This window comes from Mus caroli, unplaced genomic scaffold, assembly GCF_978045245.1.
Source record: "Mus caroli unplaced genomic scaffold, Mus_caroli_1 scaffold_6, whole genome shotgun sequence".
Classification (NCBI taxonomy): domain Eukaryota; kingdom Metazoa; phylum Chordata; class Mammalia; order Rodentia; family Muridae; genus Mus; species Mus caroli.
Genome location: NW_028227261.1, coordinates 28414449 through 28697788, shown reverse-complemented (window position 1 = coordinate 28697788; position 283340 = coordinate 28414449). Strand labels below are relative to the sequence as shown.

General features: G+C 47.9%; 8 protein-coding genes and 1 long non-coding RNA gene across 23 annotated transcripts; 5 read left to right on the top strand and 4 right to left on the bottom strand.

Annotated features, from left to right (window-relative positions):
* Positions 1-25540: 25540 nt before the first annotated feature.
* On the top strand, positions 25541-43884 carry Ak2 (adenylate kinase 2). 2 transcript variants are annotated; one of them, XM_021159413.3, is made up of 7 exons: positions 25541-25771; positions 31237-31362; positions 34245-34355; positions 34468-34562; positions 39605-39677; positions 40323-40518; positions 42923-43884. In XM_021159413.3, exons 1-7 carry the CDS (start codon positions 25679-25681, stop codon positions 42925-42927), a joined length of 699 nt encoding a protein of 232 aa, XP_021015072.1. In that variant the 5' UTR covers positions 25541-25678; the 3' UTR covers positions 42928-43884. The 2 variants fall into 2 exon arrangements, with proteins under 2 accessions (XP_021015072.1, XP_021015071.1); XM_021159412.3 differs by lacking the exon at positions 42923-43884 and having other exon boundaries at positions 40323-40675.
* Positions 34527-41517, bottom strand: LOC147004209 (uncharacterized). The gene is made up of 3 exons (XR_015047307.1): positions 41421-41517; positions 41247-41318; positions 34527-34667 (listed from the first exon to the last, which is right to left on the bottom strand). It is a non-coding gene; the product is annotated as an uncharacterized LOC147004209 (long non-coding RNA).
* A 43030-nt stretch (positions 43885-86914) lies between the features above and the next one.
* Rnf19b (ring finger protein 19B) lies at positions 86915-114316 on the top strand. 3 transcript variants are annotated; one of them, XM_021159390.3, is made up of 10 exons: positions 86915-87704; positions 100366-100571; positions 101951-102095; positions 104083-104245; positions 104662-104776; positions 107349-107489; positions 108794-109001; positions 111169-111300; positions 112130-112621; positions 113981-114316. In XM_021159390.3, the coding sequence occupies exons 1-9, from the start codon at positions 87079-87081 to the stop codon at positions 112590-112592; spliced, it is 2199 nt and encodes a 732-aa protein (XP_021015049.1). In that variant the 5' UTR covers positions 86915-87078; the 3' UTR covers positions 112593-112621; positions 113981-114316. The 3 variants fall into 3 exon arrangements, with proteins under 3 accessions (XP_021015049.1, XP_021015048.1, XP_021015050.1); XM_021159389.3 differs by lacking the exon at positions 113981-114316 and having other exon boundaries at positions 112130-112927; XM_021159391.3 differs by lacking the exon at positions 113981-114316 and having other exon boundaries at positions 86917-87704; positions 101954-102095; positions 112130-112927.
* An 18419-nt stretch (positions 114317-132735) lies between these two features.
* On the top strand, positions 132736-138909 carry Tmem54 (transmembrane protein 54). Its single transcript, XM_021159414.2, has 6 exons — positions 132736-132912; positions 135564-135757; positions 137702-137761; positions 137857-138045; positions 138141-138275; positions 138618-138909. The coding sequence occupies exons 1-6, from the start codon at positions 132897-132899 to the stop codon at positions 138681-138683; spliced, it is 660 nt and encodes a 219-aa protein (XP_021015073.1). The 5' UTR covers positions 132736-132896; the 3' UTR covers positions 138684-138909.
* Positions 138876-148787, bottom strand: Hpca (hippocalcin). Of its 2 annotated transcripts, none has more exons than XM_021159417.3 (4): positions 148697-148787; positions 145822-146220; positions 139941-140046; positions 138876-139803 (listed from the first exon to the last, which is right to left on the bottom strand). In XM_021159417.3, the coding sequence occupies exons 2-4, from the start codon at positions 146197-146199 to the stop codon at positions 139706-139708; spliced, it is 582 nt and encodes a 193-aa protein (XP_021015076.1). In that variant the 5' UTR covers positions 146200-146220; positions 148697-148787; the 3' UTR covers positions 138876-139705. The 2 variants fall into 2 exon arrangements, with proteins under 2 accessions (XP_021015076.1, XP_085695057.1); XM_085838931.1 differs by lacking the exon at positions 148697-148787 and adding an exon at positions 147870-147950.
* A 15310-nt stretch (positions 148788-164097) lies between these two features.
* Fndc5 (fibronectin type III domain containing 5) lies at positions 164098-170877 on the top strand. Its single transcript, XM_021159416.3, has 6 exons — positions 164098-164594; positions 166132-166247; positions 166849-167047; positions 167347-167436; positions 169604-169737; positions 170082-170877. Exons 1-6 carry the CDS (start codon positions 164417-164419, stop codon positions 170085-170087), a joined length of 723 nt encoding a protein of 240 aa, XP_021015075.2. The 5' UTR covers positions 164098-164416; the 3' UTR covers positions 170088-170877.
* Positions 170878-175110: 4233 nt separating this feature from the next.
* Positions 175111-217257, bottom strand: S100pbp (S100P binding protein). 9 transcript variants are annotated; one of them, XM_021159403.3, is made up of 9 exons: positions 217115-217257; positions 210704-210820; positions 209366-209689; positions 209124-209257; positions 208902-209000; positions 207330-207412; positions 205804-205895; positions 182918-183002; positions 175111-178247 (listed from the first exon to the last, which is right to left on the bottom strand). In XM_021159403.3, the coding sequence occupies exons 3-9, from the start codon at positions 209685-209687 to the stop codon at positions 178106-178108; spliced, it is 957 nt and encodes a 318-aa protein (XP_021015062.1). In that variant the 5' UTR covers positions 209688-209689; positions 210704-210820; positions 217115-217257; the 3' UTR covers positions 175111-178105. The 9 variants fall into 9 exon arrangements, with proteins under 9 accessions (XP_021015062.1, XP_021015064.1, XP_021015060.1 ...); XM_021159405.2 differs by having other exon boundaries at positions 209489-209689; XM_021159401.3 differs by having other exon boundaries at positions 209124-209689.
* Yars1 (tyrosyl-tRNA synthetase 1) lies at positions 217214-247023 on the top strand. Its single transcript, XM_021159392.2, has 13 exons — positions 217214-217652; positions 224341-224487; positions 224623-224798; positions 228339-228468; positions 233534-233614; positions 235357-235449; positions 237219-237354; positions 237869-237954; positions 241222-241357; positions 241956-242053; positions 242938-243131; positions 244393-244534; positions 246217-247023. The coding sequence occupies exons 1-13, from the start codon at positions 217488-217490 to the stop codon at positions 246325-246327; spliced, it is 1695 nt and encodes a 564-aa protein (XP_021015051.1). The 5' UTR covers positions 217214-217487; the 3' UTR covers positions 246328-247023.
* Positions 247024-247372: 349 nt separating this feature from the next.
* Nhsl3 (NHS like 3) lies at positions 247373-277418 on the bottom strand. 3 transcript variants are annotated; one of them, XM_021161239.3, is made up of 7 exons: positions 277073-277418; positions 253460-253630; positions 253324-253379; positions 252968-253088; positions 252033-252146; positions 249435-251945; positions 247373-249088 (listed from the first exon to the last, which is right to left on the bottom strand). In XM_021161239.3, exons 1-7 carry the CDS (start codon positions 277296-277298, stop codon positions 249066-249068), a joined length of 3222 nt encoding a protein of 1073 aa, XP_021016898.1. In that variant the 5' UTR covers positions 277299-277418; the 3' UTR covers positions 247373-249065. The 3 variants fall into 3 exon arrangements, with proteins under 3 accessions (XP_021016898.1, XP_029331957.1, XP_029331958.1); XM_029476097.2 differs by lacking the exon at positions 277073-277418 and adding an exon at positions 266712-266912; XM_029476098.2 differs by lacking the exon at positions 277073-277418 and adding an exon at positions 255363-255506.
* Positions 277419-283340: the final 5922 nt, after the last annotated feature.

Genomic DNA, 283340 nt, shown 5'->3' with positions numbered 1-283340 from the left:
GCCAACGAGATGCACCCTGGGAAGGAGGCATAGATTAAGGGGGAAAGCGTGTTTTGGGCCCGTGGCTTGAGAGGGTAGACACAACCATGATGGGGAAGGGCTGGCAGAGTTAGCCGCAGTGTGTGGCTGGCGATCCTCGAGTTTCCAAGGACCAGAAGGCAGAGAAAGGAGAAAGCACCCTTTGTCTGGTTTTCTGTTCTCCTCATCCTCAGAGCCCCAGCCCCTGAGAGGATGCCCCTCACATTCAGGGTGGGCCTTCTCCCTCTGTTAAACCTGACCTCAATGGAAACACCCTCGGAGATGGGCCCAGAGCTGTGTCTCCGAGGTGATTCTAAGGCCAATGGATCACAAAGATGAACCAGCCCAGGATGTCAAGCCAAAGCAGAGAATGTCAACACCAGACCAGGAGCAAACAGCAGGAGACCTGGACTGCAGTTAGAGCTCACGATCAGAAGACACATATGCACTGGCAGAAAAGACATAAACCCTGAAGTCAGTACTGCAAACTCTTCCGGGGCTCTGGGTGAGGTGGCTGTTCTGAAGCCTCTAACAGCCAGAAATGGAAGAAGAGCAGCCTGAGGACATTTTGAGCTCAGAGAGGTTCACAAGTTAGGGATAGAAACCAATAATAGAGAAAGCCACTGTTTATTGAGCACTTACTATGTGGACTCCAGGCTCTGTGCCACGTGCTTCATAATCGTTGGCCTTCCTGAAGTGTTTGCTCTTGTGCAACAACTGATATACATGTAAATCTGACTGTGACGCCGCAGAGAGCTCTTAGACCCTTGGACTCTTCAACCCCTCCACAGCCTTAAAAGCTGCCCACACTACCAGGCACTCCAGGTTACAAGGCAGGAAAGAAGCCCAGAGAGGTTAACTCACCCAATGTCACGTGACTAGAAAGTGACAGTGCTACACAGCATACATTTTCTGCCCCCTTCATAACAATCCCTTAAGACGGGAATTACTGTTCTCATCCTGTAGCAATGGAGGCTGGAGCCCAGAGTAGGCAAGTAATATGCCCAAGGTCACACAGCAGGTACGTGGCAGAGCCTAGCCTCAAACCAGGGTGTGCACAAATGAAGTACTTCAAGAGATGGACTGTAGCTAGGAGACCAGAGCCCCAGCCCAAGAAGCCTGAATTGTAGTAATCAGTGAGCCATCTGTGTGCGCTCATACATGGGGGGAGGGAGACACGAAGACGGGGAGGCAGACACAGAGGGTCTGTCTCTGCCAGCCCCAAGAAGACCAAGTTCCAAGATGGTGGCAATTGAATCAGGGTCCTGTGGAAGCGCAGCCAGTGCTAACTACTGAGTCATCCAAGTATGTAGACTGAACGGAAGACATCCTCAGCCTTCTCGTAGCCTCAGCAAGATGCTCAGGTACCAGCTCATACGCTTTGGATCTCAATGTGTTTATTTACTCTGTTAGGCTACACCCAAACGCGGAAAGCTAATACAGTGTGATGACTAAGGACTTCACATGCTTTCCCTCACGCCAGGCCTTCTTCTAACAAATGTGAGGAGAAAACAGACGCCACAGACAGAAAGCCTAGGACTTGCTTCCTGCAGCTGCTGTCAGAGCCACCGCCTGCAGCCAAGGCTCTTTCTTGCCTTCTCCAGCGGTTCTCACTCTTAGGCAGGCATCACAAACAACTGGGTGACTCTGGGACCCCACAAGAGTGCTGGGCCCACCCCATGCCAGAGATTCCAGCTCAGTATTCATGGGGGCCTGAGTGGATACTTCTAGGCAGCCCCTGGTTTGGTTGATGCTTTGAAAGGCCCAGGTTCAAAGAGACTTGAAGCAGTCCTGACAGACAGGCAGACAGGACAGGGCTGGGCACCTTTTAGCGAAGGCACCAGGCTCTGGCCTCCAGCCCCCTCTCTGGCAGCAAGTGCAGACACTGGCCTGGACTCTGGAGGGCCACACTGGCCCTTAGACAGTAAGAGCACATGCTCTCTCTCTCTCTCTCTCTCTCTCTCTCTCTCTCTCTCTCTCTCTCTCTCTCTCCACCACTCCCTGCCCCCCAAATTAATGCATCTCCTGGGGCAACCCTCACTGGCTGCATAACCTTGGTTAAGTGACTCACCTTCTGAGAACTTCACTTTGGCCTTCTGTAAAATAGGCCGATTAAGAGTGCATACTTCCTAGGATTGGTTGAAGGAGCCTCTCGGAGTACAAAATCCTCCGGTGCCTGGCACATGCATTAGCAAATGTCGTCCACGGCATAGCCATTACTATCAGTGCCCTGAGCCAGGGTAATCAGAGTCAAAAAAGAAAACTCCAGAGCCATGTCAGAGGGACACAGCGGGGGGTCATGGGAGAAGCAGTCCCATAGCAAGGCTGTTTCGGTGACTCTCTCCCAGGAGAAGGTGTAAACCAGTTTCTAACCCCGCCTCCTCCATTATAGCAAACCAACAACAAACCAAAATACCATTCTACCAAAGTCCAATTTGGAGAACCAATGAGTTTATAGGGCTTCCTTACAGAACATGGGTTGGGGGTTACCTACGTATTAGTGGCCCACAAACCAGCTGTACCTCCAGAAAGTAGCACTCCACCGTAGCCAAATAGAGTCTACTCCACCCCACCCTACCCCCACACCCTCCGGAAGCCTTCCACACACTATAAAGTTTAGCACCTCTTGAGACCGTGAGGCCACGCACCACTCGGGGAGAATTACACCAGCAGTCATGACCGCCTTGATGGAGACAGTGGCAGATTATAGCCCTGTGTAAGGAGGTGCTGAGATCTGAGCTAAGGAATACCAGACAGTGAGACAGAGGCTCAGCAAGTGAGTCAGTGCGGCACAAGGGGGCGCTAAGGAGCAAAGAAACAAACTCCATGGGCTTTCACCAGAGCGGAGCGTCGTTTGTGCACTAAACCAGAGTATTTTGCAAACTAGGCCCTCCTGAACTGCTGTCTACTCACCGGAAGAAAGAGTTGACCCAGACAGACGTGTTTAACCTCGAGGTTCTCTACTCCCCTCCCCCGTTGCTGACTGGCCTACCCGCGACCCCTCATCCATAAGGTCTCCAGTTAACTGATTGGTCGGTCAGCACCTTAGACCTGGGAGTTAGGTGACCGACTCAGGACTGGGCAGTGATCCTCCCTTAAGGGCACATCTGTCCTAAGCTTGCAACTGTACTATTGCCCCTGAGAGACTTCAGGTCCTTTGGACCAGTGCGAGTCACAGCAGCAGCATGAGCGTCCTCAGTCACATGGGCCTCGCTCTGCCATTTATCTGGGCCTTATTTTCCTCATGATAGACTGGAGCTAATAAAACTGTCTACCTTGTGGGGTTGGTGTGAGGAAAGAGGTGAACACTTGATATGACTGGAATCCTGGTGCTCCCCTCCCCGTGTACCTGCTGAGATGGTGGTGAAGCCTTTGGGAGGTGACCCCCTCCTGAATGAATAAGCACCTTTATGAAAAAGGCCCTCACCTTTTTTGCCACACAGGGACACAGCCAGATGATGTCGTCATTTTTCCTTTAAAAAAACAAAAAAGACTATCTATTATATGTAAGTACACTGTAGCTGTCTTCAGACACACCAGAAGAGGACGTACGAATGGTTGTGAGCCACCATGTGGTTGCTGGGATTTGAACTCAAGACCTTTGGAAGAGCAGTCAGTGCTCTTAACTGCGGAGCCATCTCACCAGACCATCATTTTTCCTAGAAAAGAAGAGAAAAGAAAAGAAAAGAAAAGAAAAGAAAAGAAAAGAAAAGAAAAGAAAAGAAAAGAAAAATGAGCTGGGCGTGGTGGCGCACGCCTTTAATCCCAGCACTCGGGAGGCAGAGGCAGGCGGATTTCTGAGTTCGAGGCCAGCCTGGTCTACAAAGTGAGTGCCAGGACAGCCAGGGCTACACAGAGAAACCCTGTCTCGAAAAAACCAAAAAAAAAAAAAAAAAAAAAAAAAAAAAGAAAAGAAAAATGTAGCCGGGCAGTGGTGGCGCACGCCTTTAATCCCAGCACTCTGGAAGTAGAGGCAGGCGGATTTCTGAGTTTGAGGCCAGCCTGGTCTACAGAGTGAGTCCAAGGACAGAAAAACTCTGTATTGAAAAACAAAAAACAAAAACAGTGTGTATGGTGTTGGGGATCAAACCCAGAACCTAGGAAATATTCTACTTGTAGGCTATTTCTTGAGATTTTTCTATTTTACAACATGATAGATTGGTTGGCCAATGAGCAGTACAGTAAGGGCACACTATAGGGGTGCTAGTTAGTGTGAAGGGTTTTTAAAGTGTAGTAAATCTCCCATTTCAATGTCTATATAAAGATTTTAAACTCTTTTCTCCATTTTGATATCAGATACATTGAATATATTTTTCTGATCTTTTCCTCCCCAGACATAAATTTTCCATTTTTTGACCATTGGGTTTCCAAGTACAGTGCCAACCTGGGAAATTAAACAAAATTCTAATAAAATTAAGGAAAGACCCATCGGGGATTCAAGGAGACAGTGATGGGAACTGAACAACGCTCTCTACTGGGATCCTGGGCAAGGTTTCTTCCTATTCTTCCTATTTCCTGTGTTTTGAGAATTCTAATACTTATGCAAATTTCATCCAGTCGGTTCCCTTCCATCGGCAAATAAGGAATTATAGGCTTCCTTTTTCAACGTATCCTTTGTTACAAAGAAAACGCTTTTAGCCAGGTGTGGCAGCACAGGCCTAGAACTGCAGCACTTGGGAGGTAGACGCAGAAGGATCCGAAGTTTTAGGTTGGGGCTGGAGACATGGCTCAATAGTTAGGAGTACTGGCTGCACTTCCGGAGGACCCTGGTTCAATTCCCAGCATCTATCTGGTGGCTCACAACTGTAACTTCAATCCAAAGAAATCCAACACCCTCTGTAGCCCCTGAGGATAGCGAGCATGCGCAGGAGGCACAAATGTACATGCAGACAAAACACCCATCCGTGTAAAAAAGTAAAATTTAAAAACAGAAGAACACCTCAGAGTCTGAGGACAGTTTGGGTTGTTTGAGAGTCTGTCAGGGAGGAGGAGGAGGGGGAGGAGGAGGAGGAGGTGAGGGAAGAAAAGGAAACACTGTTAACTCCTAATCATAACAGATAACCTGTTGGTTACTTTTAAATGAGAAACAACTCAGACGTGAGGGTGTTAACGGCAGCTGGAGAGCCAACCTTTTAGACTGTGCAGTCTCAAACTACCTCCTTTCCAGCCCCTCAGACGCAGGTGGGACTTGGGGAAGCCTTCCTTTCTCAAGTCCCCTCTTGTGGTGGTTTGAATAGGAATGGCCCCGGTGTGTTTGAATGCTTGGCAATAGGGAGTGGCGCTATTAGGAGGTGTGGCCTTGTTGGAGGAAGTGTGTTTCTGTGGAAGCTGGCTTTGAAGTTATGTGTGCATAAGATAAGTCCAGTGTGAGACACACAGTCTCCTGCTGCCTTCAGATCAAGATGTAGAACTCTCCGCCCTTCCGGTGCCGTGTCTGCCACACTTTCCACCATGATGATAACGTTCTAAACCTCTGAAATTGCAAGCCAGCCCCAGTTAAATGTTTTCTGTTATGAGAGTTGCCTTGGCGGGGCAGTGATGGTGCACGCCCTTAATCCCAGCACTTGCGAGGCAGAGGCAGGCGGATTTCTGAGTTCGAGGCCAGCCTGATCTACAGAGTGAGTTCCAGGACAGCCAGGGCTACACAGAGAAACCCTGTCTCAAAAAACCAAAAAAAAAAAAAAAAAAAAAAAGAGTTGCCTTGGTTGTGGTGTCTCTTCACAGCCTTGAAACCCCTAAGACACCTCTATTGCTGAACTTGATATCCTGAATCAAAAATCACCTCCTTTTTCCCCGTTTCTTTAGATCTTCAGAGATCAATCTTAGGCTAAGGCTAAAAAGCACATGGTTTTTCACAGTGAGGTTCGCTCTGGGGGACCTTCAAAGTCACAGATGGCCATTTCTCCTGCATGTGTACATTCACAAGCAGTATTTACGGGGGTTGTTGATTGTATTTTTTTTCTGTTTTTTTTAAAGGCAGGGTCTTGTTACAGAACCCTGGCTAGCCACAAGTTTACAGTATTCTTCCTGCCTCTGCCTCCAAAGGGCCAAGTCCAGTCGTGTTTCACCATGCCCAGCAGGAAGCATTGTTGGTAAGACTAAGAACAGCTTACGGGGTTGGGAGGCCTGACTGCATCTCCAGCTTCTACTGCTTCAACAACGAACATCATCACCGAGAGCCACCAAGAGCAATTGTCTAAAACTGAGGTCATGACTTGGGATCTCTAGGTCTGGTGGTTTGGATGAAAATGGCTCCATTGGCCCACAGGGAGTAGCACTCTTAGAAGGGCGTGGTCTTATTGGAGTAGGTGTGGCTTTCTTGGAGGACGTAAGTCACTGCGGGGCGGGTCTCAAATGCTCATCCAGGCCCAGGGTCTCTCTCCCTCTGCTGCCTGCTGATTGGATGCAGAACTCTTCAGTTACCTCCCCAGCACTGTGTCTACCTGCATGCAACCATGCTTGCCACCAGGACAGTAATGGACTGAACCTCTGAATTGTAAGCAAGTCCCAATTAAATGCTTTCGTTTATAAGAGTTACTGTGATCTTGGTGTTCCTTCACAGCAATAGACACCCTAACTAAGACACTAGGGGCTGGCGGCTTCAAAGAAATTACTCCTGACTTGAAATATGCACCCCTCCCACACCCCCACCCACACCCCAACCCCCATGCTTTGGGCACTGAGAATAAGGGATCCCATGTGACACTACCTTCCGGGAAGCCATCATTATAATAATGGCCAAAAGTACCATCTCTGAAGCAAGAGCAGTCTCTATCAGGCTTTAAATCCACTGCTACCTAGACCTTGAGCAACGCCCCCCACCCCCAAATTGTGAGCAATGGATTTCAGGTGCTTATTTACATCATCTGGTCTGAGGTAGGCATTATAGCAAGTCAAACTGATTAAGATGCTATGTGTGTTGTGGTGTTTTTCCACCCAAGCCCCAAGCTCCCAGAACGTGACTCCGAGACTCAAAATACATTTTCAAATACTTTGACCAAATAGCCCTGACTGGTTCCCTGACTAGCTCATATCTGCATGACCCATTTGTTCCAATCTAAGTTTTGTTACGTGGTTGGTTACCTCTGCTCAGCTCTCAATGTATCTATCTTCCTCCATGTCCTCTGGAGAGTGCCCTGCCTTCTCTCTATCCCATAATTCAGTCTCCCTACAGGATGTCCCACCTTCTCTCCTACCCCTTCCTATAGGCCATAGGCTTTTTATTGACAAGTGAAGCATACACACAATGACACACAAGATGCTGTCTCTACAGCTATGTAAAATGATCCCAATGGGCTTTATACCTAGAGTCACCATCATTGTCATCTGTCTGTGATGGCTCGATGGGCTTTGTTCCCTGTGGTCTGTCCTTGTGGACTTGAGCACTAGACAGGGAGTCCTTAGAAAACCACTCCCCTTCTCCAAGTCTACATTCCCTTCTTCCTGACAGTAGCCATCTCAGAGACTCTCAAAGCTCCGGGGTCCACTGCTAGACTCTCTACACATCTGGGATCTGGAGTAAGACCCAAACTTGTCTCTGAGATCTGAAGTGAGACCCAAGCTTGTCTCTGATGGAGGAGTGTCCCCATTGTGATGCTGTCAAGCAAATCACAGGAGCCTGATGAGACCAGTGTTCCAGGCCTATAGCTGCTGCTTCTATCCTCTCAGCTTGAGAAGTAGATGCATACCACACCCTAGAATCTTTCAGTGATCTGGCAAGTGGCTTCCTGAGTCTCAGTTTCCTCCACTATCAGACAGGTCTTCGTAGGGATGTTGAGAAGACTGTTCTAGCACATAAGGACCAGCCAGCCCCAAGGTGCTCTAAGACCAAAGAAAAAGAGGCAGACAGTAAGGAATACACAGAGTACAATTTGGTAAGGGCTTACAGAAGCTTAGCCCTGGTAATCTACAAGACCAAGTTGGATTCTCACAATTTGAGTCCCAGAAAAGGCATATTTACGGGTCAGGATGAAAGTGACTTCAGCCTAACTGGAATGTCATTGGTTTATCTCGAGCTAACATCAAAGATTCAGATCCATCCCTGGAGCTAGGGTTCAGTTGTAAGGTTCCACATACCACTTTAATGATTTTGCCTACGTACAGTTTTCTGGGAAATTATGCAGGAAAAACCAGCTAAGGATATCCTGGTGTCGTCATGATAATTGTGACTCAAGATGGCTACAGTCATGTCAAGCTGAATCCATGCAAAGGGTAAGTAAAAAGATGGGTGTGAAACACTCTGCCTATTGCTCAGTACAAAAAAAAACATGTTCTAATCATATCAGATGTTGTTAACTCTGAGCCCTGGATGAATTCCTGCTGCAGCTGAGGATCCATGGTCAGGGACTTGGGCGCCCAGCAGCTGTTTACTTTAGTTACTGTGGGTCTGTTCAGAAGGCATGGTCCGTGACTATGTTGGAGACACTAGTGTTGGAGTTACTGAGCCCAGAGCTTTTTTTTAAAAAGATTTATTTATTTATTATATGTAAGTACACTGTAGCTGTCTTCAGGCACACCAGAAGAGGGAGTCAGATCTCATTACAGATGGTTGTGAGCCACCATGTGGTTGCTGGGATTTGAACTCTGGACCTTCGGAGGAGCAGTCGAGTGCTCTTACCCACTGAGCCATCTCTCCAGCCCGAGCTTTTTTTTTTTTCCTGTTCTATCCCTAGGCTTCAGCATGGAAGCTTCTAGCCTCCTTACTGATTCAATCCAGCTTCTCTCAGTTTCTGACTGAATTGCTCTGTTTGGCCTCATACTAACTTTGATGTTCTAATCTTCCTGCTCGGTCCTCCTTCTTCTCTGGTTTGTTCTGTCTTCACTTGTGTGTAGCTTGTTCTCCCTGCCATCTGTCTCTATAAAACTATCTGGGTAAAACTGCCCTACACACACACACACGCACACACGCACACACGCACACACGCACACACGCACACCATACCACCCACCACCACCACTTTATTTTTTGCTCACCAAATGCTCTTAAGTAACCTCTCTTTCCTGGGCTGTTCTCAGGTGAGTTGGGTGTATCCTCTCTCTGGCTCATTTTCTCAGATCTTTCTCTGACTCATCAATTTGATGTCACTTTCTTTTTTTTTTTTTTTAAAGATTTATTTATTTATTATACGTAAGTACAATGTAGCTGTCTTCAGACACTCCAGAAGAGGGCGTCTCGTTACAGATGGTTGTGAGCCACCATGTGGTTGCTGGGATTTGAACTCTGGACCTTCGGAGGAGCAGTCGGGTGCTCTTACCCACTGAGCCATCTCACCAGCCCCCTGATGTCACTTTCAAACCTGGTGGCTTCCTTCTACAAACTAACCTTACCTTCATTGTTAGCGATTAAGGTATGTCCTAAGAGCTTGTCTGTATTCCAGCCAGATCCTACTGTGATGGTGTGTCTGCATTCCAGCTGGGTCACACAGACCTAGAAGGTCTTTGGATGTGGTCTCTTGCCAGAGCAGCCACGTTGCTGGATTAAAATTCCTGTACCCCCCAGCAGCCTGTCACTCCACCTCGGAGGCTAATCACAGAAGTCTAAGTACCAGGAAGTACTGAGAGGCTGTGGGAAAACTCTCTGGTTCCGGAGTTCTTTAAATACATTTCCTCACATACGTGATCTGTTGAAACTATGAAGTGGTCATTTACTGTATCGACTGGGGCCTGGAATGGAGCTGGAGGATCCACATCTATGTTCACTTCTATCCATATCTCAATATACAGCTTCCTCCAGAATATATGATAAGGACAGGAGGGGAGGGACAGAGGGAAGGATGGGGCCACAGAGTAGGCGTGACAGAAGCAGCTGGTCCACTGGATTAAGCGAAGGCGAACCAGGCTGTGAGCAAAGGAGGGATGTTTAGTGCCAGCCCTGATCAGCTTGGTCTTTGAGTGATCCTACTCCTAGCCCTTACACACAGACACACATAGACACACACACACAGACACACACACAGACACACAAACACACACACACAGACACACACACACAGACACATAAACATACACACAAACACACACACATACAGACACACAAACACACACACACAAACACACACAGACACACACACACAGACAGACACATAAACACACGCACACTCACACACACACAGACACACACACACAGACACAGACACACACGCGCACACACACACACACACACACACACACACACACACACGTTAAAGCACTCAACAGCATAGAGGTGGGGTATCACTCAGTTGGTATGCTCCTTACCTAGCATGCACAAAGCCTAGGTTTGATCCCCAACAGGAGACAGAGAGAGGCAGGAAGATCAGAAGTTCTTTTTCATGTCTCTTCAGTCTGAGCTGAGGCCAGGCTCAAACACAAAACCAGCAATAGAAAAAAGAGGATCACTACAGAGACATCTTGCCAACTGCGAAGGGAGAGGGGCAAGCAGGGGCCACCCACAGAAATCATTTATTATTTATTTCTGCTCTTACCCAAGAGAGGGCAGGGGTCATTGTCAGAGCAGGCCACACCCACTTCCCCTTCGGCCTGCTGGACTTTGAATCCAATTGGAGCTTGACCTTTGGAAATGTAAAAAACACGTTAATCCCTTCAGCAAGAAATTCCACATGCAGCTAGACAGCACTGGGGAAAGCTTGAGGGAACCAAATGCCCATCGATCAACAAGGGGGAGATGGCAGATTATTGCTTATAGATAGATTGATAGATAGATAGATAGATAGATAGATAGATAGATAGATAGATAGATAGAGGTTTTGGGGGTTTTGGTTTTTGTTTGGTTTGGCTTGGTTTTCCGAGACAGGGTTTCTCTGTGTAGCCCTGGCTGTCCTGGAACTCACCTTGTAGACCAGGCTGGCCTCGAACTCAGAAATCCTCCTGCCTCTGCCTCCCAAGTGCTGGGATTAAAGGCATGTGCCACCACTACCTGGCTTAGATATAGTTTTTATTTATCAAGACAAGATTTCTCTGTGTAGCCCCAGCTGTCCTGGAACTCAATTCTGTAGATCAGGTTGACCTCAGACTCAGAGATCTGCCTGCCTCTGCCTCTGCCTCTGCCTCTGCCTCTGCCTCTGCCTCTGCCTCTGCCTCTGCCTCTGCCTCTGCCTCTGCCTCTGCCTCTGCCTCTGCCTCTGCCTCTGCCTCTGCCTCTGCCTCTGCCTCTGCCTCTGCCTCTGCCTCTGCCTCCCAAGTGCTGGGATTAAGGGTGTCCACCACCATCTGGCTGTAGCAAAAATATTTTCAAGAAAATAACTGAGCCAGGCAATAGTGGCACATACCTTTGACCCCAGTGCTAGGGAGGCAGAGGACAGATGGATCTCTATAAGTTTGAGGCCAGCCTGGTCTACAGAGTGAGTCTTAGGAGAGACAGCCACACCCTGTTCTAAAAACCCTCTCTCAGAAAAAAGGGAAGGAAGGAGTTTTGACTGCGAATAGGATAACTGAGCCAGTAAAGGCACCCGCCTCCAAGTCTGATGGCCTGAGTTTGATCCCAGAACCTACAGGCCGAAGGACAGAACCAACATGCACATTGTCCTTCACATGCACGCTAGGTACATGCATGTACATACACAAACTCACACACACAGATAAATAAACCTAAATAAAAATTTTAAAGTAATAATAACAAAAGGTTCTGGAGTGGTGGTTCAGGGGTCAAGAGCATTTGTTGTTCTTCCAGAGGGTGTGGTTCAGGTCCCAGCACCCATACAGGGTAGCTCAGGATCGCCTGTAAACCCTGAGGGATTCCACACTCTCTGCTAGCTTCTGAGGGCACTTCGCTCATGTGGCATACACGCATACACATAAATAGACATAAACCTTTTATATATCTTTTAAGAGAGAAAAGAACCTGCTTGTTCAAGAAGCCATGGTGCACTTCTGTAATCCCAGCACCCAGAAGGCTGGAGGAGTGTTGTGAGTTTGAGACTTGCTTAGTGAGTTAGCCTAGGCTGACCTGGGCTATACAATGAGACCCTGTGTCAAAAACTATGCCAATAAGATAAGTAGCCATCAAACAATTGAATACATGAAATGAATGAGCGGAGACTTCATTAATCGCAAGGTCTAAGCTCCCCTGTTCACCAGCTTCAAGTGAATTCCTGGTCTTAGGAACCACAACACTCCCTCCTCCCAGTGCTTAGAGTTCTTCCCACCCACTGTCCCCAGTTCTCCCTCAACGTCTTCCCGTTGACAACCCCCCCACCCCCCTCCACCCCCCCACCCCCCCACCCCCGCCCCGTGCTCTCCACAGGGGTTTCCTCCCAGGCTGTGTTTCCAGAGCAGAATCTCCCCTGCTGAGTGTGTGTGTGTTGTGACAGGAGCCTTTGCTTGGCTCAAGTATAGTCAAAGTTCTGTAACTTCTGCTAGGTCCATCTGAGAACTTCGCTGGAAAAGCCAGTTTCAGCAAAGAACCGTAAATCAGTAAGAGCTTCCTCATCCCGGAGTTCTGACTGTCCTTGATCAGTTCCTCTTCCTCCGAGACCCCAATGTCTGATCCTCCTGGACTATTTTTCAACAAGAATCCTGTTCAGTCATGTAGAAGGAATACCCCTCACCCCAGAGGTTTCCTCTTGGTAATTTTCCACCCACCAGCCCCATTGTGCTTCTGTGCACCTTAGAGATTAGATTAGAGATTAGAGCCTAATCTTTTTTTTTAAAGATTTATTTATTTTATTTATTATATGTAAGTACACTGTAGCTGTCTTCAGAAACCAGAAGAGGGAATCAGGTCTTGTTACAGATGGTTGTGAGTCACCATGTGGTTACTGGGATTTGAACTCAGGACTTCAGAAGAGCAGTCAGTGCTCTTAACTGCTGAGCCATCTCTCCAGCCCCAAGCCTAATCTCTTATTCACCCTACCCCACCCCACCCCCAACCCTGTGACACTCCACCACGTCGGTCCCTTTCCCTCTTAAAGTGGTTCTGAACAAAGTTGGCTTTGCCAAGTGTCATTGAATTATCCTTTGTGTAACAGTTGCTGCTAATAGTATAAGGCTGTTTAGTTTTATTTTGGTTACGTGTGTGTGTGTGTGTGTGTGTGTGTGTGTGTGTGTGTGTGAAGGCTGGCAGCTTTTTATAGAACGACAAGTTTGGCCACAATGACCTCAGAATGGTAGTAAATGGCCTAATTGTTCAGGTGGCCCGAGCTTAGTCAGTTCTTGAGAAAACCACATCTCCCATTGCTGTGGTCTGCGTGACAAAAGGACAGGAAATCTGTTACACAAATCGGAAAGACCCACCAGGCCTGGCGGCACAAAATGAAGCCTCTGCCTGCCAGGTGAAAGCAAGTTGCTCTGTGGTGGCAACCGGAGCCCAAAGTCTGCAAAGCTTTTGGAACTGCATGTCCGCACTCAAGTGACCAAGGCAAGGGGATCCTGACCACTGGGCAAGGGCATCCTGTCCTGGTTGTTCTATCCCCAGCGAGAAAGAATTGGTTAGGGCAGATTGTGTTTTGCTATAGTAACAGATGGACCGAGTGTGGTGATACACACCAGCGATGCCAGCATTTGGAAGATGCAAACAGGAAAATCAGGAGTTCAAGGTCATCCTTAGCCACGTAACAAGTTCCAGGCCAGACTAAGCATCGGACCTGTGTCAAACAACAGCAACAGCAACTGGGAATTTTTCAGTAGCCTAAAACAACAAAATAGAATCCCTGCTTTGATCATAGTGAGTTTATGGTCATGTGCTTAGATGCAGAGCGTCTGCTCACCGTGGTTTCTCTTAGGTTCGTGGAGTTTCTGTGTCTACTGAGGGAGGGAAAAGGAAACACAGGAATCCTTCCCAGTAGTTTCCGATCTGAAGCCTTACATATGGCCGCTCTCCCTGCTCACATTCCATTGGCCAAGGTGAGTCACGTGCCCTCCCCAGAGTCCAACAGAAACGAAGTACGTGATTGTCCTTCCGGGAAGACAACAAATGTTTGTGGAAAAAAAGTGGAACTGGCTACCACAAAACAATAAATGGTCACAGATCTCACTAGCGATGTGACTTAAACAAGCCACTTATCCACACTGAGCCTCAGTTTCCCCGTGCATAACAGGATAAAGCACATCTGTGAAGGTTGGTTCTCCTTGTCAACCATCTAAGAGAATCTCAGTGAGAGACTGTATGGATCAGGTAGGCCTGTGGGGAATTATCATGTTTACATTCATTGATGTGGGAGGAGCCAGACCCAAGTGGGTGGCGCCATTACCTAGGGTTGGGTCCTGAACTATATATATAAGAGTAACCATGTCCTCTCTGCTCCACACTGTGCAGTGATGCGTACTTTCCTGCTGACATGGGCTGTAACCCCGAGGTGGGAGCTAGAAAGAACCTGTTCGCTCCTAACTTGCATTTGCATTTTATAGAAGCAACAAGGCAGGGAAACAGGACATCAGAGCTGATGATGCAGATGACTCAATGACATCATATGCAGTGGACTGAGCTTGGTACAAACACTCGATAAAGAATGACTTGGTAAAATTAAACTATGCTGAGCTTTGACTGCTGTACAAAAGCCCTAACAACTCCTTAAACTGACCCTGATCCATTGTTGTTCTTTGGTTGCTTGGTTGGTTACTTGGTTAGTTAGGTGGTTTGTTTGTTTGTCGTTGTTTTTAAGATTATACATATATTTTTTAATATTATATATATATATTTTGTTTGTTTGTTTGTTTTTGTTTTTCAAGACAGGGTTTCTCTGTATGGCTCACTGTCCTGGAATTCACTCTGTAGACCAGGCTGACCTCGAACTCAGAAATCTGCCTGCCTCCCCTTCCCAAGTGCTGGGATTAAAGGCATGTGCCACCACTGCCCGGTTTAAGATTATATTAAATGTAGGTTTATTGGGACACTGCTCTCAGTCAAGTTCACTGGCCCTAAGGCCTGATGTCAGGGGAGTGGCCATGGAAGGGGGGGGTGGGAGGTAGAGGGGGAGGGGAAAAGAGAAGAGAAGAGGAAGAGGGGGAGAAGGAGGAAGAGGGGGAGGAGAAAAGAGAGGAGGGGGAAGAGACAGGGAGTGGGAAGAGGGGGGAGGGAAAGAGAGAGAGAGAAGGGAGAGAGAGAGAGAGGGAGGGAGGGAGAGAGGGAGAGAGAAAGAGAGAGAGAGAGAGAGAGAGAGAGAGAGAGAGAGAGAGAGTTTGTTGGTTTTTTGGTACAGTGGTTCTCTGTGTAGCCCTGGCTGTACTGGAACTTGCTCTGTAGCACAGGCTGGCCTTGAACTCAGAGATCCACCATCTTCTGCCTCCCAAGTATCCCACCATGCAATACCAGTCCATTGTTAAAGGCAACAGGCTTCTCATTCTGGGGGATTTTTCTCAGCCCTCACCCCAACCACTGGGAAGGCACACTATAGCCCCCCCCCCCCCCCAGTACTCATTGCTACTCCCAAGGAGTCCCCCTCAGTGGAAAAAATACCATCTCAGCCCTCCTGACAGCAGCGTGGCCGCAAGCCCTGCAGAAAGGTGACCTGCCTTACAGGGTTTCAGGCAAGGTAGTGTTATGTCAGCATGACACAAGCCGATTCACTAGGGATCCTTGGGAGAGGGCCTAACCCTTGTGTGTGAAGCCACCCCTGGGCTGATGGTCCTGGAGAAAGCAGGCTGAGCAAGCCATGGGGAGCAAGCCAGTAAGCAGCATCCATCCACAGCCTCTGTCTGCATCAGCTCCTGCCTCCAGGTTCCTGTTCTGTTGGGTTTCTGCCCTGACTTCCTTTCATGATGAGTTGTGACGTGGAAGTGTAAGCCGAATAAACCCTTTCCTCCCCAACTTGCTTTTTGGTCATGGTATTTTACTGCAGCAAAAGTTACCCTGACTAACACAGTCTCCCAAGGTGCTCCTAGCCACAGGCTCCTGAACACAGACATAAACACTGCTTGAGTGTTAAGGCTAATATTCCATCACAAGAAATCCAGATGAAGGGGATACCAGATTGTTTATCTCAACAGCTCAGTGGCATCAGGCCAGCTTCTTTCTCTTTGAGTCTCTTGACTCTGCCAGTGGTCCCAAGGCAGCTGTTGAACTTCAACATTTCGGGAGCATGCACATGTATATACACACACACACACACACACACACACACACACAGCACCCAAAGACAGGCATTTTCTCCTCAGGCACTTCTCTTTTTTACTGGAAAGCAAAGCCTTCACCCAGTATCCTGCAGGAAAATTCTAGAAGGATCCTGCTGTCCTTTTTAGTTCTCTTTTCTAACCACCTCAGGTTGTAACTCTAACCAGACTGAATTCTTAGCTTTGCACCTGTCAGGGTGCTTGGTGACCATACCAAACAGTTGAGAAATCTTCTCAACAATGTGGGGTTCTCATGAATTACAAAGCCCAAGCAGGAACCGAAAGCCAAAATGTAGCCAAAGTGCTAGCAGAGGCCACTGGCTACTGGCTGCTGCTGAACTTTAACCTCCACGTAGGCGCCACCCCTAGATGGCTCTCTTTCAAGGGTCAAAGTCGTGGGCAGAGATCTCCTGGTGGCCACCAGGGCATGTGCTCACTCTCCTGTTGCAACATTCTGCCTTTTGTTTTTGAGTTTGCTTGGAGCCCTGACTGACCTCACAGTCACTGCCATCCTCCAGCCTCAACCCTGCCCAGGGAAGTGCTAGGATTACAAAGTGTTCTCTACCACTCCTAACTACTGCTCATCCACTTCAGCAGAGGGGGAAAAAAATCACTCTGTTTTCTACCAAGTTGCTCACAAGAGAGGATTCTCACAAGAGGAAAAACCTCTCCTGGGGAACATGTTTCCTCTTAACGTTCCACAGTCGCCTTTGGCTTGGATGAGGATGATGGTGGTGGTGGTGATGATGATGATGATGGTGTGTGTGTGTTTGTGTGTGTGCTCGAGAGAGCGCTCGCGCATGCACATGAGCACCCACGTGCATATGTGGAGGTCAAAGACAACTATGTGGAATTGGTTCTCTCTTTCCACCTTGAAGTGGATTCTGGGAACCAAACACAGTTGTCAGGTATGTGTACAGTTACTGTCGGACCATGTCGCTGGCCACATGCCACGGTGCTCGTATGAATCTGGTTCTCTCCTTTATAGAGGTCCCTGGAGTCAATCTCAGACTGTCAGGTCCTTGCAGAAGCACTTTGTCGCCAGCCTCTCTCAAGGCTTTCAAACTTCACTATTTGCTTTGGAATAAACTTCTTACTCTGTGCGAATCTTCCCTAGCTTCCTGGCCCTATAGATGAAATGTCACCTCAGATCTGAGTTAGCAGCCTCTCACTGTAGTCTCTTCCCAGCCTGCACTTCCCCCAGCCTAGACTCATTACTAGGCTTTTGGTGGTTTTGTTTTGAATTAGAATCTCATGATGTCCAGGCTGGCTTTCAACTCCTTATGTAACTAAGGCTGACGTTAGCTCACACTAAGTCAACTCAAGCTCCTGCTCAGCCTGACTCTACTTTTGATGTCCTAGGGTTATGGGCATGTGCTAGCATGCCTGGCTTTTTAAATCTTATAGTCATTAATATAAAACTTCTTGTTTAAAATTAAAATTGCACACGTTTCCATATGGCCCTGGTGCTTACGTAATTTGACTTTTAACTTTTGAGACAGGCTGTCACTAGGTAGTCTGGTTAGCCTAGAAGTGAACTCACAGAGATTCACCTGCCTCTGCCTCCCAAAAGCTATGCACATGTCATGCCTGACTTTTTTTTAAATTTTTTTTTTTTTTTTTTGGTTTTTTTTCGAGACAGGGTTTCTCTGTATAGCTCTGGCTGTCCTGGAACTCACCTTGTAGACCAGGCTGGCCTCGAACTCAGAAATCCGCCTGCCTCTGCCTCCCGAGTGCTGGGATTAAAGGCGTGCACCACCAAGCCCGGCTTTTTTTTTAATGTATATTTTGTGCATATAGTGCCTGTGTAGGCCAGAGGAGGTAGTATCAGAATCCAAGGAAATAGAGTTAGAGATGATTGTAAGCCCTCATGTGGATGCTGGGATTTCAACCTTGATCCCCTGGAAGGACAGCCAGTGCTCTTAACCACTGATCCATCTCTCTAGCTCCTTATTGGATTTTTCAAAACAGGTTTTATCTGTGTACCCTTGGCTTTCCTGGAACTTACTTTGTAGACCAGGCTGGGCTTAAACTCACAGAGATCCATCTGCCTCTACCTCCCAAGTGCTGGGACTGAAGGTGTGAGCCACTACTGCCTGGCTTATCTTTATGTGTGTGTGTGTGTGTGTGTGTGATGCTATTGTGGGTTCCAGGTATCTAACTCAGAGCAAGCACTTTTACTTTCTAAGCCACCTCATCAGAGCACACATAAAAACTTTAGAATAATGGTTGCCAATAGTGGATGGATTGTTTGTTGTTACCTTAACCATTATAGTATGTTAACTTAAAAATGTAGGAAAAAAAAAAGACTGGGCATGGTGGTGCATGCCTTTAATCCCAGCACTCGTGAGGCAGAGGCAGGTGGATTTCTGAGTTCAAGGCCAGCCTGGTCTACAGAGTGAGTTCCAGGACAGCCAGGGCTATACAGAAAAACCCTGTCTCGAAAAACCAAAAAAAAAAAAAAAAAAAAAAAAAAAAAAAGTCAGGGCTGAGGATGTAGCTTAGACCATAGAATGCTTCTTAGCTTTCAGGACGCTTCAGTCTCAAATCTGTTCAGCGGCCTAACGCACTCTAAGTAGCTTAGGATAACCTTGAACTCCTGATACTCCTGCCAGCCCTCCGCCCAGTGCTGAGACTCCAGCCGCTGCGCCAGTTTATATGGTGCTGAGGTTTGAATCCAGGGACTCCTGTGTGTTAGGCAAGCATTCTACCAACTGAGCTGCCGTGTTGACAGCCCGTTACCGAATGCATTTTAAATAGTTTTAAATGATCTAATGGTGACTGAAAAGAGAACTCAGTACTTAATGAGCTTTTGCAGAGGTCCTAGGTTCACTATCCAGCACCCACACAGTCCAAAACCATCTGTGACTCCAGTTTCCCGGGGATCTCACATCGTCTTCTGACCTCAGTGGGCACCAGGCAAGGCACTTATACACATACAAGAAGTAAATCTAAAGATATTTTAAAACTAATTTGAAAATATTTTTTAAAAGAATCAAGCAGTTAATGGAGGTGATTATTTTCCATGCTGGAAATTAAATCAAGGGCCTTACATACACTATATTCTACCATTGAGCTAAACACCAGCAATATTAATATTAATATTATTAATGGCACTGCCCAAGTCGCTGGTACCTAATATTTAGACTTACCAGTTAGACCAACTGGAAAAAATTTTTTATGACATTTTGGTTAAGCAAGCTTTATTTAGACTGGCCAGATGACTGCTTCATCCTAAATCAGGATATAAGAGAACAGCCCCTCGTTGGCTTTTAAGGTCCCTTTTATGGGGAAGAGTTAATGTCCATGGAAGATGGCTGTTGAGATCTACCTATGGGACAGATAAGCACAAGGACACATAGTCTGAAAGGGGAGTCTTTGCAGGTGTTCAGGAGTTTAGGGGGGCAAAGGAGTGGGAATACATCGTGGGCTTGCAACTTCAGCGTAAATTCCAAAACATGGTTTGCAGGATACCTTAGGTTTAGGAAACAGAGTCCTGCTCTTGTAAGGAATGGAGACTTAGTAACAGTGTATAACAATGTGGCTCCTTAACAACAGCAACCTGTTTAGTTTCACGTTACTCTCATCTGGTCTAAAGTCAAATCCCATTAATTCTACCACCATAGTCTAGGCCCCCAGACCTTTCTCCTGGACCTTCATGATTTCCTGCTGAGGACGTCTGTTATGTGCGTGGGTCTGATGATACCTTCTTCCTCTTATTTGGGAAGCTACCACACACATGCTTTTGGGGGACCACTTTTTCTATTCCCTGGAGTCTTGAGGAGACCACAAATCAGAATCTTCTCTATTTTCACCATGAGATGAAAAGGAGCATCAAGCCAAGATGAATTTGCAATCACAGAAAATGTGGAATGAGACATAAGAAATTGTTGGATTCAGACAGGGTATTCTCATCCAAGTTCATAAGCAAGTGATGGACAGCCATAGGAGGAAGAAGAGGGTTTCAGGATACGGTTTTTATACCTGAAAAGCTGTTTAAGATACATCTTTACCAGTAGACAAATGGAATGACAAGGCTGGATATCAAAATTGTACTTCTCCATTCAGACCCAGATAATGCTAGAAACATTATAGTCCTAACCAGGCTCTAAGTTCCAGCCAGCTACTCAGGAGGCTGAGGCAGGAGAATTATTTGAGCCTACAAGTTCAAGGCTAGCCTGGGAAATATAACAAGACTTTATCTCTAAGAATTGGGGCTTGGTAGATGGGTGGGTACACACATAAAATCTCACGTTCCGCTGATTCTCTGTAAATTCCCTCATCAGATTCTGTGTCATTCTTCCTCCTCTGGGAGGAACAGGGAGACGAAAGGAAGATGCAAGAGTGTCACTCTAAAGGAGGTCGCTCTCTGTGGAAAAAGCTGGGGCAGAGAGAAAATGTTCCCTTCAGTGCCGTTCACTCGCTCCTCCTATTCAGGTTAGTCTGACTCCTGTCATTCTGAGTCCTGTCGTTGTACGATTGCATCTTCCCAGTGAATTCCTTTTTTGCTTAATGTGGCCAGAATCTATTTCTACTATTCACATTATTCATAGTGTATTCTGCATATACATACACAGATATTGAATGCCTTTACAAATGTTACTATAACAATTGCCACAATTTGAGTGGCTTGTAGAATAATACAAAGTTATTATGTTACAATCACTCTGCTGTGTGTATCTGTGCGTATGTGTGAGCCTGTCTGTGTGTATGTATGTGTGTGTGTTGATTTTTTTCCTTTTGTTTTGTTTCTTTCTCCTCCCACTCCCCCCAACACCCACTCCTCCCGGAGCTGAGGACCGAACCCAGGGTCTTGCGCTTGCTAGGCAAGCGCTCTACCACTGAGCTAAATCCCAACCCTTGTTTTATTTCTCTTGTTTCTACCTCCCCAGTTCTGGGATCAGAGATATGCCTACTATACTGGTTTATGTGTGGCTGGGGACACCACCCAACTCTTTGTGTTACAGTTTTGAAGGTCAGAAGTCCTTACGAAGCAAGCATGGAGCCTGACCCAGGGGATTGGGGGTTAGGGTTCCGACTGCTTTGAGAGGTAGTTCCACTTTGCTTATTGGCATTGTGATTAAAAATGCCGTCCAGAAGCAAGTTAAAGAGAAAAGGGTTTATTTCATCTTACACCTTGCAGCCTAACCCTGAGGAAAAGGCAGGGTAGGAACTGAAGGCAGGAACCTAAATCAGAGACTGCAGTGGGTGGGAGCCGCTTACTGGCTTGCTCCTCTTGGCTTGCTCAGCTACCTTGCTTACACATCCCAGCTCTACCTGCTCAAAGGTAGCACCACCCACAGCGGGTTGGGTCCTTCCACACCAATTAGCAATTTAGAAAATGCCCCCCCAGACACGCCCACAGGCCAATGGGATGGAAGCAACTCCTCAGTTGAGGTTTTCTCTGAGGTATCCAACAGAGAAGACTGCTCAGACACGGGTTTCTGACGTGGGTTTGAGCAAATAGGAAATCTTTATTAGCTGGCCAGCTACTACCCTGAGTTCCTGGAATCCCAGTGTACAAAGCCTTTCTCGGGGCGAGCTTTTAAGCATAAAGACCATGTCCTGGGTTGACATCCTTCAGTTAACAAGAACAGTTAGCCAGAAGCAGAAGCACAGAAGCTAAAAAGCAAGGTTAGTCCATTTAGAGACTTTCCCAGAACTACGGACTTTGATGGATTAGGGCTTCATTTTCATTTCGACTGGTGATGTTTTCTCCCTGCTGAGTTTTACAAGCTGAATGGCACTTCTGTCGTGGAGTCTATTGTGCTAAGGTCTGGTGGCCTGCTATGAGATGACTCTAGTTTGTGTCCCGTTGACAAAAACTAATCAGTCCAGAGGCTAATGTTTCTGCCTACTCTCTCCTTTCTAGACTGGCCTGTAAGTGATCTTTCACAAGTGATCATTCTTCCCCAGAAACCCCAGTTCTCCAAAGCTCACTGAACAAAACTCTCTCCTGCTCCGGGGGCTTCCCTCCCAATCCTCTTTCAGCATGAAGTGTCTCCTGCTCCAAAGTCAAGTCTTCTCCAGTCAAGGTGATTCTGTTCCACAAAGGCCTCCATTATCACCCCAGCTGGAATCGGCTGGACTGTGAGCGCCACGTCTGTTACCTGGCACCAAACAGACAGACCTTAGCTCGACTGTATGCCCAGCCACAGGCTAGGCATGTGACCTCGGGCAAAGTACAGTACCCAGCCTCTCTGGTTTTTTCAACCTTAAAAAAATGCTAGTAATAATGTAGCTACTGCTGGCACAGGCGGCCTTGAGAACTGAGTGAGAGAAGACATGCAAATTGTTTAGCCTACTGGTTGGCCCGCAGCACCCAGTAATGGCAGTTATCACTCAAAATTATTTGTTGGATAACTACACGAATATGAGGCTTCTCTTGAGATTTTTCTCATGGTCTTTACTAGCTTCAAAGCCTAGAATATTTTATAATAGAGCTGGGGATGTCATTCAATCGATAGAATGTTTGTGTAACATCCCTGAAACCCTAGGTTCGGTCCCCAGCGGTGCATGAAAACAGACTTGGCAGTTTAAGACATGAGGATCAGGAGTTCAAGGTCAGCCTCAGCTTATAGCCAGTTAAAGGCCAGCCTGGGATACTTGAGACCCTACCCCCCCCAAAAAAAAAGTCAAAAATAAATGAATAGGGGTTGGAGAGATGGCTCAGCGGTTAAGAGCCCTGACTGCTCTTTCAGAGGTCCTGAGTTCAAATCCCAGCAACCACATGGTGACTCACAACCATCTGTAATGGGATCAGTTGTCTTCTTCTGGCTTGCCGGCAGCGGTGCAATAGAGCAGTCATGTACATAAAATAGATAAATAAATCTTTAAAAAAATAAACAAGTCTTACATTTTGTAATACTTATATGTAACCTTAGTTACTTTCCATTCCGGGGTTAAGGGAGCCCATGACTGGTTAGAATGAGAACAGGGGTTCGTCGTCACCAGTGAGAGGGGATGATAACATGGGATTTGCCCACCCAGAAGGTTCTCCCAAAATGTGCTCGCTCCTATGAGCCCTGTGCTTTCTGGGGTATTAGCTCATGACCCCCCCCCCCCCCACACACACACACACTGTTTTGTTTGTGTTGCATGCTTGTTTTGCCTTCTTTGAGATAGGGTCTCATATAGGCCAGGCTGGCTTTGAATTTGCTACATGGCCCAAAATGATCTTGAATTTCCTCCTCTGCTTCCCAAATGCTAGAATCATAGGCCTGCATTACTGTACTTGGTTTCTGGTCTCTCTTGTCCCTAACCATGAGTGTGTGTGCACATGTGAGTGCAGGTGTGTATGTGTGTATGCACATTGGTAGAAAGACCAGAGGTTGACTTCTGGTGTCTTCTGCTTATTTCTCTCTACCCTTTGTTTCTAGATTATTTATTTTACCTTATATGTGTGAGTGTTTTGTCTGCATATACACGTGTATGTGCACTGCACATGTGCCTGGTGCCTTTGAGGGTAGGAAAGAACTGCATCAGATCTCCAGAACTGGAGTTGCAAATGGTTGTGACTTCCCGTGTGGATGTCAAGAGCCAAACCAACACCCGGTGCTCTTAACCCCTGAATCGTCTCTCCTGCCCCTCCACCTTCTCTTTGGAGACAAGACAAGGTTTCTGTAGCCGTGGGCTTTCCCACCTGTACCCCAGTTCCTGAATAACTACTCAGAGGCTTCTTTGTTTATGAATAATTGCCTAGGCCATAGCTTTAGCTTGTCCCCTGACTAGCCTGTCACTTACCCAACCCATTTAAACGCTTCTGAGTTCAGCCACATGGCTACTTTCTTCTCAGTCTCATGAGCCCAGAGTCTGGGCCAAGCATCTTCCACCTCTGACTATCACCCAGAGTTCCCATCTCTTTCCCGGAACTCCCATCTTCTACTTCCTGCCTTTTGCTAATGGGCCATCTGCTTTTGATTGGCAGGTGATGCTTCCACACAGTACACAGAGATTCTCTCTACAGGCCTTCCATTGCATCTGAAGCTCACTCATTAGGCTAGGCTTTCTGCTCAGTGAGCTCCAAGAGTCTGCCAATCTCTGCCTCCTCAGGGCTGGGATTGTAGACAGTTGCTGACATTACCTGAGTGCCGGGCACCTGAACGCAGGCCCTCACTCTTGAGTGCTAGACACTAGTGACTGAGCTTTGTCCCGCCCCTTAGTTCATGATCCTGTGACCACGTAACTATTAGTGATCAGCTCTTACTTCCGCTTCCGGTCTTAAAAAGGACTCAATAAACCCCTGCTTCCTTCAAGGCCACTAAGAGAACCCAACCAGATCAAGCTGGCTCCCATGAAAATCCAGGTTGAGCAAGAAGAAAGAATGTTAGTTTCTCTTTTTTTCGTTTGAATTTATTTCGTATTTCCTGTGTGTGAACATATATGTACGCGCAGATATGTGTACCACAGCACACATGTGGAGCTCGGTGGACAACCTGTGGGAGTTGGTTCTCTTCTTTCATGGGGGGGGGGGGTCTTGTTAATCAAACGCAAGTCCTCAGAGTTTGGTGGCAAGTGTCTATACTAGCTGAGCCATCTAGCCAGCTGGTTAACATCATTTACCACTAGGGTGTAGAAAATGGTTGCACTGTGCCTGTGGGGCAGGAATGGTTGCCTAATCACACTTGCACTCACAGTTGAGAAGGGCCCCTTTGGGACAGGATAAAACTTTGACATACCTAAAAGCTGGCGACATCATTGCCTTGTTCAAGACAGGCTCATCTCTCTGGATAAAAACTGTCTTTCTGCTGACTTAAAAGTCAGGAGGTTGTCTGTGTTCATATATCCGTATGTGTTTTTTTTTGTTTACAGTCCTGGGGATTGAGCCCAAAACTCCTGTCTCTGTACTATAGCCAGCCCCAGCTCTCATTTTGGGACAAGGTCTCATTAAACTGCCCAGGCTGGCCTTGAATTCACCGTCGTAGCCTTGACAAGCTTTAAATGTGATCTTCCCAAAGAGCCAAAGTTACGGTGCTGTTCAATGGGGGTGTTCTGGAGGGAGAGGGTGTCAGACTACAAACTTGTTGGAATTTACTTAACCAATCTTATTATTGGACATTTGGGCAATTTGTCTTCCAGTTTTAATAAGGCAATCAACATCTTTGTCAGGAACTCATTACATATTCCTTGGTTATGCCTTTGAATTCCTGGAAGTGGAATTACTGGTCCAAAGGTTACGTTATTGCCAATTTGTTTCCTGGGAGTGATTTTACCCACTTACACTCCCACAGGCAATTTTACGGGGCTCAAACAGAGATTCTGGAGTTATTAACTGTCAAAAGCCAAACTAGAACTTCCACCCTCTCCAGGCTTCCTTCTCGTTTTTTCCCGCCCACTCCATACACCAGCCGAGAGCCGCACGCGCCCTGTTCCCCCAGCTCTTCCCAGGCTGGCCCGCCTCTTCCTCGTTCCCAATTCTGCCCAATCGAAAACAGAACTTTCTTAGTCTCGTCGTACGATTGGTAAATGAAAGTGCCCGTCAAGTTCGGGGGCGGGTAGAGAGGGTTGACGGATGCGGCGAGCGACCAGTGTGAGCCCGGAGTAGGGTGTGCGCTGGCCTGGAAGCGCTAGACCTGTGAGGTGTGCGGGTGGCTGTTGGAGTGAGGCTTTGGTAGACATGGCTCCCAACGTGTTGGCTTCCGAACCGGAGGTTCCGAAGGGCATCCGGGCCGTGTTGCTGGGGCCGCCCGGGGCTGGCAAGGGGACGCAGGTGAGTGTCGGCTCCGTGCCGGGCGGTGGAGCCCGAGAAGCTACAAGGTCAGGGCGGTCGGAGAGCCGGAAGCTCCTTTCCCGCCCCGGAGCTGGGTGGTGAGCCCTGGCCTGCAGGGACCCTCGCGGGGTCTCCAGTTGTGGCGCGGTGTTTAGGGGGAGGGTCCAAGTTGCAGTAAGGGGGAGGCTGGGTGGAGGTTCTTGGGGGAACCCAGGATCGTGTTAGGGCATCCAGGGACTGTTACTTGGAAATTGTGAAAGGCAGGGCGATCCCCCAGGCTGAAGCTCCGGATCACAGGCCCGAGTGGGAGAAAGCTTTGTGACCAAGTCTCTCTCGGAGTTGAGAGCGTATTGCCCTGAGTCAGGGATAACTTCTAGGCATAAGGGGGTGAAACTTTTTATTTTTTTAATGGTTAATGATTAGGGGTACTAAGAAGTCTCCACGTGGGACAGAGTGGGAACTGGCGTATGCCTATCGAGGCGTTCTGCCAAGAGTGAGGCATGAGCCGTGGGAGCCACCAGTGTTGTTGTTGGGGGGCGGGGGGGGGGGAGAAAACCTTTCCAGCTGGCTAGAAAACTGGAGGTGAATGTATAGATGCGGTTCATTAGCCACCGGCATCATGGGGGGTTGTGAGTGGGGCAGGGAGTGCTCAAAGTTGGTGAAATCGGTTTCACAGAGGCCTCAAGGATTGCCTTCTGCCCCACTGCAGAGCCTCCCTTGGCTTGGCATCTGGGCCATAGATCAGGGCTGGAATTTATGCTGGCACGTAGGGCTTGGAAGCTCATATGGTGGGCTGTTGGTGTCACTTTCTTGCCCAGCCTTTGGCCACAACCACCCACCCCTCAACTCTACCTCCCCATCAGACCCCAAGCCTTGGGACCTTGATGATCACTATGCTCTAAAGAGGGAATTCTTTCAAGGTTGGGTTCCCAAGCAAATGAGGGCTGTCCTCTCTCTTCATAGCACTGCTGAGTTTATTGTTATGTTTTTAAAGATACCTCCCCTCTGTCTCCCTCCGTCTCTCCCTCCCTCCCTCTCTCTCTCTCTCTGACACACATAGGGTGGGAGTGTGTGTGTGTGTGTGTGCGTGTGCAGGGACGTAGAGAAAGAGTGTGCGGGGACATGCGTGCCGTGATGCATACGTGGAGGTCAGAGTGCAACTTGCTGGAATCATTTTCTTTTTTCTACCATGTGGAGCCCAGGGATCGAACTCGGACCGTCAGACTTGACGGCAAGCTACTTAACCTGTGAACCCATGTCACCTGTGTACCCACGTCACCTGTCCTGTTTGCCAAGTTCTCAGTATTTTGGCAAGCAGAGCAGCATCTCAGGGGCTGTACAGTCTACGTATATGTGTGTATATCTGTGCATGTAGAAAGCTATGTATGTAACGTCTCAGTGTTTCTACCTAGAAATGTAAAGCTTATAAAGACATTGGAAGACGATGGTTTTATAGCGGGAGCACCCACACATTCCTAGCTGGTGGCAGGGCGCGTGACAGCTGTGAACGCTGACCACTCAGTGGCATCTCTCTCTGCCCCCAGCTCAGGTGTAGTGCAGAATGAAGCTGATTCATTCAGATCTGGGAGGACCACGTGCCGTGAGCTCGTGAAAGACGGTGCGAGAATCATGGAAGTTTGTCCAAGATGGCTTTGTGCAATGATTAGAGGTTTGGCTTGAAGGGTGAATATGGCTGCTCATGTCTTGTCTGTAGTCCCAGTGACTGAGGCAGGAGACTAAAGTCAAGTTTGATGATAGCCCAGCTAAAGTTTAAAGGTGGGCCTGGCTACAGAGTGAGACCCTGTATCTGAGAACACAAAACTAAGAGCTGGGACTTCAGAAAATACAGGGCACTCACTTAACCTCCGTCCGCCTCCCTTTCCTTATCAGGAGCCATAAAAAACACCGGTGGTTGTAGCTTCGGAGTGTGGAACAAAAGTTCACACAAAGCCCACAGAGTGGTAATCTAGCAGAGCGCTCTGCCTGGACACACCCCACACACAAGCTCTCCATCGGAAGTTTTCAATACACAGAAGAGACCAGGCACAAGCTGAGCTTCTATGGGAGCCTCACAGGTTCAAGTCCTAGCTGGGCTAAGATTGAAATCAGCCTGAGCTGCAAAATAGCAGGGCTGAGAATCTTTTCGCTGGCAGTTCATTTACCCAGCTGTGTGAGGTCGAGTCATCAGTACCACGGGAAGCACAAGAGTGGCGTTTAATAGGCCCTGGTGACCCTCAGCTGATGGCGGCCATCGCTTTCCCATCCACACTCCCTACAGATTATACTAAAGGAGCTCCAGGCTCCATAGCTGTTTTCTATTAGTCAGTCTCACACATAATTTTCAGTCTTTCTGGTTTGTTTTGTCCTAGTCTTTAAAAACGAGTGTTCAGCCTATGTTAGCCTGTGTGCAAGGGTGTGTGATGCGTGAGTGCACACGTGGAGGCCAAAGGATAACTTTCCCTCATTTCTCCCCTTCCACCTCGTGGCTCCCTCGTGTTGAACTCAAGACCCCAGGCTTGGTATGGGTGCCGAGCCTTCTCGCCTGCCTGCCCTGTTCCATTTCTTTATGGCATAGTTTTGTGGAAGAAACTTGTCTTGAGAATATTGTTCCTTTTCTGGGAATTTTCCGTTATATTCCTTTGGTGTGTTTAACATCTTCCATTTCCTGCAGATATTGTCTGCTGCATCCAGTTTATCAGATTCTGTTTCTCGGCCTGGCTTCCCCGGGGCTGCCGTGCCGTGTCCTGGCCTTCGGTTGGACACTTCCAATCCCATTTGTCTGTGAGGGTTTAGGAGCTGTTAGTCTGTCGCCTAAGCCTAGCAGTTAATTATGGACGGCAAAAACAATACTGTTCTGGTTGTATTACTCCTTTCCCCTCCTTAGCTGAAATACCTTTTTTCTTCTCTCTTCCCTTGTCCCCTCCCTCTGGCTTTTTTGAGACCAGGTTTCAGCAGGTAGCCCACACTGGCCTGAAACTCAAGGTGTTCCTTCCTCAGCTTCCTAAGCGCGGATTCTGAGCGTGCATCCCCGCTGGTCGATAGAAACTTTCCACCCCCTAGATGCTCACTCGTCCAGCGCCGTTTATGACGTCCATTTAAATGCTTGCTCTGTTCCCCCTCTTTGTCAGCTTTCCACGTAATGGGTTGACTATGGAATGTTTTCAGTTGGGAAATTTAAACAAGAAATTGCAACTCGTTTTTCTTGTGAGGATCAGAAGCTCCGAGAGCAGTGGCCCTCCATTCCTGTGTGGCAGGAGCCACTTGTAGCTGAGTGGTATTTCTGCATTGGCTGATCCCTTCATAGAATCCCCTTCTCTACATACAGTGCCCAGTCCACATTAGCAGCTCTTTGCTCCTCACCTGCCCAGTGGGTTTATGTTTCTTTCCCACCACTTCCTCTTGTACCAGTAAAATTCCATATTACATGATTCATGTCAACATGGCTAATTTCCTTAAAATTTTCCGGGCTAGGAGATGGCTCAGTGGACACCTTTTTTTTTTTTAAGACAGATCTCTCACTAGCCTGATCCCATAGATGAGACTAACTGGCCAGTTGAGTCCCCGGGATCTGTCTGTCTGACTCCCCAGTGGTGGGATTGTAAGCACGCATCACCACAACCAGGTTGTTGTACGTGGGTTCTGGAGTTAGAGCTCAGGCTATTGTATTTAAAAAACAAGTGACTTTCCAGTTGTGCTATCTCCCCAGCCCCATAATATGACAGGGCAATTGAGTGTCTTTGGCTGGATTCCAGCCTGTTCATACTCTTCACGGGCGGAGTGGGGCGGGGCGGGCAGGGCGGGGTGTGTGCTCCCACATGACCAGCAGTAAACTAAGGCAGAGTCTTGCACCTGGCTGTGGGGTGTGTTCTTGCAGCTTTAGAGTCACCCAGAAGTGACTTAGCAGCCTACCATCGGGGGTAACCACGGAACACTTGAGTTATCAGAGCAGTTTTTCTCTCCGGTGTTTAACCCTGGCTTCTGTGATTTATCCACTCAAGTTAATTTTAATAAACACAGAGTAGATTGGCAGGAAGCTCCAGTCCCTGGGTGTGTGTCCACAGTGCAGCCGACTTTCCATCGTCAGCCATTGCTGACCTGCATCTTCACAGGTGCTGTCTCTAAATCCGTCTCACAGGTTCCATTTCCCTGTGAGGTGATTTCCTCACCTCAGTGGAATCAGTCTATGAATCACAAACCAGAATTTCCTGCATGGAGTCCCATCAGTCGTTTGTCTCATGTACCTGAGGAAACACCCAGTGAACTAGTTTAAACGAGGATCCCAGCTTCTACCTCTATAAACCACTGAACAGAAAGCTGAGCGCCTGTGAGGGCACAGCAGATCTGGAGTATCCAAGACCTTTTTTCCATTTAAACCGCACCAGACTCTGAGTGCCCTCCTGTGTTCCTTTGATGTTGTAGTGGAGAGATCTAAATGTGTGGTGATGGGGGGCCGTGTGCACATGCGCGTGTGTATGTGTGTGTGACCACCAAGCTATGTGTATTCCAGCACAACCTGTGAGCTTCTGAATCTATGTCTCCTGTTTCTTCGCTTCCTTGACTTCAGGGTTCATGAAAGAGGCATGAACAAATACTTCCTTTCCAGCTGAGTAAGCCGGCCAATGCTCGCTGCGCTTTGCTTGTGCGGGTCCGACGGAGAATCATATGGGATAGGTTACACACGATTATTTACCTCTCAGAGATTTAAAACCCAGAAAGAAGTAACTCCTCAAGTCACATAGCTGGGGGGGGGGGGGGGTCACAAGGCCAGCCTGAGCTACGTAGTAAAACCTGGTCACAAAACAAACAGGAACCCCTCCTAAAACTGATGTGAGATGGTTGCTATAGAAACAATCAGCCTGCACAGCCACTTTCTGAGTGGATCGTGTCCCATATTAAACAGATGTAGAAACAGCTCTGGGTCTGGGAGAAGGTGCGTGATGTCACCAGGGTACTGCCACAGTTCTGCCTTGACTCCCCCAGCTGCCAGGCCTACTGGCCACAGCATACCACAGTAACAGATTCCCTCTGTGGCAGATACCGAAGTAACAGATATCCACCCCCCACCCCCACCCCCGATACTCAGCCACGCCTTGGTCCGTCTGCTTTATAAAATGAGCTTTTCTAAGAATCATGGCAGCTACGGGAAGTATTTCATGACTGCTGAGTTTGTTCTCGGTTTTCACAGGAATGTGAGCTTGTGTTTCAGTAGTGCCGTTAGCGGGGATAGCTAGTGTTTATGACGGCGTCCTGTGTGCTAAGTGTATCCAGGTACTTTACATGCATTATCACGTAATCATATAATTCTCACAATAACCCTGCTGTTGCTTTACATTGGAAAGGTAACATGCTTTTATTAGAAAGTAGACATTTGACTAAGTTCACACAGCCTGGAAATGCCAGGGCCAGGGTCATATCCACAGCCTACAGCGTTAACTCTTTCTTGGTTTTTGTCTTTGGCTCCACAGGCACCCAAACTGGCTGAAAACTTTTGTGTCTGTCATTTGGCCACCGGGGACATGCTGAGAGCCATGGTAGCTTCTGGCTCGGAGCTAGGAAAAAAGCTGAAGGCGACAATGGATGCAGGGAAACTGGTAGGTTTGCTCGTACTGGGAGCATTGCTTTTCCTGGTTCCAGAATGGCGCCCCCAGCTGCTGCGGCTGCTTGGCTTTGACACCTTTAAACATTTACGTCCTCGTTCATCATAGACACACTTGACGACTTTACCAGCCAGTGCAGACACAGAGCATTTCCTCTGTCATAGAAAGTCTTCTGGGATAGTCCTGGGTACCAGTGCTTCGCACAGACTGGCGTGTAATAGGAACCTGGAGCACAGCGCAGTAGTGTCTGGTTTATTCCGAGCTTATGATTTCCTCACAACTTACTTGAATGGCTTTATTATTTTGTGTGCACGGGCAAGCTCTTTTCACAACCATCTTCCCAGCCCTGTATTCATTTCAAGGGCTAGAGAGGTGGCTGAGAGGTAAGAGCACTGACTGTGCTGTCAGAGGACCTGGGTTTGGTTCCCAGCATCCACACGGCAGCTCACAGGCATCTATAACTTCAGTCCCAGGAGATCTGACATTCTCTTCTGACCTCAGCACACACCAGGCATGCACACAGTGCACAGACATGTGTGCGTATACATAAAATAGTAAATCCTAAAAATTTAAATGTGGGTGTGTGCATGCATGCTGGCAAACTTTTAATCCCATTACTGAGAAACAAGCAGACAGTTCTCTGAATTTGAGTGTGAGGTCAGCCAGGGCTATACAGTGAGACCTTCTCTCAAAACAAACAATATATGTGTACATATACACACATATGTAATGACATCATTCCCCCCCACCCCCTTTCCGCCAGCTCCTCCCGTGTGTTCGCTATAGTCTTGAGGATGCTTTGTACCAATGCCTTTCATAATTTGCCCACACTGGACATAACAAACTGAAAGTGCTGCTCCTGGGACAGAGCTCAGGCTCATGTGCAAAGGAAGACTCGGGCGGCCGCAGAAATGATTCTAAAGCTCTCCTGGGGCTCACTGCTCTCTCCGTATTCCTAACAGGGGAGTTTCTTGGCGGGTGTGGAAAAGTAATCCTATGTAAGAAGCCAGTAACCGGCCTGAATTGACAAACACAGTGAGCTGACAAATGTTTGCTTGAGGCCAGGTCTTGCTTCTAACATTTATTCCAGAATAACATGACATCTGGTAATCCTTTCAGACGTCATGTTGTTCTTGAGCCCAGTAGGCAGGTGCTGTAGCACCGGGCCACGCTGTAGTTCCTCCGACCCTTTGCTTTGTTCCTGTGTTTGATTTTCTAAATTACACGCCGTCGTGTGTGCATTTGCCTGGCCCAGCATTCAGGCGGCGGTGAGGGCTACTTTTGGGGACCAGTCCTCTCCTTCACCATGTCCTCTGCGTTCAAGTTCAGGTTTTCAGGCTTTGGTAGCAGGCACTACTACCCATGAGCCATTGCTTTTGAAGCAAGATTTGGCATGTGACTTTGGTTGGCCTGGCACTTGCCATGTGTCCCATGCTGGCCTCTAGCTCAGACTCCTGGGCTGAGATTGCAGGCATAGCCACCACGCCTTGTTCCTCTGGTCCCTCGTTTCTGTGGACCTGTCGCTTGGCTGGAATCTGAACTTTGTTTTATCCCCCCACATTACCTCTGTTAGGTCTGGAGGTACCAGAGCAAAACTGAGTGATGCCACACCATGTCTGTCCAAACACTGCTTCCTAGCTTCCCTTTTACGTCAGTGAGGGCCATGAATCAAGCCAGGAGGGGAGATAACTTGGACTTTAGGTTTTGGCAGAAAGTCGTGTGTGAGAGGAAATTGGGATGTTGCCTATCTCGGCCCACAGTTGCAGACTACACTTGGTCCCCAAGCTCACAGCTCCTCCTGCAGATGAAAGCTTTAGTTGCCAAGGTTGGCAGCCTTCACTGTGTGTAACACAGGCGGCAACTCTTCTCTTTTTAAAGGCTCCGGGAGAAAGGTCCTTTAACGCTCCAAGAGGGTTTTGATGGGATTTTTGTAGAGGCTTGGACTACATTGTGGTGGCTTTTCATTTCCTTGTTTCTGATCCAGGATTGCCAATTCAGTACAATTCTTTCCCAGTCTTAGACAGTCCCAGTAAATATCAAGTGCCCCTGTCAGTCATGATACCGTTAGTCTAATGATCTTGAAAATCAGGGGAGGTTGGTACTTTCCCACATTCTGGTCCAATACCAATCCCTTCCGTTTTTCCCGTGATGTCTCTGCCGGGTACTCTCGTCATCTTGAGGGCAGCTTGTTGCTGACAACAGACTATGGATCCCTCTTCCCTTACCAGGTTTATTGAAAGACATTAGAGATCCAAGGGGAGAGCCATGTCTGGCCACTACAGAACTATGCAGGTGAATAATGCAGCAGCAGCCTGCACTGGCCAGCTTTGCATTGCTGTGATCAATACCTAAGAGAAACCAGCTGAAGAAGAGAGTGCTGTTTTAGCTCAGTTGCAGTCCGAGGTGGCTTGGTGCCAGTACTTTTGGGCCTATATGGAACCATTGCAGAAGACAAGGGAGAGCAAAGCGGTGTACCCTGTGCAGGCAGAGAATGAGCAAGAGTGCGTACTGCTCAAGCAAGATGGCTCAGCAGTAAAAGTGTGTTCTGCTCAAGCCTGATGACCTGAGCTCGGTGCTGAGCCTGTGCCAAGGTGGAAGATGAGGACTGGCTCCACACACGGGCCACTCTACCTGCATAGCAATCGATAAAGTTTAAAAAGACAGTACTGGAGATCAAGCCTTCCACACAGAGGCTTCAAGGGCATACATTTAAGACCCAAATTGGCATGGAGGCCCCTGACATTTCCTCTGCTTTTGCTTCTGTTGAGTCAAGCTGACTTGCTGTTCAGTAGCAAGTTGTATCACAATACACTTTTGCCTTTGTGTTTGAGGTATATCGCCCACTTGACGGGTTTGACCCAAGGCTCTTCTTCTAGGTGAGTGACGAGATGGTTGTGGAGCTAATTGAGAAGAATTTGGAGACTCCTTCATGCAAAAATGGCTTTCTTCTAGATGGCTTCCCTCGAACTGTGAGGCAGGCTGAAATGGTAGGTAGTGTTTGTGTCGCTGTTGCATGAAGGCGAGTGCCGGCCCTTTGTAGTCCTCACCCTGAGGAGATGGGTCTGATCAAGCTTAGGTGGGGCACATGCTCTTTTACAGCTTGATGACCTCATGGAGAAGAGGAAAGAGAAGCTCGATTCAGTCATTGAGTTCAGCATCCAGGACTCGCTGCTGATCCGGAGGATCACTGGGAGGTGAGTGTCCCTCAAGATCCTTCTGTGCTTCCCCAGCTTCGTGGGGCAGAAGCTCGCTCGGTGCCATTTGCAGATGTTTGCATCTTGAGCATCAATATATATGCGCTATTGTGGTGGCGTGGATGGGGACGTGGAGAGAAGAGCACGGGCTTCAGAGTCACACAACATCTCTATCTAGGCATGTTTCTTCTATTGATCATAATACCCTTCATTCATTCCTTGTGAATTTCATACTTTTTTTATGGTTTTAGAGCTTTATTGTAGGAAGGCAGGGGGAAAGAGAGAAGATGGAAAGAGGGAGAGAGGCCAGCCATGGCCATGTGGAGAGAAGGGGGAAGAGGGAGAGAGAAGGAGGGCTAGGGATGAGAGTATGGAAGGTGAAGGCTTAAAGAAAAGCAGTTTCATGCATTTTGATCATATATATCCCCCCTTCCTCCCAGATCCATCCCTCTAGCCTTATAAACAAACCCTCTTCCCCTTTTAATAATGACCCACCAATTTGTGCTGCTAATATATTTATGGGTATGGGGTCATCCACTGGAGTGTGGGTCATACCCTTAAAGAAACTGGCTTTCATAGCTCCCCAGCTACAAGTAGGAGCTCATGTGCCCCTCCTGGCCCGTGCTAGAATGTTGACTAGCTGATCTTGTCCAGGTCTTGTAATGTGAGTTCATGAGCTCTTAGAGAATAGTACAGTGAGGCCTAGTTCTGATCTCAGAGTCATGTATGAAATATGGGTGGTTCTGGCCGTGTGTTGTAGTAGAAAGAAGAGAGCCTGGGGAGATGGAGAAGGCTGCTGAGGAGAGGTAGGCCATCCACTCAACCTTCTAAATGAGGATAATTTCAGTGACAATTTTCCAGAAGGAAAAGAAGCGGGAATGAGTGTAGGTTATGGGAGGGACTCAGGGTGCAGACTTATGGGTCACACGGTAGGAGGTGTGTGTTGGAAGCTGGAGGGGCAGAATGAATGACGTTGGGACGAAAGCATGGGTGAGAGGGAGATCTGCAGCACTGAGAGGAGTGGGCTTCACAGAGCTTAGGAGTCCTCACACGATCTGGAGCCATGAGGTAGTGGGGCAAAGGCAGCATTCTGAACATATTACCTTGGTGCTCACTATAAATTGGGGTTTGGGGGGGGACAGATAAGGACCCCACGTGGGAGTCTGCTCATAGTCACATGACATGATGGAGACTTCTGACTGGATGGGGGAGGGGCAAGGAGTGAGTGAGAATCCCAGAGGAGGCAGGAGGGAGAGTGCCTCCTCAGAAGACCCTGTGCCTCACGGGTATGCCAGACTCGTGAGGAGCTATCCAAGCGCACGCAGCAGCTGTGTTACCGGTAGGACTCGGACTCTGCCTTGCTGATGGGTGGAAGAAGATAAGGCAAGAACCGAGGGCAACCAAGGATTTCCCTGTGACCTCAGCTCTGGTGACCTTCAGTTATTACTCTGGGTTTTTGAGACTCGGGTCAGAGGTTTGAGTTCCTGTTTTTCACGTGTTTGCTGTTGACCCTCTGATATCCTAAGTATCTTAGCAGTTGACTCTCTGGGGTCACTGCCCTGAGTCCGGTAGCAACTCACTTGTGGATGAAAGGACAAAGGTTTAAAACAGTGGTTCTGAACCCGCGGGTCTCAACCGCTTTGGGAGTCAAATGACCCCTTCACAGGAGTCACCTAAGACCATCAGAAAACACAGATATTTACATTACTATAACTCCTAAAATTAGCAAAATTACAGCTATGAAGTAGCAATGAAAATATTTTTATGGTTGAGGGTCACCACAACACGAGGAGCTGTATATATATATATATTTTTTTTTTTTTAAGATTTATTTATTATTTTAAGTAAGTACACTGTAGCTGTCAGATGCACCAAAAGAGGGCATCAGATATCATATCAGGTGGTTGTAAACCACCATGTGGTTGCTGGGATTTGAACTCAGGACCTTTGGAAGAGCAGTCAGTGCTCTTACCCGCTGAGCCATCTCGCCGGCCCACAAGGAGCTGTATTAAAGGGCCACAGCATTAGGAAAGTTGAAAGCCACTGCTCTAGACTTGTCACGCTACAGCTAAGTGGAGAAGCCTAGCCTGATCACTGCCCACCAGACCCAGTGGCTCATGGGGCTGATTCAGTTGTGCTGTGTGTGGCCCTGCCTGTAGAGAGCTGGGAAATCAGGCTTTCTTCCATCTACCTTTGGTTTTCTTCCTGGGTATATGCCTTGTGTTCTTACAAGGTGTTTCTAAATGGCTAAAGAGTAGCATAGTGTGTATAATCAGGGCTGGGGGAGTCTGGCTGGGTTTTGAGTGGCAGCCTAGGCATACGGAGGAAAGAGGGTTGTGTTTGTTACAGCCCAGGCCCTGCCCCCACCCCCGAACCCCACCCCCTTCTCCAGAAGATAAATGCCAATGGTCCACTCTTTTGCCCCTAGTCCTTTCCAGAGATGCTTCGGCTGAGCCCAGAAGCCAGCGCTCTCCCTCTTCCCCGCATCCTACTGGATGCTGTTTCTGAGTGTGGATACACCAGAGAGAGCTTTTCAGGGCTCACATAGTGAAGGACCTAACTCTACCATAAGTAGTGGCTGTCACAAGCCTGCATCACCGTGTCGCCTCACTACAGCTAGTCTTCTGTTCTGTCCCCCAGCCCCACCATTACCCCTTCCTCCTTATCGAATGTAAATTGGTCATCTTATCTTCCCCAAAGTATGCTGTGATTGAAATGCAGTATCAATTTATGGCTAGGACTTGAACAGTATAAATAGAACTTCCCATATAATAGTCAAAATATGTTCTCCCCAGCCTCTGAGCCACTGGAAAGTCCTAGGCGAAACAGGCACACCAAAAGGGGTTAGGAAGCTCTGCGCAGACCTTCATGAGGAGACAAGTTCTCAGTTAAATAGAGGGGAATTAAGAAAGTACAACTTGTCAGGTCTTGGTGGTGCACAGGCTTTTGGATGGACCTGAATTTGAGGCCAGCCTGGTCTACATAGCATGTTCCAGGACAGCCAGGGCTACATATCTTACATTCCTTATTTCAAACAAACAAGCAAGCAAGCAAAAACGCCCACCCAGCAATAACAAAGAAAATACAGAGCTCAGGACTGGCTGAGTTGAGAGGATGGCCCTGCCTCCTCTTCCTGGGTGTCCAGTTTCTTCTTTGTGTGGCCATCCCCAATCAGGAGATTGCTGCTTAGTGGGATTCAATACAGATGGAGCCACCAGGCACATTCTCAGTGCCTGCTCATGACTCTGTACATGATACCAGGTGACCTCAGTGCCTGCTCATGACTCTGTACATGACACCAGGTGACCACAGGTGAGAACACCCGATCCTGGCACTGGAGTCACAGGTAGTTGTGAGCTGCCAGCGTGGGTACTGGAAACCAAACTGGGGTTCTCTACAAGAGCAGCAGGCTTAACTGCTGAGCCATCCTTCGCCCTGTTTCTATTATATTTATTTATGTGTGGTGTTGGGGGGAGGTATGTACGTGCATGCTACACCACATGCAGAGACCAAGAGTCAGTTCTCTGTTCCATGTGGGTCTCAGGGACTGAGCTCAGATCTTTGGGCTTGGTGTGGAATGCCAGTGAGCCTGCCCCCATCTGCTGCTGTTGTCAGTTTACTTTGTTTGTTTTGTTTGTATTTTTAAGACAAGATCTCAACTATGTAGCCTAGTCTAGGCTATGGAAATTCCCCTACCTCAGCTTTCCCAAATTCTGGGAACTACCATACACAACTTCTTTGTTTGTTTGTTTGTTTGTTTTGATAATGCATTTTAATTAGATATTTTCTTTATTTACATTTCAAATGTTAACCCCTTTCCTAGTTTCCCCTCTGAAAATCCCCTATCCCCTCCCCTCTCCCCCTGTTCCCTAACCCTCCCACTCCCATTCCTGGCCCTGGCATTCCCCTATACTGGGGCATAGAGCCTTCACAGGACCAAGGGCCTCTCCTCCCATTGATGACCGATTAGGCCATCCTTTGGTACACATACAGCTAGAGCCACGCGTCCCTCCATGTGTTTTCTTTGATGGGTGGTTTAGTTCTAAGGAGCTCTGGGGCACTGGTTAGTTCATATTGATGTTCCTCCTCTGAGGCTGCAGACCCCTCTTCTTCTTTCTTTAAGATGGTATCTATGTTGCCCAAGCTGGTCTCAAAATCCTGAGCCAGAGTGTTTCCTCCACTTTAGCGTCCCTGGTCACTGAAACCATGGGCATATACTGCTGTGTCCATCCATCTTCATGATTGCTTTAATACGCCCTTTCTCTAGTGCCTTGAGCACTGCCTGGTCTTTCTTAGGCTGTCATTTATCTGTGGGGTCACAGGAGTGTGCACCATCTGCTATCTATAAAGTGTTTTTATGTGTCTGCATTATAACCAAATTAGATAAGAAAACAGTACAACCAAGAGTGTGCTTGTGACCTACGGTATCTGTGGGCGGTGCCTGAGCAGACACAGCTCGTGATCTCAGAGCTCTGAGGACGAAAGCCCAAGTCTGCCACAGGCTGTGCACCGGCCCTGACTTTAGTGAAAAGAAGGCGGAGATGAGAGGGTGGGGCTAATTACCCTGAGCTCTCCATCTAACACTTTGTACCAATCTTGTGGGGGCTTTCGTGGTTCTTGAGGCTGTTGATGTCTGCTAAGTGCTGCTGTGGCAGAGACTGACCCATCACTTTGTAAACAACTGGGTTCAGCGTAAACTCTGGTTGCAATTACAGACTTGTTTAGCAAATAGGTATGACTAGAATGGATGGCTGCGTGTGCTGACATCAGAGTCCTTCCAAGACCTGGATGAGGTAGATCCTCCAGCAGCTTTCCTCATGCTTGGACAAAGCAAAAGCACTCTGCCTTTGGCATTTTCCTATACAAGAGGTAGCTATAGCAGGTCCTACGCTAGAAGGCCAGTCATTTTCCTAGGACTGGGTTCTCTGCTGATTTAAACTCTTCCATTCAACTTCTCTTTCCTCTGCTTGTTATTCCCAAGTCCCCTGGAGTACCGAGGTATTTCTAGGCAACCTGACTCATGATCACTTGCTGTCTTACAGGCTGATTCACCCCAAGAGTGGCCGGTCCTACCATGAGGAGTTCAACCCTCCAAAGGAGCCCATGAAAGATGATGTATGTAAACTCAGGGAGGGCTTGGGCTCGGTTGGTTTTACTTAACCAGAAAATATCACTGTCTTGTAAATGAGATAGCTGGTGACAGATCTGGACAGTTTTCTCTCTGGCTTTATGCTTGTCCTCTGTCACAACAGTCCCTTCCTGGCACCATGACCGTCTAAGCAGTTGGCTAGTCAGGAGAGTGTTTCCAGGAGCCGGCACTGAAGAGAACTTTGCTGACTATTGTGCTCCTGCATGCCTTGCCCTTAGGGTATTTGGTGACTGCTACCTGGGTCTCATCCATGGTCCCTGTTCATTTGCTCTGTGGAGTTTCATGGTCTGCTCTAGAATATGCAGACAACTCGCCATGTGAGAGACAAACTCAAGCTGTCCAGGGTCTGCAAATACAGGGCGCATCTCAAAAGTTGACGAATCTACCAGAGCCTCTCTCATCTCACTTGCAACTAAGGGGAGTTGCTTACGGCTCGGGGCTTCCGCTTCTGACTGGCAGTGCTCGTCTTAGAAGCTGAGCGAGCACAGTTCTTCATTAGAGAAGCTCTGGAGTGACTCTCCTGCCTTGAGTGGCATTGGGACCAGAAAGCATCCCAGGCAGAGTGGCCACATCTCGTGACAGTCCCTCCTTCTGTTCTGTATTATTCTCAGATCACCGGGGAGCCCCTGATCCGCAGGTCAGATGACAACGAGAAAGCCTTGAAGACCCGCTTGGAGGCCTACCACACTCAGACCACGCCGCTCGTGGAGTACTACAGGAAACGCGGCATTCACTGTGCCATCGATGCGTCCCAGACCCCTGATATCGTGTTTGCGAGCATCCTGGCAGCCTTCTCCAAAGCCACATGTAAAGACCTGGTCATGTTTATCTAATGTTGGGTCTAAAGGCTCTCTCCTTCCTCTCTGAAAGGAATGGGTGGTCATGGTTAGGTAGGTGGAGGGAACTTCCTTTCTCAGAAAGCAAGGTTATCTTCTAATGTACTGATTAAAAAGCACTTACTTGATGTGTCTCGTATGTGCAGCACTCATCTATGTGTGTATGTGTGTGTGTGTGGTGTGAGTGTGTGCTCATCTGTGTGTATGTGTGTGTGTGGTATGAGTGTGTGCTCACTCTTACATTCTGAATCTTGTTTTACCTGCTGTTTTCTTTTTATTGTTTTAAAATAATTAGCACACAGGGTATTAGATATCATATATATATATATATATATATATATATATATATATCATTATGACTTTTTTTTTTCTTGAACTGCTTTCTGTGTACCCCCATCTGTCCTGGAACTTGCTATATCAGACTGGTCTCAAACTCCTAAGATCTGCCTGTCTCTGCCGCCTGAGTGCAGGGATGAAAGGCGTGTGCCTCTATGTCCAGCTTCATTATAACATTTTTTAAACAAGATGTGCTTTAGTAGATTGTCTTCCCTCTGCAGCCTGTGTTGTTAGCTACACACACACACACACACACACACACAATCTCTATTAGCCACACTCTTAATTCTATTTTTTGGCCAAAATAAGCTGCTTAATATTTATCTGCCAGGCACCCCAGTTCCAAAGCCTCACAGTACTTACCACAAGCAGCTGACTCCCAAGTCTTGGGTCACATGTGTGAGTCAGGCAGTGTCATAGTTCCTGATATACATTCTTGACAGGAAACAAAAAGCCACAAGTCAGTGGGTGCATAGGATCATTAATGTTTTCCCCTTAAATGGAATTTAAAAGACATTACGAATTCCAGACACTGACTGCTAGGACAGGACATCCACATGGAAGAATGATGAGGTTGGACTGTTTCTGTGATCCACATCACGGTGCTGTACAGTTCAGACAACATGGGACTTCCCTTTACACAGTGAGCTGTTGTCAAAGAATTGTGCCAGGTAGAAGGTCCTTTGGGGTGCAGGTTGTCTCTGAACGTCGGGCTAGGTAACAGAGAAGGGCCACGACTGTTTCCTCAGATGGACCCACTTAGGGAGGTTTGTTTTGTTTGCCTGTTTCCAGGGGTGAGCCAAACAGTGACTGGGGATAATCTCTTTGGATTCATTCCCATCAGAAATGTATTTAAACACAAGGTATAAAACCCAAATCAGATGTATCCCTTTCAAATTTAACCCTTTACCCCATATTTTATGATGGCTTAGCGATACCCCAAAACAAGACCACCTATGACCATTACAAGTTTCTGTTTGTAACCTTAGCTCCCATAATTATGAGTGTCCTATGGTCTGTGCTCTGTGCCTTTTGGTCTCTGGTTGCTTTGTAACAGATAAATTAGTGGGCTGCTGTGACGAGACCTCAAAGCCTTCAGCCTCTGGAAAAGCCATTAGGAAGTCAGTGATGTGGCCAGTAAATAATGCCGCCTGCCGCAGCATAACCTCCTACTGACTCTAAAGTGCTTGGTCCCCATCTGGCTCTCCTACTGTCTGAATCTGTCAGAGGGCTTGTCTCCACATGGAAGCTCCTGGGTACGTGGCCCTCTGCTTCCCTTTTGGCCTCCATGTGTCTGCTGCCACTGCCCTGCCTTGTTTCCCTGGCTTTAAGCTAATTCTGTCTGCTCTTAACCGAAACCCGGTCTGGCCTTGTATGCTTCTGGAAAGCACATGACTGCTGGGAATGGACAGGGAGAGGAATGAAAGCAAAACTGTCATCTGGGCCTGCAGGAATGCGTGCTCTTTCTCTGGAGGGGTGGCTCTGGGCAGGACTTGCTCTGGAGGGGTGGCTCTGGGCAGGACTTGCTCTGGAGGGGTGGCTCTGGGCAGGACTTGCTCTGGAGCAGAGGGGTGGCTCTGGGCGGGACTTTCTCTCTGGAGGGGTGGCTCTGCATCCCACAGTTGACTTTTCCTGACTTAGAGCAGCTGTAAATGCTTGACCTCTAAGTCCAGGCCCCTGAGCAGTTGCTGATTGAATGTGACTGATCTCTGCACAGGCATTTGCCACCTGTCCATATACATATGTATGTGTATATATAACATATATATGTTACACACGTGTGTGTGCACATATACCAAATGGCATGTGACATTTGGGCTTCGGGTAAGAGCTGGAAAACCTGCTCACTGGTGGTGGTCAGGATTGTGTTTTTGTTTTAACTGCAGAGTTGTAGCCTCAGCAGGCCTGAGAGCTTTCAGAAACCTGGCAGAGAATGTCCAGGATTTGATGCGTCTGGTTGCATGCCAGCCTTCCCTGATGTATGTTTGTTTGTTTTTAAAAAACCCATTTTGTTCTTTGTTGTTTCCTCTCTATTTCAGCCTAGTAACAGAAGGCCAGGCGAGACCGCACCCCTGCTCATCTCCCCGCCGTGGGATCCCTGCTCTTAGGTGCTGGGCAGAGGGAAGAGGGTGGTCATGGGAAGGAAGGATGGATGGATGGATGGATGGATGGTGAGGGAGGTGGGGAGGGGCTCCTCGAGAGAAGATTTGGAACAGTGGCAGTGTTATAATTAGTAAGTTTTTTTTTTTACACGTAGATGAGAATTTTTAAAGTATAAGCAAGGGAAAAGATTAATTTTTTTAAAACTGTGATTGGAGTGCATTGGTGCAGATAAGGGACATGGTATTATTTTTAAGCAGTCAGCCTCTCCTTTTCTCTGGACCACAAAGCTAATGCTCTCTAAGAGACCTCAGCTTCTACATAAGAACCTCATGGATCCCCAGGCCCAGAGCACAGCAGTCAGGCTGGGCCTGTGCATCCCGTGCAGAGGAGGGGGCTGCCCTGCTCCATAAAGTGAGACGACTCACCTGCACGGATGGAAGAGACGGGGGTGTGAGGTGATGGGTGCTGCTCGGCAGACAAAGTTTCTCCTGGAATTGTGGGGAGCAAAGGGAAGCGGATCCCACACTTAGGACTTCAGAGTTGCTTACTCTAGTGACAAAGCCTTCAGCCACCCAGCACTCCCTAGTCTTAAAACCTTGCCTTCATTCATCCACGGGACCATTTTAGATAACTGAACAAGGCCTGGGAGTGTAGCTCAGTGGCGTGTGTGTGCCTGGCTCTGTAAAGCCCTGACTTCAGTCCTCTACAGGGAAGGGTTGGGGGGAAGCTAAAATGTCTTAAGCTAAGTCATCCAAGGATTGTCCTTCTCCCCCTCCCCTCCTGGGCCTGGGATTGCCCGACAACACTGTGATGTATTTCTCAATGAGGTGCCTTTCACAACTGACCAAATGCTGCCATGTTTGGCCCCTGAGTCAATAAAGTATGTTGAAAATTTGTATCCCTGTTGTGGAGTTTTTTGAGGAATTCTGGATTGACTACAAGACCAAAAAAAAAAAAAAAAAGATGTTGAACTCTGGCCCCGACTTTAAAGCTGGTTCTCATGTCTTGGGAAGTACACGTGTGCATGCCTAAGCACCCTTGCAGCTGTCGGCCTCTGTGGTGGATGACAAACCCCAGTGGTTAGTCAGTCACATACTTCGTTCCCGTCTCATCTGAAAAAAAACCTTGGTGCTGCTGTCTTATGGCCTTAAACAAAGTCTGTAAGAAACCAGCCCCTGGCTCAGTGCCTACCACAGCAGGCATCAGATAAACGTCGGGTCAGAACATACACAGACAGCTATCTGCTTCCTGCTGGGCTGGATAATTAGGAACGGACAGCAGTCTGCAGCCTGGCAAGCAAGCCTGTGTGTGCTTCTAGTGAGTAAGTCACATCGCTGGCCACCTTCCCAGCGGCCGATGTTTAGCACCCTTGGTTGCCTTTGTGCGTCCTGTTTGAAATCCGTTTACTTCCCAGCAAGAGTGGACCTCAGCCATTGGTGTAGACGGAAGCTTTTGCTCTTGGACAAGAGCCCTGCTAGTGAGGTTTCTCAGAAATGGCTGCTCTTCCCGAAACCAGAGTGAACACCACTGCTCTTCAGGCATCTTGTGACTCTGGCATATGAAGTTCTGTGCTCACTGAGCCAGCCCCTCCCCCCCTTGTTCCTCGTGCCCCACCTCTGGAGTTGCCTTGAGATGTCAGCAAGTCTGCTTTCTTCAGATCGTTGCATTCTCGGCTGTATGAATGTCCGAAATTTTTTTGGCTTTTCTTGGTTGTCATGTACATCTAAGAATAAAATATCTGTCAGACCAATCTGGGAAATGGCACAGCGTGGCTAAGAAGGACAAACCGAGCAAAGACTGTATGTGCTGCCTTTGGTCTTAGTGACTTCATTGTATCAGGGGTGCTAAAGACAGACAGACTGAGATGGAAATACCGCACGGGCCTCATCACCTGCTCAATTCCTGTCACCCTCACTGAGACGTTCTGCAGTGGACACCCCTGCTGCCTGCTTTACTGCTGAATAGTTCACAACAGGCTCAGTTGAAGTGCTCTCTCCAGCACAGGTTTGACCCTGTGACGTTGCTGAAATGATCGGTGATGTGTGCAGCTGTGTACTAAGAAGGTCGTCCCAGCAAGAACTCTCTCACAGTCCCTGCCAGTTGTGAGGACCAGGGTTATGTGTCACCTCTTAGGATCTCATATGTACAGTGTACACCAGTACCAGAGTGGGACAAGGAGCAGCCTTAGAAGACCTGCTTGGCGCATCACAACATCTCAGGAGGAACTCCTTCACCATGGCTAGCCAGCCTTTCTTCCCCTGGTGGAGAGTGAAATGGTCCCTGTCATCAGGTGTGCTCACAGGCTCACTACATCTGCACCGGATGTCCTATGGGTCAGTGTGGCTAGCAAGGGACAAGGGAGTTCAGAGAGAGAGAAGACAGGCACCAGGGAAATCTTGCCTTCCTGGGCATTGCGAGCTGGGCTGAGGATTGTTTACCAGAAGGTCCATTAGAAATCCCAAACCACTAAGATCGCATACAGCGTTCTCTTTATTTGTATTTCCTTAACCCGTAACTTAATGCATAGAGAATGTGTGCTGTGTGGGAGGGTCTGTGTGGATTGTCCTCAGCCCTGCAAAGGTAAATTCTGCTACCTCTCCATGGCGCCTTTGTGCGCTTGGAGAGTCACGCGTCTGGGAACAGTAAAACCAGAGCCAGTCTGTGACGCCACACCCTCCCACCACCATGCTAGCAGCTTTGGTGCTTGGCTAACGATAGAGAGGTTCTCAAACACTCCTAGTTCAGAAACCCGCTACTAGCCGTGAATGAGCCGAAGAATCCACGCAGGGAATGCATGCAACGGAGAAGGGCTGGGAGCCATGCCTCTGCAGTTGAGACCTGGTCTATGTTACCATTCTCTGTGGCTTCCTTGCTGTTGGCCCAGAGCTCTGGCCAGTTGGGTTTGCAGAGCTAAGACTACAGAGAGCCAGAGTGGGTGAGAGGAGTTGGTTTCTGTGCCTCTGGCTTGGAAGGTGTGTGCTGGCTGTCTCATCTCTCATCGCAGCCCAGCCCTCTGTCTGGTGACACTGCATTATTCATTACTTCAGAGGAAGCACCCTGCTGCTGGTGTCCCTGCCCTAACTGTGTGGTGATGAGCATCCCTGTGGGAGGCTCCTGGGGTTGCCTGCTCCTGGAGAAGTGCCCTGGCAGAGTAGGTGGGAGTGACCTGCCGGCCCAGGCCAGGCCTCAGGCCTGAGGACAAGCAGACTGTTGTAAAGCCACTCAGAAGCAGGAAGGCGGACTGTCCAGTGTTTAGAGCAGGCTGCTTAGTGCTTCTCACTTGGAGCTCCTACCCACGGGACCCCAGTTCTCCAGCTCTGTAAAATCGGTCTGCGTATGAAAGGTTAACCTGGTGTGGTGTAGCACACCTAGAATTTCTGCACAAGGAAACGTCATCCTCCGCTGTCAAGTTTGAGGCCAGCCTGAATGAAAGGTGAAGAAGTCAGACATTTTCTCATGAACCATAAATATTTTTTTTTAGATTTATTTATCATATGTAAGTACACTGTAGCTGTCTTCAGACACACCAGAAGAGGGCGTCAGATCCCATTACCGATGGTTGTGAGCCACCATGTGGGTGCTGGGATTTGAACTCAGGACCTCCAGAAGAGTAGTCAGTGCTCTTAACCACTGAGCCATCTCTCCAGCCCGAACCATTAGTATTTTAAAAACAGTTCTTCAGACTAATGAGAGAGCTCAGACAATATTGTGGAAGTTCTGAGACTCCGAATTTCTCATCCATGCAAAACGCTGGGCATGATGTGCCATTGTGATCTTGGTGCTCTGAGGTAGGACAGGCAGATCTCAGGGGGCTCACTAGCTAGCCTGCCTCGCTTAGTTGGTGAACCCCAGGTCCCAGTGAGAGACAGGCTCACAAAGGGCAGTGGGAGCTGGAGGCACGGCTCTGCTATGCAGCCTTCTGGCAGCTCCTGCTGCAGGTGGCTCAGGCTGCCTATAACTGCAGCCCCCGGGTCTCCCTCATGCACCCGACCGCACAGGCGCAGTACACGTACTTGAAAATCTTTTTTTTTTTTTAAAGGTACTACTGAGAAACACCTGAGGCTGACCTTTAACCTTCACAAGCGTGTGTGTGTGTGTGTTCACAACACAAATAAGAAAAAACCCTAAAATTAAAAACCATAATTTTACCATTTGTCCCAGATAGGCAAGTTTGTATACTCTTGGGTGGATGTGCTTTTCCTAGGCTGAGAAATCTTGGCCAGCTGGGCACTTGGGAGCAGAGGCAGATCTCTGAGTTTAAAGTCAGCCTGGTCTACAGAGTGAGTTCCAGAACAGCCAGGGCTATGTGGTGAGATCCTGTTTAAATAAGTAGGTAGGTAGGTAGGTAGGTAGATATACCCTATTTATGTAAGTAGGTAGGTAGGTAGATAATAGGTAGATAGATAGACCCTATTTAGGTAGGTAGGTAGGTAGAGTAGAGTAGGTAGATAATAGATAGGTAGATAGATAGATAGATCGATGATCTTGGCTGAATATTTGATCCTGTGGGTCCTAGAGCATCTCCAGCATTTAGACTTGACCAGTGTTTTCATTTGTATAGTTGTCAAGGCTGAGGTGTTGATGCCACCTTAAGTGTGGAGTGGAGTGTGCTTAGAACCATTTCAGAGATTCCTGAGATTCGCTAGCTAGCGGGGAGCTGTAAACACGCCTTGTCGAGGAGAGGCACTCACCAGCATCCCTGATGACCTGAGTTTGAACCACGAATCCCACTGGATGGCAGGAGAGAACCAGCTCCCACCGGTCCTCTGCCTGCCACACACCGACCTACTCTCACACAAGGTAGATGGAAAGATGCTTAAAAGGAAACATCTTAGCACAATATAATCCAGAGGTAAACTAATGTGATACATGCCAAGGATCAAGGGATGACAGCAGGAAAACATTGTCTTTTTTTTTTTTTTTCCTGTAATGAAACCATCATGTTTCTGTAAAAACAGAAAAATTACATCCAGTAAAATACAGCAGTTTGTCACATACCATTGTCTGGAATCTGAGCTGACATAGTCCCTTGGCTTTGGTGGGCTGTGCCAGCATGCTCAGGGCACATGTTCAGATGTGAGAGGCGGTGCAGTGAGAGGCGGCTTAGCACAGGGTCACGCTGCCCGGAACACCGGAGTGTCAGCCTTGTCCTTCAGTTTTGCCACACTCAGTTTTACATGGCACACAGTCTAAGACGCTGTGCCTTTAAAGACTTGAGGCTTAGAGCTAGGGAGTCCTCATGCTCTCTGCCTCTGGCTCCCACTCTTCTAAGTAAGAAATGCTTCGTTTTTATTTGCCCTGCTTGGGAGGACAGGATAAAGTCTTATTCAGTTGCCATGCGTTCCCCTGCCAGGGTTACTGCGCTCCAATCTCGATGCGTGCTCGAGGGTCGGGGAAGGATATGTCTTAAGACCATTTTGGGAGAAAAGCCAAACAAAAAAAAGAAAGGCTAATGGTGTGGTTCCGGAGGTGAGAGGCTCTTCTGCAGAAGAGCGGGAGATTCCCACAGAAGACACAGCCCCGGGGAAAGTACGGGGATTCTCAGATCAAGTGTGCCAGGGCCTAGAGTTTTGGAGAAGTCTGCCCCTGATTGGAATATGATTTTTCAAAGAAAATGCAAGGAAATAAAGAGGTCTTTCAGCTCATGAGTAATGTGAAGAGCCCAGAAGAGGAGGTGATGCGCCGGACTTCTGGCCACGTGCCACCTTAGCTCCGCCCACATCCCAGCCTTTGCTAAGGGGGCGGGGCGGGGCGGGGAGGCTGTGTTCTTTGCTCAAAAGGTTTCTGAGGATGACAAAGATGACCTGTGGTTAGATCTTGACACTGAAAACTCACTTTCTTGGGGAAAATAACCTCTGACCCTCAGTGACGTGGGGATCACAGTAACCCGTGAGGAATTGTGGTAGGTTTCATATAAATTAAAAAGCAGTTAGCCAGGCATGGTGGCGCACGCCTTTAATCCCAGCACTCAGGAGAGTGAGTTCCAGGACAGCCAGGGCTACACAGAGAAACAACAACAAAAAAGTTAAACATGGTGTGTGGGGGAATGGAGAATGATCACCAGTGGAAAGACTGCCGACAACTACCCCAGCTATGATGTTGACATCAGGAGAAACATCATAGACAGAAACTTCACACTGCCTTTGGAGCAACATGGAGGTCATCCAGAAAGTTCAGTTTTAAATATAACCCCATGATGGGCGTGGTGGGGCATGCATCTGATCCCAGCACTTGAACAGTAGAGTCAGAGGGATCACACATTCAAGGGCATTCTCAGCTTTGCAGTGAGTTCAAGACCAGCCTGGGCTATATGAGCAAAAGCTAAAAAGAGAACAAAACCAAAATCCAATTCTGCATCGCTTCACTCGCGGGTTTACTCGCCCGGTAGCTTTTCTGAAGGGATTCGGCTGTAACTGCATACTATCCTGTCCCACGATGAATCAGCCGGTCTCCCTGCTGTTGGAAACTTAGGTTATTTCCAGTCCTTATCCCGCTACAAGAGCTTTCGGCACAGGCTTACTCATTTCCTTAGAACACCGGAGCTGGAAACCCTCAGCTCCCCTCCCTATTACAGGGCAATTTTCAAAGATTCTAAGGCAGAAGGCAACCGATTCTCACAAGAGACTCTTCTTGCCCAGCCCAGCTCCTCCCTAGTGTCACACCTCAGCTTGCCTGGCCTCAGGCAGGGCAGTTCCTGAGGCAGCTCTGGCAGTGGGGTGGTGACTCTGTGCAGGTACAGCCAGCCCGAGGAGGGCTTGCTACATCAGCTCTGGCTCTCAGTGAGTCTGTGTCATGTCTATTCTATCTGCCTAGCTGCCGTGCCAGGTTCACGCTCTTCCTGACATTTTCCACTCAAGTCAGCAGCCCTAGGAATGGGATGGATCCCTGTTTCCACCCAGGGGTACATCTGGCAGCTCAGGAGAATCCGGAAGTTTGGTGGTCTTCCGTAGAGGGTGGAGTTAAAGCATGCCCATTGGCCTTGGTGAATCCCACCCCCCACCCCCCGCCCTGGTAGCAGGAAGAGCCACTTGGTAGTATGTCTACTGCTTTTTTTTTTTTTTTCGAGACAGGGTTTCTCTGTATAGCCCTGGCTGTCCTGGAACTCACTTTGTAGACTGGCCTCAAACTCGGAAATCTGCCTGCCTCTGCCTCCAAAATGCTGGGACTAAAGGCATGGGCCACCACCACCCAGTTACATTTAGATTTTTTTTAAAGGGGGGTGTGTGTGTGTGTGTGTGTGTGTGTGTGTGTGTATTCCCTTCCACTGTGGATTCTAGGGATCAAGCTCAATTTGTCAAACTTGTGTAGCAAAGGTGCCTTTACAGATGGAGCCATTTCATAGCCTTTGGGTTTTTTTTTTTTTCAAGTTTGTGTAGCAGGATGGGGACATGCCTCAGTTGATATTAAGTCCTAGCTGGGATCCTAACCCCATAAAAACTGGGGTCTCCCATGCCCATAATGTAAGCACTAAGGAGGAGAAGCAGAAGATCAGAAAACAAAAGTCATCCTCCACTGTACTATAGTCAAAGTTAATGTAGAAAAACATTTGGGGGCTGGAGAGATAGCTCAGTGGGTAAGAGCACTGACTGCTCTTCCAGAGGTCATGAGTTCAAATCCCCGCAACCACATGATGGCTCACAACCATCTGTAATGGGATCTGACGACCTCTTCTGATGTGTTTGAAGACAGAGACAGTATACTCATACATATAAAGTAAAATAAAATAATTCTTTTTTAAAAAAGTATTTGGAATGATTGAAGATAATGATGTGATCAGAGCTACATGGCAGGACTAAATTTTTTTTTAAATTCATTTATTTATTATATGAAAGTACACTGTAGCTGTCTTCAGACACCCCAGAAGAGGGCATCCGATCTCATTACAGATGATTGTGAGCCATCATGTGGTTTCTGGGATTTGAACTCAGGACCTCTGGAAGAGCAGTCTGTGCTCTTAACCGCTGAGCCATCTCTCCAGCCCAAAATGTTTATTTTTTAAAGTTTTTAGTGTGTTTTTTTTTCAAACCTTATTATTTTTTTTCACTGTTTTTTTTTTATTACATATTTTCCTCAATTACATTTCCAATGCTATCCCAAAAGTCCCCCATACCGCCCCCCACTTCCCTACCCTCCCATTCCCATTCTTTTGGCCCTGGCATTCCCCTATATTGGGGCATATAAAGTTTGCAAGTCCAATGGGCCTCTCTTTCCAGTGATGGCCGACTAGGCCATCTTTCGATACATATGCAGCTAGAGACAAGAGCTCCGGGGTACTGGTTAGTTCATCATGTTGTTCCAACTATAGGGTTGCAGATCCCTTTAGCTCCTTGGGTACTTTCTCTAGCTTCTCCATTGGGAGCCCTGTGGTACATCCAATAGCTGACTGTGAGCATCCACTCCTGTGTTTGCTAGGCCCCTGCATAGTCTCACAAGAGACAGCTATCTTTGGGTCCTTTCAGCAAAATCTTGCTAGTGTATGCAATGGTGTCAGCGTGTTTTTAGTGTGTTTTAACTTTTCTGTTTATTGTGTCACATAAATGTTTTTAAGTATAAAATTACATTTTGTATGTTTCCATGGCACATAGTATTAAAACACTGGGAAAAAATAATCTTCAAAACTAGCTGGTGTCCTCTGATTGTCTCTTGTGTGGCTGTGCTGTGGTGACTTGCTCATTTACCTAAGCCAGAGCTCAACAAGAGGGACTGTATCTGCCTTGTCCCTGTCTGGATCACCCGCCTCAGGACAGACACAGAGGAAGCACTTGGTCTTGGCACTCTTCTTCAGCATGAGGAAACCCCAGGCTTGTATTCCCTGTTTAGTGACCCAAGAAAAAGATGGGAAGTCTGTAGTCTCAGGGCTAACTCACATCTCTCACCAACTGTGGCTAGGAACATGAATTTTGCTAGTTGGCTGGGTTGACTAACTGGGCCTTTAGGTGGTTTCCCAAAAAGAAGTCAGGGCCCCACGATCCGGAAGAGGGAATGGATGCCAAGCAGGTCAAACTGGGCATCAGAGGCTGTCCCCGAGGTCAGATTTTACTTTCCAGTTCTTCCCATCATATAAGTTTCCTGATATTGGACCCAGCATAGAGCCTGGCGTGTAGCAGGGACCCAGTGTTAGTGAGACAAAGTCCTTTCCGGGTGGTTTTTTTGAGTCAGGATACTTTGCACTGCAAATAACAGAAATTTTGCTTAACACAAAAGCATGTTTGTTTGTTCAAGGCTCCTGGACCCTGGGAGCCAGACATGGTTTGATGAGCATTCTGTCTCTGCCATCGTCCTGTCAGCTTTCATGGTACCACAAGTTTTAAGCATTGCATCGACACTTCACACCATCTAAAATGGAAAGTAGACCAGAATCCCAGAATTCCTGGCAAAAGCCCTGAGATTCAGTGAAGACTGGATAAGGTCACGTGTCCACCTCTGAGCAAGCCATTTAGAGGCAGGGTGGTTGGTTGGTTGGTTTTGCCTAGATCTTATGCCTCATCCTAAGACCTGGGGGTATGGTCAGAGAGAGCCAGCTTCCCTAACTGTGGAGCCCTGTAAGGAACGAAGGATCTGAGGAAGGAAGAAAGAAGCCTGTGGCCTGGGGAAAATGATCAGCAGGAACCTGGCCCAGCCGAGAATAGAATTGTGTGATGTAGACTGGGAAGCAAGACAGAGAACCAAGGGAGCAGCCATCGTACGTCATACAGAAAGCTTCAAGGAGGAGGTGTGGGCAGCGGAGTTAGAGAGGGGTGGAATGCAGGGAGTAGCATCCCTCAATGCAATGCTGGCAGCACAGAACACCATCTGTGAGTTACCCCAGCTGACGCTTACACCCGCAAGGTAAGTGTCACCATCATCACGCTACATAAACAACCCAGAAGATGCTTGGCCCCAGCTTGTCGAGCTCTGAAACCTGCATCAAGCCAGGATGTTAGTGAATGGGGTGAGCCGTGGTCCTGTGTGCACCGTAGCTGTGAGCACTCCAGACCATAGAGGTGGTAAAGAATGTCACATTAAATGATTTTGTTTTCCCCACCAGACAAGCATGGCTATATTCACATCTTACAGACAATGGAGGCATACGCACTTGCAGAGCTAGTGAGCCGGTGGCAACTGACAGTTTGCCCTGGCTGTCCCCCACTTGGCCTGCCCTTGTCCCTACTGTGTTACGTGAGCCACTGAGCGTTTGCCGAGTGCATGTTCCATCCTAGGATCTTTTGTGTGCACTTGAGGCTGTTGTCCTAGCTTAATCAGGTTCCATCTAATCAAATCATTCAGAAGGACTCTGCTTAGGAGTCAAGCCCTGGAACCCTTAGTCCAAAGATGCTGCTGTTCCCGGTCTGTATCTGAGCATCCCCGTGGGGAAGTGGCCTGGCTGCCTCCTCAAAATGCTGACAGCACAACCTTTGGCAAGGGGCAGGCAGAGTCCCATGCTGCTGTTGGCTGAGCGCCCAGCCAGAGGGACTGAGCCAGCATGGAGTGAGCAGCTGCAGGGCCTGGGCCCCTGGGGCCTTCAGGCACCCTTGCTTAATGCCTGGAGGCTGTTCACTGCTGTCAGAGCCAAAGCCATGAATCAACCGTCAGGACCCTCGGGTCCCAGTCTTGGCTTGGTAACTGAGGTACTGTAGGATCTGGCGTAACTTGTATATCCTTCATTGGGCCTTAGTTTCCTGGAGGCTAAGTTAGTACCACCTATAGTCAGCTGACCATGTATGGTTGCCCCCTCCTGGAAACCCAGACTCCTGCCTGTTAGAAGCTCTCCTGGTGCCAGGTGCTGCCGGGCATTAGAGAGCACAGAGGCAAACCAAGCTAACCCCTGCCCTCAAGCAGCTCCCAGTTGGTTAGAGGCTGGAGAGGCAATTGGCCCAGAATGGTAAGTTTGGTACTCCACAGAGGATGTCCCAGACTGCAGGGCTCAGCAACGGAGCAACTGACTCCCTATGGCAGCCTGGAAGACACTCAGGCTGAAGAACACAGAGCTGACTGTATGATGCATTTTCAGAAGGGATCAATGCTCATTGGTGGTGGTGGGACAGCTTTTATAAAGGCCTCGGGACAGAATAGATGGAGCACAGAGGGGAGAATGAACATCAAGTACCCGAGAGTGAGAAGAGTGGATGTGGATGGGTAGAAGGCAGCGGAATGAGATGAGCCATAGCTGAAGCCTCTAGGGCTGGAAAGACCCTGGGGTCCCAGCTGGACCCACACGCATCTTCCTCCTCTCCCTGGTGCACTGCTTGCTTCTGCAGGGTCTGCCACCTCTACTCTTCAGAGATGAAGCTCTTCACAGAGCATCCTGCTCATCCTGATGCTCACTCACCATCCTCTGGGTTCCCCCGGCACCTAGGAAGACAGCAGAGATACAAAGAGCCCTTTGGGTGCAACAGAAACAGTGAGTGTGTCGGCCTCTGGAGAGCAAACACTCATGAGTGCTTCTGGGAACCTGAGTCTGGCCAGGAGACAGAGCTAACACATGACTACAGCTGCAATAGTTATTTATAACTATTATTATTTTCTTATTGTAGACAAATAGAAGTAGCCAGAGAACTTTATAACAGAGAGGGACTGGACTTTCCTGGACAGTCAGAGAGGGTATCCCTAATCGATACTGCAGTTTGAGGGTGTGAGGGTGCCAGGAGGGGTTGGTGTGCTCTCAGACAGCCTGCAAAGGGAACCTGGGGCCAACACTCTGGTCTTTCTGGCCTTTACCTCGGACCTGATGCCTCCCAGGGCCCTACCATCAGGATTCTCCCATCATTCAAAACCAAAATTCAAGAAATTTCCCCTTTGGTCTTGCATGACAGAGAGGCCGGGCCCACTCCCTATCTCCAGGCCAACAGAAACCTGGCAAGCGTGAGTGATCTGTCATGGAGAGAGTCAGGAGGACCAAGACAAGAACCCACGTCTCATAACTTGCTGAGGTCATGGAAGAAACACTCTTCTCAGGTTTGCGTGGGCCATGACACATACCCAAGGAGCTTTCCTGGAAAACAGTCTTCCCAGGGAGATATGAAAGTCCCAGAAACAGATTTACTAGGTGACCATTTTGTTATGAGCCTGAGAGTGCCCAGATGCACCACGCTGCCGTGCTCTCTCTCTCTCGGTGTAGCCCAGGGCAGGTGCCCAGTCTGTGGCTCATATTGCCCTAACTGAAATACTGCACTGTGAGCCTCACTCTGCACAAGATCTGCACAGAACCTTTGACCACTCTGGGGGAAGGTGGGTGCATCACCACAGAGTCCGGAAGCTGTGGGCACCTTCAAGTCCTCTCTCCAGGATGCTCATGCCCTGAAGTTGGATGTTTGTGCCCTAAGGGTTTTAATCCCATTTAGGGACCTCTAGGTCCAAGCAAAGGAGTCTAGATGTTTGGGAAGAAAGACCCAGTTAGGGTCTGACAAAAGTAAGCACCCCAGGGATGCTTCAATGGTTCCAACAATAGCATCACCGTCAGCAGGACAGTCCAGTTAAAGCCCTTGAGTGTCTCTGGTGACATACATTTGCTGGGTCCACGCAGCATCCTCAGCCCCTTTCATTTTCAGAGCACTTGTCACTAGGTTGACGTGTATGTCCCATACTGACCCCAAGGCTGCCTTATGAAACAACAGTGGTTGAATCAAGAGCTGCCCAAGGCCACCCTGAGAGAGACACATCTGGAACCACATCTGTCCCCTGTGCCTGCCCCAGACCTGACCCCTTTTCTGCACCTTCAGTCTGCCCTTGAAGCATCCTATGCCAAGTCAGAAGTCCCAACCTCTACCAGCTCTTGCTGTATCAGCAGAGTATGTTACCATAACACAGCTACCTACCTTACCAGAGTCTGACTTTCTGAAAGAGAGGTATCCAGGGACGTTGAGGGAACTAGGGCTTGGAACTGCTTCCTTCAAGTGGCTGAACTTGAAACTGTGCATCTCAAAGTGCTTCTTTTTTAAAAAAAATTTTTTTTAGATCTATTTTTATTTTTGATGTGTGTGGGTGTTTTACCTGTGTGTATGTCACTTTAGAATGTGCAGTACCTATAGGAGCCAGAAGAGAGTGTCAGATCACAGTGTAACTCAGTGTTACAAGTGATGGCGACCACCATGTGGGTGCTGGGACTCAAACCTGAGTCCCCGGAAAGAACAGTTGATGCTCTTAACTGCCGAGCCATCTTTGTAGTCTAAAAGTGCTTCTCTTTTAAAGATTTATTTCTGTTACTTATCTTGTTTTGTTTTTCAAGACAAGAGTTTCTCTGTTTAGCTCTGGCTATCCTGAAGCTGGCTCTATAGACCCAGCTAGCCCCAGACTCAAGAGGTCCATCTACCTCTGGCTCCTAAGTACTGGGATTAAAGACATGCGTCACCATGCTCAGATCTGTTTATTTTTAATTGTGTGTAAGTGTGCACATGAACATGGGGGCCTTAGGCCTCAAATCACCCTGGATCTAGAGTGACAGGTGGGTTTGCACTGGGAACTAAACTCAAGTCCCCTGCAAAGGCACTACACATCCTTAAACACAGAGCCACCTCTCCAGCCCCTAAGTGCTGTTCAAGCTGAGGGTGAGAAAAGTTTACCCAACCACACGAGGAAGGGGAAGCACCACTCAACTGCTCTATGCAAGCATGGGTGATTTGGGGCTCACAGGTTTGCAGGGAGGTAAACACACAGTCCCACAGGGTCAATGTAGAATGAATAATGCAACAGCCCAATAGGTGAGTCAGGCATTTTGAGGGCCAGCCAGCTCCTAGGGGAAGAGGGGAGGGAGGAAGGAAAAGTCCAAAGAGGAGTATACAATGGAGACTGGCCCTGAGGGATGGATGGAGAGAGCTCACGGACCAGCCAGAAGGGACTAGTCTTAAAGGTTCCTTGTTATTTGTTTGTTTTCTGAGACAGTCTCACTATGTATCTCTGGCTTGCCTGGAACTCACTATGTAGATCAGGCTGGTCTTAAACCAAAAGAAATCCTTCTGCCTCTGCCTCCTGAGTGCTGGTATTAAATGCATATACCACCATGCCAGACCAGATTCAGCTTTTTTTTTTTTTAAAGGTTTTTAATTACATTTTATTTATTTTGTAGAGAAGGGGCATGTATGTGCCACAGGGTATGTGGGATATGTGCGGAGGCTCTGACCACCACATGTATGCACAAGAACAAGCATACACCATAAATAAATAAAAAGGTAATTTAGAATATTTTGTAAGATTCAGAGTTTAGTAAATATTAGAAATCTTAAGGCAGGAAAGTGGCACTTAATGCTAGTAATTATTTCCAAGTTAAACAAATTCAAAATAGAGGCTCAGAGGCCGAGGTATGCACAAGGCTCTGAGTTCAGTCCTTAGCACCATGAAAACCAGAATGAAACAGACTCAGAGGAGCAAGCAGGATGTCCAAAATCATGTCCTGAGACCTGCAAGGTGAGTGGGGAAGCTGGAGAGACCCAGGAACCGTCACTGACTCAGCTGCAGTTAAAGTCTGCACTTCTCTGGGCAGGCAGATGTTGACACAATGAAACTGTCAGGCCACTGCCGCTAACCCTCACAACCTGTCTATAACGCAACAGAGCTGGAAGGGAGTTAAGCCCAGGTCTGACTCCAGAGCCCTTCACTGCTGCAGCACTGGGCAGGGATCCAAGGCTGTCCTTTCCCATCCTGGACTCCAAGGTTGAGCCAGTTAGAGAGAAGCAGCCAGTCACCAGCCAGGGCCAGCCAGATAAGACAGAGGGCTCAGGCAAGGAAGTACCCAGCGGCCTTGCGGCTTTAGGCAAGACTCCACAAAAAAAGGACTTTGCACCCTCATGGGAGGAGAGGTGAGGACAAGGAGACAGGGCTCCATCTCCCAGCAGCCCTTGGCACAAATGGAACTCCCTCATCAGCCAGGTACCCTCTGTGCCTCTGTCTCCTTTCCCCCACGGCTCCTGACCTAGAAAGCCATGATTTTTAAGACTGTTGGAACTACAAAGGCCTCTAACTATCCCTTTTTCAATTCTGCCACGACACAGGAGGCAAACAGAGGCCCACAGAGGCAGAGGGCCTACCCACAGACGGACACACATCTGGCCCAGTTATCCTCCAGCCTTATTAATAGGCCTTACTATTGAAAGACCTACTCCTTTTTGTTGTTGGTTTTGTTTGTTTGTTTGTTCGTTTGTTTGTTTTTTGAGACAGGGTTTCTCTGTGTAGCCCTGGCTGTCCTGGAACTCACTCTATAGGCCAGGCTGGCCTCAAACTGAGAAATCTGCCTGCCTCTGCCTCTCAAGTGCTGGGATTAAAGGCATGCACCACCACTGCCAGGCAAAAGACCTACTCCTTAACGTATACAGGAGTGAAGAGGCAAGTTGTCCCAGTTGGCTTTCTGTTGGTATGACAAGACACTGACCAAGAACAACTTGGGGGAGGAAAGGGGTTTGTTGTCTTACAGGTCACTGGCCACCATCAAGGGAAACCAGCGCAGGAACCTGAAGGCAGGAACTGAAGCCGAGGTCGTGGAGGAGTGCTGCTTGCTGGCTTGTAGCCCCTGCTTTGCTCATATATAACCCAGCCCAGGTATGGCACTACTCACAGTGGGCCGGGCACTCCCAGTTCAATCATTAGTCAAGAAAATGCTCAAAGATTTGTCAGCAGGTCAGTTAAGAGTCCCTCTTTCCAGATTACTTTAATTTGTGTCAAGCTGACAAAAAAAGAAAAAAGAAAGCCCCAGCCTACCCTGGATAACTAACGCCTTGCCAACTTCACATACAGATTTGTCGCTGTTATCACTAGGAAGCGATAATCTTTACTCTGTCTGTCCCCATGATGTCATGGCAATACCACAATATGAAACACATAACTTTAAAAGTCCCACAGTACTTAAACATTTCAACACTTTGAAAGTTTAGGGTCACTTTAGAAGTCAAAAGTGTGTACGTCTGTCTGTCTCTCGCTTAAGACAGGGTTTTATCTCATTATGTAACCCTGGTTGGTTCTCACTCTGTAGACCAGGCTGACCGTGAACTCAGAGATCTGCCTGCCTCTGCTTCCTGAGTACTGGGACTAAAGGCGTGCACCGCTATATCTGGCTAAATTTAAAGTCTCTTAGTTGTGAGCCTCTGTAAAAATCCAAAATAAGTTATATACTTCCTTATTTCAAGAACCAGGGCACAGTTATGTAGTAGAGTTTTGGAGGGTAGGGGTTACTACGCCCCTTTCCCCTTTTGCTCCCAAATATCTACAGGGCCTCTCTACACCCATTCCAGCTTCCCAATAATTGACACTGAGACTTGGAATTTTTACTAACAAGCTGTAAGCCTAAGCTGGGTAGGTTCTGAGCTAATCTAAACTATTTACCTCCCAGCTCTAGGCCCCAGGTTCCTTACATTTAGAGTACCCTGGCTCGCTCTGCTCTATGTGTGTCCTCATGGAGAATCCCTGGTGACCTGTTCATGTCAATCTCCTCCACCCCCCACCACCCCAGACCCTTTGTCTCATAGCCACCTCTGCTCTTCCAACACTGTCGTCCTCGTTCTCCAGGATGGCACCTTGTGACAAATTCCTACTACCTGGCTCTTCTCCCCAGGACCCGTTGCAAGGATTGGAAGTCCAGCCTTTCTCTCTCCTCTGCCCAGTCATTGCCTGTTCAGCTTTTTATTAACCAATCAGAGATAATTGCGGAGCATTTTTTACAGCACATTGATACAGGAGAGTCTTCAATATTCATGACAAGGCCTGAGTCTGGACTGTCATTAGATCTCAGGGCACAGAAATCAGTATCTGAATACATAGAGCACAAGGCTAAACCCTAACACAATTATAATCATCGCTAAGCACAATCAAAATTCAACACTGTAAAAAGCTGGGGTGTCTTGGACTTACTCTTCTGAGCTGCAGAGGGGCTGGCTGGCCGGGTTCCCCATCTCTACGACCCACAACACACACAGCTTATCTTTTAGGGAAGATTGTGGGACATTTGAGATCTTGAGCTGGAAAAGCCATGTTCAAAGCTTAATGGGCTGAAGCTAGTTCCACCTCCTACCTGCTACTGTCTCTGCTGGTCACTCCCGTGGTCTTGACGTCTCCAGTCTGCCTACGTCTCTACGGCAGCAGAAACTGCACCTTCGTGGTGACCTCTCCCAGACTCTCAGCTGTTCTCCATGACCCCTTCAATCCTACAACTTCCATGCTGCCAAAACTAGGACCATGTTGGAGATTTCCACTCATTACCAAGTTCAGTTATCAGCATGAGATGCAGCTTTGGGCTCCTCTGGACCAAACAGCTTCTGGCTGCTGACCCCGAGGAAAAATGTCTTGGAGATGTTTGATCTGAGAAATGGTGATCTCTTGTTGACCACATCTACTTCTTCAGGTCAAACTACCCAGCATCAGTGGCCCCAGCTACCCAGCATCAGTGGCCCCAGCTACCCAGCATCAGTGACCCCAGCTTCCCAGCATCAGTGACCCCAGCGAAGCAAAGGTTTCACTTCAGCAGAGCTGGTCTCCTGTTAATCATGGCTTTTTTTCAACCTCAGGTAACCAAAACCACAAACTCTTCATTCAAAACATCATACAAGAGTCTTTAAGGGAATCTGGGTGGTGGTGCACACCTTTAATCCTAGCACTTGGGAGACCCAGAAAGGCAGATATCTGTGAGTTCAAGGCCAGCCTGGTCTACAGACAGAGTGAGTTCTAGGATAGCCAGGGCTTCCCAGAGAAACCCTATCTCTGAAAGGAAGAAAGAAAGAAAGAGAGAGAGAGAGAGAGAGAGAGAGAGAGAGAGAGAGAGAGAGAGAGAGAAGAAGAAGAAGAAGAAGAAGAAGAAGAAGAAGAAGAAGAAGAAGAAGAAGAAGAAGAAGAGGGGAGGGAGGGAGGGAGGGAGGGAGGAAGGAAGGAAGGAAGGAAGGAAGGAAGGAAGGAAGGAAGGAAGGAAGGAAGGAAGGAAAAGAAAGAAGGAAGGAAGGACAAAACAAACAAACAAAACAAAAACAGTACGCATGTTTAGATCTGTGGTTACTTTGTCCCTTCCCCACCAGCCTGAAACCCCTAAGGACAAAGATGTCCACTTGTGTGTCTCCAGTGTCAGCACAAGGCTGACCATACAAAGTATCTCAAGGTGTTTCTCACAGTTGGGGGTACATGTGAGGGCCACAAAGGGTGACTCTCAGAGAACAGTCTTCAGGACTAGGGGGCTTGTGTACATGTGCGAGATGTTGCTGAGGATGCTCTATTCAGAGTTGCTGACTCTGGCTCTTGGGTACACGGACGCAACCTCTGATTTAGAGAACCCCAGAAGAGGAGTGGCGTCAGACCGGAAGATAAGGGCACTGGGAACCTGAACTCATGAATGAAAGTTTGGAGACGAGAGCAGGAGAGCTTGAGGAAGAACTGAATGCCAGTGGCAAAGAATTCTGGGTGGAAGCTGGGGCTGGTTTGTGATCCTTGGGGACAATGGAGATGCCATAGGCCATATGGGGATTATTCTAAAGGTTTCTTCCAGTAACATCTTGGGGATGTACATCTCTGATTCCTCAGTGTGTACGGAGACATGAGGCTAACCCATCCATACATTCGTGTCTATTTCTCCTCCCACTTTTTTTTTTAACAGAGTTTATGCTTGTAGTCCAGGTTAGACTCTACGTTGCCATCTTCCTATTGTAACCTCCCAAGTGCTGGGAGTTCAGGCCTGGGTCCTCACATCTGGCTAGCATCCACTTTTCTGTTAAAAAAAAAAAAAAAAACCTTTATGCTCATCAACCATTTAAACTTAGTGACCCCACGAGTGGGAAAGGGTGAGAGACACCTATTGGACAAACAGAGAAACTAAAAGCAGAGAGGTGAAGGGGGCCCACCATGGCCACAGCTCAAGAGCAGGTCAGAGGCCTGAGATCCTTGAAGAGCTCATATCTCTTCTCTTTTACAGAGAAAGGAAAGGGGACCAATGGGGAATGGCCCTACTTAGCTGATGAGGAAGTGCGTGCAGAAGGCTCTCTAAGCCTCAGTGAGCAGCCACTGAGTCCTCCAACCATCCTCCGTAATGCTTCCTCTCTAGACAGAACCGTCCAACAGCCCAGTGTTTACAAAATAGCTTGCCTTAACCACAGCATCTTGGGCTCCATATTATTACCACTCCAGGGCATCTGTCACTCCCCCAGAAAGGGAAAGGACCTCCCATGACACCCAGCAAACCAGGAGCTTACAGCCAGAGCCATCTCCCTGCATCTTACCTCAGAACAGCAGAGCAGGGTGGTCTGCCTGATAGCACCCATCTCTGAATGCAAAACTACCTTGGGAGGGGCAGGTTCCCTGGCCAAAGATGGCAAGCAGCTGGTATGAGGCCTCACCGGGTCAGCTACGTTGTTGTTCTAACATGGCCCCAAGTGAAACCTGGACTGAACACCAGGTACTTTCTCATGGAGGTGGGGGTGGAGCAGCTACAGTGTCTGCCCCCACATCCCACTATGAGAACACGGTAGGAGTTGGGGGTTTCCACTCAGATCCTAGGCAAGTTGCTCCATCATTCTGTCTGACCACAACCACTTCCTCCTCTAAAAACTCCCTTCCCGCAGGCCCTGACACCAGCCAGGCCCTCAGCGAAGAGAATCCCCCCACGATCTGGTTTGTTAGCTGTGGCCAAACCAGGCTCAGCAATGTCACAGAAGGTCCCATCTGACTTCAAGTTGTGGCATGGAGGGTGGAAGAAAGAGCTGGCTCTGAAGCCATTAGCCTTTTCGGGGGGGGGGGGGACCACACACACTGTTCCCATCCTGCAGTGCACCTCCTAAATGGAGGCCTTAGTCCCCAGGGATGGGAGCAGCTGTCATCCCTGGCCATTTTATAGGTAAGGAAGCTGAAGATGGAGCCGAATTCAGGGTAACCCCGGTTTTTCTCTGTTCCTCTCAGAGACCTGCTCAGTGAGCTTAATATAGTCCAGAGCGTCAAGTTGTTTGTTTTGCTTTTGCTTTAGGGACTTTTTGGAGGTTGCCTGGGAGAAAGTGAAGATGCTGCCTAAGCAATCAAAAAGAGGAAGAGACAGCCCCTCCACCCCATTTCCAAGTCCAGAAACAGATAAGACCACACAGCAAGCAAGCCGAAGGTCTGGGTTAGAGCTCGCAGAAAGCACCGTCGGGCTTGGACCCAGCCAGACTGCTGCCTCCAGTCAACACTATTTTTAGTCAGCGTTGGAGTGGAGTCTGGCCAGTGATCGCTCCACAGGTGGGACTGCAGACTGAGAACTGCATTCCAAAGTCACAGACTTCAACTGACTCAGTCAGTGTGTCAGGCTTGGGGTGGGGGCATCCCTCACTCTGGCTGTTTCCACTCCTCCAGCCCCGCCCTGCTCCACCACGCCCCCTGTACTCCCTCCTTCCCAGGCTTCAGGAGGCCTCATCTCTAGGTACTGTAACCAGAGAGCTAGGCCTACCTGTCCCAAGATGTCAGAGAGCCTTGTCTGCTATAACAAAGCCTGTTACAGGAGGTAGGGCCCTCTCTATAGTGGGGGGGGGGGGGGGTCCTAGAGAATGACATCATCTGCAGGTCCTCCTCACCTAGCCTACCAGCCCTTCAGTCACAGTCAGTCTCCCAAATGTTCATTCCTTTCTTCTACAACCCAGTATCCAATGCTTGCTTGCTTGCTCGCACGCTCCACACTTCTCAGCAGCCATAGTAGGTCACAAGCACACCTTGTTAGATACCGGGAGCGGAGAAATGAACAAGATGGTATGTGGCCCTTACCCTGGATGAGCTTCCAGTAGCAGGGCATAGAATGGTTAGTGAACGTCGCTACTCAACATGCAGACAGCAGACACACGCTGCAAGACAGAGGGAGTGAGAAGGACCAGGGTAGCAAGATGCAGAACGAGACCGGGGAGGTTACCTCTGACCAATTCGAGCGAGTAGCAGGCAGCCAGGACAAGTTCTTGCCCCCACTCTGAGCTTTTTGCAGACCCTGACTGTGCTGCAAGATTAGTTTCCATTATTTCCATCTTTGCCACAGTCCTGGGAAACAGTGATTGTCACCCCCATTATACAGGTGACCAAACTGAGGCTCCAAGACACTAAACGGATTGTGACATAACCAGGAAGTATAGAAGCCAGACCGAAATCCAAGTCTACAGACGGAAGGGGAGGGAGGGATAGGTTTCCACTGTTAAACTCTTTATGTGGATTCTACCCGGAGGCATTAGAGTTTGAACTTATCCTTTTATTACATTGGTTTTATTTTTGTTGTTGTTTTTGGTTTTTTGTTTTTGTTTTTTCGAGACCGGGTTTCTCTGTACAGCTCTAGCTTGTCCTGGAACTCACTTTGTAGACCAGGCTGGCCTTGAACTCAGAAATCCGCCTGCCTCTGCCTCCCGAGTGCTGGGATTAAAGGTGTGCGCCACCACGCCTGGCTATTACATTGGTTTTATTTTCTCCGGTTTTTCTACCACAAGAAAATAGAAAAACTTTAAGTGTAGGGAGGTTTTGTTTGTTTGTTCCTTTGTTTGAGGAGTTTTTTGCTTTTAAGTCAGAAAAAAAAAAAGTATAATGTCCATTACTAGTTAGTTTTACTTCAGTGTTTTCCTAACTTACTATATCAAGCATGGTTTTTGGTTTTTGTTCTTTTGTGGAGGGGGATGGGGGGGCATTGTTTTGTTTTTGTTGGTGATGGTTTTGTTTTTGTTTTTGAGACAAGGCCCAGGCTGACCTCAGACCCGAGACCCTCCTGCCCCCAGTTTCCTGAATTCTAGGTAGTAGGCACCACACTTAGCAGGCCAGCTCAGTCTTATAATTTGAAAGTGGTGTTATTTTTAAGAAATAAGCCCTACGCGTCAAAGTAGGACAGGGTGATCCAGTCCCCGAAGCATCTGCAGTTCCTGAGAAAAAGGCCCCGGGGTTTTGGTTGACCTCAGACCAGATTGAGTCAGCAGGGTGAAGTATTGCCAAAACCACCCGGCAAACAGAAATGCTTCTTGCTCCTCAGAGAGCAGCTCCTCCCTCAGCAAGCAGCACCTCCCTATACCTCAGCAGAGCCAAGGCTTCATTTGAAGCTCAGTATGCAGGAAAGTTGCCTCAGGTCTGCTCAGCTGAGAGGCCTGTGTGAGAGGAAAAGAGACCTCGGAGTGTGGAGATCTGCACAGAGCACACATGGTTGACCTGCAAGTGTGGGCAAAGCTGGAACTGGGGCTTAACCTACCCAGAGAAATGATGAGCTCTGTCCCTGGGTGTTAGCATTCTATCTAAACCCCACCCCCAGTTACCCGGCAACAGCCAGGTAGACTTGACCCACTATAAAAGGGCCTGCTTGCCCCTCTTCCTTCTCTTGCTTCTCTTGCTCTCTTGCTCCCCCTCTCTCCCCATTCCCTCCCCCCTTCTCCACGTGCTCATGGCCTGCATCTATTCTTCTCTACTTCTCTCTCTCTGCCTCTCTCTGACTCTACTACCCTCTTAACTCTCCTCCGCATGCCCTGAATAAACTTTCTTCTATACTACACCATCGTGTGGCTGGTCCCTCAGAGGGAAGGGATGCCTTGACATGGGCCTGCTGAGACATCCCCTTCCTCCATACCTCACCGCATCCCCATAGAACGTATCTTATACCTCTTTATCTTTTCATAAACACATCACTGGGTATGTGCCAGGAGAGGCTGGGAAATAGGTTCCCAACGGGCAGTTGTGTGGGCAACTGGTCCTATTAGCAATTGGACCATGAGTGTATTTGTAAGGCATGAAGAGGAAGGGGCAGTGGCAACTTAGTCAGCTTCACAGGAAGGACACTAACAACAGTGGCAGCAGGGCGGATCATTTGTTACCTAGTTAACTGAGTACCGGGCTCTGTGCTCAGCACGGCACCAGAGTTCTCTGGAAGGTGTGTTGCAACACGGATTGCAGATTGTGGAGCCCCATGCCCAGCCTCTGATTCACTGCGTCAGGGTGGGGCTGATTCCCAGATGACATCAATGCTGCGGTTCTGGACCAAACTTGGAAAAGCACCATCTACTTTATCTCTGCATTTATCACCACCAAGGGTCTGCTACTGTCCCCATGTCACAAGCCAAACACAGCCCTCGGCTGGGGCCACTCAGTGGAGGGAAAAATTACCTTTTAAAGCTGCTAAGCAGAAGCAAGCATATCAGGTTCTTATCCAGGTCTTCCTGACTCTGGAGTTTAGCTTTAACAAAAACAGTCTGTCTTAGAAATTTAAAAAAATAAAAAAATAAAATTGTTTGGTAACCATAAACCTTACAAGTTGCCTCCTTAAATAGGAATGAGCATGTGGTGTTTGGAAGGGAATCAGGAAGACCATAGGATGGGGGAGGGGAGGGGCATCGGTGTGCCTGGTTAACCAGCCCAGTCTTTCATGCTTGGAGGGATTTTGGGTTAGCCTCTGCTAAACAGGAGTTTTGTTTTGTTTTGTTTTGTTTTGTTTTGTTTTGTTTTTTACTGTTTTGTAGCTTCCAAAGTTCTCTGGGGACCGGCTGTTTGCTGGACAGTGTTTCCTCTCTGTATTGATGTGATTCACCAAACATCTATAAAGTGTCTTGGTCGTCGAGCAAGGTAGGATGCCCTGACAACTGCTGCTTACATTCACACTCAACTGTTCCTGGCCTTGTGCACGCAGAGAGGTGGGTACATGGGGGCTCGTGTGCGGCTTTTGATTTTGAAGAATGAGTTGGGGAACTGTGGGCATGTCGGTGCTGGCTCTTAACCTCAGAGCTCCAGAGGCAGGGCAGGTAAATATCTATGAGTTCAAGACCAGCCTGGTCTACAGAGTATAATTCCACGACAACCAGGACCACATAGAGAGGCCTTGACTGGGAGAAAGAAAACTTGACTGAGCATCAGTAGCCACCTAGACCTCCGCAGACCACGTAGGGTATTGTTTTTTTCACGGCTAAGTACTGAATTATATTCTTTAAAACAAAAGCGTCAGCCGGGCATGGTGGCACACGCCTTTAATCCCAGCACTTGGGAGGCAGAGGCAGGCAGATTTCTGAGTTCGAGACCAGCCTGGTCTACAAAGTGAGTTCCAGGACAGCCGGGGCTATACAGAGAAACCCTGTCTCGAAAAAAAAACAAAAAACAAAAAACAAAACAAAACAAAAAGAAAAGCATCAAAACACTGAACATTTGCATGGTGCCAGCATGGCACTGAGATGTGGGTACAGAAAGATGAGAGAGAGATGGAGGCCGTGGGCTTTGGGTAGAGACAGTGTGCAGAAGATCAGACTGCTACCTGTGTGGTTAGGCGAGGGTGCCTCCTGAAGGACAGAAGCAGTCGGATGAAAAGAACATTATCATGCAAGATGATAAGGAAAATATTAAATGGGGCTTGGGGGACTGTCACTCAGCAGCACAAAACTTAACTTGACATTAACAAGGTCCTGGGTATGATCCCCAATATCCACCCCACCCGACCCCACCCCACAAAAAGGAGAGATATTATTATTATGCACGGTAGTTTTCTTTTTGACATGCTCAGATCTGATAGGGCTAAAAGAACTTAGAGAGACTGTGCCATGCCATCCAGACACTGAGATTTGTGGCTTTAAAAAGGAAGCCACTCCAGCACGGGCTGCTCTTCCAGAGGACCCTGCTTTGATTCCCAGCACCAGCATGGTGGTTTACAACTGTCTGCAACTCCAGCTCCAGGGGACCCGACACCCTCACACAGACACACATGCAAAACACCAATGCACAATAAAAAACAAAACAAAGATCAAATTGTTAAAAAGGGGCGGGGGTGGTCGTTCTCTAGGGATCTGAGGCCGGGCACAGAATTCAGGGGCCGTTCTGGAGTCAGTGGGGCTGATGCTTCTGTTTTAGGTTTTGTTTTGTTTTTCTCCAGTTCGTTGATGTTTACTCTTCTTGTGTGACTTCCCCCCACCCCCCACCGGGGGAGACACAAACAGAAGTCCCTTCAGCCCAGCTAGGTCACCATTGACAGACCAAAGCAGTGGCTCTCAACTTTCCTAATGCTTTAAAACAATTCTTCATGTTGTGGTGACCCGCAACCATAAAATTATTTTGTTGCTACTTGATAACTGGACTCTTGCTACTGTTATGAATCATAATGTAAATATTTGATACGCAGGATATCTGATATGCAATCCCCAAAGTGGTCATGACCCACAGGTTGAGACTCACTGGGCAGGAGGATTATCCCATCCAAACTCAGTCTAGTGAATCTGCGAGTTTATCAGGGTGACTTTTGGGAGCACGGATGACATTGCTGCAAAGCCCGGTCCTCTGTGATAACTCACGGGAGACTGAGCCCCTGGAGCCCCTCGAGTCCCTGATTCCTGCACAGACTTGCAGGCAGCTCTGCCAGTCTCTTCCACACAGCAATTGCTTACTGCTGGTTTGTTTGATTTGGTTCCTTTTTTTTTTTTTTTTTTGGTTTTCTTTTTGTTTTGTTTCTGTTTTTTTGCATAAGCTCTTGTGTGTTCCCAGCAAGCCTGAAACTAGCTATGTAGGTGAGGATGACTTTGAATTTCTGATCCTCCCTCCTGCTGCACCTCCCAAGTGCTTCGATTACAGGTGTACATCAGCATGCTGGACTTATGCAGTGCTGGGACTGGAACCCAGGGGTCACAAGTACTCGGCGAGCACTTTATCAACGGAGCTCCAACTCCAACCTTGGTGGAGGGTGGGGCGGGGGGGGGCAGTATTGTGGATCCTGTAGGTTTCAGGAACATCCCAAACCATTGTAAGTTTCCTTTGCTTGCACTCTGGCCTCTCTCTCTCTCTCTCTCTCCCTCTCCCCCTCCCCCTCCCCCTCTCCCTCTGTGTGTGTGTGTGTGTATGTGTGTGTGTGTGTGTGTGTGTGTATGTGTGTGTGTTCTCTTCCTACCTCTTTTCCCATATGTTCCTGGACAGCTTCTTCCCTTCTTTCTCTCTCCTCTCTCTATGTCCTTCTCTGTCCCCTTGCTTTCTCTGCTTCCACTCCCTTCTCATCCCTTCCTCCCATACCCAAAACAAACTTCATTTTATACTAGAAAAAAAAAGTTCCCTTTGCCTCCTAAGTCTTATGAGTGTCCTTCCTCAAGGCCAGGAGGGAAATTTTGGATCTGGGGGAAGAGCTACACAACAGTTTGTCTATTTTAAGACAGAATCTAGACAGGCTGACTTTAAACTCACTCTGTAGCATAAGCTGGCCTGGATTTTTTTCAGTTCTTCTGCCTCAGCCTTTCAAGTATTAGAGTGATATGTGTACACCACCATACAGGGCCTCCGATCCTCTTTTAGACAAAGGCTCCATCATTCGTTGGTTTTATGAGGCTAATATGAAGTTCTAGAATGTTGTCTTTGGAGGTCAGTGGTGGGCAGATAAGGTCCAACAATAAATACTGCTACAACTCTAATGCGAGTCCATAGGCCAGGCTGGGTCAAGTGTGACAGACAGGAAAGAGCTGGAGTCACCAAAGTCCATGGTGCGGACACCTGGAGGCTCACAGAGGCCTTCCCCGTGGAACCTGGATGAAGTGGCGTTGGTCTTCCACGGGGACAGGCAGACATTAGCTAGGCAAGACAACTGAAGGAAAGAATATTCTAGGCATACATGTCACTCCAGATCAGTGGTTGGTGGTAAGTCCAATAGAGTGATACCCCCAGCCTCCTAGCTGCTGAGAGGGATGCTGGGACTCTGTGCTAATCCTGAGGACCTCTGGGAGATGGGCTTACACAAATCCTTCACACTGTCTAGACTTCCTAAGAACTGCTCAAGATCCAACCACGTCTGCCTGGGGTACCCTCTGTTTTCTGGAACAATGTGAGCAGACTTTGGAGACAGTGGCCTAGAGTATTTGGGGAATCTGGTTGCTGTGTGACGATGGACCAGTCACCTCTCTCTGGGCCTTGATTTGTCCATCTGAAAAGCAATATTTGGGGACAAGTTGAGACCTTTCACTTTTGAGGACCTCTGAAGGCACCTTGGGAAGACAGCACCCTATAGTGACTAAACTCCTGATCTTGAGTTCGAATCCTACCACCAGCATGCACGGGGATCTCGGGCACACCACTTCTCTTCTCTCAGTGGCCTCTGGCTCATCCAGAGATTAAATGAGCTCATAGCCATAAAAGCATTTGCAGCTGAGCCAGGCCCAGCGAATGGCAGCTGCTGTCATTCTGTTCTGTAATGGACCTGAAATGGAATGTGCCAGTTCGGCTGATGGCCGTGAGACATGCCTGCACCCTCAGGCTTGAGCAGGAGTGCAAGCTCTGCAAACAGTATTAGAGGATCCCAATGGGAGTCCAGGGGAACACCCAGGGCTGGGCGGTTGCTCTTCGACAGAAGCTGTGCTGGCTTGTGGGCATGGAGACAATTCCCAAATGCTGTCCTACAAAAGTGAGCCTAGGGTGGCTAGAATTAGCTCCGAGTGGCAAAAGAGCTATCCTTTACCTTCAGCTGGAGGGTCAGGATGGCCTGGGGCAGAAGAGAGAGAACACAGTCTTCCATCTCTTGTGACCCCCTGGAGGAGTCTCTGCCTGTTCCTGTATCCATTTAATTCTAACTGCCTGGTGCCTGTTCAGTTTACAGCGTATGTAGTCTGGCTGGTTTTTACACAAAAGGTGTGAAACCGAGGTCCAGAGAGAGGCAGGAGCTCGCCAGAGATCACACAGTGGATGAGAATGTAGGTCTCCCAGGCCACAGACCCGCAGATCCCTGTCTGATCCCTACACCAGCCTTTTTTTGATTCCGTTGGGTCTGTGAATGGTAGCTTGTCCTTTGACAACTACAGCTTCCCACATGTTTCCTATCTCCACATTTCGTGGGAATATGGCCACCCAGTAACAACTGGGCTCCATCCTTCCAGGGAAAGCGACTCCAGCTTCAGGGATCCCAGGGAGGAGCGTTTGTTGCAATAAAGTTATGGCTCAGGGAAGATACAGTCAGGTCCTCAGGGGCCTACGGCTCCTCCTGGCATTCCCAGAGCCAACTCTGACTTAGAGACCAGACTCACACATTCCTCTGCAGGCAGAACTGAGTGACCGGCTGCTTAGCAAATGGTGAGGCATAAAACTCAGGGGATGTTTTGTTACCACTGGGAGAGAAATTTGGAGTCACCTGGGCTGGAACCCTCACTCATCAGCTATGTGATCTTGGTCATGTCCTTTGGCCTCTGTTAGCTGGTTTCCTCATTTATAAAATGGGGTCATATCTACCTCTCGGGTCCACATAGAGTTGTTGAGATAATAAATGTAAAGTGCTTGGCACAGAAATAAACACTTAATTTGGTTTATTTATTTATTTATTTAGGTTTTTTGAGACAGGGTTTCTCTGTGTAGCCCTGGCTCTCCTGACCTCACTCTGTAGACCAGACTGGCCTCGAACTCAAAAACCCACCTGCCTCTGCCTCCCGAGTGCTGGGATTAAAGGCGTGAGCCACCACGCCCAGCTTATTTTTTTAATTATTATTTTGTGAGTGTGGGTGTTTTGCCTGCATGTGTTCCCGGTGCCTGTGGAAGCCAGACGAAATCATTGCATTCCTTGGAACTGGTGTTATAGATGGTTGTGAGCCACCATGAGGGTAGTGAGATTTGAACCTGGTTCTTCTGGAAGAACAGCCAGTGCTTTTAACTGTTCAGCCTTCTCTCTCCTGCTCCAGCACTCAGTATTAATAATCTGTACTGGCCACTGGGCTTAAGAGGTAACTTGGAGGTAGAGTGCTCACGTAGCCTGTGTGTTGGGCAGTGTTCTCCACTGCGAACAACGGGTTCCACTGTAGGGTGTCTAACAGAAAAGGACAAAATGAACAGACTGGAAAACTGTACGGCCAAGAACAACATCGTCAGAGAAGGATTTGCCTATGTGCCAGTGGACAGGTTTGGAAACGGATGCTGAGCAGGTTCAGTTTGGGAGAGGTCAGGCAGCTGATTACTGGTGGAGCCAGTCTGGTGCTACAGTGATCTCCTTACCTACTTACTGCCCCTCTTTCTAACGTCCTGATCTACACTAGTAGAAATACTCTGCTGAGAAAGACACTCGCCATGATGGAGAGTTCCGTATCCAGAGAGAGAGGGAGAGGTTTTGTCCTGTTCCCCCGGGGCCTTGTGCATGCTGGGAATTGAACCGGAGCCCTTGCTGGGCAAGCGTTCTTATCTGCTGAGCTATGTTTCTAGCCTCGGCACTTTGAGATCCCAGTCCACTCTACCGTCAGATTTTCATTTTCTAATATTATTTATGTATTCTTGTGTCTGTGGTTTATCTGTTTCACCTCAAGCACAGGGAGAGCAGGCATCCATCCCTGTGCTTGCTGCAGAGGGCAGCCACGATGAGAGGGCAGGGATGTTTGTTGAATGACCATGAAGAGCTCCTCTGAGGTCATACAACAGGCAAGTGGCACAGCTAGGACTTAGATCCAGTGTTGTTTGGCTCCAAAGCTAGAGAGCCCCTCTCTCTGGGGCTGTTACAAAGCTTAGATGGGGGCTGGAGAGATGGCACAGCAGTTAAGAGCACTGACTGCTCTTCCAGAGATCATGAGTTCAATTCCCAGCAACCACATGGTGGCTCACAACCATCTGTAACGGGATCCGACACTCTCTTCTGGTGTGTCTGAATAAAGTGACAGTGTACTGAGTACTCACATACATACAATAAATCAATCTTTTTTAAAAAAGCATTATATACAAAGCTTAGATGGGTCCCCATGTCAGTCACTTAGCATACTGCCTGGTAGAAAGTTAATATGTACATTAAATAACATTGTTGTTATTGGGGTATGGGGGGCTCTTATTCTCATTTTCTGCATTGGTTAATGGTAACCCCTCCAAGGCTGGAGGAAGTCTTTAAGGCTGTCTCACAGGTATGCTGACACGACCCTCAGGTAGGAAGCATGCAGATGTGCCAGTAAAGGTACCAGACAGGCCAACCTCTACCAGACAGACAGGTCAACCCCTCCCGGTCAGATAGGCCAAGCCCTCCAGTCAGACAAGCCAACTACTACCAAACCGACCAACCCTTCCTAGACAGACAGGCCAACTCTTACCAAACAGGCCAATAGCTATCAGCCAGCCAGCCATCCTCTCCCAGTCAGACAGGCCGACTACTACCAAACAAACAGACCAACTTTTCCCAGACAGACAGCGAGCCCCTACCAGACGGACAGGCCAACCCCTATCAGACGGATATCTAAGCCCTCCTAGACTGCCAATAACTCACAGACAGACAATCAACCCCCACCAGACAGGTCAACCACTATCAGACAGGTAGCCAACCCCTCCCAGACAGACAGCCATAATCTGCCAGACCTGATCTTCTACACTACCCACTTGATAACTGACCTTCAATTGTTCACCCACTGGGCTGTCAACATACAGATTTTCCTGTCTTTTGAGAAGGGAAGTCCTCTCAACAGCCACGTGTTATTGGCTTTATGAAGGACGCCTCAGGAACCGGCAGAGGTAGCTAAAGGGGGAGCTATCTGAAGAGAGAGACCTGGATTCTATGAGAAGTGTTGCTACTTTGACTAACTCAGCAGTTTAAGCTGACTACACTGAACAAGTCCCTTCCCTGGCCTTAATTTTCTTAGTTGAAAAAAAATGGGGCAATAATCTGTACTTAGCTAGGTTTTCTAGATAGTTCTGCTAACGTATTTTTGTCGTTATTCTTATTCTTACTGTCTACTTATAACAGTGTCACTGTAACCCCAGCTGGCCTCGAACTTTTGGCAACCTCCCTGTTTCAGTCTTCACAATGCCAGGATTATAAATATGATCCACGGCACTCAGGTAGTTCCACTACAGGTGACCAACCGGGGGCACATAAGCATCTTCCAACTGGAGAGGCTCAGAATCATTGCGAGTCCTGAGGTTAAGTATGCCATCTTAGAGTCATTCAGACCGGGACTCAAGTGTCACCTCATCACTTTCTAGCTGTGTGTTGCTGGGAAAGTAATGGAAACTTTCCGACTCTTTCTCTCTTGACCTATAAAGTTGATATTTGGTTTCTCGGCTACAGGCTATCAGCTAATCTTCTAAGATGCGCTGAGACATGCCTACCATGAGGTAAGTAAGAGGAAGCTCACAAAGATCTCTCAGGAATAGGGACTGGTTCTCAACCTCTGATGCCCTGGCAACACCTCACTTCTCCCTGGTCCTGAGGCTGCTTCTACATCAACAGGGCCACAAATAATAGAGAGATTGAACTCTGCCACTAAACCACAATTCTAGCCACACCTTAACTACCGGCAAAAGAAGTAAGTTCATGGTAGGAAAAAAAAACCAAAAAAACAAAACCTAAAGCAAAGAAGTAAAAAGAGAGAAAGATTATGGGTAATCTCACCATACAAAGATAATCTCTGCTGACAGGGAGGCTGGCTCTCCTGCATTTCTCTGATGTTAAAGAAGATCTGCCTGTCAGTTGGGCTTTTGGGCAGAGGCAATGAGTCTCAAGGACCATTGTGCCCCAGATTGAGGGGCTGGACCATCTGTGCACTATAAAGAAGATAGTTCAGAGAACACACACACACAGAGAGAGAGAGAGAGAAAGAGAGAGAGAGAGAGATATGCAATGCCACCTTATACTCCCAGACAGATGGGTAAGAATGTGTTTCTGCCTCGCTTTAGGGAACTAAGAATGAAAAAGTTTAATCCAAAGCAATGGCCCAGGGCTGAGGTAACTGTGCTCAATGGTAGAGTCTCTGGTTCAATCCCGAGTATCACATTAATTAATTACTTATCAATTAAGTAAGTAAGACAGTGGCTTGCTCTTCTAGCCCCTGAATTTGTCCCGGCAAAGAGTTTGTCAGGCTGAATGCCAAGGTCCATTGAGCTATCTGCCTCTCTGACAAATAAGAAGCATCTTAGAGTCTGGCCCTGTCTCCCCTGCTCCTGAAGGGAAGGTGGACCACTTACTTGCTTGGAGAAGCATTCTGGGGAAGGAAGAGAAGGCTGAAGAAGCTGAGCTGTCCAGAGCAGGGTGCAAAGGGTTTTAAAACTAAATCAGCCACTTCCTAACAACACTCATCTTAGGGATGTCACATCAAGTCCCAGCTCTTACCTAACTTTCTCTCTTGTAAAATGAAGATCATTTGAGTATCTGCTTTGCAGAGGGTTTTGAGTTTGGGTGTTTATTTATTTAGAGACAGAGGCTCAGTGTGTGAACCAGACTGACCCCAAAGTGATGTGGGCAATCCTCCTGTCTCAGCCTCTGGGGTGCTCTGAGTTTTGGGGCCTTATAAGTATGTTCTGCTGTACCCAGCATTGTGTATGCTAGACACATGCTCTTCTGCTGAGCCAATGCCCATCCCACGGTTCTTTTCTTATCGATGAGACGTCTACAGTGTGCTATTTGATCTCATTTTATTCGCAACTGTACAAAGCTGGGCTGGGAGTGGAGCTCATTGAGCAAGTCACTGTCCTGTCCTTAATTCTTCATCTGTGAAGTGGAGATATGATAATAGTATTAGAACAATTATGGGAGACACAGAACGTATATAAAGCATTTAGTACAGTGTCTTGAATAATTAAGTAGGATCTCACTTAAGTTGTAGCCAGGACCTTGTAGGTATTAGCTGATATCAGGACCCCTTGAGAGCTTCTTGGGATGAATGAAGTAGCCAAGATTCTTGCAAATCGCTGTAGGGACTTATCAGCATTACTTCTTCTGGTTCAGCTACTGCTTTGTTCACCCTGTGGGTCCTCATTACAACAAAACGCAGCACAGCTTGGTTCTGAAGCCATTCCCACAAACACCCCACTCATGGAGCCCCCTGGGATAGTAAGACTTTTCTAAAGAGGTCCAGGGTAGGATATAGGGACACACCACAGCTCAGGGTGAGCAGAAAACGCCATGCTCCCCAAACAGTTCCAGCTGGCTCTTTTGTTGCTGTTGTTATTGTGTTGTTCTTGTTTGGCTGGGTTTTGTTTGTTTTGAGATAGGATCTGTGTAGTCCTGGCTGTCCAAGAACTTGCCATGTAGACCAAGTTGGCTTTGAACTCTCAGAGGTCTGCTTCCCTCTACCTCAAAAGTAAAATAAAAGGGCATGCCTTTACCCCAGCATTCAGGAGGCAAATTCTTACCATGCAGTCCAGGCCGGCCTAGAACTCACAGTGTAGATTGGAGTGGCCATAAACTTTTAACAATCTGCATATTTCTGTCTCCCAAATGCTGGGGTTACAGAAGTCCACCCACCTTGCTCAGCTGCCCTGGATCTCTCTTACAAATGCATTTAATGTATGTGTTTGTGTGTGTGAGAGAGAGAAAGGTGGAGGAAGAGGGAGGGAGTGAGGAAGGAAGGAGGGAGAGAGAACATGCATGTGTATGTCACATATGTGTGTGACAGTGTGCATGTGGAGATCAGAGGACAGCTTGCAGGAGTCAGTTCTCTCCTTCTACCATGTGGATCCTAGAGATGGAACTCAGATCATTATTAGGGCTTGGTGGTAAGTACCTTAACCTACTGAGCCATTTCACTGGCCCCTCCCTGGTCTAGACCTCTTGACCAGCTTGTCTAGGTTTCCTGAGTGCTGGAGTTACAGGTGTGTGCCACCACACCCAGCTCACAGCTGGCTGTCATTTCCACTGACACAGCTCTCAGGCTTAGGCCGCCGCCTGGTTGCTCCTGACAACAGACATCATCTTTCTACCTCTCCACTCCCTGTGCCAAGCATCTCATCACTGTAGGGTCGGGAGGGGCAAGGGTTAGCTTTCCCTCCCTTCTCTCTAGCCCACGAGTAAAAGCACAGAGGTCCTGCTCTGCCATTCACCTCGCCCCTCAAGGATAGGAATAGAGTTGCTGGGCAGTCTCTCATGGCAGGTGCTTTCCAGGGGCTTCCTGCTGCTGCCTCCCCGCCTCTAATGTAACCTCAATCCTCACCCATTCCCCAAATCTACCTCCTTTGGGTGCTGGCAGATTATTTGAGCTTCGCCTCGTCTCGTTGCCAACTCTTCCTCAGAATATCTAAAGCCATCTGTGGAACAAATCAAAGGCCACACACCCTCCTCTCCCGGACTCTACTGAGTCTGCCTCTCGGAAGTTCAAGGCCACACCCTCACCTTAGACAGTTCTTCTATGTATTCTACTAATGTGAATTAGTCTCTTCCCCAAAGTGGAGGTCATGTCCTGAGGGTCTGTGGGTAGCAGCATCTCATCCGCAAAAGTATTAAACAACAACAACAAAAAAAAACGTTCACACTTAAAGAGTACAAATAAAATCATGGAACTGCAGCCTCTTTTTTCCCCTTCAGAAAATACGGTATTACAGAACCCACATTTCTTGCTCAGGGGCATGTCTGCCTGCAGAGGTTCCACCACTTTTTTTTTTTTTTTTTTTTTTACTTTTGTAGCTTCTGCCTACGGCCATATTTATCTTTCCTCTTCCAATTCTGCAGGCTTTCGAAAGTGTGGCCTTTTCTAAAAGACATTTTATGGTCCGTTCCCACCTTCCGCTATTATTGTTATTATAAATTTGGGTCTGAAATTTCCCAGCCTCACGGTCGACAGTATTCAAATGATGGCTGTTCCTGGAAAGGCGAGACAATCCAGAAGACTGGAATCTCCAGTAGAAAGGGCTAATAGAGCTGGAGGGGGCATTCGGGGCCAGCATGGTGTTTATTCTTACCCGATTTTATCTTATTTTTGCAGCCGTAGGTGTTAAACCCAGGGCCTCTACCACCAAACTACATCCATTGTCCTTATTGGGGTTTAAACTAAGAGCTTTGTATATTAGAAACTGGGCCCGCGAATCTCCGCGAGCGAGAAAAGCCCCACACTCCCTCCCACAGAGAAGCTGGTGTAGTGGTCCGAGAGAACCACGGATGCTGCAGCCCACCCACGCGCCGGTGCCGAAGCAGTGGGAGTGGCTGGGGGGGATTGCAAAGAAAGGATTTTGAGGCATCCCTTCCAAAGAATGGGGTATCCTTGACCTTGGCGGAAAACACCGTGAGCGCTGCGGCTACAATTCGCTGGTTTCCCTCTCCTCCCTCCCTTCTCTCTTTCCCCCCTCGTCTGCCCTCCTCCCTCCCTCTTCGATGCAGCGGACTGCGGAGGAATCCCAGCCTGGCGGGAGCGCCCACCCACGCGACTGCGGCACGCGAGGGGCGGGAGCGGGAGGGCGGGGGATGGCGGGGATACCGGTCTTCCCTGGAAGGCCCTGGAGGGAGGCGAGGGAAAGCTGATCACGTGGCACCGCCACCAGGCGTTGCGGGATTGGCGGGTCTCGGCTGCTAGGGAGCCGGGGAAACCTGTGGACCCCTCCCCTTGTGGACCCGCGGGGCGCACCCGCACTGCGTGTCTGGGGAGGGTGGGAGTCGTGCTCTCTCTAGGGATGTAATCCCGTGGTCGGGTCCCAAAGTGCTCTGCCCCCGCAGTCTACCAGTGTGGAAACACATCGCTTCCTCTTTCCTTCCCAGCTTCTGCTCTTCCCACCTGCCGGTGGCTCTAAAGAGCTGCCTGGAGGCTTTATTTGGGCTAGCTGGAGCGTTCCTTGACTTACAATTTTTCGATTTAACTCAGACTAGAGAGGGAGCAGAATTCCAAGGAGGTCTCCCCTCCTCAAGCCCCTCGCAACCAGATCGACCCTCATCTCCCATGTCTGCTCTTGCGTCTTGGGCAGAAACCGGAGAGCTAGCGCCACTGCTGCTCGGGTGAAATCTGTATGATTAAAAAGCCTGTTACATTTATTACGAAATATTTAACTCTCGTTTTTATTCAACGCATTAAATATTTAAGTCACTAGTTTCCCTCCTTTGCGTTCATTCTGACTTGTAGTTACGGTTATTTGTGTGGCTGTTGCTAACCGGGCTTCTGCTTGGAATGTAAGTTCCATGAAGGGGGGAGGGGCGTGTGTTTATTCATCCTTGTAACAGCAGCACATTGCGGGTGTAGGAGGCTTTATATTTTCTCCTCTCTCTGGAGATGTAACAATGAACCAATAGTAGATAGAGCAAAGCGGCGAGATGGCTGATAAAGGCATCCACTGTCAAGGGGACAACCTGAGTCGGGCTCTCCAGACATAATGGAAGGAGAGAACTGACTCTTGCTCAGACCTCCACCGGCACTCAATGAGAGGAAAAAGCAAGCAAAATCTGTTGTTAGTACCTGGGTTCAGTTCTCAGACACACACACACACACACACACACACACACACACACACAACACGTATACGAGCAAAAAAAAAAAAAAAAAAAAAGCCAAGAAGTGTAAGCCATTAAGGGAAAGGCCAGGTGTTTCACATTTATTAAACATTTTGTGTTACACAAAGGACTAGGGTATGAGGCTTTCCTGGATGAAGGGAGGTGAGGACCTAAGCCAAACAAGTTCAGCACTGAAGCTGCCTTGGGATCGATCGGAGCCTGCCCTGGGAATAGCAACCACCTGTGGTCACCTCTGCCTGGAGTAGGCGGAAGGGGGCTCCCAGACGTTCCTGTCTAAGGTTCTTTCCTGGGCAGATGGAGAGACTCTTCGAGAGAGCTTCTGCCTGTGCCTGCTGTTTTTTCTTTCTTTCTTTCTTTCTTTTTTTCTTTCTTTTTTTTTTCTTTCTTTTTTTTTCTGCTGATGCAGATTGATGGAAACAAGGTCTTCAGCACAAGAACAGATTTCCAGAGCTATTTTTGTGGGCCTTTTCTCAGAATAACCATCTTGAAATATGGCAAGGAAATATATTTAGGAGAGCTGTTGATGTGGGGATCTCCATTGACACATAGTAGGTGTGTCAGTGGGGATCTCCACTGACACATAGTAGGTGTGGAACAAATGTTAATCAGATACATGGCTGGATGAATACACAGACAACTGGGATGCTGGGGGTGGCACACAGATTTTGTAACAGAACAAATACACCCTTTCTAACAGAAAGGGATCATTCATCCACCAAATACACACTGAGCCTCCTCTCTGCATAAGCCTCCATGTCTACAGTCCCTTCTCATTCTCAGGCCACCACATGTTCTATGTCTAGACAACAGTTCAATGACACTGGAGGAACACATGTAAAACAGTGCAGAATTTAGATATCTGGGCTCGCATACTGTTTCTGCCAGCTGATAGTGCTGTTCATAGTCTCCAGCTCCGAGGCTCCATCTTCCGTCTGAAAAAAAGTGAGGATAGTGTTAGGATCTCACAGGGGCTACCTAGACATATGAGCGAGATGGAAGGCGTACCAAATGCCTCTCTTTACAGTGACGTTGAAGATAGCAAGGTGACCACACCTACCAGTTTGACCAGAATAGAACAATGGATACCTTTGTTGAATCAAAGCAACTCTTAGCATTCCTTTTATCCTCCAAGGTGTCCAGGTTTAGACCGGAGGCTGGCAGTAAAAGTGACACTGGTTATCTGTATGGCTGTACTGCTGCTGTACTGCTGTCTGTATCGTTATCTGGGACACAGCGGAAAGAGGTTGAACAACACACAGGGAGCCAGGACATATGCATGGGATTACGTCAAGAGCAGAGGGTCAGGAAGGGCTCAGCAGCTGAGGGACTAGCAAGGCAGTTCTGAGGAACAGACAACACAAATAGAACCAAGGGGCAGGAAGGAAATGAGAACTCTACTGGGTCGATCTGAACCAAAGGAAACAAATTGAGGAACTGGGGGTAAATTCCAGGCAATACAAGTAATGAAGCCTGAACCAGGCAAGACAGGGCCTGGAAGTCCAGGAAGTGAGGACCCAGATGCAGGAATCTGAGCATAAGTCAGAAGCAGGAGGATATCCAAGTGGCAGAGAGGTCGCTCAGTAGCCTTGGAGACTACTAGGAGATGAGAGGTGAGCCAGGCCGGGCGAACTAAGTATTCACCACGGCTGATCATAGCAAAGGTAAGGTTCACTGCAGGCAGCTCACTGGTGCAGCTAGAGGAAGAGCTGGAGGCACTGTTCAGATAACATCTGATTAAATGAGACTTCAGGAGGCTAGAGAGCTGGCTCTCCAGCATTTGCTACTCTTATGGAAGACCCACTTGGGTTCAGTTCTGGTACCCAAAGAGTGACTCAGAACTGTCTCTAACTCCACTCTGTAACTGTTGTAGCCCCCAGATTACTGATACTAGAAAGACTTCAGTGTTGTAGAGACAGTTTGCCTCTGCGTTCCCCCGCCAGAGGCTCCCATCCCCCCTCCCCCTCCCCCAGCGTTAGCATAGCACTCAACACTCCTGCTGATCAGCTGCAAAACTCCAGGTGCCTGTCCTTGAGATCTTAGAGAAAGAACAAGCTCAAGGGAGACCATGGAAAAATGGTAAACAGAGGTCAGGTCACAGACAGTTATGACTGGCCATGAAATTAGTCCTTGAACAGACAACCATTAACCCCCCCCCCAACTGCTTCAGTACTATTCCACCCTCTACTCCCCTTTTGTGTGAATATTCACACTATTCCTATACTGTATATAAACCCAATGTTTTCTGGACTCAGGGTCGCTTGCTAGCATTCACTCAGTGAGTGCTAGGTGGGTGAACCAAGTTAAACAAAAGGGCTTGTCTGGGTTTCCCGTGGACTCAGGGCACAACATAACTTCACTTCCAGGGGATCTGATACCTGCTTCTGGTTTCCGTGGACACCAGGCATACACATGATATACATACATGCATGCAGGCAAATATTCATATACATAAAAAACTAAATAAATCTTAAAATATATATAAAATAAAATGAGCTTTCATGACCAAGCTTTATTTATTTTGATTTAATTATTTATTTTTATTATTATTTTTTTCGAGACAGGGTTTCTCCGTATAGCCCTGGCTATCCTGGAACTCATTCTGTAGATCAGGCTGGCCTCGAACTCAGAAATCTGCCTGCCTCTGCCTCCCAAGTGCTGGGATTAAAGGCGTGTGCTACCACCACCTGGCAAGACCAAGTTTTATTGTATACATTGATAGTCCCAGAACTTAAGAAACTTAGGCAGAAGGATTGGGGGTTTGAAGTCATTGTGGATTACACACAGTGGGTTCAAGTTCAGCCTGAACTACAAGAGTGAGATCCTGTCACACACACATACACAAATGGCTGGGGGTGTCTAACTTTATGTCAGAACACCGAGCTGGGATGAGAATAAGACCCTGAGCTTGACTCCCAAGAGTGCATAATAAATGAGCGTAGAATAAAGTAAAATAGCTTGCTGAGCAACCTTGAAAGGCAAGACAGGATTCAAACCTGGAGCCCCCAGTAAGAAAAGAGTCATTTGTTATAGTCCAACAAGCCCTTTAATCACTGAGGTTGCTACAGCGAGGACTCGGTTCCAAAGTCACCCTGCGCAAGCGTGCAGGCATTGCTTTATCTACAGACCCTTGCTTTACAACACAGATTCTAGCACCTGCAACCAGTGTGCACGCTTTCACTGCGAAACCCTACCAAGATGTTATGATGCCAAACTGGTACATCCGCTTTTGTGCACCAGGAATCAGGAGCTGAGTCTGTCTGGTGCGGGTGGAAGTTGTCCTCACAGTCTACGAGCTGGCTTTAGTCAGCAACAGTGATTGATGCTTACTCAATGTGTAGGCTTGGTGATGGTGATGATAGGCCTTGCTTGGTCCCAGGAATCCTTCAGTGGGCCGGTCCCAAGAGACCAGGGGAGAGAATTCCTACTCAGAGTTCGGTCTTGACAGAGTTGGCCTCTGCCCAGAGGCTAGAGAACATCTAAACTTCCAATGTCAGCCAGGTGTGGTGATAAACGACTTCTAATCTCACCACTCAGAGGCAGGTAGATTTCTCTGAGTTTGAGGCTAGGTCTACATAGCAAGTTCCGTGTCAGCTAAGGCTGCATAGACCCTGTCTCAAAAATAAAATAAAAATAAAATCCCAGTGTCCCTTTAATATTGGGCAGTAGAGAGTTTCAGTGGAGCCTGTGGATTGGAGCATGCGTTGGTCCGGTGTTTACCCCAACTTCTTTGTATGACTGTTCTTAATCCAAATATTGCTGCACAGTCTAGCTGCTAGGCAGAATAATGACTGGGCTCTTTAGCCTGGCATTCTACTGACTTCTGGTAGTCTGGCCCCATCTTATCTCTGGTAATTATTTCATATTCCATGTGTTCACTGGACCTACCTTTAAAAACCTTTTATGTGTATGGGCGTTTTGCCTGCATGTACGTCTATGTGCCACATACATGCAGTGCCCGAGGAAGGCACAAGAGGGAAGGCACTGGATTCCCCTGGAACTAGAGATACACAGGATTGTGAACCACCCATGCGAGTGTTGGGAATCAAACCTTGGTCCTCTGGAAGAGCAGCCAGTGCTCTTAACTGCTGAGGCATGTCTCCAGCACCCCTTCTTTTCTCATGATGGCTCAGCTCCTTCCTCTGGAGAAACGTTCGCCCTCCTGCCAGCAATACAGAGCAGGCTGACGGTGTTAACTTAAATCTGAGATAAGTCAACTTAAAGGATGAAGTTTTATCTTGGCTCACAGATTCAGAGGTTTCTGTCCAGGACTGGCCCAACTGCTTTCAGGTTTATGATGAGCTAGTGGGAGTGTATGCAAAGGAAGGGAGATGTGTGCTGGTAATGGTTATCCAACAATTCGAAAACTAGGTGGCATTGAGTGGGATGCTTGGGATTGGTAAAAATGAAGGTCTTATGACTTAATTTTTAGCCACAGTAACAACAACAACAAAAAAAACCAACCCATAAACCCCAAACAAACCATCAACTGACATGGAAGGAAGCAAGGGTGGGTGAGGATTGCAGGAGCTGCATGGGTCCCTGAATGTAGCTGGTCCTGGGGCCAAGCCATCAAGGTACCAATGGTTCCCAGGGTTACTTGAGCCAAAACTCTGTCTTTGGACTTCCACTCTTTGTACCAGGTTTCTGTTCCTGGCACCTGATGGAGCCGTAATACAGAACTTTCCATTCTGGCCTGTTATTTCCTTTCAAATATTCTGTCCAGTTACGCCCGCTGCTTGCGCTTCCTCGGACTGAGTGTGCCTCTGTCTTTCCCACTACGTGTTTCCTTCTGGCTTCCTCTCTTTGGAATTTTCCTTTCCTCCCCTGACAGGTTTGTCCACTCTTACTCACTGAGAGCTTGCCCTGGGAACTCTTCTGTGTGAAATCAGTTCCTAAGCCCCGAGCAAATCCTGGCACCGGGCTCACTCCACTGACCTGTCAGAGCCTTTGTGCGCGTGTCGTCGTCACCTAGTGTTCAATGGCCTGCTTTCTGTGTGTAACCCCTAGAAAACTGTGTGCTCCATCTCTATTATGACTCCAGCTTTTGGCAAAGAGTTGTGTGAAGGAAACAGAATGACCGTTTACCGAATGAGTGAAAACCCATTTCCCCTCATGCCATCCCCCTGAGTCACTACTCAGTCTCTAAAGGAGAAAGAGAAGAAGGTGTGGGAGAAACTTGCCTTAGTCTCTTTGTTCACCAGTGATGATCCAGGAGAGAAAATCTTTGGGAAATGGGGCTACTGCAAAGCCCAGGGGTGTTTAGAAGAGCTCCATTTTCTGCCCCAGCCCTGGTAGTGGCCCTGATGGACTGAGCCTGACTCTGTTTGGGAGTCTGTGCCCAGGACAGACAAACATTTGGACTTCTCAACAAGCTGGGATGCTTTTCATTCATTTTTTATACTCTCTTTCACATCTTTTTTCCTCTATCTTTCTTTCCCTCCTCCCTCTTTCCCTCACTCACTTGCTTTCTAGCTTCAACAGTCTCACGTAGGCCAGGCTGGCCTTGAACTTGGACTCCCCACTGCTGGGGGTTACAGGCATGCACCACTACCCACCAGACAGCAAACTAGAGTCTGACAGCTGCTCCTGTCAGTCGTGGCAGAAAGATTGTTGCCTGCAACACAGCCTACATTTTTCTCCTTTCTCCTACCTGCTCCAGCCTCTCTGGCAGTTGGACTGAGCCTGTGTGACCAATTCTAGCTAACAGTTCTGTGAGACGCTGAGGCGTTTAGTTGTTGACGAACAGCCTCCAGCCCTCTCTCTTGTTGGGGCAAACTGAATGTGGAGCTGAGCATCTCGAGAATCTCTAAGTGCAACTGGGTGTGACAGCACACAACTTTTATCCCAGCTGTGGGAGGCAGAGGCAGGAGCATCTCTCTTAGATCAGGGCCAGACTGGTCCACGCAGTGAGTTCCAGAACAGCCAGAAATTGCCATAGTGGGACACTTGTCTCAAAAAAAAAATTTTTTTTTTAAGGAAGTAACTTAGCTTGGAGAAGGCAGGCCTTGACTCTCAGAAGACAGATTATTCTCCTCGTTGCTCTGACAAACAGTTGATAAAAGCAACAGCAGGAGAGAGGGTTGATTTTGGTTCTCAGTTTGAGTGGACAGAGTGTCATGGTGGACGTGTCTTGGTCACAGGAGATCCTGCTTACATTGTATCCATAGTCAGGAAGCAGAGAGAGAGAGAGCTGGTGTTCAGCTGTGTCCTCCTGTCGACTCAGTCCCAGGACCTCTGCCCATGGGACGGTGCCACTATTCACCTTCTTCATTTCAGCTATTGAGAAACCACTCTTACAGACACAAGCAGAGATGTGTTTTTTGTGGTGTTTCTAAATCCAACCAAACCATCAAGGCAGGTTTCCACGGGTGGAGAAAATATGTCCTGTGTTAAAGCCAACGAGCTATTTGGAATATTTGTTATCACGACAGACAGAGCCTAGCCGAGTGTCATACAGACCCAGCAAGAGCTGGAGCTGGTGACGTGTTCATGGAAGTGTTTTAGCTATCTAGCATTAAACCTCTTTTCTTCTTAAGGAAAACTACCCTTCTGCCCTACACACACACACACACACACACACACAAAACTCCTGGTGTTGTCAATTCCAGCCGTCATATTCTTCTGTCCTTCTCTTTCTTGGGTTCTCGGCAGCATTTGTCACAATTGATGGCTGACCACTTCTTCTTGCAAACAAATTGTCTTGGCATCTGTGACATCACACCTGCTTGATCATCTATGACATCATACCTTCTTGGGCCACTAGACCCTGTTCTTAGTTTTCATTACCGGACATTTCTTTCAATGGGCTTCGCTTGCTGTGTTGTTGTAATCTCAAAAGTTTAAAGAGCTGCGGATCTGGTTTTAAATATTGGCCAGGAAAAAAAAATCAAACAACTTATTGTGTTCAAGTATCTGTTCCTACATTTCGCGATCCCCACCCCACCCCCCAATCTCCCTAAGGCACGCTAGGCAAATGAATCACTGTAAGCCTTCACTCTGCCATTCCTTGTTGATAACAAGACACTATTTTTATCTTTAAAGAAAGATGCATCAAGATGATTGTTTTAAGCAATGAGATTCAAGCAAAAATGTGCAGAACTTCCTAAGAAGTTTTCTTAAAATAAGACGTTTTTCTTCCCACCGTCTGGAATATGGACCAGAATGAGTTGAGCTTAAGACGGAAGCTTGAACTGTCGATCTTTGGACATATTTTTCATGGAAAGAAAATCATAAGCCTCCCTCTCTCATTTCTCTAAGTTGCAGCCAAAATCTAATCCTGACATGGCTTTGCTGCTGTTGAAGGTATTTGCTTATCTCTCATCACCAAGCCTAAGGGTCTTTTGTTAGCGGAACTGGGGAAGGGGGACTGAAAGAAACCATTTCCAGAAGCGAAATTGTTGGGCCTCTTTCTACCAACAGTGACTAACCAGAGTACCTGAGAGATACAGCCTAGGAGTAAGTTCATTAGTTGACAGAAAACAGCAAATGCTAGAATAAAAACTCTGGGCTCATTCTTGTAGATAGGGGAGCCTGCCTGTCTTATCTAGAAGTGCGTCTCACTTTGAGGATCTTCAATGAGTGACTATATTCCTTACCACTTAATGGCTAGCATCAACAGAAATGAATGTTGGACGGTGGATCGGCGGGAATCACTACTAGATCAACGCTCGTCTTCTTTTTACAGATAAACTGAAGGCATCCTCATTGAAAAGAAGACCCCTGACTCCTGGACAAGGAATGGAGGGTGGAGCCTGTGCAAAATATGGCTGCGCCGGACCACCTGACCACAGAAGGCGGGGCTTAGCAGCAGCCTGCAGGCCCCGCCCTCCAGGCCCCGCCCATCTCCTCTCGCGGGGCCGCGCGGGTTGTGAGGTGTCTGAGGCCGGCGCCTGCGCAGTTGCCCGCGGCGCGCGGGGCGGAGGCTTTATAACCACTTCGTAGCGGCTGGTCGGCTTCTGTCTCCGGGAGGGCTGCCCAGGCGGCGGTGGCGGCGGCGGCGGCCGGGGCGCCGGCTGGGAGGGGGCGCTGAGGCGGGAGCTACGGCGGCGCTGGGCGCCCCTGGCTCCTCAGCCTCTGCGGGCCATGGGCTCCGAGAAGGACTCCGAGTCGCCGCGCTCCACCTCGCTCCATGCGGCCGCCCCCGACCCTAAGTGCCGCAGCGGCGGCCGGCGCCGGCGCCTCACCTTCCACAGCGTCTTCTCCGCCTCGGCCCGCGGCCGCCGCGCCCGGACCAAGCCTCAGGCCGAACCGCCGCCCCCGGCCGCGCCGCCACCGCCGCCGCCGCCCGCTCCGGCCCCGGTTGAGGCTCAGGCCCCGCCGGTAGAAGCTCTGCCCTCGGAGCCCGCTGCCGAGGCTGAGGCGGAGGCCGTGGCTGCCGGGCCGGAGGAGGACGAGGCGGCGGAGGGTGGCGGCGCGGAGGAGGTGGAGTGCCCGCTGTGCCTGGTGCGCCTGCCGCCCGAGCGGGCCCCGCGCCTCCTCAGCTGCCCGCATCGCTCGTGCCGGGACTGCCTCCGCCACTACCTGCGCCTGGAGATCAGCGAGAGCCGCGTGCCCATCAGCTGCCCCGAGTGCAGCGAGCGGCTCAACCCACACGACATCCGTCTGCTGCTGGCCGACCCGCCGCTCATGCACAAGTACGAAGAGTTCATGCTGCGCCGGTACCTGGCCTCGGACCCCGACTGCCGCTGGTGTCCGGCCCCTGACTGCGGGTGAGCGCGGGGGCGTGGCCGCGGGGGGTCGTCCCGGGTGCAGCGGGTGTCACCCACCTTGAGGGAGGAGAGGATGGTGCCCAGCAGGAGGTAGAGGACGGACGATCCCGAGTAACCGACCCTCAGACCAGCCTTGCAACCGGTCTGATGGCACTCAGCACCCTATACCTACTTAGGAGCTTGAGGTGGTGGCTGAGCGCTAAGAGAAGGGAACTGTCCATTAAGTCAGAATATCCGGGTGAGCAGGGGTTTTTTGTTTTGTTTTGTTTTCTTTCTCTTTGCCCAGGTAGGGAGAGGTGTGTGTATGTGCGTGTTATCGTAATGATTGAGAAGGAATATTTGTTATAGGAGAGAGAATGAAAATGTCCTACTGAAGGGGCCGCGCTTCCGAGGGGTGTGTCCATATGGCTAGGGGCGCACTTAGCAGCAGCATTGCAGAAGGCGTGCTCTTCCACACAACCGCTGCTGAAAGTTGAGATGCAGATGATGAGAGAAGGCAGCTCACTAACAGCTCTAGGGGCACCCTGGGCACTGCGTGCTGTGCTAAGCCACTGGCAGGCACCTTGTGGTTCCTAACGTGCTGCCGAGGGCAAAGTCACAACAGACTTTTTGACCAGGAAAATCAATAGGGCTCAGAGGCGGTGCCTACCCAGAAGTTGATCTGGTGTGAGAAAATGTGTTTGCTTACCTTTTCAGTCTTGAAATCTGTATGACAGTCTTTTTAATGTTCTATGTATGCTTGATTTCAAAGGTCAGTGAGTTAAAATACTCTTTAGAGCAGGAATTACTGATTTCTCTGTCTGAAGCTTTCAGTGGAGGTCCTCCACCCCCTTTCTTTAAAACAAAACAAAAAACTTGGTTGTCTCTATCATTCCAATATGTGAATGGCCAAATGCAGCCAAGAAGGGGCTCTTCAGTGTGATGGGTAGTCAGACTGCCATTACCTGTTCTGTGACCTTGGACAGATTAATTATATTCTTGTGTGTCATGTTTTGGGGGCAGAAGATTCTCGGGCACTTGCAGCGCCTAGTGTAAAGGCAATGCTAGTAAAAAGGTATGTGAACCCTTGCTTCAAAGGATTTAAAGGCTTTTAATTGTAGCCTGTGTATCAAGGCTGAGCTGAGATTCCAGGATGCTGCCATTTGTCTCCCCTTCAGAAGGAACTGTGTACTCAGAAGTGCCAGACTTGTTGGGAAGTGGGTGTGTTTAACCTCACTGAGTTTCTAAATTACTCGGAGATGTGGTCAGAGGTACCCAGATGGCTTTCACTTTCTGTTTATCGAATACCAGGAAGGGCCTTGTGGCCACCTGAAAAGGTCTTCTTGTGTCTGGTGGTCTTACTGGCTTTTGAGAGGTTAATTTCTAGAATATTCAAGTTTTGCTGATACTCTTTTTAGTTTACTTTCTGAACCAAAGGGATATTAGTTTAGGAAAGCACTACCTGATTAATTGCATAATAGTGTATCAACTCCTTATTTAGAAATGAGAGTTTATTTGAATTTTAACAATGAAATGTGACTTCCCTGATCATCTTTTGGGGAAAGCTCCCCAATTTGTTTTTTAAAGTCAACCTGTATCTTCACTCACATCAGCATAAATGGACAGAAATTAATATGAAAGCTTGACAAGAAATATAAAGAAACCATTAGTGGTTTTTAGAGTTACTTGAGTTTTCTTAATTTAGCAGGAGTTAGGGAGGCTCATCCAGATTCTGAGTGTGTGTGTGGTTTTGAGTTTTGTTTTTGTTTGTTGTTTTGAGATTCTGTCATATTCTGTTTTAATTAGTCAGACTAACAATTATATATGCACACTTTTTTTGTCAGTATCTAGGTATTTAAAGAAAATAAAATTTAGGGAAAGAAAGCAAACCAGCACGGAGGTGCCTTTGTGCCAGGCATGCAGATTTTGATCTTCACAGCAATAGGAGATTGATTTGATAGTTTTATAAATGAGGAAACTGGCATTTCATGAAATTAAGTACTTTGTTCAGACTGATACGACAACAACAAACTGGTAGGCAGTGAAGCAAACCAGTGTTGGAATAGACTTACTTCCAAAGCCAATAATATTTTTCAACTCAAGTATTGGCTTGTCATCACAGTCCCCATTTTGGGCATGTTCTAGGAAGTGTGGCTTGGGAACAACACTGAGGCCCAGGGATGCTTGACTCCAGTTTCTCTTCCCATCCCTGTAGTTAATAGTCTTACCTGCTTTGTTTTTCTTATCTGACAGAAAAGCCTAATCCTGTCTTAAGACTTAAGAGGCTTAATTAATTAACTTTTATAAAGTGATTGTCAATGGAAGGTGGTTAGATACACAAAGAGTCCCTCGGGTAATTCATTTGCTTTCCAAATAATAGTCTGAGCTCCCCATGGACAGTTGTTCTGCCCCCTCTTCTTAAAGCCAGAAGAAAAATAGGCTCTGTGATGTGTGCGTGTGCGCGCTCGTGTGGTGTATCTGGGGGCCTGTGGAGACCAGAGGTCAGTTTTGGCTGGCTATTAAGGCCCAGGGTGCCTCCTGTCTCTGCCTTCCCCAGCAACTCTTAAGAAAGTGCTACAACTTCTGACATTTTTTTTGGTTTTGAGACTGGGTTTCTCTGTGTAGCCCTGGCTGTCCCAGAACTCACTCTATAGCCCAGGCTGGCCTCACAGAGCTCTGCCTGCCTCAGCCACATAAGTATTGTGATTAAAAGTGTGGCCTTCCATGCCTAGCTACAGCCTCTTATTTTGCTTTGTTGATGACCTTGAACTCTAATCCACCTACCTCTACCTGCTGAGTGATGAGCCTGCAGTCTGCCACTACTACCTGGGAATCAAATCTGGTGCTTTGTGGATGCCAGGCAAGCTTTCTGCCTGCTGAGTTATATTCCTAATCCTAATTTGGGTTTTCGGGCAGTCTTGCTTATTTAGCAAAGACTGTCTCAAAATCTTGATCCTCTTGTCTCCACCTCCCCAATGCTGGATTATATGTGTGCATTACCATGTGTAGATTTTTTTTTTCTTTTAGTGTTTGTCTTTCTTTTTTCCTTTCTTTTTTTAAATATCCTATTCTTCTGGGTCTGGCAAAAATCTTGTGTAAGCATTAGAAAAGAGGCCCTAAACCTCATTTATCTCTTCCTACACCTGACCATGTTTATTGCCCACAGCATCAGTCTTGGCAGCCAAATTGACCAAGTCTTCCCATGTATATATGTGTACATCTTCAGGCTAAGGGGCCATATAAGTGACCTCATATACTTATGATCATTTTACTACGACTAAATTAATGAGAACACCATAAATTAAGAAATTTCTTTTTTTAAGTTTTGTGGGTCAGAACAGAATTCTGATACTTTTTTTATCGTATGGCTTTATCAATGAGAGAACCAATTTCAGCAGAAAATAGACACGGTGTTATTTGATTTGCCAGATACTGTAGCAACAAGTGTAATCTTAAAATATACTTTCAAGTGAAATAAAATTAGCTTAAAATGCAAATAGCTTGCGTTTTTTGTAGTTCTTTGCAGTGAGTCTTCAAAGCATTATCTCAGTGACACAGTAAATTCACTTTGGCCACATGCAGATAGGTGGTGGAAGTAGAATTTTGTAGAGGAGAAACCAGTTCAAAGAAGTTTAAATGTGGAGTGAATGCTTCCTAGCTATTAAGTAGTGCAGTTGATCAATTACCCTTTTGAATCTCTGCCTAGGTGTGTCCTTTCAGAAACCCACAAATGTTATAACTGTATTGTTTTTCTCTCAGGTGTTCTATTGTCCATCTTTAATTTTCAGAATCTCTGGGAGGCTGAGGGGTGGGTAAAATAGTCAACAGAATTTCCTGTCACACAGGTCCTCAGAATAGAAGAAGCACTAAGGCTATCTTGACCTATGTGTTGCTGGTCCAGGCTCTGGCCTCTCATTGCTCCCTCCATTCCCTACAGAGTTGTACTTCCCACTGATCCCAACAGATGGTATCATAGGCCATTGGCCTTCCCACACTACTGGGCCTGTCCATTCATGTATAGTTCATTAACTTATATATAGTTCACTCACGTACAGTACATTCTTTAACTTATATATAGCACATTCCTGAGAGAGGCGCAAGCTCCCAGGATGAGAGATGCTTCACATTCAGTAAAGGATTTTTCTTTTGTTTGAGTCAGGGTTTCACGGTATATCCTTGTTAGCCTCGAACGTGCAGCAGTCCTCTTGCCTCTGATTCCTGAGCTCTGAGACTACATTTGTACACCATCATGCCCAACTAGGACCTTTCCTTCCCTGTCCTTCCTCAATTTCTTGCCACTGTTTTTGTTTGTTTTGTTTCGATGCTAGGCACAGAACTCATGGTCTCAGTACATGCTGGATAGGCATTTCTACCACTGAGCTACATCCCCACAGCCCTCACCCTTTTCTGTTAATCTGGCCCCTTACTTCCTGGTCTGCAGCTTTCCCCTGAGTCTTTCTCAGCCTCTATGTACAGTCGCCTTCCAGCTCAGTAATACCTCCTTCCCATGTCTGCCAAGGGCTTATTCTTCAGTGCCTAAAAATGCTCACTCGTTATCTATAAGTTCTGCGCATAAAAATCACTTACTTGCCGGGCAGTGGTGGCCCACACCTTTAATCCCAGCACTCGGGAGGCAGAGGTAGTGGATTTCTGAGTCCGAGGCCGCCTGGTCTACAGAGTGAGTTCTAGGACAGCCAGGGCTACACAGAGAAACCCTGTCTCAAAAAAACAAAAACAAAAAACAAAAAACCAAATCACTTACTTGCTTTACATGGTGACACATGGACCATGTTAGGCAAATAATTCTGAGACTCCAAAGAAAGGCAGAGACAGGATTACTGCAAATTTAAGGCTAGTCTTAAAGAAATTCATACCTGGCAGACAAAAAAGCAGATAAAGCGTTTAAAACCTGAGTGCAGTGAGCAATATTTGGAAGTATAAAAACAGGAGACAGCATCCTGAGGTTGGAGTCTGGCTCACTTGGCACATTATCATAGCAAGTTCACTGGCTACCTAAAACAATGCAGCAAGACCTTGTGAAAAATAAGACTTTACCTATTTAATCTGTTCTTATTTCAAGCTTCTTTATAGCTTCCAACTTTCCCATTATCTTTTTGATGGTTTTGCTTTGAACTTGGGTCTCCTTATGTAATGTAGCCCATGATGACCTCAGACATTGACCCTCTTGCTTTGGCCTCTCAAATGCTGGAATTACATGCATGTGACACTATACCCTACTAATTTCTACCAGTTTGGGGGTTTATTTTCTATATCAATGTTTTTCAAGGTGTGTTATAGATATTATTTTAAAATGTTGCTGGGCAGTGGTCGTGCACTCCTTTAATCCCAGCACTTGGGAGACAGAGGCAGGCGGATTTCTGAGTTCGAGGCCAGCATGGTCTACAGAGTGAGTTCCAGGACAGCCAGGGCTTATACAAAGAAACCCTGTCTCGAAAAATGATCAAATGTGATAGAGAAATATTAGTTGAAATAAACTAAAACAAATAGTTATTTTGTTTCTGTTTTTTGATTTGTTGTTATTGTTTTGTTTTTTAACTTCTTTGACTTTTTAAGATACGGTTTTATGTAGCCCAGACTGTCCTCTACCTTTCTATGGTGCTCAGGCTGACCTTGCATTCCTGATCCTGAATGCTGGGATTACATTGCACGACACCACATCATTAAGTATGTTTATATGTACTGTACATTTGCCAATGCTAATATGCCATATGGTGTATGATATAACTTGCCAAATTCAGAGTACCAAGGATTATACATGTCTCCAACCAGCCATGCTATCTTTAAGGCTTAACTATTTGCCATTTTCTTTGTTTTTGTTTGTTTGTTTTTGAGATAGGGTCTCCCTCTGTAGCTGTCTCTCAGTTGTCTTGGAACTTACTCTGTAGACCAGGATGACCCTAATTCACAGAGATCCACTTGCCTCTGCTTTGGGAGTGCTGCAGTTACAGGCATGTGCCACCACTATCTGGTTATTTGCCATTTTCTAAAGTCCTTTAATTGCTACCATTCTGGCTTGCCGTCTGTTAGGGTCTCAAACAGTGACTCTTTTGCTCAGAGTAGATTATAAAAACAGCTCCTGTGGAGTAGGCTACCCATATTCTGTGTCCTTGTCCCAGTCTCAGAAGGTCTCAGAAGAATGGGATGAGTAGGTGTGAGGAAAAGAGCAAAGAGCTGAGCAGCAGCGTTCTTACGGGAGCAGAGAGGAGGAGGGTGGGAAAGATAGACAGGTGATGACCCCTGGATGAGTATTTCAAAAAGGATGGACGATCAAAGATGGACAGTTGCCAATTGACAGATGGATTTTAGTTGTAACAATAAATACTAAGGAAACTCCTAAGTATCTTAAGTGTAAAAACATTAAGTTTTGCATAAAACTATCAAGAAAGACCTTAAAAAGGAGGTGGTATTTGATCACAGCATTTGAGTCTATGAGTAGAAATGCATACCTGGCTGCATAGTCTGTCTCAGTCAACTTCTAACCACATTACTGAGATCTTGAGTCTGAAAAGTAGTCTAAATCCAAGTTAATAGACACAGCTAAGCTGTATGAGTTGAGGACTGAGGGGTTTGAGGGTTTGAGTTCCTTGTTGTAACTTTTGGTTTTGCTTGCTTTTTCTTTTGGTTCTGGACATTGAACCCAGATGTCTAGATGTGCTATAAGCAAGTACCCTACCACTGAGCCACACTCTTTGCTCCAGCCCTCTTCTCCCTTCCCCTTCTCCATTTGATCTTATGTGTATCTCACACTGCTCTTAAATTCACCCTCCTCCTGTCTCAGTGTTGAGTGCTAGTGCTGTGTCTCCTCTCTCTCTCTCTCTCTCTCTCTCTCTCTCTCTCTCTCTCTCTCTCTCTCTCGTTGAAAGAACTTAAGCAACAGAGTAACCCCAGGATAGAATACCTTCTAAAATGAATAGTGAGTTGGTGTAAGAAATAGGAAGTCCAGGTGTGGAGACCTTTACAGTTGTCTGGTTGAGGAGTGGGTTATGAAGTGGAACAAGAAAAAGGAACTAGTAAGGGCATGGCTTTTCTAACCCCTTTTATTCTTTTTTTGGTTTTTGGTTTTTTTTCCCATTTTATTTATTTTTAATGTATTTTTTTAATTAGAAATTTTCTTCATTTACAGTTCAAATGCTATCCCAAAAGTCCCTGATACCCTTTCCCCACCCTGCTCTCCAACCCACCCATTCCCCGCTTCCTGGCCCTGGTATTCCCCTGTATTGGGGCATATAATCTTAGCAAAACCAAGGACCCCTCCTCCAGTGATAGCCGACTAGGCCACCTTCTGCTACATATGCAGCTCAGGGGGTACTGGTTAGTTCATATTGCTGTTCCTTCTATAGGGTTACAGACCCCTTCAGCTCTTTGGGTACTTTCTCTAGCTCCTCCATTGGGGGCCGTGTGTTCCATCCAATAGATGACACTGAGCATCTACTTCTATAGTTGTCAGGCACTGGCACAGCCTCACAAGAGTCAGCTATATCAGGGTCCTGTCGGCAAAATCTTGCTGGCATATGCAACTGTGTCTGCATTTGATGGTTGATTATGGTATGGATCCCTGGATGGGGCAGTCTCTGCATGATCGTTCCTTCCATCTCATCTCCAAACTTAGTCTCTGTAACTCCTTACATGGGTATATGGTTCCCCATTCTAAGGAGGGACCCCTTTTATTCTTATTTACTTATTTTATGTGTATGGGTGTCTTACCTGCATGTGTATATGTTCACCAAGTGCATGCTTGGTGCCTAAAGAGGTTAGAAGAGGCCATCAGATCCCCTAGAAGTAGATTGACATTTGGTTGTGAGCTACCATGTGAATGCTGGGAATCAAACGAGAGTCCTCTATGAGAGCAACAGGGCTCTTAACCACTGAGCCATCTCCCTAATCCCATGTCTATCTCCTTTAAAGAATCTTAGGGTCCATTTGTAAATGGATAGTATAAGACTTTAGAACTGGAAGTATAGACATATATAGGAACACATAATATAGAAACTACTGAAATCTGTGAGGCATAATTAAATTTATACTAATAGGATTTTTTTTTCCAGGCCTGAAATTAAGATAGCCTGCCACACTGATATTTCTGAAGATTTAACATAAAAGTTGTGTGAACTTGAGGGAGAGCATTCTGAGCTTGAGGCAGCATGTAACATTTTATACCCTACTTTAAGCTTCTAATTAGCAAATTTGAATCCTTGGTTAAACTAAACAGCAGAGTAGGAGAGAAGTTCCCTCTAGTATAGGACATACAAGAAAGGGAACAACATGGCCAGAATAGCTGGAGCACATGGATGAGGCTTTTAGTCCAGCTAGGGAAATTTTTCCCGTAATTAGAAGCTTTACCCTTAAGATGAATTTTTATAAAATTGCAGGATTAGATTATACTGCATAATATCTAAAAAAACCAACCATACATGGCTAGGATGAAAATGTGGCCAGGAGAAGAGCTAAAGTGCCCTAGGGAAACCCAAAGAACCACTGGAGCAAAAGGGGGTATTTGCTGTGTGGCCACCACAGGTATGCTGAGCAGAGGTCCAGTGTGCTGGGAGAGACAGGCACATACACAGGCTGTAATGTGCTGTTAAAACTGCACTGCACAAATAGGCCGTTATCAGCCTGGAGAGGTTAAGTACATTTTATAGAGAAGATGACATTTGAACTGCTCTTTTTTGGTTTTGGTTTTGGTTTCAAGACAGATTTTTCTCTGTGTAACAACAACCCTGGCTTTCCTAGAACTCACTTTGTAGACCCATCCAGCCTGGAACTCATGAGATCCACCTCCTCTGCCTCTCATTTGCTGGAATTAAAGGCTTGCACTACCACACCCAGCTTGAGCTGGTTTTTAAATGGCTATTTACCAGAAAGAAGAAAGGAAAGACATCTCTGGGCAGAAAAAAAGAGAGCAGGCAAAGGCCAGAAGTCCAGTGCATTATATGTTATGGCTTTCAGTGCAAAGTTATGAATGCAGTTTTAGAATGTTAAGCTATACCTGAAGGCAGCACACTGCTCTATCTCCATTAGAGGGAGAGAAGTAAGGCTTGGGGATATTTAAGTTCATCTGTGTCATGCAGTATGAATCAGCACAGAGTAGGTACCCAAAGCAGGAATTCTAAGTCTTCTGTCCTGAGTAAGTCTGTGTCATAGTGACAGACTGCCATAGAGTCATCAGGATTGGGGGTTATTTTACTTCCTTGGAACTAAATTCACCTCCTAAAGGTGGTTCCCGTTGTTTGCCTGCCAGTCTGTGGCCTGTCTGTGCTGCTTCGTTGTCATGCTTTGAAATTTGAGGACTGTCTGCTCACTGCCCAGTGAAAGGATGCCAAATCTGCCAAAATAAAGAAAAACGGAGTAATGTGAAATCTGAAGCTGCAGCACATGCTTTCACATTCCCGTCATATAGACCCAGAACAGGCAGAGAATGGAGCAGCCTGTGCCCAGGTTTGACAGTGAAGGAATTGGGGGAAGAAAAAGAAAGAAGAGGAGAAGAGAAGAGAAGAGAAGAGAAGAGAAGAGAAGAGAAGAGAAGAGAAGAGAAGAGAAGAGAAGAGAAGAGAAGAGAAGAGAAGAGAAGAGAAATGTTGAGGCAGGAGGACTTGGCTCCGTAGTGGAATATATGCTTACACAGTGCTAGGTCCAGTCCCTTACACACACACACACACACAGAGAGAGAGAGACAGAGACAGAGACAGAGGAGAGAGAGGAAACAAGCACTTGAATAATCATGTGATGGAGGAATGTGTTATAAAGTTTTAAGCCCCCTCCCCCCATTGGTACGCTTCTTACTTTATATCTTTAGAACTTGGCTAATTACTTTTAGAAGCCATCTGTACCTTTTCATTTCAGTTAACACAAAATAGCAAGCCAGTCACTTTTTTTCTGAGATGCATTGTTTAGTGGCTGTTTTTCCTGCTAGCTGGGGTAAATGGGCTCAGAACTTCTTCAGGAAGTGAATCATATTTACACGTTGATCTAGTCTCACTTTGTTCCTTCTGAGAATATTAAGGAAGCATATTATGTGACAGGAGATATATACATTGTCCTTTATATCTGTAGTATACTTTTTGGTTTTTCGAGATAGGGTTTCTCTGTGTATCCTTGGCTGTCCTGGAACTCACTTTGTAGACCAGGCTGGCCTCGAGCTCAGAAATCTACCTGCCTCTGCCTCCCAAGTGCTGGGATTAAAGACATGCGCCACCACGCCCAGCTGTAGTATACTTTTTAAATCAACCTGAGTATTTAAATTGCTATACTCAACATATATATTAATAAGAAAACTATAGGATAAATAAGGAAAGCTACAAGCATTTATTTAAGTTGTTTGAGGTCTTTGAATATTGGAGAAAGGTGTAAACTAGAGGACAGCAAAACACAGACAGCAAGAAACCAACAATCATTGATGTGTTTGAGGGCTAGTGAGATGGTGCAGCAGTTAAGAGCTCAGACTAGCCAGGCATAGTGGTGCACGCCTTTAATCCCAGCACTCAGGAGGCAGAGGCAGGCAAGTTTCTAAGTTTGAGGCCAGCCTAGTCTACAACATGAGTTCCAGGACAGCCAGAGCTACACAGAGAAACCCTGTCTCGAAAAAACCAAAAAAAAAAAAAAGAAAAAGAAAAGAAAAGAAAGAAAAGACTACTCTCCCAGAGGATCTGAGTTCAATTCCCAGCCCCTGTATCAGGTGATTTGCACGTCACCTGCCTGTAATTCCAACTCCAGGGGATCTGACAGCTCTGACCTCCACAGGCACCCACCTTTGTGTGTACATGCCCACACATCTAGTCATTTTTAAAAACTATATCTGTTTCTTTAAAGTACTTTTTAAAGTTAATTAATTTTACAGTGCCCGGGATTGAATTTAGGGTCTTGTACATATTAGGCAAATGCTGACCAACATCCCGGCCCTTTAATTTTAAGCAAACGCCCGCTTGTAAGAGCAATGTGAGCGATTCCTTGACAATGTTAAGAATTAATTTAAAATGTCAGTAGTTACTTGTGAGGGACTAACAGCACTTGTAAGGATGGTTGGTGCTAGTGCAGCCAGTCTGCAGAGCAGTGCATCTTTAACATACCTCAGCAGAGGGAGAGGAAGGCATGACTTTGCTGTGTTGGTGAAAGGTTTTAGTAGTAAGGTTTGGTAAGCTGTTAAGAAAGAACACAGTAGGCCCCCAATGGAGGAGCTAGAGAAAGTACTCAAGGAGCTAAAGGGATCTGCAATCCTATAGGTGGAGCAACAATATGAACTAACCAGTACCCCCTGGAGCTCGTGTCTCTAGCAGCATATGTAGCAGAAAATGGCCTAGTCGGCCATCAGTGGAAAGAGAGGCCCATTGGTCGTGCAAACTTTATATGCCTCAGTACAGGGGAACAACAGGGCCAAGAAGTGGGAGTGGATGGGTAGGGGAGTGGGTGGGGGAGTGTATGGGGGACTTTTGGGATAGCATTGGAAATGTAAATGAAATAAATACCCAATTTTTTTAAAAAAGTGAAAAAAAAATTGGGAGCTGTCAGTTGGTTAGGAATGTGGGCTTCTCTTCGAGAGGACCTATAATGACCTTAATTCCAGTTCCAGGGATCTGATGCCCTCTTCTGTCTTCCATGGGCACCAGGCATGCACATGGTGCACATGCATACATGCAGATAAAACACCCACCCATACATATAAAACGTTTTAAAAAGAAAAGAAAAGAAAAAAATAAAGAGCATTAAAAGGCACAGATTTAAATTAGAAAAAGAGAAAAGCTAAAAGCAAGGGGCTGAAGTAAAGGCTCAGCAGTTAGAGCATGTGCTGTTCTTGCACAGAACCCAAGGTCAGTTCCTGCTCCCATGCTGGGTAGTTCACAACTGCCTAGACTTCACTGCAGACACTCCAGTGTCGTCTTCTAGTCTCTGGGCACTGCTCGTATGCACATCCCCCCCCCCCCCCCCACACACACACACAGCATACATGTAATTAAAAATAAAAATAAATCTAGGGTCTGGAAAGATGGCTTAGTAATTAGGAGTACTTGTCTCCATAAGCCCCAGGATCAGTTCTCAGTACCCTCATTGGTGACTCACAGCTGCCTGATAGCTTCAGTTTTGGCATGATCCAATGCCCACTGTGGCCTCCTCAGGCACCAGACACATGCTTGGTGCACATATATAACATGCAGTCAAACCCTCAGACACATAAAATAGAAATAATAAATCTTTTAAAAGCAGAAAGAAAGAAAACCAAAAATGAGCTTTCAATAGACTCTGAGTCTGTGGAAAGCTATTGTTTCAAGCTGTGAGCAGACCAGTTCCACTATGGATCTTAACATGGAAGAGCATACGTGCTTGAGTTTGTGCTGGAGCTCTTTATTTTTACAACTGTTCTGACTTTTCATGTAAACAAGTTCAAGCCTCTCTAAATATAGCACACCATTGAAAGGAAATTGTTGTATACCCTGCTATTTATGAAGCTGCTGTGGTAAAGCACTCCTGAAACAGCTTAACCTGACTGAATACTTGCTAGCAATCCAGGCTGTTGTCAGGAAGTGAACTGTTTTTTCACAAGAAAGTAAGTACAGTTAGTTAGTGTACTTGGGGTGCATGTGTGTGTGTGTGTGTGTCTTTGTATCATATATAGTGGTACCAAACAGTATAAGCTCACCTCACTTTTATCTCTTTTTGCTTCCTTACCCAGTTATGCTGTTATTGCCTATGGCTGTGCCAGCTGCCCAAAGCTAACCTGTGAGAGGGAGGGCTGCCAGACTGAGTTCTGCTACCACTGCAAGCAGATATGGCATCCAAACCAGACCTGCGATATGGCCCGTCAGCAGAGGGCTCAGACTTTACGAGTTCGGACCAAGCACACTTCAGGTCTCAGTTACGGGCAAGAATCTGGACCAGGTATAAGCTGGCATTATCTCACTGTCTCATTGTTGGGTATCTATAATATAAGTCTTCAAAACTAAAAGCGATTGTCTTAGCCATGCACCCTTGAGATCAGCGAGCAGACATTTGATTCTTCTGAGGAGCTGGGACCACAGACACATTTTCTGGCTTGGTTGAACTTTTAATGATACACCTGCTGTGTTGCTGCTGCTGCTTTTTTTTTTTTTTTTTTTTTTTTTGGCCCACCTACCCCTCTATGTTGCTTCTTGCTGATCAAGATAGGTAGTTAATCCTAGCTATGTGACATTGGGATACAACAAGATGGAATTCTCAAGCTGCTGTCTTAATATGTGTCTCAGCTTGGAGAGCACTTTGGTTTTTTTCTCAAGGGGCAGAGAACCATTTAATTAGCGTTCAGTGTGTCCTGCTTGCCATCTAGCTTGAGTGCGTCACAGCTTTTGAAGTAGGGCACAGATTTGAGAGAAGGAGATAAATCCTAGTGTGAGTTAATGACTGTCCCTGAGGGGGAGGTCACAGACACTTTCCACCTCTGATTGTGTAGAACAATCTTTAAGGCATCAGCCTCTTTTAGATGTTCTTTGTCTTACTGATCTCATTTGAGCAAGTTAGTAGGAGAGAAATTATGCCATTTGCTTTTTCCAGCACAATATACTCTCTGGAATTGTCATTTGGGATAGTTTGTAAATTCCTGGGGAAATGACCTGCTGCATGCTATACAGTTACTCTGTTGATTTTGATTTTTAAATCAAAGATGCAGTTGTAGGGAGGGGACGGGGGAACCGCTGTCAAAACTTAAGCTGACCAGGCTGCAGAATTTTCTTGCTCTAATGGCCTGGCTTTAATCTGTCAGCCTTTGGCTAGTAGAAATTCCATTTGCCTTGGAACCTTTCTTCTGTCTTTCTGCTGGAGTCTCCCTGCCCAAATGTGACTTGAGTGCTATGTAAGATGCTGGTTATTGGAATTGGCAGCCTAACATGAAACGAGGTCCATTTTACACAAGTTCTTGTGTCTGGGTGTGCAGCTCAGGTGTTAGAATACCCACTTAGGATGGGTCTCCAGTACCACCCAGTCAGCCATGTGGCTGTGCCTGCAATCCCCATGCTTGGAAGCTAAATGCAGAGGGGTCCTAAATTCAGGAGCATCCTCAGCAGTTTCAAGCCATCCTGAGATAAATGAGACCCTGTCCCCAAAACAAACAAACAAACACAGCAAGAGTTGTAGATATAGTCAGCCTTCCAGTAAAGTATTACACAATGGGATCGTCAGGCAAAACCTCCTGACTGCCTTGTTCTCATTTCTTACATACACTCTTAGGAATAATACAGTCAGACTGAATTTAACAGGGGGTGTTTTATCTTTCCATCCCTACCTAGCAGATGACATCAAGCCATGCCCACGATGCAGTGCTTACATTATCAAGATGAATGATGGGAGCTGTAACCACATGACCTGTGCAGTGTGTGGCTGTGAATTCTGCTGGCTTTGCATGAAAGAGATCTCTGACTTGCATTACCTCAGGTAGGTGGGACACATATCCATTGCCTTGTCCTTCTCTGCTCTTGCTCAGTTAGGAAAAGGGATACCAAAGAGCCATGGTTGATGTCATTTACAGAAGGAGGAATCTGTAAGACACTCCTTTAAAGCACGCCTGGCGTTTTCTCCAGCAGTCTCGGTGACTGCCTTCCATTACCTTCCTTTCTCATCTGCTGCGTGCCTTTTAAGGCTTTCCATGACTGGTTTTAGTCGACCTTTTTTTTTTTTTTTTTTTTTTTACATATTTTCCTCAATTACATTTCCAATGCTATCCCAAAAGTCCCCCATTACCCCCCCCCTTAGTCGACCTTTCTAATCACTGCTGTTCCAGACAGTCTGAGCTGGCTTGTTGGCAGTGTCTCTTGCCTCCAGATTTGTTCACATTACCTCATTGTTCTCAGTGACCTTCTGACCACTTCAGCCTCCTTTCCTCCCCCTTTATCTCCTCGTTTCAGTTCTTGGTGGGCTTGTTTGGGTTTACTTACTTTTTTTTTTAAGATTTACTTATTTATTTTATGTATATGAGTACACTATCACTGTCTTCAGACACACCAGAAAAGGGCATCAGATCCCATTACAGATGGTTGTGAGCCACCATGTGGTTGCTGGGAATTGAACTCAGGACCTCTGGTAGAGCAGTCAGTGCTCTTAACCGCTGAGCCATCTCTCCAGCCCCTACTTACTTATTCTTTAAAGTTCTTTCTTTTGTGTGTGTATACACTTGTGTGCATCACCCATACATGTAGCAGTCAGAGGACAGCCAGCTTGTGAGAGTCAGTCCTTCGCCTCTACCACATGACCAGGCGGTGAACCTAAGTCGTCATGCTTACACTGAGTTGTCTTGCCACCCCTTGTCCCCTTTTTCTGGGACAGGATCTCACTGTGTAGCTCTGGCCTAGAACTACCTGTGTAGACCAGGCCTCACTCAGAGATCTGTCTGTTTCTGCCTCCTGTTTAAAGGTGCACACCACTATGCTTGGCCTTTGATTGGTTTCTGAAATGAGTTTCTGAATTGGTTTCTAAGTTGACTCAGCTTCCCCATGGTCATAAACATGTGCCGCTAGGCTTGGTCTACAGAGCTCCTGCTTATCCTTGAAAAACACCTTAAGTGCACCTCATCTGCCAGGCTTCTCGTTTCTGCTGTGCTCTCACTGCCATTCCTGTATCACTTGCTGTAAGTGTTGCTACTTCTAGGTACTTCACGGTCATGTCGGATCTCATTAACTGATCTTTTTACAGTTCCTCCAGCCAGTAAGTTTCTAAAGAATTGAGTGAATATTACATTATTACTCTAAAGAAGTTAACATTTATGGACATTATTGTGTAGCATTCATTGTGAAATGAGACATCTCATTCCAGTTGAGTGAAAATTTAAAAGCCTCTATGTAACAGACACTGACTAGAGACACAGGACCAAATAAGACAGGATTTCTACTTGGAATAATACTGCTAGACTTACGGAGTAGAGAAGGTAGCACAAAGGGAATGAGGTAGAAGAATCAGACACAGAAGGGCTAAGGTTAAAGTCACCACTCTCAGTAACAAACTCATAGGGAAGACATGATGAGTCTCTTTCCCCAAGAATGTGGTTTGTGTTAGGTAAGGAGGGATATGTGCCATGAAACTCCAGAAACTTCATGAGCTGCAGGACACAGCACATTGGGTGGGATGTCAAGTACAGACCTGTGCGGGATCTCAGGTAGTGCTGGTCAGGGCGATCAGGTCAGCGTAGGTAGTGTGTCAGACAAGAAAGGAAAGAATGTCAGTTTTGGAGGTCTGCCTTCACCAAAAAACCTGAGACGCCCAGAACCCCTTGTCCTTTGCTTCCCCCTTGGCTAAGAGATCTGTTTTCTGTTGCCTCCTGTCACTTAGTCACTCTTACTGAAAAGATGGTTGTTGTTCCTATCAAGCCTCTGGCCACAGCAGCTGTGTTTGTGATGCTGCCATTAACGTGAGCATGTTTCCTCTATAGTCCCTCTGGCTGTACATTCTGGGGCAAGAAGCCATGGAGCCGCAAAAAGAAAATTCTTTGGCAGTTGGGCACATTGATCGGTGCTCCGGTGGGGATCTCACTCATTGCTGGCATTGCAATTCCCGCCATGGTCATCGGCATCCCTGTATACGTGGGGAGGAAGGTAAGACATGCCTTCCTAGGCCTGCTCCAGCTTTGGCTTTGTTGGCAATAGTTTGAAAGGAAATTTCAGGGCTGCGTGAAAGCCAGCTGGTTTGTAGATAAAAATAACTTTAATTTCTTAAATGGATTTTTATAAGCCCCCATGAGGTCTGAAAGTTCTTATTAACATCCTGGGCCTGGTTTGTCTCAGTGACTTTAAGGTGAAATTCCCTTGAGCTACGTTTTCTTTTCTTGGATTAACTTTTCCTGCATTCATTTCTATTTTCCAGGTCTGGGTTAGGTTAAAATTTGAGAAAGATCCCTCTTTGGGTGGAGGGTATGTTTTAATATAGCTTGCAAGCAAGCATTTGTCCTTTTTTTCCCTGGCAAAATACTGATGTCCTGACCTGCTGACCTGGATTTTCTTTTTATTCTTAGATTCACAGCAGGTACGAGGGAAGGAAAACCTCCAAGCACAAGAGGAATTTGGCCATCACAGGAGGAGTGACCTTGTCAGTCATTGCATCCCCAGTAATTGCTGCTGTTAGTGTTGGTAAGCGAGCTGTTGGCCTCCAGCTCCTCTGTTAGCTTATGGAGCAGGTCAGCCAGCAGGCCAGGTGCTTACGGTGGAGACACTACGTTCTGTGCTGACTTCACTTTGCTAGTTATCTTTTTTTCTTTTTTCTTTCTTTCATTTTTAAAGATTTATTTTACGTATGTGAGTACACTGTAGCTGTACAGATGGTTGTGACCCTTCATGTGGTTGTTGGGAATTTAATTTTTAGGACCTCTGCTTGCTCCGGTCGGCCCTGTTTACTCAGTCCCTGACTGCTCTGGCCCAAAGATTTATTTATTATTATACATACTCACCAGAAGAGGGTGTCAGAACTCATTACCGGTGGTTGTGAGCCACCACGTGGTTCCTGGGATTTGAACTCAGGACCTTTGGAAGAGCAGTTAGTGCTCTTACCCACTGAGCTATGTCACCAGCCTGCTAGATAACTTTCTGTGTGTTCACATATATGGCATGGAGGCAGAGGCACTTGTGAATGCAAGAGTGCTGTTGGAAGCAGAGGCCAGCCTCAGGGGCCATTCTCAGGAGCCATCCACCTAGCTTTTAAAGCAGGACAGGGTCTCTTACAGACCAGGATCCTGCCAAATGGATGAGAGTGGCTAGCCCGGAGGCTGAGAGGATTGGACCGACCTGTGTCTGCCTTTCCAGCTCCAGATTATAACTGTGCGCCAGCACTCCTGTTGTCTGTTGTTTTTGCATGGCATTGAAATCGTGTCCTCATGCCTGCAAGGTAAGCAGTTTACCAACTGAGCCATTTCCCCAGCCTAGAGGTTCATCTTAGTAGACACTGTTAACTATGATGGTTTTTCAGCTACACTGCATTATCAGGGTGTGTCTCAGACTAGGGCCTACAACTCAGTCTATTACACAGGAAAGGTCGCACTAATGAAAACTAAACACTACACTTTTACTTTTCTTCCTTTTCTTCTATTTATTTATTTATTTTTGGTTTTTTCGTGACAGGGTTTCTCTGTGTAGCCCTGGCTGTCCTGGAACTCACTCTTGTCGACCAGGCTGGCCTCGAACTCAGAAATCCGCCTGCCTCTGCCTCCCGAGTGCTGGGATTAAAGGCGTGTGCCACCATGCCCGGCTCTTTTTTTTTTTAATGTACTTATTTTATTTATTTGAGTACACAGTTGCTGTCCTCAGACACACCAGACTCATCAGATCCCATTACAGATGGTTGTGTGCATCCATGTGGTTGCTGGGACTTGAACTCAGGACCTCTGGAAGAGCAGTCAGTGCTCTTAACTTCTAAGCCATCTCTCCAGCCCCCTCTTCTATTTATTTGTTAAAGGATTCACTCACACACAAACACTTATTTTCTATTAATGCCTCACAGTATCTTGGGAGGTATGAGAATTTATTTTAGAAAAATTTAGCCTAGCGTGGTGATGCCCTCCTGTAATCCTAGCATTCAGGAGGTGAAAGAGGATGATTAGGAGTTCAAAGCCACCCTCAGCATGTCAAGACCAAACTGAGCTACGTGAAAGAAACCCTATCTCAAACACAAAAGTAAGAAAGGAAAGATTAATTGGAAACCAACATTTCATGAGTTTTATCATTTGTCAGCAGTGGTTCTGGGTGTCTCATATGTAATCTATTAAGATTTCACAAGTGCCACAAAGTCAGCATAATTAGAAATATAAAGGGGCAGTCTATGTGGATGGAGCTAAGGTCAAGTCACTGGGACATGAATCCAGGCAGACTTCTTGCTTGCTTGTTTGCTTGTTTTTCAATTTATCTTTATGTGCATTGTTTGTCTGATTGCATGTGTCTGTTTGAGGGTATCAGATCCCCTGGAACTGGAGTAACGAAACAGTTGTGAGCTGCCGTGTGGGTGATGGGAATTGATCCCAAGTCCTCTCTCTAGAAGAGCAACCAGTGCTCCTAACTGACTGCTGATTGACCTTTCCAGCCCCAAATCAAGACAGTCTTCCTTCTTAACATGTAACAACTGAGCTACTCTGCACCTACAGCAGTGTGATTGGAGAATTCAGTCTGAGGAACCCTCAAATCACAATCCCCACAGCCATTCGTCCAGTGTCTATTTTTATGTGTATGTTTTATCTGATGTATATCTGCACACACTTGTATACCTGCTGCCCTGGAGGACAGGATGTCATTGGATCCCCTGGTACCGGAGTCAGACAATTGTGAGCTGCCATGGGTGCTGGGAATCAAACCTGGGTCCGTGCTTTTAACCACTGAGTAATCTCTCCAGCCTTTAGCCTTGATTCTTGATTAATTCTCAGTTTAGCACTTCACCAATGAAGGGGGTGGTATAAAGTCAACAGACGTTGGATGCGTTGGATTCTACATGTATATTTTCTTTATCACTGGGAGGGTTCTATGAACAGACAGCCAAAGGACTGAAGCCAAGACATCCAGACTTTTGTGACTGTCTGCTCCTGTGTTATACCAGACAGACAGCCTCTTCAGATGGCCATGTTTGTCTTTGGCCCTAGTGGCTTGCTTGTGCCCAATCTGGGAGGGAGAACCAGGACAATTGCCTGTTGACCTGATGACATGTTTCCATCTCTTTCCCCAGGTATTGGTGTCCCCATTATGCTGGCGTATGTTTATGGGGTTGTGCCCATTTCTCTCTGCCGTGGAGGTGGCTGTGGAGTTAGCACAGCCAATGGAAAGGGGGTAAAAATTGAGTTTGATGAAGATGATGGTCCAATCACAGGTAAAGGAAGGACTTTTATTTCCATTTGAATCTATGGAACAAAAGATAAAAGTCAGTAGAATTGAGCACATATTTACAGAGATTGTCATTGGATTTCTTTGGATAATGAGCTTTGTGGGGGGTAAAGTATTTTTAGCCTTTCATTTCTTGGTTCCAGAATTATTAGGTTAATTCCTCTGGTACTTGCCTATGTATGGCAGGTATGAGGCAGTAGGACTTCAAGTAACTGGAGTGTGCTGGCGGGGTGGTGATAAGAAAGCTCTGCGTCTGTGCCTTACTCCATCAGTTTCGGAGGACTTTATACTTTATCTTGCTTGCTTTTTACAGCAGCTCTCTGATGAGGGAGGCCGGGGCTATCATCCCCATCTCAGTGGGAACTGCTTTAGCTTGTATTTTAGTAGCAAGGGCTTCTGCAGACCTGAGATGAGAGCAAATCTTGTGACTCCTGCTTGAACACTGTCTTCACCTACTTGCAACACAGGTGGTTTTGATGCTTTGCAGCAGAAGCTGCACTCGAGCTAATCAGATGTTAAGTAAAGGGGCCTGGGAGCACTTCCCTATAATCCTAGCATTGGGGATGGGGAGGCAGAGGAGGTCATGTGTTCAAAGCCAGTCTGGGCCACAGGGAGACCCTGACTCAAAGTAAAAAGAGAAATACGAGTGAGGCATAATTGCTCACATCTTTAATCCTAGCACTGATATCCAAGGCCAGCTGGGCTAAGTACTAAATTCAAGACAGCCTAGACTATAGAATGAGACCCTGTCTCATAATTTTTTTTTTTTTTTAAATCTACTAAGGTAGATAAAAATAGCTGCTGTAGCCAGGCAGTGGTGGCTCACACCTTTAATCCCAGCACTCAGGAGACAGAGGCAGGCGGATTTCTGAGTTCCAGGACAGCCTGGTCTACAAAGTGAGTTCCAGGACAGCCAGGACTACACAGAGAAACCCTGTCTCGGAAATCAACAAAACAAAACAAAATAGATGCTGTAGACTTATACAGAAATAATAGTGGGCTTGCAGTTAAAATGTGGTGTGACTTATTTGATCCTGAGTAGTCATTTAATTTCAAATTCTTATTTCCTCATTTGAAATAAGGGCTCCTAATCACTCACTAAGCTACTGAGAAGCTTAAGTGCAGATGTTAGCAGTCTGGTTCTGTTGTCTCACACAGTCGCTGCTTGTTAAGTGAAATTGTAGTACTTTTCAGCATGAAAATCCTCCACTCTGAAGAGTCTCTTCAGGAAAATGCCTTCCAGACTCTTTGTATGTTGTTTCAAATGGAGGTGTCTGGTTCTACCCATAGTGGCAGATGCCTGGCGAGCCCTCAAGAACCCCAGCATTGGAGAAAGCAGCATTGAGGGCCTGACTAGTGTACTGAGTACCAGCGGAAGCCCTACAGATGGACTCAGTGTCATGCAGGGACCATACAGCGAGACAGCCAGCTTTGCTGCCCTCTCAGGGGGCACACTGAGTGGTGGTATTCTCTCCAGCGGCAAGGGAAAGTACAGCCGGTAAGTAGAGAGCTGGTCTGTAATAGGCATTGGAATTATTTGTAAGAGGACACACCGAGCCACGTCTCTATACCAGGGAGATGCCACTTTGATTTAAGCATCAGTGGTATTTTATTTTTCAAAGTTCACAAATTCTTTGCATCATAGTGACTTCCACTTAAAGAATAATGTTGACTTTAGGTCTTGCTGCTTCATTCTGCTGCCTGCTCTAGGAAGCAAGAAGAGCAGAAGGCAGGCGCTCTGTTAGGCTTGTTGTTGGCTTTATGCTGTGTCACGTTGACTCTGGTACTGCACTCTTCATGACCCACTTATTCCCACTGGATAGAGTAGGAAAATCAGTTCTGTGAATTTGTGTTAAGAGTACAGAAAACCTTGTCAGTAAAAATAACTGATGTACTTGCATTTTGCTGATGTGACCTACTGTAACGCCATAGTTATTCATATTTACATATACATATTCAAAGGTGCACAGCTGGCATTAGAGGAGAAGCAGTTAGTTGAGTTCAGTGGGGAAGAGCAGCCTCGTGGAGCACAGCAGAGCAGGAGGTGAGGGAGACACAGAGCATTGTCTCAGGTACCTGGAGGGATCCAGCTGATCCGTGACTGACGGGCAGCAGCCTCCACTGAGTTCATGTGCTATGGAGAACATGGAGGAGGCTGTAGGAAGGCCCCAGAGAGGACACCGCCTCACAGAGGTCCTGGGAGGTTAGGGCAAGACCAGATGGCGACTTGGCTGCAAAAAAGATGCAGTGGCAGATGGCGAGTGGACTAGATCTTCACCTTGGTGTCCTTCGTTCGCCTGGAAACCTCTTAAAATAGACTCTAGGAGCATATCTCCAGAATGAATGACTTAGGCTGTCCTGGGATGGGACCCGAGGGTGGTCTATGTTTAGAGAAGACTCCCCAGATGATTCTAGTGTAGCCGATGGCATGAACCAGCCTCTGGCAGCCACCAAGGAGGTGGCCTGGTAGGTTCTGAGAAAGGCTTTGCCCACTGAGTGTGTGGCAGAGCTGAAGCTGGAACCCCCCAGTTGCCCTCATTTCCTAGTGTTGGGCAGAGACACAGGCAGCGGGATGGAGCTGCTGCTGACCTAGCTGCATCTTCTGACTAGTGTCCCTTGTTAACGGCTCCTGCCCCCACATGCTAGAGTATTCACTGCTGTGCTCTCTTAAAGCCAACTCCCCTTGAATGAGCCACAGACATAGTTGGAGCGTGACTTGCTGAGACTGCAGTGCAGCCGGCAGCTGCTGCATCCAGTGAAAGCCGATCCTTTATGGGAAGTGAATGAGTCAAATGGGCTGGACTGCGAAACCCATTATGAAGAAATACTGAAGTGCAGAACAAAATGGTGCTGAGCCAGAAAGGAAGCAGTTAGGGGTTCCCAGCCTTGAAACCCTATTAGGAAAGTGCTGTTGATGAGGGAGGAGGTTGGCTCCTTTATGCCCTTCATTCTCGCAGCCTGGAGGTTACCTGGTTACTAAGTGTTTGAGTTCTTCCTCTGTGTCCAAGGTAGAAAGGGCAGAGTGGGAATGAGTTGTGAACTCTTCCTTCCAGGGCCTCACAGAGCAGTGGAGAGAGGTGTGGAAGTTGGTGCAGAAGAGGGTTGGGCACTCAGCTGGAGGTGCCTGCTGGGTGCTGGAAGAGAGTAAGAGGAAATGGTAGTCCTTTGTTGTTAAAGACCTAGCATAAGTTTTTCAGGCAGAGAAAGAGAAACTTTTGAGACAGCATAGCATCCACAAAGCCAGGGAGGTACAGAATGAAAACTCAGGGGTTGTGATGCTGGAATTAGGGTAAGAAAAGGAACCTAAGCCGCTAGCAGGTCAGAAAGGCCTCAGATGTCCGTAGGCAGGAAGGGAGCCAAGAATTAAGGGATTTTAGGAGGTTGGGTCTTGGCCTGTGTCGACACTGCTTTGGAAAGTTGCTTGACTGGAATTTAGGGGCTGCTGTGTTGATTTTTTTAGTCAAGGGCTTATGTTAAAGGGACAGAAAGGAGGGGACAATTTCACTTGATATGTAAGAGAGGAACTATGTGGGCATGTATTTGAACTGTTTGGCAGTTGGAGGTGATCCAACAGATTATCACAGTAATGGAAGAGGTGTGTGCCAGGAAACAAACCGTCAGAACCCTGCTTCTCCTGTTAACTTGCACATCCCCTCTTTACACAGGTTAGAAGTTCAAGCCGATGTCCAAAAGGAAATTTTCCCCAAAGACACAGCCAGTCTTGGTGCAATTAGCGACAGCGCAAGCACTCGTGCTATGGCCGGTTCCATAATCAGTTCCTACAACCCGCAGGACAGGTACGAGCAGGCAGAGCCCGGACAGCTGTATTCATTGGGTAATAGGTCCTTATCGCTCCCTTCCTCAGCTCAGGGCCCTGGGTGCCATCTAGTGGAGATGTGGAGTGCTTCTGAATCCATTGTGCTGGAGTGTTCATCTCTTAATTCTTGTTAGCCTTTGACTTTCCTCCCTCCCTCCTTTCTTCCCTCACCATCTCTCTTCCCACCTCTTCCTTCTTTTGTCTAGCTGTTGTAACAGTGGAATTATTCAAATGGAGTTTAAAGAGCTAGACTGATGTTAGCTAGGGCCTGGGTCTAGATCTCCTCTCCATTCCACTGCAGGAGGAATGAATAGCTTCTGACTGTGATGCAGTCATAACAAGCTGCCAGCTTGCTCTCACATTTCTATTAAAAGTAAGATAGGATGAGGTACTTAGTTGAATTCTGGAAGCTATTTATTTGTGTGTTAGTTTGTTGTAAATGAGTATGCATATATGTATACTTACATGCCAGAAGAGGGCATCAGATCCCATTACAGATGGTTGTGAGCCACCATGTAGTTGCTGGAAATTGAACTCAAGATCTCTGAAAGAGCAGCCAGTGCTCTTAACTGCTTAGCCATCTCTCCAGTCCCTCTGGAAGCTCTTTTTAGATGTTTTAAGGAGAGCAAGCATGAGTGTGTGTGTGTGTGTGTGTGTGTGTAAAAAGGAAAAGTGAGAAGTGAGCTCTGGTCTTCGTGGACCCACCTCTTCTAACTACTTAAGCCAAAACCCAGAAACTATTTTAGGAGCAGATATAATATAATATAACCTATGCGTGACTCTCAGCACAGTGAATTTTGTTCCCACAGAGAGTGCAACAATATGGAAATCCAAGTGGACATTGAAGCCAAACCAAGTCACTATCAGTTGGTGAGTGGCAGCAGCACAGAGGACTCGCTCCATGTCCATGCTCAGGTGGCAGAAAAGGAAGAAGAGGGTAGTGGTGCTGGTGGTGGCAGCGGTGGCAGTGAAGACGATCCCCCTTACAAACACCAAAGCTGTGAACAGAAAGACTGCCTGGCCAGCAAGGCTTGGGACATCAGCCTGGCCCAGCCTGAGAGCATCCGCAGTGACCTGGAGAGCTCTGACACGCAGTCAGATGACGTGCCAGACATCACCTCAGATGAGTGTGGCTCGCCCCGCTCCCATGCTGCAGCCTGCCCCTCCACCCCTCAAGTCCACGGTGCACCGAGCCCAAGTGCCCACAAGAACCTCGCTGCTCCAGCTGAGGGCCAGACTGTCTTGAAGCCAGAAGAGTCTGACGTGGAATGAAGGCCCCTGCTCTGAGAAGCACACTTGTTGTAACTGCATCTTTTGGAATCTTTTTTGGGGGAGGGTGGGGATTTATGTATTTTGTTTCAAAGATTCTCTGGTCAGGGTTCCCCCAGGGAAGTTCTGAGAAATTTACAATTTCTTACCAGATAAAAAATGAAATTTGCCTCTAGTATCCCTCCCCCATCCTCTCATTTTTAGTTTTAATTTATTGGCTAAACTGATGTTGGCAATCTGTGAGGTGTGTCAAAGAATGTACATATGTATGTGTGTATATTGTATGTATGCTAACATTATTGATGACACATTTTAATAAAGAATTCTGTCATAACTGACCTCATGTCACTGTCCTTGGCTTGGGTAGTCCTGCAGAGCCAAGTGTTTATTGGAAGAGTAGTCTGTCTGTCTCTCTGTCTGTCTGAGAGGCCTGCAGTTTTCTAACCCCAGGGAAGAAGGGATTTACTCCCTCCAGCTGCAGTGGAGTCACTTGTAGAGCAGCTTCTCCTCCCATACAGGAAGCCAAGGCAGGCTCCTGTAGACGGGAGTCGGGCTGAGTCTGCGATAGCGAGGAGACTGAGTTGCACCTTTTTTGCCCTCAAGAGGCAATTCTGCAGTTTTCCTGTCAGAGGCAGATTCATACTCAGCACACTCTAGTCAGTGTTCAGGGGCAGAGTCTGGGGAGAGGGCCTGGTGACCCTGCAGGGCTACAAGTTAGGAAGCCGAGTATTCTTCCTTCTCCAACGGGGGCTGAAACCCAGAACCTTGTGCATACTGTGTAGCTCTTCTACCCCTGCCTGAGCTGCATCTCAGCCTAGGAGCCAATCCTATGGGAGCAAGAGCTGTTTCTGCAAGATCCCAGGCGATAGCATAGGTGTTGGCTGTGCTCTCAGATACACGCTCCCTGCCACAGAAGCCATGCTCAGGTTTGCCAGCCTAGAGAAAGGCTGAGAAATGCGGCCTCCAGGGAAAGCAGAGGGCAGGCATGCCGCCCAAGTCTCCCTTGAGCAGGTTAGCAGGAGTGAGCTGTTAGTAGCAAGAATCTGGGCACTGTCAAGAATAAGGTCCTTGGGCTGGAGGGGGTGTTCAGCAGAGGCATGCTTGGCTAACGTGGACAAGGCCCGGGGTTCAATCCCTGGAACCATAAAGTAATAATAGTAATGATAATAAATAATGTCTTTAGGAATGAAAGCTCATACAAGGAACTGCAGAGCGAGAGATTCAATGTCAGATTCTAGATCTGACTGTCAGTTAACTTTCCTATGCCCCCATTTTGCCCAATCCTTAAACCAGAATCAGGCAACTTGTTGATCGCCTTAGCACTGGGCCCAGGGGAAGAGCTGAGTGCATCATTGTCTGAGGACCAGCTGCCTTTCTGTTTCTATTCACAGGTTTACCTGCTGCCTTGTGCAGTAAAGGATGGGGCGTCCAGACAGCAGCCACTGTGGAAGATCTTACTTCTCAGGCTCCACAGGCCACCTTGCATTTCCTTGCACATTGGAACAGGAAATGCTGTTAATGGACTTGGCGTCTCATTAAGAAAGTGTCCTAGAGATGTCCCAGTGCGACTAAAGGAACCTGTTGGGGGAAAAGGCAGACAGTTTGGAGACCCCTGAAATGCAAACAACCCTCTCGAGATTTGCAATTCTTCTAAAGCCTCATCAAAAAAGCACTTAACTTGGATAAAGTCAAAGGCAGTCTGTCAGAATGCGTGGTCTAGAGTCAAACCTGTAGTCTTGGGGTTTTTTTTGTTTGTTTGTTTGTTTTGGTTTTTCGAGACAGGGTTTCTCTGTATAGCCCTGGCTGTCCTGGAACTCACTTTGTAGACCAGGCTGGTCTTGAACTCAGAAATCCACCTGCCTCTGCCTCCCGAGTGCTGGGATCAAAGGCGTGCACCACTGTCACCCAGCCAAACCTGTAGTCTTATCTGGGTTGAGGTAATGCTATAGAACTGGGCCGACTACTCACTCCCTCATGTCTGTTTCCTCTTAGTCTGATTCTGGGGCCACAGGGTTAAGATGCTATACTGAAAATGCTTTGGTAAAGGGCCATGTTTCTAATAAGGAGCAAAGTCAAGAAGACTGGGTATCTTCTTGATACTGGAATTCAGTCTCAGGCTTATTTGACAGTTCCCTAGTGTTAAACCAGCCGAGAAGGCTCGTTGGCGCCATCTGGAGGAAGAAATGGGTAATGATCTACCTAATTCACATCCTTTCACTGAAAGGCCCAGGACACTGTAGGTATGGAAGGTAGCAATAGGGAGAGCACACGGTTTCTGTCTTCATGGGGCTTACATTCCAGTGAGAGGAGATGAGACCGGTGCTACCCACATGAGGAGAGGTATGTTCTTGGGAGCGAGTGACAGATGGGACTGTTTCTGAGTGGCAGGGTTTTTGCTTTCCAGCACTGTGACAAAATACCTGAGATTTCACCTGGGAAAGAGGAAGGGGCCATGGTCCCGTGGCTCCATTGCCAGTGGGGCTGCAGTGAGACAGAGCATCCTGGTGGGGGTGGGGTGGGATTACCTGGTGGGAGAAGCTCTTCTCAGCTCATGGCAGCCGGGATCCCCAGAGGGATGTGCTCACAGTATCCCACTCGAGGGCGTGTATCTCATGGCCTAATTTCCTCCAGAGGGGCCTTCTTTCTTAGGTTTTTTTTTTAAGATTTATTTATTTATTTATTTATTTATTTATTTATTATATGTAAGTACACTGTAGCTGTCTTCAGATGCACCAGAAGAGGGCATCAGATCTCATTACGGGTGGTTGTGAGCCACCATGTGGTTGCTGGGATTTGAACTTCCGACCTTCAGAAGAGCAGTCGGGTGCTCTTACCTACTGAGCCATCTCACCAGCCCTCTTTCTTAGTTTTGACCACCTTCCAATACCACCAACCCAGCTAGGGACCCTCAAGCCTTAGACAGACAGTCCCAAGCCCAAACTAAGAAGGGAGCAGAGAGACCATGTCTAAAGATAGAGCACAACATCGTGTGTCTGTGACGGGAACGCTGTGGGTTGAGTCAGGGAGCAGAGCTGCTTAAAAGGCAAGGTTGTGCAATGCCTCAAAACAGCTTGGGAGGAGGGGTCAGGAGGAGTAGCACTCAGGCCAGTGTAGTGGGTGTGTGCAGCCAGCTTCCACAGGGCACATCTGGTCCCCTGACATGACAAGAGGCTTTGGGCTTGGTGAATGAGTACGTGTCCCTAACACACCGTCTTATACTGCAGAGGCCATCAAGCTGCGAGCATCGTGTCTTCCTTGAAGCCAGGGCTCTGTGTGTAACTCGCCTTGCCAGTGAGATGCATGAATGCAGTGTAGACAGAAGGGACCAATGGGGAGACTTTCTTTGGCTTCTTTGGCTGACACTCCTACAAAATCGCCACACCTCAGATTGCTCCTCGGTGGCCCAGGGTCAGCAGTAGCTTTTGGGGTATGCAAGGGCATCTCCAGCCGCAGGCACCAGCTTGGTGCACGTTCTTAGAGCTAGGTGGCTCCTCATCTCTATGGTGATGTAGCAGTTCCCGTGCATGTGGGGATAACTGTGGGGACCTAGAAACACAGTCTCCAGCCCCTCAGGGCTTTCCAACTCTTTGTGAGCACTTCCTTTGCCTGCATTGAACCCTTTCTACTTAAAATTGTTAGTATTTGGGGTTTGTTTGAGTTTTTCCCCCCTCTGTAACTTCTGTTGTTGTTTCAGAAATAGTAACAGCACAAACCTTAGCTCAGTCGTGACTAAGTTGGGTTTGAAGGAAATGAGGATGTCATAGCTTTGGGATATTAAACTCCAGTCACCCGACATGCAGTCTTTTAGAAGAAAGACCGAGAATCTACAGGGAAAGGCCAGCATGTAGGGAACAGGGTTGGATGACAGAAAAATGAAGGGTTCCAGACACATCCCATAGATCCCTAAACATCTTCCCTTGTAGCCACAAGCCTGACATATCTGAAGTAGAATAGGGCCAGGCCGGGTTTCCTGTGTGGTAAGGCATTGCTTTCTTGAAGCAATAGGACCCTGAAATGAGAAGTGGGAATAGTCCCTCTGCTCTGGGTAAATCCATCAACCCCACTGTCTCTACCCACAAAGCTCCTCCCAGCACAGAAGGAGCACTCCTAATTCCCTCCTGTGGAGAACCTGGGGGTCGCCACCTCACCTCAGAAGAGAATGCCCATCCCTGTTCCCCAGCCACACCCTCTCGTTAACCTCATCAGGGCTGGAGTCAGGGTCTCTGCCTCTGGAAGAAGGTGCAGCCATCAGACTGAGCAGGACTGAGACACTCAGTGGTTCTCCACAGAAACCTGGAAATGTGTGGATTTGACTCTAGAGCTGTCTCACCAAGAAAAGAGAGTGAAAATTCTATTCTTGTTGATTGAATTGGTCAGTATGGACAAAGACACTCTGGAGTCAAGTCTGGTTCCTGACTTTGGCAGCTAAGAATGGTTCTCAGCTAAGTGGTTGGATAAAACTTAGTCTTTAAGGTGGCCTATACTCAAAGAAATTGATATGCCTAAAATTCCTTAGTCTAGTTGGAAGAATCAAAAGCACAAAGATAGAAACGTAGATTATAGACTATGTGTGTGACTTGGTTTGGTTTGGTTTGGTTTGGTTTGGTTTGGTTTGGTTTGGTTTGGTTTGGTTTGGTTTTGAGGCAGGTTATATAGACCAGGCTCACCTCAAACTCACTATGTAGCCAAAGATGACCTCGAACTTATTTTAAAAACAAAGTTTATTTTAGCAAGCAAAAAAGATTTTTAGCAGGTGAGAAGACAAAAGACAGGGTGTAGAGGAGGAGGGACTGGGTTGAGCCATGATCCTCCGGGTGCTGCTGAGATTACAGTGTGTGCTACCCAGCTTGGATTCTGCAGTGCTGGGCATGGAACCCAGGTCTTCGTCATGCCAGGCTAGTGCCCTACCAAGCAAGCCATCCATCCCGACCCCTTAGCTTGCCTTTCTGTTGTCCAGGTTTTTTCAGTCCTTTCACCATGGCATTGGGAAGGTCAGAAGTAAAGGGGACACCTACTGGGTTTTATTTGGCAATATTGGACAAACTCAGGTTCTCAGGAAAGTAAACACTTGCCTACCGATCTACCTCCCAAGGCTGGACCTAAAGGCTTTAAGGAATGTAACCACTAAGTCAAAATCCTTGACATTTGGTAGGCATGGTGCAATCCTGAAGTGATAGGGCCAAGGGTTATTCTCCAGGCAAAAAAAAAAAAAAAAAAAAACGCTGAAAATTGTAGTTTGTGTGTGTGTGTATGTGTGTCTCCCAAGATCTAGCAATGAGAAGCCTGTCTGGAGCCACCAAAACAGAGAGAAAACAGGGTGGAGTGCTGGGTCTTCGATGAAAAAGCACCGGAACACCATCAGAACCACATTAGAAATCCAATTTCCTACAAAGATCTTAAGCCCCGGTGCCCCCTGCTCCTGTGTTTAGGGAGGTAGAAATGCTAGGTCTTTAGGGATTGCTTGGAAATCAGCCTCAAGCTGGCACAACTACATCAATTTAGAAGGATTCGTTGGTCCACTCATTAGAAGAGAGGTTCTAGGCCTATCATGAATTGAACTGTCTCCTAACCCCCACTACCTCAAAACGTGGCTGTATTTCGAAACAGTGTTCTCCCAAATATAGTTAAGATGTCAACCTGAAGCAGGATAGCCTCCTCCTAACCCAGTACGGATGAGGCCTGACGTCTTTAAAAAAAAAGAAAAAAAAAAAAGATTGGGGGCTGGAGATGTGGCTCACAATGTAGGAGGCCTAGTGGGCTTGATTCCCAGATCTCTCTCTCTCTCTCTCTCTCTCTCACACACACACACACACACACACACACTCACACACACACACACACACACACACAAATGGGGAGCAGATATGTGCACAGAGTAGACATCAAAGAGAGATGGGAATGACGGAACCAGGAGAAGCCAAAGACTGCAAGACCCCGGGTTGCTCAAAGCCAGGAGCGGATTCTCCCTTTCCAGCCACAGAACCTTCTAGCACAGATCTAAGGCTGACGGCGCGCAGACCCAACGCAACCAACTCCTGTGATAAAGCCACATGGCTTTGGCACTTTGTCAAGGGGTCAGTTAAGAAAGGGAACTAGGGCCCGGGTCTAGCTCACATTGCTAGTCTGTGGTCCTTCCTCTCCCAGTTCCTGTAGACGAGAATCTTCCCACTGGCTCGGAGTGAAAGCTATTGTGGTTAAAACACCAAAAAAAAAGTCTAGACTTGCCTTTCCCCAGAAAATCGTAAGCCAAAAGCGTTTGGGAAGGGCTAGGTCCTCATGTAACCACCACTGGCTTCAATCTTCCTATGTACCTGAAGATGAATTTGAACCAATGCTCCTGTCTCCTCAGTGCTGGGATTCCAGATGTGTGACCATCACCATGTTTTATGCACTGCTAGTGATTGAATCCAGGATGTCATGTCTGCTAGACCAGGGGTTCTCAACCTTCCTGGTGCTGTGACCCTTTAATACAGTTCTTCGTGTCATTGTGGTGACCCCCAATCATAAATATTTTATTGCTACTTCATAACTAATTTTTCTACTGTTATGTAATAATGTAAATATCTGACATAGGATTCCTGTGAAAGAGTCATTTGACCCCCAAAGAGGTCGAGACCCACAGAATTGCTATGCTAGACAAACACTATCAACTGACCTACATTCAAAGTCATCAAAGTGACTCGAGGAAATGAGCTATTAGTTCAGGACTCATCCATTTCTTGGCTACACATAGCTGCTATTGTGTATATAATCTCTTTATGAAGCAACCCCGGAGCCCTTAGCCACACCATGAGATGTGACCACTGGCCTGCTTCCTCCAGCCCAAGAAGCAGGAAACAAGTCAATCACCCGTCCCTCTGTCCTGCTTCTAGGTGGCCTGGCCTCTTCAGCTCTGCTCAAGTCTAATCTGCTCCTACATCTCTGAAAAGATCACTCTTTAGGTCTCTGGCCTCGTAGGACGTGGCAGGCATCTAAACCAAGGGACAAATCAGGTCCCAAAGGATAGGGACAGAGTAAAGTGCCTGTCACTCAAACCCTTAGCATCTACATAAGAGTCATGCAGGGTGGCACCTGTCACCGTAGTCCCTGGGAGCAGGTAGGTCCCACGAACCCAGTGTCCAGTGGCCTACCTGAATCAGTGACTCTGTCTCAATGAGGTAGAGGGTCGGTGAGGCGGCTCCATGTGCTCAGGTGTTTGCCCCAAGCCTGACGACCTGAGTTGGACCTCTGGGACTCAATGGTGGAAGGAGAGAGTCGACTCCCAAACGTTGTCCTGGAGCCTCCACGCATGTACTGTGGCACCTGTGCATGGCCACACACACATATGCTTGTGGTTCTATACACACACATGCACATGCCTGAGTGCGTGCGTGCATGCACACGCGAACGAACACACACACACACACAGTACAGTGCCTAAGAGAGCTCTCTGGAGCTGCTCGGTGTAGGTAGGAATTCCAGTCCCGGCCATTTAAGTGGCTTATGATCCTGGGCAGATGTTGACTGAGCCCTCTGTCCCGAGTTTTAAATGAATGTCTGCAACAGTGCCTGGCCAGCATCCAGGCCTTTCACTCTCATGGTAAGGATTATCATCATGGCTATGCACAAACTTACTAAATATATTCATTATGTGGCCTCCCACATCATACCAAGTGGAGCCTGATCTAAGACCCATGGGATCGTGCCAGAGCGGCAGGCCTTCCCACGCGTTGACAGCACACTGGGGGACACTGTGGAGACTTCAAGTTGTTCTCTACGGGTTAGGAATGGATTCTGACACAGTGACTGATACAGGTGCTCACTCGCTCATCTTTTTTTTTTTTTAAGGTACTGGGGCTGGTGAAATGGCTCAGAGCTTAAGAGCTTAAGAGCACTGACTGATCTTCTGGAGGTCATGAGTTCAAATCCCAGCAACCACATGGTGGCTCACAACCATCTGTAATTTGAAACAATTTAAAAAGAACTATGGACTGGAGCAAGCAGGGCCTGAGTGAGTGGGGGTGGGAGGAGGCTGGAGCGAGTGGGGCCAGAGCAAGAGGGAGAAGGGAAGGGGTGAGGGGGAAGGTACTGTTTTGTTTTATGACGATTTTGCCTGCATGTATGCCCATTCATTACAGATGTGCCTGATGCCCTGAGAGGCCAGAAGTGGGCATCAGATGCCCCGGAACTGCAGTGACAGATGGTTGTGAGCTCTCATGCAGGTGCAGAGAACTGAATTCAGGTCTGGAGAGCAGCCAGTTCTCATTCATTTTGTTAAGACAGGGCTTGCTGGGAACTCACTCTGTAGACCAGGCTGGCTTTGAACTCATAAGAGATCCACCTGTCTCTGCCTCCACAGTGCTGAGATTGAAGGTGTGCACCTTGCTGCCTGTGCTTTTAACCAATGATCCAGCCCTCCAGCCCTGGGTGCTGTTTCTCTGATCATCAGAATGTACGAGCCCGGGAGCCACTGGATATGGGTGTGGTAATGGCACACTTTGGGCCCCAGTAATCCACTCGCAATGTGTTTGCTCCTTTTCCCTGCGACCTTGGTTGGTGTCTGTTTTAAACTAACCCCTGTACCTGGGCAAACACTTGAATGTGTTGAACTGGGAATTTTAGGGCCACTATAGTTTCTTCTTCCACAGAACATATGGCTGAGATGGATTGGTCCTGATCATCCAGGAAAACAGGGCCGGCGCAGCAGCTGGTCACTGTGGCAGAAGGGGGTCTGTCTGGGGTGCACAGAAGTGACCAGCAGTTCTAGAGTAAGTGTTCTAAGGGTCTGTGTAGACCACTCAGTGGGTGAAGTGCTTGTCCTGCAAGCAAGAGGACCAAAGTACAAGTCCTCAGCACCCATGTAAAAGCCAAACATGGGGGGGCTGGAGAGATGGCTCAGTGGGTAAGAGCCCTGACAGCTCTTCCAGAGGTCCCGAGTTCAATTCCCAGCAACCACATGGTGTGGCTTACAACCATCTGTAATGGGATCTGATGCCTTCTTCTGGTGTGTCTAGAAACAGCTACTGTGTGTGTGTGTGTGTGTGTGAGTGTGTGTATGTGTGTGTGTGTGTAAATTTTTTTTTTTTAATGCCAAACAAGGTAGCATAAGTCTGTAACCCCCAACACGGGGAAAGAGGAGACTGGAAGATCTCATGAGGGTGCAAGTCAGCCAGTCTAGGCAAATCAGTAATCTTAGGGTTCAGGGAAAATTCCCTGTTTCAAGAAGTTAAGACAGAGGGTGGTGGTAGAGAAAGGCACTTGACTGCTGGGGCATTGACTTCTGACCTCTGCCTACATGTGAATGTGTACACACATAAATAGGCACACACACAGACACACAGAGGACACACACAGAGGCACACACACAGAGGCACACACACACATCTGAAAGCTAAGCCATGGAAAGCTCAGTTGCTTTAGGAATAAAGAGTGGGATACAGGTTACCCTGTCTGATGGCTTCACCCAGCTGAGCTGCTGGCCGTGGAAAAGGATGAAGCAGGGAGAAAGGGGAGCGAGGATGTGAGCATCTGACTTAGGCAAAGCTGAGAATTGACTCTGGGGGCTTTCAGTTTCCTTCCGTGTTCTATTGTGCATGTGTTTCTAGTTAGGTATCAGCCTGCTTCTCTCCACCCGCTCATCTTTCCCCTGGCATTGTAAAGTATGCCAATCGAGGCATTGTAAAATGTATCAACCGGGGCATGAAGGTACAGTCTTTTAGGTTAGAGATTTCCAAGACACAGCTATGCCTGGAGTTGGAATAAATATCATCAGAGAGACATGACTGATGAGATCCAGGTCTTGAACTAGCCAAATGTTGGACAGGTAACAGATGTGGTCAGTCGGTTTTTAGCATTCACAAAACCACTCTCTCAATGCAGGGCTAAGACACTGTGTCCCTGGCTTCTGTGAAGCCAGGATCTGCATACAAATCAGGTCTACCAACTGCATCCATCCATCCATCTATCCATGCATGCATGCATCCATACATACGTGGTATGTGTGTGTGTGTGTATGTGTGCAAAAGAAAGTGAGTCAGGCCATATGTCATATGTGTGCTTGGTTCTTGGCTCCCTTGTAGCAGCCACGGGCCACTCTGGCTGCATTTCCGTGTTGGCTTGGTCACCAACCGTGACGGCTGAGCTCAGGGTTCAAGTGTGCAATCACCTGCTTCCTGGCGTGTTGACACTGGTTGCAGTCAGAATCCTGTGTGCTTTGTGTGTGCACACGTGCATGTGCCTGTTTGTGCATGCTCATTTTCTTGTTGTCGCTGTGGATGGAGACTGAATCCAGAGCCCTCTGCACACTAGGTGCATGGTCTACCACTGAACTGCACCCCAGTTCTCTCGGCTTGCCGCTCAACTCCCTCACTTCACAAACTAGTTGGATTTAGATTTTTCTGGAACTATTTCAGTGGGAGAACTAGGATGAAGTTTGTGATCTGTTGCCAACCACAGGCTGCTTGGGCTCGGCTCTGTACCTAAGTCCAGCGCCAGCAGCATCTGGCTCATCCCAAGGTCGTCACAAGCTCGCTTCTGGGCTCCATACACAAAGCACAGACTCCCCGACCACATTTTGTAGAATCACCTCCAGGCTATGACTACAAGGTGTCTCTGAAACAGGCGTCGATTTCAGGGTTCTGAGAAGTCCCCTCAGGGCCAGGTCCCACGGCCAGACCTGAAAAGAGCAGGCTCCAAGCTCAGCTCTGAAATTCCAACACAGTACCATCTTCCCGCTCTGACCTGGCTGAGTGAATTGAGAGGGGGTTTCCTGGCTGGAGAGCGTGAAAGTCCGTGAAGATGCTGACACTGTGTGGTTGAGTCCTGAGGCCTGAATTGTAGAAACACTGAAACTGACAGTCACAGAACAACCAATAGCTCTGGAAACTCTGTGTGTGTGTGTGTGTGTGTGTGTGTGTGTGTGTGTGTGTGTGTGTGTGTGTGCGCGCGCGCGCGCGAGCGCTCCTCCAAATCCCTGCAGGAGACGCTCAGCTTCGCTTTAAGGTCTGCGCATGTGCGGCAGGTGGAACCGCCCCTAGACCTAGACTCCGCCCTCTGCTGGGCCTGGCCTTGGGTACCTGTCTTTGAGGAAGCAAGTTCGTTGCTAATAGAATGCTGACAGCTCATCTATCAGGCTTAATCTTTTTGCTGCTGCTATAACACAGGACTTGAGTCTGAAAAAAATAATCTACAAAAATTACAGAAAAAGATTTACTTATTACACTTCTGAAGGGTGGAAATTCCATAGCCTCTCCCCCTCCCTCTCTCTTTATCCCCCTCCCTCTCCCTCATTCTCCCTCCTGCCCCCTCTCCAACTCCCTCTCCCTTCCTCTCCCTTTCTTTTCTCTCTCTTTCTGTCTCTCTTCCTCTCCTCTCCTCTCTCCTTTCTATCGTTTGATATGTAGCCCAGGCTAGCCCTGACCTCACTATACAACCAAGGATAACTGAACTCCTGATCTTTTTGTCCCTATCTCTCCAGTTCTGGGATTGCAGATGTGCAGCGCCACACCAAGTTTATGTGCAGATCCAACCAGACCTTCATTTATGCTCCGCACGTATTTTACCAAGTAAGCCACATCCCCAGACCAAGCTTCCTTACTGTGTTGTCTCATGGTAGAAGGTAGAAGGGGCAAGAAACATGATCATGTCTTCGTGTGTGTGTGTGTGTGTGTATGTGTGTGTGTGTGAATGCATGTGTGCATACATGTACATTTGTGAGGGAAGTAGGGAGGACAGGAAGAAAGAGAGAATTGAAGATTCTTTACAATACGTGTGTGTGTGTGTGTGTGTGTTTGTTAGAGATTGTTTTGTATTTTTGTTTTTTCAAGATGGGGGTTTCTCTGTGTAGCATTGGCTGTCCTGGAACTCACTCTGTAGACCAGGCTGGCCTCAAATACAACATGTGTTTTGGGGAGACACATTCAAACCACAGCACAGGCCCTGTATTAGGGCACAGGAATTGCTGCCCACAAACTGGCCCAGACAATGTCAACTAGGAGACCACTCACAAAACATGACACCTGAAACCCTTCCCTCAGCACAGGGTCCTGTGAGAGGGACCAAACATTCCTGTCTCTGTCCTTAGCCGTCGGCGTCGGTGAAAACCCAGATCAAGAGCATCAGGGGAGCCAAGTGGGCTCAGGCCGGGCAGCTGGCACGGGAGACAGGGCTTATAGGCTGAGGTTGGATTTGAGAGTAAGTGGAAAGTTTCCAGAGAGCAATTTCAGGAGAGGACAGCACAGAAATTGACTTCCGTCTGCTGAGGAGTGAGTGGGAGTTGAGGAGGAAGAGACAGCGCTCTCTGCTCCGAGCTTGTCTTTTAATGGAAAAGACTTAAATGGGAGGGGGAGAGAGAGAGAGAGAGAGAGAGAGAGAGAGAGAGAGAGAGAGAGAGAGAGAGAGAGAGAGAGAGAGAGAGAGAGAGAATGTGCGCATGCATAAGAGAGGGAAGAGATATGTGGGTCCCTGGTCCTAAGAGAGAGAGATGACCTTAAACAGAGGGGTCGGCTATGGTCTCCTTTCTGCTCAGGGGAGTGGAGGATAATTAAAAATCTAGTTGACTGAGAAAATGGAAAATTCCTAGTGTAGAATAGGGATGATAGGCCAGAGTCTTGTAAGTTCCAGTGTCTGAGGCACGTGTAATATCACTCTGGGATTACACTCTGGGAGTTGCAAGACTAAAGAACATAACTGGAGGATCTACTTTGCATTGGAAATGTAATTGAGGAAATTACCTAATAAAAAAAATCAAAAAAAAAAAAAAAAAAAAAAAAAAGCAAGTGAGCTTTATGTGCATCTGGGTGGGTATCCGTATGTCAGTGCAGTGGCCTGAAGAGGCCAGAAGAGGGCGCCAGATCCTCTGGAACTGGAGTTATACGCAGTTGTGAGTTACCTGACATTGGGTGCTAGGAGATGAGCTCAGGGCCTCTGCAAGACTCTTAACCTCTGGACTAGCCAGCTCCTTTACTTACTTTCTTTCTTTTTTTTATTTAATATGTTTGTTTCTTTATTATTTTATATGTATAGGTTACATGAATGTAATGCCTACATTCATGTCTGTGCACCACCTATATGCCTGGTGCCTAACAAGGCCAGAAGAGGGCATCAAATCCTTGGACCTGGAGTTACAGATGATTGGGAGCTACAGTGAAGGTGCTGGGAATCAAACCTGGGTCCTCTGGAAGAGCAGCCAGTGCTCTTAACAGCTGAGCCATCTCTCCAGTCCACACAGCCCAATTTCTTTATGTTACTGGTTTTGAGCAGAAGACTGGATTTATTTTTATTTGTTTACTTATTTATGATATGAGACAGAATTTTGCTGATTGGCCCACAATGGCCTGGAACTTTGAGTCCCCCTTCTTTATTTTCCTGCACACTGGGATTAGAGGTGTGCAGCACAATGCCTGACTTTGATTTATATTTGTAGGGAGATTGCTCAGAATTGTGCGAAGCTGATTGGAGAGGAAGGGATGCCAGGTGAACATGGGCATGAGCAGCAGAGACAGAGGAAAGAGCATATCCCAGCAGGAACTGGAGCTGGTGACAGTGTTCACAGAAGAGTAGGGGTCTCCCAGGCTTCTGGCCAGGGACATGTGATGCCACCACATAAGACAGAAGGACAATGTTGAGGAGATAAGGTAATAGGATGAGCTTCTGGGAGTTGGGGACACCCACATGGTACGGTAAGGCCAGTGGGTCTGTGTCTACAGGTCTGGAATTGGGGGTTTAAGAATCATCAGATAGGGGGCTGGAGAGATGGCTCAGCGGTTAAGAGCAGTGACTGCTCTTCCAGAGGTCCTGAGTTCAAATCCCAGAAACCACATGGTGGCTCACAACCATCTGTAATGGGATCTGATGCCCTCTGAAGATAGATAGCTACAGTGTACTCATATAAATAAAGTAAATAAATCTAAAAACAAACAAACAAAAAACAAAAAAACAAAAACATCAACAACAAAAACAGGGAAGGAAGCAGGAGTATGAAGGTCAGGAAGTCCACACAGGCTGGGGAGCCTGCTGAGAAGTCAAGAGGGTGCCCAGGAAAGATGTGTGGGACAGAAGTGCAAGTGTGGAGCCCATTATCAAAGGTCATGAGCAGGGAAACAAAGGAATTGGCTTGGATTCAGCAGTAGGGGACACTGGTGAGCTGGTGGGGGCTCTGCTATGGGAAGTTGAAGCCACGCCACTGTCGACTGAGGAGAAAGCAAACCAGACAGAGCTGGAGGAGCACGGAAGGAGTCAGGAAGGGGAGGCATTCGAACAGTGCTTCCTGGAGTCAATATATGCGCAGATCACATGTCCTAAGTGTTCATACAAACCCCTCTGCATGCCCCACCTCACTGGGGCAACTGAGCTGGCCTTCAGATCACACACACACACACACACACACACACACGTGCGCACGCCACCAGATTCAGAACACTGGCACACCACCATGAGGCTTCTCTGTCGTTGAACAGGACTTCAGGGGACATTCCAGACATGGCCCTGGAATGTATGGTGGAGTCAGAAGAAGGCCACTGAGACCGTCAAGGAAGGGCAAAGAAGAAGGTTATTCACAGGAGAGCTGGACAGCAGGACAGATTCGTGTCTGGGGCAGATGGAACAGTATCAAGAGATGATGGAGGCAGAGCCAGGTGGTCTGACTCAGAGCAGGAAAAAACCTGCATACACATAAGACATGGGAGAGTCGTGTGTCCCTTGGGAAGCCCAGAGTATTATGGGTGATGCTCTCCTACTTTCTGTTTTCCTCCTTCTCCTACCCCTTGTTTCTCTGAAATGTAAAAGATAAAGAATAATACAAGATAATGCTGGTGACACCTATAATTCCGGCACAGGGATGCTGAGGCAGAAGGATCAGGAGTTCGAGGCTAGCTTGACCTACATAATCATAGCCTATCCTAAAAGAGAAAGAGAGAGAGAGAGAGAGAGAGAGGAAGGAAGGAAGAAAGAGAGAGAGAGAAAGAGAGAGAGAGAAAGAAAGAAAGAAAGAAAGAAAGAAAGAAAGAAAGAAAGAAAGAAAGAAAGAAAGAAAGAGAGAGAGAGAGAAAGAAAGAAAAAAGCAGGTGCTGGAGAGATGGCTCATGGGCTCGGAGCAAGTTCACTTTGGAGATGAGAAGAGTTTGGCTCATAGTCACCTGTAGCTCCACCTCTAGGGGATCCATCATGTCTGGTCTCCTCAGGCACTGCGTTCTCATGCGTGCATTCTTGACACACACATAATAAAATATTAAAATTCAAAATAAAAGCAAATGATGTAACGAATGCCAAGTTCATGTTATTCATAATCTACAATGGTGGACATCCTAGTTTTGAAAAGAAACACACAAAAAATAATAAATAAAAAGAGGGTTGTTAATCCCAGCACTTGGGAGGCAGAGGCAGGCGGATTTCTGAGTTCGAGGCCAGCCTGGTCTACAGAGTGAGTTCCAGGACAGCCAGGGCTACACAGAGAAACCCTGTCTCGAAAAACCAAAAAAAAAAAAAAGGGTTGTGACAGTTCAGTAGGTAAGGACACTTGCTACCAAGACTGGTGACCCAAGTTCAGCCCGAAAACCCACATGGTTCAAGGAGAGAACTGAATCCTGCAAGTTGTCCTCAGACCTGCACGTGTGCACCACGACAGACAGACAGACAGACAGACAGACAGACAGACACAGTAACTAAATGTAATTAAAGTCTGGCAGTGGTGGTGCACGCCTTTAATCCCACCACTCAGGCAGATTACAGAGATCTCTGAGTTCAGGGACAGCCAGGGCTACTCAAGGAAACCCTACCTCAAAATACAAAATAAGACAAAACAAAAAATGTAATTAGTAAACTAAATTAAATGCTTAGAGCTACAGCCAAAAGCCTTTAGAATCATGTTCTTGTCTCTCAGATAAGTATGGCCACCGGGTTTTAGTTTATTTTCTCCTTTTCAACACTTGTTTATTTTGTTTGTTTGTTTGTTTGTTTTTTGAGACAGGATTTCTCTGTCTCTGTGTAGCCCTGGCTATACTGGAACTCTCTATATAGACCAGGCTTGCCTCAAACTCAGAGATCCGTCTGCTTCTGTCTGTTGAGTACTGGGATTAAAGGCCTGAGCCACCATGCCTGGCTTATTTATTTACTTGTGTGTGTTTAAAGGACAACTTGCAGAAACTCTCTTTTCTACGTGCGTTCTGAGGGGAGAATCACCTGAAGCCTCAAACTCAGTGGCTAAGCCTTTACTCAGCCGGGCACGGTGGTGCATAGTTTTAATGCCAGCATTCAGGAGGCAGAGGCAGGTGGATCTCTCTAAGTAAGAGGCCAGCCTGGTCTACCGAGTGAGAGTCTGTCTCAAAAACAAAAGCAAAACAAACAAAAACTTGTACTGTTTTTTACCAGCCCTGGTTTTTAAATGTTTTATTACATTTATTTATTTATTTATTTATTTATGTCACTTAACACACATGCAGAGGTCAGAGGACTCCTATGACAACTGTGGGAGTTGGTTCTCTCCTTTTCACTACGTGGGTCTCGGGCTCAACCTCCGGTCATCGGGGTTGGTGGCAGGTGTCTCTACCCACTGAGCCATCTCTACAATGCTTCTCTTTAGTTTGACATCCATGCATATATATACACATATAAAATAGAATGTGGTGTGGTGTGTTATTTACACAAAGGAAGTGTGGAGTTAGGGGTTGGGATGGTGAATCACCAGAGAGTGTGCCGATAAGTGATTCTCTAGGTGGGGTTAACGAGGTTACAGGAGCCAGCCTACGTATAGGTGGTGCCATTTCATGGGCTGGGGTCCTAAGCGGAGTAAAAAGGAGATAGGAAGCTGAATACAAGCATTCATCTCTCTCTGCTTCCTGGCCGTGGGTGCCACGTGACCAGCACTCAGGCTCCTGCTCCCATAGCTTCCTCACCTTGCCCGGCTGTACCTTCCTTTAAAGATTTATTTATTTCATTTATATGAGTACACTGTAGCTGAATTCAGACACACCAGGAGAGGGCGTCAGATCCCATTACAGATGGTTATCAGCCACCATGTGGTTGCTGGGAATTGAACTCAGGACCTCTGGAAGACAGACATGGCTCCAGCCCCGAGGGCTGTACCTTCTAAGAGACTTTCCCCTCTGCAATGAGAGAAGTCACTAAGACAGTAAGGTGAGGAAGGGCTGCCCATGGACCCATGTCCCCAGCAGAGCAGCCACCAGGAGGTCACACCCTGGAAACACTGATGGTAGTGCAAACCCTCAGGGCCACACCTGGTACAGTGTTCCAGGAAGGGAACATTGCTCCTCGGGTTTATCTGGCTTGCTTTCAACCTTTTACACCTCTCATGTCTTTAGGGCCTCAGAAATGACGGGCGCCTGGAAGACACATTGCCATCACATTTGACCAGGACACTGAGGCCCAGGGAACAACAGTGATCCTCCAGCAGGCCACAGGAAGCTGGAAGAAGGCACGGGACTAGAACTCTGGTATGGCGGGGAGTGGGTGGGGTAAGGCAGTGTGCGGAGAGGTAGGCGGGATGCAAGGGTCACACAGTGCCGGGACAGTGGACTTTAGTCCCCAGGAAAAGAACTGGTGATAACCTCGGGTCACTAAACTTGGATGATAGCTGGAAAATTACAGTCGAACGGAGCGTGTGGGGCCATGGTCTTCCAACTCACAGGCCCCAGGCTTGGGCACAGTTGTGGAAGCCACGGCTGTCGTCATCCTTCAGTACACACCCAGAAGTCAGGAGCTGCCACACGGGCAGGCTCTCACTGTGCTGTGTGCACTAAGAACGGAGGACAGTCCTTTACTCTTCCGGCCCTTACTTTTCTTATCTGTAAAATGGAGCGATTATCTATAACTCCGTTGTTCTAGGGACGCAAAGAAACCATGTGTCTGTACATGTACTTGCATGAGTTCATGTAGCCCACAAGCATGCAGTGCCCTTCAAGGCCAGAAAAGAGCATCAGATCCCCAAGAGCTGGAGTTAAAGATGGCTGTGAACTGCGGTTTAGGTGATGGGAACGAAACCCAGCCCCTCTGCAAGAGCGGCAGATGCTTTCAACCACAGAGCTATCTCTCCAGCCCTATCAAAGACATTTAAAGCCCTGGTCCCTAACCCAATCCCAGAAGTTCCAGCTGTCCTTGGTGCCCTGCACTGACAGAGACACACCATGGACTCCCACACCTGAGATTTGTCCCCAGCCAGTGATCACAGGCACTCCTCAGGGCAGCCCTGGGAGGCAGACTCTGTCATCTGAGAGCTATTGGTAGGGTAGGGGTAGAGGGCCATATGGGGGGGGGCTTCCTTTTTCAGCAAAAACAAGACATGAATAAATGTTTCTTATAAGGTTGCAACAATGTTTCGTGTAAGGTTGCAACAATGTGTAAGATTGCAAGAACCTATATGTAAAGCAAAGAGCAGACCATCTCCCCACCCTTCTTCAGGTCCTTACCAACATTACCACTCTGGTGCCCTGCTTCTATTAGGAACAGCTCCCACATCCACAAACATCATCACAGCCACATCTCTTGCAGGATAAAAACCCAAAAATAGAGTTTCTGGGCTACAATTATGAGCCGGTAGCCATTTGCAATAGGGCTAACAGCTGACTAAGTGACCGCTAAAAATTGCCCATGGACATAACATTTAATGCCCGCTAGGGAAGGCGCCAGCTAATGGCTTAATGACCTGCCTCCATCTTCCCTTCCATCCATCCTGTCTCCTTATCCTTCGCCATTGCACAATGTCCCCTTCAGAAGTCAGCTGATAAGAAAGCCCACCTACCTACCCGCTGGGAATGACCAGAGCTGCCTGCCTGACCTGCGGTTGTCCCCGCCCACAGCACCGGGACTTCAACTCCCTCCCCGTCTGCTAGAAGCTGGATGTGCTGATCCAGGTGACACAAGGCACACAGGAGGTGTCACTACAGGTGACACTATAGGCACACAGTCACCAGACACCTGGGGTTCAGGCTCTGAGAACCTGTAGACATCAGGACAGCCTCGTCCGTGGAGACTGTGCTGATGGGGTACAGAATAGATCTGGTATAGAATAGACCAGTTACACCTGCTGCAAAGACCTAGGTGGTCAAGTGAGGTGCTGTGCTTTGGCCAAGGCAGAATACTTGGCAGAGACGTGGCTGGGAGCGTTCCACCTGTTTATTCACCACTCTGGCTAAATGGTCCTGTGTGAGTGTCCAGCTAGCTGAACCCAAAGGAGGAGCACAGGACTTGTGTCTGCAGCAGGGACACTATAACGAAGCAAGAGTCCATCTAACACTTGATATAACCCAACGGCAACTCGGCAGCCCCCACAATAGACATTCTAGGATCTCTGTGAGTTCAAGACCAGCCTGGTCTATACAGTGAGTTCCAGGACAGTTAGGACTACATAGTACATAGTGAGGCTCTGTCGTGTATGTGTGTGTGTGCCTCTGTGTGTGTGTGCGTGCCTCTGTGTGTGTGTGTGTGATGTTTGTGCTGTAGTATGTCAGTGCCATATTCTGCTCCAGTGAAGATGGGAGGACAACTTTCAGGAGTCAGTTCTCTCCTTCCCATGTGGGTCCCAGGGATGGAACTGGAGTTATCAGGCTATCCGGTTATAGGGTTAAGGGACTTTAATGGCTGAGCCATCTCATTGACCCCCTACAATTTATTTATTTATTTATTTATTTATTTATTTATTTATTTTTCTATTTAATAGCTGCATTTCCTTATATCAGGAAACAAGAATTATTACCCTTGATTTTCCAAGGAGCAAACAGACATCACCCCACCACCGCCAAGACCGAAAGGAAAAGCACCTTGCTCAACATGGAAGACCAGAATGAGACCAGGAGGCGCCTCCGCCAGAAAAAGGAAGACCCAACAAGGGAAAGCGATTGTTCTGAAGTCACACAGTAGATTAAAAAAGCAGACCCCTGGTTGCCCCTGCTCACTCCCAGCTTCCATCCTGGCCCATGTGCCCGTGTCTTGTTCCCCACCATCACCACCACCCACCATCCGTGGTCGCGCTCACATGCTAACACCACCAGCTCCCAGCACGGCCGATGGAGACCCCTTAGAGCCTCAGTGTCCATCGGTGGAATGGGCGTGCGAGGAGGAACGAGGGCGGCCTGGCTCCGGGCGCCTGGCTCAGCGGCAGGGGCGTGGCCGTGACTCAGCCGCACAGTTCCGGGGTCGCCCAGCCGGTCCGACCGGCCTCGGCAACGCGCGCAGGGCGCCGGGCAGGGCGACTGAGGGGTGCAGGGAAGGGAGCCGCCAGGAGCCTGCTTGGGCGGGAAGAGGAGCGCAGGCCGCGGAGGAGAAGGATGGAAGCGAGACCCCGCTGAGACCAGCGCGGGGCCACTGGCCGGGATCAACATGTGTCTGCGCATCGGTGAGATGGGGTAAACGGGAGACCCACTCCTGGGGGGGACCCCAACCCGAAGCCAAGCCGCCTGCTTCACCCAACCCTGCTTCACGTACTGGCCTGCTTCAGGTCACTTTCCTCTCAAGCCTCAGTTTCCTTAGAAGCGGGGTGACAAGCGGCTGGGTTTTATTTGCTTTATGCAAGTGCTCTACCACTGAGCTACACACCAGCCTAAAAATTTCGAGGCTCAGGGACTAGCCCAGAGCTCAGTACTTAGCTCACTCTAACTTAGAATTTAGAACTTCTCCCGCCACGACCAGCAGCTGGGGGCTCCAGGTTTGTGGCACTGAGGCCCAGCTCTGAGTAAGCCTGGTTTTGGTGGGGCCAGTGGCACCCCCAGCTCCTGGCCCTATTTTCCTTTCTAAGGGGCAAGGCTAGGTAGGCTTCGGGATCCGCAGGTAGGAGAAGAGATGCTGAGGGATGAAGAGATGGGGATGTGGATGTAGGGTCCAGGATCCCGGCTCCTTAGCATTACAAAGATGCCATTTCCATACCGTCCTCTCCTCCAGCCAAGCTGGAGGGAAAGGCCAGTCAGCCAGCATCTTGACAGAATAGACTGGTGCGCCCCTCCCCCACGCCCTGGGCAAACTCTGCTGTTTGGGATCTAAGGAGTTCCCACTCTCCAGCACACACATCTTTCAAGCCATGCCTATTTCTCCTTGGTAAAATGAAGACCGTTGCACCCACCTCTTGACCAGGATGAAGTTCCGGTCTGCTAATAAACGCTTAGCACCATGCCAGCCACTTGCCCAGTGTTCCCAGCCTGAGAACGGAGAACCAAAACCAGCTTAGGGCGCTCTGACTAAAGCAAGCTAGCCTTCCTGTTTGACCAAAGCCTTGGTCCAGAGATGTTGCTGTTTCTTGAACCCAGCCAAAGCCCAGTAGTGTCTGGCTGATGGGTAGGTGGATGGGGTGGGTGGACAGGGTGGGACCCAGGAGGCCCCTGGAACAAGGCTGCAATTCCTCTTCCTGTTTGGCCAGCTGTTCATCTTCACAAGGCCATTCCAGTTCCTCGTGCCTTTCCAGTCCATGGTCTGTCCTCTGCTGCAATGACAGTCCCAGGGCCTGCAAGCTAAAGGAGAGCTCGGAGACCAGTTAGGGCAACCTCACCTGGCTCTATGCAGAAAGAATCCGGGGTTCAGAGGTACCAGCACAGGCTGGTACCAGGTCCACAGTGAGTCTGTGACAGGCTCCCCCTTGCTCCTCAAAATTCTTCCTCCTCCTCCTCCTTCTCCTCCTCCTCCTTCTTCTTCTTCTTCTTCTCCTTCTCCTCCTTCTCCTTCTCCTTCTCCTTCTCCTTCTCCTTCTCCTTCTCCTTCTCCTTCTCCTTCTCCTTCTCCTTCTCCTTCTCCTTCTCCTTCTCCTTCTCCTTCTTCTTCTTCTTCTTCTTCTTCTTCTTCTTCTTCTCTCTCTCTCTCTCTCTCTCTCTCTCTCTCTCTCTGTTACTGAGTTTAATTAGGGTTGCTTACAAGAATTTTTCTTTTTTTTTTTTGGTGTGTGGGGGGCTGTTACTGCAACATAGGCGACTTACCAGTGGCTACACCACCGAAATAAACAAATAATAATTTTATTTTATTTTTATTTTTTTTAGGCAGAGTCTCACTCTGTAACTAAGTTGGTCCTGACTTTGCAGTAATCCTCCTGCCTCACTCTCCTAAATACAGAATTTTTTAGTCCTCTTGGCCTCCTTGGCCCCTGCAATTGCTCAGAGAATGTCCATTTAATGATTCTTTAGCCGGTTCTTGTTTTCATTCAGCTGCCGAGCTCACGTATAGGGAACAGGGCTAAACTTCTCTGCTTCACGTGGAGGGCCTCAAAGTCAGAGCCTATTGGGAGCAGGACTGGAAGGAAGGGCTCTGCTTAGCTGAGGGCCAACCACACTCTTGCAGTTTCTCAGAGCTGGCTAAACTCAGAGCCCAGGGTGGGGGCAGGCGTCCAGGTGGCATGGCCAAGAGCCATGTACGATGTTGGAGCAGAGAGCAGTTCAGGGGAGGAGGGCTTCCTGCTATGTGAATGGGATAGGACTTGGCCACTCAGAAAGTGTGGCTGTTGCCAGAGTCCCTCCTGGTCCCAACCCCAGTTAAGCACAGCCTGCACTGAGTCCCCGATTTCCTGTTCATCCATGGACTTTGTCCACACTGAGAAACAAGGGCTATTTTCCTCTCCAGGAAGAGAAGCGGAGTCTAGACGGCTCGGCTCTGGATAGCTCCATTTAGCAGCTGCACGTTAAGTACTGTGTGTGCCAGGCTCCATCTACCGAACTGACTGCTGAGCAAGACCTGACTCCTGCCCAGTGCACTGCATGCTCCTCTGGGTCTGGGCAGTATCTGCTGGGCTCACGGCTCTCCTAGTGCATAGCATGGGACAGGTGTACAGAGCACTTTTATATACGGAGCAGTTGAGTGGATGACTGGGTGGCTGGGAGGCTCAGTGGGAGGATCCCTGCTACTCAGAACACAAGAGTTAACAAGGACAGTTGTGTGGATCTCCTGTGCGCTTTTCAAATTTCACACTAAGCACCAACCATGAAATTTTTAGAGAAACAGGGGAGGCTCAGATGTCCTACACCACCCAGCAGGAGACGCCTCACCCCGATCCCGACCTGTGTCCCCCCGCAGGCAGCCTGAATGTGGATGAGTTCCGGAAGGTGCTGATGAAGTCCGGTCTGGTGCTGGTTGTGCTGGGTCACGTGAGCTTCATTGTAGCCGCCGTGCTCCATGGTACCATGCTGCGCTTCGTAGCCACCACCAGTGACGCTGTGGTTCTACAGTACTGCGTGGTGGACATCCTCTCTGTCACCTCTGCCATTGTGGTAATGGCCTGGCTGGGAGGGCCAGCAAGGGGGAGGGGCTGCGTCCCAGTCAGAGCCCCAAGCACATACGGTATAACCATAAACAAACTGTGCAGGCACTCAAACGCTCTCTGCCTCAGTTTTGTCCTCTGTAAAATGGGGGTGGTGAGAGTATGTGTGCACAGCAGAGGTTCCCTTTGAACATCTGAGGGAGTCATCCACAGAAGGTGCTTAAGTGAGGGGCCTGGCACATGGCTAGTGTGACAGATATTCACGGTGCGGTGGTACCTCAGCTTAGCTAGGGAGGGTCAATAAGGGTTTCACGGAGGAGTAGACCTCTGAGCTGGGTATTTATGGATGTGTAGGCGTTCCCAATGGACTGTAATTAACAACCCAAGTATGCGGCGTGCTGGGGCTGGCTAGCAGAAAGGCATGCCAGGGTGGCATTCCATGTACAGGCTGTGTGGCAGGTGCAGATGTGTGGAGCTGGGAACAGCTGAGATCTGTGCTGAAGACACTGACTCAAACAGTCAGACAGGAGTTTCGCACTAGGGCAGACTACATGAGCCACTTGATATAAGCCGTAGTGATGGTGATACTGGGGCATCTTTGTTTGATGAATAAATAAATGAAAGAATCTAGTGTACTTAGGTGTACAAAAGCTCTTCTCTGCCGGTCAGCTAAGGTGGTTGTAGACTTGTTCATCTCTGGGAGACCTGCTGACTCCTGACAGAGGGACTTTTCTCTCTCTGAGCTGGTCTCTGCCTCTGACAGCCTGGTGGCCTCCAGGCCTGGTGAACCAGGCTCTGATCTGTGGAAGTTCCAACGGCAGGAAGAATGCAGGGCTATGTGCATATCAGTATCTGTTTTGCTCAATAGCCATTTGAGGAGGGCATGGAAGGTGGCCAGCCCAGGGTCAGAGGGCTCTGGGCTGGAACACTTTACCTTTCCCCAGTAAAACACTCCCAGCTGCCCATGACTGGGGGAATCACCCCCACTCCCTTGCATGTGGTTATCTTCCTGTGAGCGCATCCTACAGAGAGGGGCTCAGCCCTGAGAAGTTGAGGTACTTTCTTGTGGCTGCAGAGTAAATTAACATTACCGCTATACCCCGGTGGTACTGTGTCCACTACAGAGATCGACACTAGGAAGGCGGATAGGCTAAATGGAGCCCTAGGGATCTAGAGGTCAGCCTCTGAGCTAAAATTCGCAGGAAATCCTGTCTCTGGGGATCTAGGGGCATTAGGACTGAGGAGCAGGGCACCTTGGAAAGGATAATCTGTGAGTGTGCATGAGGTCCAGTGCAATGAGGAAAGACAGTGGTCCAGGACAGACCAGAGAAGGCCAGCCTGGGATAACGTGATGCTTTTAGAGGTTTCTTTGTCTTCTGTGGTGCTTAGGATTGAACCCCGGCTTCACACATGCCAGGTAACCATTCTATTTCCAAGCCCCATCCTTGGCCACCTCTTAAAGATTCTGAATTCTGCTCATGAGGTGTGCTGTCTGTCTAAGATGGGGCCTCACTACATAGTTAGTCCTGGCTGGAAAAGAACCTTTTATGTAAACCAGGCTGGCTTTAAACTTGCAGCAATCCACCTGCCTCAGTGCTGGGAGTGTAGGCATTTGCCACCATGCCTGGTTTCTGATTTAATATAATTTTGGTTTTAGTACCTTGTTAGTAGAATGCATTTCTTCCAGTCTTTTTCATCTCAAGGAGATATGCTATGGGTCCTGTGGCCTAGCACACTCCCTGGCTTATGCCTGAAAACTTAGGACACACAGGACCCTGTCGGACTCACAGCTTTAGGCAGTGCGGAGCCCTGGAAAGCCGTAGGGAGTGGGAGTTTATGAGGCCAAAGCCAGAGGACAGGGTGGAAGTGGAGACTGCAGAACCGTGGAAGACGTTGGGGGAATGTGACCCCACAAGCTGCCCTCCAGCACCAGCTGATCTCAGCTTCCCCACAGGTCATTGTTGCGGGAATTTCGGCCATCGTCTTGTCACGCTACCTCCCCAGCACCCCTTTGGTATGTGGCATTTCCTCTGATGGGACTGTGGGCTGGGTCAGCAGCCCTCTTGGGGCCAAGAGTGATGCCCACTGACCAGTGCTCTTTCTGCCTAGCGCTGGACCGTGTTTAGCTTGAGTGTGGCCTGTGCTCTTCTCTCTCTGACCTGTGCCCTTGGACTCCTGGCCTCCATTGCAGTGACTTTCGCCACCAAGGGCAGAGCACTATTGGCAGCCTGTACTTTTGAGAACCCTGAACTCCCAACACTGGCACCTGACTGTCCTTTTGACCCTACTCGGATTTATGTGAGTGCCTCGTCCTGGAAAGGGTTGGGAAGGACTCTTGGGGTCTACCTGCACCCCTCTCCCTAATTAGATGCTTTTGCCCCTGGACCCCTCAGAGCTCTAGCCTGTGCCTCTGGGCCATCTCTCTCATATTCTGTCTGGCGGAGAGCATGTCTGCCGTGCGCTGCGCCCAGCTCATGCATGGACTACTGGAACTGAGGCCCTGGTGGGGGAAGAGCTGCCACCACACGGTGAGTCACCCCCCCCCCCGGGAGGCCCCTGGATGGTCAGCCTCACCCCTTCTGAACAGGGCCTCACATAACTGGAACAAAAGTTTTCTCAGCACTACCAAAGGGCTCCAAAGTCCAGAGAGGCCAGATGTGCCAGCTAAGTCACACAGCTGATGTCTGGCTCTCCTAATCTTGAGGGGAAGCACTGGTCTTTGGGGATTAAACAGGAGACAGTTGAGGGAGGAGCAGGTTCTGGTCTGTCATGAATGATTGATAGTGCTGCCCTTCCTTCTTCCAATTTGAGGGTGTCCTGAAGATAGAGACCCCAGGCAGAGGGAAACAACCAAATTCCTGTGTCTGCAGATACAAGCAAGCCCAGAGCCCCTGGATGGCCATGACCTATTGAGCTGTGCCAGTTCTTGCAGCTGACCCTCTGACACTTCAGCTGTGCCATGGCTACTGAGGCATGTGACCACGCCTGCACTGACCTGAGCCCAACCAGCCATGGAAGCTTAGCGGGATCCAGGATTCCTAGAACACGCCCATGAAAGGTCAATGGACTCCTGGGGACGTGGGAGAGGGCTTTGAGCGCCCTCCCCTGGCCACCGAGTACAATGCACTGAAACAAGACTTTATTTTGAAGTTATTAAAAAGAACCAAGATGCTCCGTGTGGCTGCATGCAGAGGGACATGGGGCTTGGCCGGGGGGCCTGCGCTTCCTTCCCACAGAGAATGCTGTGGAGGGGCTCTGCCCATCTGTCTGTGGGCGTGTGTGTGTGTGTGTGTGTGTGTGTGTGTGTGTGTGTGTTCGCGTGAGTGCATGAGAGAGAGAGAGGTGAATACAGACGGGGTAAATCTGTGGTTATCCAAGTGCAAAGAGGCAGGTTGAGTTTGGGGACCCCCAGTTGGAATCCTGGGAGTTTTTTTTTTTTTTTACCATGGCCTCCAGCCAGCAAGAGCTGGGACAAGAAGTGTTCTTCTGCAGGGAAGTAGATGAGGGAACTTCTTCAAAGCCCCACAGCCCAGAAATCATCCATGGCTCCCCACCAAACAAAAAGACTCTTCACCTTGGCATGACTCCCCACCTCCCTCCAGGCTGAGGACCACCCAAAGGGGACCTACCCGCCCCCCTGCCCCCGTGTTGTGGAAGAGCCTCCTGACTGTGGTGGGTGTAAGGTGATCCAGCTGTCTCATTAAAGAATACAGAACCTGACCGGAGGGCTATCTCCGTCCCACTAAGGGAGATTCTGCCTCTTGGGCCGTGGAGACTAACAGCTGTCTTGCTTAGCCCCTTCCTTGCAGGGTTCACTTCTCCAGAGGCCCCCACACACACAGTGCAGACCCCAGAAAGGGATCCCCAGTCTGGCCCCCAGCCTGGATAGACACGAGGGAGAGGAAGCTGAGAGCCGGAGGGCCGGTGAAGGCAGGGAGGAGAGCTGGCTCCTCTCAGCTCAGAACTGGGAGGCGCTGCTGGGATCGCACTGCAGCAGGCGCACGATGGATGGGTCGCTTTTGGCTCCGCGGATGAACTCCTCCAGCGACAGCTTGCCTGCAGGGTGAAGGGAGGGCTGTGAATGAGGAGAAGGTGGCTGCGAAGCCAGGCAAGTGGTTCAGGAGAGGGAAGGAGAAAGGCTGCCCACCCTCCTCCACCCCTATCCCCTCCCCCCAAATCCCCTCGCCACTCACCGTCGTTGTTTGTGTCCATTTGGCGGAAGATTTTCTCAGTCCTCTTTTCCGGGGTCGACTCATCCTCGGGCATTTTCATCACGGACGAAACCATCTTGTAAATGGCCTGTGGGATGGAGGATCGGGAGGGGGAGAGGACATCAGGGAGTGAGGAGGGCTGGGTTAAGCTCCCATCCTGCGCGCTGTCTCTTATAAACATCCCAGGGTCGTGCTCTGCTGTTCACGGAGGAGGGAGTAAGGAAAAGTCTGGAGAGGCTGAAGAGCGCCCTGGGCTAGGGCCCTTAGAGGGCCGGCCAGGTGGGAATTGCTGATGGAGCTGATGAGCAAAGCCACTACTGCCTGAAAGCTTCAGGTGGGTGTCAAGCATTTGGGGTGCACTGAGTCAAGGGAGATGTTAGAAGACCTCCAAGCCCAGATAGCAAAGTGCCTAGAACGCCAAATGTAGGCAGGCACTTGCTCCTCGGGTATATGTTTGAGCCGAAGGGTTGAGTTAGCGCTCCCACTCGGTGACCGACAGGGGGCGCTGAGCTGAAGGACATGGCACTGTGGTCTGCGGCCGGCAGGGGGCTCAGAGCAGCCTCGAGGCAGCTGGGACCTAGAAGGGGCGGGAACATTATGCAAACGAATGCAAATGAGCACCTGCCACGGGTCCAGGGACAGCCTGAGCTCTGCAGGGCTGAGGGCGGCAGCTGCCACGTGTAGGAGCTCCAGAGGCAACACGAAGGAGAGTTGCTGAGCTATTGTACAGAGCACGGAGTGCTCGGTCTGTGGGACGGGCTGCTTCTGCTCCCCGGAGCTCAAAGGCCAGGCTAGTCACCTCGAACCTCCAATTTTTTTCACAGCGATGCCTCCTCCAAGAAGCCTCCTTTCGTCCCCCATGCTATAACCCTCCCACTCTCTTCTTGTCCACCTTTGTCTCTGCGCTGCTCTTTTCCGGCCACTTTCCTTCAGATCTGTCCCACACACTGCTTCTGAACGCTCCAAACACAACCCCCCACTACCACATCCCCTAACCAGCAGGCCGCCCCCTTATTTCCTGCACACACAGACCTCCTTCTAGGCCCACCGAGCACCAGTTCCCTCTGGATGCCGCCGCCCACTTCTTGGCTGTTCCGTGTACAATGCCTTTCCTAGCAAGGTCGTCTGTGATCCAGCACTGGGTCAGGACACGTCAGCTGCACAGAGCCTCCGGGGTGGACACCTCTCCGGAAGTAATTATTTCCCTGGAGGACTGTACCTGCTTGCTACCATTCAGATGAGAACAGTAACTCTGGCTCTTTCTAAAATCCCTAAATCCCAGTACAGTGCCTTGGCACATGGCAGGGAACTCCCTGTTGAAAGGCCACTGTCACCACCCACAACTGTCTGTACCAAGTCCAAACCGTTTGCTTTTGGCATTCAGGATACATCAGAAGCTGTCCACTGCTGGCCTCACTGTCACCAGGCCTCGCTCGCTGGAGGGGTGATTCTGCCACAACTGAACACCCCTGGGCCTTTCCAGTTCCTCAACATTTACAGCCACTGCCTGAGCTACCATGTATCATGCAAGCACTATGTGCCAGATCCTATGAGCAGAGAGACAAAGTTTCCCTCTGTAGCTTTGGCTATCCTGGAACTCACTCTGTAGACCAGGCTGGCCTCGAACTCAGAGATCTCCTGCCTCTGCCTCCTGAGTGCTGGGATTAAAGGTGTGCACCACAGTACCTGGCACACATGCAGGATTTCTAAACTGTACATCAACTCAAAAAAAAAAAAAAAGCATGCATCGAATCTCCCCTTTCTGGGCAAGAAACCAAGGTTTGGGAAGGGAAGGGGTGGAAGGCACCAGCACAGAACTTGCTCCCTCTGAGCTGCGAATACAGTGGTTCCCAACCTTCCTAATGCTGCAACCCTTTAATACAGTTTGTCATAGTGTAATGACCCCCTAATTACACAATCACTTTTGCTGCTACTCCATAATTCTAATTTTGCTACTGTTGTGAATGGCAATATAAATATCTGTTATGCGGGATATCTGACATGGGGACCCTTGTGAAAAGGTCATCCAATCCCCAAAGGGGTGGTGGCCCACAGGTTGAGAGTCCATAGACGTATGCTTGGACAATTTGGAAGAATAAACAGCAGGGGCTCTGGAGTGACATCCTGGTCCATTCTGCACTTGCTCTCTCTCCTTGGAAAAGAGCTTAGCCACTGTGAACCTCAGTTGCCATCTGTAAAATGGGAGTACTGTGTCTATCGTATTGGGACTGTCTGGAGGATTACAGTGGCTGGCATAAGTGGTCACTAAATAGCAGCTTATACTGTCATTATTCATTGACTGTGTCCTCAGGCTTTTGGGTCCTCTGGACGCCTAGGTGTTCCCTTTATATACCTGTCCCTGACCTCATTGGTGCAATCTGTGCCTTAATCTCTCCTGTTGGAGTGGGAGCTCCATGAAGCAGCTTCCTCTTTCCTCCTACTGTGCCACCACCCAGTGTAATAAGGCTGGGAAGGGAACAGTGACTTAGCGGATGGCCATTCCCCCTGTGACAACCCTCCTAATTAATCGTCTAGGTCCCTCTCAGAGTCTCGCTGGAGCCTACTTGTCATTAATCAGGCCCCGGGGCTCTCAGAGCGCTGTCTGCTCCAGCTGTCTGGAGCCTCCAGGGTGTCAGAGCAGAAGTCAGGGTCTAGAGGGCAGATGCTGTTTTTTTTTTTTTTTTTTTTAAATAGGGCCAGGGGTGCCTGAGGAATAGACTAGCTGTTTCACTGGGCGTGGTAGCATGGTCCAGAGGCTCCTGGGACCAGCACTGAGGCAGCAGGCAATTGACATCTTGAGAACATCACTTCCCAACACAGGCAGCCGTTCCCCTCAAGCTAGAGACAAGAGACCCATGTCCCCAGCAAGAGGGGGAGCTGTGGGCTGAGTGAACTGGAGTGGATATCAGCCCACGAAGCAGAGGGGCTAAAAGGGAAGAAGGCCGAGATGTAGGAAGGGTCCTTGTGCAAAGCTATGTGGCAGCAATTCTCAAGATGCATCTTAGGGATGCTCACAAGGCCGTTTTAGCCAGTGCAGGAGATAGATGGAGAAAAGAATGACTGACAGTCACTAAAAGGAAAAGGATCCGCTCAGGACCCTGAGACCAAGTTCTCAGCACAGGGGAGATTTATTTGCCCCAAAGGGACAGAGAGCAGAAATAAGAGGCAAAGACAGGAGATAAGGGATGAGGGAAAAGGGGAGGGGAAGAAGGTGAGGGCCAATTCTTAGTCCCAGAGGACAAAGGACTACCTCTGGATAGAGATGAGACAGAAGTGGCCCATAGGAAAATGGCAGTTTATAAAGGTAAAGGGGGAAAGCCTGTATTAAGATGAGGTATTTTCATTTTAATTGGGCATGTTAATTAGGTAAGCCGAAGGGGGCTTTTGATTGCCGGACTTCCATACTTTAATAGCTGGGCCTTTGCAGCCAGCCTCGGAAGGAGGAAATTTCCAAATAAGGGAATAGACCTTGGGGGCTAGCTTTGAAAATGGAAGCTAACAGTTTTTTAGCAAGGCAGAGAGAATTGGGGGGAAGGGCAAGGCCTTCCATAGTCATGCTTCCCATGCTGGGGCTAGCCTGAGTCCCTCAGTTACTAACATTCACTGAGTACCAAGTACCTACATAGCCTTCAATGGAGTTCTTTATCTCTATGGGTGTCTTGGAGGAGTGGCCAAAGCCGGCAGGTTTATGGCTTTCTGTTAAGATGCTTGCAGACAAGTCTGACAACCCTAGTTCAATCCCCGGGGTCTGCAGAGTGGAGAGAGAGGATGGTTCCCAAAGTTTTCCTCTGACCTCCACATGTGTGCTCCGGCATGAGCATGCCACCTCTACATGCAAATAAATACATAGATACATAAATACATTAACTAAATGTAAAACTGTTTAGAGGTAAACCAGGGCGAGAGAGAGAGAGAGAGAGAGAGAGAGAGAGAGAGAGAGAGAGAGAGAAGAAGAAGAAGAAGAAGGAGAAGAAGGAGAAGAAGAAGAAGAAGAAGAAGAAGAAGAAGAAGAAGAAGAAGAAGAAGAAGAAGAAGAAGAAGAAGAAGGAAAGAAAGAAAGAAAGAAAGAAAGAAAGAAAGAAAGAAAGAAAGAAAGAAAGAAAAGAAAGAAAGAAGGAAGGAAAGAAAGAAAGAAAGAAAGAAAGAGAAAAAGAAAAAGAAAAAGAAAAAAAAAGGAGAGGGATCCTGTCTAAAAACAAAAGTCTGAAGTGGACAAGGAGCAAGCAGGTAAAATAGAATCTCAGCGCTGACCGCCTTCAGTGAGCTAAGGGGGCATCGTGCCATGGAAGGCTTCTGAAATAAACCCAATGCATTTCATACTTAAGTTGGTACTAAGAAAAGACATTCATGACAAGTCACTAAATCTCCTCCTGCGATCAGCCTCGCTGCCTCTGCTCCACTTTTACAGATGAGCAGCGGAAGAGCCAGTCCAGAATTGGAAGCCTCCTCTCCTGCCTAAGAGAGCTCAGAGCCTTCACAAAAGGCGGCTTGGAGTGGTGGCCAGCCTGCGCTCAATCCCACTTCTTTATGTCAAGCAAGTGGCTCTGTCTGTCTGAGACACATGGGTCTGCCCTAGGGATGAGCTCGGCTCAGGGGTCTGAGTGTCTCATGCAATGCTGGGCTCTGGTGGTGCCTCTGTCAGTTAGTTAGGCGATGGCCTGGTGTCTAGATGGCATGTGAACAATGGAGCCAGGTGGCCCACTCAGGCTGTGAGGTCTCCAGCAAGCACCTTCTCCTTTCCAAGCATGTTTCCTCCTCAGTAAATGAGGATCAAAAAACAGTACTTGCAAGCTGGGGATGAGGCCCGGTGGTAGAACACAGCAAGCGAATGAATGAATGAATGAATGAATGAATAACATAGCTGGGCATGGAAACACATACCTGTAACGCTACGGCTCAGGGGCTAAGGCAGGAAGATCATGAGTTCAAAGCCAGACTGAGCTACTTAGAGAGACGTGTCTCCAACCAAACCAAACCAAATATAACTTGCCTAAATCAGAAATGTCAGAAAGGGAAAGACAAAGCAAGGGGAGGAGCAATTCCAAATTAAACCAGAATCACAAAGCCAGGCGCGCTGGCTCCGTTAATCCCAGCATTTGGCTCAGGAGACAGGTAGATCTCTGTGAGTTGGAGAGCAACCTGGTCTATAAAGTGAATTGCAGGCCAGCCAGAGCTATGTAGTGAGATCCTGTCTCTAAATAAATACAACTAGAAAATAGGACAACAAAATTCAATGTAGGATCCCAGACTGGGGGGGTGAGGGGGGGAGGGCAACAGGGAACATTCTGGAGAGAGTGAATAATGGAATAGGAACAGCGCTGTTTCTAGTCTATGTTAAATCTCTTGACTTGGGTAATCATGCTAAGGCTTATGTAAGAGAATGTCTTATTCTTAGGAAATACATCCTTTACCTGAGGGGTGAAGAATCAATCCTGAGAACAACCGGAAACCATGGTACGCACAGAGATACGCAACATCAGGAAACGCTAGCTGGTGAGTGTGGACTAAGGCTACGCGGGGACTTTCTAGGCTTTTCTTTCTTTCCTTTGTTGTTGGGCTGGTGGGGGAGGGGAGACAGTTTCATAATGTCTAGGCTAGGCCTCAAACTTATTTGGTAGCCAAGGCTAGCTTTGAACTCTTGACCCTCCTGCCTCTAACTCCAAAGTAGTTTTAGCTTTCAGCTTTTCTTTCAATGGAAAATCATTTCATTCTAAAAGATTTTTGCAAATAGGATGGGAAAACACCCCCTGCCACTACTCTGGACTAGGGTGCATCCAGAGGCTAAAAAAAAAAAAAAAAAGGTGGGGGGAGGGGAGGTGTTCAGAGACTGAAGGCTGAGGAGCCAGTGGCAATGGCGGCCCACCTGCACAATTTCTAGCATCTCCTCCCGGCTGATGTAGCCATTGCCGTCCAGGTCATACATGCTGAAGGCCCACATGAGCTTCTGCTCCAGGCGGCCACGCGAGGTCACGCTCAGAGCGATGATGAACTCCCGGAAGTCGATGGTGCCGTCGCTGTTGGTGTCAAAGGTGCGGAAGACGTGCTCGGCAAATTTGGAGGCGTCGCCATAGGGGAAGAAGTTGGCGTAGATCTTCTTGAACTCATCCACGTTGAGGATGCCAGTGGGGCAGTCCTTCAGGAAGCCCTTGTACCACTCCTGTAGCTCCAGCTCAGAGAACTCCGTGTTCTCTCGCAGGTCCTGCAGCATCTCTGGCCGCAGCTTGCTGTTCTGCTTGCCCATGGCAGAAGAGCCAAGTCCCACCTGGGTCCCCGCCCCCACAAAGGAAGTGAAAGGACAGAGAGCAATGGTTACATCCTCTTAGTCCCTTGACACGTCTCCAGAAAGGCCCTCAGACACAAGATAGCCCAAAGTCTCATTTGACACAAGAAAAGAGAGATGGGCCCCAGACCACACAGCCTGCACTCTGCTCTGTGACATGCATGTCTGGAGAACAGACCCAAAGAAGGAAGGGACCAGCTCACACTCACTGGCACCCTTCTGGCTCTCCCTGTCAAGTCCATTCACAAGCACACGTTTTCACCCTCCCAGAGGGAAATCTGAGGGTTAGCTCCATTTTCTACATGAGAAGGGAGGCTCAGAAAAGCAAAATGATCTGCTTCAGGTCACACGGAAACTACCAGCAGAGTTCATTCCCGGAGTGTCCTAGGAGGGTGCAGAAAAGTTCCTGAGTCCCCCTTTGCTCCTGCTGCCCCCTTCCTGGCTTCCCAGATGTCTGTTGACCCCACAGTGCACCTACTGCCCCAACACTGTCCGATTTTCTTCCTGAAGATATGTTTAACAAGAAGTATTAACCTGGACCCCAGAGCCAGATCACCTGGGCTGGGATCCCAGCACTCCTTCTTTTTTAAAATACGTTTTTGTTTGTTTTTGTTTTTCAAGACAGGGTTTCTCTCTGTAGTCCTGGCTGTCCTGGAAATCATGCTACAGAACCAGGTTGGCCTCGAACTCATGGAGATCCAGATTCCCTTCTTACCAGCTATGTGCCTTGGACAATTTCCTACACTTGATCTTAGCCAAAAGGCCGAGAAGCAATGACAATTTCCTTAAACTCTCCAACTCAACCACAAAGTGGGTTTAATAATACTACTTACTTCATAGGGTTATCTTGGGAATTAAGTTAGTGAATACCTGTGAGCCCTTAGAATCATGCATGAGTGGGCAGGTGCTACATACATGTTGTATTCAGACTCCACAAAAATCGGGCATGATGTGCAAATGCCTGTCCCCAGCACACATAATGCCACACAGATCACCAAGTGCACTCCCTTGGTTCTCTGACACTCACATACTTGCCTCCACCACACATGGATAGCCATGCCTCCACACACAGCAATCCCACTGCCCCACAACTCACACGCACTGACACATGGCACCACGCACAAACTCCCATACACGGTGCATCAAGACACACCAGCCCACGACCCCACATGTCTCACACATGCCATTACACGCCAACTCGAATGCCGACACCTCTCACATGGCCAGCTGCACGTGGGACCTTCAGGCACCCTTGTCATTTGTCTTTCTATCCCTGAGGTGCTGTCAGGTCCCAGGAGAGGGAGCTGCAGCCCTTCCCAGACCTGATGAGGACTCTTTTTCTTGGGGAGCCCTACACAGCCCACCCAGACCTCCTTCATCACTCACCTTTTCTCCGGTTTCAAAAGGTCCCCTCAGGGCAGGAATTAAAGTGTGAGGCTGAGCAGAAGCAATGGAGGGGAACTAGACAGGCAGTCATAATCATAGGTGTAGGGGTGTGTGAAAGTGTCCCCTGAGGTTGGAGATACGAGCAAGACAGGGTGAAAAGGGTTCCTTGTGCATGAAGGTACATGAAGCTCTATGCACACGTGTGTGCACATGTGTGTGGGTGCATGTTGAATGCGTATGCTCACCCATGATGTGGGTCCTGGGCTCTGCACCGCATCTATCTCCCTGTGCGTTTCTATGCATGGCTGCATGTGAATTCAATATGCGTGTTGAGCGGGTATGCACCTGCCACAGAGAGAAATATTCCCCAGGAATGTGAGGAGACCTGTGTCTGTCCTCAGTAGTGTGTGTCATGCATGTTCCTATAAGTTGGTGCCCCCTCCTTTCTGGATCAGCCTCTTCTGCCCCAGGCTGAGAAGCCACAGAACAAGTGTGTGGGAAGGGACTGAGGAAATGCGCAGGGCTGAGCAAGGGAGTGTGTCCCTTACTCCCCTCCTCAAGGTCCAAGGAACTGGGTCAGCGGGGCGGGGGCAGAGTGATGCGCTGAGCAGAAGCGCTCCTCCAGATGCCCCTTCCTCTCGGCCACCCTCAGCATTTCCTTTCCCAGCTGGAAGAAATGCCTATTTTCTCCTCAAAGACCCCCAGTGCCCAAAATAGGAGGAACCTCACAGCTCTATCTGAGAAACCCGCCCTAGCATCCCCTCCAAGCCTCCTCCGGCTCCGGCCCTGATCCCCCGCCTCCATTCTTCCCGCACTGGGTTCGAGGTCCCTCCTGGAGGGGGCGCCCGGGACGATCGACGCGCGACTCCCAGGAGCTGGCCACTTGGCGGTCAGGACCCTGGAGAGCGACGCGCGATTTCCCCAGGGGCAGCCCGGGGCTGGCGGCGCCGCGGGTGGGAGGAATCCCACGAAGCTCAGGGAGGAGCGGGCTGGGGAGCCCTGGACTTGGGTTCCTGGCTCCCGGGTTTCCCTCCCCTCATCCCCGACCCCGGCCAGAGCGGCCCCCACTCACCCAGCAAACGCCGAGACACCGACTGCGCAGGGAAGGCGGCGCTGCTGCGGCGCGCGGCGGCAGAGGCGGCCGGAGGGGCGGGCGGGACTGCGAGGGAGACGCCCCGCAGCGTTGGCCCGGAGCCCCTCCCCTGGGGGGGTCCCCCCACCGGTAACTAGGCTCCGCCCCCGCCCCCTCCCGGGAGAGAGAACAGAACGCCCTCGCTGCCCCGGCCCCCTCTCTAGGGAGCACCCCACCCTGGGAGAAAGATCGGGACCCCCAGCTCTATAAGTCGACACGGAGGGGCAAGGAAAGAGGCGGGTCAGTGTCCAGGGACTGCTCTCCCAAGCCGGGAACAATCCACCCCTACCTGGGCACAGGGCCGCCTGTCGCTCTGAGGGAGGAATCCGATAGGCACCCTCGCTGCCCCCGCACCTCAACTCCCGAGCCAGATGAACTGGGGGCTCTCTAGGGAGGAGGGAGCACCCATTGCTCAGTCCCAAGGTCTTCCAGGGGCCAGACACGCCCCCTGCTACCTCCGCCTCAGAGAGCCCGCCCCCCTCTCCTGCCTACTACTCCGGATGTCATCCCCCCCCCCAACCCCTCTAAGAATTAATCCCACCTCTCACCATCCACTTACCTAGCTCTTCCCAGTACTCCTCCAGGCAAGGAACCCTATCCTCTCCTCCCCTAGCCTCCGTGAGTGCAGGCCTGTGACCTGCAATACAGAAGCATCTCCACCTTGAGAGGTGGGGGTGCTCAGGTGGGTATGCCTCCTGTCTGTACTAAGGACAGCTGCTCTTAGAGGCGCTGATGGGGTCACAACTCCTCCTGCCTGTAAGGGACCCTCCCTCCTCCAGCTCTGGTAACAATCGCTACATCCTGAGCTAAATGCTGCCCTCCCCACCCCCCCATCCCCAGAATCTAGGATGTGGATCTTTTTGTGTTCTACATTGCAGACACTGAGTCTTAGAAGGGTTGTATACTTCTTCCAATGTCTGGCAGCTAGCGAGTGACTTGAAATCAGGAGCTGTCGTTCATCCATTTCAAAAAGATTTTCCAGGCATTGCTTCTGCACTTGGCATGGTTTCAGACAGGGGATTGCAATCATGTAGAAGAAACAATGATATAACACACGTGCAGAAGAATGAGAAGAACGTAACATGCGTAATCAGTTCTGGAGTGTGTTAGGTCAGCAATCTGGAGACAGATTGGAACAGTGGTAGAGTGACGAACACTTCAGACTGCAGTCCAGGGGAGTCCGGAAGCCTTTGTTGTCTTAAATAGAGGGTCTGACTCCTGTTCAGCAGCTCACCGGAGCATCCTGTCAAGAAAAGGGAGACACACTCTGCGCCCCGTTTCTGAACCTCCTCAGAAGGTAGAATTGATTGTTTGCCACACCCTGGACAGCTCTTCCCAGTGAGTTTTCTCTACCTGTATATCAGATCATCCTGCTTGCCCAAAATAGAAAACGAAGCTCCCCTCCAGGTGCCTAGACTAGGTCTCTGAGGCCATCGGTCTAGCCTTCACCTCTTGTACTTGGAGGAAAAGGGGGGGGGCACAGTGACAGAGCTGGAGAGCCAGACCCGGATGGAATAGGGACAGCTGGGCTCCCAGGAACACCGGGCTCCACTGTGTGCCTTGGCTCCTGTGTTGGGACCCCCAGTGGAGGCGTGAGAGACGCCAGACGAACGTGGGTGGTTCCCAGCTGCCTCCTTCAGGAAGACCTGGAGGCTGGTAGGGAGTACCGATCTTCTTAGCCCCCACCTCAGACCCCTCAGATGACAATCTCCCTCCTCTCTTCCTGGTGGGTCCAGAAGGACAGCCATACTTGGGACATGGAAAAGAGCCAATCCCAGAGTCATCCCCTGCCCCCCCACCACCACTACTCCTTCCCCTTCTCTCCTCCTTGAAACTGGAATCTCCAAGCCATCTCCCTCCTCTCCATCCTTGGGTGGAGGGTCTCAGTGGATTCTACATCCTGTAGACTGACTTCTTGGCTCAGGCCCAGGTTCTGTTGTCCTCAATCTTCTCTTCTTTGGGAAGGTGATTCTGGAGCCTTCCCTCAGCACACACACACACACACACACACACACATACCGGCTCCATTCTGCCTCCACAGTAGTGTGCTTGAGGGTGGGGGGCCGTTCATCAAGGCTTGCATCTGAAAGCAGAGTCTGAACCCTCAGGGGCTCCTCGGCTTCTCCCATCAGCCACCTCTACCTTCCCAAGGGCCATAGAAGCACTGGAAAGGCTCTTAAGCCAAAGAGGAGGCCCAGGGGCTCCTCACACTCTATAATAAAACCCTGCATCCAGGACAAGTACCCTGCAATGTGGCTCAGAAAAGGGAGGAGAGGGATTGCTGCTTGGGAAGCCTGGATCCTTCACATCTGCATCTCCCGAAGCCAAAGCTCTTCCCCTGGCTGAGCAGGTGACATGGCAAAGACAGCTGAGGCACCAGTGTCCCTGGGGTCCTGGGTTTGCCTTATTTGAAGGCCTTTTGTATGTATGATCTGGTTCTCGATGCTAATGCCCCATCCTCTATCATCCCAGAGGGAGGTGTCCAAGGGGGAAGGAGAGTCTCAGCCTGGGGTAGAAGTAGAACCAAGAGAAGTGGAGCAGAACAACAGGCAGTCCACGGTAGAAGGAGCATGTCTCCAAAGCAAAGAAGTGAGTCAGGGGCTTCAGAAACCTGGGTGGCAACCAGGCAGTGGTGGTGCACACCTCTTTAATCTCAGCACGCAAGGCAGAGGCAGGTAGATCTCTGAGTTCGAGGCCAGCCTGATCTATAGAGTGAGTTTTGGACAGCCAAGGCGACACAGAGAAACTGTGTCTCAAAAAAGCAATTAACTGGGGCTGGAGAGATGACTCAGTGGTTAAGAGCACTGACTGCTCTTCTGAAGGTCCTGAGTTCAAATACCAGCAATCACATGGTGGCTCACAACCATCTGTAATGAGATCTGACGCCCTCTTATGGGGTGTCTGCAGACAGCTACAGTGTACTTACATATAATAATAAATAAATCTTTGGGGTGGAGCAAGCAAGGCTGGAGCAAGAGAGCCTCAATTCTCAGCAACCACATGATGGCTCACAACCATCTGCACAATATATGTGTACTCATATACATAAAACAAATAAATATTTTTTAAAAAGCAATTAACTAACTAATTAATTGAAAGAAACGAGCAGCTATCCTAGTCTGTCACGATGTTGGGACATTGATGGCCTTATCTCCTGCGTACCTACTGTGTGTAGAGTGCTCTACCTAGACTACTTTATTTCACGGCCAATGCCCCTGAGCATCTGTAATACTGCCACCATTTTACAGATGTAGAGCCTGAGGCTCAGAGAGTTGAAGCCTCTACCCTGAGATACAGCAGCCAGAAGACAGATCTGAAGCCGGCATCATGTGGCTCGGGAGCTGCAGGTCCCGAGGTCTGGCCCTTCTCTAGCCCACTCAGAAGACAGACCCACCCCCCTTGGCTCTCCAACGGTTTGGAAAATCCTGATGAAAGCAGATGGTGAAACAGATGAAGGGGAGAGCATCTTGGGGGCGGAGTTACACAAACAAACATTGATAAAGTGATTACAACCTCAAGCCACCCCTTTCCAGAGAGCTCTGCCCACCCAGCTTGGAGCACCGTGAGCTGTGAAGTGGGGCTTGGGGCGGGGTCTCCGGAACAAACGCCCTGGGTCTCAGCCTCATTAATCCCAGTTTCTGTCAGCTTCCCTTGACGCCAGGGACCACCCCCGGACCAGAGCCCAGGGTGGCAGAGCTGCCAGAAGCACAGCCCGGGAGGGGGCGGGGCAGGCCTGGCAGTTCCCCAGGGAGCTGGCCACGAGGAGGGAATGACTGGGGAGGGGTGGGAACTCTGGGGCTCTGAGCTCCAGGCCCGAAATCACGGCCAGCAGGGTAGGTGTGGGAATGCCGGGGCTGGGGTCTCTCTGAGGAAGCTGTGAGGGACTTGGTCTGTCTAGATCACGCTGCCGTCCGGCTGCCCACAGAGCAAACTGAATCCTGGGCCTCTTAACAGCTTGAGCTGGCTCCCCCTCTTACATGGAGACAATGTCTGTACCAGCCCTGGAGGGGAGACTATAAAGATAAGAAGCAGCAGCCTGTATATGGTGCCTGGGTTCACCCAGTACAGGTACCTGGGGACAAGCACCAAGATAAGAAGAGGCTGGAACTGCCCCGTGCAGCTCTCTGGGCATGAACATCTCCTGCAGCATCCTGTAGCTGTTGGGCTCAGTAGTAGAGAAATGGTTGCACTGACCCCCAGGAAGCACAGGCTTCCTGGGCCAAGGCAGCTGAGTCCAGTGTCAGGATTCAAGTGAGAGTGTTAGCCTATCCAGACCCACATTCAAATCCCGCTTTGGCCCTTTTGCTAGCTGTGGAAGGCTGACAGACATCAACCACCCCTCTGCCCTTCTGGGTCCTTCTCTGTGAAGCCAACATTTCCAGCGGCTTCCTGGGCTCGCTCCCAGAAGCCCTCACCCCACCCACAACACCCCTGACTCAAGCCAGGCAGTGACCAGCCCATGGCTTCCCACCTGCAGCTTGTCCTCCGCCAGCCAGCCAACAAGCCCGATGAGACTCCATCACACCCAGGACCCTCCTTCCTGTGGACTTGCATCTGCTATCTCCCCAAGTCCAGCTCATTCTACAAGGGTGGGCGGGGCCTCAGCCTGCCCCTCCATTCATCCCCTCTCACTTCCGGCCAGCAATGCTTCCATCCCTCAGCTCGCCTTCTCGCACTCCTGCCTGCCGGGATCAGTTTCTCTAATCTGATTAGAGACCTTGCTGCTCAATAACCTCCCACTGCCTTCCAGAGTAATGGGACATCTGAGGCTCGCACACCCAGCCCCCTCCCACCCCACTTTGTGACTCCTCAACAGTACCTCTGTACCACATGACCAGCCCCGCCTCCGCGGGGCGAAGACGTTCCTGGCCCTCTCCCAACCCTAATCTCTCCATGGGATTGAAACTAGATGGGGGTGGATGGAGTGACTCTGGCAGCTGGGGACCCATCATCCCAGTCAACTCTTGGCCAATACAATAATTGCTCTTCCCTCTGCCTGGGGGAAGCTACGCTTAGCCAGAAGCCAGAGGGGACATCCTTTGCCTGAGGTCACTTGGCTGGGCCCACTGTCCTCTCCACAGTTTCAGATAGCTGAAACGCTGGGATCGGGATCGCTCTTAGGCAATTCATGACCTGGACACTCCATCTTCCTGTCCTTTGGGTCTGACTGGTCTGTCTCAAGCCGGCTCCCTGCTGCCTTCCTGGGGCCACAGCAAAGGCAATGATCACTTATGAAAAGCAGTGAAGGGGACAGGGAGCGGTTTTCTTTAATAACTTTTTCCTCCTCAAGACAGGATCTCACTATGTAGCCAGACTGAACTCATTTTAATCCCCCTGCCTCAGCATTCTAAATCCCTGGATTATTGGCATGTGCCACCACATCCAGCTTTTCTATCACTTGTAAATCGATACACATGTCTGTGTGCGTGCATTATATACAACCCCCGTGTAGAACAGGGGAGGTCTGAGTCAAGATCTAAGGGGTCAGGTTGTTGCTGTTGTTGTTGTTGTTGCTGTTGTTAGTTTGAGACAAGGGCTCATTAGTTAGCCCTGGCTGTCCTGAAAGGAGCTATAGAGACCATCATAAAAATTGGGGAGATTCACCTGCCTCTGCCTCCTACTACCTCATCTCCCACATGCTAGGATTAAAGGTGTGCCCTATTCTCCACTGAGGTTTGTGTGGTTTTCATTGTTATTTGTTTGTCTGTTTTTTTTTTTTTTTTTTTTTTTTTTTTGCTTTTCGAGACAGGGTTTCTCTGTGTAGCCCTGGCTGTCCTGGCGCTCACTTTGTAGACCAGGCTGGCCTCGAACTCAGAAATCCACCTGCCTCTGCTTCCCAAGTGCTGGGATTAAAGGCGTGCGCCACCACGCCCGGCTGTTTGTCTGTTTTTAAGCTTTAATTTTTTTACGTGGTTATGTAGCCGGTCATGGTGGCACATGCTTTTAACCCCAGCACTCAGGAGGCAGAGGAAAGTGGATCTCTGTGAGTTCAAGGCCAGTCTGATCTACAAGTGAGTTTCAGGATAGCCAGAGCTACACAGAGAAACTTTGTCTCAAAAAAAAAAAAAAATTAATGTGGGGTGTGTGTGTGTGTGTATGTGTGTGATATACAGATATACATGGGCCAATGCGCCAGAGGACAACTTTGTGAGCCTGGCTCTCCCCTTCCATGGGTTCCAGGAATTCCCAGCAGACTTGTGCAGCAAGCGATTTACCTTGTCTGATTAGCAAGAGTCATGATCCTGCAGATATCATGGTTTGTGCTGTAACTGCAGCACTCGAGCAGAAGAAGCCAGAGAAGCAGGAGCTCAAAATTCTCCTTGGCTGTGTAGTAAGTTCGAGCCCAAGCTGAACCATGTGAGACCTTGACTCAAATAGCAGTTAAGATAGTGACTGAGGGAGGGAGGGACAGGTCAGTAAAGGAATGCTTCACTAGTAAGCATGAGATCCTAGGCTCAAACTCCAGTATGGTGTGTGTGTGTGTGTGTGTGTGTGTGTGTGTGTGTGTGTAAACTTCAAGCTTTTTTTTTTTTTTTCATTTTTCGAAACAGGGTTTCTCTGTGTAGCCCTGGCTGTCCTGGAACTCACTCTGTAGACCAGGCTGGCCTCGAACTCAGAAATCCACCTGCCTCTGCCTCCTGACTGCCTCTTTTTCTTTAAAAGTCAAGATTTTGAAGAGAAAATCTCTCCTGAACTACATCCTGCCTCCCACCCAGCAGCCCTGCCTTGGGGCCTGGCTAAAGCCGGGTGCTGTCTCCAGAAAGGATGGTCCTGATGTGACCGTCTTCCTGGCCAACTCCCCATTAAAAAACCCCAACTGCCTCTATGGCTGACTCTGTGGAGAGAGCAGACACAGGCTCACCACTGAGCAGCTGTGCCTCCCAGGGCCTCAGCTCTCTGTGGAATATTCCCTTTCTATAGCCATGAGGCCCCTGCAAGACACTGGAGGGCGTGTGTGTGTGTGTGTGTGTGTGTGTGTGTGTGTGAGAGAGAGAGAGAGAGAGAGAGAAGGGGCTGCTGGGTGACAGAAGTGTCACTATAGGCCTAGGAATGACCACAAAGGCTAGAAGATGGTGTCTCAGACAGGGGACAGTACACACTCCTCTTCTAGACTTGTTTCTGCAGCTACCTGCTAGGTTCTCCCATTTTTATAAAAGTGGAAACTGAGGCACAAACAGCTCAAGTTCTCAGCCTGAGCCTTGCTTGGAGTCAGAGTAAGATCCAAGATGAGCCCTAGTTAGCTCTGCCTCTGGGAGCCAGTGAGCCAGGTTACCTTAAAGGAATGAGGGTCTCCCAGGGGTTCCAGAGGTACCCAGAACTCCAGACCCCTGACTCAGGAATCTCCCAAGCTGTGTCTCTTCCTGGGAAAACCCAGCCAGATCTCAATTCTAGCACCTCGAGTTCTCTGGAGGCAGGCCTGGGATTGCCTCCTTGTTTCCATAGTAACAGGGAACAGAGAGCCTCCAGCAGCAGTGTGGGGATACCACAGACACCAGTACCTGCAGGTCCACACGTGCCCCGGGAAGCCTTGGGATGGGACAGCCTCTCCCTAAGTCCATACTCTCGCATGCCTTTGCACCGCATGCATATCCAGGGCTGCGAATGTACACTCCACCAGATATACAGATACTCTTACACATGCAGATACATACACGGTGGCCCAGACCTTGGCCCTCCCATCCACAAATGGGACCGGATGATCATCCTGCAGGATGTGACCCACTCCCACAACCACCCAGTCCACCCCAGTGCAGAAAAGGGTTGGGGAAGGAGAAGATTCCATTTACAGCACCCACTGCAACCCAGTTAACTGGTCACGTGTTGGGGATTGCATGTGGCATCTCCTTCAGTTCTCACAACACTGCGGGATAAGAACCAGATAAGGAAACAGACTCTGTGAGGCAGGGTAATTTGCCTGTGGTCACACAGTGAGGGTGGATTGTATCACGGTTTAAGCGTAGGACTGTTGGGCTGCAAGCATCTGAATTCTTTCCCTCATCAGAAGACACCCCACCACCACCAATGTCAGAGCCAGGAGCACTCAACACACACACACACACACACACACACACACACACACACAACAGGGCTGGGGGTGCAAACAGCAGGAATAATGAGCTTTTTTGTTCCCAGTCAACCCTGGCTTGTGTGGTGTTTGGCTGTCCCCGGAATGAAGGCGTGTGGGAGGCCAGGTTATCCTAGGGGCTCTCCTTCCGTGGAGTTCTGCCGAGTCAGCTGAAAGGAATTGAAACTGCAAGCAAGCAAGCACAAGACCTGTGAAGCCACCGGGGTCACCAGGCAGTTCCCGGTTACTGTTCCCTCGTTAGGAAATTCAAGACGATGCCTGAATCCCTGTCTTTATCTTAATAACTACCACATGGTGGTTACAAATAGAAGGCATCTTCAGGTGACATAACTGGGGCCAGGGTGTGGCTCCATGGCAGAGCACCTGATGGTGTTAAGAGCTTCGGTTCAATTCCCAGCCGTACAAATAACAACAGCAAGCTTGCAAGGGGTGGGGCATCTGCCTGTAACCTCGGCACCTATAAGGTAGGGGCAGGAGGATCTGGAATTCTTTTTTGTTTGGTTGGTTTTTTATTTTTTTAATTTTTTTTCTTTTTCTTTTTTAAAATTTTTAAATTTTTTTTATTTTCTGTGGATCTGGAATTCAAAGCCAGCTACATACAAGCCTGTCTCAAAATAACAATAAATAATGATAACAAAATGATGACCCGCGTGTCCCAACGGCCACTACTACTAACACTTGGATAGCTTCCACACCACCTTTAACTCACACCGAATCCTCACAGAACTGCCTGAGGCAGACATTATGGAAGGGGCCCTCTGATAGACGAGAAAACTGAGGCTTGATGACTTTTTCACAAGGCCCTCCCTGGTCCTAGTGGCTGAGCCTTTAATAGGTTCCCTGAGAATTGCCATTCTCGGTGGTGGTCGCCAGCTTCATTTGGGTCTCTAGGGTCTTCCTGTTTTAGAAAAAGAGTGTGGATTCACGATGGCCGGAGTGGGCGCCCTCTGCTGGTCATGTCCTGGCTCTGCAGGGCCATCTTCCCTTGGGGGTGGGGGGAACCCTCAGAATAGGCCATGTGAGAGGTGGGGGTTTTCTGGAGCCTCAGATCTTCACTCTGTGTGGCCCTACTTGGTCCGTGAAAACAGTTGAGGTGAACTAGACAGGCTCAGCTGAGGAGTGAGCCGAAGTGGACTGTGCTCCCCAGCCCTGTTGGGAACAAGGCCTTATCCCTGAACCTCCACTCCAGTCCTGCAGGACCCCTTATGAGAGGGCCTCGGGTCCACACTCTTGGGATATCCGGATGACTGTGGGGTGTGGCTGAGAAACTGTATCCAGAGGTAACGCTAGAGTTGAGGTTTGAGGCACAGAGCCCTGGGCTCAGATTGAGGTGGAGGCTTTGTGAGCCCTGGGCAAGATGGCCTACGTTCCAGTCCCAGAGCACTGTGAAATGGCAAGAATGAAGATCTGAGGAGATCGGGGGATTCCTTCACCTAATTACAAGCCTCCTCCTTCTCCTCCTCTTCCTGCCTCCCCCCCTCGCTCCCTCTCTTCCTCCCTCCTCTTCACCCCGACTGTCAGATCCCATTCTGTGGCGTACTTATTACCACCCTCCTCTAAAAGGACCACAGCAGTGGCTCAAAGAGGTGGAGTTACCGGCCCAGCATCACCCAACCAGGTGGACTGGGACAGCAGAGCCCCGCCCAGCTTCCTGTCCTTCCTCCCCACCCCTCTCCTCACGTCTCCTTTGAGTTCTAGCCACTGGCTCCTCCTACAAAAATTAAAAAGTCTCAGCTGCTTCTCTTGTCCCTGTTAGTTCGGCCACCGCTCGGATCCAAGGTGGTCATTTCTGGCTCTGCTACCGCACCAGCCTCCTTGGCTCTTCACAGGTCACCTGGTCCCGACCCTGTTTTCTGCGGTCGGGCCTGCCGGCCCCGTGAGCCTTTTAAAATGCAACGTGAGTCTTTTAACCTGTAAATCCATCACACCACAGCTGGACTTTGTGAGGCTTCCTGTTGTTAGTGAGCCAGTGAACCCTTTCTCCCACACTCTGCCCCACCTCCCGCTGCCCCCATTTCCTCTCACTTTGCAAGGAAGGCTCCTTTCGATCTTTTTGGCTTCTTTTCGTCTCCTGAACATGCCAAGCACACCGCTGTCCCAGGACCTTTGCCCTAGCTTTCCCACTGCTGGAACGCTACTGTGGTTTGATATACCCGCCTCCCTCCCATCTTTGCTCTCAGCTCAGATGCCACCCTTAAACCACGTTAGCTAAACTTACCTTCTCAGCCACCTTAACCATATCATCTCAGCCCCTGTCAGTCTCGGAAGATACACGGATGTACAAGTTTGAGATTGAGTCTCATGAACCCAGGCTGGCCTCTAACTCATTATGTACCCAAGAATGAGCTTAAAACCTTGTGCCTCTACCTCCTTAGTGCTGACGTCCTGGGAGTTGACAATCACATCCAATTTATATAGTGCTGAGGACCGAGGCCAAGGTCTCTTGGGTGCTGGGCAGACACTCTACCAACTGAGCCACATGTTTAGCCCAGCCTTGGAAGATGTATGTATGTGTGTGCCTCTGTGTGTGTGTGTGTGTGTGTGTGTGTGTTTGTGTGTACCTCTGTGTGTGAATATGTGTATATGTGTGCCTGTGTGTATAAGTGTGTGTATGGGTGTGCCTGTGTGCCTCTGTGTGAGCACACTTCTGTGTGTGTGTGTGTGTGTGTCACGTATAGATAGATGTTTTGTCTGCCTGTATGCTGTGCACCATGCGCTTGTCTTGTGCCTGAGGAGGCTGGAGAGGGCATTGGATCTGTAGCTCCCAGAACTGGAGTTACAGATGTTTGTGAGCTGCTAAGAGGTTGCTGGGAACGGAATCCGGGTCCCCTGAAAGAGCAGTCAGTGCTTTTAACTCCTGTGCCGTCTGCCCTGCCTCTCAGAGGCATCTAGTCATTGGTGCTCACTTAGCGTGTCTCCCTGAAACTCGAGGCCCATGGAGAGCTGGCCTTGTTCATAATATCTAGGAGGTTCTCAGCGAGTGTTGAATGAATGAAGCTCCCATAGCCCCATCTTCGCTTGCAAGCTGCTCAGGACAGTCTTTTTGGTTCTCTCGCTCCCCGTGTTTCAATCCAGTGCCAGTCACTTTCCTGTCTCACACGCATGGCTTCCCTGCCTCCCCTCCACATGCAACACTATGTTCTCTACCTCTCCCCCAGCCTTCCTGCTTTATCTCCTAGCTGGCCCATGCATTGCCTTCTCCTAGAAGCCCTCCTTGCTAAGACCTTGGGAACTATGAACCTAGCCAAGCCTCACCATAATGAGGACATCAGAGACTAATCTCAGAGATATGACAGACCAGTGTCTCCTGGCTAAACAACCCACAGCAAGCCCTTTTCTCCTTTTGAACATCAGTTTCTTCAGCAATGACATGGACATAACTTTCCCGACCATAAGCATTGTGAGGACGATGGACTGTGGAAAGCGTTGGTAAATGGCGGGTCAGTCCCTGGGTTTCACCACTGCCCCTGGGAGCATCAAGCCCCTTATGTCCTTCAGAGAAGAGTGCCCTCATTCTTGGGAGGAATATTAATCCAGCAATATGGCTGCTCTGAGCACATCCAAAGACCTTCTAGGTCTGTGTGAGCTGGCTAGAATACAGACAACCCCTCGGTACACACCTTTAATCCCAAACAATGTAAGTAAAGTTAGTTTGTAAAAGGAAGCAGCCATGTTTGAAAGTGATGTCAAGTTGAATGGCAGACAGAGTGACAAATCAGAGAAATATCTGACAGAATAGGATACACTCGACTCTCCGGAGAAGAGAGAGGGAAGAGAGACAACACAAGAGGGAGTTGTGCAGAGAGGAGAAGGAGGCAGGTTTTGTTTGTTTGTTTGTTTGTTTTTGTTTTGTTTTTTTTTTCGAGACACGGTTTCTCTGTGTAGTTCTGGCTGTCCTGGAACTCACTTTGTAGACCAGGCTGGCCTCGAACTCAGAAATCTGCCTGCCTCTGCCTCCTGAGTGCTGGGATTAAAGGCATGCGCCACCATGCCAGGCTTGAAGGAGGCAGTTTTACCAGGACACTTAGAGAGACAGATTAAAGAGAAAACAAGCTAAACACAAGTGAAGACAGAATGAGCCAGAGAATGAGAAGGAGCCAGAAGATTAGAACAGATTGCCAAAGTTAGTATGAGGTCAACCAGAGCAGTTCAGTCAGAGGCTGAGAGAGAAGTCAGATTGAATCAGTCAGTTTGGAGAGGAGTTTGAGCCAGAATGGCTGAGCTGAGCCCGCCAGCCAGAACTCAGAGACAACGAGAAAGGGTGAGCTTCTTCATCAGCGAGTCTCAGAGGCTGGAAACATTCTAGGCCTAGATTAGACTGTACAGAGGCTAGAAGCTTCTAGGACTAGGCATAGGTTAGCAGAGGGAGGCAGTAAGCCTGGGAGACAACAGTTACATCAGGCAAATAAAAATACTTTTACACTAATCCCCTGAAAGGTCCTTAGAGGTAAGGGAGGTAAAAGGTCACATCAGGTCCTGAACTGAAGCCATGGATTTTAGACACAGCTCCATTGTTCATTGTCTGGGTGGTTGCAGCCATGTACCTCAATTCTCTGAGGCTCAGCTTCTTGATCTAGAACTGAGGCTAATGACACACATCAACCTTAAAACCCCATTAATGCAGGTCAAGAGTGAGTTCTCTCTTATTGTACCTCAAAGCAATCTCCTGCCTTCTCCTGAGTCTTGTCTCCCTGTGACTTGGAACTGTGTCTAAATACCACAGTGTTGGCTCAGGACTTTAATCCTGAGCACTCAGGAGGCAGAGGCAGGCAGATTTCTGAGTTCGAGGTCAGCCTGGTCCAGAGAGTGAGTTCCAGGACAGCCAGGGTTACACAGAGAAACCCTGTTTCAAAAAGCAAAAAACAAAACAAAGAGCAGAGTAAATGTGAGCCAAGTCTGCTCCAAGATCAGATAAAGAACCTTCTAGATGGAAAACTGTGATCTGCTGTGGGGGACCTGCCGCCTAAGATAGGCTCTCAGACTCTGGACAGCTTTGACACCCACGGGGGGACAAATGTTGGTGAGTCCCCAGGTGTCCGTGACTTCAGGGACACTTCCACCCCTCCAGACTCCCCCCTTCCCCTTCTCTAGTTCAAGTGTTTGTGTGTTCTTTCAGAATGTTGCCTGGAACCCGGTGCATAGTGGATATTCAATAAATACATGTTTGAAGAATGAATTTGTTCCATAGAGTCAACAAACATTACTGAATACCTACTGTGTGTCTGGTTAAGGTAGAAAGCACGGATGGCGTATATAAAACAAGTGGTGCTGACAAACCCCTTCCCAGGCTCCCTCAGGCCATCTCCAGGCCCTTTCAGTCTTCCTGCTTCTAACTAGCTCCTACTGGGTGCTGGACTCCATGCCAGGGCTTCCTCCAGAACCGAGACAATGTCCAAGCACATCGTGAATCCTAGGAAGGCTACACCCCACCGCCACAACGCTCCAAATTCTCCAAGTCTGCCATGACCCTTCTAACAGCGACAGGCAAGCCTTTCCTCCTAGCTCCCAGGAGGTGAACACTGACTGCCCTTTCCCTCCTCCTAACGCCCTACATCCGCCTGGGGTTTTTCCCAGAACTGCCAGCAGGTGGCGCAGAGGCTCTCCTTTCCCCATCACTGGACTATAGGCCAGACCCCACCAGGACCCTCTCTCTCCTTTTTCCTCAGCCAGGATAAAATTGGATCCTATGACCTCTATCTGACCCCTCTCTTTCCTGCTGCTCGAGCGTGCGATAGCCAATTGAAGAGACTCCAGTTGCTCCCGCCGGCCCCCTGGTAGTCTGGGGAAGGCAAGGAGGTCCTTGGGGGTTAAGCTGCAGCTGGTAGGGTGGGGTGGGTAGGGCAGAGCGGGCAGCAGCTAACAAAAGAGAAAGAGAAAAAGAAGGGGGAAGGTGCCTTGGCTGGGCTACCATCCCGGAAGGTCCAAGTCCTAACAAGGCCCCCCAGGACAAGGTATGTGGCCAAGAAAACAGATGGTGCCGGGGTGGGAGGTCAGCCTGCCTAGCATGGAGTCCTGGGGGTACAGAAGGCTGGGTGTTGTGAATGGAAAGCTCAGCAGAACCCCCTGCCCCCCCCCGACACCTCATTCTTCCCAGGGGATCAGGTAGAAACTTGGGGAGAAAGACTCCTTGGGTGAGCATTAGTACAGCAGGTGTGTGTGTGTGTGTGTTTGCCTTATTGGGGGGGGGGTGTGCACCAAGCTCTAGGTTCTCTATCTCTGTGATTCAGTTTCTTCATCTAAAGCCTAGGGATAGGTGGAAGATCTTAGAGGCTTCTGTGAGTTGCCTCTCTGGTCTAACCTCACTTCCTTAACCTTGGCTCTCTGACTGGGACTCCAGCCCAAGAAAGTAAGAGTCTGGGGTTGGGACGCCTTCTGCTGTCCTGTAGTGATTCTCCTTAGGGCAGGACAGTAAATGTGGGGTAGAGGCTCCTCTCTGCCTCTAAGGCCATCAAAGGAGTAGATAGAAGGGTGTGTGAGGACAGGCTGGCATCTGGCTGTTCCCAAGGTGATGAAAAAAGGGTTATCAAAGTGTGCTAATTAGCTAGAGCTATCTGCCACATCTTCCAGCCCCTACCACTTTAGAGCCATTAGCTAAATCACTGCTCAGTCAGGTCAGAATGGATATAGTGGTCCCGGGAGCGTCCAGAAACCACAGCCCTCTGATCTTGGAGGAACACGGATCCAGATTGTTCTTTTAATAATCTAGAATGTGCCAGTTTTAGAGAGAGAGAGATTCTAGATGCTGGAGTGTTAAAAGTCACTCTGGGTGAGGAATGTGTGAAGTTGAGCCCACCTTGGATTCAAATCCTACCCGTGGTGGGTCCTTGGACAAAACAAGTTACCAAACTGCAGTGTCCACCTACATGAGATGCCCACAGCAGAGTGGACCTGAAGAGGCTGCAGAGAGAACCAAGTCCTAAACCCAGGCAAGGCCTGCAGAGTGTCTGCGCCTGACAGATGTTCGCAGTGCTCTCGAGGGGATTAAAAATAGGCACAAGAAAAAGAAAGGACTGGTCTGAGGTCTCAGCTAGAGCTCCAGGGAGTCACAGGAGAGCCTCTTCAGCCCCAGTACACACATATTCCCCAGAGTACCGAGTCTGTACCCCCTTACACTCTACAGCTCGTGTGTGTGTGTGTGTGTGTGTTTGTGTGTGTGTGTGTGTGTGTGTGCCTGGGGTGTGGGCTGGAGTGAGAGATGGGATACAGATGGGCATCTCCCAAGCACTTGCCCTCCCTCTCCCCTGGGGAAGAGCCGGACCGGGTCAGGTCAGGGTTAAGGCCGGGACTGACCGCGGCACGGTGCTGCGGGTCCTGCATCGGTCAGAGAGCGTGAGCCGCGGGGTCCCCGAAGCCCCTGGCTTCCCGGGAGCCCACAGAGTGAAGAGCGGGGACAGGAGTGGGGGCGCCCTCGGTCCTCACCCCGCCCCCGCCATCTCCCCGCAGCGGGGGCGCCCCGCCTCCCAGGCGCCCGACGTGGACGCGGCCGCTGCCGCCGCCGCCGCCACCACCACCACCGCCACCGCCACCACCGCCGCCGCCGCCGCCGCGCGGGAGTCGCTGTCCGCGGAGCCGATATGCAGGCGGCGCGGGGCGGCGCGGGGCGGCCGGGCCGGGAGGGCCGCGGGCTGGAGCGTGAGTGCGAGCGGTCACCGGGCCCAGGAGTCGCCATGCCCCCAGGGCCGTGCGCCTGGCCGCCCCGCGCCGCGCTCCGCCTGTGGCTAGGCTGCGTCTGCTTCGCGCTGGTGCAGGCGGGTAAGGGGGCCCGGGGAGGGGGACGAGGGAGGGAACAGCTTCCCCTCCCACGCCGCCACCGAGAAGTCCTCGGTTCCCTTCCTGCTCCCTGAGGACCTCCTGCGTCACCTGGTCCCTACTCTCCTAACCTGACCCTAGCGCCTCCGAACCTTCTTGACCCCTAGACCCGTCCTTCAGCTTCCAAACCTCTGCCAGTCACCTCAGCCCTGAGTTTTTAAAGCTCTTGTGGCTCCTGGTCCCTTCAGGTCATCCCCTAACCCTGAGTCTTTGACTCAGCCACCTTTTCTGGCCCTGAGAGCAGCTGAGGAGACTAGTGCCCCACCTTGGGCCTCCCTCTGTATCCCCAAAGATCTCTCAGGGACCCATAGGCAGCTAGCTGCGCAGGAGCGACTATGAAGAAAACTGTAACCTGAGGTTGAAGGGTGTGTGTTTGCGGGGGGGGGGGGGGGGAGACGGTGGGCGGGGGGACTGAGCCCTGCTGCAGTTAGTGTCTGGCCCACCCCATGGGGCTCTGCCTCCCTAGATCACCCCAATCCTGTCCCTCCTGGCGGCTGTTGCTGCCTCCCTCTCTTTCTTGCCCTGCTTCTGTCTCCTTGCCTGGCTCCAATGTTCCACTTGTCTGCTCTCTGGTTCTGTGACCTCAGCCACCTGTCTGTGTCCTTCTGTCCCTTTCCATCTGAATGTCTGGCATAATCCTGGAGCCTTGAGTCCACTCGTCTGAGGGGTATAGGGTTACTGCTCAGGGACAGGGCTTCTAATCACAGCCCCTGCCCTCTTGCGTGATATAACCCCTTGTGACTCTACTCCCCTCTCCTGGAAGGTCCTTCCTGCCCTGCTCCTCTGCTGCTCTCCCACTTATCTCTGACGTTTCCCCCATTCGCCTTCTTCCTTCACCCAGAAGGCCTTGCGCTATCTTGGTGTCTCTCCACCAAGGGGCCCTGTTCTGAATGTCCCCTCATCTCTAACTTCCTCTATCCCTAACACGTGAGGACCCACAGAGTATAGAGGCTCACACAGACCTTTCCTTTTAGGTGCCCTCTGCCCAGCTTACCATGTGAGGTTGCCCCTCAGCCCATGCCAGGGCTCAGCCCCTCCTGGCTCTTCATCTCAGGGTCTGTCTCCTTCCCTCAAGGTCACTCACTTGACAACATGAGGCTATAGAAAGTGCAATGGACTAGGAGTCCTTGTGGCTGCTTTTTCTCAGGCTAATCAGCTCCTGCAACTCCATTCAGCTATTCCTCGCTCGGTGCCTAACCACCTATCCACTAGCTCTCGCCTTGGTTCAAGCCCAGGTCCACCAACTTTATTTTAGGACCCTTGGTTTGGTCAGTCTATAGCCAGCAGGAGTTTCTATGCTAGTCACAAGGAGCCTGGGGCCTCTCAGCCACTGAGGAACCGAGAGCCATGTGGCCCAGCTGAGACCTTGGATCCTTGTTTCTGTTCACATAGCCTCCCCCAGCTTTCTCTTTCTCATATATGATGGGGCTGGGCCTCACAGCAGGGCACGCTCAGACTCAGGTGCCTCCCTGCCCTGCAGACAGCCCCTCGGCCCCTGTGAATGTGACCGTCCGGCACCTCAAGGCCAACTCTGCCGTGGTCAGCTGGGATGTCCTGGAGGATGAAGTGGTCATTGGCTTTGCCATCTCTCAGCAGGTAACCCTTGAGGGTGCTTAAGGGGAGAGGGCATATCAAGATGGTGACTGGAAACTGGGCGCATATGGTATTTCATGCTGTAATCCCAGAACTCAGAAGGTGGGAGGGGGTGGGGAGTAGTAGAAGGACTTCAAGTCCAAGGTCAGCCAGGCAACACAGCAAGACCCCATCTTTAAAACAAAAAAAAGGAAGAAAAAAAACCTGGAAAAAGATAGTGTCTGGAATGGAGGATGATGGTAGAGAATCAGAAAAGGAAAAGAAACCACAGGGCAAGAGAGATGGTGACAAGTTGTATATATAGTTTAGAATTGGGGTCACAGAAGGTCCTTAGTTCCTTGGACAAGGGCTCAGGAGGTCTTGGCTGGGACATGGTAATTCAGAGCAAGGGTCTGACCTCAAATGCTTGCTCCTCAGAAGATGTGTGGCCCTGGGCAACACTCTGACCCCTCTGAACCTGTTTCCTTAGCTCTACCGTGGAAATAAGGCTGTCCTGGGTGGCGGGAATGTAACAGCCATGAAGAGGGGGCTTGTCACTGTCCAGGTGGGCAGATGTGGGGTTGGTGCCCTGCATGCTAACATAGCAACCTCTCTCCCTTTCTAGAAGAAGGACGTACGGATGCTCCGTTTCATTCAGGAGGTGAACACCACCACCCGGTCCTGCGCTCTCTGGGACCTGGAGGAGGACACAGAATATATCGTCCATGTGCAGGCCATCTCCATCCAGGGACAGAGCCCAGCCAGTGAGCCTGTGCTCTTCAAGACCCCACGCGAGGCTGAAAAGATGGCCTCAAAGAACAAAGGCAAGCATGGGGCAAGGAGGGCAAGCTAGGTGAGGAAGGTTGGGCAGGGCAGGAGGAAAGACAAGCGACTCGAGAGATGAAGAAGGTTTGCTTTCAGCCCCTGGAAGGAGATTGCCGTGCAGGCTTTCTCCTTAAGATTGAATCCAAATGCTGTCTCCCCAAAACAGCCTTCACCCTGTTCCTGGATCTATGTTGGGTGTGTTGGCACTGACAGAGGCACTTCTTGTTGTGGACTGCTGGGCCCTGGAGGAGTGGCTCCGGAGGAACGGAGCCCAGGGCTAGCTTATCTCTCCCCACAGATGAGGTGACCATGAAGGAGATGGGGAGGAACCAGCAGCTGCGAACGGGTGAGGTACTGATCATTGTTGTGGTCCTCTTCATGTGGGCAGGTGAGTCAGGCCTCCAGGCCCTGCTTTACTGACCAACTGGCACCAAGGGTGAGCGGCTTGGAGATGTCTGGGAGTCAGCAAAATCCCTAAGACCTGCCTGTGGCAGCTCTGGGGGCTAAATCCCTTCTCTAATCCCCTCCACCCCAAACACAGCATGTTGCTACCATCTTGTATGCTGTGGGCACTTGCCTTTTTCCTCTTGGAAGTGGTCCAGTCTTCCAGGGTAGCCATGGCTACCATCAATGTACTTGGGATGCTGGACCTCCAAGGGTTTTCAAGCTTGGGAAGCTCAGAGGCAGCCATGCCTGACCTCAGACTTGGAGCACTCTCCTTAACTACCTCTTCTTCCAGATGCAGCTGAGCTGCAACCATGCAAATCCCCCCCTCCCCCCCACCCCACGAACTCACAGGAATGGCCTTTCTCCCTTTGTGGCCCCACAGCACACTGTCCTTCTTTAATCCTTATATAATTTGGGTGGGCTTAGGATACTCTTTTCTTCCTAATCTCTCAGCTCCCTGAGGATAAAGTCCAGATGTTGTTCATCTCTCTATTCAATGCAGCTGCCGTTCATTCATTGGCCAGGCGTTCGATTGGAGAGTGTAGTGTTAGTCATGAGTAGGAAGAGTCTTGAGCTTGCAAGGAATTTGGGCTGGAACAAGATTGCACTTAGCTATAATTGAAGATAATGAGCACTCTAGTGGTTCTAATGTGGGAACAGGGCTGGAGAGATGGCTCAGAGATTAAGAATGCCTACTGATCTTCCAGAGGACCCTGGTTCAAATCCCAGCATACACATCAGGTGACTCACAACCACCAGAAACTCCAGTTCTAGGGGGATCCAACATGTCTGGCCTCTGTACCTGCACCTACATACCTACATCTCTCTCTCTCTCTCTCTCACACACACAGAGCTAAAAAATAGTAAAATAAAATAAAATAAAATAAAATAAACTTAAAATAGCATAATATGAGAACAGAGGACATGAGATCAATTCTGGAGCTAGAAGTAGGGGGAAAAGACATAGGGGCTGGAATGAAGGTGTGGCACAGTGGTAGAGTCATCCATGATGTCTTAGGTTCGATTTCCAACACTGAAACCACAGGGCCAAAGATGCAGAACAGAGATATAACATGGGAGTTGAGCAGTGAGGCTGACTAGAAGCTAATCAGGCAGCCAACGGAGGAAGCTTGTTTGAGGGTCAGAGGTTCAAGAAACAACAAATGATGCTCACAGACTCGCTCAGTAGCTGCAGCCTAGGAGAGAAGGTGGAAAGGTCTGGAAGGAAGAGTGGGGAGGCTGGAGACTAAAGTCCCTTGAGAGATTGGAACACCACACTCAAGCCTGATTACTGTGGTGTTTGAAGGCAGATTCTGTTGAAGCAGCACTTGGGGCAGGCAGAAGGGTTTCTTAGGCACATAGAAGAACAGGCACTCGAGAAAAGGCAGGATGACAAGCGTTATATGGAAAGGGGGGTTAAGTATGGTACGTTATTAGACTCGGCATGGACCGTGTTTATGTAATCATAGCACTATAAACAGAGAACTAACCCAAACTTGCGACGGGAGTCTGCTAGGATGTTAGAGAGAGAAGTAGGAGCTGTTGGGCTTTATCTACTATGGTGGAAAGCTGAGAGCTATCCAGCAAGGATCGAGAAAGAAGCGGTACACACCTCGAACTGGAGTTAGCAGTGTGAATACTAACCACCTTCCTGGGCTGATAGTAGACAGTAAGCAGGTTCTGCCCGACACCTCCTAGCCGCACCGTGGCATGACCTTGAGTTAAGGAAACTGTCACACCAGTGTGCTCCCTTTGTACCCTGGGACTGATAATAATAGGCTGGAGTTGTGAGGATCAAGTGAGATTGGCTACGTCAGTGCACAGCACAGGGCCTGGCATGTGCTCAGTAAATGCCGTGATAATTTCTGTGGTAGCTGTCAGAGCTTAAAGAAAGGGTAACAGGAAGGCATGATCAGATTCATGCTGTGGGGGAACCAGCCCAGCAGCAATGATAGGGGTGGCTGGGGACCAGGTAGGTGGGAAAAGGAGCCAGAGGCTGGAGGGAGGCTGCAGCAGCAAGGCAGAGGCCATTCGGGGATGGCAGTGAGCCCTAGAGGGGATCTGGCAGGCAAGGCGAGAACTCAGACTGCCCCTGCCTAACTCCTTAGGTGTTATAGCTCTCTTCTGCCGCCAGTATGACATCATCAAGGACAACGAGCCCAATAACAACAAGGAGAAAACCAAGAGCGCATCAGAAACCAGCACACCGGAACATCAGGGTGGGGGTCTCCTCCGCAGCAAGGTGAGGGGAACACCTTGGCTTGGTGGGTGTCCTTAGACGTCTGTAGTCCCTAGATGGCACAAAGGAAGGGGTCAGCTCAGGGCCTGGCGTGGCAGCAGCTGGGCAAAGCCAAGCTTGGCTGCTGCCTGTGTGACACAGGGGACACTGCAAATTGATTTTGGATCCTTGCCTTTTGCAGAGTGCCAAGGGCCAGCGTCTTTTTTTTTTTTTTTTTTTTTTTTAAAGACAGCCAGTGGGAAAGGCAGAGTTCCTGGTTGCTGTGGTTGGGTCAGCAGGAGAAGGGGTGACATGGCCTGGGGCAGTGTCTTACCTCTGTTCCTTCACTTCCTCTTCTATGAAACCAGATATGATGGTAACCTTTACAGTGCTTGCTCTGAGCAGCTCAGAAGACAGTAGAGAATGCGAGAGGACCTCCTGTTCTGACGGTGATTGTCCAACATGCATCTGGCCCGCTCTGCGGCTCCTCCCACCTCCATCGTCTCCTATCATCGGGCTTACTCTCCTCTCTCTTGGCTTCTCTCTTTCTGATATCCATTCCTGAAGCCTCTCACTAGCCCCTAACTCCAGGAGTACCTCAGCAATGTCTGTGGCTGAGGCTACACCCAGAGACAGAGCTGCAGAATGAGAGACCCAGCCGGAGGGATGCCATTGCTGCGGGGTAGACTGGGTGCCAAGGCTCTTGGCACAGGACTCACATCTGGGCCACTCAGCTTGACCGAAGGCTGTGTGTGAAAGGGGAGAAAGACGAGACTTCGAGGCAGGGCTATTCTTTTTATTTCTTCGAGGGACAAGAGTCTGGCTTTTAGGCTGCAGCCCCGCTGTTCCTTTTCTCCTCTGTCCCATTTCCTACCTTACATGAAGTCCATTCAACCGGCTCTGGACACTTCTCTTATCTGTTCCCTTCTTGGTTTCCAAAGAAGCCCTCTGTGAACATCATCAAAGCATGGGTACCCCCATCTGCAAGGGATGGGCTTCATCTTCTGCTAGTCCCTGTGTCCTTCTTGGGCACGGGGTGAGAGCTGTAGAAGTGGTGGGGGTGCAGCTAGCCACAGTTTTTCCTTTTCCCTACCCTAGTCTGAAGGAGGAGGTTGAATTACACACCCAAATTCTGCACAAAAAAAAAAAAAAAAAATCAAATAAGCCACAAAGCTAAAAGGCTGCACCCCATTCTGAAGAAGGCACAAGTACATGGGAGAGTCCTACCTTACTTCTGGACTGGCTTCCTCTTTGAGAAAATGCACAAAGCTCTGGGAGAAAGCAGCTACCAAGACTATCTGGAACTGTGTCTGTCAGACCAATGGTACCAGGGAGGCTGCAGTGCTGCCTGCTTTTCAAGGGTCCTGACTCTGTCAGACACTTTCTGGATTCAGCCACTAAGGACATCTGTGGTACAAGGCGCACCTTTGCCAATGTGTATGATGCCAGTTGTTTGGACTCTTGGAAAACACCACTGGAGGGCTTCGCTCCAGAATGCAGACCGCTCTGCCAAGGCCTCCATGTCTGCTTGCATCTAGCTTGCACAAAGATAGATCTTTGTGGTGAGATCATCTGTGTGGAGTTTCAAGAAGCTCTGGAAGAAGGTACTGCCCGCGTTTAAAGGAAGTGCCTTGGCTGGGGCAGCAGTGCCAGCTTGGATAACTGAAAACACCTACATCCTACAGCATAGAGACTGCTGAGTGAGCTACTGGAAAGCTGTTTACACCAGACAGGCAGAGAGCAGAGAGCAGCCACTGTCACTATCTTGCCATCTCATTCAGGGTCCTCTGAAAGTTATCCAGGGCTCTCATCTACTTCCTTAGAGCTTGCAGTGTAAACTGACAGCTAGTGTGCTCCCTTCCTCCCCCCACTCCTCTCCTCTGCCCCTTACTGGTTTTTAAAAAAAGGTGCTTGATATGGCAGCAGACTTCTTGGAGACTGAAGCACGGTGGCTGCCAGACACCTGCACTGGAAAGGTGAACTCTATATCTTCCATCGGTGGCCAAGAGAGTGTGGGTGGCTGTTCCCAGCACATAGTAGGTGCTTGGTAAAATATCTGTGGTACTGAATGATGAGCACAGGTGCCCAAGTCAGAGAGCTGAAAGCCATCACCCAATGACTGCCCCTTCATTCGGGCCTCTAACAGCTCTCCAAGCTGGGTCAGCCACCACTGTGCTCGCTCCAACTGCGGTAGCACAGGAGAGGAGAGACGGATAAGGGCAGATGTCAGCAATACTAAGGGCTTCCTCCTGGGAGGGAATGAGGTTCCACTCATTGTCTCGTGACTTCCATCCCTGCTGAACGGGGCTGCAAGGCCAAGGCTCCTTAAGGGAGGTCCTTACCTCCAATCCAGTTAGAGCAATAACCACTTTTTAAATGTAAAATAAAGACAAATGAAAAGGCACATCCTCGTCTTTTGGTAAATGCCCAAACGTTGCCCTCTTTTTCTGGCAATTGGCAGCAAGTCAGGATGTGTGGAGGAGGGAATCAGCCCTCTTCCATTTTGGCCTGCAGCTTCTTAGGGACATGCCAGCCAGCCAAGCTGGAGTTGGAAGGGAATTCTCGAACAGATGGGGGTGCACGTGTAGGAGAAGAAAATAGCTGCTCCACCATCGTCTTTCTGAGGCTCCTCTCTAAGCCCAGCTTGGGCTGCCTCACCACATAGGTATGCAAGCATCTGCTCAGTTTCTTAAAACAAAGGGTTTTCCTCTCCGGAGAGGGCTGGGTGCTTATTCCTGCCAGAGGGCTGAGGTTCTTATCTGGGGTGGGGGTACGGAGTGGAGTGAAGAACTGCAGAAGCAGCTTTCTGCAGAAATCATTCGGTATTCACTCTGCGCTCTTCTTGGCTGTTAAAGGAACATCATTAAGATTCCAACAGCAGGTTGAAAGGCAGGCAGAGGAATGACGCCATTAGCCAATGAGCAGACCAGTAAATAGGGCACCTTAAACACTCCTGTCCAGAGCCAAGCGAGAGGATGTCAGATGTGCAGGGTCTGAAAGCAGAGGGAGAGGAAGTCCTCAGAAGCCTCTGAACAGACCCCAGAGAGGCTCCCTCTGCCCATCTGCTTTCACCTAAGAAGCGGAGAAGCCCTGGGTAGAGGTAGGTAGTGGTGTCTGAGCAAGGTTTCCAGTTTCTCCATACCTGTGGTACACCGTAATGGATCCGAAGGGGGCAAACTGTTCTTCGGGCTTAAAGGTTTGACCTTTCTCCTGTAGTAAGGATCTTACTCACTCTTCTTGAATCAACTGTTACTTGCAATCAAATACCACAGCTATTATTTAAGAAGTGGTCCCTCTGTTCCTTTCAGGTGACTCTAATGACTTTGGCAATTTAGGAAAGGTCCAGGCAGCTCTGAGACCAAGACCACAGCAGGCTTGCAGGAAGAATGCTGGATAGAAAGGCAGGAGACCCTGACACCTCGGGTACTCACTTCTCTGAGGGGGGGAGTAGCCTTCCTCTCTACCAATACTGCATTCAGATTTCCGGAGCCTACCCACCCAGTCTAGTAACTAAAGGCTGTCCTAGAAACCTCGGTGGGAGCCGAAGAGATAGGGTCACCAGGTATTAGAAACATGAATCTTATGCCTGTCCTCAGTACAGGCGTCCTCTGAAGTCAAATTCAGCCCTTTACAGACATACATTTTACCAGACCATCTATATGAGGCTTCAGACATCTACTTTATTTACTTACTAAATTTTGTTTTAAGTATTGCTTCTATAAACAGAATTCTGTCCACCCCCCAGGGCCAGTCCACAGATTGAAAACAAAACAAAACAAAAAACAAAACCAAACTTGAAAATATAACCTGAAGTTAATAAGTTAAGGACATCTCAGATAGTAGCCTGGGGATACATTTCAGGATTGTCACTGAACTGCCAAAGATCCTGTTTCTGGCTGAGTGCTAAGAAAGGCCAGATTTTCCATCTACGACATGTTTCAGCTGTTATGGAGGAATAAATGGGTTGGAATGACAAGGCAGGTGCTTACTTATTAAGGAATTCCAACACCGACCAGTTGCCTCTGTGACAAATGGAAATATTTACCCGACAGGTGCCCCCAGTGTTCGCACACACACATTCTCTCTCTCTCTCTCTCTCTCTCTCTCTCTCTCTCTCTCTCTCCCTCCCCTTTATCCCCTCCCCCTCCCTCCAAACCTTTGGGTGATTTAGGGAATAAGAGGAGGACCTTAGTTTCTCATCCTATAAAAGCTCAAGATGGGCTTCTCAGAGAATGAGCCTGGTCCATTTCTCCTTTTTCTACCCACTTCTCTCTAACAAGATGAATGAGACACTATCATTTCAGAGAATTTACCCTGGTCTCTGAAACCATTGATATAAATGGTAAAAGCATATAATATATGATATAAGCAGTAAGTAGTTACCTAAAGGTCCTCTACACTTGACAGGACATTACATATACACGGGTTAAGAAAACCACACACTGAGACAAGCATATCAAACAGCTAAGTATTTACCACATTTCTGTGCAAGCTTTTGCCTAGAGTAAGAATGGCTGTCTAGAAAACACACACACACACACACACACACACACACACACACACTCCAGACAAAACGTGGCATGGTAACACTTGTCTGTAATCTCCTTCCTTTCAGGAGATGGAGGCAGGACTTAAGTTTGAAGCCGGTCTGGGTTTCATAGTGAGATCCTGTCTCAAAATACCCACAAAATGTAAAGATCAGCAGGTCAGAGAGCCTGTCCAAGTATGTTGCTACTATTTTCTCAGCAGGGGCTGGGATTTTAAGAGCACTGGCTAATGTAGGTGACAATCTATTATTGCTGTCCTTATATCCTTGTTCTGAGGAGGCTTAGGTCCATAAAGGAGTGTAAAGAATGCTCTCTCTCCAGCATCTACCCACACACACCCAGTCTTCACACCGGACAGCTGTTCTTGGAGCAACAATTTCCGGATAAGTCGGGTTAAGAACGCCCACCAATTTCGAATTACTGATTCTGGTTTCTCCTGTTTCCAAAGGGAGAATGCCCTGAACTGCATGGTTTCCTAAACATACACAGTGGCCAGCCATGGATCCATGGGAAGGGAAGGAATGCAAGGCACTGCCCTCCCGCCTGCTGCCGGTTGCCTGGTCTCCCCCCCTCTGCACAGGGATATTTCAGGCTCTCCCAATGTCAGGCTCCTGACATGCACCTTATGTAGCTGCAAATCCCAATCAATTGCAACGTTTCTTAACTGCTGGAACGCCTTCCCCAGCACTGTAATTTACCCTCAAAAGAACAGGGAGCAAGCACTTTCTCCTTCCCAGAACCATATTCTACTAAATGCCGCCACCCTCCCTAACGGAACGACCTACGCAGAGGAAGGCAGAGAGTGCTCCTCCAAAGCCCGGAACAGACGGCCACAGTACATATGCCACTGATGAGAACTTTTATTTCTTTTTAATGACATTAAACACAACTGCTACAAGGGGAAAAACATGATAAAAAAGGAGGCACCAAACTTCATTTTCATAATCGACCCTGACAACAACGCAAGTAAATCGGGGCCCGATGAGCTGCAGAGCTATTGTTATTTCGGCTCCTGACTTACACGGAACTATTTATCAACAACACATTTTAGCTTTGCTTTGTCAAGACCCCTATGGTAAGAACGTCCTCAGGGATGATAAAAGACAGGAACACAGTTAAATGTACATAACCCTTACTCAAATTTAAAAATACAGCAAGAATTAATTTAATCTACAAGACTTACGAGGCCAATCCCAAACATAAGAGATATGCAGCTCTGAAGAGATTAAGCCCCAGCTTCTGGCCAGTACCATCTTTAAGGCTAACATGCCGGATGAGTTTTCTTTGGCTTTTTTTTCTCCTTAAAGAATACCATGTTAACCACTACAGAACAGCTCTCTCCTCCCCCAGTCCACCAGATTTAATTAGCTGCTAACACTTTGGAAAAACAGAATTATCTGTGCAAGAGGAAATGTGATTGTCACATTTTCTAGTTAACCTGTCACTCATCTGCTCTGGCAGAGGCAGCGCTCCCATTATACATTCAGTCTTAATTCCTCCTGGTAGCAGGAGAGCAGGAGCTTTGCTGTCCCTCCACTCCCTGGGCTCCCCCTGGGAACCATCCAGCCCCAGTGCTAGCTACTCCAGCGGTATCTAATCTGCACTTTGTTTTGGTCCCATGGTGGATTGTTTGGCATATCTCAGTCTATCAGGCTAACTCACAGCATCTTGGACAAGTCAACTGAGGTCAACAACAAGCGTGCCCACCAAGAGAGGTGACTGGACTACTGCCTTTCAATGTCTCGTCCCAGAATCTAAACCAAATAACTAAGGAATAGAAAAGTCTTTCTGGGGGGGGGTGGGGTGTCAAAAGCAGGGAGTGGTGGTGCACACCTTTAATCCCAGCACTAAGAAGGCAGAGGCAGGTGAATCTCTGCGAGTCCTGAGGCCAGCCTGGTCTACCCAGCCAGGAGGGCTACATAAAAAAACCCGTCTGGGGGGTGGGGGTGGGGGGCTGGAGGGAGAGAAAATTCTCTCTGGGCATGATGGTGCACACCTTCAATCCTAGTATTTGAGAGGTGGGGCAGAAAAATCAGAAGTACAAGACCATCTTGGGTTAAATAGTGTGTTGATGGCTAGCCTAGGCTTTACAGGAGACCCTGCCACAAAAAAGGAAGGAAAGAAGAAAAAACTTTCACTAGATAAAATTAACACACACATGGGAACATTTATCCAAACCTACTAAAGGCTTGAAAACAAAACAAAACAAAACAAAACAAACAAAATCAAGATTTTCCTAATCACAGTCACTTTTTCAGTCCAACAATGGTGATCCATCCTTTTACTCCCAGCAGTGAGAAGGCAAGGCAGGCAGAGCTCTGTGAGTTAAGGCCAGCCCAGTCTTAGAGCGAGTTCCAGGACAGCCAGGAGTATACAAAGAAACCCTGTCTTGAAAAACAAAAACAAAACAGAACAAAAAGATCATTTTTCTGAGGCAGAGTGGACTATTCAGGGTGGGTTGGCCACATATAAAATGAGACAGGGGCTAGGCAACTATGAATCACCCCCACAGTGACTGCAGAGCAGGAGTGTCATATTGTAAACCCTCTCAGAATGATCTCTAGAGCTGCCTGTAAGAAATACACATCTTCTAGGACATCCATTAAGACAGTACACAGAGCCTAGCGCTTTGGTTGGAACACCACACCTTACTCAAGAGCAGGTGATGCGGTGCATGGCGGTGTTGTGGTGCATGGGCTCAATCGTACTTTCCCAAGATGCTCAAACACTAATGTGAAACAATGGACCCAATGCTACAACTACAACACTAACATCCAGGGTATAAGGGTACCTGTAACCAACAGGAGAGGCCAAACAGTGACTCTCCCAAGGATTTCATAGGAAGAAGGTTCCTTGAATAGCAGCAACATATAAACTCGGGGTTCCGCAGAAGGGACTGAAGATTCCTAGACATCTCAATTGTGCTGGCCTAACAGCAGTCAGGATTCTGGTAGGATTTCTTCAGCAGACAGAGGGCACCCTGAGAGTCATGTCTCAGTCTAACAGGACATAAGAACACTTACTGCAAAGCTTCAGGACTAACTGGTCACTGGGAGTGGGAAAAGGAAAAGAAAAAAAACGGGGCAGAGAAACCAACCAGTCGCAAGACCACAGAGTACTGAACAAGGGTTATTCAGCTGTCTTCTGTCAGTTAAGATGTGTAAGATTTCAAACATTATGAACGAAATATATCTAACAGAGAGTGAAAAAAGCCACTAATAATAATTTTTTTAAAAGGCAGCTAATAGGTACAGAAAGGAGAGGATTTACACTTTTAATCTAGCCCTTCAACAGGACTTTTCTCCTTCTCTCTCCTATTTCAAATGTACTGAATTGGCAACATTAAAATACTGACAAGTATTCAAGAAACTCAAACTTAAAAAGAGGGGTCATTAAAAGTGACTTCTATCTATTCACAAGTCAACAATAATAATACCGGCTCTTAGCCTGCAAAACAGCCTCTTCCTTACAGTAGACTGGAAGGTGACTCTGCCTGCGCTTACAGCTGGTATTTTACTCAAAGCCTGAATGTTCTGACTTAATACAGGCCTTCAAAAGAGAATTACCTTCATTTAAAATTTAAAAACAGCAACAACAACAACAATGAACAAACAGAAAAACAATACTTAACCTTGCTGAAACATATTCACCAGACAGACATACAAATCAGGGGTGGGGGGGTGGCCCTCATTAAAAAACAAAAATTCAAGACAGTAATGGGCATTTCCAAAAGGTGACAAATTCTTTAAATAAAAATCTTGTGAAAAATAAAACTCAAAATATACAAACAAAAATAGCAGAGGAAAATGCGACGCTGCTCTGGTCGGGGCCCTCGGCAGGAACTGTCACTGTTGATGGGATGAGACACAAGGGCTGTAGGAGAAGTCTGGGAGACGCTGGAACCGATGGTGGCTCCGCTTGTTCCTGTCAACCCACTGACTCAGGCTGTACCTCTGCAGAGGCCTCTGTCGGAACCGCGCGTAGTTTCTATTGAGAGAAGGAGAATAAAAACAGGAAGGCTTTTCAGGTGGAACTGTCATCTGGATATGAAATAGCTAGCACAACTACTTTTAAAGATATGTTTAGGATCATTATTATGAACTAACCAGTTCCCCAGAGCTCTTGACTCTAGCTGCATTTGTATCAAAAGATGGCCTAGTAGGCCATCACTGGAAAGAGAGGCCCATTGGACTTGCCAACTTTATATGCCCCAGTACAGGGGAATGCCAGGGCCAAGGGGTGGGGGTGGGTGGGTGGGGGACTGTTGGGGGGAGTGTATTGGGGACTTTTTGGATAGCATTGGAAATGTAATTGAGGAAATTACCTAATTAAAAAAAAAAAAAAAAAGATATGTTTAGCCGGGCAGTGGTGGCACACACCTTTAATCCCAGCACTCGGGAGGCAGAGGCAGGTGGATTTCTGAGTTCGAGGCCAGCCTGGTCTACAGAGTGAGTTCCAGGATAGCCAGGGCTACACAGAAAAACCCTGTCTTGAAAACTCATAAGGATTCTAAGGATCAGATTATATATGTTGTTATTGTCTGTTTATTTGAGACAGGGTTTCCATGGAACTTACTTGTTGGGAGCAACCTTGCTTGAACGTTAACTGCTTTACTGCCTTGTCAGCCGTAAGTGCTTACTGGCACAAAGTCCTGGCTCTGTGGGAAAGTACTACCCCCAGTTAAGAACAAATAGCTATAGATCTGTGGACAGGTACCTAGCAACCCATTCTGTTCTGTTCCTCCTGCTGAACTTTTTACCCAGCCAATATCCTGCTCTTGGGAACAGGTGCGTTCCCCAGAGACAAAGCGGCCCCTCCACCCCCTTACCCTATACCTTGCTTCTCTGAGTATATAGCGTCCTTGTGAACAGTAAACATTTGTCAGCTTGATCAGACCTCCTGACTTGCTGTCCATTCTTTATGTCTCTTGTCCCCCCCATTCTCTTCCAGGTGCCCCCAAGTCCCTATCGACTGTCCTGCGAGTAGGGACACTTACTATGTAGACCAGGCTTCCCTCAAACTCACAAAAATCTGTCTGATTCTGCCTCCTGAGTGCTGGAAGGATATGCTACCATGCATGGCTAATATTATATTTTGATGTTATAATTCTAGAAATTTTACACTATTTAAATTATAGGAAAGCCATCATAAATGCTGTTTCCTTCCAACTCTCAATGTCACCTCATTCCTTCATAGGTATTAGTATATGTGCCATACACACCTTGTTCTAAGGAAAGCCAGCCTTGAATGTTTAAGAGCCAGGCATGGTGTATATACCTGTTTTCACCAGCACTGGGGAGTGAGGGGACCCTCAGTCGCATGAGTGCAAGGCCAGTGTGAGCTACATAAGGCTCTGTTTCAAATAAACAAGAGAATTCAAGGAGAAAAACGACTTCTCTTTCTTGAAGTGTTTAGAGCAGGGTCTGTATTTCACAGCTTCATCAGACTCCAAGAGGACAGCACTGCCACACAGGTTGCTTATGCCACATTTGTTAAGATTAGATAAAAAGATCCCCAGAGACAGCAATCATCACGTGACTATCACATGGTAAGCTGAGAGCGTGGACAGCCTAACACAAAGACCCATAATAAGGTTTGAGAGTCACCCGTAAGCCTGGCGGTGGTGGCGCACACCTTTAATTCCAGCAGTAGGGAGGCAAAGGCAGACAAATCTCTGAATTTGAGGCCAGTGTGATCTACACAGAGAAATCCTGTCTCAAAAAAAGAACAAGACAGGCCGGGCGTGGTGGTGCACGCCTTTAATCCCAGCACTCGGGAGGCAGAGGCAGGCGGATTTCTGAGTTCGAGGCCAGGCTGGTCTACAAAGTGAGTTCCAGGACAGCCAGGGCTACACAGAGAAACCCTGTCTCGAAAAACCAAAAAAAAAAAAAAAAAAAAGAACAAGACAGAGACAGACAGGCAGGCAGAGAGAGAAGAGCGAGAACGACAGTATGTGTGTGTCACCTGTAGTTATGTTCTGGGTGTAGGTTCTGAGAAAGACCCTTAATAATTTGATACAATCTCAATCCCTAAAACGTTGCTAATTACAATTAGTCGGGTGAGGTAGGATCACACGTGTAATCCCAACATTATGGAGGCCAAGGCAAAGGAGGGTCAGCAAGATGGCCCGGTGGGTAAAGTATCTGCAAATAAACCTAACAAACTTGAATTCAATGCCCAGAACTCACATGTGGAAGGAAGAGCTGACTCCTGTGGGCTGTCCTCTGACCTCCATGTGCAACCTATAGACAAAGGGCCCAGCTGGGCTTTGCAATATTACTGACTCAAAGGGATTCTTAGACAAAGCCCTTCTCAGTTAAGGCTGGGAATGACACAGGTGATCACTGAGAAGCAGTACTGAACTTCATCTATCACTGTCTGAGACTACCTGCTCAGTTCTTTAAACACCCTATCTAAGTTATTAGTGATAACCCACTAGGAAAGTACTGGCAGTAACCTCTACACTAGTAATAAATTAAGCCTCAGGTTAAGTAACTTTCTCCTAAGGTCATACAGAGGAGTAGGGAGAAAAGCCTAGACTATTACTCATTACCTGACTCCAAAATGTATTTAGTACACAATATATTACATTGCCCCTCTTATTTTTTGAGGTGCGTGTCTATATTGGATATTGAATCTGGAACTTACAACCGAGCTACATTTCTATCCCCACACCATCTGAGAACCGCTTATGTTGTCTTGTTTTGTATCATGGAATTTGCTATGTACCCCAACATAGCTAAGAATCTATAGCAATTATCCTGCTCCTGCGTCCAAAAGCAGATACTGGGATGAACTGTTTTTGTTTTTTAAGACAGGGTTTCTCTGTATAGCCCTATCCTGGAACTCACTCTGTAGACCAGGCTGGCCTTGAACTCAGAAATCCACCTGCCTCTGCCTCCCAAATGCTGGGATTAAAGGCTTGCACCACCACTGCCCAGCATTTTTTTTTTTTTTAAACTGCTGTGATTCTGATGAAGCCAGGATAACTAGAACAGAGTAAGTAGTAACAGTAATAGGTGAGGTAGGTAGGCAGCCAAGCAAAGCATACAGCCATTCTTAGAGGACTGAGGATGGGAAGCTGGTTGGAAGCCAATGGGACAGAGTGAAAATAAAAGAAAACCCAACTTCTGCTTTAAAAGAATCTCCCTAGCTTCTGAGTTAAGAACAGTACTTGAGCAATGACAAATATAGATGATTTGAAATAACCCAGGTAAAATGATGAGATGTGCTCAGCTTTGAGTATAAAGGAAGTCTCTATGATTTCCTGATGCCCTAATAGGGAATGTCAGAGAAAACTGTTACAGTAACCAAGGCTTTAATCTCGTGTGTGTGTGTGTGTGTGTGTGTGTGTGTGTGTGTGTAGACAGGGTCTCACTATGTAGACCAGGTTGGCCTCAAATTTAGGGATATCTGCCTCCCCTTGCTTCCCAAGTGCTGGGATTAAAGTGTGTGCCACCATGTCTATCCTAAGGTTGCCGAGTCATTGAATTAAAAGTTAAAACTATACTAGATCAAGAACATAGAAATTTAAATTTTTTAACTAATTAATTAATCAACTATCTAGTTAATCAATCAATCAATCAATCAATCAATCAATCAAGTGTACAAGCATGTGTGTGGTGCAGGCGCGAGTGCCACAGATCATGTGTAGAAGTGAGAAGAGAACTTGAGCAGTTCATTCTCTTCTTCTACTATCTGGGTTCTGGGGATGAATTCAATGATAAGCTTGGCATTAACTGCCTTTTCTCACTAAGCCACCTTGCTAGCTGCAAAGCTAGCATTTGAGTTTGGATTTAGGTGTGGTGGTCCATGCCTGTAACCCTGCCACCCAGGAAGCAGAGGCAGAAGGATGAGGATTTTGAAGATAGCCTGGCAACATGAAAATTCCCTATCTTAAAACAGACAAACACATGCTCTAGATTTTTTATTTTTTTTGAGGCAAGAGTCTCACTATGCAATCCTGGTCAGCCTGGAACTTGCTATGTAAAGCAGACTGGCCCTGAACTCAGAGATCCCCTGGCCTCTGCCTCCCACGTGCTGTGATTAAAAGTGTGTGCTATCCGCCCAGCCGAGAACTCTGGATACCGAAGTGTGAGAGTGGGTATGACAGTGCATGACTATATAATACAAGACTTAGACGGCCGAGGCTGGCCTAAATAGCAAAACCTTATAATACTGAAGAAAGAGGAAGGGGAAGAAAAGACGTGATTGGTAACATGATTTTGGAGCCAGCAAGATGGCTCAGTGGAGAAAAGTATTTTCAGCAAAAACCCCAACAACCTGAGTTCAACTCCTCAAACCCATGTAAAAGTGAAGAACTGACTCTAAGTCCATCTCTGGCCTCCACATGTGTGCCACAGCACATGAGCACTCCTCCATGTACAATGCATATACAATAAATAAAAAATAAACCTGAGTTTTGGAACCAGAGAATTTATAGATAGCCATAAAATTGAAGTGAATTGATCAAAATCATACAGCTAGTTAAACACTGTGCATCTAATATTAGAACCTGAATTTTAGTCCCCAATGTTTAGTTCATTCTAAGGCCACGCTTTATTTTCTGGAAATAAACAAATATAACCCAACTACTCATCTCATCTCTCATAACCCAATTCTAGCTTTTCCTTCTGCAAAGAAGGAAGCCTACTTACCGTGTGGTAAGATCTGAAGGATGCTGCCAGTCTGGGTACTGCATTTGAACTTGATCCATCAGGGCATCTAGCTCTCCCAAGGTACCTGTGGCAGACAGAGGAAGAGAGCTCAGTCAGCAGTAAGTGTACTCTGTTCACCCACAGCAAAGTAGAGCACAGGCCTCAGGAGAAAACAAACAGGCACTTGACCTGATAATACCTGACACGGGTATCACAGTCAACCAGCAGAGACTGTAAGCCAGAGGGAAACGCCACTTCTGGATGATTTGGGGAAACAAAAATGGCTCTGATCATCCCTTCAATGCTTATCCTGGTAAGGTAGGAAAAACTTCACAGGGACCTACGAATGTGGCAGGGAACAAGACATCCTGTCTGTCCCCTTGCCTTCACTTAAGCTAATTAATGCGGGAGAGATGTGATTTTGAGTGTAATAAAGAGATATGCAAGTGGCTACTCAGACTGGAGTGTGGGAACTAGGGAAGGCTAGCCAGGGATCTGAACGATGCACAGACATCAGTGAGGTAAGCAGGCTATGGGAGGCTTGTTTAAGAAAAGTAGATGATACAAAGGCTCAAGGACAAAAGACAGTAAAACATATCGAAGGGAAAAGAGTTTAGAAGAGATGGAGACAGGCCCTCTTTACTTACAAGATAAACTGTTACAGAACTCTTTGAGAAGAACCTGACAATGTATCAAACATTTCATGTTATCTTAATCTAAAAATCATATACTATTTGGAACAGTTATTCTAACTTGTCTTGATAGTGTTCTTGGCTGTGAAGAGACAACACAGCCAAGGTAACCCCTATAAAAGGAAGCACTTACTTAGGAGCTCGCGTGGTGATAGGTTAGTCCATGGTCAGCATGGCTGGAAGCAGATAGGCATGAGTGCTAGAGCGGCTTGTAGTTACACAAGACCTGAGGCAGCAGGCAGGGACAGACCAAGCCCGACATGGACTGCTGAAACCTCAAAGTCCACCCTTAGCGACATACTTCCTCCAACAAGGTGACAGCCCCAATCCTAAAACAGTCCACTAACTGGTGGGGGACCAATCATTCAAGCATAGGAGCCTATGGGGGCCTTCATATCCAATCTACCACATAACTGTTCACTGAGATGGTATAGTTAACTTCACTGTGTGGGTTTTGAGTTTTTATTCTTTTTAATAGGTTGTATTAAAAATCATATATAGAAATAAATGTTCTAATACCATTTGAAAGATAAAAACTTACAGCTCAAGGGGGTAAACTTGTCTTATCTATTTAATAATTCAGAATTTAGGTTATTGTGTGAGACCATGTTCTTTTTCATGGTGTGATATGATTTTAAAAAAAATTTTATGGGCCAGGTGTGGTGGTGCATGTCTTTAATCCCAGCACTCAAGGAAGCAAAGGAAGACAGATCTCTCTGCGTTCAGACAGCCTGGTTCCAGACAGTGAGCTCCAGGACAGCCAGGACTACATAGAGAAATGCTGTCTCAAAACAAAACAAACAAACAAACAAAAACCCACACAAAACCAATGTGCTTTAGATTTAGGTACATGTATGTATGTATGTGAAATATATGTATGCCCAGTGTCTATAGAGGTCAGAGGCATTGGCTTCCCTGAAAACTGGAGTTTCAGATGTTTGTTAGTTACAATGTGAGTGCTGGGAACCAAACCTAGGTCCTTTGCAAAAACATTCAAGTCCTAGTTGTGACAGGGCAAAGGTTCTTTCATCTTGTCTCAGCTACAGCCATCTTTGGTTTAACCTGAAACTGACTCTGCCTCACTTTCTACACCCGACCCTAACCCTGCTCTACGAAAAATCCCATAGATAAGTATCCAACCCTGTTCTAGAAACTCAAGGTTGAAATGTCCCAACTAACAGCATGTTTTGGCTTCTGTTAAACTGCTTGCTTGCTTGACTTCCTTCTGCAGGATGCTGTGTCTAACACTGTCAGTTCAGACATTAGCTGTGCTGGATGGTCTTTGGGTCACTTCCCTACAACACTAGTAGCCTCTGAGCCATCTTTCCAGCCCTGGAATGCTTGTAACCTTAACACTTGGGAGGCTAAGGTAATATGGGAACAAGTTACATCCCATCTCCATGGCTTATAGAATAATTCTGATTTGGCAATAAATATACAGCTTCTATATCAACAAATTGCAGCTATAAACTTAGAACTTATCTCAGTTGCAAATACTTTTTTTTTTTTTTTTCCAGACAGGGTTTCTCTGAGTAGCCCTGGCTGTCCTGGAACTCACTCTGTAGACCAGGCTGGCCTGGCACTCAGAAACCTGCCTGCCTCTGCCTCCCAAGTGCTGGGATTAAAGGCGTGCGCCACCACCGCCCGGCGCAAATACATTTGTACAGACTCTGAAGGCTGAGCTGAATGCAGCCATTGCGGTCACTCTGTCTCTTTTAGGTTCTGTTCTCTGCATTCTTGGAGACTTTCTGTATTATGATTTATTTTATGTCCTTCCCTGAGAATATTATGTCTGAGTCTTTTTAGCAAAGCCCTAAACTTACTATCCCTTCTGCTTTTAGGAAAATACCTTTATCTGGTCCTATTTGGAAGCCTTCCTTATGCCCTGGAGATTGTGTAGTATAAATTTCTTTATGAGGCTATGACTCCTGAATCTTCTTGGTATATCTACCCCTAAGCAAACTCAAACAATGTAACTGGAACAGAGTAAGCTGAGAGATAGTTGACAAACTCTGAGTAGCCAGGAGAACTGGTAACAGAACAAAGGACTCCTTCTACAACAGAGCTTAGAGCTCTCTGAAAATGAAGTTTAGATAGAGAGTTGTACGGGGTATGCCCCTAGAGGAGTAGAACATAGTGATAAAGACACATCGATTAAAATAACCTTTCCAATACTAGAGATGATGAGAATATTTAAGTAAAAGGAGTTAGGTATCAGGATTTGCCATCCATAAAAAAGACTAGCTCAGATACTTTTATTAGTCTGGCGTGCTTTGAAATCGCAATTGCTGCCAGCCTAAAAGCAGGCTGTCATATATTAAACATGTTTGCTTTGGCAGAAATAGTCTTTAAAATGGAGTTATGGGTCTGATAATAAAAATGAAATCTGTTCTATCTGTACTTGTTGACTGTAATTGAACCTGTAACCCTGGACATACAATGAAAAACCAAACACATGTCCAGAGACAAAATAGTATGATCTGTACTTCTTGGGAAATCACGTCTGTCTTTGTTTTATGAAATCGGTATAAATAAAGCAGCAGCCTGGCTGCTAGTCAGTCAGAACTGCAAGGTTTCCCGAGCACCGTGCCTGACTCCTCCTTCCTTTATCTCCTCTCGGGACCTGTCAACTGCTAGGGTTGGCCCACAGCAGCCATGGGTTCAAGGTACCCTGGGCTACAGAGGCCATGCTTCAGAAATAAACAAACAAAAACCTAAAAAACAAAAAATAAGAAAGAAAACCAGTAACAACAACTACAAAGCCCTGAAAGTTGGAGCTGGAGAGATGACTTAGTCCTCACTGCTCATGCAGAGGCCCTGGGTTCAGACCTCAGTATCCATATGGCTAACTACTGTTTCTAACTACAGTTCCAAAGGATCCAACATCCTCTTATGGTTTCCACAGTACTAGGCATGCATGGGGTACACTGATATATACAGCTAAGATACCCATGTATATAAAATAAAAATAGATCTTTAAAAAGAAAAAAAAAAGTGTAAGCCTGAAACTCAGGCTTACACTTCACAAAATACAGAAATAAAAATTATACCCTAGTTAGGAAACAGTTTACCTAGCCCAGTGGTTCTCAAATTTTAATATGTATTCTGATTAGATGGAGATTACAAAACACATTGCTGGTGGCTCCTGCACACCAAGGTTCCTGACTGTGCAGCTCTGGGACTTCCTATTCTAGCAATGCTCATACTACTGGCCTAAGACTGCTCTTTCCATAGCACTTTAAAAAACGCAAGGATCAAAAACCAGGCTAGCCTTAAGCTCAGAAATCCATTTGCCTCTGCCACCCCACCCCCCAGTGCCTCTGCCTCCCCAGTGCTTCACTTTTTGTTTTTCATTTTGGTAAATTTTGTTTTGTTTTTGGTAAGAGAAAAAGAACATGAAGTTAGGTGTGTAGGAAGTAGTAAATGGTAAGTATATAATCAAAATATACTGTATGAAAAAAACCAAAATTCTTTATACACACACACACATATATATATATATCTGCTTCTGCATGTTTAACCATTTCCTAGAACAAAGCAATGAATACAAATTGAAACTTAGGTAATTCCTGCTCAGTTCTAAGACAGCAAAGAGATTATCTTCCTAGTTTTTGTTTTGTTTTGTTTTTTGAGACAGGGTTTCTCTGTGTAGCCCTGGCTGTCCTGGAACTCACTCTGTAGACCAGGCTGGCCTCGAACTCAGAAATCCGCCTGCCCCTGCTTCCTAAGTGCTGGGATTAAAGGCGTGTACCACCACGCCCGGCTATCTTCCTAGTTTTTAAACTTATTACTATAACCAGTTATATAAATCTAAATAGAAAACTCAACTTAGAAGGGGTTTTGGGGATATTCCCCATCTTTCTGAAAAGTTGAACATTACCAATCACATCCAATCATATCTTTAGAAAGGAAAAGTGATGAGATACTACGCAGAGCCAGGATCATTACTTTTCTTGTTTGTCACAGAGCCTGACTATGTAGCTCTAGCAACCTGGAATTCCATAGGTAGACCAGACTGGCCTCATATTCACAAAGATCTGTCTTTCTCTGCCTCCAGAATGCTGGGATCAAAGGTGTGTGTTACCACACACCTGGATTGGATTAGTTTTTTGTCTGTTTGTTTTCCAGAAAGGTTTCTCTGTATAGCCCTGGCTGTCCTGGAATTTACTTTGTAGACCAGGCTGGCCTCGAACTCAGAAATCTGCCTGCCTCTGCCTCCTGAGTGCCTGGATCAAAGGTGTGTGTTACCACACTATACCTGGGTGGATTTGTTTTTTAAAGATACTATACTGTATAGAGCTGAGCAACTGAGGCAGAGTGTGAGGTGCCAGTAGCCATGGGTCCTCCAGGCTATCCTTTTCCATCCATTTAACTACATGAAGATAGGTTTTTGTCATGGTTTGTTCCTTGAACATGGCAGGCTGGTGTTCTCTGGCACCTTGGCAGCACTGGGTGGAAGGATGATGCAGAATGGCAGCATTTTGGGGATATTCATGACCATCAGAATAGGCATACAATGCTAATCAAGACACAGACTGCCTACTACACATACTTCCTGTGACAGTCTGACATTTTTATTATAACAGAACGAAGTTTTTACAAAATGGGTTGGCAAGATGGCTCAGCAGGTCAAGGCAGTTGACACCATCCCTGCCAACCTAAGTTTAGTCCTCACAAAACAGAGGACAGAACCCACTCTAGCCAAGCTGTCCTCTTATTCTCACGCATGTATTGCCTCCCCCCGCCCCACAAAAACAGGACTGTTAAATACAACTATTTTGCTAAAAAAAAAAAAAGTCAGGTAGTCATTGTCACTAATAATCCCAGTGCTAAGGAGGTAAGACACAGGCAGATCACTAGGGTTCACTGGCCTATCTTAATTTACAAGCTCCAGGCCAATGAGAAACCTTCAAACTAAGGTGGATGCCTCCTGAAGAATGAAACCTCAAGTTGTCCTCTGGGACATACAGACATAAACAGACACACCATGAGATACTTGTCTCATTAATTAGGCAGTGGCTATTACTAATAACTGCTTGTTTGAGACAGAGTTTCATCATGTAGCCCTGGCTGGCACGGAACACATTACACAGACCAGTCTGGCCTTGAACTCTGCCATCTTCTGACTCCTAAGTACAGGAATTAAGGGCATCCATCATCATGCCCAGCCTAAGCATTTCTTTTTAAATATAAATTATTACTTTCTTTCATTTATTGAGGCAAGGTCTCATTGTAGCCCAGGCTTAGAACGATCTTACTTCCCTCCCCCAAGTGAGAACTGTAGGCATGAGCCACTACACCTGATCTATCTTCTTAGGGCCAGAATAAATCATTTTGCTTTAAAGATAAACTTTTTGGGGTTCTTCAAGTACTCCGTTGTAGGGAGCAAGTCCTCAGTGAAAGTGTACTGGTGACTTGTTGAGAGCCAAGGCCTCAGAACCATAGACTGGCAAAATTCTTCCTGGGGTGAGAGGGATGGTAAAGCTTTCCTCTTGTCCAAGTGCCAATGTTGACAGTCTGTACAGGAAAATGGCCACTGTAGCTCCTCTCTCCCTGGTGTTTAAGGCCTGAAGATTACTTCCCTACTGAAATCTCTTCCTGGCTCAGTTATATCCAATAACCTGGCGTCCTCCTTCACTGTATATAATAAACATGCTGAGCTTCCAAGGTGCTGCTGTTTCTCAGCTGGGAGTCCAATCCATCTGACCGTGGCTTTTTGTGTGCCTGTGTGCGCTTGTTAGTTTTTCATGCCGCTGCCTATTTAGGTCAATCTCTGGAGCTGTGCAGAGAATTCCATCAATGTATCCTCTCTGCAGGTGATGCCTTTGTTTTTGCTGGCCTTTGTATAGAGAGGCCATTAAAAGCATGCATCCAGCACTTCAGAGGCAGAAGCAGGCAGATCTCTGAGTTCCAAGCCACCCAGGTATACAGAGTGAGTATTAGGACAACCAGGACTACACAATGAAACCCCTTCTCGAAAAAAAAAAAAAAAACAAGAGGGGGGAGGGGAAGGGGGAGGGGGAGGGGGAGGGAGAGGAGATCAAGGGAGGAGGGGGAGGGAGAGAGAATACCCAGTGCCAAAACCTCTTCCACCCAGAGTCGTCATGGAGGTTTGGACTAGTCTTGGGCTTGCCTATTTCAGTGAGATATTGGGCATATATATGCACACAGCACATATACAAATAAACACAATAAATAATTTAAAAATTCAGAAAAGAGCTGGGTGGTGGCGGCGCATGCCTTTAATCCCAGCACTTGGGAGGCAGAGGCAAGCGGATTTCTGAGTTCGAGGCCAGCCTGGTCTACAGAGTGAGTTCCAGGACAGCCAGGGCTACACAGAGAAACCATGTCTCGAAAAACAAACAAACAAACAAAAAAATCAGAAAAAATATATTGCCAAGGCAGGTGTGCTGACACACGCACGTGGGAGGCAGAGGTCTGTGAGTTTCAGTCTCATCTACTCTACATAATGAGTTTCAGGACAGCCAGAGCTATAAAAGACTCAAGGATCTGAAAGGTGCCCCTACCCTTTAAAAAAAAAAAAAAAAAGATACTACAATGCCCAGCTGAAAGCTACTGAGGAAGCTAATGTAGAGGAATCACTTGAACTCAGATGTTTTAGGCTTGCCTGGGCAATATTATACAAAGTATTAAAAAAAAATCAAGGTCCAGAATTGTTAAGGAATTTGTCTAAGGTCACAGAGTTTCAACAATGGAGTTGAGTATCCTTGAAAGCAAGAATCTTATTATAGTATGTCTCACACACTCAGGCTGTACCTTAATACAGCACTGGGTAAAGAGGGTGCAACAATTTTGTTTCTGTCCATGCAACAAGAAATGTTGTTTCTTTTGGTTCTCCTGTAGGTTTTTTTGTTTTGTCCCCCCCCCCCCCCCCCCAGACAGCTCCTCTGTATAACGCTGACTCTCCTGAAACTCATTCTGGTACCAGGCTGGCCTCAAATTCAGAGATCCACCTCCCTCTGCCTGCTTCTATCTCCCGGGTCCTGGAAACAAAGGTGTCTGCCACCACACTCTGCAAAAAGCTAATTCTTAGAGGCTATGGCACATGCCTTTATTTCCAACACTCAGGAGGATGAATATCTGCATTAGAGATGCAGTTAGGCCAGCCTTGTCTACAGAGCGAGTTCCAAGACAGCCAGAGCTAAACAGAGAAACCCTGTCTCCTAAAACCAGATTAATTAAACAAATAGAAAGATAGAACAAACTTGTTTCTAAGAGTAATTTTTATTAAGAAGATTTACTAATGTGGAGATGATGGTGGCTAAAATTCACCAAGCATACATGCACCGGGCTCTGTTTTATATACATCACTGAAACTCTAACAATTGCTAAGAATCATTTGTCTTCATGAGAAAGCTGAAGTTTGGAGAAGTTACTCAATCTAATATTGGTGAGCCAGATCCAAACTCAGTGAGGCTAATAACCCAAAACCTTATTTTAGTTCTTAGTTTCAACCTCTTCTTCCTCCAAATTTAGAGATGCTAACAAGAATTGGAACATTTAAATGTTCTCTTCTCTTCATAGTCTTTAACAGATGGGTTTTCTTGGACCAACAACCAGTACCATGATTTTATTTTTAGGTTGTGGCTAAAAGGTAGTAAAGATCGTCCTTTGTTCTATGGCTAAATGAAATTCATCTAACAAAATTTGTAGGGGAAAAAAACCCTTACACTTCAGTAATTCAATCACTAATATAAACCTTAACTTATAAATATGAAGCTGGTATTGGAGACATTTAATAAGTAAGTGGCCTTAATAATTTGAAAAATGGTGCTGCAAAGATGTCTTGGGTTAAGAGCACTGGCTGTTCTTGCAGAGGACGTGGGTTCCATTTAGAGGACCCCCAGCAGCTCACAGTCATTTGTAACTTCAGTTTCAGAGGCTCCAGTGCCCTCTTCTGGCCTCTTGCTATCATCAAGCACACACATGGTGCACATACATACATTTAGATAAAACACTCATACACATAAAATAAAAATAAATATTAAAAAGAGTTGAGAAGTAAATTGTATCACACGTGAAGAGAATAGATGTGAGTACCTGCTATCCCAATTCTGACAAGTTTGATAGTTCACCTTATTTTGTACAGTATCAAACCAAAGGATAAACTCTATCATCTGGCTCGTAACTATAACTTACCCTAGCACTAACAGGTCATTAACTGAATCAGTTTGATACTGTCCTTAGGAATGTGAGGTTCAGTAGTGACAGAGTACAAGAATAACCATAACACACAGATGGGTGGAGCTCTAGAAGAGAACAATTATAAGTTGATGAACGATAGTTAACAGAGAGCAGAAGCACTCTTTGACGATGGCATAAGATTAAAGAAGGCCTCAATAGAAAAATCAATGACCTATTTTTAGTGTCTTTAAAGGCAAGAAGCCCGGCTCTATGGTGGATTCTCTTTTCACTATGAAACCTACTTACATGACTAAGAATCTCCTCTCCCCAGACCTACTATATTCTTTTGTGTATCCATGAGGCCCAAAGATAATGCTAGGTGACTTTCCTTTTCTTGAGTCCAAATCTCTCACTGAATCTGCAGCTCTTCAATTGGCCAACTGGCCAGTGAGCCTCTGGGATCTTCCTGTCTCTGTCTCAGTGCTAAGACCTATATGTACAAACATGGCACAAAACATACATAATAAAAATGTAAGTAACTACAAGACTACTTTTCTAATTTAATTGACCAATTATTAAGTGAGAAAAAAAAAAACACAAGAAAGTTAGAAGGTACCTTTAGGGACTGCATTTATGGTTTGATGATACAGTCAATGCTTAGGACATGGGAGACCTTGTGGTTCAATCCTCAGTACAGACACACACACACACACACACACACACACACACACACACACACGGGTGAGGTGGCGAGAAGATTGATTTTTAGCCTTTTAATTAAATGAAAAGAGATCATAACTTAAGGATTTTGCCAGACAGTGGTGGTGCACATCTTTAATCTTGGGAGGCAGAGACAGGTGGATCTCTAGGAGTTCCATGACAGCATAATCTGCATAGGGAGTTCCAGGTTAGCCAAGACTATATAGTTGAGACCCTGTCTCAAAACAAACAAAAAACAAATGAACAACAACAAAAAAACACAACTCACAAAAATAAAAAAATTTTAGGGGCTGGAGACATGGCTCAGCAGCCCTGGCTGCTCTCCCAGAAAATCCAGGTTCCTTCCTAACACCTACATGACAGGTCACAACTGTCTGTAACTCAGTTGTAGTGGATCCTACATTCTCATACAGACATGCATGCAGGCAAAACACCAATGCACATGAAATAAAAATTAAAAAAAAAAAAGATTTTGAAAATACCTAATTTAAAAAAAAAAAAAAGATTTTACCTAAGTAGTAATTAAAGGAAAATCTGTAACTTTAAATGGTTAGAGAAAACAGATTTGAAGTTAATGATCTAAGCCTTTCTTTCTTTCTTTCTTTCTTTCTTTCGTTCGTTCGTTCGTCTGTTTTTCGAGACAGGGTTTCTCTGTGTAGCTCTGGCTGTCCTGGAACTCACTCTGTAGACCAGACTGGCCTAGAACTCAGAAATCCGCCTGCCTCTGCCTCCCAAGTGCTGGGATTAAAGGCGTGCGCCACGATCTCAGCCTTTATATTAAAGAACTAGAAAACAAGAAAAAACTAAGCCCAAAGCATGGAAAGAAAGAAGAGACCAGCAAGTAGAGGCACTTGTCACCAAGGCTGATGACCCCTGAGTTCAATCCTGGGACTCACCAAGGACAAGGAGAAAACTGACTCCACCAAGTTGTCTTCTGAGCACATACTTGCCACAGCACACACATGCATATGTACTGCTCACACACACACACACACGAATACACAAACCAACTTTTTAGAAGTATGAAAATAAAACCTTAGTTGTTGGGGAGAAAAAAAAAATCAGTAAAGTTGCTAACTTCCTAGATATCCTGTTCAAGAAAACAAAACAAGAAAATATAGCTGCCTCACAGATCGCCCACATTACAGCTGAGTAACTCTACACACCTTGAGGCAATTAGAATAATAGAGAATATTACAAATAGCTTTACTTTAATAGCCCAGGCTACCCTGGAACTTGCTATGTAGACAAGGGTGGCCTTGAACTCAGAGGTCTGCCAGCCTTTGCCTCCTGAGAGCTTGGATTAAAAGAGTATGCCAATACTGTCCAGCTAAAAATCCTTTTAAAATCTCTGGTAGGATGGCTCAGCAAATACAGGTGCTTGATGTTTAAGTCTAAGAACTCAAGTTCAAAGCCCTGGAACCCACAAGAGGTGGAAGAGAACTGACTCCACAAAGTTGTCCTCTGACCTCCACAAGCGTGCCACGTCAAGCAATCCACCTAACATCTGACTGACTGACTGACATTCTGTCTGTCTTTCTCTCACACATACAACTTTAACAAACTTAAAAAAAAAAATTAGCAAACTGAGTAAAGGCGTTTAAGACTAGGAAAGGCTGTCCAAGTTGGCTAACAGAACAGAGGCTAGCATGGCATGTGTAAGCCAAGCCCTTGAATTCAGTTTCTTGAATCACAAAACTCTATCAATCAATGGAAAATAATTTAATACAAAGTAAAAGAAATATACTATTAGGGCATTTGTAAATGCAATATATAAACACAGAAAATGCATTTAACAAAATCTGTTACTTATTCATAATAAAAATTATCACATAATCAGAAGGGAAGTTTCCTAACCTGGTAAGAGCATCTATAATAAGCCCACATCACATTTAACGTGCTCAGGACCACAGGCAGTACAGTAATGCAAGAAAAATAAAAGGCTTATAAATTGGAAAGAAATCAACTGTCTTTATTTGCAGATATCAGAACACAACAAATTCTAAAATATCTATTAAAAAAGTTCATAAAACTAACATGAAAATTCAGCATAATTTATATAACATAGTCATTAGTCAAAATATAAAAAAATCAGTATTTCTATATTCTAGCAATAACCAATTAAATAATAAAAAGTAAAATATCATTTAATAGAGTATAAAAAAGCATTAAATACTCATGAATGAACTTAACAAAATATGTACAAGACCTATAGTAATAAAAGCAAAAACACTGTTGAGAAAATTTTAAAAATACATTAGTAAGTGAAAAAAAGATATCACAGCTGTTCCCAGATGAGTGCAGCAGAGGATCAGCAGTTCAGGTCATCTCCAAATACATGACCAATTCAAGGCCAGGCTGGGTTATAGGAGAACCTGTCTCAAAACGAAACAAAGGGGCCTGGAGAGATGGCTCAGCAATTAAGAGCACTGACTGCTCTTCAAGAGGTCATGAGTTCAAATCCCAGCAACCACATGGTAGCTCACAACCATCTGTAATGAGATCTGATGCCCTCTTCTGGTGTGTCTGAAGACAGCTACAGTGTACTCATATAAATAAAATAAATCTTTATTAAAAAACAAAAACAAAACACAACAACCACAATAGAGTATTATCTGTAAAGGAGAGCTCTGGGACATCCAGGCCTACAGAGCAAATCCTGTCTTACACACACACACACACCAGACTATCGGAAATAAATAATTATTAACCCAACAGTATTAGACAAAGATATTTGGGAATGTGCATAAATCAGGAATAAAAGATAGGTTAACACTGAAAAATCAACTATAACTCTATATTAGTAGAAATAATTACTATGTGATCATTCCAGTAGATAGATTTAAAATATTTAAAATATCCATTTCCAATGAAATGTTTGACAACCTCATTTCCAATGAAACTTCCAAACTATAACAAATATACTCAAGAGAAACCTATAGAAAACACTATTATAAATGGTAAAAGATTCACTGTTTTCCCCTAATACTAAAAACAAAGATTTCATTATTTGTATTAAATGTTGCATTTAGATTCAATAAAAAAATAATATAAAAAATAATAAAAAAGCTAATAAAAAAACAAATAAAAGCATATTTGCTAACAACATAGTTATCTGTATAGACCTGATGGCATGGTGGCATAGGCCTTTAAAACCCAGAACTCCAGAGGCATAGATAGGCAGATCTCTATAAACCTGTTTTACATAGTTCTAGTAAGACTGTCTCAAAACAAGAAAACAAACAAAAACAACACCTGATGAAGGGTAGGGAAGTGGACCTGAGTTTGAATCTCCAGCTAGGATCATGTGTAGTAGCTCACACCTTTAGTCCCAGCATCTGGGAGACAGGCAGGCAGATCTCTGAGTTCAAGGCCAACCTAGCCTACATATAGCAGCAATCCAGGAAAGCCAGCACTACAAAGAGAAACCCTGTCCTGAAAAATAAAACAAAGTGTGTGTGGCCACACATGCCTATAACTCCAGAGTTAGAGGTAGGACTGATGGATCTAGGATCCTGAGGGATTATTTAGCCTGCCTAACCTAACCCAGGGGCTTGAGGTTTGATGAAGAGACCCAGTTCTCAAGGAAGTATGGCAGTGTAGAAGAGTATCACATTAGCAGTCTTCCTCTGGCCTCTGTACAGGTATACACATACACACACAAAGAAAGGAGGGAGGGAAAAAAGGAAGATTCTTTCATTATTATTATTTTTTGAGACAGGGTCTTTCTACATAGCCCTGGCTGTCCTGGAGCTTGTTATGTAGACCAGGCTGGCCCCAATTTTCTGAGATCTACTAGCCACTGCCTCCCATGTGCTAGGATTAAAAGTGTGTGCTTCTACATCCAGCTCCTTGATGAAATCTATGGTGAGATTAGAAAACTGACTCTGCAGGTTGTTCTCTGCCTTCCATGTTCATGCTGTGGCTCTTAAATACTCAGACAGAAAACCAAATGTCATTTTAAAAAATTAGTGAAATAAAGAAAAAAGCAACAAAACCCACTTTGATTAATGTCTTTTACTATGTAAAAGTAATTTCAGGATAGGTAATAGATCTAACTCTCATAGCTAAGACTGTAAAAGACAAGGCAGTAATTCTGACTTTGAGTTAGACAAAAGACTCTTAGCATACAAAAAATATATATAATTCACAAAATAAAAGAATCAATGACAAAAATTAGATTAAATGGTATGGACATTCATCAAAACATATGTAAATAAAACTGCCACTTGATCTACTTTTAGATATGTATCACAAAGAATTGAGCTAAGCATGGTGGTTCATATTTGTAACCTTGGCTTTCAGGAGGCTAAGGTTAGGAGAATAACCACAAATTTGAAGCCGGCCTGGGCTATACGATGCGTTTCAAGGCAGCCTGAGCTACAAAATGAGACCCCCATCTTAAAACAAACAAGAGACTACAAAAACAAGCAACCACAAACTCTCCAAAGGATATACTTACAGACTCATGTTCACAGTAGCACTGTTTACAACAACGAGGCTAACTAGTTGTACACACATACAACAGAAGAGGTTAAAAAGAATTCCTGTCACATGCTACAATATGAGTGAGTCTTGAACACATTAAGTGGAGTAAGTCACTCCTAAGAAAACAAAGTTTGGGGCTGGAGAGATGGCTCAGCTGGTAAGAACACTGACTGCTCTTCCAGAGGTCCCAAGTTCAATTCCCAGCAACCACATGGTGGCTCACAACCATCTGTAATGAGATCTGATGCCCTCTTCTGGTGTGTCTGAAGACAGCTACAGTGTACTCATATAAATAAAATTAATTAATTAAAAAAAAAAGAAAACAAAGTATCAAAAGTAGTCAAGTTCATAATAACTGAGAACAGAGTGATACCGACAGGACTGGGTATGCAGACAAAGGAGCCGCTTACTGACAGGTACAGAGTTTCAGATTTGGAATATAAAAAATTCTGGAGACTCACACGACTTGCACGACACTTATAAATGGGTTAATAAGGTAAATGTCATGCTTTTGAGCAGCAATTAAAAAATAAAAAAAATTAATGCTGTTATGAGAGTAGGATTCAGCTTGAAGGAGCTCCAAATGGTCAAATTTGATATCAAATTGACCAGCAAAAAGACTAGGAACTGGGACTGGAAAGATGGCTCTGCAGTTAAAAGCAATTGCTGCATGCTGTAGAGTACCTGGGTTCAACCCCCTGCACCCATGTAGCTGTTCACAACCATCTGTAACTCCAATTCCATGGGATCCAACACCCTCTTCTAGCTTCCATGGGTACCAGGCACAAACAGAATGCACAATCATTCATGCAAGCAAAGCACTCACATAATTTTTCTTAAAGAATAAGAACTATAAACATAACTTTAAAAACCTATGAGCTGGAACATAGCTCACGGGAGAACATATATTTAGCATGTATGTAAGGAAACGAGGAGTGTGCTGTAGGTGGATATGATCAAAATACATTGCATACATGTATAAAACTGTCAATAAATACATATTCTAAAATAGATTATAAAGAGAGAGCTTAGACTAGAAACGCTTTCTGTGCCCTGCTGTCACAGCTAGTTCAGATGAAGATCATTATTGAATGTTCAAACCATTCGGCCAAGTTAGTGGTAGAAGACAGGTCATTCACACTGTCCTAAGGCATCACCCCATAAACGACAGTAATTAGAGGTACCTTATAATGGAAAGTCCACTAACACCTTACATCAGTTCAACAGCCTAAGTGTCAGGGTACATAGAGAACAAAGGCACCCCACAGCCCTCTAAACTAGCTCTGCCCAGAATGTTTCATCTGAAGCTAATCCTGCTTCTAGTTTACAGAAATATAGGAAATGAAAATCAAACTAAATGGCACTAATGAAGTGATCACACAAAATTTAGAATGTGACAAAAAAAGTCTGAGACAATAATTAAAGATGGGAATAATTAAAGATGTGCCTCAAAGTTACACAGGGATATTGGGAACGATTTCAGAAACTGGAACATGGACTAGACATTAGATGATCTTAAGAAGTAATACTTAGCCGGGCAGTGATGGCACACGCCTTTAATACCAGCACTTGGGAAGCAAAGGAGGGCAGATTTCTGAGTTTGAGGCTGGCCTGGTCTACAAAGTGAGTTCCAGGACAGCCAGGGCTACACAGAGAAACCCTGTCTCGAAAAACCAAAAAAAAAAAAAAAAAAAAAAAAGAAAAAGAAAACCAAACCAAACCAAACCAAAAAAGAAGTAATGCTTAGCTGGGTGAGGTGTCATACACCTTTAACCCAGTGCTTGAGAGGCAGAGGTAGGTGAATCTCACAGCCTTGTCTACAGAGCTTCAGGACAGCCAGGGCTACACAACCCTATCTAGAAAAACCAAGCAAACAAAAAGTATAGTTAAGCCAGGCAGTGGTGGTGGTGGTGCATGCCTTTAATACCAGTATCCAGGAGGCAGAAGCAGTAGATCTCTGTGAGTTTCAGGACAGTTAGGGCTGCACAGAGAAACCCTGTCTTAATCAATCAATCAATCAATAAATAGGCAGGCAGGCAAAAACAGTGATTATAAAAATTTAACCTGCCGGGCGTGGTGGCGCACGCCTTTAATCCCAGCACTCGGGAGGCAGAGGCAGGCGGATTTCTGAGTTCGAGGCCAGCCTGGTCTACAAAGTGAGTTCCAGGACAGCCAGGGCTACACAGAGAAACCCTGTCTCGAAAAACCAAAAAAAAAAAAAAAAAAAAAAAAAAAATTTAACCTTACTATTTAAAAATATTAAATTTGCCGGGCGTGGTGGCACACACTTTTAATCCTAGCACTCAGAAGGCAGAGGCACGCAGATTTCTGAGTTCGAGGCCAGCCTGGTCTACAAAGTGAGTTCCAGGACAGCCAGGGCTATACAGAGAAATCCTGTCTTGAAAAACAAAAACAAAAATATTAAATTTACCTATCAGTATTGATGACAATAAAAATTCAGTGTCAGGATGACTGATAACATATAACAAGAGTTTTTAAAATGTTTATATACTTTACCCAGTAATTCCACTTCTAGGTATTCATCCTATAGAAATAAGAGTTGTACAAAGCATTTATTGACCAGAATTTCCACTACAACATACTAATGAAAACAGATACAACCCAATTATCCAAGAGAGACTACTTTGTAATTACTACAGAATTTATTTTGGTATTTGAGACAGGATCTCATGTAACACAGATTGTTCTCGAACACCATTTTCTTCTTAACTTACATTTCTGTATTTAAGGGAGGGGGTGGCACTCAAACACAGAAGTCTAGCTCTCTTCTTTCACCTTGGGATTCTGCAGATCAAACTCAAGTCATCAAGTTTGGCTGAAAAGAGCCTTTTCTCACTAATCTACTTCACTGATTCCAAGTTTAGTTGAGGTTGTTGTCAAGTCTCTAACATTTTTAAGGACTGAGGTTATAAGTGTACTACAGGAAAAGCTAACAAAATTATTTTTTGCTTTATTTGGAGGCAGTGCTGGGACACCACCATTCTTAACTATATATTTTTGTTTACTCATTTATTTATTTTACATAAGTTTATTTTTATCTCATGTGTTTGCTTACATCAGTGGTTCTCAACCTGTGAGTTTTGACCCCTTTGGGGATAGAATGATTTTTTCACAGTGGTGATGTAGGTTCATTGGAAAACACAGATATCTACATTATGATTCTTAACAGTAGCAAAATTAGTTATGAAGTGCGATGAAAATAATTTTAAGGTTGGGGGCTGTTACAACATGAGGAACTGTATTTAAGAGTCACAGCACTAGGAAGGTTTTGAACCACTGGTATTCATGTACACTACATGCATGCCTGGTGCTAGCATTGGCCAGAAGAGGGCACTGGAACCCCTGAACTGGAGTTACAGAAGGTTATGAGCTGCTATGTGGGTGCTGGGAACCAAACCTGGTCTTCTCCAAAACCAATAAGTGCCCTTAACCACTGAGCCATCTCTCAAGACCCTTGTTTTAAATTACTGGAGGCATGTATGACAGGGGTATGTATATCATGTGTAGGCATATGACCTGTAGAGCACATGTGGAGGTCAGAAGCTCCTTCAGTTCTCTTCTTCCACTTTGAATCAGGGGATTTACCTCAAGCAGGCTAATGCAGCAAGCACCCATACTTGCTGAGCTATCTAGCTGGCCCTTGACTAAAAATTTTAATATATAGCTAAGTGGTGGTGGTGCACATGTTTAATCCCAACACTCGGGAGGCAGAGAAAGGTGGATCTCTGAGTTCAAGGTCAGCTTGGTCTACAGAGTGAGTTCTAGGACAGCCAGGGCTACACACTGAAATCATCTGGGGGTTGGGGGGGGTTGGGGGAAAAAGTGAAGCAATTTACAAACTAACATACTCCCTTTATAGGCTCTACTTTATAGGACAGACTGTATCAAAATGCTAATTTTGATATTTCTAGGTGGATTAAGAAACTGAGAGGATTGCTGTGAGTTCAAGGCTAGTCTAGGAAGCACTATGAAACTTTATCACAAAAAGAAACAAATAAGGGGCCAGAGAGATGGCTCAGCAGTTAAGAGCACTGACTGCTCTTCTAAAGGTCCCAAGTTCAAAACGCAGCACCCACATGGCAACTGTCTGTAACTCCAGAAACTGACAACCTAACACAGACATACACGTAGGCAAAGCACCAATGCACATAAAATAAAAATAACTTTAAAAAAAGAAACAAATAAGCACACAAGAAAAGGAAAGACGAAGACTACATACTTCCCTCATTTGCAATATGGAATACAAAAATCTCAAAACTTGAGTAGCTGGGTATGGTGGTTTGAATGAGAATGGTCCCATAGTTTGAATGCTTGATCCCTGTTAGAAACTAGGAGGTGTGGCCTTGTTGGGGAAGGTATGTCATTGGGGATGTGCTTTGAGTTTTCAAATGTACTGTGCCTCCCACCCCAACCTGGTGTCTGTCTGTCTATCTGTCTCTGTCTCTCTGCCTCTGCCTCTCCTGTTGTCTGTGGATCAAAATGAAAAGCTCTCAGCTATTGCTCCAGTGCCATGCCTATCTGCTTCACAACATGATGATCATGGATTAACCCTCTGAAACTATAAGCAACCCCTCTTATATGTTTTCTTGTATAAGTTTCCTTGGTCTCTTCATAGCAATAAAAAGTAACTAAGACACTGGGGGTGTAGCTCAGTTGGACGAGCCTGGTGATGGCAAAGGAGTCACTGACGTCTGTTCCTAGCCAGCACTTATGACTCAGCATGGTGTGCACCTGTAATCCCGCACTCAGAAGGCAAGGGTAGGTAGTTCATGATCTACATGCCAAGTTCCATGCCAGCCAGTGATAGCCAGTGAGACGCTTGTCTAAAAAAAAAGTTCAGGCTCTGCCTCAGCTACATAGTGGTAAAGATCAGCCATATACAAATGAAACCCTATCTCAAAGAATCTCCCCAAAACTTAAGATTGTGCATATATACACTGTAACTACTGTACAGGCAAAGTGACACAGAAACTTAGTACTAGGCTAGGAAGCTGGTTCACTGGGTAAAGTGCCTGCTGCACAAGCATAAAGACCTGAATGTGGATTCCTAACACCGATGTGAAAAAACTGGACAGAACAGTAAATGTCTGTAAGTCCAGCAGCAGTGAGAAAGCAGTAAGTGGATCCTAAGGGTTTGCTGGCTAGCCAGCCAGTCTAGCTAAAATGGCAGTCAGCTCAATATTCAGTGTGAGATCCTAAAAAAATAAAGTTCAGATATTGGATTATTAATTCCAGGCCTGCACACACACACGTAGAGAGAGGGGGCTGATGAAATGGCTGAGTAAAAGCATCTAATCATTATTTATATAACAACTTACATTTTTACATATATTTAAATGTATACATAATATTTAAATGTATACATATTACACACACACACATACACACACACACACAAATATCCATTTATCCCTTGGAACCTTCATAAGGGTAGAAGGAAAAAACTAACTCCACAAAGCTTTTAGTCACATGCCAGACATTCATGTCATGGTATATACATCCACACAATAGTAATAATATAATTTTAAAGTAATGACAATAAACAATACTAGATTACTGAAAGAAAGACAAAAAATGCCAGAGATATAAGAAACCTTTAGAATAACTAGACAAGAAATATTAATAGATGTCAAAAAGAATTTCCTGTAAATCAATTTTTTAAAGTTGGGGGCTGGAGAGATGGCTCAGCAGTTAAGGGCACTGACTGCTCTTCCAGAGGTCCTGAGTTCAATTCCCAGCAACCACATGGTGGCTCACAACCATCTATAATGAGATCTGATGCCCTCTTCTGGTGTGTCTGAAGACAGCTACAGTGTACTTACATATAATAAATAAACAAATCTTTAATTAAAAAAAAAATCTCATTATAGAATGTTTAAAATGTATGCAAAAGTAAAAAACAAACAAAACCATACTATATGCCTATGTATTCATCATTCAGTTTCATTTATCAACATTTTTGTCAAAGCTATTTCATTTTATTTTATAAGATTTTTATTTTATGTCATTTGTTGAGGCTTAAAACATATCACACAGCTGGGCAGTGGTGGAGCACGCCTTTAATCCCAGCACTTGGGAGGCAGAGGCAGGCAGATCTCTGAGTTTGAGGCCAGCCTGGTCTACAGAGTGAGTTCCAGGACAGTCAGGGCTACACAGAGAAACCCTGTCTCAAAGAAAAAAAAACAAAAACAAAAACAAAAACAAAACAAAACCATATTACACTATTTTACCTAAAAATTCTATAATGAGCCAGGCCCGGTGGCACATACCTTTAATCCCAGCACTTGGGAGACAGAAGCAGAAAGATTTCTAAGATTGAGGGCAGCCTGGTTACATAGCATTTCCAGAACAGCTAGGACTACAAAGAAGACCCTGTCTCTAAAAAACACTTAGCAAAAATACTTAACTATGAAAAGAAAAAACTTTCTTAAACATTGTTTTGATTTGTTTTACTTTATGAGTGTTTACCTGAGCATAGGTATGTGGACTAAATGCAAGTCTAGTCAGGCAGTGACCAGAAGGGGAGATCAGATTCCCTGGAACTGGAATTTGTTTTGTTTTTCCACAAATTAGTTTGTAAATCGTCATTTGGGTTCTGGGAATCCCAGGCTTTATAAGAGCAGTAAGTGTTCTTAACCACTAAGCCATAACCGCAGCCCCAAACTTTCTTGTCAATACTGGTATTTAATAAATTCTATTAGCTAAAATTGTATTAGCTTGAGCTGAACACTGTCCTATACATTATATGTGTATTTGAATGTATAATTATGTTTCATACAAACTATACTTCATTATTCTCACTTTGTAAACAAGTTTCCAGTAGCTCAAGGTCCCACCTAGTCACCAGTGGTGCCAGAATATAGCCCAGAAGTTGTACCAATGGGATGGCTCAGCAGGTAAAGGTACTTGCACGCCTAATGACCTGAGTTCAATATTTGTGACCCACATGGTGGAAGGAGAAAACTGACTCCTACAGGTTGTCCTCCACACATGCACTGTGGCTGCACATGCCTATGTACATGCAAACATGTGTACAAAGAAAATATAACAAAAAATAAGGTAGAAGTTAAGTCTAAACTTTATTTTTTTCAACCACTAAAGTCTATTGCTTTCCTATTGTATTTCTAGCTATTCCTTGAAAATAGAATATAAATTGTAGTAATTTTGGGAGAGGAATTGCTGAATAAGAAAGCAAATGGAAAAGATGGAAAAAGGAGAAAAACTATGCCTTGCTTTGCATAAGAAATTTTCTTTCAACACCTCAAATGAAAAAGAAAAATATAACTAGATACCAGCACACCTCCCAGGACATAAAAGAAGCCACCTCAGAGGGAGAAACAAAACATCCAGGCTTTTTTTTTTTTTTTTTTTTTAATAAGCTTGAAGATGAACAATGAGCAAATCTCTTTAAAGTCCGCCCTCCAAGCCGGGCAGTGGTGGCACACGCCTTTAATACCAGCACTCGGGAGGCAGAGGCAGGTGGATTTCTAAATTCGAGGCCAGCCTGGTCTACAAAGTGAGTTCCAGGACAGCCAAGTCTACACAGAGAAACCCTGTCTCGAAAAACCAAAAATAAATAAATAAATAAATAAATAAAAATAAAGTCCGGTCTCCAATGATATGGATGGGAAAATGTGTTTACTTCCAGCAGACATAATAGTTCAAACAAACAGACCTCCTCACAAGCAGGGGGCTAAGAAATGAACACCAGTGATATCTGATTGTTTAATAAAATCTCGAGCAAAAACTAAAGCAACTTATTTTTTTAAATTTCTGATTGGTATTAGCATTCTAGCCCTTTAAAACCAGAAACTACTGGCCCAGGGCTTTTCAAGAGAAAGGAGTCTTCCCTGCAGAACAGCTTCCCCAAGCCCTCCTTAGAACAGCCTCATGCGCCTGCACTCAGGACCTGTTCTGCGGACCTTCTAGGACATCTTTCTCAATTATCGCCACTCTTCTCACATACACACTGAAGAGTTAATTAATCTAAGTGTTTCCTTAGAAAACTAATCAACATTTTAGTATAATGATCCTCTCTAGACCATGAATTCTCACTGCAGGCCAAGAACCACTGCTTATGTCTCCAGTTGCTGATTTTCAAACTTAACACTTCTAAAGGTACTCTACAAAGTATGCTGAATAAGGACAGAAACTAAACAAAACAGAATACAGCATGTCCTCTATGGGAAGAAAATCTTTTATCAGTATAAAACCTCCCAACATTCCATGTCATTAATTCTGCTCCTTTCTCTTTAGAAATTTCCCATCAGCCACTGGTTCAAACTGAAGAAAACAGTATAATCTCCACTTTGGCTTGCAATAGCTTCTCTGAAGTACAGGGAGATACGTTTGAAGGATCTAGAACATAGTTTAAGCTTTCAAGAGCTTGTAGTGAGAAGCCAAGATGCAGGATAAAGTTTGAAATGCTTGCTTTTTATATTTAAAAGCAAAAGGCAACAGGAAAAAAGCCCCACATTTTAAAAGACCGGAAACAGTGATTAGTAAGGAAGTTCACTTCATCCACTTCTACTATATAACAGTCACAACAACAACAACAACATCATCCCTGCCCCAGTTCACAGCCCTCAACTACAGGGGAGAGAGTCACTAGCCCAAACCATTTCTCTAGTGTTTGTTGTCCAAACCATTTTGCATAATTATCTGCTTACAGAACCCTTCGAAATAAATCTTTGGATAAGGAAGTTTTCTTCTTCATCATTTTAAGAAAATTCAAAACAACATCCCAGTTTAAGCTCATTACCATGGAAAGAAAATGCCTAAACCCATGTTTTATAAGCCATTCTTTGGTTGCCATGTTACCTTGGTTAGAGTCCCCTGGATCTTCTATATGAGCAATGACTTTGCTGAGATAAATGTCCTTCTGCTTTTCTAGATCTGACTGTGAAAACATCCTTGAATAAAGCAAACCAGGAAAAACACCCATTAGAACCATGACTATAGTGCTTTGTAGAAAAGTCACATATTTAAAACAGGCAAAATATCCTTTCAGAGGCAAATTCTCTTTTAAGATCAGTGAGAGAAAAGATAATGTCAATTACAGTACAAAACTGAAATCAAGTATAGAGTTTAGAAGTAAAGGAAGAAAAAGAATAAAACCTCTACTAACAAAGAATAGCAGAAGGTAAAAATGAAGTCGCTGTTAAAGAGAGAAAGCATTTGTTGAATAATTCAAGTTTAGCAAACTTGGTTATGCCACACAGAAAAAGGTGATTAAGCTGAACACTGGGGGGAGAACCTCCCAGCTAAATCGAGTAATTCAGGACAGTCATGCATGACCTCTGCAAGAGCAATTTCTTAGTCCTTGCTCATAATGATAGCTCTGTATGGAAAGTCAATGGATGAAAATATTGACATTGTCATTTATTAGTGTTCCAAACAGCCTGATTTGTGGGTTTTGGTGTAATTTCACTCTAAGGAATTCACAAAGTGAGGCTGGAGAGAGAGATCAGCAGTTAACAGTGCTGGTTGCTCTTCTACAGAACCATTACCACATAGCAGCTCACAACTGCAATTCCAGTCCCAGAGGACCTGACTCCCTCTTCTGGCTTCTGTGGACACATGGCACACAAATATAAATATAGGTAAAACACCCATACATGTAAAACAAAAATAAAACTATCAAAAAAAGGAAAAAATTGACAAAGCTTTCCTCAATTATGTAGAAAAAGAAATAAAACAGAACCCACAAAACTAAAATTTAGTTAACAAATAACCTTGTCATTTTTTTTAAATGTTTAAGTAAAAATATACCATAAGTGTATAATAAAAGTCTTTTTTTTCAATTTTATTGTAATTAAATCAATCTGATTCAACATATAAAGTAGCTTTTCTAGTACACACTACTAAAATGCCCACGTATAGATACTGCCATCTCCTGGCAACAAGAAAGTAAACTAAAAAGATGGCTTCAAACTGCAACCCTAACTACTATTTGTCCCCAGTAGTACACGAAGAGAGAAAACTAAATAATTATCTAAACAATTTTAGACTTTTCTTTGTTAAAATTCTTACTTCCTATCAAGTATGTGATCAGGCCTCCTCATACATGGGAATTTTGTGTTTATACAGTGTTTTACTTGTATGTCTTTCAAATAACCTTTTGAGGCTGTAGAGAAGGCACTGTTATCTTCATTTTTCCTGACACCAAAACTCAAGGGAGAGAATGATTTGCTTGAGATAACACAAACAGGTCAACTCAGACTTTCAAGTTTGCTTAGTTCTCCTGCAGGATTTCATACCCTACCCCAAACATAGTAAAGAAAAGAAAGGAAAGGAAGGAAGGAAAGAAAACCACCAGAGACCAGAATGGTTCTACATGACATTACCTGGTTCTAGTTTGTAGAACAGGAATGACTTTGCCTAGTCTTCTCTCACCTTTCGCCTCCCCAGAATCCTTGTCAAAGGCATGCTGATTGTTGTTGTTGTTTGTTGTTGTTGTTGTTGTTTTCCAGAGCAGAAGGCAGGAATAGGACAGAGAATTACTAGTTATATTTTTATAATTTAGAGCTGTTATCATTCAACTATAAAGCTCTCTATGAGAATATAAAATTTTGGGGGGGTGGGGTGGGGGGAGTTGAGACAGGGTTTCTGTATGTAGCTTTGACTGTCCTAGAACTCGCTCTGTAGACCAGGCTGGCCTCAAATGCAGAGAGATCCCCCTGCCTCTGCCTTCCAAATGCTGGGACTAGAAGGATGTGCCACACTACCTAGGGAAAATATTCCTTTTTAATAAATGATTATCTTTAAATACTATGTATAACGCACTATGGTAGCATTTAAAATAACAATTATAATCTTTAAAAAAGGAAAAAATTTTTCTGAAGATGGGATTATTTTATACAATATTCATTTAGGAGATTGAGAATCAATCTCAGAAGCTAAATAGAATCTAGAGATACAGCTCACTTCCCTAATGTGTGTGAGGCCCGGTTTGGATCTCTAGCATTTAAAAGAAAAACAATTTAATAGAAAAATTAAAAAGCCTGAGCTAGATACGGTGACTCATGTTTGTAATCCCAGCACTTAGGAAGCAGAGGCATGATTGCTGAAAGATCTAGGCCAGTCAGACTTACAGACTGAATTCCAGGCCAGCCATGTACCAGACACTATAAATACATATTTCATTAATTCTTGCTGTAACGTACAGTAACATTTACTCAATTTATAATAAGAATTATCAGGTGGATGGGTATAGCTTAGCAGTACAGTATATGACTAGCATGCACAATACACTAGGCTTAATCCTTATTATCAAAAAAAGAAAGAAGTTTGCTGGGTGTGATAGTGACACTTCAATACCAGCACTCAGGAGGCAGAGGTAAGTTTCTCTGAGTTTTAGGCCAGCCTGGTCTACAGAGTGAGTTCCAGGACAGCAGGGGCTACACAGAAAAACTCTATGTAGGAAAGAAAGAAAAAAAAAAAAAAAACAAAAACACACAAATCAAAAGATAAAAGAAAAAGAAGTTTGAAGAAGCATCAAAGGTTGAAAAACGAAAGTAATGGTGTCAATCAGGATTCAAACCCTAATTCATTTGAACACAAATTCTGCTAACCGCAAACAAAATTATCATTGTGGCATATATGATGTCCACAGGGGGGGTTTACACACTTACTTTTTAAAAAAGATTTATTTATTTATTTTATATATATGAGTACACTGTAGCTGTCTTCAGACACACCAGAAGAGAGCACTGGATCCCATTACAGATGGTTGTGAGCCACCATGTGGTTGCTGGGAATTGAACTCAGCACCTCTGGAAGAGCAGTCAATGCTCTTAACCACTGAGCCATCTCTCCAACCAGTTTTATGCATTTTATATATGGGAGTTAAGTACATAGGAATTCTTTCTGAATGAAAATAACTTCCTTTCTACTATATCTTGAAAAAATGTACTTACTCTGTTTGATGAACTGGACACAACTGGAATTCTCACTTCACAACCTGATTTATGTGATCCACTGTTTTTCCTGTTGGGGACCTCTGAATGGTTGGAGATCTGAGAGAACACAGGGGTAGGTTTCTTACTTTCAGGTATATTTTTATCAGAGGCAGTTTGTTCGATGTTATTGTTTGAAGAAGAAAGCAGGGGCCCATCCCAAGCAGAGTTATTGGGACTGACCCCTTCAGGCTCAGTGCAACGTTTACTCTCATTAGGATGAGGATCATCTTCTCTCGTCTGTTCCCGAAGGGAGGCAGGATTTTCCGTTTCTTTGGAGGAATCGATCTTGTCTTTATCAAGCACAGGATCACAAACTGTTGGATTAAATGGTGCGACAACAGTTACTTTTATAAGATTCTTTTCAAGTACAAAGTGTCTGTTTAATGATTTACTAGGAGTCGGTCCATGACCAACTGATGTACTTAGTTGAGGTAGTTTTAGGAAGCCAGGGGTTTCAGCTGCTGGTCCCAAGCTGTACAAAGAATTTTCTTGAGGAGTATCAGGTAGAATTTGACTCTTTCTCGGTCTATACTCATTATGCCCACCATCATCGTCCTTCAAGAGCATCTCAATCTCTTCCTCTGTGAAACTGAAATGGCCATCATCTTCTTCTCCATCAGAAAACTCCAACAAGGAGTCATCCAACTCCTCTTCATCCGAGGAACCCCAAGAAAATGAGGCATTGTTCTTAGGCAGAAAAGAGGTACCAGAGGACTGTTCAGAGGGCAAGAGTGAACACGTCATATCTGGAAAAATATGAGGAAGTTTTTGCTGAAGAACAAGAAATATCTTAAACCAACTCCAATCTACTGTATGTATACAGGAGACATCCTAGGATCTCAAATGCTGTTGCTTGCACAGTGACTTGTAACTTGAGAAATAATTAAGATATTTAATCTTACTAGCACTATGAAAATAAATGTTTAAATAAGATACTTTTGATTTGGGTTGGTGAGGCTGTAGAGACAAGTACTTACTCCCAGTAAAGCATAAGTTAAAGTGATTTTGTGGAGAGTAACTTGGCAACACCATCTGATTTACTAATCTTACTTCTGCAAGTTTATCAGACTGAACTACCTACCTCAAATGCACATGGGAAACACAGGGATGTTCCAATCAGTATTATTCAAAACAGTTAAATATTAGAGGCAACCTAAATGTCCACCTCTAAGAGAAATGTTCAATAAAATCATGTTCATGTCAAAAACATTTTTCAACTACTTAAAAGCACATTAAAGTAGATTTATATGTACTACCATAGAGTGACTATAATATCCAAGCAAAATATATGTTTTGTGAAATATTTTAGAAATGATGCTTTGATCTCCTGTTCTCAAGACTGAACCTGGGGCCTCATGCATGCTCTCACATCCTCAGGCTACTTCTTACTTTTTAATTTTAGATAGTTTTACTAAGATGCCCAGACTAGATCTAACTTGCTCTCTAGCACAACCAGGCCTTGAATTTGCAATCCTCCTGCCTCAGTCTCCACAGAAGCTGGGATTCCAGGCTTGTGACCCAACTGAAACATACATACACTCATACACACACACACAAATATATTTTTTTTAAATGAAAATAAAATATAAAAAAAATCATGAGAGGATAAGTAGATAGATAAATGTTGTTGAGTATAGGAGGTACATGCCTTTAATCCCAGCACTCAGGAGGTAAAAGCAAGAGAATGTTACAGGTAAGCCAAAGCTATACAGTGAGACCCCATTTCAAAAAACAAAAATTAAAAAAGATGTCTTGCATACTGTGTGGAGCTGCTGGAGCAATCTCTGCCTTTGCCACGAGACCAAATGGAAAAAGGTTTCAACTCCTGCTGGCTGTTCCTTCCAGGAGACTTGTCAAAGTGATTGACTCCCACCTTCCTGCAGGCACAAGGAAAATTAAAGGATCTTCTCATCACTCTCAACCCCGGTAATTACAAAGTCAACTGCATTATGCTTCAAGGTGTTCCATCTATTAATTTTGATCTTGATTTTTTAAAAATACCAGCAAGTTGGATTATTTTCAGTGAAGAACACCAAAGAAAAATCTTTAGAGGGAAAAATTATGCAACTAAGAACTGCTTAGTTCCTCCCAACAGCTGGCGCCTTCTTATGACTGCTGTCGGCTTTAGTTGGGTAAATAAGGACTAGGAGTCCTAAGACCTAAGATCTGGCTCTGTCACTAACTAGTACTAACCATTTAAGTCACTTAGCCATTTGGACTTGTTCCTTGTAAAATAGAAAAGGGTTGGAGGAGGAGGAGGCCATGTCAAAGATTTTAACCAAACTAAAAATGATAACCACTCCAAAAAACCAATCAAGCCGCTTCCTCATTTTCACTATATATAAAATACAAAGAAAAAGTCAGCAAGATATAAATACAAAAATTGTTGCTTATTATCAATTGTAGAGTCAAGTGTCAACATCATTCAACTCTTTTTCTCCATGAGTGTTTACCTGTATAATTAAAACTTAGTGTGGTGGTTAGGGATGTGGCTGAGTAGTGTTTGCTTAGCATACACCGTGGGCTGGGATTATTGGCACACACCACTATATCTACTTTATGTGGTACTGGGGATCACCCAGTGAAGCGCTTTGCTAATGCTAGGCAAGTGCTTGTTTTTTGAGGTAGAGTCTTATACAGTTCAGGCTGGCATCCAAATCACGATGGAGTGGAATGGAACTCCTGATCCTCCTCCACCTCCAAGCACTAGGATTACAGGAATGTGCCTCTTCACTTGGCTTCCTTTATAGCCTGTTTCTTTGTTTTTTTGAGACAAGGTTTTTCTGTGTAGCCCTGGCTGTCCTGGAACTTGATCTGTAGATCAGGCTGGCTTGGAACTCAGAGATCCACCTGCCTCTGCTGTTTATAGCTTCTTAAACTAAAATCCCCTTTACTTTACCACCCCCCCAAACCACACCTTAACTTTCAGTAACTTTCAGCTTTAATTCAGACATTCCTTCAGCAATAATTTTCCGAGCTACAACCATCAAACAATTAAGCAACATACTTTGCCTCTATGATTTTTAAGAAATAAAGATATGATTCCCAATCTCCCAGAACATATCATTTATTGTTTGTTTTTTGTTTTTGTTTTGTTTTGGTTTGGTTTTTTTGAGACAGAATTTTTCTGTATAGTCTTGGCTGTCCTGGAACTTGCTCTGTAGACCAGGCTGAGCTTGAACTCACAAACATCCACCTGCCTCTGCCTCCTAAGTGCTGGGATTAAAGGCATGCTCCATCATGCCTGGCAACATGTTAGCAAGAAAACACCAAATATTAAGTTCTAATATGAGAGAATATAAACTGGTAATGAAATAAAGCACTAAAAAGAAAGGAGGGGAGAAAACAGCATTTTATACTTGGAGGGGATCTAATTAACTTTGAAAGTATGATGGGCCAAGCATAGTGGTACATGCCTTTAATCCTAGCACTCAGGAAGAAGCAGGCAACCTCTGAGTTCAAGGTCAGCTGATCTGCAGAAAGAGCCAGACAAAGCTATACAGTCTCAAAACACACCCTGTATTGTTTTGTTTTTGTTGTTGTTGGTTTTTTTTGTTTTGTTTTGTTTTTGTTTTTCAAGACAGGGTTTCTCTGTGTAGCCCTGGCTGTCCTGGAACTCACTCTGCAGACCTGGCTGTCCTGGAACTCACTCTGTAGACCAGGCTGGCCTCGAACTCAGAAATTCACCTGCCTCTGCCTCCCGAGTGCTGGGACTAAAGGCGTGCGCCACCACGCCCAGCTTTTTCTTTTTCTTTTTTTTTGGATTGTTGTTGTTTTTTGACAGAAGTAACTTCTAGGCCTTCTAAATTTAGTATGCTTGCTAATATACTATGGAGTATATAAATACTAAAGACAAATTTTTATTACTTGGAAAAATAATTTAACCTACCCTAAAATGCACCAGAAGCTGCCCTAGGTCTCAGATGTTATCCATCATCCAGAGACACATAATGCGCTCCTCTCATAATGTCCCAAATGGCAAAAGCATCAAAAACAATATCACATTCATATACACAAAGAGACAAATACATTTTAACTCATACAACCCATTCTCTTTGCAACTTTAGTTCCTGAATTTCAAGATAATTTTTTCAAAAATTCTTTTTAATTGAAACATGAAAGCCTGGCACAGTAGTATTCAGCACTCAGCAGCACTCAGGAGGCAAAGTCACGTGGATATCTGAGAGTTTGAGGCCAGCCTGGTCTACACAGAGAATTCCAGGACAGCAAGGGCTATAGAGAAAATCCTTGTCTCAAACAAACAATCAAAAAGCTTGTAAGTAACATAACTAACTCCCATGGCCACCACTTAGCCCTCTCCCCCACCAACCCCACTGCTAATCTCTTATTCCAGCCTTCCCTCCTTTACTAAATTATTTTGAAATAAATCTCAGGTATCACACCGTTTTAATTATAAATAAGAATTCCTTATCCTAAAATATCTCACTCGGGCTGGAAAAGTGACGTAAAGATTAAAAGCACTGGCTGCTCTTCTGGGGGCCTAGGCACCATTCCTAGTACCCACATGGTGGTTCAATCTACTTTAACATGTTCAGACATACATGCAGGCAAAACACCTATACACATAAAAAAGGATAATAAATAATTTAAACTCCCACTCAATTTTCCAATTATCTTGTCATATTTTTCAGGCTTGAGGAAAAACAAACACGCCATCACTTAAATAAGGCCCATAAAATGCAACAGGCTGATATATCTTCTAAAGATTTCCTACCTTTTCTCTACTGTCATTATCTGTTAAAGAAAGTTTCTATGATATATAGAAATCACAAAATTATAAAAAAATATTTAAAAAATAAAAAACACCAAATTCAGGATAGCAATAATTTCTGGTAGTGGCAAGGAGAAATGAATAGCTTCGGTCTATCTGTAATGTTTTGGTAATGTAATGAGTCAAGGTCTCATGTGGCCCAGGCTATCCTGAAATTTGCTATATAGCCAAGGATGTCCTGATTCTCCCTCCTTGTTAGCCTCACAAGTCCTAGAACTACAGGTGGACTATAAACCTGGACAGTAAGTATAATGGTAATTATTATTATTATACTACCTTGCTTAATTTTCTGTTTGAAATATCTAATAAAACAACATTCTTAGAAAATGGCTAGCTGTCTCAGTGAGGAAAGGTACTTACCCCACAAGCCTGGACATCTGAATTTACTCTCTAGTACCCATATAAAGATAGAAGGAGCCGGGCGTGGTAGCGCACGCCTTTAATCCCAGCACTCGGGAGGCAGAGGCAGGAGGATTTCTGAGTTCAAGGCCAGCCTGATCTACAGAGCAAGTTCCAGGACAGCCAGGGCTATGCAGAGAAACTCTGACTCAAAAAACACAAAAACAAACAAACAAAAAAAGAAGGAAAGAACTGACTCATCTCAGACCTCCACTTCCACATGATACACATATACAAAAGCTTACACACCATGCACACAGATACACAAACTGGTAAAAAAAAAAAAAAGTTTGGATTTTGAGTAGTCTCCCTGACTGGCTTGGTACTCACTATGTAGACCAGGCTGGCCTAGGTGGATGTGATGACATACACATTTAATCCTATCAGTCAACTGGCAGAGACTTCAATGCCTGCCTGGCCTACACTGTCAGTTCCAGGCCAGTCTGGGCAACACAGTGAGACCCTGTCTCAAAAAGCAAACCACAACAAAAATGAAGTTATAAAGCCAGTGAGAAAGATGTACCAAACACACCTATAAAGTAGGGTTCTCGAATATTCTCCACCTGTAAGTCAATAGGAGACCTCACAGTCCATTCGTCTCACTAGGTTATTATAAATATTAAGACAGACATGAACATAAGCACTTAGTCCACCAGCTATGGTTATTTCATCCCACCACCTACATCCATCTCACCCAAAGAGCCTTAAGCACAAGAATGATAGGAAAAAAGGCTAAACTGGTAAGAATCTTCCCCAGACCCGATTTAGGAATTATTTAGTCTGATCTACTTAGTGAAGCACTTAACCATATTGTCAGTAAACTAATTTAGGACCAGACTGGATGGGTAACTGAAATATCAGGTAAATTCTTCAAATTAATGGCCCATGAAGTAGCTTGTACTAGAGGCACTGGGCTAAAATTCAATGACCTCGGCAATTCATTTAAGTCTCTGAACTTCAATATAAATGAGAACACTCATTTGAAAAAGGCAGACACACTTTCTGTATTTCCAGAATGTTGGAGGGGGAGGCAAGAGGATGAGGCGTTCAAGGCTACCTGAGGCTTCATCTCAAGTTCCAAACCATAGGGGAGAGAAAGGGAGGGGTTTGACATAAAGTCAACTTGAATTTTCAAGGGAGGGAAGCCTTCAACATGGCAAGGCATGGAGACATTTGCCTTTCATCCCAGCACCTAGAGGAGACAGAGGTGGGTGCATCTCAGAGTTCTAGGCCAGCCTGGTCTACACTGCAAGTTCCAGGCTAGTGGTACACAGTAAGATCCCGTCTCAAAAAAAAAAAAAAAAAAAAAAAAAACCATAATCCCCAGAATAATAATAAACATGGTGAACCTCTTGAGTGAAGGGTCACAATTCCCCCTCTCACATGCTACATCACCTGCCATTCTTGGTACCTGCCTGGTAAATCTTTCAAACATGGACGCTTCTTTTTCAGGGAGGAATATTTTCCTATTTCTAAATTCTCTTAATTCTGCTCCACATCTCTGTGTGACCCTATTCTGTCCTTCCACTTCCCTCACCTGTCCACCCCCGTCTTCGTCTTCACACTTTAGTGTACCACCCCCTCTCTGTTCTCTAACCTCCTGGTTGCAACCTCAGAAACTGGTTCCCCCATCTATTTTTATCTTACCTCAAAAAACCTATTGCCTATTGGCTTCGTACACAAAGCCTCATTCTATTCAGGACAGTAAAACGCCAATGCCAAATGTATACTACACATCCTAGTTCAGGACTGTAAAACCAAAACCACTACCCAACTGGGTCTGATATGCAGGACCAAAGGGGGGGGTACTTCTCATTGGCCTTTGATTTCCAACCTCTCCTAAACAAAATACTCGTGAAGTAGACAGCATCCACCAAAAAAGGGTGTATCACCAAAATGAGCCCCTCCCAAAAAAAATTTTTTTTTAAAACAAAGGGAACTGACTTTATCAGAAAGAATTTGCAACTCCCTCTGAGCTAACTGCAAACAAGGTAAAATGGAAAGATAACCGGTCTGGAAATCTCTGCTTTAAGTAACAATTCCCCCAGACTAGGGAGGCAAGAATTCCCACACAGGCCCAGGCAGCTGATTTTTCTAAACTGAAGCAACAGGTTTCTTTTACAAGAATAGTCTATTAAAGCCTGGGGCTCTTAACAACCACCGGGGAGACAAAAACAAAAACAAAAAAATGAGGGCAGCCGGTGAACTCCGTCCTCATTTGGTGGCCCTCTGAAGAAGGGCTCACCTTAGGTGTCTGCAGCATTCCCTGCGGCCCTGGATGAAACGCAGCAAGGGTGGCCCAGGGATACCTTGCGAGGATGCCCGCAGGCCTCCCCGTCGGGAACACGACCCGCCCGCCCGCCCGCCACGCCCAGAGCCTCTGCACTTCCCTCCTCCTCCCACTCGGGAGAGCGAGTCCTCGCCTCCCCGCGGATAGCGGGAGGAGCGCGTGTTTCCTCCGCGCCCCTCCCCCCAGGGGCGACCCAGGTCCCCCCGCGGGCTCCGCCAGGGCACCCGACCTCAGGGGACAGACGCCGACTGCCACACCTCGGCAGGCTGCGGCCCGCGGTCGCCCGGAGTGGGTCGCCCTCTCCCGCCACGACGCCCCGCGGGAAGCCCGCCATCCCTGCTCTCCCTAGCAACAGCCTCCCGCGGGGAAGGCAGGCACCGGGAGAGGAAGACCCCCCCCCCTGCCTCCACTGGCAGGGCCGGCGGCCCGAGGACCTGACAGCTCCCTTTTCCTCAGCTGGATGAGGGGCGTCACTCGCCCACGGATGTGGAGGTGGGGGGCAGGGACAACCTCCCCGCCCGCCATCACCTCTGGTGCGAGAAGCAGCCCTTCCCTCAGCGAGACGAGCTTCCCTACTCCTCAGGGGGGCAAGACGAAGAACGCGGCCCTGTGGAGAAGCAACAGGCGGCCCTCCCCCGACCCCTCGCCTAGACGACGGGCGCCGACCCTTACGTCCCGCCCGCTCTTCACCTCCGGAAGCCGGGCCAAAAGCCTGGGCGAGCGGCAGCACCTCACTCCGCCCCCTGCGCCATTTTATCGCCCCCTTCACGACCTCCCCCACCCCGAGGCAGCGGGGCCAACACCAGGGGGAGGGCAAGCAAGCAATGATTGGCAGGAAACCGCCCCGCCCCTGAGAGGGATGCGTCATGGGAGGCCTTCCTAACCCCGCCCCCCAGCTCCACCTACACTGTTTTGGTTTTTTTTTTTTTTCTGTTGGATGGTTCCGCCCCTTCCTGTTTCATCGATTCTTTCGACTCTCTGCTGCTCCTCACTCGGGGCTGCTCGGGGAGAGGAGGGGACAGACAGAATCTAGGCCTAGCAAGCGGAGCGACGAGCTCAGCTGATGCAACCCGACGGGACTAGCGTGACAGTTCCCGGCACGCGGAGACGGCGGCGAACGAGGAAAGGGCGCGGGTGCCGGCTGAGCGCGGGAAACAGAGACAGCGGAGCCATGGGTGATGCTCCAAGCCCTGAGGAGAAGCTGCACCTTATCACCCGGAACCTGCAGGTCGGGCCTTGGGGGGGGGGGGGTGTTGGGATGCGCCGTTGGGTACAGAGGACTTGAAGTCCCATGATTCCCGAAGCCAATCCCTAAACGTGTGGGCCGCGGTCTCTACGGCGCTCTCTGCTAGTTGATCAGTCAAGCAGCCATTCTCAGGGTGCAAGAGAAACTCCAGTGGGCTCATCCTTTGTGTGCACGTAGCTTGTGCTCCAGCCATTCCTGGGGCTGGGAACCTCATTCCACCCATCCTATTCCTTGCCGGGAGCACTGCTAGTCTCTAGGGAGTCAGGGCCATGTCCTCCCAGGGCTCTGGCGGAGAGAACCGGAAATTTAAAAGGACCTATAACCCAAACCACTTAAATAAAACACGTACTGAAAGTTCCTATGACTGAAGTTCTGAAAAGAAATAAGGGGCGAGCTGGCCGAAGAGAGGGCTCTGAAATGGAAAGAAAGCACTGCTTTTACAGAAGACCCGGTTTCAGTTCCCAGCACCCATGTCAGGCTGTTCGGTACGACCTGTATCAAGGGATCTGACATCCTCTTCTGGCGTGTGTGTGTGTGTGTGTGTGTGTGTGTGTGTACACGCGGGCGCTGAGAACTGCATTTCAGACAGGGAAGACCCAAGGGGGAGCAAGAATATTGTAGAACAGGGAGAAGGCTAGGCTCAGCTCCTTGGTAAAGCATGTGTGAGGCCCTGGTCTCAGCCTTAAGAGCCCTCACACACCCTTTGTCCAAGGACACTGATTTAAATGGAATAGAGCAAGCACAGTGCTGCTGCCAACAGAACCATTTCCATCCCTGCCTGCCCGTGCCTCTGATGTTCCTCCACAGAACCTATCACTGTCCTTTGACTTGTTCTCTAAGGAGAGACAGGTAGGAGCCAAGTCATGAGGGGCTTGTAAACTTTGTTTTACAAGCCAGATAAAGACTGGACTAGAATTACACTAAGGGCGGTTGCACCACCAAGCTATTTTTTTTAATTTACCTATCCTGAGTGTGGTGGTACATGCTACCTGTAATCTTAATATCTGAGAGTCAGAGAAAGGGGGGTGGCTGCAATTTGGAGGCCAGGCTTGTTTACATGAGTTCCTGGCTAGGTAGGGCTCTATACAGAGACCCTGTCACTAAGAACATTCATTCACCTCTTTGAAGGGTACATTTTAGTCAGTTCTTGTATACCCACAAGGTTAAAGTTCTGGGATGTTTTTATTCCCAACTCCCCCGACCCCTAGAAAAATGTGAACCAACCTGAGCACACGCCTGTAATCCCAGCATGTAGGAAGTGGAAGCAAGAAGATCCAGAATTTAAGGTCACTTTCGGTGACATAGCTGAAGTTAAGGTCATCATGGGCTTCACAAGACCTTCAGTGGAAAAAAAAAGAAAGAGAAAGAGAAAAAGAAAACCTTATACCATTAGCTATACTACCAGTTACTCATCCTTGTCCCCGAAGTACTGATCTGCTTTCTGACCCTAAGTGTATACCACTCCTGGGTGGGTCTGATGCCTAGAGTCAGATAAAATGTGCCCATTGGTGTCCTTTCACAGGATGGTGTTACACAAGGTAGTGTGTGATTTCGTTTCTCTCAGAATTTCATTCCTCATATTTTCTTTCTCACTCCCTCCCCTCATTGCCCTCCCTCCCCCATCACCCTTCTCTCCTTTTCCCTGCGCTCCCCTCACTTCCAGGTCCCCATCCCTTCCCAACATATCCTTTCCTACCCTCTTCCTTCTCCCTCCCACCTTCTCCTCCCCAGGCTTGCTGTGTCTCTCTTCATCCCACTGGCCTACTCTGACCTTTGGTCTCTTCCAGGAAACCGCTTCCCTTATAGGAAAGGGCTCTGGTGTGTGGGAAAGAATTAGAGGGAAGCAGACACCGGGGAATAAGGGCACCCTGGAGGCAGAGAGGGAGAGTAAGTGGTGCCCAGACACAGAGATGGGAACATGGACACTGAGACACATGTCTCTGCCCTTTATTGTATTTTGGCTTTCAAGACAAAGTAAACCTTTTTTAAAAAAAGAAAATCAGGGGCTAAAGAGGTGGCTTGGTGGCTAAGAGCACTTAGTGTTCTTGCAGGGGACCCAGGTTCAATTTCTTTTTCTCTTTTTTTTTTTTTTTGGTTTTTCGAGGCAGGGTTTCTCTGTGTAGCCTTGGCTGTCCTGGAACTCACTTTGTAGACCAGGCTGGCCTCGAACTCAGAAATCCGCCTGCCTCTGCCTCCCGAGTGCTGGGATTAAAGGCGTGCGCCACCACGCCCGGCCTCTTTTTCTCTTTTTTAAGAATTATTTATTTAATGTATATGAGTACACTAGCTGTCTTCAGACACACCAGAAGGGGGCATCAGATCCTATTACAGATGGTTGTGAGCCACCATGTGGTTGCTGGGAATTGAACTCAGGACCTCTGGAAGAGCAGTCAGTGCTCCTAACTGCTGAACCATCTCTCCATCCCACCCCCTACCCCAAGTTCAATCTTTAACACCCATATTAGGTGTCTTACAGCCACCTAAAGGGATCTAATGCCTCTGGCTTCTGCAGGCACCTGCACTTATACACACATACCCATACACAGATACACTTAAGTCTTTAAAAAGAAAAGAAAATGACACCTATTACCAGGTACCAAGGCTCAGGTCAGATATCTGGAAGCTAGAAGCCTCTTGTCCCCTCTCTCTTAAGCCTGTACCTCAGGCTAGAGTAGTTGGCTCTGGTCTACCTTTAAAATAGATTCACATACAAATCTGCAGTCCGCTTTTCTTGTTCCTTTTTGAGACTAATTAATATTCCATTGTATGAAGATATAGATAAAGGTATTTATCCAGTCATCAACTGATAGACTGGAGTTATTCTGCTCTTTTTAATTTTTGTTTGTTTTTTTTAATTATCTTTTGTTTTTTGTGACATCAATGGTTGAATTAAGGAATTAAAAGAAAGATATTCCTTCTTAGAGTGGTTTAGACCAAGAAAGAAGGCAAAATTTGAATTCTCTACTTCTCTCCCTGTGTCTTCTGTCTGTCTGTGGCCTGTCTGTTATCTTTCTGGTGTGCATCTGATGTCTGTTCCTGTTACCTGTCCCTTTTACTCTCTGTTTACTGGACAGCACAGAACTGTGGCATAGGAAGGGAATGAAGGACACTTTACTAGAAAGATGAGTGCTCAAAGCCTCGCACAGTGGTTATCAACTGTGTTGCCTGCAACGTTTATGGGGGTTTATTGCTTTCTACTTATTCGCTGCCTTCAGCAAGTGACCAACACACACACACACACACACACACACTGTTCTGGGTCAGGGGCATGGAAGAGTAAAGCTTGGGCCCTGAGTGAAAGCCGACTGCATGGGGAATTCAGAGTAGGTAAGGTTGGTGACATTGTTCTCTTAAAGACAGGTTAGACTTACACAGGCCGGGAACACAGTAGGGCAGCAGAGTGGATACACAGTGATCTCAAGGCACCCCACTGCTAGGTCTAGAAAAGGGTCGTCTGTTTGAGAGCAGGTGGTGTTTTCAGAAGTGGTTATTACTACGTGGTCTCTTTACATAGTTTCAGACACCCGGCTTTGCTTGAAACTTTGGTTTTGAGACACAGTATACCGCTCTTGCATAGGACTCTGAGTTAGTTTCCAGCGCCCACATCAGGTGGCTTACAACTCCCTGTAACTTCAGCACCAAGGGGCTGACTCTGGGCTTCAAAGATACTTGGAGACACCAATATACATACATGCATACATACATACACACATATAATTTAAAGAAATAAAATAAATCGTTAAAAATCGAAGCTAATGCCTACTTACCGTCCCTATAATATTAAGTAGGAATGGTTACATTAATAACTATACTAAAGTCTTCTTTTTTTCTTAACGTCTGGTATTTGAGATAGTTTCTTATACAATCCAGGATGGCCTCCAGAAATTACAGGTGTATGCCTTACCACCACACCTGGTTATATGTGGTGCCGGGACTCAAACTCAGGCTTTCTCCAGGTTAGGCAAGCAATCTACCACCTAAGCCACATCTCCAACCATGTTTAAAACTTACAAAAACCGTACAGTGATGTATACCTGTAATGCTTTCAAGCAACAGAAGGGAATAATTTGGGCAGAATGTGGGATCAGCTGATATATGATATAGCTGTATTGATAAGGGCTTGCCCAGTGTGACAAGGGCTGATAGGCTATGAGAATGTTAGAATGTCCACATGAGATCTGCCTTTCTTAGCTCTGGCTAGCCAGCACCAATTGTCCCAGTAGTCCCGTTTATTCTGGACTCTAAAGCCAGAGCCACATGGCTGAAGCTGCTGCCATGTTCTGCCGCTTGCTGGACTTGGAACATGCATGACCACTCCTTATTCTATCACCAGCTTTCTGTTTTCTAACTCACTCACTGCCTAAACTTGGCTGTCCTGGAACTTGTTCTGTAGATTGATTGACCTTGAACCCAGAGATCTGCATGGCCATCTGCTTGGCTTTGTTTTCTGGGATTAAAGGTGTGTAGCACCATGCCTGGACCTAAATTTAGCTGGGTGGGATCTTACCCCAAGGTCACTAGTCCCTTAATTCAATTTAATATCATTGAACACGGGATTCAGCTCCATTTCACTTCCTGGTGCCCCTTTAATGGTCAAACCGTATATTTTATATTTTTCCTTTCTCAGCTTGCTACGCTTATTATTCCAATCCCTCGTCGTGAGACTTAAGCAGGGAACAAAGTCTATCATAAGCATTGCTGAGACTTCCTTTGTCAACCCAATTAATCCAAGTCTCTTCACCTTAGCCTCAGGCAGACTGCAGACCAGGGCTATGTTCTTCACCAAAATACTACAGAAACAGTCTCTAGGCCACATACTGAAGTTCTTCTCCACTGAAACCTCCTGTCTGCACAGTTCAAATCACCCACAGCAACAAAGTCTTCAACATTCCTACTAGGATGGCTCATTAAGCCCCACTACATTCCATGGCTTTCCAAATCAAAAGTCCCAAAATCCACATTCTTCCAAACAAAAACATGGTCAGGCCTATCACAGCAATACCCAGTCCCTGGTACCAACTTCTGTCTTAGTTGGGTTTTACTGCTGTGAGCAGATACCATGTCCAAGGCAACTCTTATAAGGATAACATTTAACTGGGGCTGGCTTATAGGCTCAAACCATAACAGTACTTAAGGAGCAAGCTTGACCTGAGTCCTTCAACTGTGGCAGACTAGGAGACTGGGACTGTTGGAAGTTCTAGAAGGTCCTTTAGAGCCTCAGCCATCAGCTAGGGCTGACAGGCAGGCATGTATGATCTCAGCAATGATGCCAGAAACTCCATGGTCCCTGGAGCCATAGTCACATGATGGCCAGTCTCAAAGTCACCTTGTCTTTGTCGCCAGTGCAGTGGGTGTCTAGGGTGCATAGCAATGCAATCCTGGGGTCTACAGTCTAGTTTCAGTTATTTTTGAGAGAGAGAGAGAGAGAGTTGTCTACATGTACATCAGTCTACACACAAGAGGAGGGCAACAGAGCTCAAGGGGCTACAGTTATAGACCGTTGTGAGCCACCATTTGGGAACTGAACCGAGGACCTCTGGAAGAGTAGTAACCAGTTCTCTTAACCACTGAGCCACCTCTCCAGCTCCTAGTTACAATTCTTAAACTCTTTGTATGTGTCAGCACTTGGCTTAACAGGCTCACTATTTAAACAAAGCTATTTTTCTGTTAACAGTCAAAGCCATTGACTTCCCATTGTTGGTAAATATTTTTCTCCTTTTACAACACCATCCTTTAAGGCAAAACATGTTATATTGATTTCGTCAAAACAAACTTAGTTCAAAACAGTGTAACGTGTTTTCAGCATAGTTTCCAGGTTACAGAAAAATGGTTTCACTCACCTTAGCATACACAAAGGTTTGCTGCCTGGCCAGGCATGGCGTGGTGCTACACCCCTGTAATCTCAGCACTCGGAAGGTAGAGGATCAAGACCCTGTCTCAAAACAAAACAAAAAAAGAATGTAGACTCAGAGACTTGCTGATGTCTAAGCAGAAAGAGAAGAGGGGAACTAAGCGGATAGTGTTTCAGGCAGGGGGACTGAATGGTGTTTACTAACTGCCTGGATCCTCGGCGAACCTCAAAACCTCACTCGAGTGGGACATAAGCACATGAGACCAGAGGAGATGGCTAAAGTAAGACGAGGCCTCCGGGGGCTGAGGAGGTGACTCACGTGCTGCTCTTCCAGAGTACGTGGGTTTGATTCCTATCTCCTACACGGAGGCTTACAACCATCTAGAACTCTGCTCTCAGGGCATCTGACACCCTCTTCAGGCCTGCCGGGTCACTCATTGTACGCATGTGGTGCACAGACATAAATGCAGGCAAAACACTCACACTCATGAAATTTAAAAGGAAAAAAATTTTGTTGAGGTGGCTACAAAAGGAAACGGAGAATAAAAGGTAACTGAGGGGATCAAGAAGGGAAAGATGGGTAGATTTGTGCATTCATACCCTAACATCAGTGTCATTTCCTGCCAGAGACACGAACAGCAGCAGGAAGAGCTCAGGGCACTCTGGTGGGCAGGTTGGCTCTGGGCACTGAGAACGTGTTTGGACTCCAGTGACATTTGCCCACAGGCTGTGAGCTTGAACACAGGGCTTTGGTTGCAGGGAGAAGGATGGGCAGGGAGGGAAATTAGCATTAAACCCGCTCTTCTGCTTCCACAACAGGAGGTTCTGGGGGAAGAGAAGCTAAAGGAGATCCTGAAGGAGCGGGAACTTAAAATTTACTGGGGCACGGCCACCACAGGCAAGCCACATGTGGCTTACTTTGTACCCATGTCCAAGATCGCTGACTTCTTGAAGGCAGGGTGTGAGGTGAGAACCGGGGCTGTGAACCAAGCAGTTGTCGTTGTTAAATGACCAAATTCTTAACAAGGTGAGGGTTGGGGAGTGGGCAGAAAGTGTTGAGACCAGTTTACACTTTGGTGGTCTCTTAATGTGTCTGTCCAGGTAACCATCCTGTTTGCGGACCTCCATGCATACCTGGACAACATGAAAGCCCCCTGGGAGCTTCTAGAACTTCGAACCAGTTACTATGAGAATGTGATCAAGGCCATGCTGGAGAGTATTGGCGTGCCCTTGGAGAAGCTCAAGTTTATCAAAGGCACCGACTACCAGCTCAGCAAGTAAGCTCTTGATCGCTCCTCGGAGATCTGGGGTTCCTTGCTAATTACAGGGCTGTCGAGTCCAGGCACTCTTTCAGTTTGTGTTGCAAGCAACTTGATGCTACCTGTTATGGACCATTAAACAGTTTATACCCTTTGTTGGTTTAATCCACCCAACAAAAATATACTGGCTCGGAAACGCCTAGGTACTGTTCTGTTTGCTACAGATACAAATGTAACCCTAACAAAGCCTCCGCCTTGAAGCGCATAACTTTGGGGAAGGGGTGGAAACACCCAGCCTCCCTCTCTTTTAGCCTCAGTAAATAATGATAAAAGAAATGTGAGAGGAGGTTCTTTGCCTTCTTCCAGCAGTTCTTACTGTGGTGGCACATGGGATGCTGTACCATCTCACGTCAGAGTTCATGGCACATGCTATGCTGTACCATCTCACATCAGGGTTCATGGCACATGGGGTGATATACTATCTTACATCAGGGACAGATTTGAACATTGGTGGCTTTTGATAAAGAAGAAGGCATCCTGAGATTCCAAGGGATGTCTATACCTTAAAATAAATGCTGTCATGTACACACCATTACTTGCAAGAGTCAGTTTTAAAGACATAAATATTGAATGTTAAAATATGCTCTTGGGGTGTGTGTAACAGTGTCTGAGAAGTGGAGCACGGATTACTGCTTGGCATTGGAAAGTTGAGTCTCAGAGAAGGTGCAGTGAGACAAGGTACAGTCATAGAAAGCACAGTCACAGAAGTCTAAAGAATGAACTGCTTTGGGCTGGTGAGATGGCTCAGTGGGTGAAAACACCTACTGCTCTTCCAAAGGTACTGAGTTCAAATCCCAGCAACCACATGGTGGCTCACAACCACCCATAATGAGATCTGATGCCCTCTTCTGGTGCATTTGAAGACAGCTACAGTGAACTTATAATAATAAATAAATCTTTGGACCGGAGCAATTGGGGTTGGCCAGAGCAAGCAGAGGTCCTAAATTCAATTCCCAACAATCACATGAAGGCTCACAACCATCGGTACAACTACAGTGTGTACTCATATACATAAAATAAATAAATCTTTAAAAAAAAAAAAAGAATGAACTGCTTTAAAATGAAGGCTATCTAAGCCAAGCGGTGGCACCCGCCTTTAACCCCAGCAGTTGGAAGGCAGAGTTTGGAGGATCTTGAGCTTAGGGACAGCCTGGTCTACAGAGCAATTTCCAGCAGGATTCTGGGGGTATAGAGATGGCTCCTTGGGTAAAGTTCTTGTTTTTGCAGAGGACCTAGTTTTAATTCCTAGCACCTACGTGGTGGTTCACAACCATCTGGTTCAGAGATCTGGTGCCCTTTCCTGACTTCTATGGCACCAGGTAAATATGTGGTACATATTCATACATATATGCAGTCAAAATACTCATACACTAAGATAAAATAAATCTTTAAAAAAAGAAAAATTTTCTGGACCAGAAAAATAATCTATAGTTAAGAGCACTTACTAGCTGGACAGTGGTGGCGCACGCCTTTGATCCCAGCACTTGGGAGGCAGAGGCAGGCAGATCCCAGCCTGGTCTACAGAGTGAGTTCCAGGACAGCCAGGGCTACACAGAGAAACCCTGTCTCGAAAAACCAAAAAAAAAAAAAAAGAGCACTTACTCCTCTTTAGTATTTAAAAAGCACAAGCTGTAAGCCAGGCCTGGGATGCGTGGTCTGATCCCACCAGGGAGGCAGAAGCTCAAAGGATGACGGTAGAGCAGACACTTGCCATTTATGAAGCCCTGGGTAGAATTTCCAGCATCTGCCCATTTCAAATTAAGACCTCCACTACTACATCAGAAGTAAAATTTTAAAAATATCAAGCGATAGGCCGAAGTGTAATTAGCACACAGAAGGTCTTGGTTTCAATCTCATACATGTGTGCACACACACTACAATTGGCCAAAGATTAATATCTAGTATTTCAAAAATTATAGAATCAGTGGGGCATAGTAGTATACACCTTTAAACTCAAGAGCCAAAAACAGGCTAATTTTTATGAGTTCAAGATTAGTCTGATCTACATAGTTCTAGGCTAGCCAGACCCTTTTTGTGAAAGACCATACCACAATTAATTAATTAAATGAAAATCACAGTCCATTTTTTTAAATTGAGGCAATCCAGGAAAAAAAAGTTCAGTTATGTATTTCTTAGAATTCTCAAGTGACTAGTAATCATATGGAGGGGAAAAAGTAATAGCCCCTGGTTATTAGTCAAAGAAGTGGAGATTAAAATCCTAGTGAGGGGCTGGTGAGATGGCTCAGTGGGTAAGAATACCCGACTGCTCTTCCAAAGGTCCGGAGTTCAAATCCCAGCAACCACATGGTGGCTCACAACCATCCGTAACAAGATCTGGCGCCCTCTTCTGGTGTGTCTGAAGACAGTACAGTGTACTTACATATAATCAATAAATAAATCTTAAAAAAAAAAAAATAAACTTCTGCCGGGCGTGGTGGCGCACGCCTTTAATCCCAGCACTCGGGAGGCAGAGGCAGGCGGATTTCTGAGTTCGAGGCCAGCCTGGTCTACAAAGTGAGTGCCAGGACAGCCAGGGCTACACAGAGAAACCCTGTCTCGAAAAACCAAAAAAAAAAAAAATAAACTTCTAAAAAAAAAAATCCTAGTGAGAAATCACAATGCAGTGGCTGAATGGACAAAATTTTTAAATAGCAAAACTAGGTAATAAAATTGACAAAAATCACTTTGGGGAATGGTTTGGCATTGTTCACTGCAGTTTGAGATGTAAATCCGTATTTTCCTGGCACCCAAGCTGTGTGCCCATGTATGCAAGTATAGACACACAGCTTACAGACACAAGTGCCAAGCTGGAAAGCAGCAGCAGGCTCACGATAAGGGTTCCTCTAAAGACGGCAAATCCGCAGAGGACGCTAGGTGCTGCCGAGGTGACTTTCAGTCATTTTTCTTAAACTGTAGCTAGGTACTATTCTTTGTATTAGTTGTTACTTCTTTATCTACTTAGGTTTGTTTTCTGAGTGTTTGGTCTGCATGTGTATATGCACAGCCCTGGCATGCCTGCTGCCTACAGAAGTCAGAAGAGGGCATCAGTGCCCCTGCAACTGGAGTTATAGATATGGTTGTGAGCTACTGTGTAGATACTGGGAACCAAACCCAGGTCAAAGTGCTCTTAACCCCTGAGCCACCTCTCCAGCCGGTTTATTATTCCTTACACATACTTTAAAAAAAATTTTTTTTTTAAATGTAAGGTCTTAAAGGAAGACTGGGAAATTGTATTTTTTTGATTAGGGGTTCCAGAAGAGAAAGGTGAGTGGAAAAGATGCAGTGTGCCACAAGATAATAGCTGGATGTTTTTCAGAAGCAAAAGAAAAACTAGAAACATAAAATAATAGCTTGGCTAAGTGGGTGGATCTGATGTTGTAGAAGCACTGTGACTCCGCCATCTTTCGAGTGTGCTAAGGTCGGGCAGTGAATGTGCTACAGGATTCTGCTGGGGCACTGAGGCCTGCCTCACAGCTCTCTCCTCCTGCTCTTCTTCAGAGAGTACACACTGGATGTGTACCGACTGTCCTCTGTGGTCACACAACACGATGCCAAGAAGGCGGGGGCTGAGGTTGTGAAGCAGGTGGAGCACCCTTTGCTGAGTGGTCTGCTGTACCCCGGTCTGCAGGTAGGAAAAGGGTGTTCTCATTCTGCACGTTCTCTTTCTACTTTTTAAATTTTTTTTTCTGTGTATTGCTGACTTGCCTACTTGTGTGTCTGTATGAGTATGTTGGATCCCTTGGAACTGGAATTACAGATAGTTAAGAGCAACCATATGAGCGCTGTGAATTGAACCTGGGACTTCTGGAAGAACAGCCAGGGCTCTTAACCACTGAGCCATCTCTCCAGCCCTCTGCACTGTTTTTAAGGGTGGGGTGCAAGCCTCTCAGGGCACTGACTGTGTGTACCCATGTACTTTTCGGGTAACACAATGCCTTTTTTCCTGGCTCTTTTCCTTCCTGGATACTTCTTGGGTTGTAAGTTCCTATCTCCCCTATTTCTTTTCTGTTCTTTAAGGCTGCTCGATTGTGGGTTCAAGATTGGCCAAGGTTACATAGCCAGAGTCTGTCTCAAAAAAAAAAAAAAAAAAAAAAAAGAGCCAGGTGGATCTCTGTGAGTTCAAGGCCATCCCAGACTATGTAGCAAATTCCAAAACAAGGATAGCCAGAACAAATAGTAAACACTGTTTCAGTGGGGGAAACTAAAGGGTTTCAAACATCACAGTGGTAGAATGCTTGCCTAGGTTTGGCCTCCAGCACTACAAGGAGGGAAAACATTAAAAAGTTAGCTGTGCGGGGTGAGACAGCTTTGTTGGACCCAGCTCCTAGAGAAGAAGCTGGGTGTGGAGGCGAACACCTTTAACCCCAGCACTCAGGAGGCAGAGGCAGATGGACTTCTGTGAGTTCAAGTCCAGCCTGGGCTACATCATGAGTTCTAAGCCAAAGCTACATAGAAAGACTCTTTCTCAAATAAACAACCAAGAAAAAAAAAAGATAAGACAGGAGAACCACTTAAGCCTAGGCGTTTGGGCAAGCCTGGGCAATATAATGAGCACAATTTTAATGACTGTAGGTCAGCTTACTGGGTGTTTGCCTAGCTTCCACAGGCTATGACTTTGATCTCCAGTTTCACATGAAAAAGTGTGCATCTGCGCACTGCTCATCCTGGGCCTGTAATCTGAGCACTAGAAACAGAGAAGCAGGGGGATGGATCATCATGAGTTCAGGGTGAAAAGCCAGTCTCCCCTTGTCACTACAGACAGTAGTGAGCCTCCATGAAGCCTAGGAATCAAACCCAGGTCCTCTAAAGGAACATCCAGTGTTCCCAGCTGCTGAGCCATTCATTTCTCTACCCTCCGCCCCCCTCCCTCCACTTGCTAAGGAGTATTTGGTTTTAGTTCTTTTGAGATGATGTCATGACATGAACTTCTACCTGGGTTTTATTGTTTGTTTGTTTGTTTGTTTTAATTAGTCTCTTCTGACCAATATGATGGTGCACACTTTTCATCCCAGCATTTGGGAGGCAGAGGTAGTCAGAACTCTTGTGAGTTTGAAGCCAGCCTCCTCTACAAAGTGAGATCCAGGCCAGAGCTGTTACACAGAAACTCCATCTCATTTAGTTCTTGAATCGTTTTCTAGTTCATGGTAACCATGTGTGGCTACTAATGGCTACGAGCTCGGGCAGCACCAACATGGACTGTCATCATTACAGAGAGGGTTTTTTTTTGGTTTTAGTTTTGGATTTTAATACTCATTTATTTTATTTATCTGAGTACACTGTAGCTATCATCAGACACACCAGAAGAGGGCATCAGATCCCATTACAGATGGTTGTGAGCCCCATGTGGTTGCTGGGATTTGAACTCAGGACCTCTGGAAGAGCAGTCAGTTCTCTTCACCGCTGAGCCAGCTTTCCAGCCCACAGAGATCTGTTGGAAACAAATTTTTACTCAGCCTTTGTGTTCCCCTTTCTTCCTCTCTACCCTGTTTTACCAATTGTGCTTTTTAAATTCAGGAGGTGGTTCCATGCATAAGGTGCTTGCTGCATCAGCACCCACATGAAATTTAAAAAGGCGAGCAGGTATGGAGCCTGCCTGGAATCCCTAACCTTGGGAGGTAGAGACAGGGAATCCCAGGCAAGCTGACTGTTGATCTCATCAAAGGAGAGGAAAGAACGCCAAACCATTTTTTTTCCCCTTGAATTAAACAAGCTTTATTTTCTCTCAGGGCTGTCTCCCTAAAGCTGCAGTTGAGAGAAGAACCCCTGCAGGAGGAATGGTTTTTGGTTTTGGTTTTTGGGTTTTTTGTTTGTTAATTTTTGTTGTTGTTGTTTGTTTGTTTTTTTTTTAAGCTTAACTGACTGTGGTAGTACACACTTCTTTTTTAAAGATTTATTTATTCATTTATTTATTTAATGTGAGTGCACTGTAGCTGCCTTCACACACACACCAGAAGAGACCATCAGATGGTTGTGAGCCACCATGTGGTTGCTGGGAATTGAACTCAGGACCTCTGGAAGAGTAGTCAGTGCTCTTAACTGCTTACTGAGCCATCTCTCCAGCCTCGAGGAATGGGCTTCTTCTGGCCCCAAACTAGAAGGCCAGGGGGGCCACAAGGGTTTTGGTTACATAGGAACTTGGTAGAACATCTCACAATTAATTAGCAGTTCAAAGTTGAGGTCAGAGTATGGGGTGTGGAACATGTCAAATTTCAAAAAAAAAGGGTCAAGACCTACAGAAAACAGCAATGAATTTGTTTTGACCTTGTAACAAGATAACTTCTAATCTTAGAGACAGGTTGGTCCATCCCTAACTAACAAGACTAGCCAAGTTAGTGAGCTCCAAATTCAGTGAGAGATACTGCCTCTGGTGGGGAGCAACAGAAACACTCAACACCCATCCCTGGTCTCCACATACATGTGGGCACACACACTGTCAGCTCTTAAGATTTTAATTTATTTTATTCTATGTACATTGGTGTTTTGTCTGTTTGAGGGTCGGATCCCCTGGAACTATAATTACAGACATTTGTGAGCTATTGTGAGGATGCTGGGAATTGAACCTGGGTCTTCTGAAAGAGTAGCCAGTGCTCTTAACCGCTGAGCTATCTTCCAGCCTCTTGACCTTGTTCTTGTTCCACATCTCCGTTGCTTTGGGTCATGGGTGTTTTCACCTAGACTCTTAGAACAGCCTGTTAGTGCTGCTGTAAGCCTCTCTGTCTCTAGCCTACACAGGCCTCCAGTCTGTGCCCTGCTCTGTCCCTAACTGGTATCTTTCTTCAGTGCTGGTCACATCTTTCCTTAACTGTCCAGTGGTAGGGTAGTACTAACTAAGGCATTCTAGGCAGTACTAATATGACACTCATGGTCTTACCAACTTTTCTTTTGCTTTTTCTTTTCTTTTTTCTTTTTTCTTTTTTTTGGTTTTATTGAGACGGGGTTTCTCTGTGTAGCCCTGGCTGTCCTGGAACTCCCTCTGTAGACCAGGCTGGCCTCAAACTCAGAAATCCACCTGCTTCTGCCTCCCAAGTGCTGGGATTAAAGGTATGCGCCACCACTGCCTGGCCCAGCTTTTTTTCTTTTTATTATTTATTTATTTTTTTGGCAAGTTCTCACTTTATGGCCTTGGCTGGACTAGAACTCATTATGTGAAGGGGGCTGGCTTTGAATTCCTACCTCTGCCTCCTCAGTGCTAGGATTAAAGGTATATACCACCTCCTCTAGCTACTTTAATTTTTGAGACAGTCTTTGTAGCTCTCTCTGGATTAGAACCCTCTAAGTAGAGTAGACTGGCCTTGAACTCATGGGAATCTGCCTGCTTCTGCCTTGGCAGGACTGAGGCTGCAGTCAGTTACAACCATCATACCTGGCACTCGCCTCCTTGTCTAACCTCTCCACTCACCAGCACCACGTCGCTTGAAGTCAGCTTTCCCAGACTGTGAGGCACTTACATTTTCCTAAACACTTCACACTCTCTGCCTTCTCACTCTGTCTCCTGTTTGTAGTCAAAAACCTCAAGTCCAACCCACAGTCTGGTTCTAGGAAGACTTTCCCACACCCAGCTGACTAGACTATGGGTATTGGCCCGGTTCCTAACATGAGCATGTAGTTAGCCCTTAAATGCTCTGCTGAAATGATCTGTTTGCGTGTCTCTCCCCAAGTAGATAATTGAGCTTGCAGGGAGGAAGTGGGTCTGATTCATCCCTGAATCCACAGGGCTGGCACCAGGCCTGGCAAGTGTTCAGTTAGTGCTCCTACTTTACTGGTTTGGTTTTTGGGGTTTTGTTTTGTTTCGGTTTTGGTATTGGGGAAATGGGGGCAATTATCTGTAGCTCACTGTATAGCAATAGATTGCTCTAAACCTCATAGCAGTCTCTGTTTCAGCCTCTCAATTGCTGGGATTATAGACATGAGCGCTATATGCAGTTCAGTATTGCCCTCCCCATGCCTCCAAAGTATCAAGGAAACTTTATTCAAAAGCAAAGCAACAGAAAAGACCTGAATCTCAGCCAGCAAGATGGCTTGGACAGTTAAGGCACTTGCCACCTAGCCTGATGACCTGACTTCCATCTCCCAAGACCCACGTAGTGAAAAGAGAGAATCAGTTCTTGCACATTGCAGCAGAGCTCTGGGCCTCATGGGTAAAGAGCCTGCTTTACAAACTCTTAGCTAAGTAGCCATAAGCATTTTTAGTGGGGATTTGGTGTCCAGGACTGAACCCGGGACCTTATGCAAGGTAAGCATGTGTGCTTACTACTCACACACCCAACTTTGAAGGCCTTTTTATCCCTAGAGTGTCTTATTGTGTTGTCCAGGCTGGTCTTGAACTCATGACCTCAGTAAAACCTCCTGCTTCTACTTCCCAAGTACTCATAGTGACTGGCTGGCTGGCAGGCTGGCAGGAGTCACTGCTCCATGGCATCTTCAATGTGACATGCCTCATTCAGTGGGAGACCTTCAACATCACTTCCTCCCACACTGAATTAGACTCTGAGCATCCTGAAAGCAGAGTCTACTCCATGTGCAGTAATGATCTCACATGAACTCCACAGCTGTTTCTGAGCCACCAGGGAGGCTCTGTGTTGCTTGTTTCTCTCCTGGCTCCACCCTATGAGAACTCATGTGATTCAAAATTTTCTGGCTCAGACCATAGGGGACCAAGACCATAGGTGTTCACACTCTGTTTCTTTCCACAGGCTTTGGATGAGGAGTACTTAAAAGTAGATGCCCAGTTCGGCGGTGTGGATCAGAGGAAGATTTTTACCTTTGCAGAGAAGGTGAGTGTCCACTCCTCATTCATACCTCTGAGGTACACAGCTGACATTGACTCAACTATATAATATGGTCACACTGGTCCTAAGTACGCTGGATGGTGGCTGTCCATGCTAACCAGGTGTAGCTGAGCCCACTCTGTCTGCCTCAGCAGCCCACACACTCTTGGTACCAACCCGCAGGAAGCTGCGCTGCTGGATTCGGTTCCATCCTGTTCCTACCAGTCAGGAGGACTATTCTCTCCTCCAGCATTTGGTTTGCACTGCCCTGAGTTTTTGTAGAATCTGCTGGTCCGGGAAATGAAGCTCACCGGGGTTTTGGAGGAAGTCGGCACAAGCACGTAGTACTTTGCCTGGATAGAGCTTGAGTACATTGAGAAGGCTGTTGGTGTGGTTTGGGGTTTCAGATCTTTTTTTTCTTATTCTTAATGATTATGGGTATTTCATTTGCATATATGTCTATGTACCAGAAGCCAGAAGACGGTGTCGGGTCTCTTGGGCCTGAACTCACTGGGGCTTCTGAGCATCTGAACCTAGGTCTTCTAGAAGAGCAGCCAGTGGTGTTAACCACTGAGCCATCTCTCTGGCCTCTGTAGTTGGTAATTTTTCAAAGCTTCTTGAAACCTGACTTGGGCAAGGCGTAAAGAAAACAGCTCAAGCAGAAATACAAATTCCTAGGATACTTTGACAACTCTCAGATAGATGCTCCTGTCCTTGGACCTAAATCTGCTCCGGGAAACGTGACCTAAGAGCAAGAACAAGTAAATAAAGCTTGAGCCGCGTGAGCGAGTGCTCACCACGTTATTCATTTAAAGCAGATATTTAGAGATAAGCATATCCAGTGGCAGAGAGTTAGATAGGGGCGTTCTGAGGGCTGAGGAGACGCTTCAGTGGGTAAAGTGCTTGCTTTGCAATCAGGGGACAGTGAGTCTGAATCACCACCTATCACTTAAACGCCTGCTCTGAGGCGTGTGTCCACAGTGACAGTCTAGCAGAGGCAAAGACCCACGGATGCTGGGGCTCACTAGCCAGCCAGTGCAGTCAAAACATGGAGCTCCAGGTCAGCGCGAAACGCTGTCTCAAAATAAATACAGTAGGAAAGCAATTGAAAAACGAAATTGAAATTCAATGTCAGCCCCTGGCCTCGTACTCACCTGGGCGTGTGCACCCTCATATAAGCATGCACATGCATGCACGCATATGCACACACACTATATTGAAATAGTTTTCAGATGTATTTAATGAATGGGAAAGTGTGTACAGTGTCTCTTGGGTAGGGTGACAGCATTTAGGTTTTTTGAGGGGAAAAAGAGTTAAAGTGGGTTGCTACTATATAACCGTAGATGGCTAGAACTTCCGATCAAGTTCAGTTTGCCTTATAATTATAGATTCCCCTGCCTCTACCTACACCTTCCGAGTGCTGGGATTAAAGGCAGATGTCACCGTACCTGGCATAGCAGGTTGGCTTTTCTGACACAGGACTTCTTGTAGCCTAGGCTAGCCTCTAATTTGCTGTGTAACCAAGGATGCCCTTGAGCATCTAATTGCTTCTACCTCCCAAAAACGGGTTACAGACCCCATGCCCAGGTGTGAGGTCCTAAGGGTCAAACCCAGCACTTTGAACATGCTAGGCAAGCGCCTACAAGACGAGCTATGTTTCCAGCCCTTTAGCTTTATCTTTGATACAGCGTCTCACACCTGGCTAGCTTATATTTAGTGCTTTGTTTTTATTGTGTTTTTCATTCTAGTATCTTCCCGCACTTGGCTACTCAAAACGGGTCCACCTGATGAATCCCATGGTCCCTGGGTTAACTGGGAGCAAAATGAGCTCGTCAGAAGAGGTAAATTGCTAACCATTTCTTTACACTTTACATTTATTTATTTTGTGTGTGTCTGTGTGTGTGTATGCGTGCATGCCTGCGTGCCTGCATCTATAAGTTCTTTTCCCAGTGAGGCACTTCACCAGGCCAAAGATGGTGCTGCTCCCTTCCCATTCATTTTGTCTTGGGGATTGGACTGAGGGCCTCTCCCGTGTGAGGCAAGCATCCGTCCACAGCTACATCCTCAGACATTGACCTGTGTGTATGTGTGGATCCACACCTGCCATGGCCCATGTGTCAAAGGACTACTTAGGGAAGCTGGTTCTTTCTTTCTGCCATGAGGGGACCAGGGATTGAACTCAAGTCATCAGGAACATGGACCCACTGAGCCATCTTGCTGGCCCCTCCACACACACAACTGTTTCTTGAATCTAGAAGACTCCAGCAAAAGATGGATTGAAGACTGCAAAGAACAGTAACCTAGCCAACTGGAGAGTCCGAATGGCTGTGCTGTGAGGATGACCTTATGTCACTTAGTACATCACCAGCCAGGCAGCAGCCATCTTGTAACCAGTGCTGCTGATGACCAGAGCGAGCGCATTTCTTCCTTCCTGGGGCTGTGATAAAGTTCAGCCCTTCTGTGCTGAGCTTGGTGATACTGTCTACCTGTCCTGTCAGCACCCTGGAGACTGAGGCAGGAATATGGACACTACAAGTCAGCCTTGGTGGCACCGTTACCTGCTTAGCCATCTCACCAGTCCTGGCTTCAAACTGTTAATGAGTGTTGTGCCACCTCACATAACTAAAATCTTTATTTAAAAATTTTTGTTTTGCCGAGCAGTGGTAGCACACACCACACACTTGGGAGGTAGAGCAGATCTTTGAGTTTAGGCCAGCCTGGTCTACAGAGTGAGTTCCAGGACAGCCAGGGCTACAAAGAGAAACCCTGTCTCAAACAAACAAACAAACAAACACCATTTTAAGAATTTATATGAAACTAAAGAGATAGTTCAGTGGTTAGGAGCACACGTTCTTGTAGAGGACCCAGGTTCAGTTCCCAGCACCCACAACAGGTGGCTCAAGACCACTTGCCATTCCAGTTTCAGGAGACCCTCCATCCTCTTCTGGTCCTCCAGTCACCTGCATACATGTGTACACATATCTACTCAGGATGGGTGGGTGGTGGGTGGGTAGGACATGCACATAGTTTAGTTGGTAATGTGCTCACCCAGCATGCATGAAGCCCTGGGATTGACTCAACACTGCATGAAGCAGGCCTAACAGTACCTACCTGCAAGTCTGACACTGGAGAGGTAAAGGTACATTCCTGCAAGTCTGACACTGGAGAGGTAAAGATGGGAAGATCAGTTCACGAGCATCCATAGCAGGTTTGACATCAGCCTGGGTTACGTGCGATCCTAGCTCAAAAGAAGAGAAAAGGTGTATAATTCATCAAGGGAAAAATGGAGAGATTAGACTTCATTAAAGTAAACTTTTTTTTTTTTAATTTATTTATTTATTTTATTTATTATATGTAAGTACACTGTAGCTGTCCTCAGACACGCCAGAAGAGGGAGTCAGATCTCGTTACGGATGGTTGTGAGCCACCATGTGGTTGCTGGGAATTGAACTCCTGACCTTTGGAAGAGCAGTCGGGTGCTCTTAACCGCTGAGCCATCTCACCAGCCCCCTAAAGTAAACTTTTAAAAATTATATAATGTGTGTGTTAATATTAGTTGAGTGTGTTCTCATTTTCTACCACAAGAGGTCTCTTCCCTCCTGACTTCTAGGAGTCCAAAATCGACCTCCTTGATCAGAAGGAGGACGTGAAGAAAAAGCTGAAGAAAGCCTTCTGTGAGCCGGGCAATGTGGAGAACAACGGGGTTCTGTCCTTCATCAAACATGTCCTCTTCCCTCTCAAGTCTGGTAAGAGAGGGTCTCAGGGCCGGCTCAAAGATCCAGGTCCTGCAGGGACGGCTGGCTGCCCTGATTCCATATACAAAGTGTGTGTTGTGAGACTGGGCTGTCCCTTAGTTGTCTTGTGTTCACTACCAGGTGGGGCTTTAGAGGGTTGTCAGGCTGTGGAGGTGAATCCAAAATGAGACTAGAGGCAGACGTGTCAAACTAGAATACAAAAGAGTTCTAAGCAGTGATTTTTGATGGATACACAGTGTGGCTGCTTATCTATTAGAGAACAAAAACACTCAGCTGAGAGGCCATGTTTAACATGCATCAGCCTAGGGCTAGTCCTAGCACCAAGAAATGAAAAGTCAAACGCCAGGGCTGGTGAAATGACTCACCTGGTAAAAGTAAAAGGCATTAAATACCACACACACACACACACACACACACACACACACACACACACACACACATACAAGTGCATTGGGTTGAGGAGTTACAACAGACAGTTCCTGACTTGTTTGTTGCTATGTTGTAGAGTTTGTGATCCTGAGAGATGAGAAGTGGGGTGGAAACAAGACCTACACCGTTTACCTAGAGCTGGAGAAGGACTTCGCTGCTGAGGTAATGCTAAAGAAAGATGAAGACCTCTGGAGTCTGGCAGCTCTCTCCCTCTCGGCTGCCAGCCTGTGTGCACATACAGCTCTGTCTTAGTAGCCACGGAGGCTGTGTTTTGTGAATGACTTAGATGCGGATTCGAGTACTTTATTAAGTAGATGGGCAACGAGCACACAGCTAAGTTACTGATCCCCAGTCCTCTCCAAAGAGCGATGCAATCAAGAGTGCTTCTCCGTGTCCACGCTTAGGGCAGACTCACACCCAGACATGTTCATACACATAATATTTTAAAAGAAATCTTTGAAAACAGAAGTAGTCACATTTAGCCAGAATGTCAGTATATATTCTGTCTTGGGGTATAAGAAGAGCTGGGTTCTCTTCTCATGGCTCCAGAGGGCTAATGCAAGACAGGATTGGGAGAGAGACACCTCAGTTGTTAAGAGCACTTACTGCTCTTGCAGAGAACTGGGGTTCAGTTACCAGTATCCACATTAGGCAGCTTACGCTGCCTGGGACACCACCTCAAGGGACTCCAATGCCATCTTCTTGCCTTCCAAAGGCAGTAGTGTACGTGTACCAGGCACACAAATATACATGTAACTTTAAGAATTGAAAAATATTTATATACATATATTAGATCTTTAATAAAAGGTCTCTATGTATCCCTGGCTATCCTGGAACTCACAGAGATCCGCCTGTGTCTGCCTCCTCAGTGCTGGGATTAAAAGTGGGCACACCAGGGCTGGTGAGATGGCTCAGTGGGTAAGAGCACCTGACTGCTCTTCCAAAGGTCCGGAGTTCAAATCCCAGCAACCACATGGTGGCTCACAACCATCCGTAACGAGATCTGACTCCCTCTTCTGGAGTGTCTGAAGACAGCTACAGTGTACTTACATATAATCAATAAATAAATCTTTAAAAAAAAAAAAAAAAGTGGGCACACCGGCCGGGCGGTGGTGGTGCACACGGTGCAGGCGGATTTCTGAGTTCGAGGCCAGCCTGGTCTACAAAGTGAGTTCCAGGATAGCCAGGGCTACACAGAGAAACCCTGCCTCAAAAAAACACAAACAAAACAAAAAGTGGGCACCACCATGAACCACCTAAGAGAAACTTTGTAATAATCTCAGTAGTTGGTGAAGGCAGGCTGACTCCCTTGACTTTGCCATCCCTTCCCTTAGAAGCGCAGGTTCAGCAGCTGGAGAGCCGGCTTGGAGACAATACTGGATGTAAGCGGGTTTGAGCAGCAGCTGGAGGAGACTGATCCCTGAGGTCTGGCATGTGGCCCATTAGGGAATGTGTCAGAAACATGGCTCTGAAATCCTTCTCTGCTGTCTGAAGCAGGTCACCATAGCACACCCCTGGAAGCAGTTCTTTGTGGGAATGCTGAGCAGAATCAGAAGGACGCTTCTGGAAAACTCTGCAGTCACCTTTTCCCATAGCACTTGCCATGGTAGATTTTCAGTTGGGTGTGTCCCGTATTTTTGATCTTCACAGAAGTCACTCCCTAGTGACAAGTGGCTGTGGAGCACTTATGGCATGGATACTGCAACCAATAAACTAAATCTTAATTCACATCTGCAGAGCTGCAGGCCTAAAGCTTTTGTTCAAAATTAACTAAATTAAAGTCCCCAGGAAGTGAAGAAGTAGCATCAGAAACAGAAACGTCATTGATGTCACAGCAATCCTCTCTAAGGACTTCCAGGCTAGACTTAGCTCCAAAACAGTAACTGAAGGACACACAGTAAAACAGGAGTTTCTGAGTCACAGGTTGAATTGCTATCCCTTATCCAAATCCATAAAGAACAGAAGGTGGGGCAGATGTAGCGCACGCCTTTATTCCCAGCACTTGGAGGCAGAAGCAGGCAGATCTCTTGAGTTCAAGGTCAACCTGGTCTACAGTTCCAGGACAGAAAAACTCTGTCTCAAAAAAGGAAAACCCAGAAGTGGTTTAGATCTTACATTTCTTCAGATCTGGGAATGTTTACACATACAGTGTGTAAACATCTGGGGCATGTGGCCAAACACAGTTCATTGTTTCATATACACTTTAAAGATTTATTTATTTATTTTATGTATATGAGTACACTGTAGCTGTACATACAGATGGTTGTGAGCCATCATGTTCCTGGGAATTGAACTCAGGACCTCTGCTCGCTCTAGCTCTGCTTGCTCCGGCTAATATAATAATGTATTTATTATTATATGTAAATACACTGTAGCTGTCTTCAGACACCCCAGAAGAGGGCGCCAGATCTCATCATGGATGGCTGTGAGCCACCATGTGGTTTCTGGGATTTGAACTCAGGACCTTCAGAAGAGCAGTGAGTGCTCTTAACCACTGAGCCATCTCTCCAGCCCCCAGAGGTGATTTTTGTAGAGAATTTTTAGTGTGTCTGCACCTTTAAAGGTTTTTTTTTTTCCTTAATTGCATGTCATGCATGTTTTGCCTACAAGTATGTATGTATACCACAAGCACATTTGATGCCCACAGAAATGAGAAGAGAATGTGGGAGGGTCCTCTAAAACTGGAGTCATGGATGGTATTGTGATCCACCCTGTGGGTGCTGGCGATTGAACCTGGGTCCTCTGCAAGAGCAATGAGTGCCCTTCTAAGCACGGAGCTGTCTCCCCAGCCTTCATGTGCCTGTGCATGACTGTGGTGTTTCATACCAGGTCCTATGTGGGATTTCTTGTGTTATCCCATCGATGCGCAGACTTTAGAGCATTTAGACCAGCCTTGCAGGTGAGAGATGCCCAGTCACACAGACAGACATGCAGGCAAAACACCAATGCACATAAAAGCTACAAAAGGGTTAGGGGTCCAATCACACCTCTAACTGGAGCTTGTATGTGTAACTCAGTCTTTAGGCTCAGGCTTTCCTGTGTGAACATTTTCAGTGGCTGATGTTTGGTTTATACCTCAGAGCATGAACAGACTAAGAGAATCAGAATAATGAGCACACTCTGCCTACACAGCCCATAAGCTAGAATAGAGTTCACGGCCAGAAGACCTGGGTCAGGCTGAATACAGCAGCAGACATTTGTGATTCCAGCATTCCATGGGGCTAAGCAGGAAGCCTGTGTGTTTGAGGGTAACCTAGGCTACATAGTGAGACCTGCCTGAGAGAGACCAGTTACCCTTCTCTGTCCTACGTTGTCTCATAAGAGTGTTGTGAGGCTCAAGACTGCTGGGAACGTACTTCTGTCTGCCATGCCGCCTCTTTAATACTCGGGTCCAGGCCTCTTCTCACCGGGCCTTGTTTACTTCTGCAGGTCGTACACCCTGGAGACCTAAAGAATTCTGTTGAAGTCGCCCTGAACAAGTTGCTGGACCCCATTAGAGAAAAGTTTAATACTCCAGCCCTGAAGAAGCTGGCCAGTGCTGCCTACCCGGGACCTTCAAAGCAGAGTAAGTTCAGCTTGGGGCCGCCTGAGGCTGCCTTTGCCTGACACTGTGAGCTGGTTACCTTCTCTTACACCAGCACTGCTAAGAGGCTAGTGTGGGAGGGGCCACGCCTAGAAGCCTGCCTCAGGTTCAGTGAACTTGTCTACAGTTGGTATTCACAATGGCCATCTGTTCATGGCAAAGCTCACCTTCACAGGCTCCAGGCTCCCATCTCTGCTTCGGTCTCATGAGTTAGCCATCCAGTTTCCCGTGACACTTAGGTACTGCCATAGATACTTCATGTGACCCTTCCAGAATAGACTCCGCAAATTCTGCCTGGATTTTATAAGTAGAAATATCCCGAGGTGGCCAGACCACTACAGGTCCTGCCCTCTGGCCTAATGATGAGAAAAGATGTGTGTGTGTGGGGGGGGGGGAATGAAATCCCTTCTGCAGGGTTGCTGAGCCCGTGTTAAAGTATGACTCAGTGGATAGGATCTGGGACTCTCTTCTAAGTCCTGCCTCTTCAGTATCCTCATCTGGTGCTGTCAGTACTGGCCTGCCATTGGGATGGGGCAAGTCTTGGGAGAGTCTGACTCCATGGAGTTCTTCTCATCCCCAGAGCCTCCTGCCAAAGGCCCTGCCAAGAACTCAGAACCAGAGGAAGTCATCCCATCCCGGCTGGATATTCGTGTGGGCAAAATCCTCAGCGTGGAGAAGGTAGTCACTCCTCACCACATCCCAAAGAGGCAGAGAAGGGTTAGGTTTGTATGTTTCCATCTGTAGGAAACCTAGCTGGAGGTGGGAAGTGCGTCCCTGGGGTCTAATTGCAGGCGGCCTCTGAACCTTGTACACAGCCAGGAACAGAGGGAACTTGGCCATCATGATGCCCAGCTAGGATGGACCAGCTTGCCTGGACCAGCTTTAGGTCTTTCCTTAGGTTGGCCTCTTACCCCTAGACAGTGGGGGTGTGGGTCTGTGGGGAGGAGGGGGCTTCCCTTTTGCAGACAGGTCATGTCTCCCAGTCATTGGCTGGGAGCCATTGTTCTAGGCCTTTCTCTCCCCTGACATTGATGTCTTGACATTCTATGGGCCTAAGCTTCCCACCACAGTCAACATTAGTCCAGTCCCAGCCACCAACAGTCCAGTCTTTAGTCTCCATTAGGAGATTTTCCACAGGCCACTAGGTTTATTTCTCAACTCTAGACCTTTGTGAAGTACATGTTCCTTCAAGACTTGTTCTCAAAGCCAATTGAGATAAGCACATGCCTGTGACTCTAGGATTGGGGAAGCTGAGGCATAAGGATCACAAGTTGTAGGCTAGCCTTGGCTAGATAGTGAGACCTTGTCCCAAAGATGAAAAGAGGCCAGGGCAGGGGAGCTCTGGGAACAGCAGGTGTCCCTGCAGAGACTACTCACCAGCATTTAATCCACTCCACTGTGGGCATCCCCTGTTTATCTATTTGTATTTTGGGGGTTTGGGAGGACTATGCATGCCATGTGTGTGCGATCTGGGGATCTAACTCAGGTGGTCAGGCTTGGTAGCAAGCACCTGTACCCACGGAGCCCTCTCTGGCCCTCTAACAAGAATCTCTTGCTGGCAGCACCCAGATGCAGATAGCCTGTATGTGGAGAAGATTGATGTGGGGGAAGCTGAACCCAGGACTGTGGTGAGCGGCCTCGTACAGTTTGTGCCCAAAGAAGAACTGCAGGACAGGCTGGTGGTGGTGCTGTGCAATCTGAAACCCCAGAAGATGAGAGGCGTGGACTCGCAGGGCATGCTACTGTGTGCTTCTGTGTGAGTGAGGATTTGGTGGGCCAGGGCCAGGGGAGGGCAAGAGACGGAGGATTGGTCTGCGGGATGTCTTTCTGTATGCCGCGTGCAAGCCCTGAGAAAACAGCTCCCTTCCTGATGATGCTAAAAGATGAGGCATAAAGGGGCCACTATACAAGTTCTGTGAGTGAGACATCTGCGTCCAGATAGACTGTTAAAGTAAAACTACATGGGTAGTCAGGTGAGGGGGCACATGCCTTTAGTCCCAGCACTTGGGAGGCACAGGCAGAGGCAGGTCTGGTCTACATAGTGAGTTCCAGAGTTACATAGGAAGGAAGACCCTGCCTTTAAAAAAAAAAAGCCGGGCAGTGGTGGCACATGCCTTTAGTCCAGCACTTGGGAGGCAGAGGCAGGTGGATTTCTGAGTTTGAGGCCAGCCTGGTCTACAGAGTGAGTTCCAGGACAACCAGGGCTATACAGAAAAACCCTGTCTCGAAAAAAAAGAAAAGAAAAGAGAATTGCCAGGCGGTGGTGGTACACACCTGTAATCCTAGAGCTTAGAAGCAGAGGCAGGATGAGTTTGAGGCCAGTCTGGTCTATAGGGCAAGTTCCAGGAGAGCCAGGGCAACAAAGAAATCCTGTCTTGGGGGAGGGGGGAAGAATTAATTACATAATTAAGGGTAAAATAAAAATTAGTGGATGCTGGGCTGGGCAGCACCCACCTTAATCATAACACACGGGAGACAAAGGGAGAGGGGGGTCTCTTTAATAAGCCTGGTTTGCATCTCAAGGTCCAGGCCAGGCTGAGCTACACAGTGAGAGCCTGTATCACCAGATACAAGGATGAAGCTCAGTTGGTGGGGCTCAGGCTTAGTTGGCATGAAGCAGGGTTGATCTCCAGCACCTCATAAATGTGAGCATGGTGATCCACACCACAGTCTAGCACTGGGTAAGAAGTAGCCTGAGAATCAGTTCAGCTACATAGTAAGTTCAAGTATAGCCTGGGTTACATGAGACTCTCCAAACACACAAACGTAACTGAAGATGTCTCATTACTAGAAAGAGGTGGAGCCAGGATGCAGGCATGTTGTAACTGTGGACAGAGTCCTTGCTGGAGACTTAGATGTAACTTCCCAGGAAAAGGAAAGCCCTGGTTATATGTTCAGGGATGTGGAAAGGTGATGGGGACCTTCTGGGCTACAGCGCTGAGGGTGTCCTAAATCCCTCTAGCATCCACAGCAGTTGGGAGGGAAATCCATAATCTTGCCTTTTCTTGTCTCTCCAGAGAAGGGGTGAGCCGCCAGGTTGAACCTCTGGACCCTCCTGCTGGCTCTGCTCCTGGTGAACGAGTATTCGTACAGGGCTATGAGAAGGGCCAGCCAGATGAGGAGCTCAAACCCAAGAAGAAAGTCTTTGAGAAGCTGCAGGTAAAATGCTAGTGCCCTCTTGTTGGAAAAATCCTCCTCCTCCTCCTCCTTCCTTTTCCTCTGCTTCTTCTTCCTCCCCGCCCCACCCCCTACCAGGCAACCTCCTCTCAAACCTCCAGTGCCACCTTACTCCCTCCACTGCCCAGTCACTGGCTCTAGTCTTACTGACAGTTACATTGGGGAGAAGGGTCACATGGTTCACCTGAGTGCGTGTGAGCATCCTCTCAAGGGCGACCCACACCTTGAGAAACCAGTGTTAGCTATAGGACTAACCCACTGTAGTCCTCCTCTGCCCAGGCTGCCCCAGTGTGCTGTCCCTCCTTGCCCAGGCTGCCCCAGTGTGTAGTCCTCCTCTGCCCAGGCTGCCCCAGTGTGCTGTCCCTCCTTGCCCAGGCTGCCCCAGTGTGTAATCCTCCTCTGCCCAGGCTGCCCCAGTGTGCTGTCCCTCCTTGCCCAGGCTGCCCCAGGGTGCTGTCCCTCCTTGCCCAGGCTGCCCCGGGCAGTGTGCTGTTATTGAAATCAGCAGCTGCGTCTTCCCCTCTCTCCTGCATCTGACCCCTCTGCCCTCATTCAGATCTGAGTGTGAGGAGCTTAGTCTCAGGACCCTACTCATGCTGAGTACTGACGTGAAGCACTGAGGTGGTGTCCATTTGATCCAGTGTGAGAGAGCAGCAGACGGGATGTTATCCATATCTTACCTGGCAAGATGCCTGCTAAGACACTCAGGGTCACCAGAAATCATGGAGCCAAGGGCGGTGTGGCAAAGGGCTCAGGTTTTGGCCCTCCATCCCACAGCACACAAATGAAGAAAGGAAGCAGACCCTATTACCCACCTTGAACTTAGAACACGCACCAATGCACACACAGGTGGTCCTGGACTCGCCTACTCATGTGTCAGGCCCTGTCCTACATGCCTAGATTGCATCCAATATAGCACATTTGCTCTCTCCATGGAACAGCCACCATAGAAACTGTCTTAAATACAGGGCCAAAAATGAGACTATCCATAGTCCTGCTGGGTGTGTTGGTGCCTACATTGTAATTCCAGTACTTAGAGACAGACTGACTTATATAAGGAGGTCTAGGCCAGCCTGGGCTACACAATGACCTGTCTCAAAGCTGCTAGACAAATCCGCAAGTGTTTCCTTCTGGTCTTTTGCTGGATCAAGGGGCATTCATGTTCATCTGCTTCTTATGCTTGAAGCCGTCTCCTCACACAGCGGCAGGGATCATATTCATGGTGCGCTGTACTCACTGTTAGTCTGCTGCAGGCAGCCTGGGGGACACTCAGCAGCAGGACACCCAGCATAGGTATTAAGCAAGGCTATAGGTTTGATCTGTAGCATTTCAGTGCACACCCTGGTACTGCGCTGGGTATCAGTGATCCAGAGGTCTTTGTCCTCCTTACTCATGGATATAAATGTGCTTATCAGAAGGTAAGAACACAGAAGCCTTTGGGAACTGTGCTGAGAAGCCGGGCCCAGGTGTGATGGTGCACACCTTTAATCCAGTACTCAGGAGCATGGGCAGGCAGAGCTCTGTGAGTTTTGAGACTAGTCTGGTCTACATAGCAAGTTCCAGGACAAATGGAAAAGTTGGGCCAGCTTATTCTAATAATGTAAGAATGTTGTATCCCACCATCATGCCTTTATTTTATTTATTTTTTTGTCTGTTTTGTTCAGGCCGACTTTAAAATTTCTGAGGAGTGCATCGCACAGTGGAAGCAAACCAACTTCATGACCAAGCTGGGATTCATCTCCTGTAAATCACTAAAAGGGGGTAACATCAGCTAGCCAGCTCTGTGCTCTCCCACCATCCCGTCTGCTGGCTCGACTTGTTGCGTCTCTCACCCGCTCCCACCAGGTCTGAACTGCTGACAAGGGGCAGGATTTGGAAAGGGACAGCTCACCTTCCTACTGTGTGGGATCACCCAGCCTGGCTGAAAGGAAACGGAGTGCCTGGGCTAAGGAGATGCTGCCCAGCGGCAGACTGGCCCTACCTTCTTCCCTTGGCAGCTGACTTGAGAAATCTGGTTTCAATAGAACCCACAGAAAAAAGTTTATTCCATGGTCCCTGTAATTGGAAAAACACTGGTTCCCAAGTTTCCATGGGGTTTTCCCTGCAGCTGTACTAGCTGAGATCGAGTGCCTGGTCTGGGCTAATTACAGCTTCTCCCCGTCAGGAAATTGTGGGATTTGAAAAGAAGGGAAAAGAGAGCCTAGAGATCTCCCAAGCTCTCCAGGGCTGGCAGCATTCTCCAGGCTTGCCAAACCTGAGGCTTGGCACCAGAGGCAGGACTTGCCCTGGCTCTCTTGGGGTTCCCTTGATCTGGCCAGATTGGACATTCCCTAAACAAGCCAGCTGTTAGCAGCAGGATGGAGATGGACTGAAACTGTGGGACTTTCTTCAGAATGTGAGATACTCCATAAGGCATCTCAAGCAAATCCCTAACCGCCACTGTCAAGTTCAAATAAAGTGTCTGAAAAGGCTTTCTGGACGGAGTCTCGTGAACTACATCATCTCAGGAGACAGCGTGAGTGCAGGGCAGCTGCTACGCTTACCTAACCTGGGATCACTGACTTTAGCCACACATTGGGATGAGACAGGCAGGGACAAGTTAATGGACATCCTGAGTGTCCCCTTGGCTTGGGTCAGTAAGCAGGACACCATCTCATGTGGGCCAGAGCACTGGCCTGCCTACCACAGCCAGGTCCTTCTGTGGTTCATTAGCCTGGGCATTAGGTTCATGCTAGCATGAGGTGTGCATTCCTCAAACCTTGTTACCACGTATTACCAGGTATCACCTGCTGCTGATGTCTGGAAAACAGCAGTCACAGCCAAGTTTCAATCATTTAATTAATACCTTTTAATGAAACACAGCTTTGTCATGTGTCTCACTCAAGCTTCAGAGGAGGAGGCATAGGGAAAGGATTGTTTATAGAGACATATCAAAGACTCAAAGTAAGGAAATATAGATATATATTTCTCTCTTCTAATATTTTTATGCAAATTAAAAATCAGAGGCTTTTGGTCTCTCCATTTGCACAAGGTCAAGCTCATTTACCCCAGAGGACAGAGATGTCTCTTGTAGACTCTCCTTCCTTCTTTGTACTGTGGCCCACCCGGTGGGGAAACACAGAGAAGAACCCAAGCCAGGGCAAGAGCTCCAGCGACCCAGGAGAGGGGAAGCCAAGGCGGCTGCCTCCCCGTCCCCGAGGGCTTCCGACCAGCCCTGCATCCTGGGGCAGAAAAGGACTTAATTTGATTGTCCTCCCTCCCAGCAGCCATGGAGCCTACAGGAACTCCAGCTCACCTCGAGGTGGTACAAGTCATGAGATTCTAGGAAGAGAAAGCAGAGGCTGCTCTCTGGGGATAGCCACCGGCCTGCTGGAAAGATCACGGCTTATCCCCTCTTCTAGAGAAGAGCCTGGGGTAGTAACATAAGCCTTTGGCTCCCCATCTTGGCCACAAACCCACAGCTCCCTCCACCTGGCAGAAAGGTAGCTGCAGAAAGGACATGCACCGAAGAGTGGAGACAGGTCAGAGAAAGAATCTGAGGAATAGGCCTGGGCCCACTGCCCAGGAAGGAAGTCCCTGCCAGACCCTCCCCACACCTTGGCAGTATTTTCTGCCAAGCCGAAATGGACACATCCCATGAGCTCCTGGCTCTGAGGCTGTGCCCATCCACCCAAGCACAATCAAGTGTCACAGGACAGGTACCCAACATGCCAACATCCAGATGGCTCCCTAGTCTGGTTTTTGGTTTCTTAGTATAGTGCCCACAGGCCTCCTCTGGCTTCTCTCTCCTCACCATGAGTCCCCTAGAAGGAGCACCTGACAGAACTGGAAGGCAGGAGAGTGGTTGGTGGTGAGTTGAGGCACAGGAAGGCTAGCCTCGACTGCACCTTTTGTGCTTTGGAATTCCACAGCCCCACTCCTGCCAGCAGCCTGGGGAGCCTATGGGCATGAGACTTGCCCATCTCCGAGAACTAAGGAAAGGAGTGGACTGGATTGGCAGAGTGGACAGACTGGTCCCAGCTGGGGGCTGGCTACCAAGCACTGGCGCTACCACTGTGTAAACAGGCTCTTGGAATATTGTTTCCTGAGCCCTGGAGGATGGACATGTAGCCACTTTGCAAAGTGCTTTGATTCTGGATTACAATAAACATGATTCCAGACATGAAACAAAATAAACAACGTATTCTGCTCCCCTCCCACCACTGTGGCCTTGGGGGCCGGGGTGGGGGGGCACAGCCACCCCCTCCCACCAGCTACCTTCTTCAAGTGGAGGCTAAGGCCGAGGCTGAAGGGCTGCTGGAGGTGAATCCTTTCAGGCAAAGGCATGAGGGGAGGGGTAATTTGGAGGATGGGCAACACCAGGCTTGCATAAACATGGAGGCTGTGGAGATTAAGGCCGCAGGCATCCTGTCTTAGGTTGTGTCTGCCAAATCCTCTGTTCCTTGGAGCTGCTCGGGTCCCTGAGAGACTGTATCCCTGGGATGGGTCAGCAGGGCCAGTTGAGTGATGACGGTCAGACCAGTTTCTTCTGTGGATCTGTGAGGAAAGGACATTGGTTCAGCAAGCCTTCCAGCTAGGGTCTGACAAAACCCCCAAAACGTGCCTCACCCAACCTTCCTATATCCTGTCCCTTCACTGACACTAGGCTAGACACTTATAGACAGCCGGTATCGTGGGTGTCTCCGCCCCATTTTAAACCTAACTGAAATAGGAGATAATGTGACAAAACTGAAATTTACTCCGGGCGGCTGCCAGAGCACGTGTCCCAACTATCCCTCCCAGCTCAGACTGCTATCAGTAGTTTAAAGTTTTGTAGATCCAAGAGCATGCCCACCTATGGTGGGCCCTTAGAGAACGGATTTTGCACCAGTGCCTACAGTACCTGAACCAGGGGGGGCCATCTTCTCTGTAGCAGCCAGCTGCACACCTCCATTCTCCGCCAGCTCCCCGTTAGTCCTGTCCTCAGCGTGAGGGAGCCCATTGGTGGATGGAGCAGTAAGAGACTCTGCCCTGGGAAGACTGGGGGACGGAGGAGGGACTCCCACTGAGGGTTTGCGGGCCACTGGTGGGGGAGCCTTGGAAGGCTTCTTCTGGGCCTGGGGAGGTGGCCGCTGCTCTGAAATGCTCCGAAGTTCAGCCACCAGATTCCGCTGGAGGTCAGCCTGGGCCTCGGGGGACACGGGCCTCTCAAGCTGCAGTTTTTTGGTGCCCTTGGAGAAGATGAAACTGGCCTTTGAGGCAGGAGACTGTGGCGACCGTGGCTCTGCCTCTGGTATTCCAGTGGGCAGAGCACTTGCAGGACTTTCACTGGCAGCCAGGCTGGAGGCCTTGAGTCGGACGGCAGCATGGAGCCCAGAGGAGGGAGCAGTCACTGGGCTGGCGCGCCCAGACAGGGCTCTTCGCAGAGGCTTCTGAGGGGCCGATGAACCCGGAGAAGGGTTTGGAATCCCTGTGGAAGCACCCACAGAGCGAAGCCGGACCATCTGCAGGAGCGAGGGTGTGACCAGAGGTGTGCCAGCATCCTCCCTGGGAGCCCCGCTGTTCTTGCCCACTGAGTCTTTCTGTGGGAGCCTGGCCAGAGGTTCTGACCCAGAACTAGCTGGAGGAGGTGGAGCTGGTGGAGGAGACTGGGACAAGCTAGCAGCTGGGGGGACGGCAGCCTCAGAGCTGCAGGACTCCAGAGGGCCAAGCTCAGGGCCTGCATTGAAGAAGACCTCCTCAGGAGGGGGGAAGTCAGCCATCGACAGGTCCTGTTCCTCAGGTGCAGGTGGTGGTGGTGGTGGCCAGCTGGGATCTGGAAGGATCTCCACAGCAGCTTCCGGAGGAGGTGGGACTTCCTCCAGCACCTCTTGCTTCTTAGTAGGTGGTGGGGGTGGATGGTAAGATGGGGGTGGGGATGGTGGTGGTGACTCATCTTTGGAGGCAACAGGAGACTCCTGGGCTGGAGTCAAGGTTGTCTGGGGCATGGAAGGAGATGCAGGACTGGTGTCGATGACGGACACTGGCCCAGGAGCCACAGCAGGGGCAGCAAGAACAGGAGCAGCTTGGTTCGAGCTCTTGGACTTGGAAGGTGGTGGAGAGAAAGGAGCAGGCACCTTGGGATGAGGAGGTATGACGAACCTGTCACTCAAGGGGGTAGACATTTGTGGGCCAGAGCGGTCTAAAGGAGTAGGGTCTGAAGAAGAGGAACACAGAGATGTAAGGGAAGAGGATACGGAGGCCCCAGGAGATCTAAGGGATGTCACTCGATCTGGTTTGGGGGGCTGAGCCTTGCCTGGAGAAGCAGGGGCAACTGCCAGACCCTTGGGAGGGAGAGTTGGGGTACCGCTCTGGCTTGAGTAGCCACTTGAAGGTGAAAGTGTCCGTTCTGGGGAACGTGGGGGCCGCCTGGAGCCACCTGGGGACAAGCCAGAGCCCCAGGTGCCCGCTGAGCTGGGTGGACAAGATACTGGCCCCACCCCTGAAGAGCCACCTGCGGTGGGCGGGCGAGGCAGCTGTGGCTGCTGCTTTCGCTCAGGTTTGGGCGGCAACCCCAAGGGCCCATCAGGCACTGCCGAGCCGCGCTGATGGAGGGAGTAGGTCCGGCGGGGAGGCGGGGGAGGCCGTTTCATCTTACGCAGGGACACACTCCTGCCAGACAGCTGCCCACTGCTTCGGATGCTGGCTGTGTCTGAGGCCTCCGCAGTGCTACCCCCGCTGGGGGAGCCCCGCCCACTACCGCCTGGAGGAGGGGGCGCCACATTATTGCTAGCTATAGAGCCTTCTGCCTGGCCCTCAGAGCCCCCCTTGGAGGAGAGAGTGGACCCATCAGACACAATGGTCTCGGAGGACTGAGAGTGGCTCCAGTTGTCACTGGACGAGGAAGCGTTGCGGCTGCGGGGCCGTGGACTGGAAGCCGAGGAGAAGCGGCCCAGGGAGCGAACCGAAGCTGGGCTGGCAGACAGCAGGCTGCATCGGCTCAGAGTGCGCAGGCTGCTGCGGCCCAGGGCCACCACATCCACGGTGGGCGGCAGCACAGCGTGCGGGATCAGTTTCGACAAGTAGGTGGCCTGGGGTGAAATTGACATGGCTGGGCTCAGTGGCTCTGGAGATCCTGCTCCTCCTGTCAATCCAGGCACTGCGAGAGACATTGGCCTCGTCAGTGGCGGTGGCCGGGCTCCCGTGGATCGGCCAACAAGTGTGTCATCGTGGTAAACACGGTCAATGTGGCGCTGGATGACAGCCTCTGCATCCGTGCCGGCCTCTGTTTCCGCCTCCAGAGCCTGCAGGGACACTCGGACTCCTGTCCCTAAGGCCAGACCCGCTGGGCGACCATCCACCGTGGGGATGCGGACAGCGTCCCGTGAACCAGGAGGCTGTGGAGTGCCCGGTGCCTCACGGTTGTTCCGCAGGCCTGAAACAGACATGGAGATGGGGTCAGCAGAGGGGCTTGGCCAGGTTCCCCGGCGTCCACCACCACTGCTCACCGACCAAGGCTCACCGAGCTCCTTCTGCACATGCTGAGGCAGCCCCAGCACCGTACTCCTTCGCTCCCTCCGTCGCCTTCCTGACTTCCCAGATTTGGGAAATGAGTCATGGGGTCTGAAGGTGGAGCCTAAGGAGTCAGTCCAGGGGGAGAAAACCCGTTAGAGCAGAAGGCCTCTGAGTACTCTAGAGACATGGCTCAGTACTAATAAAGTACTCGCGCCTGCTCTCTTTAAGACTCCTGAAAATCCCCTCACTGATTCAACAATGACCTTTAGCAAGCGGTTCTTACTACTTAGTGAGCAAACTGTATCCTCATGTTAAATGGCTGATACTCATTCCAATGATGTAAATATTCTTAATCTCCTGACTTTCTTGGGGCAAGGTGTTAGACATGCCTTCCCTAGGCCCTCCGAGGCAGTCCCTAGCCAATCCTTTGGCTTTTGTTTTGTTTTGAGATAGGGATATCATACAATCCAGGTCAGCCTGTAACCTACTATGGAACTGAGGAAGACTGAATTTCTGATCTTCCTACCTCTATTTCCCAAGTGCTAGGATTCCAGGTGTGTACCACCACACTGTTGCATATAGTGCAAGGGACTGGACACAGGCTTTCCTGCTTGCGAGAGCAAGCATGATACCAACTAAGCTATATTGAAAGTCAATCACTTTAGCTTTTATAGAACATCAGTAGACACTTGAAGAAGTAAAGGGTTTAGACTCCTGGTCACGCTGCAGCTAAGTTACCACAAGTCAGGGTTCCCAAACCCTTCACGATCTTGCTTTGGGTCAGTGTCCACCATGAACCTCCAAGAAGATAAAGGGTACTGTCTGGTAAATTCACTGAATCACATAGCCTGGGATTAGGAGGAAAAGGGGAAGCCACAGATACTAGGACATAAAGCGATGTGATGGGGACTGTCCTAGAAAGCCCAGCAGATGACAACACACCTCTGCGCTGGATCATCTCTGAGCGGATGGAGAGCGCATCCTCCGCGGTGGAGCTCTCTGTCAAGTATGACTTCTGGCTGCAGATGGAGATGGTGTCTTCATCCGGCCCCGTCCGGGAGGACTGTTGGTGGGGATAAGAGCAGCTTGGATGAGCTACTCTGGGCTCCCGCTGGATTCCCCCAGCATCAGCCAGCACTGAGCAGGTACCAGATGGAGCAAGCCTGGACTAGCTGTCAGAAATCATTTCATCTACCTCTTCAACATACAGAAGAAACTAGTCCAGAAAGGCCCAAAGCCATGCATGCCAGAGACTAAGTCAGAAGGGAAGAGCAAGGCGGAGCTGGGACAGGGCTCACCTGGATGCTCTGGGTGTCTCCATGGTCCCAGCCACCCTTGCTCAGCTTCTGTCTTTCTGGAAGACACCAGAAGGGTCTGTTGGCCAAGCCCCTGACCCAGGAGCTGGGAACAGCACTCTAACAGGGCAGGACTTACCTTGGTGCTGTAGGGAGCGGAGCCCCTCCTGGGCCTGTGTGTGCAGCTCTTCCAGATGAGGAGGTCTCCCGCTGGGGAAGAAAACGTTGTCCTGAAGTTCATCTCCTACAGATCCTGGCCCCTGGCTGGGCCCTGCGCCCTGATGGTTGTCACTCTCGGCCTTAGCAGAGCCTGATGGGGCAGAGAAGAAAGTGAGGCCCAAAGGCATGTGGGCGCTGGAGACTCACAGCACAGCCACACAGGCATACAGAGCACATCCCTTTGATGTCTACCTCTGCCATACCGCCTAGACACATACTTATCCCATGTACACACACGAACTACACCGGAGGGCACATATATCTGAATCATCACATCACATAATAGGACCACACAAGGTCAACACACAGGCCCTTTACATCCACGAGGCATTTACAGGCTTCAGCAGTGCATACACACAAACAATACCAAGTGTATACCGGCAAACGTGGCTCCACCAGCTTCCACAGATCCACCTGACACCGTGCTGCAGACACCCTAAGCACACTTAAAACTGCACCTACGGGTCACTCAGGGTTCCACACAGACATCCCCGAATAGATGCAGAGCCCACGGCAAATCCATCTCTTGTCTCGAGACCTGACGCTTCACTTTAATGGAAAACAAACCACCTTCTCTAAATAGCCCCTTGGCCCGAGTCCAAGAAGATGCCATGAAAACCCAGAGCTGTCAGTCACAGTCAGATTCCCAGAAAGCCCTAAGGGAGGAATAGGCCAGGGACACCTACTTACTCATATGGCTACTCTCTAGAAGATCCGCAGGGACAGGGAGAAGAGGGATCAGGCCCCTCAACTCCCACTGGGAACTTAGCCGCTCCTGAGGGAACAGGCCAGGTATGGCCTCTCCTGGAGGTCCTGGCCTGGCTCCAGGTACAGAAGAGCCAGAGCTCCATTTCAGAGGATCCTGTTACAGGCTCTGCCCACAGAGAGGCTGGTCATCTAATCCTGAGGATGGGGGCTGTGTCAGCACTTTGCAGTCCCAGCCCCTCTTTAAATGAAACCCACAACATAAGCAAAAGCGCTGGGAAGGTCATGTGACCTTGGCAGTCCCCTGTAGAGGAGCAGGAACAAAATAAGCCCTTTAAAGGGCCCCACCCCAGGAACTAGGTCTCCAACTCAGACACCTGCCATCTCTTTTCTTCAGTATTCCTCAGAACCAGTATTCCTCGGGGCCCCCCAAGAAGTCACAGGAATCCCACCAAGGCAGAGAGAGCTAAGAGGTGCCCCAGGAGGTCTTGGGTGTTTCCCCCTCTATCCCACGATTTTACAAGCGGAGAAACAAGCTCAAGTGGAAAATGTTTTCCTACTACAGTCACAGCAAATGGCTCAGACAGCCAGGACTAAACTCTGCATTCCCAGAAGGGACCCCTGTCCTCCAAGAGCACAAGAAACGAAAGCTCCCACAGTCAGAACCCAAGTCTAAAAGCCAGGCTCCTGGGCAAACGAGTGCACCTGCTCTCTACCTTCAAAACTGCCCTCTCCAAACGAGGTCCCCAGGGCACGCTTTCCCAGCTGCTCCTGCAGATCCTCCCACCGAGGAGATGACTCCGGAGAGGGGTGTCTCTCTCTAAACTGAGCTATACCCAGTCGTGAGTCGGTATCCCAGCAGGGAGGCAATCTGACCCTAGGACAGCAGACTCCAAGGTCGGAGACACCTAGGTCCACCCTCAGGATAACAAGCGGCACTCAGACAAAAGCAGGGACAAAGCCGCCGGACAAAAGCGCGGCTGCGGACTCAGACTGCAGCCAGCCTGGGAACCAGCACCCCCACCTCATCGCTCTTCCTAGCCTTGACCCCCACCAACCTAAGGGTCTGGAGAAGGGGGCTGTCACCCTTGGCTACCCCCACAGCCACACCCACTCACCTTTCTTAAAGACCTCAAGAAGCGCTGGGAGGTGTCGCCCCAGGAACACTACCATGTCTGCAGCAGATGGTCACCACCTTAACCTCCCCAGAACGCCAGACAACACCTTCGATACAGCGCAGCCCCAAAGGGACTCGGATGCAGGGATGCAAAGCAAGCTGGCAGTCAGCTGCCTGGCAGAGTTCGGGCAGGAGGGGGAGGGGCTGCTCCAGGTTCTCCTCCCACCTTTGCCACAGAGCCCGCCCATCCGCTAACCCCACCCCTACCCCACCCCCAAGCAGAATATAGGGAAACTGAGGCCCAGAGACTGGGTGCTTTGCTACTGAGTGTGACTGGAGGTACCAAAGAGAAGACACAATGTTAGCTAGCTGTGGGTGTCCCTGACTCTGCTCCCAAGTCCTTGTCCAAACATTTGGGTGCCGGAGCTAACGGAAGGGTCCCAGCTGCCAGATGGTGGCTGGAAGAGCCACCAGACCAGACCTGGCACGATGCCCTTGCCCAACACCCAGCCATCACGGCTAATTAAGGTAATTTCCTGAGGAAAGAGTTCAGCTCACGGAACAAGCAGGCAGGAACCCAGGGCTGCCTGTGAGGATGACAGGGACAGAGCTGGCCTCAGAACAGGGCACATAACTGAGGCTGGCCGGCGGGATACCTAGAGAATCAGAGTGGCCGATGGCAACAGTCACCCCATTCACAGACTTCAGCCCCACACTTTCTAAAGAACTTTCTTCCCACCTCAGCAATGTGACATCAGAAAGGCTGAGAAACAGCAGAGGCAGGGGGATTCAACACAGACCTGTTCTTTCAGCCCAGAACGCTTCCCTGAAGCCATCCTGAATACGTGCTCACCATGCACTGGAATAAAGAATTGGCCAAGAAACAACTCATAGGTGGAATTCAAAAAAGTCAGGGGAGGGGAGAGGAAGAGAGGGAGGAGGAGGAGAAGACGGGGGGGGGGGGGGGGGGGAGGGTGCGGGGGGGGGGGGAAGTGAGGGGAAGGAGTCAGGTTCAGATGCACCTTAAATCCATCACACAAGCCCTGACCCCCTGACCTGGCATGGTTTGGTGGCACACACCTGTAATCTCAGAACTGGTAAATTCAAGGCCAGCTCAGGCTACATAGTGACTTCCAGGCTAGTCTGGGCTACACAAGAACCTGTCTCACAAGGAGGGAGAAGTAGAGGTTGCTGGGAAGATGGCTCCATGATTAAAATGCTTCCTACTCCTAGGGAGTTGGCTTTTAGGACTCACTCACACTGGGTAGCTCATAACCAACTTGGAACTCCCTCCAGGACCCAAAACCCTCTTCTAGCCTGCTGGACACCAGCGCATGAGGGGCAGACACAAATGCATATGCAAAAATAAAATGAAGAAACAAGCCAGGTGTGGTGACGCATGCCTAGTTCCTCAGCATACAACAGACAGACATCTGGTAACAAGTTCTAGACTACAAAATGAAACCGTCTTTTTTTAAAAAAAGCAAAAAGCCGGGCGTGGTGGCACACACCTTTAATCCCAGCACTTGGGAGACAGAGGCAGGCGGATTTCTGAGTTCGAGGCCAGCCTGGTCTACAGAGTGAGTTCCAGGACAGCCAGGGCTACACAGAGAAAAAAAAACAAACAAAAACAAACAAACAAAAAAAACACAAAAACAACCACGACAAAAGATGCTGAGGTGGTGACGCTGAGCACTTCAGAGCACTGGCTGTTCTTGCAGAGGACACAGGTTCCATTCCCAGCTCCCACCTGGCAACTCACAACCCTCTGTAACTCTAGCTCCTGAATCGCAAGGCTCTAGCCAGGCGGGCACTGCCAATGCAAAGGGCTTGAAGTAAAGTGAGTTTCTCCACCATGGGAGCCAGCAGAACTGATAAACAGTCAACTGTTGGGAGGGCTGGCAGGAGAAGAAATCAGGAGTGCAGGCGCCATGTCAGGCGACCCCTGGACCCTTACCCTCGGAAGTCAGTGACGGTTTCAGCTGGGCAGGGACCAGGGAAGTCCCCAGTTGCTGAGAATAAAGGGTCTGTGACTTGTGTCAAGCTGCAACCCACACTCCTGCGAAGCTGCACCCCTCCACCACTGCATCCCTCCCTGAAGAGCCAAGAACTCAGTGGCTCTGAAGTTGCAAGATCTCTTTGCCTCTCCTCCATTAGCTCTGGTCTCTCAAGAGACTGCTCAAGCAGCAACTAGAACCTTACTCTAGAAAACAGACATGTAGCCAGGCAGGCAGACCTTTGTGAGCTCCAGGCCAGCCTGGTCTACAGAGTGAGTGAGGTCCAGGCCAGCCTGGGCTGCACAGAGAAACCCTGTCTCAAAAAAACCAAACAAACATGCGTGGGGCAGGATCCGCAGCACTGAAGCAGCTGCGTCTCCACAGCACTCTCAGAGGCAGGCACTCCTGACTGCTTTTTAAACAAAGAAAGTAGGCCTGGCTGACCTGATTTATATATATTAGCTGAGGCTGGCACCAAACTTATGGCAATCCTCCTGCATCAACCTCTCAAGTACTAGGATTACAGGTATATGCCATCACACCTAGTAGAAATAGACATTTCTCTTTCCTTTTTTTTTTTTGGTTCTGTTTTGTTTTTTCAAGACAGGGTCTCTCTGTATAGCCTTGGCTATCCTGGAACTCCCTCTGTAGACCAGGGTGGCCTCAAACTACGAGATCCACCTGAATGCTGGGATTAAAGTGTGTGCTACTACCACCCAGCTTTATTATTATTATCATTATTATTATTATTATTATTATTATTATTATTTAGACAAGGTCTTTGTAACCCAGGCTGACCTCTAACATGCTAGCTAGCCAAGGATGACTTTGAACTTATCTTTTAATTCCATTATTGTGTGTGTGTGTGTGTGTGGATGGGTGGGTGCACACACCACTGCACACGTGTGGCGGTCATAAGACAACCATCGGGAGTTGGTTCTCTCCTTTCACCGAGTGGACTCCGGGGACCCAACACAGGTAGGTGTGTGACTGCAGCACTCTGCCCACTCCTGACCCGACTCTGACCTGACCCTGAACTTTCTCCTTTTCCTGCCTGCACCTCCCTGGGATTACAGACTTGTACTGCAATAACCAATTTATGTGCTGCCGGAGAGCAAACCCAGAGATCCCTGCACACTAGGTGAGCGAGCACTCTACCGACCTGCTCAGGGTAGTGAGCTCCACCCCCTGCCCAGAGTCGGCACTTTCATTCCATTTTACAGATGAGGAAATGAGATGGTGAGGACGGACGAACAGTCTGAAGCTGCACCCTCCGGCCTCCACTGCGTAAGTGGCAGGAGCCTTTTCACTGAGAACAATCTGAATCGAGCAGTCACGTTCTACTGACTCTGTCAGCCTCAAACCTGACCTCCCTGCTTGGGGGTGGGGGATGGGGCAGACTCCATCATCTCAATAAACTGGAGGCCTTGAAGCATGCGCTCATCCTCTGCCTCCAGGTGGGACCATCAGCCTCTCCTACCCAGACACCGGAGTGGTGACTACTGCATAGCAGGTATTGGTGGAGGGCAAACGCTGCTTCTTCCCCCGTGGATGTGACACAGTCCTGGGAGGTAGGAACTCTCCTAGTAACTGAAGGACCCAGGAGGCTTGGGAGCTAGGAGATTTCCCAGGCCTTCAGCTGCTTCCTGAGCCTTTCACAGTGCGGCGCAGTCACTCTTGGCTTCCCCTACACAGAAAGGGCCGGGCTTCTGCTGAGTTGGGGGTAGGGTGAATTTAGCCCAGAGGTTCTAGACCCTCCACTTGCACTCAAGGTCCTGGCTGCAAAATCCCCAGCCACAGCCAAGACTCTCACCTGACAACATCTGCTTCTCCCACCTCAATACCTCTCCCCCTACCCAGAACCTGCCGAGCTACCCCAGGAACAGGTCTACAGACCAGGAGCTTAATTAGGGAAGGGCTCTGCAACCTGAGTATCTGAAAGGGAGGAACGCCTCTGAAGCAGCCGATAACCAGAAGAGGGAGGAGCTCTTCAAGGCCACACTTAAAGAGTCCCCAGTTCAGGGCTGGTCTCACAGTCCAGAGGTGCTGCCTGGGCAAAGACCTTTTGGTAAAGGCCCCACCCCACCCCCACCTGCCTGAGGGAGGGGCTTCTGCATCCAAGGCTTCCTGCTCTGGGCTGAGGGAGGAGGCCTCTGGCTCTAAGAAGACATCCTGCTCTTTGGCATGGCCCACCAAGCATAGTACACTAGGAAACACACAGGCAAGCTCTGGAACTCAGACAGGGCCCGTGGCCAGAGAAAGAGGCATGTGCCCTGAGAACGTTCCACTGTGGCCACCTCCTCCGACGGATAGATACAGCCAGGACAACACCAACAAAGCACACACAAGCCACCCCAGCCTACAGCCACCTCACCTACTGGCAGGACTGCAGGCCCACACAAGGCCTGCCAAGTGGCTGCGCACACAGGAAGACAGGTGTGTATACGTACTACCCAGGGGCTTTCCTGAGCCTGGGGATAGGGACATGAGCCTGTCTCCCTCCAGAGCCACATTCACTTGTGCGCATGTGTGCAGACTCTCTTGGCAACATCCCCTATGGGGTGAGGCCTCAACCTGCCCCATTCCAGAGCAAGGGGCGGGGGTGGCGCACCCACAAGTGAACAGGCCTGACTCAGGGGAGAAGAATGAGGGGGGAGGGCACAGCTGGCCAGGTGGCCTTGCTCAGGGGCTGGCACCCTCTGTCCAACCCTCTGCTCCTGTCTCTTCTGCCCTTGGCCAGCTCTCCAGCCGGGATTCAGGGTGTTTAGACTCTTGGTATCAACCCCACTTTATACAAATAAACAAGATGAAGAGGGGGTGAAAGGAGGCTTCTACACGGCAGAGGCAGAATGGACGGACGTGTCAGTAGCTGCTCTTTCTGTAAAAGCAAGACAACCGAGGGACGCACGGAGCATCACTAGCTCAGAAGGAGGTGCCTCTATGTCCACACTCTCTCCTCCACTGCCCACAGGCAAGGTGAAGTCTGCTTTCTTACAAAGGAGAATAAGGAGACTCAGGGGAAAGAGACTTCACTTGCTGAAGGTCACCCAACCAGGAAGTATCGGGTCCCATTTAAATCTGGATCTCACATAAAATCACACGGCTGTCCCAACTCTGTTAATGGGTAAAGGGTCGTCAGAGCCTCCGCCCCTCCCTGACCAAAAAAAGGTTCACCCCACCCCTGAAGATGAGAAATCTACTTCCTTTCTCCCCATGTCCAGCCCCACCTCAGCAGAGGCAGAGCTGACAGGCCAGGCAGGTTCTAATGTAAATATTGGGGGGGCAGGCAGGGAGTGCCTGGAGCAGAGGGGAGGATCCCATCCCACGGGGTGCCTGCCCTAGGGGGACAGGCTGTAATGCAGGGAGGAATCAGTATGATAACAACCAACGTCCTAAGGAGTTTCCAGGTCAGCATTTGCCCCAACAATGACACAGTAACCCCTTTAGGCCAGGGAATTCTGAATTTTTCAAGCCCTTTCCTTTGTTCCTTCGAAGCATGATTAGCCCCACTTTATGGATGCCAGAGAAGCAGCCAGCATGAATGGGGTGGGGGGAGGTTGGGGGGGAGGGCTAAGAATCATAAGAACTCAATCCCAGGCTTGGGACAAATAAACCTGGTCTCCCACAGCCTCTGTCTGCCCTTCTGTGAAGTAGGGCTAATGTCCCAGCGCACCTGAGGACACTGGAGAAAGTCACTCAACTAGCTGGTGGAGGGATGACATCTATAATATCAACACTTTAGACAGAGGCAGGAGGACTTCTACATGTTTGATCCTGTCTCAAAGAGATGGCTCCGTGGCTAAGCACACTGACTGCTCTTCCAGAGAACTGGGGTGCAGTACCCACATGGAGACTCACAACCATCTGTAACCCCAGACCCCAGAGGATCTTCTGGGGACACAATACACATAATGGTAAACAGACCTATACAAGCAGTCCATGTCTACATACAGTCAAAACACCCCTAAACATAAAATAAGTGAATTAATAATCTGAGAGACAGAGAGCAAGCTATGCTGAGGATGTGGCTCAGGGCTCAGAGAGTCTGGCCCAGCATGCATAAGAGGCTCTGGGTCTGATACACAACACTGTCCGTAAAGAAAGAAAACAAACGCCAGGCATGGTGGCACACGCCTTTAATCCCAGCACTCGGGAGGCAGAGGCAGGCAGATTTCTGAGTTCGAGGCCAGCCTGGTCTACAAAGTGAGTTCCAGGACAGCCAGGGCTGCTCAGAGAAACCCTGTCTCGAAAAACCAAAAAAAAAAAGCAAACCGGGGGCTGGATAGATGGCTCAGCAGTTAAGAGCACTGACTGCTCTTCCAGAAGTCCTGAGTTCAAATCCCAGCAACCACATGGTGGCTCACAACCATCTGTAATAGGATCTGATGCCCTCTTCTGATGTGTCTGAAGACAGCTACAGTGTACTCACATACATGAAATAAACAAATAAATCTGAAAGAAAGAAAATTAATTGGGCTGGAGATGTAGCTCAATTGGTAGAGTGCTTGCAGAAAGCCCTGGGTTTGAGCCCCTCCCCCCGCCAGTACCCCATAAAACTGGGCACAGTGGCCTATGTCTGCAATTCCTAAAGGATTTGAGGCCATCCTGTACTGTGTGAAACCCTGTCCAAAAAGACAAAGAGAAAAGAAAGCTACATAACCCAGCATAAATACACAGTACTGGATCAAAGCCGGCCTTGGCCCGTCGGGGCATGGGCAGTATAGAAAGGGCCTTCCACTCATACATAACACAGCAGAGACTCGAGTTCCTGACGAGCAGCTGAGGAGATTCCAATCTCACTAAGGCTCAAGGGTCAGTGACTTTCTCAAAGTCATATGGCTAGTAAAGACAGGAAAGTCACACTTTGAGCCAGCTCTGACTAGCTGTAAAACCCTGGTCTTCGCATGCAACCAGCTGCCCAGTGCCCCTGCCCACTTCCTGCCCCTACCCACTTCCGGAGCTCTCCTCCAATCTCGAGTGGAGTTAATGGCCATTAAGATAAAGTCTGATAAAGCACACTTAACATCAGCTCTGTACCCCTCTTCAGTGACCTCGCCTTATCTGGCAGTCCAGGCCCAGGAACAGGCCTGAGTCCAACCTGGCTGTGCTCTGGCTGGCCCTCAACCACCACTTAATCACTATCTGTAGGCCTCAGTTTCTCTAATTGTAGTGTGGAAAAGGTAATCTCTAAGAAGTCCTTTGCATGTAATAACTCTACCCCTGGATGGTGGTCCAAGCATCTGTCCCGTTCCATGCGTCTGTCTCTCTCTGTCTCTCTCTCTCTCTCTCTAACACACACAGACACAGACACAGACACACACACACACACACACACACACACACACACACACTCCCATTTAGAATCATTCATGAGCTAGAAAGGTGGTTCAGGAGCTGGGGAGATGACTCGATTGTTAGGCACATGCATGGTCCACTCTTCCATAAGACTCAGGTTCATTCCCCAGCACCCACATGACAGCTCCAGGGAATTTAACCTCCTTACATACATGCAGGCAAAACACCAGTACAGATAAAATAAAAAATAAATAAATAAAGTATAAAAAAAAAGAAGACTCAGCTTATCACAGACACCTCGGATCCATAACAGCTGGATAAGCCCCTTATCTAGAAAGCCCAGCACTTCCACAGCCAAGTTTAGATATCACAAGTTGGTCACAAGTCTCCCCCAAAAGAAGAGGGGGGACAGAGGGAATGGGAGGCCTCAGACCTCCTTCCTGTCTTGGAAGTTGGAAGACTTCAGGCCCTCCAGCTTTAGAAACAAGAAGAGGACACAAAGAAGGAACCCCAGGCAGTCTGACCCCTCAGCCCCTTCCCTCGGTTTCCCCACCTAAAGAGGGGAATGGAACCCCATCAGGCCTGGTGCCTGACAGGACAGGGTGAGGGAGTGGAAGAGAGGGTAAGGTGGATGGCTCTCCTGAACCAGTTGGCGGTGTTCATCCCCCCAGACTGTCCAGGACCATACACCCTGCTGGCCTGGGAGGACGTGCTGGGCTGGCCACCAAACAGCAATACCAGCAGGATGCAATGTCTTTTTAGCCCAGGGATGCTTTGCCTTCCTCACTCAGACCCCTTTAAGGGCATCTGATGAAGACAGGACTCCATCCTTCCTTGGATCCCTGCTTCCCTTTCTACCTGTTCCCGCTCTAAGCCCTGAGGGCCTCAATACCTAACTCCTGCCCCTCTCCCATGGCGCTTCTTACTCTTGGGCTTGCCCGTAGGGTCCAGGTTTCAGGGTTCGTTCAGGTTGCCTATCTCAGACCTGTGGACCACACAGTTATGGCGTGAAGCCCATCCACCCGTGAATGGCTGGTTAGGGGCACAGACTTGGGCACACGTCACAGTTTAGCTACCTTCTCTTTAGCACTGAGCAAGTGACCTCCCTTGGCTGAGTGAGCTCCCCTTTATCCATGTGTAAAATGGAAGACAACAGCACAGCTCTTGTCACTTGCTGCAAGAGAAGTGAGTTAGTGAAGGGAGTGTGCACTGGGCCTGATCGCTCTCTACACTAACTAACTACTGATACCAGCCCACACCCAAGCAGGCCTCCCTAGCCACAGCTCCCAACATCCCAATAATCCCAGGTCTTTGTCAATTCTGCTGCTTCCTCCCTCTGCTCCCACAGCCCCCACCCTGCTGGGAGCCCTCAGTTCATCACCTCTCCCCTGAATTACTGCAACAGGCTCTGAGCTTCCACTCTCGCCAGCCCCACCCCCTACCCTAACCTGCCCTACCTGCACCTGCCCAGGCCCTGGAGCCATCTTCCTAGCACACCAGTTCTGTGGGCTCCTCCCTTTTCTCAAACACCTTCACTGGCTTTCAGTGACCTGGATCCTTCAGCCCTCTCTGGGAGCCGCCTTGTACTTCCTCAATCCCACAGACTAATAAAGTGAGCAAGCACTCAAAGCTCCAGGCCTACACCAGGGCCCGGGGCCGGGAGGCTGAGAGAGACCTTGAATCTGCAGGATAGAGGGACTGAAACTTCGAGGGATCCAGTGGCCCAAGCCTTTAATCCCAACATTTGGGAGGCAGAGGCAAGTGGATCTCTGTGAGTTCAAAGCCAGCCTGATCTACAGAGTGAGTTCCAGGACAACCAAAATTATAGTGAGACCCCGTCTCAAACAAACAAATGACTTCTCCCTAACCTCCATGCCGAGTCCCAATTCTATGCCACGCCATATTTCACAGATGAAAAAAAAAAAGCCCCAGCTGTGCCCTCTAGCCTGTCAACACTCCAGGGCTAATCCTGTGGTCCTCCAAAGACTGAGTTAAGAACATTGCCTCGGTTTTCTAAAACTGACCCCAGGACAACAGCTTTTGATGTACAGCCTGGGACAGTTCCCAGCCCTGGCCCTGTGTTGCCTTGACAATGCCCACGGCCTCTTAGCAACACCTTGGAGTCTGAGTGGCCGTGGAGTTGCAGCAATGGTCAGAAGAATCACTGAGCGCCCCAGAGGGAAGTCAATGTCAGAGCCAGGCCTAGGGGCACATGCCCATAATCCCAGCACTCGGGAGTTAGGGAAGACCTCAGGCTCATCCTCCCTCTCCGTCCTCAGCCTTCAGGCTGACTGTCATGCCTGGCTCCAACCACCGCCTTCTTACCCGTTCCTTCACTCCTAAGTTTGCACCCACACTTGGTTCTCAGGAAACAAACACATGAAATGAACCATCAGAGAGCAAAGGAACAGCCCTGCCCTAGCCCAGCCCTACTGGCTTGGAGGGAGGGAGAATCACAGCTAGGACTTCACAGTTGACAGGCAAGGAAACTACAGGAATTTCTCATCAACGCCCACCTTCGGAGAAATCGTCAAGAGTCCACCTGAACAAGACTAACCCCTCCTCCTGTCTGATCACCACCACAACTCAAAACCATCCAACGCAAACGACCTTGAACAAGGCCCTCCTCTCTAGACCCCAATCTCTTCATCCTTCAAATGGCTAGCCACAACTCTGTGGGTCCCAGGTCAACCGTGCTGAGGTGCCCTCCTTTCAGACAGGCCCAGTGTAGGAGACATGAAGGTCCAGGAAACCAAAAAAAAAAAAAAAAAAAAGCCTGACCAAGGTCACCAGTGCCTCTGGCAGTGGCACTGAGCACAGACCCCTCTTCTCTCTCTCCTGGCTTCCCATCACCCCTATGTGGGGAGCAGGGAGAAGAATGAGATCATCAGGCTCCCAGTTCTCCAAAAATGTGGGCCAGCCTGAGAACAGAGGCGGATTTTCCCACAAGGGCCCCCCACCATCCCACTTCCTCCTGGATTCTCTCCTTACCCCAAACCTGCAGGCACCATACTTATAAGACCTGCCTCGGTTGGAGCCCCCGTTTTGGTGGGGTGCCGTTTTAAATCCACCTTCCCCCTCCCCAGTCTCTGCATTTACAAGGTGAGAAAACCAGGCCCTCCCTCTAGAACCCCTTGGGACTCTCTGGGATACCCAGAACTGTCGCACTGACAAGGGAACACCAGGAACGCCATCTCAGCCTTGGGATTGGAGGCCTTCCTCATTCCCTAGCCCCCACCCTTGGAGACTGGAATGTGACCCGCGGAGGGATCCCGCAGCACGCCGGGAAGGGCTGCAACAACGTTCCAGCCCGCTGGCTGCATTGAATGGGGGAAGATGGGGCGGCCACCTCGGAAACTGCGGGGGTCTGGGGAGGTGCGAGAGAAGGTGCAGCGGTGCGGTGGGGGTGGGTTCAAGGAAACAGTTGGACTCCGGCTCGCGCACCGGGGTAGTTCCCCAGCCTTCAGCTCTGGTTTCCTGCTTCTTTCCCCTACCGTTGTTTTCCCTCCCTCCTGCAAACTTTCAGACTGTTGGGGGTAAAGGTTTGGAGAACAAGTGTGTGTGTGTGTGTGTGTTGTGTATGCACATCCATGTGTGTTGTACACAGCGCCTTAGAATCTGCCTATGACCCTGTGTGTACAGCTGGGTGCCTAAGACACTGGACAACTGTACCTACATGACTCATATGTGTGCCTGTGTGTCAACCTAGGCGTGGGTGTAGCTTATGTGGCCATATAAACCGTATGCACAGGTATATGTACCTGTGCCTCAGGATCTGTGTCCCGGTGCCAGTGTGTGGGTGTGACTGTGTATGCGGGTTTTGGTCTCTGCACCGACATACATGAGAATGGGTGTTGTGTGCAAGATGTGAAAATGTACGCGTGCCCGCCCGCGGGTATGAGTGGGTACGTGTGTGTCCATGCGCATGTGAGGGGTGGGATCTGAGCAGATTCCCGGCCCCCCACTCTCACGCCCACAAGGCCCCGGGAGGGGGACAGCGCAGCACCGGCGGCGACTGCAGGGACCCTCCTCCCCGCCTGCCCCGCCCCCACCCCTACCTGCGGGCCGCTTCGCCGATCGCCCGAAGCGCCAGAAGCTGCGGGTCCGGGGGCCGCTGGGGGCCTTCCTCTTGTGGTGTGAGTTGCCCATGGTGAGTGCGGGAGCCGGCACGAGCACCCAAGCGCGGCCCAGCCAGCCCGGCCGCCGGGCCCGCAGCCCCGGCAGGGAGGCAGCAAGACGCGCGGGCGGCCACCGCGGGCGCCCCCAGCCCCAGTCCGGCCACGCCCCCTAGCACTGCGGCCAATGGTCATGCCGGGGGTGGGGCCAGAGGAGGGGCGGGGCCTGGCGCAAGGCCTGCCCGCTCCACCCCTCCGAGAGACCAGGGAGACCTGCTGAGCCGCCCCGCCCTGAGCGCTCTGGGTAGGGCTCGGATGGTCCAGGTTGGATAGGCGGGTCGGGAAATCTCCCAGCCCAGCTGCCTGACTCTCAAGAAGGACTGCAGTGGAACTGGGAGGCTAAGGGACTGGCCTCCAGACAGGCAGGACCCTACTGCTGCTGGGCCCACCGGCCACCACCCCGTGAGTGTCACGTGTTTGTATACCTCTCTCTTGACTATTACCTGCACATATATTGAACTAACTGTATCTCTGAACCCGGGGAGTTGAAAATAATAGTAGCATCTTTTCACTAAGTGCTCAATGTGTACGGCACACTGAGCTACCTGCTTTCATGCGGTGTTTCACTTCATCCACAAAATAATTCCACAAGGTAGGTACTTCGGTCATATCCATTTTACCAGTGGGGACACTAGAGTCCCTTGAAGTCAGTTGATCGACCCATATTCAAGGAGCTAGGAGTCACACCCGGACTCACCTGTACCCACATTTTCCCTTGCCTTTCTGTTCATCTGTCTCAGTGTGACCTTGAAGGATGAATGCCTGTGTAACTTTGAGCATTACCATGCCTATGTATTTGTATAGGTGGACATGACGGATACACTCCAGTCTAAACATCTGGGTGGTCTCTGACTAGTATAATTGTGTGTTGAACGTGTGTCCGTGTTACTGAGCCTGTTTTCATGTCCGCGTGTGTACTGTGTGTGTATTTAGTTAGCATTGTGACTGTTGCACTCAGGGTAGCAGAGTATCACTGATTTGCTTGTATTTAAGTTTGTAACCATCTGTGTCTGTGTGTGTCTGTGTGTCTGTGTATATAAATATACATATATATGCATAATGTTTATCAATAAGACTATGCTTTTGTGAGTATGACTACAATTGTTTGCTGTTTGTGTGCGCATGGAGGTATTAACGCCTGAAGCCACCCATGTATCACATTGGAGAGCTATGTGCCCTTCACGCAGTCTCTATTTTTTTCAAGACCCTCACCTAAGCCTTAGCACTTCTCAAAGTCTTCTAGGCTGCCCAAGGCCCTTTGCCTGGCCCTTAGACTAGGCTGAGAGTCCAGAAGCCCTTGGTTCTGGTTTCTAGTGGAAAGGCTTATTCTCACTACCAGCTGAGCAAGCCTCTCTCTCTAGGGCACCACCCTGCTGGAGTACCCAGTAATTCCAGGACACTCAACCTTCCCTGAGGCCTTTCTCTTACTAAGAACCTGAAGCTAACAACAGTGCTGTCCCTGAAGAGCTGACATGACATACTCTGTGTACCAAGCAGTATGCACCAATGTTCATAGAGAATAGAATCTTGTATCAAAGCTAGGAGAGCTGGCGGGCGGGCGGGCGGGCAGGCAGGCAGGCGGGCAAAAGCACTAGCTGACATGCTTTACCAACTGAGTCCGACTCCCAAGATCCACATGGGAGAAGGCGACCAACTCCCACTGGGTGACCTCTGACCTCCACATACATCTGCTGACTCCTGTCTTTGCCTGGAAGATTCCTTCTCATCTCCAAAGCTTTGCTTGACCCTCTGCTCCATGTGCCCCTCTCTCTGGCCCAGTTCTCTGTTCTTCCACAGACATTAATGCTGCCCTGTGATTTGCTGATCACACCTCAGGACTGCCCAGTACCCTATCCTAGCACTTATCTTCCTTTCTTTCTTTCTTTTTTTTTTTTTAGGTTTATCTATTTATTCTATATAAGTACACTGTAGCTGCCATCAGACACACCAGAAGAGGGCATCAGATCCCATTACAGATGGTTGTGAGCCACCATGTGGTTGCTGGGATTTGAACTCAGGACCACTGGAAGAGCAGTCAGTGCTCTTAACTCTTGAGCCATGCCGGGCGTGGTGGCGCACGCCTTTAATCCCAGCACTTGGGAGGCAGAGGCAGGTGGATTTCTGAGTTCGAGGCCAGCCTGGTCTACAGAGTGAGTTCCAGGACAGCCAGGACTACACAGAGAAACCCTGTCTCGAAAAACCAAAAAAAAAAAAAAGAAAAAAAAAAAAAACTCTTGAGCCATCTCTCCAGCCCCCGCACTTTTCTTAACACATTGAATTATTTGGGTGTCTGCCTTATTAACCACAAAAATATCAACAAGGATAAGAACTGTATGACCAAGGCTCAGCCTAGCAGACATGCCCTGTGTGCTGCTGAATCAGATGAAGATGGCGAGGCCTGTGCAGAAGCAATAACAGCTCTTGCATCTGTCTGGAAGTGAGAGTGGTGGCACTGGTGGGGGTAGTAGTAATGGCACATGCATGTAGGTGCTTTTTGTTTCAAAGGCTGCACCTGCTGCAGGACCCTGGAGAAGAGATTTGACCCCCGGATGCCAACTATGGGAGAGGCAGGGTGATCTGGGAGTAAAAGGGGACCGGTATGGTAGGCATTAATATGGCTATGCATTTGTGCAGGCAGATGTGACATGTGCACTGCATGGTTAGCCTTGGGTACCTTGTGACATCACCCCTGATTACAGAACAGTGGTGAAGTTTCCACCTAGCTAGACCCCTGCAGGAGAGAACAGGCTAACCAGGCAGAAGACAGAGCCTGGTTGTCTCCTCGCACTCCCGGGAACCTAGTACGTGTATCATATGCTCTGCCACAAGATTCAGGTTCAGTGCCCATGCAGGCAGAGCTGTCCCTGTGGCTCTATGGCCCCTGTGAGAGGAGCAAGGAGTCCTTTGCAGAGCAGCCCCAGGAACAGTGGGAACACACACACACACACACACACACACACACACACACACACACACACACGGTGCACGCACTAACAGGAGGCAAGGGGGAAAGATTTCACTCCTCCAGCCCAAGGCAGCTGCCTTCACCTCCTTCCTTCCCGAATTCAGCCAAGCAGCTGGAGGTGGCCTTGGGGACTGTGTCCCCACTCTCCCCACCCCACCATGCTCCTTGCGGGCCAAACACTATACAATGCTCCCTCTCATTTCAGTCCTTCAGCATGTGACAAGCCGAGAGCAGCTGAGAGGCTTTGAGTATTCGGGGAGAGGGGATTTCCAGGGGTGTGGGAGGGGTGCTCTGCTTGCTGCTGACAAGAGCCTCATTTGGGGGGGGGGTGGATTTTCCTGGTCACAGCTCAGGCTACCCCAGTTGCGCAGATCCTGTGGCTAGTGTTGCTTCCACAGGGAATTCAGGAGGGGGCGGGCAGCCCACCATAGCCTGCAGGCTCTTCCCAGGCCTGAGGGAGGTTGCAGCAGAAGGCTGCATGCATGCAGGAGGCAAGAGACCTGGAACAAGGCCTGAAGGTGTCTTGAGAGAGGGAAGGGGAGGTTCCCTCGGCTCCTCCTGGCTTCCTTCCTGCTCTTCCCACCCTGCTAGAGGCACCTCTCTGGGAAGGGCTTTTCTGTTTGAAGTCTGAACAAAGGAGTGGGGAAAGCTAAAGTCAGCCTGGCCCCAGCTGGGGTGGGCTCCAGTCCCACGCAAGGATCCAGTCAGCTCAGGTCAGCTTCCCCAAGAAGCGGGACCTTGAACAAGTCACCCCTTCTCTGGGCCTGTCTCTAAGTACCATGAACGTGTTCCCTATGGTATCGGTTTTGACTGTCAAGGATTAAAGCTGCCCATACTGGATCACCTATGACCTGAAGTCGCGTAGTGCCAGGTCCTATGCTGGGCAGGGCCAAGGGCAGAACCATTTAACCCAGGCTCTGTCCTCAGGGACCCTGGATAGTAAAGTATAGAGATCCAGATAACACCCCCACCCCCAGAACTCCAGCCAATCAGCTGACCCCAACCCCAATCACGCCCACCTGCCCCATGACTCCAGCTTCCTCTCACCCCTCAATGCTACTGAGCATGGCACCTCCAGGAAGCTGCCCTTGATCTCCCCAAAGCATCTCTGTAGTGCCTTTTCTTTGTTTTGGTTCAGTTTTTATCAAACGAGGGAAGAGGGAGATCTTATGTGGTCCAGGCTGACCTCCAACTTGCTGTGTAGTGAAGATGACTTTAAACTCCTGATCCACACACACACACACACACACACACACCCCGGCCTCTAACCAACCAAGTGCAGGGACTGCAGTCCTATGCCACCAGGCCTCTCATCTGGATTCCCAACCCTTCCTTATTTGTTCCATGACTCTTCGTTCCCAGCTCTCACAATCAGATTCTGAGGCTCAAGAATGAGACTTCTCCTGTCTTCATCCCCATTCAGTGGCTGGCATGCCACTGGAGAGATGGCTCAGTGTTTAAGAGCACTGACTGCTCTTCCGAAGGTCCTGAGTTCAAATCCCAGCAACCACGTGGTGGCTCACAGCCATCCGTAACGAGATCTGATGCCCTTTTCTGGAGTGCTTGAAGACAGCTACAGTGTACTTACAAATAATAAACATATAAATCAAAGGAAGAAAGAAAGAGAGAGGAGAGAGAAAGAAAGAAAAGAAAAGAGAGAATTAATGAAGCCTTCCTTTTCTGTCTAAACTCAAGGCAGGCAATACCCATCACATCACAAGGACTAGACGATACATAGAAGAACTGCCTGCCTCCTCTGTGAAAAACCACTCTATTATAGCAGACAGAACCCTGCATCCATTACATGGGCCAGGCCCCAAGCTAAAAAACTGGGTAGAGGCACCTACCCAAAGGAAAGAGGATCACAAAAACAAGTTCTCCTAAACTGAAATCTCTTAAGCAGAGTGCTTTAAAGTCTAGGAGTATCAAAGATGAGGACAGTGGGGCCATAAAGGATGAAGAAGAGCTCACTGGGTAGAAAAGTAAAGGCAAGCACAAGCCAGGCGGTAGTGGCGCACGCCTTTAGTCCCAGCACTTAGGAGGCAGAGGCAGGAGGATTTCTGAGTTCGAGGCCAGCCTGGTCTACAAAGTGAGTTCCAGGACAGCCAGGGCTACACAGAGAAACCCTGTCTCAAAAAACAAAAAAAGAAAAAGAAAAAGAAAAAAGACAAGCACAGCCCAGGCAGAGGAAATGTGCCTCACAGGACAGCTTGTGAGCATCCGTAAAAATGCTACTGAAAAGTGAACAGACCAGCTTCAAGAAGAATGCGCCCAAAGACTGTGTTTCAGAACGTTGCAGACTAATGACTAGTGAGGATGTGTACTTGAAAGGCCAGCCTGTTCTACAGGGCAAGTTCCAGGTCAAATGGGGAGGCTGGGCAGACTCAGTGAGACTGTCTCATAAAGGGGAAAGGGACTAGAGAGATGACTCGATGGTACTCGTTGCTCTTGCTGAGGACCCTGGTTCATTTCCTAGCACCCACATGCATCAGTAACTCCAGTTTCAGGGGAGCTAACACCGAAACACCCTCTTCTGACCTCATGGGCACCAGGCATGCTCACGTCATACACATACATAAACATGCTGGCAAAACAGTCATACCCATAAAGGAAATTGAAAAGGTTTTGGGTTTTTCATTTTCTATTTTTCCAGACAGGGTTTCTCTGTGTAGCTCTGGTTGTCCAGAGCTCACTCAGTAGACCAGGCTGGCCTCGAACTCAAGAGATCCTCCTGCCTATGTCTCCCAAGTGCTGGGATTAAAGACACTACCAGTGCTCAACTGAAAAAAAAAAAGTAAGGATGTAAGATAGACTGACTCCACTGGAGTGAAGGGTCTACTTTAAAAATAAACAAACAGGATTAAAGAGATGGCTCAGCAGTTAAGAGCACTTCCAGAGGTCCTGAGTTCAATTCCCAGCAACCACATGGTGGCTCACAACCATCTGTAATGGGGTCTGATGTCCTCTTCTGGTGTGTCTGAGGGCATCAACAATGTACTCACATACACAAAATAAGTAAAAAATTTTTTTGCCAGGCGTGGTGGCGCACGCCTTTAATCCCAGCACTCGGGAGGTAGAGGCAGGCAGATTTCTGAATTTAAGGCCAGCCTGGTCTACAAAGTAAGTTCCAGGACAGCCAGGGCTACACAGAGAAACCCTGACTCGAAAAACCATAATAAATAAATAAATAAATAATCTTTTTTAAAATATAGATAAGCCGGGCGTGGTGGCGCACGCCTTTAATCCCAGCACTTGGGAGGCAGAGGCAGGAGGATTTCTGAGTTCGAGGCCAGCCTGGTCTACAAAGTGAGTGCCAGGACAGCCAGGGCTATACAGAGAATCCCTGTCTCGATAAACCAAAAAAAAAAATTAAAAATAAAAAAATAAAATAAAATATAGATAAATAGATAAAAATAAATAAACAAAAGCACACCCTAGACTCTACAAACTCACACCAAGGACAGCCCTCTGGAAGTGAGTGGTCAAGTGGAAGGCATGGTGTTCCTAGGGTGACCTCTGTTAGGCTTCGCAGGGAGAAAGAGTTCATCAATCCTCAGTGTCAAAGCCTATCACTGCCCAAGGGACACAGAAGGGCCACACACCTCTTCCCCAAAGCTGGTCCTTTGGAAAGCTCTTTCACAGACTTTCCAGTTAGAAACTCATCTGCCGTCACATGACTTTGGAAAGTATGGCCTTTGAATTGAAGACTGTCACTACAGACATCACTTCCACAGACGGGGCAGGGTTTCCTGTATCCCAGGCTGGCCTATGTACCTCCCTACGTAGCTGAAATGCCCTTGAACTCCTAACACCTCCTGCCGCTACTACCAAGTTCTAGGCTTATAGGTGTGTGCTACCACACCCAGTTCATTCTGTGCTGGGGACACGGGGACACAGAGATCAGAACTAGGGCTTCATGCATGCTGCGTGAACACATCCCTAACCCCATACTACCTGTCTTGGCCTCAGTATCCCCATCACCTTGAGCAACTGTTTTGCATCCTGAGGACTTTTTCCACTGTTCCTTCAAACACAGGGAAAAGACCGGCCTGTCTGACTCAGGTCAGCTGTCCTGCTAACTCCCTTCTTCCACAAACTGCTCACTACCTCCAGGAAGTCTTCCCTGGTTGGCCACTGGACCTGTTCTGGCATCAGTCCCAGAAACACTTCATCCCTACGTACTTGTCCAAGTGATCTTTCCAGAAAATATAGACTCCTGTTTGCTGTTTCAACTTCCTCTTTTGTCTGCCTCCTCCTGTGAGACAAGGGGAGACTCCACCTTCTTTGACTCCGCATCAGTCAGAATCTCGGCATGCAGGTGTGACTAAAACACGGATTAAAATGAACTGAACTAACTCCCGAGTCTTGGGCACCACACATGGGAAGCCCGCCACCACCCAACGGAGCTCCACAACTCACGAAGGGTTCGCATGTCCATTATCTAATTGAATTCTCGAATGCCCTGGTTTTACAGATAAGGAAGGGCGGGCATGGAAGGGTGAGTGGGCAGCCTGTGTCCTGTAACTTGAGAGGGACAGAAGAACTGTTCCCATGGGCCAGACTCCTGCCAGACTGGACTAAGCTTATAAGCACAATCTACCAATCCCTTGCGTTCCACGGTGACTTCTCTTTGCTGTGAGTTTCATATCATCCCTAATGAGAACCTGGGGAAAAGTTCGCAGGTCATCATGGCTGTGTCCAGGGAAAGGTCCCCTCTCATTCCTAGGAGGCACCGACAGAGGCTGTGAGCTCACAGTTGCTTGAACGTTGCCATGGGTCTACGTAGCGAGACCAGAATTAAACTCATTTGCCTGCCTCCTGATCCTTGCCCACTCTACCCCGTTCCCTTGATTCTCTCTGGGCTGCCTCTCTGGAGAGTGGGCTGCAGGAGATCTTCAAGACTCTCCTTTCTGTCTTCTGGAGAAATCAGTTCCTTCCTGAGGCATCTGAATTTAAATCTGAGTTTGGTCAAATCACTCATTCACCTTCACTAAGCCTCAGAGTTTTATTCCATGGGATTCCCCCTCCCCAGCCCTACCCTCTCAGTTTGAGACCCAGCATTGATATGTAGCCTAGGCTGGCCTCAAATTTATTCCCCTGCCTCAGCAACTCCAATGCTGGTGGCGTGCTGTCACGCTGCCACCATGCCCGGCTCTGCAAATGGGATCTAGTGAAGGAATGGATGTAAGTCTCCTGACACATTTAGAGTAATCCATCAATGTCAGGTTTCCTCCTTTCTGTTAGAGCCATGAGAGGAAGAAGGGAGGGGGGTAGACTGCAGCAGCAAGGGAAGTGGAGACCTGTGTCTCTAGATCTCTGGCTCTGAGGGTGTAATGGACCTGATGAGCTTCCCACAGAGGCCTTTCGGTCCTTCCAGAAAGGCTCCTGGTCTATCCCTCCTTCCCCCCCAAATCCATTCTGATGGTCATCTGCCCTGAAAGAGTTAAGCCTCCAGCCTCCCCTTCCTGGCCAGTGGAGATTAGAGAGATCGGATTTATTTCTCTTAATAAACAGAAAAGAAGTTGGGCCAGGCAGGTGACAGGGACACAATCGGAACAATTGGAGGCTGGAGCAAAAGGGAACAAGGCTGCCCTCAGAAGGACCTGGGGCCACCTGCACACTTGGAAAGGCAACAGCTCAGGGCAGAGGGTGTCACCCATGCACGTGGACTCTGTGAGGCCGACCTGCTGCCCAAAAAGCCCAGTGCCACTCAATACCCAACACAAGAGAGAAGGAGGCGAGGCCACTGACCTGCCAACCCCAGGAGGTTCAGTGCTAACCTACCACTCAGTACCTGCAGCCTGCTCGCCTGAAAAAGAGAATCCACTCCCATAAGGTATTCCACTGGGCCACTATCCTGCCTGACCATCCGACCACCGACCACAACCTGAATTGCTGTCTTTCTGACACAAGCTCTCTTAAGGCAGAAGGGAATGACTTCACCCTGAATGCCAGTGGGAAACCCTGGGACACACTCCCCTCCAGTTAGGGGCTGCAGAACCCTGGGAAACACGCCCCAGCAAACCTTCCCTCAGGGCTTGGCCCACTCATCTCAGTCCCAGCGCCCAAATTTCTATTTGTGGCTGGGCCGCAAGGGAGCAGGGCCCTTATCCAAAAGGAAGATCTGCCGGATGCAATCGTACAAGAGGCTTTCCACCCTCTTCCTGACCCCTAAAGTTCCTTCTAATTCGCCAGAGGCAGTTAAAGGACACTGAAGGTAAACACAGCTAGGTGGGATGGGCCCTGACCCAGGCCATTCCCTCACCTTCAGCACTTTAGCTTGGCAGTATAGGAAGATAAACTTCCAGCAGCGGCTGGCCTCTACACCCCCCCCCCCAGCAGAGACTAAAGGTCTCCCCACCAAACTGATGATTGAAACAGGAGATGGGGAGAAGCCAAACAAGTGGCCAAAAGTACAGTGACCTTAACAGGGATATAAGGCTCCCAGTTTCTTCCTTCCCCATCTCCCCCATCTCTCAGGCTTCCCATCCCTTAGATTCCAGGGAGAGCCATGGGCTCAAAACTTCCAAAGACTAGGAAGCAGCTGCTGACTTCACCTGGCACAGCAGCGCAGGCAAAGGCTCTCCACCTCACTTGAGCCTCAGTTTCTCCATTTTCAATACAAGCAAGTTCCTACGGGGGACAAGGGACTAGGGAGAGTGAGTGATGAGGAGAGGCCTCTGGTTCAGGAAGGTGATCTCACCACCTCAGGAGGTGGATGTTTGTGGTTTGGCCCAGGTAAGGGGGGGGGGGGGCGCGGGGTGTGGAGATGGGAAAAGCTAACACTGGTAACAACCTCAAGCAAAGGACTCCAAGCTGAGTACTTTGGGGAGCTGGAACCAGGATCTACCTGGAGGGCAAAAAGAACTCCTTTTGAGTAGGCTGACCTTAATGACCCAAAGAGACCGACACCCCAAGACCCAAGGCCACCTGCCTCTCCCATTGGCCCTGGGCCAGTGTCAAATCTCTGACCACCCTGACTCAGCAGAGGGCACAACCTAGGAGAAGGGAAGTGTCTTTCCACCAGGAGGGCCAGCCAGCCAGCACTTACTGCGTAAACTAGGGGATCCCTGCCCAGATAGGGGTCTCTGCCCCTGAAAGTTGGATAGGTTGTGCCCCTGGAGCGGCGCAGGACCTATCTTGGGGTGCCCTGGGCTCTTCACTTCCCCCAAAACCATTGCCTAGGAGACAAGCCGTCCACATTACAGCCGACCCCACCAGAGGGACCCACCCTGCCACACCCTCGGGCGCGCTCGACCCAGGTGCCAGGCCAGCTCACCTCGGCTTTTGCCCTTGGCCCGCTTGGCCTTGTCGTCCGCTTTCTTAGCCCGCGGGGCTGTGGACTCGGCGCCCTCGGCCCCAGCCGCCTTCTTCTTGCGCCGTTTGCCCCTCAGCCAGCTGAAGGCACGGCGGAGGCCGGAGCGGGACTTCTTCCTGCGCGGGGGGCCGCCGGGGCTCCCAGGCTCGTCGGCCGCAGGTGCGGCGGGGGGCGCGCGGGCCGCCATGGCGCGGAGCTGGGGAGGCGCGGTGCCGGCGGCGGGGGTCAGGCCCCCTGCAGCGCGGCGCCCATGCGCGGGGGCGGCCGCCGCCGGAGACGCGCCCGGAGAAAAAAGTTTGGGCGGCGGAGGCTGAGCAATCGCTGCGGGGGCGGGGGCAGCGCGGGCGGGGCCGCCGGACGGGCGGGGCGGGAGCGGCCGTCGGGGGCGGGGTGGGGGGGTTGACGGTAGCAGCGCCCCTCCCCGCCGGCCGTGCCCCGAGGGCGAGGTCCGGCTGCAGAGAAGAGGTTCTTCGCCCCGCCCCTCCTTGATCCTCGAGGGTCTGTCTCTCGGAAGACCCCGAGGGTGTTCGGGATTCGTAGGGCAGCGAGGTACTGGGCTTGGATCACCCGGTGTCTCCTATGGTTAGGTAAAGACTTTTTTCCCAGACACCTGGGACCTGTGGCAGGCATTCCCCTGGCTCAGGACCACAGCGGGGGGGGGGGGGGGCAGCCTTCAGCAATTGCTCTGTGTTCTTGATTGTTCCTGATTCATTCCTGAGTACCTAGAGTGCGATGTTCAGGCCTCAGTTTACCCTTAACGAGGCTGTGATTCCCCCAGGGCACTTATATTAAGACTCCGGCTTTCCTACTGAGATGCTCAACTACGATAAATAGTTGGATGGATTTTGAGGTGGGCGACTGAGTGCCTGGAGAAGCTGGTTAAGAGAAAGCCTTTAGAAGTCTGGAAAATGCTGTGTTCATTTCCTTGCTGGCCTCTCTTGCGGTATTATAGCTGACCAAGCCCTTTTATATCTCTGATTTTATAAACTGCGAGGAAAGCAAGGTAGGGAATGTTTCCCCTTAGGACAGAAGGGAGAGTGAGGCCAGGAAGGGATCAAAGCCAGCATTCTGATGCTCATCTCTGCCTCGAGGCTAGCAAACCTCCTCGGTCCCTAGAAGAGTCTTCTTCGTCTGTCCCACAGTTAGAGTTGAGAGTTGTCTAGCATTATCAACTTGACTTTTGTCACACAGCTTCCCCCCCCCATCCCCCCACCCCACCCCCGTCCTAGTCTGCATAAGGACAGGAACAGGACCTGATCACTCAGCCTAATCTGCCCTGGCACACAGTAGACCTCACTCTAAGGTTGTAAGCGGACCTCAGAGCAGAGTGATCTGTCCTGCTCCAGTCCCTGAACGGCCCCAAGGCTCCCAGCAGTGGTGAACCTGGGCCCTAAGGCAGATCACCTACTGCCCATGCTGAGCCTCAGGCAAAGGGATAAAATAAGTCTGCACGCATGCATTCAGAAGTGGGAAGACGATTGAATACTCTGGCTTTTTGTTTGTTTGTTTGCATGTATAAACAAGTCTTTTCTGAATGCCAGCCGCTTCCAGCAGGAGAGGAGGGTGGATTGGAGATCTAAAGGCGGCTGTCCTTGCCCTGGCTTTTGGAAAGTGTGATCATCAGGAGAGTGTTTCCTAACCACCAGCACCCACTCTTTCAGTACTCTCTTTCCTGTGGCAGAGTTTGGCTGTATAATCTTTTTTTTTGTTTGTTTGTTTTTTGTTTTTCGAGACAGGGTTTCTCTGTGTAGCCCTAGCTGTCCTGGTACTCACTTTGTAGACCAGGCTGGCCTCAGAAATTCACCTGCCTCTGCCTCCCGAGTGCTGGGATTAAAGGCATGCACCACCACTGCCCGGCTTGGCTGTATAAGCTTTAAGGCCATCATACCATCATCATGTCATCATATGGTGGACCTATGTAAGCTGCTACCAGTACCAACATGCCTGGCTGCAAAAAGTGTTGCTCACTCGGGAGGCAGAGGCAGGCGGATTTCTGAGTTCGAGGCCAGCCTGGTCTACAAAGTGAGTGCCAGGACAGCCAGGGCTACACAGAGAAACCCTGTCTCGAAAAACCAAAAAAAAAAAAAAAAAAAAAAAAGTGTTGCTCTCGGGCTTGAGAGATGGCTCAGTGGTTAAGAGCACAGGCTGCTGTCCTAGAGGACCCAAGTGCAATTCCTAGCACCCATGTGGCAACTCACAAATCTGTAACTCTGGTTCCAGAGGCTCTGACACCCTTATACAGATACATGCAGGCAAAACACCAATGTACATTAAAAAAAAAAAAAAAAAAGCTGCTAACCTGGACTTGTAAGGGCTCACAGAGACTGGATCCGGCAACCGGAGAACCTGCATGAGACTGACCCAGGCCCTCTGAAGATATGTTACAGTCGCTCAGCTTGATCTTGTTGTGGGACCCCTAACAGTGGGAGCAAGGGCACAGCTGGGAGCAGGGGCTGCCTCTGAGTCTTTCTTTTGCCTGCTTTTGAGATTCTTTCCCTCATATCGAGTTGTCCAGCTTTAGTATAAGGAGAGATGGTTAGTCTTACTACAACTTGATGTGCCATGTTTGGTTGATGTCCACGGGAGGCCTGTCCTTTTCTGGATAGAAATGGAGGAAGAATGGATGGAGGGGGGAGGGTCTGAGGGGAGGAAGGGAGGGAAAGAGGGAAGGAAGAAAGACTGCAGTCGGGATATAAAATAATAATAATAATAATAAACACATATGATTTTTAACAAGGGAATCAGTGTTCTCCATGAGTCTGTAGCTGGGGTTATAGAACAATGGCAGAGTGCTGGCCTCTCATGTCTGAGGCCCTGGGTTCACCACTGCACAAATGGAAGAGAAAGGAAAGGCTTCAGGAAAATAATGGGGCTAGTAGCTCAGTCAGAGTACTTGCTGCTAAGCACAGAGCCCTGCTTTCCAGCCCCAGCTCTCCAGCTCTTTATAAACCAGTGTGGTAGTGTGGTGTGTCACCCCAGCATTCAGGAGATGGAAGCAGAAGGATCAGTTCAAGATCATCCTGGGCTACAGAGTGAGTTTGAGGCCCAGCCTGAACTTTAGGAGAACCCTGGTGGGTGGGGCGACAACAGGGTGTTCTAACTAGCCCAGGACCTTTGAGAGTTCAGGGTCATGTGTGACTCCATAAATCCAGGTAAGGCTCCTCTCACACCAGAGTCCCCAGGAATTAATCCATAGATCGGACGGAGCCCCGATTCCTAGGGAAAGGAACGAGTACAGGAAAGTCAAGGTTGTGTTCCATCCCTTCCCCCCCTGCTCATTGCAGTACACAGCCTCCCCAGTCTAGGAGCCAGCCTGCGCCCCAGCAGGAGCTCCGCGATTCCCCTGCACTTGGGATTGCACAGCTGAGTTCCCTTCGTCGGCAGGACCTGGCACTGACTTCCCAGAAGTCCCTGTAATGCCAGCACAAAGTCCAACCTGGAGCCAGGCTGTCACCTGACCCAGCAGGAAGTTGCCAGCTTGTCCCTAGAGAGGAACTTGCAATAACCAGACTCAGGGCCCGCAGCCCCAGGGCCCTCTAACTTTGCTCTAACACGTTTGGAAAGCTCAAGACAATTGCTTGGAAGAGCTGTCTCCCAAAGGCACCCGCTTTGTCTCTGTCTGGGCCCGGCTTCTTCCTCCAGGACAGACTCCTCAGCCAGGCCATGGTGTGACTGAGCCCTCCGTCTTTTCAGTGGGACACTAGAAAATGGGAGGGAGCTCCAGTGCCTGCCCCCTCCCCTGTCGGCTTTTGGACCAATGGGAAGGGCTGAGGTCTTAGTGCAGGGCCAAGAAGTCCTGCTAAATTGCAGACCCCCAGTAAACCGTGGGAAAGGGAACCCCGCAGAGTCCCTCCCTCCACCAACGTTCCTGTGTCCTTTACTCCTAGGCCGCTGGCTACCGGCGGCTTTGTTAACATTTCAAACAAACTCCCCGCTGAGGTCTTCTTTGATCTGCCCTGCATCTCTTAGAATCAGAGCCCCAAACTAATTCCACCCATTCAGCCCCTCCCAACCCTTTCTGGGATAAGAGGTGGAGTAACTGCCCTTGGTCAGCGGTATGAGGCCCAAAGGAGGTGTGCCCAGCTCCCAGTTGGTGCCGGCTGGCAAGAAGCTGAGGGAAAGGAGGAAGAAGATTTAAGAGCAGAGAGAGAAGAGGAAGTCACTGCTGCGCCTTTGAGGAATGGCTAGTGGTTCCCTTTATGGGTGAGGTGGCTATCTCTTGCACACCTGCTCTGGGTTCCACAATCACCGACTTTCATTCCCTTAGTACAGAGAGTAATTATTGGTCTCGCTGGTGTTCTGTCTGGCACCTGTAATCCAGCTATTCTACTTGGAAGGAACATGACTTAAGATGAGGTCACCCTAAGGAGCCTGTCTCAAAAAAGAAAAGCTGGGTGTGGAAGGATACAGATCTGCCAGCCTACCAAGGCCCTGAGTTCAAGTCTCAGTCCATACTGTGTGTGTGAGAGAGAGAGAGGATTCCTTTCTTTTAGCAATACAACATTTTTCCTCTTATAATATCTACTGATTTCTACACCTCCCCCTCCACCACACACACACACACACACACACACACACACACACACATGTCTTTATGTAGCTGAGGAGAATGACCTTGAGTTCCTGACTCAACTTGAATTCCTGATGCTCTTGACTCCACCTCCCAAGTACTAGAATTACAGGTGTCTGCCCTCCCTCTTGGTTCCCCTGGTACTGAAGAGAAAACCAACCCCCCCCCAAACCCTCCCACCTGAAAGTTCTAGATAGGTACTCTGTCAGCCGAGCTGTATCCCCCAGGCCTTGTAGGGTTTTGGTTTTTATGGGTTTTCTTTTCTTTTCTTTCTCTCTTTCCTTCTCTTCTTCTTTTTCTTCTCCTGTTGTTGTTCTAGTTTGTTTTTTGTTTGTTTGGTTTTTTTGTTCGTTTGTTTGTTTGTTTTTGAGACAGGGTTACTCTGTTTAGCCCTGGCTGTCCTGGAATTCCCTCTGTAGATGAGGCTGGTCCCTAACTCAGCCACCTGCCTCTGCCTCCTGAGTGCTAGGATTAAAGGTGTGCATCACCACCACCCAGCACTTATGGGGTCCTCAATAATTGTTTTATGTTTATTTATGTGTATTTATCCATATGAATGTATATGCATCTGCCCGGGGAGCCCAGAGAGGGTGTCGATGCCCGGAAGCTACAGTCATGTATGGGTTGTGAGCTGTCCCTTGTGAATGTGTGGGTTGTGAGCTGTCCCTTGTGAATTCTTGAAAGTAAACTCAAGTTCTCTACCAGAACAACACTGAGCCAGCTCTCTAGCCCTCGCAGCTCTTGCTTTTTGTTTGATTTTGTAGCTCAGGCTAGCCTAGAACTTACTTTATATCCTAGGCTACCCTCAATCCTCCCACTTCAGCCTCCTGAATACTGGAGTCACAAACATGTTCCACCATACCTGACTTCCTTACTTTTTAATTAATTTTATTTATTTATTTATTACGTGTGTGTGTGTGCGCGCGCAAGAGTATGCATAGCGTGTGTGGTCAGAATACAACTTTCAGAACTTGGTTTTTTCTTTTCACACTGTGAGTTGTAGAGACAGAACTTCTCAGGCCTGCTGACCCACCTTGCCTAGCCCCTATTATTTTTAGAGACATAGTCTCATTGTGTAGCTCAGTTTATTCTCAAACTCGTGGTCCCCCTGCCTCCACACTCAGCCTACTCCCACATTCTGATGGATAAAATCGGTTAAAAAAAAACCAATACTCTATATGAATCAATTTTATTTAGTAAATCAAAATGCTAGGGCTAGGGAGTTCTTTCTGGGAGCCTCCTGTACAAGTATGCAGACCTGAGCCTGGATTCCCCAGAACCCATGTGAAGCCAGACACAGGGTAGGGAGTCTGGAATCTACAAGAGGAAGGGCAATAGAGACAGGGGAATCCACAGAAGACCTTGAACCAGACAGCCTGGGCAAAGATGCCTTGGTGGAGAAGAGACCCTGCCTCAGACAAGGTAAAGAGCAAGGATGACACTTGAGGCTGTGCTTTGACCTCCACAGAGGTGCCAGGGTACATATGTGCCTGCGCTACACACACACGCACACACACACTTTTAAAAACCTAGACTTTCTAGCCTTGTCTGGGTGTAGTAACACATGCTTGTAGCCTATCCTCAGGCCTTGAAAACAAAGGCAGGCAGCTCAGGAACCCAAGGCCAGCTGAATCAGAACCACCCTGTCGGGAAGGAGGA

What these genes read in the sequence shown, in the direction of transcription:
- Ak2 (XM_021159412.3), top strand. Translation starts at nt 25,679, where the DNA reads ATGGCTCCCAACGTGTTGGCTTCCGAACCGGAGGTTCCGAAGGGCATC. An exon ending in CTGTGAGGCAGGCTGAAATG is followed by an intron (nt 34,356 to 34,467) that starts GTAGGTAGTGTT and finishes GCTCTTTTACAG; the next exon opens with CTTGATGACCTCATGGAGAA. An exon ending in AGGAGCCCATGAAAGATGAT is followed by an intron (nt 39,678 to 40,322) that starts GTATGTAAACTC and finishes TATTATTCTCAG; the next exon opens with ATCACCGGGGAGCCCCTGAT.
- Rnf19b (XM_021159390.3), top strand. Translation starts at nt 87,079, where the DNA reads ATGGGCTCCGAGAAGGACTCCGAGTCGCCGCGCTCCACCTCGCTCCAT. An exon ending in CGGGCAAGAATCTGGACCAG is followed by an intron (nt 100,572 to 101,950) that starts GTATAAGCTGGC and finishes ATCCCTACCTAG; the next exon opens with CAGATGACATCAAGCCATGC. An exon ending in TCTGACTTGCATTACCTCAG is followed by an intron (nt 102,096 to 104,082) that starts GTAGGTGGGACA and finishes TTTCCTCTATAG; the next exon opens with TCCCTCTGGCTGTACATTCT.
- Tmem54 (XM_021159414.2), top strand. An exon ending in ACCTCCCCAGCACCCCTTTG is followed by an intron (nt 137,762 to 137,856) that starts GTATGTGGCATT and finishes CTTTCTGCCTAG; the next exon opens with CGCTGGACCGTGTTTAGCTT. An exon ending in TTGACCCTACTCGGATTTAT is followed by an intron (nt 138,046 to 138,140) that starts GTGAGTGCCTCG and finishes TGGACCCCTCAG; the next exon opens with AGCTCTAGCCTGTGCCTCTG.
- Hpca (XM_085838931.1), bottom strand. Translation starts at nt 147,935, where the DNA reads ATGCAGCCATGCATAGAAACGCACAGGGAGATAGATGCGGTGCAGAGC. An exon ending in AGATGCTAGAAATTGTGCAG is followed by an intron (nt 140,047 to 145,821) that starts GTGGGCCGCCAT and finishes TCCATCCCACAG; the next exon opens with GCCATTTACAAGATGGTTTC. An exon ending in AATGGACACAAACAACGACG is followed by an intron (nt 139,804 to 139,940) that starts GTGAGTGGCGAG and finishes TTCACCCTGCAG; the next exon opens with GCAAGCTGTCGCTGGAGGAG.
- Fndc5 (XM_021159416.3), top strand. Translation starts at nt 164,417, where the DNA reads ATGCAGGCGGCGCGGGGCGGCGCGGGGCGGCCGGGCCGGGAGGGCCGC. An exon ending in GATGGCCTCAAAGAACAAAG is followed by an intron (nt 167,048 to 167,346) that starts GCAAGCATGGGG and finishes CTCTCCCCACAG; the next exon opens with ATGAGGTGACCATGAAGGAG. An exon ending in GGTCCTCTTCATGTGGGCAG is followed by an intron (nt 167,437 to 169,603) that starts GTGAGTCAGGCC and finishes CTAACTCCTTAG; the next exon opens with GTGTTATAGCTCTCTTCTGC.
- S100pbp (XM_021159400.3), bottom strand. Translation starts at nt 209,687, where the DNA reads ATGACGTGTTCACTCTTGCCCTCTGAACAGTCCTCTGGTACCTCTTTT. An exon ending in TCCAGGGGACTCTAACCAAG is followed by an intron (nt 183,003 to 205,803) that starts GTAACATGGCAA and finishes TGTCTGCCACAG; the next exon opens with GTACCTTGGGAGAGCTAGAT. An exon ending in CCTTCAGATCTTACCACACG is followed by an intron (nt 178,248 to 182,917) that starts GTAAGTAGGCTT and finishes TTCTCTCAATAG; the next exon opens with AAACTACGCGCGGTTCCGAC.
- Yars1 (XM_021159392.2), top strand. Translation starts at nt 217,488, where the DNA reads ATGCAACCCGACGGGACTAGCGTGACAGTTCCCGGCACGCGGAGACGG. An exon ending in ATGCTACTGTGTGCTTCTGT is followed by an intron (nt 243,132 to 244,392) that starts GTGAGTGAGGAT and finishes TTGTCTCTCCAG; the next exon opens with AGAAGGGGTGAGCCGCCAGG. An exon ending in AAGTCTTTGAGAAGCTGCAG is followed by an intron (nt 244,535 to 246,216) that starts GTAAAATGCTAG and finishes TGTTTTGTTCAG; the next exon opens with GCCGACTTTAAAATTTCTGA.
- Nhsl3 (XM_021161239.3), bottom strand. Translation starts at nt 277,298, where the DNA reads ATGGCGGCCCGCGCGCCCCCCGCCGCACCTGCGGCCGACGAGCCTGGG. An exon ending in GGCCAAGGGCAAAAGCCGAG is followed by an intron (nt 253,631 to 277,072) that starts GTGAGCTGGCCT and finishes CTGCCCCATCAG; the next exon opens with GCTCTGCTAAGGCCGAGAGT. An exon ending in AGAGATGATCCAGCGCAGAG is followed by an intron (nt 252,147 to 252,967) that starts GTGTGTTGTCAT and finishes CTGACTCCTTAG; the next exon opens with GCTCCACCTTCAGACCCCAT.